This window comes from Dromaius novaehollandiae, chromosome 3 (genome assembly GCF_036370855.1).
Source record: "Dromaius novaehollandiae isolate bDroNov1 chromosome 3, bDroNov1.hap1, whole genome shotgun sequence".
NCBI lineage: Eukaryota > Metazoa > Chordata > Aves > Casuariiformes > Dromaiidae > Dromaius > Dromaius novaehollandiae.
The window spans coordinates 66,556,799-66,800,591 of record NC_088100.1 but is presented as its reverse complement, the minus strand read 5'-3'; the positions used below and the strand labels follow the sequence as shown (position 1 = coordinate 66,800,591).

General features: G+C 37.3%; 5 protein-coding genes and 2 long non-coding RNA genes across 15 annotated transcripts; 2 read left to right on the top strand and 5 right to left on the bottom strand.

Annotated features, from left to right (window-relative positions):
- Nucleotides 1–1,532: 1,532 nt before the first annotated feature.
- On the bottom strand, nt 1,533–118,883 carry ADGRG6 (adhesion G protein-coupled receptor G6). Of its 8 annotated transcripts, none has more exons than XM_026120441.2 (25): nt 118,786–118,883; nt 112,735–112,835; nt 74,873–75,214; nt 68,650–69,270; nt 63,711–63,779; nt 59,593–59,676; nt 52,225–52,310; nt 50,926–50,978; nt 50,782–50,841; nt 42,125–42,267; nt 41,311–41,425; nt 39,187–39,248; nt 37,453–37,660; nt 36,789–36,954; nt 32,246–32,386; nt 27,735–27,851; nt 26,588–26,633; nt 24,744–24,850; nt 21,413–21,540; nt 19,822–20,090; nt 18,082–18,196; nt 16,713–16,996; nt 12,521–12,622; nt 9,934–10,086; nt 1,533–4,634 (listed from the first exon to the last, which is right to left on the bottom strand). In XM_026120441.2, the coding sequence occupies exons 2-25, from the start codon at nt 112,832–112,834 to the stop codon at nt 4,456–4,458; spliced, it is 3,750 nt and encodes a 1,249-aa protein (XP_025976226.1). In that variant the 5' UTR covers nt 112,835; nt 118,786–118,883; the 3' UTR covers nt 1,533–4,455. The 8 variants fall into 8 exon arrangements, with proteins under 8 accessions (XP_025976226.1, XP_025976210.2, XP_025976235.1 ...); XM_026120425.2 differs by lacking the exon at nt 118,786–118,883 and adding an exon at nt 118,107–118,779; XM_026120450.2 differs by lacking the exon at nt 118,786–118,883 and adding an exon at nt 118,162–118,267.
- On the bottom strand, nt 54,994–58,191 carry LOC135327732 (uncharacterized; the record flags this gene model as incomplete). Its single annotated transcript, XM_064508079.1, has 1 exon — nt 54,994–58,191. A coding segment is annotated over one exon (3,198 nt), but the record flags the coding sequence as incomplete, so codon positions are not given.
- A 25,414-nt stretch (nt 118,884–144,297) lies between the features above and the next one.
- On the bottom strand, nt 144,298–145,949 carry LOC135328032 (uncharacterized). Its single transcript, XR_010388758.1, has 2 exons — nt 144,819–145,949; nt 144,298–144,708 (listed from the first exon to the last, which is right to left on the bottom strand). It is a non-coding gene; the product is annotated as an uncharacterized LOC135328032 (long non-coding RNA).
- A 10,255-nt stretch (nt 145,950–156,204) lies between these two features.
- Nucleotides 156,205–202,956, bottom strand: VTA1 (vesicle trafficking 1). Of its 2 annotated transcripts, none has more exons than XM_026119928.2 (8): nt 202,680–202,956; nt 187,453–187,547; nt 184,048–184,175; nt 183,441–183,516; nt 177,452–177,563; nt 168,244–168,417; nt 166,340–166,420; nt 156,205–159,824 (listed from the first exon to the last, which is right to left on the bottom strand). In XM_026119928.2, the coding sequence occupies exons 1-8, from the start codon at nt 202,786–202,788 to the stop codon at nt 159,679–159,681; spliced, it is 921 nt and encodes a 306-aa protein (XP_025975713.2). In that variant the 5' UTR covers nt 202,789–202,956; the 3' UTR covers nt 156,205–159,678. The 2 variants fall into 2 exon arrangements, with proteins under 2 accessions (XP_025975713.2, XP_025975721.2); XM_026119936.2 differs by having other exon boundaries at nt 202,838–202,956.
- Nucleotides 202,957–202,980: 24 nt separating this feature from the next.
- On the top strand, nt 202,981–205,238 carry LOC112994906 (uncharacterized). Its single transcript, XR_003262049.2, has 3 exons — nt 202,981–203,295; nt 203,789–203,897; nt 204,900–205,238. It is a non-coding gene; the product is annotated as an uncharacterized LOC112994906 (long non-coding RNA).
- A 1,868-nt stretch (nt 205,239–207,106) lies between these two features.
- GJE1 (gap junction protein epsilon 1) lies at nt 207,107–209,006 on the bottom strand. Its single transcript, XM_064510173.1, is given in 5 exon segments — nt 207,107–207,346; nt 207,349–207,634; nt 207,636–207,674; nt 208,063–208,245; nt 208,770–209,006. Coding segments are annotated over 5 exon segments (813 nt in total). The 3' UTR covers nt 207,107–207,278.
- Nucleotides 209,007–216,257: 7,251 nt separating this feature from the next.
- Nucleotides 216,258–231,630, top strand: NMBR (neuromedin B receptor). The gene is made up of 3 exons (XM_026120843.2): nt 216,258–216,767; nt 228,266–228,614; nt 230,751–231,630. Exons 1-3 carry the CDS (start codon nt 216,352–216,354, stop codon nt 231,150–231,152), a joined length of 1,167 nt encoding a protein of 388 aa, XP_025976628.1. The 5' UTR covers nt 216,258–216,351; the 3' UTR covers nt 231,153–231,630.
- Nucleotides 231,631–243,793: the final 12,163 nt, after the last annotated feature.

Below are 243,793 nucleotides of genomic sequence, written 5' to 3'. Positions count from 1 at the left end.
TGTCAGACTCATTTTTCATCGCTGGGGGGCATTAGGGTGTTCCTGCACTGCACAGATATAATGGTTAGGTTAGCCTCTGAGTATGGAAGTGCTGGAGCTGCTGCCTTGAAGAACTGTGGTATATCTTCCACTTAAGTCTGGAGAGTCAAAAATACCGGTTTTGATTCACATGCACACAGAAAGCCCTGGCTGTCTGCTCTCCAGTGGCCTCCCTCCATCGCCAGCCAGTGGGATGGGGCCAGAAATGCTGATGAAAGCATGAGAGGGTGCAGAGAAGACCTTGGCAGCAGCCCTTTCACTAGTACTGCAGAAAATGATTGTCCTGTGGATGGGAGTGCCAATGTACAGCCAGGAGCTCTGCAAATTAAATGGAGTGAGTGGCCAAAACTGGTTAAGGGGAGGGTGAAGTGGGATGCCACCCAGCACACCAGCAGGTGTAATACTGGACTGCTCCACAAACTGGTTGGCATGATTGGGTTTCCTAACCTTAACTTCTAAGCCCTTTGCCTAATTTACTGATCCATATAATACTGATACATATTTATAAACAGTAAATATATAACAACTTTCTATGATGGCTCCATGCATAATACATTGCTGCCCCATAACTTTGGAGCTATTCTGGTGGTTGCATTGATGTGTCTGATTTTAGATCAGCCTTTCAAAAGTAATAAAATGAAGTGGCATTTTATGTAACTCAATTGGTTACAGTAGGAAGCTGTTAACAGTAGAGGATTAAAATAAAGTTGTTCTTGATATTTAAAAGCGATGAAATAAGAAAAATAAATCCGCCCCCAAAGGCTGCAAAACTCCTTACAAGTTCAGTATCTGCCAAGATCCTACTTGAAAAAAACAGGCTCCTTCCCTTAGGAGGGTCCTCCCACACAGTTCAAGGCATAAAGCCCAAGAGTAGTGTTTCCTGTTCACATGGACATACAGTCCAGAGACACACCCAGCATCCTCATTAATAAATACCTCTTATTACATGTTTTGTTTTGATTGCTTTCTAAAAATATTACCATTAAATCTTCATATTTTGTGCATTTTCTATAATGAGGCTATAGGTAGGTATATACTCTATAATAGGTAAGCAGATCTGGTGCATTTCAGGAGATTTCCATGCTCTTTAAAGGCAAACATTTAAAGGTAGGCCATTAATGTGTTATATTTGATGTTTGTACATTAGCATGTATATTTAGTCAAGTAATTGGCTGACTTAAATATTTTAATAGTGATCAGTCAAAGTATGATTAGAAGTCAAATCCTGCTGTTGATAATGAGGGACTAAATTCAGCTGGAAGAAAACATGTGAACAGAAATAATTCCTGAGTTATAGATTATCAATTTGTATTACTTTTAAAATATCATCCCAGCATATTGTCTGTTATTCTGATGCCTTTATTTTCCTTTCAGTGTTATGATATAACTGTCACCATAAATAAATGAACTTACATATCACTAGATCTGGCATTGAGGTAATCACAAAAGGGTAAAGTATATTCTGCAAAATGAATTCCTCTGATGAGATGGAGTTAAGTCTTGCACATTTATTTCCAACGTTTTGGCTATGCACGTACCTGTCTCACATACTTAATAAACACAAGATTATTTTCCAGATTTCCACTAAGTAATTTTTGCCATAGAACATTAAAAAAGAAAAAAAATCAACCATTCACTATTAAAAGACTTTAATTATTTGGAATGCTAACATCAAGAATGTTTATTTGAAAATGGTTCTTTCCACTTTAGTCCATCTTTAAATCTGTTACACTATATTCTACTGACTAGTATTACAAATTACACTGACATGTTTCCTCATACTTGTAAAAGAACTACAGTAAATTGTTTCACAAGGTGTTTGGAAAAAGCATATATAAGCAATTATTCTTTCCCTCTTCTTCTATGATGAAGGAGAAGCTTACTTTTAAAGTAACAAGAACAGACATTATAGAGCTAAATATATTTTGACATATTTAACCTCAAAAATAAATAAATATATACAAGGGAGGTTACAGCATGTCAACTACAAAGTAGAAGCTTTACATTGGAGAACTGAGAGCCTTCAAGAGCATCTAACTGACATAGACAGTTTAAGATTACTACATGGTAGTAAAAAAAAGAAAAAAATCTTAATTCAGCAAAAATATAGGTAGCTGTACATTAAACTGATAGTTAGCTAACAGCCTTGCTTCAGTCAAGATACTGTGTTTGCTTTTTATTTATATTTACTGATTTATTATGTTTTACTAATTCCTCATTTTCAGGAATGTTTGGTTTTTCCTTCTCTTCACTTCTAAACACCTTAATCAGGTAGAAATCTCACAGTAAGCTGCTATGTGAACACTATTATCTACAGTAGTTAAGCAAGTGGGATGATAAAATATTAAATCCAGTAAATCCTGGTACATAATCTCTCCCTATTTTTTCCCCTTATTAAAGATATCTGACAATATTCATCCCCGTTAATAAGTGCATTTGAAGTAAACAGGGCTGACTCTCATTCATACCATCATATAAGTATTTGCAGTTATGACACTGAGGTTTCATTAAAGGTATTTGTGGCAACCGCAGTGTTTCTGGATGGAATACAATAAGAACATACTCCTCTCCTTCAGCAAACAAGGTGTTTGTAGCCAGGGAAAATACTCCATTTGTGCGGTCACAGCATTAAATGATCTCTGCACACAAAAGTGCATGCAAAGAGCAGAGAAAGGCACAAATCCACCTCCAGAATCACTGAACATCCACCTGCTTGGCAACTGAAAATCTCATAGCACAACTTTCTGGCCACCTTCCGAACAGAACTAATCAAATATTTGGCTAAAAATACTTTGGTGGAAAATGGCCTTTTTGAAAGATGAAAATTTCCATTAGGAGACATTATTCTCTAACAAAAATATTCAAAAATACCTTTGATTTTTTGGCTCATGCTTTCATTGACATGTGCAGCTAAAATTTTTATAAAGCCTGGCATGTGGCGAGACATACTACATGAGAGATGCACTTTTGGCAGACATGGTTGTGTGCTAATGTCTCATAAACTTATAGATATCAAAACAAACAAGCATTTTACATTCTTGTCTGCCCTCTGCACACACACAAAACTCTGTGTAGTTACGCACAGAGTATAGTAAAGCAAAATTCATTAATGTTGCCTGAACACTGTTTGACACTGTGCCTTCAACAATCTTGATCTAGGCAGTTAATTGGGGTGCAGGAGCGAGATGGTAATATTGATACTAGCAATGCCAAGAAAGATGTCATTTATTCATCACCAGGAAATGTACTGCAATCCCCAGATTCTTCTCATGTTGCAATGCTATTCAAGGGCAGTAGCTACACGTACAACATATTGGACGTACAGAAAGTGACAAATGCGCCCATGGGCTTAAAAAGTGTGCATCTTGTATCTAATACATTCATTGTTCTGAGATTGTCTGTGCTACACATTGTGCTTTCCTCTGTAATATTTACCGTGTGCATTATTATAAAAGTATGTGTGGAGAGAGATTTAGGTGTATATTTATATATCTATACATAGGTGAATGTCTTCTATCTCATTTAGTGAAGAGGAGCATTAAACATGGGATTGCACACATTGGCAATGACAATGTATAATTAGTGTTGCAATGAGAGATGCCACCTTTCCTACGTACTGATCAATGAATGTTGAAACATGACTTTTTGTAAACTTTGGATTTACCTGTTTGCTTGTTCTGCACCAATCCAAATGACACCTACCACTGTTTCCATACATAAGATGGGCATAAAATTTGCAAAAGAGTTATTAGCAACCTGCACATCCTTCTTAGCCAGCACATCTATGCAAACAAATACAAAACAGCCTGAATTTACAGCACATACAGTTTCAGTAAGCAAGATTTGCATGATTAGGTCTGTTTAGTCAAAATTTGTTTAAAATTACCCTTTAACACTGGTGTTAGGGTTTTACTCACTTACAAAAAAGAACAGGCAGCACTGGACAGTCAAGAAGCAAGAATTTTAACAAGTGCAGTAGGAAAATCCATTTTCTTCAAAAGAAAAAGACCATCAGTAAACTGTTCAGAAAGAGTTAGCTTGTACTGCAGGATGTCTGCTATTTTCTCCAACAGTCAAGACTTGCTTCTGTTTGGACTATATAATTTAGAGTTAGGCTTTTGGCTCTTCTTCAGTCTTAAAAATGTTTACACAGAATTGCAATTAGCTGTCCAGGTATCATGTTGGCTGACACTCATTTCAAAACAGCTCAATATCATGGTGGAAAATTGTCCTTTTCCAAACAGTAAAAGGGTAGAGAAATTGGTCCTCAGATGCAAGCTGTTATTAGGATAACATTATAAACTGGGAAAAATAACTAAACAGGTCACATTATATGACAGATGGACCTCTCCTTCATTATCCTGAATTCCATGCAGATTCGTTGTCTTGCTTTGGTTGAAAAAATTGGAAGCCCATTTAGAACTTTGTGCTGTGACTAAATGTGTCAGACATGATTATATTTTTATAGAAGTTGTCAGAGTGAGCATTGCAGTATCCCTTGACCTTGTCAATAACCTGATGGACAGGGATGATTGATGTCTGTTCTCCATCCTCTTGGGTAAATTTTGAAGATGGCTTGTCAACAAAAATATTTTCTAGGAAGAGGAAAAAGCAACAACAAGAGGTTAAGAAGTCTTAAGTGAACTCATAGTTTAAGAAGTGTGTCACTCTCACACAGATATGCTTTCAGTTATCATTATTGTTGAATGAAATTACTGTCCTGAAAGCCAGCAAACCACTTTTTGGCTTGGTGTTATTTTTTCTAAATTCTTTTCAGAATCCAGCTTTTGCCTAAATTCAACATATTCTAACCTAAATGGCTAGAATTTTAGCCCCTGCTCAGGTCTCTCTTGAGTTTATCCCCTCTATTCTTTTGCCTAAAATGTAACTGACTCCTACTGCACTTTAATATATGGATTTACTGTTCATGCTTTCAATGTTACAAATTAAAAACATTACAGTATCACTGGAATAGGAGTGACTTCCATGACATCTGCTAAATAACATCTCCACATAACAGAGTAGTGGAAAATGATAGCAAACAAACATAATTATTTCACTGTGAAAGTTATAATCTAAGCACAGAAATAATCACAGAATGTAGCAAAAGATGACTTGCATCTTAAATCAGATAACCAGAATTAAAACTGGCCTAAACTTTATACTTTGCCTTTTCCACAATGGGGAGAATACAGGCTGAACAACTATGGGAATGAAATGCGGAAAACTGCCATTGTTTCAGAATTCATATACTATAAACCAAGAATGGAAATGAAGAGAAAAAGAAGGCAATTTAGTCTTAAAATTTTCTCTTTTAGTTATTGAAAAGACATGGATTTTCACATTTCTGATGTTGCCCAGGGCACTTCTGATAGGCACACTCAACATTACGAAAAAGATCATGCGATAAACCTGGTTAGACTTCTATCTCCCTCTTACAGAGATGAGCCAGATATATTTCAGGATCTAGGTATAAGAAAGTATTTTGCTTCTATTGTTAAGTTAGCAATCTAAGCTCCTTTCAGAGCTAATAGAGAAAAGCAGGCATTTCGAGAGTGCATTTGTCAAATCCTCTTTCAGATATCCACATTATGTCTGATAAATCCTCTTATGCTTGTCTGTTTTCCCCCATTAACTATAAAAATACACCAGGGTATCCTGCTTCCTACAGTCATGTGACCTGTGTCCTACCCTTGAAGTTACTCAGAGCAGCTCTTAAGGATGTCTCACGAAGGCTGGCACACCAATAAGCCTGAGCCTTGCAGCCTTTTTCATATGCTTTCCAGAAAAAAACTCCTCCTCGGACTGAGCTGGGAAAGTCTGCTGCAGAGGCTGACAGGGCTGCTGTTCTCAGACCGGTCAGCAGGTAGAGCTCGCGGAGCGAGCAATGAGAAAGTGTGCATCCCTTTTTCTCGAGTATATCATCTTAACGAGCTTTCTTATCGCTTCCATTGTAGTGAGTAAAGGTGGAATTAATTCTTGTAACCTGCACAAGGCTTGGACCATCGCATGCTTTGACAGTAAGAGGGAGGATTCTAAGAAGTGATGTTTTCTACGAGTGGCATTTCTGACAGCAGTTTAATAGAATTTGGCAAAATCACCTTTGAAAATTTCTTGGATTGTTTAAAGAACTAGCATATTATTTCATACATTGTTTCATATTATGATTTCATACAAAACTTGTTTCTTATAGAAATGATTTATTAATTAAAACAAAACAGAAAAGTACAACCCCTCCCCCAGGAAATCATGATATCAAGCCATACAAGAGATTTGCAGCATAAAATGTTGCATGAAGGAGGAATGGATTGCAGAGTGAGAAATCAAAACAGTTTCACCCATGAAACAAGAAACAGGCATGTTAAGACATATCAGAATGATTTTTTTTTGAAGCACGCAAGAATGTCCACGAATCGCAGCAAGTAACGCCATGTCCAATTTCAAACTGCTGGGTACCCTGTACCTTTCAAATGCATGTATTTACTAGCCAACGGTATTATATTTTGAGTATACATTTTTCTACATATTGAATATCTTATTACAAAGATGAAAAGCTAATTCTTAGTCTTCAGGACAGATTTTTGAAATGCCTCACTTCTTTTTACATGACATCATTACATTGCTAAATAACACCTATGAAATTTGCATGCACAGGAACTATGTAAGTCCTTTGAAACCAGTGGAGGTCTCTTTTTTTTCTTTTTTTTTTTTTAAGCTCAGTGAGGTTCAGACCAGAGCACAAGGTCAGAACTGTAGTGTCACTGAAGTAAATGGGAGCTGTACCATCAAATTCTGTCCAGAAATAAAACTAATTTCCAATTTATAAAAGTGTTATATATATTTAACTACTACCTACAATACGTTTGTGACAGTTTTACAGACAGCAGTGCTACAAGATGTCAGAGTGATTTCTTTTGTCCACAACAAGCATCGCAGCTGGGGAATTCTACATTCAATGAGTAGTTCACAGGACAGCTTTCAGACATATATAGTTGGTCATTCAGATTCAATCTGGCTGTGATTGGATATGAAAAACCAATGGCTAGAGGACTAAATTCCATAATGGCCATAGACGAAGTAGATATGCACTATCTTAAAATTTCCATAGAAGCTCCTCAAATATGCAAAATCTTTCTAGGAATCAATCAGATTGTTTTTGCTTTTTAATGTGTTTTATGTATGGGTGTTTCAACTTAATCTCTTCTCCCTAGATTATTTTATATGGGCATTAACATCAGGACATGGCCTGTTTCCTAAAATGGTATCTTTCGAACGCTTCATGCCCCATGCAGAGTGCAGGCGACCAGAATTTGAAGTACGCTTATTCTTTGAAGTGCAGACTCAGCACCAGTGATGCAAGATGTAATAGTGAGAAAAAAGCAGTGTTCCTGATTAGCAAAGTCCTTTGTGTCAATTAGGACATCATGCAAATGGCATCCCTCCACCCTGTTTGAACCATGCATTCGACAAAAGCGATTCTCACTTTACCTGTAATGTTCCACCACTGATGAGGAAATGGCCTTAGAAGACATTATCTATACCACAAACACATGAATGCCTGTGTCAGTTCCAGGGAACACATTATAACCATTTTAACAAGAGCTGCCAAGACATGTAGCTATTACATTATTTGCCTATACTTTAGCTAAGACATCATGATGAGAAGTTTAGCTGGATTAAAAATCAGAACCATGTATCTCAGTCATTTTCTATTATTTTAACACCATCAGAAGATATACAGGTATTTGAAAGCCTAAATTCACTGAAAATTCCTTTAGAGTATTACAATAGAGTGTGCATTTTCAGAGGTCAAAGAAAAATGTAATAAGATTAAAAAACTGTACAGAAAACTGTGGTATTGCCTTAATGTCCACTAAAAGAATACATTACGAGTTATGATTACATTACCAACTATAATCCATTTTAGGAACTAACTTACGCGTTGGCTTAAGCTCACTATTTTTGTGGAAAGTATATGAGCACTTTCCTAACTTCAATATTTTTTTAACTTAAATCCTATTATCTGGAATTGTCTTCTTGTTTTGCTTCAAGACTACCTTGCAAAAACTCTAGCACTAAATCGCTTTAATTGCCAGACTGATAAAAAGCTTTGAGCCTGACAAAACATCTAAGCACATTTTTGTCTTTAGTCACAATGTCAAGGATGTAAACATCTAGCTGACACTAGTATGAACGGGAATTTTCTGTCCGCTGTACCATACATAGAATTGGGCATGTTATGAGTAAACTGCATGATGCTCTCAGCTATCTCATTTGACGTTTTTAAAGGGACAGTAGAGGTATGTAATCTATTACATTAATTACACATTAATTTTTAAATTGCTATTAAATTAATAGTAGCATCATGAGTGGCGAAATAGTACACACGCTGTGTGTGGAAGACTGCTGATAGAAATGTCCTTTACAAGAGAGAGAGCTGAAGATGGCTTACTTAGGTCACTTGGAGCCATGTGGCACATCAAAACTGAGATGGCAGCAGGGACAAGCACCGGGGAGAGGCAGAAGCCAGCCAAGAGCAGCCCTGGCTGGGAATCCTGAGAGGAAATTCCCTAGGCATAAAGCTTGGTGAAGCAGTATGCCAGGGAATTTCTGACATACTGCTGATTTTCACTGTATTCAGGGCAAATGTATTTCATGTACATTCTCTATAAGCAAAAAAGATTTATACTCTTGAAAACCTGATGCACAGGAGTATGCAAATGGAGGCACCGAATATTAGTTAGTGGTTACAGTCAGAGAAAACTATATATTTCTAAAAAAATGGAAATTCTAGACAGAAAAATTATTGTGTGCCTAAGTGAACCAGGTAATGAGCAGCAATAAAAACAGGAAGACATTTCGTGGAATCTAAAGAGATTGAAGCATCAGAAATGAGACCTTGGGGATTTCTGAAAATAATTTAATTTTAAAAAATAATAGAACTTTCCTTCCAGTAAATTCATATCTTTCATATTTAAAACAGTGATTCTAACAAATATTTTAAAGCAAGCAAATACATCTCTTTGGGTTACGGATGTGTGCAAATGTTATTTCCATTTTGTTTTAGAAAATAATCCTGTGATAATATGTTACGTGACTATACAGTATGATACTCATGAAAACATGAGTTAACAAAAACCTAGCAGCAAAACATCCAAACACAACTTCATAAGCTATTTAAAAGCTTTTCTGAAGTATTATCTCAGCCATAAGCAAAAAGACCTGCAAAGCATGCCAGTTCCTGCTTTTGTGTACTTTTAAAGTGTTCTTAAAATAAGCACATTTTTATTTGGTGTGAGTGGAATACAGATGATGCCTTTTTTTACACCATTGACATCTAAATAGATAAGCAGTAAATATGGCACACTATTTGTAGCAAGGAAAAACAGCATATACTTGGGGAACACAGTATTAATTTGCAAGTAGCTTCCATTTGTCTCTCTCCCATAAATATGTTACAGTTAAATGGAAGCAGTTTTGCTGAGTGAATAAACTGTGGAGTTGGATTCAGAAGACCTGATTTCTATTTCCAACTGTGCTGCAAGCTTTCATGCCACCTCGGGCAAGAAATGCCATCTCTCTGTGCTTTGGTTTCTATGTGTTTACAGTGGGATAAAACTTTTCTTCTTCTAACCAAAGAGGTGAAAGTGCCATAGAAGAAGTAAGGTTTTTATTACACATACTTTTATAGGACAGGAACATACACAGATCAGAACTATACATTGGATATACTGTATATTAGGCTGAGATTCTTAGTAAACAATAACATTTAAAAAATACGAAACCTATGCAAATTAGTGAAATTTTCTCATGTTAACCTTTGGGTTACTAATGTACTTTTAACATCAAAGAAAGTATTCAAAAATACACTGTGTCATATTATGACTAACTCACCTGTATGGCTGTTTCGTTTCAAATATGTATTTGCGGTAGATTTTGATTTGGATGTTAAGTAGGTTGAATTGGAGCCGATGGAACTAGAGGATAAGGATTTCCCAAGATTATCGGAACTCTTCTTTATAATGTTGGTTGCTGTCTTGCTCCAATCTAAAAATTATTGAAAAGATTTAAGTAATTAATTACTGTAGTTACTAAATGTCAAAAAGTTTTTAAATTATGAACATTCCAAGTATCAGATGCATTTCTTAATGTTGCTTATAACAAATGATTTCTCTGAGAGCCTGTCAGAGAGCCTTTCCGTTTCTTAAGAAACGAAACTTGATTTACTTGATTTACAAATCCAACTTGATTTACTTTGCTGTTTACCAGAGTAGTTAAAATTGGTGCCTCCATTTCTAACATTTTAACAATCATTTGGTTGGATGGCAGAACTGTAAGTAAGACCCAGCTCTCCAGGAAGCAGGAAAGCAATGAAGATCTGTAGCTGTATAAGGATGTAAAATTTCATCATCTGACCAGAGAAATCCAAAGGGTTGGACAGGAGCATTTACAGAGGCCTTATCATTTGAGGGCTTGATCTGTTGCTGTAGAGCGCCTACATACTAGTGGATTTGCACCTGTTGCTATAGGGTTTACAATTTTGGTGCATTATTAATAATAATGAATAATAATATTTATTCAGTAGTTCATATTTGAGGAGTTTTGTCAGAACCATTATCACAATAGACTCTTACACTGAAACAACTTCCAAAATTAAGTTAATAACTAATATCAATAAACCTTTGGGGGAAAACTGACACTGGAAAACTCACAAGTGTCCCAATACCAGTATCACGCAGAACAAATGTATCTAACTATTTCTGCAACATATACTTGCAGGTAGGTACAGGCAATTTCGCACATTAGTCCTACTGTTGCCATTACCATTCTAGTTTATTGTACTGCAGTGAAATTCACAAAATGCAGAGAAGATACATGGGCCACTTATGCCTTGGTTTATATGAAGACAAGGATTTTATCCTGAATCACTGCAACTGGATATAGGTCACAATTTCTCTGATCTAGCTATGACAGTGCTGTATGGTTTTGGTTTGGCTATTTCTTTGCTTTATCATAACATGCTCTAAAGTTCATTTCAGACAAATAAGGATTTAAGATCACATTTGATTTATATTGCACTCTTCTGTCTGCTAATGGTTTGAGGTTCACTGAGAATAAAACCAGCTGGTGGTGGTGGGCCAGTTAGCACTAGGTGTAATGACAGCACATTAAGTAACATCACTGAAATACTTGAATCCTTCAGGTTTTTATTTCTATCATCCCCACAGGCTGCCCAACAGCAGCATAAAAATCTGGAAATAATTTTATCCATCTGTTTTCCAGTCCAGGAGTTACAGCATGTACCGCATGGAAACTGAACGTATGAAATAATGTGGATGCCTGATCAGAATGATTTTTTTTTCCTAATTCACATTAACTCTTTGAGATCATGAGTCAGGATTTCTTAGTATAAACTGAAAGCATAAATGTTTCATACTTTACAATGAGAATGCATTCCCTTACTAGCACTGTAAAAACAAACAAAACAAGAAAACAGAATTCTTCATGGAAAAGCAGTTACTTAAAGCCTTGAAACAGCCCTGGGAAGCCAACAGAGAAAGGACACGGAAAGTACTTGGGGCACTGTTATCATCTAAGGTAGACTGGTCTACCTCAACAGGCAATGAGGTTATGCTACTTTTTATCAACTATAGATATGAACCCTGGTCAATGAGCAATAACTCTATGAGCAAGAATTATATATTCCAAAATCTTTATGTCACATAGCACGGCGGGATTCATGTGCCTAAACACAGGAGCCCAATGCTATTTGAGATGGCCAAAGGTACAGGTGTCTATAAAAGTGTCCCATGTGTTGTACTGTATAAAAGTGTCCAAAGCAACTGTTTATTTGCTGCAAAGGACAGTTGTAGCAGTGCTTTCTCTGAGAGTCATAGATAAAGATGGACACCAATTTGGGAACCTAACTAGACTTCTGCTAAAGAATTTTCTTGTGTTTTCAGGTCCCTAATGCTCTCTCTGAATTACACGATGAAGGACAGAATAGTTTGAAAAGGTGAAGATAAAGGCAAAAGACCCCAGAGCTTTTCTATCTGCCCTTTAAGAAGCACTCCTACTTCAACCTAATAGTCCACAAGTTAGTCAGCATAATGTAATAAGGGAGAAAGGGAATAAGATTGACTTTGAATGACAGAATTTGAACCTTTGGACCTTGATTTAACCCTTTTTTTTTGTTTTTGCAGGGAGTCTACAGGGCCTTCCAAAACCATGCTCATAGCACTACAAAATTTACCAGCTGCCTTCAGTGGAAAACTTAAAGTGAGGACTTTTTATGAAGTGATATCTGAAAGGTCCCTTGGCAATTGTTATTAATAAAGTGAAGTGATAGCCTATTAATACTCTGCTTTTCCACATCCCTGCCCTAAATTGTGTTACTTTAAGAATAAAATAGCATGCTGTTGACCTGGACTTTTCCAGGCTATTCTAGCATCTGAGGAGTGGAGCCATGAACTGTTTTTACCTGAATTGTCTGCCAGTCGGAATCTGCCACAGCAGAGATGTCTCCTCCATTGTTTCTGCACGTTTTCTTTCATAGCACAATGGAAAACAAATATAAATAAACCTGCAACAAAAATGAATAAATAGCAAATGAAGCATATATTTATAAATAGATAAACAGATTAACTAAAATAAAATCTGCTAACAAAATGCTGTAAAGGAAAACCAAAGGAAAATCATGTTCAAGTCTTCTTATAGTCATCTATCTGCATGCCTCATTTAATAGGTACTAAAGTTAATTAAAGCTATCCCACCCTTCACCTGCTATAGATGTGTCTGGGATATTAGAAGGGAGAGAACAGAGCCCCTTTTATTGACATTGCTGATTTAGATTCAGCTCAGTGTGCATCTTTTAATTATTTTTGGTTTAGATGAAAATAATTAGAAGGTTTTGTCTTTGAACTAAATGAAAACTTTGCAACCAAAAGGACTGCAAGAGCCAGACTACAAAGCTAAATACAGATACTATTTTATAAAAGGATGACACTTTTAACTCATGTTCCACATCTACAGAACTGTGCTATATTTTTTTAAAACCTGAAGGCTTGAAATTGGCACTAAATGGGTACACAGAAAAAGAGCACTTGGATTTACGTGCATCACATGCATGCACTCAAAATGATTAGGAAAATGGTAAGTGAATGTTCAAAAGTACTAATTAAGGTGTCCAGCTATTTATTTCTGAAGAAAATTACCTGGTTTGTACATGCAATTGCAATAAATGTGTTTAAGAATGTTTGTTGTAGATCTCATTTTTTGCTTAAAAATGTATAATCTTTATTTTCAAGAAAGAAAATGGGCATCTATCATGTAGCAAACAAGGTTTCAGCTGGGTGCATGGTATGATTTCATCATTCTTCAGAGGAACTTTAAGGCTAAATATAGAATTTTGAATTACAATATGCTCTTGGCCCTTCCCAGGCAGGCACCAGCACTGCAATCTTCCATCTTTCTCTGGCTTGGTCTGTTCTTGTTTTACTTTTATTCACTGGGAGACAGCCAAGCTGAGGCTGAACACCTGATGGCAAAATCTTAAAGCCAAATCCCTCATGATTACATCTTAAAAGGTCACAAATGCTACATAATGTGGGCAAACGTGGTTTAGTGATGTTCTCTAAGCTCGTTCCTCTGCTATAATCACATACAGCTCCATATGCCAATGCCCGCCGTGTTACAGCTGGTGGAACACAAGGGCAGGGTCAAGCTTAGAAAATACAGATCTAAATCATAAAATTATCCTCTGTCCTCCAAAGCCCTGAGGTGTAATTTTGCATGAATGCTTGCCAGGGAACAGGACTGGTATCTCCTTACAGCACTCAGGCCAGGCTGAGCCCACTGAGGTCAGAGAACCAAAACAGTTAATTTTGATACCTTATGGTAATAAATATTGGCGTCATGAAATACAGTATTTGCAAAATTTTTTAGAGCTGACAGGAAAAAGTTGAGAAGCACAATTTAGGAAAGGTGAACATATCTTAATGCATCCTGTAATGAACTGTAAATTTTACTTTGAACTATAGTGAGCTCTCCTGAATTCTGGTTAATGTGTTTCCATTTAGTGAAATATTTCTGTGTGTGCTTCATTATAAGCACAGAGCAATTCCAATGTAATCACTAGCAGCTCTTACAAGCTTAAAGTTACGCAGTTGTCTGTGCTCCACAGTACCTCTTAGTACTTTTGCACTGCTACGAACTTACTAAATTGATGTTTAATTAAATTGTGGTAAAAGTTTGGAACATTCTGAACTGTAAAAAAAGAAAAGGAGCATGTCTATAGTAATACAAAAACAAATGTAGCACATTAAATACTTTGCCTTTGCCCTGTCTGGGCTTGGTCTCTGCATTTTTTTAATATGTATTCCATTGTTCATTAAGTTTACAATGTGCTTTAGCAATACAGCTTTGGTTTTGTTTCCCAGAGCCAAATCAGACCCTAGGCTTGGCTCTAGCTTGGCTCTGACTTAAAAGCATTTGGCTTGCCCAGGCATATATGTAAAATGAGCAGCCAAAAAAGAGATGTTCCCAGATTTTTTACTCCTCAGCGTCAAAGAGAGAAAAATCATTTCCTATGTAGATGAAAAAGCAAAGTACAGTAACACCAGCAGTTACTGCAAGCTACTTTTTCATTGCCGCATGCCAATGCATAGAAATCTAGGTTGATGGAGGCTGCTGGTATAGCTTAAAACATTAGTGCAGCTTTCAGGAACTTGAGAGATGAAATAGCCATATTTATTGAGGATATGACCCAAAGCTCACGGAAATTGCCAGATGTCCCTTATTATACTTGCCTCTCAAAGCAGGAAGCAGCTTTTCAGGGAATTCTGAAGTTTTGTCTTTTATAGTTTTAACAGTTCCATTAATTAAGCTCATCCTAATTCCCATGAAAGACTTGCCACACTGAACTACTTTCTACAGCTAGGAAACACTTCCTGATATGTATCCTAAATTCTTCTTTGCCCCATTCCATCTCCTTACTGCTAGACATATGTGCACCAGTCATATGCGATCTTAAACACACTCTTCCCTGAGTTTCTTTAGCTTTTCCCAGCTCCTTTTGACACAGCAGTAAACATTGTCATAAAAGGACTGTTGTCTTCCTGTGCTTGATATGACCTGCCTGTAGATCTGCTGTGCCATCTTTGCTGCCACAACATACTGCAAGCTTTTCATTCATCTTCTTTTTGCATTCAATCTTCAAGGTGTTTTGGTTTCATTTTCTAACTTAGCTGCTTTCCAAATATTCATTTTCCATTGAATAATGCTATTACCCCACAGAGACTTAAGCACTGGCGCTAAACCGTTGTGTGCACTCTGCACATACAAGCTTAAATGATTGCACTGGAAATTCTAGTTAAAGAGTACTTGCTGAATTTGATCCCTGGCATGCTTTTCAGAGTTTTAATCTCTTTTCATGTTCTTCCCATACTTCTAATCTCCCTAGGCCTTTCTGAATATCTAACACTGACACATTACAGCAAATACTTCATTATGCCCCTAGAGGAGCATCAGAATCTGTCCTTTGGAAAAAAAGTCTTTAGTAAGAACACCACATACAAACACTTTTTGCCATTTTGCCTAGCATTCAATGTTGAACCTGAACCAACCCAAAACCCTAAACATTATTCTCTTTCCACAAAAGCTCAATAAATCTTTTAGAGCAGTAAATGCATCTCAACTGTAACAGATAGAAATCCATGCAGTACTTTTTCCATTAAAGAAAGATATTTTGCTCTCCCTAGGCAATCTTTTTTTTAATCTCAATATTTGTGTGGCATAACACATGCTCCTCCAGTGACATTCTTGGGTTTTGCTTTTTACATTTTTTTCCAAGAAAATTTATTTTTTATCTCAACATGTGTGTGCCATAACACATGCCCCTCCAATGACTTCCTTGGGTTCTGCTTCTTGTTTTGTTTTTAGTTGTTTTTGCTAGTGGATAGGCCAACGGGAGGGGGAGATTCTTATGTCATTTGGTACATACGCAAATCAGCGCTGAGCTGAAATTCTGTTAAATGTCAGCTATATAATTTTGTAATTTATAACTGTTGGATTATAATTTGCAGCATTTTTCACAACTTAAGGATGAACAATTTTGGAAAAGTAAAATATCCAAAACTTCAGTAAAGGAAACAGAAATAAGCAGACTGCAACAGTCATTGGATTTTTCTTAAAGAACCAAAGAATATCACATATCCCTGTGTTATCTCTTCACACTAAAACACGACTGAAATTTATTTGATGAGCTCTTTATGCCTTAAGAAAATAGTTATGAGCTTTACAGACTCACTACAGGAATAAATTAAGGAAAGAAGATTCCTATATTTGTTATAATCAGTGAAAGGAAATGTTGAAGGTCATACAGCATCTATGTCAACAGAGATCACTGCAGACTGTTAGATATGAATAGCACTATTTATAATACAGAACATTTTATTGGAAAGACCTTGAAACTTTAATTCGTTTAACCAAGATATTCAAAACATGTGAGGTGGGTACCATTATTCCACATAAGGGGAAACTTTAGATGTCTTAGTGTCAAGGAAAGATCCAGAGAACTTGGATTTGAGTTCCCTAGTCAAATCAGTGGACATCATTTGTCACAAAACAGCAACAGTGTAAATACTGTTTGTTCACAGAACAGAAAGTCAGCTTACCTTGCAATGAATTGAAAATTGAGAAGAGGTACAGGAAAGGGAGAGTTAAGGGACCCCAGGCAAAAAAGGCAAAGCCCCATGTCATGCCCAAGAGGAAGGTCAGGCTGACAACACTACGGAGATTCCTCAGGATCTCTTCTTTTAGGGTCCGATTAGTTCTTTTCCCATTCCTCCCACAGATCTGCACCATCACCACAACAAACATGGCAATGTTCATCAGAAACACGATGCCAAAGTAACCAGCACAAGTCACATAAAAGACAACTTCATTCTTGATCCAGCAGCTGTAAAAAATACCAAAATACGGCCATTTTTAGATATGAATAATTCTCTGCTTCAGTTATTTATATGACTACAAGGAAAATAAGTCTATGTCTGATTACACTGCTGCAGAGCTGCAATTTTAAACAAAACCTTTAACCATTTTATATTTGCAAATAGGATGAAGCCCAGCAGCATCTTTAAGACACTATGGGCTATATTAGTACCTTGTATCTCATTTTACTTTAAAACTAATTAGATAGAAAAGCTGACCTAAGATGCAGGCTGTGGGAACTGTGAACCAATCATGAAATGTTTAGACTTAATATGAGTAGCATCACCACTTGCATCAGTGTGAGCCATAGGCCGCTGTAGTAACAGAATGGGCTACATACACAAGTCAGAGACAAACTTGGATCTTCAGTGCCAAGATCTCAAGTTTCTGCCACTTGAGCAGCTCGAGGAGAACTCAAACAGCCCCAAGGAAGAAGCTGAATGGGTAGTCCTTTCAGCTAGCCATATGAAAGCCAGGCATTTGAGAGATCCAGCTTACTCCTCCAGCATGAATGGCTTGAATGCTTACCATGATACTTTAATAAAAATACACAATGATATATTTATCATCATGAAGCTTTGCCAGGCAAGGCAGACAGAATGAGATAACAAACAGTCATACTAGAATTTGGGGGTTTGGAGATTATTATTTGGACATCTAGATAAGAACAGAGAAAGCTAATGACCTACATTGACAAGAAGCTATTTTATTTACAAAAGAAACTATTTTTTTACTAATTCTTTCCTGCTGTCACCTAGAATATATAGCTTTCACTTAAGATAAATCAAAACTGGCATTTTTATTTTTGCGAAACAAAACTTACGGATTATTCTTTTGTCAGAAGTGTGTTTTTCCGTGGCATTGGGTGATGCAGACTTGCCTCCAATTTTTCTCATAGCCTTCTTTGCACTTCAGATACAAATAATTTAGAAGACAACCACATCCACTTTGCTTGTTTTATACACCTATGCTTTTTTCAAAGCAATCTGACAAATGCTAAATTTCTTCAGAATGTAAATGCTAAATTATTAAGAGATTAAAAGAAATACTCACAAATCGTCTCCTCCTTGCCCATTAGCATCTTTGCCGTATAATTCTTTGCCATAAACATGACTTGCGTTTGTATTTGCACTTGCTAAAACAATTGCTATCACTAGAGCAGGCAAACCTGTAACACAAGAAACCTTTAGTTTGCTTTCAAAACCCCTAAGCCTTCAAAATCACCATGTAAAGCTCAATTATTGATTTTGTATCAGTATCGCTTTAGTTCAGAGTATCCTGAGGTAGCTCTACATCAGAAAACTGCATAGAGAAGTAGACGGAAATAAATGTTTTTTTTCAAAAAGTACAAACGTATAAAGCTTTCAAAGTACTTTATAAGCATTAGTGAATAAGTCTTATAATATTCTTTAATGCAGAAAATGTTACTATCCTATTTTAGTATGTGATATGGAAGTGCCATACTAAATAAAATAAGTAAGTACAATATGCTGCAGTGTAAAATATACTAAATTATATTTTACTAAAGTAAAATATTCTCCCTTAATTACCCAAAGTTAAATTTGCGTTTGCACACAGGCCCTTATAAGAAAGTGAGAAAAAGACGATTAAAAAACGATTAAAAAGATGAGACTTAATTTTAAGTTGGAGTGATTTTCTTTCAGCGCTTCTGATGCCACTTAATTAGGCATCAAGGGAACATGAACTTGAAGCTGCAATTTCTGCTTTATTTTTTCTCAAAGGTAAATGTCTTCTTTTTCTCTATAGCATTACATATCCTTCATTTAAATGTGTACCAAAAATGAAGTAAACCACATGCATTTTTAATAATAAAGTGAAGGGAACATTTGGGAAAAATAACAAACAACTAGAGAACCATGTACACAGAGGTACAGCTCACACAGAATAAACGTACATTTCCTGGCGTGCCCTATTTACGTGTCTTACCCTTGCTATGACAAGAGATTCAAAGGGGAAGAGGTTAATTTGCTTTTCCTACCACTCAGTCCTTGTCCTCTGCTGAGGTTGCCAAAGAGGATGCTAGTTGCCAATGGAAAGACATCCATTATCAGCTGGAGTGAGGTCACTGCTCTAGTCACGAGGTTAATGGTTTTGTATTGTGTTGAATTATTTCAAACACAATATGTGCATTCAGGCAGAAGGCACAGATTCCTGATATAGAAAAAATGAAGAATAAAAGCCTTGCTGCCTGAGCCTCAGAGTTATTTTTCAGTACTACATTTTCCATTTCAACGCCAGAATGTACACTGATTAAGGCAGGCAGGACATCTCTGTGGTTTAAACACTGTGCTGAAGCTCAGGGCATTTTGGTAGTTTCTGATCCTGCCACAGGTTTTGTGCTTTTTGGCAAGAAACTTCAGGTTTGATCCAAAGCTTTTTGAAAGTCAATGCAAGGATCCCTACAGTAACTGCAGGAATTACTACTACTGCTATAAGAGAACTGCTGCAGTTTTCTGTCTTTGATATGACAGTAATGTTTCTTCTCTCCCACCCTGGCCTGTCTGGGTCGTGAGACCAGTTTATCTGGTCCCTCTGGTCCTCCTCAGGCTGCAAGCTCCTGCAGGCAGTGAATAGCAGCTACAGGACATTTGCACAAAATTAGACAATGGATCTATGGTCTCAGCTATATTCAGTATTTATGGTGCTCCTTTACCAAGGTGGGGAAGGAAACTTTACCCTGGCTTTGATTCTTCTCTACAGCTATGATAGAGATCTTCTGTACAGCATCCTTTCAAATATATGCTATGTAAATATTGGATCTGCTGAACTCACCCCAGCCAATGATGCAAAACTTCAGTATATATCGCCGTATATATGTGTTGAATACTTTTACTAGAGCAATGTACATGTGAACGGCTTCTAGTCCCATCCATGTAAAGGCGGCCAGAAGAAAAAAGTGCAAAAGGGAGGCAACAGCTATGCAGAGGCCATCTATGCCAAATGATGCAATCCAGCCATCAAGCAAGAAGATCAGGTTAAGAAAGAGCAAGGCTGTGCTCAAATTCATCAGGATTTTTGATGGATAATCTCTTCGCAGCTTCCTAGTGAGAGAAATACAGGTTCATACGATTAACCAGCTTCAATTGCCTGAACTGCTTACAGAAGCCAAGTTTACCAGTTTACAAAGTAAATAAAAGCACAGTGACCTCCTTGTGCCAATACACTATTGTGGCAATAAGGCGTAGTGAAGTATACCTCTGTGTGACATTGTTGAAAGCTTCTGCTACATGTGCTGGCAAAGAGCCAGCACTTCTTTGAGTTGTTAATGAGCTACCTAATTGCTGCAATATTTTAGCTATTGATTTGTTATTAAGAACCTTTCAAATTAAATATAAAACAATGTGTTTTTTATTTTAAATGAAAACTGAAGAAAAATAAAAGAAAACACTTTCAAAATATACTGCTGGCCAGAAGCTCATCTCTGGTTATTTTATCTATCAATCTTTGCTTGTTTTTCAGAAGATACTGTCCAGTGCATGTTGTTATTTTCTGTTTTGTTTTTCTTTTATGGAATCTTAAGAAGACTGAAAATCAAATTAATTTATTTTTCTTAACTGAGAGACATTGAAATATATGTACTGAGGGGCAAACCAACTTTGCCAACTTTGGACCACTGCATTATACCACACGCAATGCACTAGGAATGCAATAATGAGAAATATTTAGAACTATTTTTGAACATCTCAGAGAAAAACTCTTTTTTCCCCCAGCAAAATCTCCTTCTTTAGCAGCTACTCTGTCCTGTCCTGGCCTGTTATAGGCAGAATGGTTCCTTTGTGGCCACCTGTTGATATGACTTCATTTTCTCTTTTCACTGTTCACAGAATTGCATCACTTCATAACTTTTGCATTCCCTTGAGTCACCCTGACATTTCAGTAGAATTGTTTTTTAAAATTGTTGTAACACATTTAGCTTCATTTTATTTCTCTTCCCCACTTCCTTCTGAAGGGTTCTTGCATGTAATTTTTCTAGTTGGAATTTTTCTTTTATATTCAGGACTTATTATGTTTCAATAGGCTTTTTTTTTTTTTTTTTTTTAAACAAAAAGCCTGAAAAGCCTGGTTGTGGATTTTAAAATACATACCTGTTTAGAATCTAGAGGATACAGTACTCCCAGAGGAGAAGATTTTGGGACACATTAGCCCTGTTGCTCAGCCTGAGCAGCACAAGACAGCAAAAACAGGAGGAGGGAGTCTGAACTTGAAAAAAATTCTGCTCATAGCATTGGGCCCAAGAGTCTTTACTTATTTTTGTTTAAATACAGATTTGCCTTCCTAGATGAAAACACACCAACCATATGGTTAATTTATTTTATTCACCGTATAAAAGTATTTCTTTGTGATGTTTTGAACTAATACTTACTCGAAGGCAACATATGTCAGAAGAGTTGCAGCTGAAAATATGGCAGATATCCCACAGCCTATGTAAGTGATAAAGGTGAGGACCTTGGTATTCTGCGAGTCTATTTGTGTAGCTGTTCCCTGAAGATCCTAAGTGAGAGAGGAGGAAGAGGTATAAGTTATAGCAAACTCCTTTTTAATGAGCACAACACAGTTTCTTGGTAATCAGTCAAGTAAAGCTCAAAAACACTTTGGCAATGCCGCTATAACCCTGATGTTAAGGTTCATGTTTACTGGGTATATTTAGTTTATAGTTGCTACACCTCTCACTTCCTTCCCATGGCTCTTGAAAACATTGTGCTGTAAGTATTATAACTGCTGGGATCAGCAGAAAGACAGAGTCTGACACTGATCATTATAATTCATTATGAGGAATTCAAGTGGTCTTTTATGGAAAACTTTTCTCTTTTCAGATTTTTAGTTCAGTTGCTTATGGACACCCTTCTTGAAGAATAACATATTTGTATGGAAAATATAATACAAAATGTATTCATACTGAAGTGTAGACCATTCTGGTGAGTTTCTGACATCAGTTCTTGTTATTAAAAGTTCGTAAGAGTTGATGTTGCTAATCATCTACAGGTGAAACGAAGGGCAAGATATTGCTCTTCGGTTTTATGGTCTGTTTCGACATGCAAACTACAGTTATAAATAGAATTGGTCAGAAAAATAAAGACAACATTTCAAAAAAACTGGAAATGAAGTAGGAACATTCTGAGGATTTTTTTTCCAGTTTTCAGTCCAACTGTAATTGCCACATAGTACTGTCTGAGAATAAATGCCACTGTTATTTCCTTTTTTTAAGGACAAAACAAAAGAGAATGTTTGGATCTATATCACTTTGGAGTAAATGTGAGCAAATACCAATATTTAATGGTATCTATTTTATGGTCACTGTTACTGTGGCCCTTAGCAAAACTATCTAGCAAAAAGGTACCTATAAAAGGTTACAAAACATGATATTATTTGCAGGAAAATTAAACAGCTGTATGTAATTTTTTACTTTGTTCATCTACCAGGCTCATAAGACAGTTCATATATATCAAGAGAATGTTATTTGAAAGTCATTTAATATTTAAACTAAAGTCAGAAAAGATTATTAACATAGAAATGCAATTAGAAGGTCAAAACCGTATAAAAATCTACTGGAATACAGCCCAAATTCAGAAACCTTCCGCCTTATTTCCTAATGCAACAAAAGTATTCAGGGGAAAAGAAGGGACTCAGTGAATATACCCTAAAGAAAGCCCTTTTTTCTTCTGTTGAGGATGAAAAGTGAAAGAAGAACACAATTTAGGCTGCAAAAAGACAAAAAACTTAGGACTTTCTTGTATTTACATCTAAACATGATGTGAAGGGAGCAGCTTTATTAGTAAGGCTTTGGAAGACCAAAGCTGAAAGAGTCTGAGCATGTGGCTCCCTTGTGAAGTAAATTTTTTTTTGCTTTATTTAAACAACTTGAAACAGATTTTCTTGTTTCCCTCACTTTATCTTTAGTATTTAAAATATTTGCAGGTTTATTTTTATTAATTACTAAAATGTCACTACAAGAAGTTAAATCAGAAACATATACCTTTATTAGGAGCAAACATCTTTTCTGAAGGTTTGTTTTAGAAGCCAAAGAATGTTCATGTCAGACTGAAAGCCACAGTTCAGCCTATTACTGAGTGTGACTGTTGCATTTGGGAACCTAAAGAAGGTTTTGAAAAATTTTAGATTTTAAGATTTTAAGAAAAGATTGCAATATTCTATTTTTTTTCCTATTGGAATTTTTTTTTATTTCAAAAATATTTCAGATATGCAAATTTCTGTAGACATCTGACTGCTGGAGGAATTACACTACCATGGCTGAAGTGCTCTATATAGTACCTCCTCCTATCTCCCTGATATGCTAAGCCCTACCTGTCTCAGCCATCCAGTTTGGAGACTTTGCTTAAGGCTCTGATAGCCTTAAGCTATCATAAATATATAAGTTTTGTGGCAGCTGTCAATGGGCAGATTTTTTCCAAGAGAAGCCCTGTACAACAACCCTGATTAATGTCATTTAAAAGAAAGCAGCAAATAAAGTTTAACAAATTTTGCAAAAGACTGTATTTCTTTATACTTTTTGGCATTAAATAAATATAGATCTTGTCAGATTTGCAACCTAAATTTGCAAGGGGTGATTCATCCCTTTGAATCTCAGGATGAAATGGAATTAGTATGCTCCCTTGTCTTGGCTTTTCATCCCCATTAGCAGTTTTGCTTGACAGTAGGACATATTTTTCTTTACTGTTCTTTTTCCCCCGACAATATGAAGTTCTATATTTTTGTTCTGCAACATTGTCACCTTTTTCTTTAAAAAATCCATTTCTTCTATTTTTTTTCTGCTAATATCTTCACACTTTCCTGACCTTGCAATTTCAACTCTGTCCAGCCCTGTTTCTCTTTCACCACAAATCTTTCAGTCTCTTCCTTGCACAAGTTTCCTTCCTAAACTGAACGCTCCCTCTCTTCTGCAAGCTTTTCTAATCCCTGTTCACACCCTCACACTATTTTTAAGGTCAGCTTCTCTTCTCATTGACCAGATCTGAGATCCCTTACAAAAAGTTACAGGATATTTTCCCTCTTCCTTCTGATTTTTCCCCTCTCTGCTACATTCTTTGTCCATGCCTTGCTCTGCAGTTTAACAGATGAAAATCTGGTCACACCCTCCAGTCTTGAGGAGTCAAAACTACATGTCATTTTGTTGGATTACATTTTTAAAGAAAATAATAGAGACCCACTCCACCTTAGGACTCATTAGGATCAATATTTTTCTGTTTCAGTAGTGGAAGAGTTAGTACTAGGCCTTGATTTTACAGTCTCTGATTCTGACATTCTTTTTGACACAGACATGTTCCAGCTTTGAAGCTGGACAATATGTTATTTGTATTGTGGTATCACTCAGATGTTTCAACCCAAGGTCTTTCGTGGTACAGTAATTTTCAAAATTTAGAATACTGTTTTGGGCACATTTTAATTTTTATTTTGTAACACTTAGCCATTTGTAGAGGGCATAATAATAATACACTTGCCTTTCATTACTAATTTTCTTCATCATCTCATTCCTGAATCCTTATCATTAGATATTTTGTTATGAAAAGACATCTTTATGAAAATAACGGATAAAAAGAATTATTATTATAAAACAAGTGCAAAATGAATAACCCAAGTAACGAAAATGAATGAAGATAGTTGTCTTGATCCAAGATGAAAACTACATTCTGTTTCTTAGAAAAGACAAACTTACTGAAAAGTGAGAGTTTGCTTACCATTAGGACCCCAAAGTGTGTGAGGTGGTTGCATAAGCAAATTGTCTCATTCTCATTGGATTCTGCATGCACCTTGCAGCCCGTAGGGTTCCAACCACCATTACCACCTATGGAAATGAAACCGGAGAAACCACACTGTCACGCTTTCCAACAAACTCGTATCACCATCTCTTGAACAGATTTCTAAATTCATTTCTTCCAAATGGAGAAACGCTTTCTCAAATTGAATCAGTGAATATTAAAAACAATCAGAAAAAGTAGCACGTATCAGATTTCTTAGTTTTTGCAGAAAATTCCACCAGGCAAGTGTTCTAGCTTACGGCCTGTTAAACAGAAGCAATAAATGGAGGTCTATAATAATGGTAAGAATTTTTTTTTGATTAATGAGGGATGAATAAGACTTAATATGCAGATCACACATTAAGACACACCTATGTTTTACCCAGCAACAACATGGTTTTAGAACCTGCCTTTACCATACTGGTCTGATGCGTGCATCTGTCTTCCTCCTACTCATATATCCTGAGGCCATATATGAAAGCATTTAAAGCCCATGATTAGAGGGTCCCACCTTTCTTCTCTGCACTGTGTAATGCAGAGGGCCAAAGTGGATAATCTTGATTATCTTTTCTGGCCTTAAAAAACTATGAAATAAATTATCACCCTACCTTCCCTACCCTAAAAGGCCATTTTGGAATAATAAGATAAGTGGAAAGATTGTATTTTAAAAAAGTAAACGTAAAAAATTAAATTTTGTATTTCCCATTACTTCTCCTTTCATTTTCTCCTGCTAAAATCTGAACCGATTTTGTGGAATAGTTCATGTTCTCTGAATTCTTAACAACCTGTTTGCCCAACTCTAGGCAAAATCCAGCAAATCATCTGACTGACCCTATAACTTTACCTCAAATTCAAGATAGACTCTCTCAAAAGAATGTGAAGACATTCCAAAACCACTTAAAACTTTCCCCCAAAAAAGCAGCCACTGAGAAAAGACTTCTCCTTGTGTGTTTCTCCTTTGATGTTCTTCTTAAGTTTAGCTTCCTAACTAGCTTTTGCTCTTTTTCTATCTTTCTGCATTTTCCTCAGTTCTTCTCTCTGAAGTTCCAGCTTTCAACTACAACTTCAGATGGTAAATTTTATTTCTTGCAAGACGCTCTTTACTAATCCCCTCCACCTCAGATCCTATTGCTAAAGATAGCTATGTTAAAACCAGAGAATGGTTTTATCTATGCAAAGGATGAGTGTTACATTACACACAGGTTAGGTAATATCAACTGAGAATGGGCTAAAATGCCCATCCTGCCATGTTAATGCATATCTCCATATAGGACCTTATCACACAGACTGCATCCGGTTATAAGGTGGATGTTGAGTCTTTATCTAAATGAAATTTGTGTAATGTAGTTACTAACCTTGTACGGAAGCAAAACCAACTTAAGATTTGGAAGAGGCACAATCTCACAATTAACTAACCCCATATTTTTTAAATGGCCAGTTAAAAGGATGGTTGAAAACCATTCATGTCTCTCATTAGCATTACTATTTGACTTGCACATACAGAAAGATCAGTGAAAAATTGCTACCAGATACAGAAAATTTGAGAAACTTTGTTTACAAATTCAAAATGTTATCCAAACTTATATGCAAAATTTTTAGAAAGAATATTTAACATCTGCTGTTACAAGAAACGTTATTATCCAGAAGAAATGATACAGTCTAATGATTTCATCCAATTCTGCAAGGACTGATGAAGATGCAAGAAGGGCCAAGACTGTGACTGTTTTTAAAACATAGACATGTTTATTCTCCCAGAAAAGAAATGACAGTATTTTTTAACTTACCATTTTTGTTCATATCCCAGAAGACACAGGTAGGCTTAGGATCTTCCTATGAACACATGCAAAAGTAAACTTTTTATGCCTCTTCAAAGATAAATCTTGTCAACCTAAACATTTACAGCAGATGTTTCACTATGTCTGCTTTCACTTAATGAGCAGAAGAATAAATATTACTTGGATTGCTCAAATTTCCTCCAGTTTCAAACTAGATCTTATTCTCCTAGAAAGACAACTCGCCCCAGAAGATCTTAAAACATACAGCACTGTTCCTCTGCACTGCTCCCTTTCCACATACTAAGAATGATGAATTAGTTTTATGGTCTCACTAAAGTTATTCATGAGTATGATGTCTTTACAGGGTCTAAGTGTTAGTAATACTCTATGTAACTGGCCTTGAAACTGAGCAAAAGCATGCTGAACTGTTTTGCCTGACCTTGAAATAATCTGTATAATAAAAAGTAAGGTAAAGTTAACTGAAATGTGAAAAAGTCCCATCTCAAGGTTAATGAACCAGTTTCTTATTCCATGAACATTATACTTAGATACCACATTTTAACATCTTATTCTATACATTTCTAGTATTATGGTCTCTTTGGGAGTAGCTACTGACCAACATATCTGAGAATCAAGCTGACACCTGAATGATTGTTTCACTGAAACAGAATAAGCCAAAAGGCTTTATCTGGGCTTCTATTTTCCTGAATTAATTCTAGTCATCTTTTAAAAATGTGATTCTGTCCATTCCTCCTTTGCAGGAAACCACATAACAACCAAATACCTTGAGGAACTATTAATAAAGCAATTCATGTTTGATCAATGAATTTTAGTCATTCTGAAGTTCCAGTCTAATAAACATATCATTGGTCATGAACTGCGGTTTTACCTATGGCTATTGGCAGAGAAATTGCCTCAAAGTGACATAATTAACGGTCTTTCAGATAAATGTTAAATCCTGAAAAGAGTGAGAATGTGAGGATGGAAGAGATTATTTATTTTTAGGTTTTTCTTGCCTGATGTTGTTTTAGAAATATTATCTCCGTTTGCATTTGTATTCTTACTCAAAATACATCCAGATGACAAGACTTTATGTTCAGCCTTTACAACATATAATCTGCATTACTGTTTCTCTGAATGATCAGTCTCTTCTTACCTGAACTTTGGTATGCCTAATTGTAATCTTCACATGATCCTGAAGGTCCTGAATTGTTATGTTTCCAATACTGCATGCCACCACAAAACTGGTCAAGTTGGCAGGAGTTTCTGGATCCTTTTGAAGATTTAGAAAAATATAATAAATGCTGACATAGCCCAGGATAAAAAAGCCAGAGTATACAGTTCTATTTTTGTCGTGTGCCAGAACAAATAAGCTTTTAGCATTTTACACTTTTCATCACCCAATATACGAACATGCTGTTTATAAGATCAAATTACAGGTTTGCCTCATGGAACTTCCCCTATTTTCCTTTCTGACATAAACATATACAAGCACAATTATAGAGAGAGATTATAAGGCAAAAATTTCCCTTTTAATCACTTTATTTGATTCCACCAGAATTAGAACTATCACAACGTACCAGATAATAAACCATGATCTAATTAGCTTATTTCCCTAAACAAGAATGAGCTAGCTTTCTTATTTTACTATCAATGCTATTCTTTTCTGTAGATGGGAAGTTTTTGGAGAATAACCTGTTTTCTGTGTACAGCTGCTAAATCATCTTCCGTCTTACAATGAATGACCAAGAAGTAATAAACAAATTCAAAGCAATATTACATGCTGTAGGAGATAATACCTTCTACAAGGTCTTAATTGGTGGAAATGTAAATAGAAGACTGATGTTGTCAGTGAGTGATGCCATTCATAACCAGTGAAAAAGCATCAGGCTGAGAATTTTCCAAAGCAGCATGTTTTCCTTGGAAATTGCTGATCTATTAAAGTGGAAGTATTCTGCAAATGTGACTCTCTTTTGATGAACTTCCACTGAAGCCTGCTTAGTTATCTGCCTGGTTGGCCTTGCAGGAGCTGGGAAGTTTGGACTTCCAGCACACTGCCTGCTGCAGATCAGAGGTAAAAGTCTGCTGCCACCCATTTCTCCTCAACAAAGTGGGCTCCTGAACTCCTGAAATCCCCAACTCCTTTCAGTCCAGGAGTTTGGTCAGCTTGACAAAATATCAGATAACTGCTCAGTGGTGGACTCATGAGATCCCATCAATCATGAGAAGCATATTTTCAGTCATCAAATTCTGGTTATACTGAGAAGAATATTTCATTTCCTAAGGACCATATCCAAGAGTTTTTAAATGCAGTATTTCTGAGTATATTGAAGTTTGTGAAACAGTTTCCTAAGAACTTGAAAATTAACAAGGAAGAAAAATGCAGTTTCCTAGCCAGTTCTTGAGTATTGAACAAGAGAAAATGTCTTGGTCACCATTTAACTTCCAGTGTCTGACCCAAAGCCCATGAAAGCCTTTGCACAGATTTCTATGGGTTCCAATGGGCCCTGTCTCCACCAAATAATAAAAACTAGGAATAAATATCAGACAGTCTCTTTATGAAGGCAATTTCATATCTTCTTCCTGCTTGTCCTTAGAAAGGAATCAAAATAATATGGGCATTAAAATTAAATACAGATGACTGCTTATTTTGCTATAAGGCTGCACTCAGCTAAAGCTGGGGGGAAGCTTTTAGCCACTAAAATATACAGATGTACAAAGTAAAGCTATGATGAAGTCTGGGTTAATGACAGAAACTTTGACTAGTGTAGACAGTCATTACCATTCCCATCTATGATATTAGCACGTTATTTTCATGAGCTCAAAACCGAAGATAAGGGTGGTATTCTTCTGACCTAACTTCAGACATGCAAAAAGTAGTTGTCTACACCTGAAGAATGAACAGAAACATACACTTTTGGGGCATAATTCATTTGACCTATTTTATACATGTAGGTGGAATGTGGTTGCCTAAATATAAGTGTCCTTTTTAGAGGTTTTAGGTATCCTGCCTGGTCTCCAGCTGCTGCTCCAGAAGATCACTGGTCTCTTACAGGCTCACTGTCACATCAGACAGACACTCCTCTGCCTGGGGAACTGCACCCTACTCCTACTCTCCTCCTACACTAGGATGAGATGCATCATGCCTTAGCAGGGTCCATTCCTCTCCATTAATCGGCTTCAAAGGTACCTTACACACAATAGTTCAGGTGTAGGTATCTACAGTGAACACACATACATTTGGTGAGATGAATCCCACCCTGAATAGCTTAAATCAATTTGTCTTCTAAGTAATGTCATCATCAGATTTTAATGAATGGCAGGATAAAACTCACAAGCATTCTCTCAGTCGCAATTAAAAAAATCCCAATGCTGTTAAGTATGATGTCTCCCTGTTATAGTGAATGCTTATATGAAATAGAGCTAATACCACTCGGATTTTTTAAATTTCAGTCAGAATAAAGTATATTCCTGAAACATTTTTACACTAGTGGAAAAAGTTATTGGGTTTGAAATGGCATGTGGATCACTTTATTTTATACTTCAGTTTAATTTAATAGGAAGATACTATTCTTTGACATAAGCTAACACTTCAGTTAGCAATCTGATCAGCAACCACTAAATAATATTTGTAATTCTCTTCACAAAATGGCAATTAATTAAACAGCACAAACAATGATATTTTTATTATTAGGAATAAAGCACAACTGAGGTATTTCAGAATAGATGACATGCTGTTACTATTCTAATAGTGGTATCTACACTAGTACAGGCTTACAATAGCAGTATGATGAAACAGAAATATTAGCATAAAGTAGATTAAAATGCTGAAGAACTTATTATGTACATTTCTTTCTCTTCTTGAACATTACCAAACTAGTGTTCCTCATCAAAGCAGAGGTAATACACACCGTGATTACCTAAAAACAATTGATATGTTTACTAAACCATTAATAATGTTTTTAGATGGACTAAAAAATTTACTGTTCATTATTTATGCTCTCTTGTGCTGCACTTCTACTAAAATGAGTTATATGAATAAAGAGTCTTCTACATTTAGCTTTGAGATGACTGGTCATAAGTTATTGTTTCTGTTTTATAGTCAAACGAATTCATAACAGTAAGTAATGGAAAATATGAGTTTTGCACAAATTTAATTTGGTTGAAAATGTCACCCATGAACAATTTGAAAAATAAGAATAAAATGGTGAGGAATTTTAGTCGCAGATTTTGTTGCTTTACCTCTCACTGACTTACCAAATATACTTAGAAACACATTCTAGTACCATGAAAGGACACGTGAGAAGCACACACAGATCAATTTTACAAGATCTGTCATGAACATAGTCATGTGCTTTCATTAGCTTACAATACTCACAATTTGAACTGTATACCAAAATCTAAAATACAAAAACAAAAGAAAAGAAAAACAAAGATACCTATATGGTTAGTGGCAAGACCTCCTGACAACAATTTTAATGCAATATAAATAAGACTGCATGTTTTAACTTTATATGATTTTATACCATTATGACAAACCTGCTTCTGTATTTTTGAAGTTTCTTTATTAAATGCATTCATCTTGTTTTTCTTAAAAGTGGGCTTAAAATGACTACTATTTTAAACAGTTAAAGATAGTTCAGGGTGTATTTCAGAAGGCAACTCAGGGTCATGGGTATTTTCTTGCCTAGACTATCTGAAGAATCTGGATACACTGCCAATAAAAACAATAATACAGGGACAACACAATACTACAGAGTTTTGCGGATGCACAAGGGCCAAAGGTCACTTGAAATACTAATGGGAAAACAAACTCAAATTTTTTGAGGCTCAGCCTACAGTTCATTATGAAATGGTTTCCCTCTCAATGAATTAATTTTCTAGCATAGGTGTGTTTTTTGTTTGCTTTTCTAAGCTGTTAAAATCTTTCTAACTTTTTTGGCATATATCATGCTTGAACAATTTACAATTACCATACAATGGGACCTAAATGAGAAAAAAACAAATCTACTTAGACTCTTTCAGTTTTCAGGTACACATATTGTTACCTTTATTCCATAATCATGTTATGTATAGAAACATCCAGACACTATTAAATATAGTGTACTTGTGGGAACAGATATATATGAAAAGAAGAATAGTACATGTAGAAATAAATATTCTCTGGTTGATGACCATCAGCCCAGAGTTTTAAACTGAATGTAAGTGGTCCATTGGGCATAAGCATCAATCAGCAATTTTAAGGAAAAGAGAAAGAAAGACCATTTATCCATACTATAGGTCAAATTCCCAGTTGAGAAAGAACAGGGCTCCACTGAACATCAAGGCCCTCTATCAATGTATATCAACAGAATATAGGGCCTTTAAGAAGCCTTGCTAATTTACTCTGATTATAATCACCTGGGATCCAGCTTTCCCTTTATTACTCTATGCATAAGTTTACCCTGCATGTGACAGGAATTTGTGGTCAAATATCTGACTGTAATACAACTTGGGCATGACAGCTATTTTGTCACTCTGAATTTATAATGCTATTCCTAATGCCTACATTTGCTACCATTTCATTCCTACTCATGAGATGCTGCAAAATGTTTACACTACAAGATACTTTAGCAGCTGCCTTTGATTCACCCTAAACGAAATTACTTTGAACACATTCATATTTACCTGGAAAAGACCATTTTTATTGAAGAAAGTAAATTGAGCCCTGGATATAACTTCAAACTCATCTTGACTTAAATTCTTCAGTAAACTTGATGGCAGAACAACAGAAGCAATGGCATTTGTCTGATCCTTGTCAAAATCTATCTGTTAAATAAAAACAACAAAAGAGAAGAAAATGTTCAAAACAAGAAGCAAAACATTAATTGACCACAACTGGGTTCAGACCTTTATGCAAGGAAATCTAGACATGGGACTAGAATCATCAACACTAATATGACCTGTACCTGAAAACTGATGTAACAAAAAAAAGGCTTATGGGTTTCCTCCTTCCCCCTAGCAGGAGATAAGGCTTCTCCTACAGGAAAGCTGCAGATTTAAAAAATGACTCCCTCACTGCTATACTGATGATTTGCCATAATTGCAGTCAATAATTTTGAATAACTTTCAGAACACTTTTCCTCATACCAAACAATGTTAAGAACAGAAAGATATGCCTTGAATCTTTCTTTCTTGAGCTGTATGATTTGATCTGCACATATGATCCATGGACACATCATTTCTCCAGAACATCCAGCTTTGTGGGGGCATGTCATACTAGTACTTGACATTTGACTTCAGCATTCTCCACTGTCTTCTAATAGTTCCTTCTTCTTTCCACTGACTGCATAGAAAACTTCTAGGATCCTAAACTCACTTGCTTTGTGTAATGCCTCAGTAATGTTTTCTGTAAGCAAAGTAGCCACTTGCCCTCATATTGCATTTGTGTTGAATCTTGCTTATTTTCTCACTCCTTTGTTGCTATGCAACACATGCATTTTGTAATCACTAAAGCAAAAGAAAAAAACTAGCTTCTTTCTAAAACACCCCTGTAAGCATCAGTACAAAGCAATGCACCCAATAAGAGAAGAAGATTTCTAGTGTAAAGAATTTAGTTTTTTTTTTTCCACAAGTGGCACATGACACTTCTTTGTAGGATAAAAACTTTGACATATTGGACCTCCACAGAGCATAATGTCATTAACAGGAATTGATTTTGTGGTGGATTCCACAGAATCACAAAACACAAGAAGCACAAGCTATATTTAGCTTGTCATAAAAGGCACATGAGCCATTCATCTTTAGGCACTTCTAGTCCACAGACAAAATCAGAGGGATAACATGAATCAAAGGCTTTGATTTCTCCCTCATGCACACACATACACTTTTTTTAATTAAGATTTAAGATTTCATGAGGCTTGTCTACATGGTGTGACACAGGGCCATGCAGAAAGCTCAGTTACTGCTTAAGGAACTGCTCTGCCTACACGGCAGTGCCAGCTGAGCTCCTGGAAACAGTGCACAACAGTGGTGCCCCTATTAGCTGGTGCAGGCCATATTTGCTTACGGTGCTCCTGTTCTAGACGTGGCTACGGTGGACTCATCTCTGCATGAAACTAGAGTGCACAATGTGGACACTGTTACAGTGAATGTCTCACATATCTATAGAATTACTGTATGTTTTTTCATTCTATGTTTTTTAAATGTGCCATTTTGTTATGTGACCACCAAAATGTTTCTATTTGGCAGTTTATAAATAATCCATATATAAAATAGAGTAGCTAACTTAATTCCTCCTGGGATAAGTCTTTGTATTAACTAACAGACAATAACAATAATGCTTGCTAAACACTGTTCTTGCTCCTTATAAAGATTTATTAAGCTCTTATCAGCTTTTCTAGTTTCTGTATTACAGAAGGGAGACTTAAAAATAACAATTAGAGTCACTGAACTAATATTTTGTGCTATGCAGCACAAAAAAGGGTACTTTTTGTCATCAGTATAAGGTTAATCAATATAGGCAACATGTCAAATATGGCACAGTGACATAACAATATTTCATTATCTACCGCACAGCAATTCTACGACTATATGCTCTTATACCATGGTGAATTCTGGGTGTATCACCTTATCCACCAAAGAAAGGAGAGTAAGCCATGTCATGTTTGCTGTACAGTAAAAGTGTTAATGAATTTTACTATGAGATGAGGAAACTCACACTGCTAACTTCTCTAGGCGTAACTTGTTCAAGTATTTGTGCCTTTCATGATCAGTCATATGACACTAATGCACTGTTAACTAATAGGAAGTTACAAGTCATAAGCTAATTTATTTAAATTCTAAATTTTCATCAATTTACTGTGAGTAACAGGTACCCTAGAAAACCAGTAATATATGATTCATAGGTATCTCCTAACAGGGCTAAAAGCACTTGAATAATAGGCTTTCAAAGGATAATTCTGCCATATTAATCAGAAAGCATGCATGTGATAAAGACATCCCACTAGGTATTGTATGCAAACAGAATGGAAGACATTTCTCTAAAGAAGTATGGATACATTACAGGAACAATTTAATAATATGAATCACCCAAAACTAACTTAGTCAAAGGTTTGGCAAGAAACATAAAGACACAGGGGACTAAAATAGAATCTTTCCAAACTGCCATGGACACGTTTGCTTGATATCTACTTTAAGGAACAAAAAAAAGGAAATAAAATCTGGAAACATTCTGACACAGAGCTTGACGAGTTTAAGGCTCCCTGATGAGCCTGGAATAGATCATCACATCACTGGTGAACAGCTTGGGCTTTCACAAGGGAATCTCCCTCCAGCAGGGATAGCAAACATCTTTCCTGACAGGCATGGAAAATATAAGCTGTGATCACAGCTGTTGCAGACATTTCTGGTGGGGAGGATGCTAAGAATTCTCAATCAGCTGTTGGAAATTAAAAGCCTGAGAACAACTCATGTTCCAATAGGAACATTCTAAATAATTTGATGGAGTTTGGATTGTATGATTATTTAGACAGTGCTATAGTAAATGATTCCAAGGCAAGAAAATTCCTGGATGTCCTCAAGCCACAGATGGTAATTCTTATTATACATGTAGAACATCCCAAATGTAATTTCAGAATTTTTCCTTTCCTCTTTCCATAAATACAGGATGAAATTTGGAGGAGAAACAATCAGCTATCAAGCTTCATTAATATGAGAATTAAACAAAAGTACATTTACAATCATCAAGCATTTCTAATACAGTTGACTCAGAGAAATTTTGGCTAAAACTTCTATGAATATAAATCCATTAAAACCTGATTACATTAAATCCATTTATACCTATTCAAACCAGCATTTGAGATTTGATCCAAAGTCTATATAGACCGCATGTAAAAGGCCTGTAGCCTTTTAGATTACTATTAGTTTTTCTAATAACCTTTTTTACTGTTTTTGATTTCTACAGTACATGGCACTTTATAAAATGATGATCCATTTATCAGGATTCCTGTCTTGCCAATTCACAGTAGCAGTGAATTTGGTTTCATTAGATGCTTGTAATCTAGTGACTAGCCTTTAGCTGCTATCCATAACTGTTCCATGTGTAAATTCAGATTTGGCTCCCCTGGTCCAAAGATAGTAGATTTTTTGATTTTTCTGTTTCATCTTTTCTGTATGTTTCTCCAAGCAAGTCTCACTATATTTGAAGGGTAACCTAGATTTAACCTAGATTAAATACCCAGGATATTGAGATTACATTACCTCTGCCATAGACTTCTTATATAACTATGAACAATATAACAAATATTTACATATACACATATACCTATATATACATGTGTGCGTGTGTGTGTGTATATATATATACACACACATATATACACAAACATATATAATAAATTTATTTTTAAAAATCTAGGTACCTCATTGCCACTGATTTCCACAGGAGCTTAAGAAAACATCCAGTAGATGTTCATCTGCTTCTCAGACGCCTAAATAGTTTCTACATGTGGCTTTGTGTATACCTTGTCTGTGTTTCTCCACTTGTGAAACATTTTTCCTCATTGTGAAAAATAATTTTGATCCTCAAATGGTGTTATGACAACAAATATCTTAAATACAGCAGCCTGTCTCGATGCTGTCACACTAGAAACCATTTTGCACTTTGAGTGATCTGTCTTTACTATATTTTCTGCTTGTCTGATTTGATCAGTCAATCCTATGTGAATGTCTTAAACACCATAGGACATCTCAAATAGCACTATGAGCCCAAGTGTGGGCAACCGGATCAGCCTTCGGTGTCCGTTGGCAATAGGTGTCTAAACTACACCGAAAGCTCAAACACCTATTGTATCTGTAGAAATCTATATGTAGATACCTACATTTAGCTATCTTATTCTCAAACTGAAACTCATCAGTAGAGTTGTGATAGTGTACAGAAGACTCTTAAGGGTTATTTTTCCTTTTCATTAGCCCAAAACAATGAAAAAAAATAAAGCCACTTCTGAATTTTTAAGCAAAATATTTTTCATCTGTATGGAACACATGGGTTCATCTGGGTTTCCTGCTACTCAAGGAAATACTAAATTGATCTGTTTGGATGACTGCAGGAAACAGGGAATAAAATAGTAGGGGGAGTAATGGGAGTTCTAAGTGGTTTTATAGCACCCACAGGAAATACACTTTGAACATCAGACACATTTCACATTCAAATACAATTTTCATTCTGTACCTGAAAATCAGATGCATTATTCTGTGGACTGACACTAAAAGAAGAACCTTTGAATGAAGTTGAGTTTATGGAAGACACTCCAAGTGCAAGGTTTCGTGTTGAAATGCTCATGGATGGCCCAGTGAACTGGATCTTTAGAGCCAAGGCATCAATAGTTTTTAGAGCTCTAAAAACAGGAAAAAAATTATTCTAAAAATTGAATACAGAAGAAAAAAACTACAGCATCGTATGTTCTCCATTTCTAAGAACATTTTTTTGACTGTCTTTCTGTGCTTTGTCACTTGTGTATTCACAAGGAGATTGTCACACCATAAATTTAGGTACCTCTGTAAAAAAACAAAAGGTTTTGGCTGACAGAAAATATCTGACTTCATATCAAAGGCTGTGAAACAATCTTCCAATGATACTTAAATCTATGGTGTGTCACTTATCAGGAGACTTCTTTTACATGAAAATAATTTACCTTTGTCATGCACATTAATTTTAGCTTTGATATAACTGAAGAAGAATCTTTTGTTCATCTCATCAAATTCTTTTTGATGGAAATCAGAAAAGTTTGCTTTACTGCAATTGTTTGTCTATATATGGAAGTAGGAATCCATTTCTTAACAGGCAATGAAACAGGTCGTTCTCAACAGCATTTCTCAAGTGCAGAAATACTTACTCTGAAGATGATGCGGCCAATACACTGTCTGAACTTGTTAGAATATTGGAAAAAATTGTCACCACGGTAGAACCCAGCGATTCATCAATTTTTTCATCGTTCACAATTTTTTTGAGCTTCTGGACAACATCATTTACTTTGTCTGAAGTTAGTTGCTGCCCTTCACCAGTGAGATTCAAAAGCTGACTGGCAATATCAGCTGCATTTTCTGTGAGTGTACACATAACAGGAACAAAAAAGGGAAAATAAGGTATATTGATCCTGAAGTAATTCAGAAATTTTTTTACTCATTATTGAAAGCTAGAGCATGTTCTATGGTACTTGTAAGGAACATTAGGGTTTATTATTTTCTCAAATTTATAATTTTATGAAAAAGTAAACAGAGTCTGTTGAATCTTACATGCTGTCCTCACTGGTTGTGTCCTTCTTTTCCTTAATTTCATCTGAGTTTGTATAATCAGAATAATTATTAAAATGGTTTTTGAAATAAAAAAGAAGTGAGGAATAAAAACCATATTTTCTCTCTTTTTTTCTCCTTATCCTAGCCTCCATTTTTCACTGGGAAAAGCAGCTTCTCTTTCATTCTTGAAGTGAAAAAAACGGGTCCCTAGGTCACTATTACTGACAAAATATTCACTCTTTCAAGCTCTGGGCAGTAAGTCTGACCCCACTGCAAATGATTCCTGTAACTTCAGATGACTGTATTCCTGTTCAGAGGGCTGGCAATTGCAACACAGAAACAAATTTCATGAGAAGAATTTTCCTCGTGAGGAAAGTTTGATATTGTGTCCAGTGGCAAAATATTAGTGTAAATTATATATAAACTATATGTTTGGTGTCACCTGCATGGAAAACTAATGCAAATACTAACATCATACAATCTCAAAATATTCGCGACATTACTGGCTATTCACAAATAAGATTCTGAAATAAGAACAACCTTCTTTAGTTTGAAACTGGTTGTGTTCTTTAATGCTGTGTTTTCTAATGTAGCTTTTGCTACATTTGAAGAAACTATGTTCATTTTATACCAAAAGAGGTTTTCATACAGCCTGACTGTAAGTATCCAACATAACCAACCAAGTTAGGTAGCCAGGTTACCCATGATCCCCGTATAATCAGCAAAGAAAGACAAAGAGGCTTCTCTAGAAAGCAGTTCAGAACAGGAACCTACTGTAGGTGCTCTGAATTACCCTTGCGACTCATTCTCTCCACTGACTATAGAAAAAGATGTGGGAGACTCCAGCACTGCAGAAGTGGCCAAAAAATTGATGTCTATTTATTTTATTTTTCCTTTAAGGCCAGAAAGAGTTCAAGTGGCATTTTTTAAATTGAGAATATATCTGAAAAGTCTCAGCATAAGCCTAGGAAAGACAGTGGAAATCTTTCCACTAGCATCAATGGGCATTGGAAACAATTAAAAATTTGGCTTGACTGAATATCAAATTGATGCAAGCTGTCACCTGCCCCCATTCTTGCTTAAATTACATGAAGAGTTTGATTGATTTCATTAGCTCATATCCAGAGAGTTTCATGGGTAGGCTAGATTCAATTTGGTGCACTTACCCAGAGTGTAAATATTTACTTTGCCCTGATTTTTTAAAAAGATTTGAAACAACTTAGCACAGGAGAGGAAGATATTCTTCTTTAGTGTAACTTCCTTCCTTAGTGTAATTAGTAACCAAAGTCTACAAGACTATTCCTTTAGCCAAAGATGATTATCAATGTACCCACCTGTGCAATTTCTCAGATCGGGTTGGCCCCAGTATGATGTATAATTCTGCAGACCCAAATAGCTAAAGAGGAAAAATGACAAAGTACACACGAACTGTAATAGCAAAATAATATAAATATCTCATAATTCTTTTGTAGATATCACAGTGATATGCTATTCTCAATTTACAATTTACCTAGCAACATGACCCCAACTAAAATGAACGATGTATGCTTGACAGTGGAAATACGTGATCAATTCAGTGACAGTAATGAGAGAGAAACCCCAGTTCTTTCTGATGACTTATCAGCTGATTCATCTAGTAATTTGATGAATTGCATCACTGGAAAGAAAGATCCAAGTTTTGATATAAACTATTACACCCTTGATGTGGCCTAAAAAAAATGCTGTTTCTAAAATTTCTCTTTAATATAAAGGGCTTTGATCAAGTCCATAGGAAACAGTAATAGCTCTCAGCACATGTACAGGAAGTATGTGGTCAGGTAAATTTACGGTACACGTGAAAACCTAAACAGGCCACCATCACATCCTGATCCAAGGTGAGGGGTAGACATAAAAAGTAATTTTTTCAAAATGCTTTCTCTAAAGCCTGACGAAAGCAAAATATCTAGATATCGTTCCAATATTAGACACACTTTTTCCTCACTTTTCTCTAAGGACAACCATGCTCATCACAGGGGCAAAGGCAGGATGGAGAATGGTTACCACTTCAATAAACGCACGACAGAATGAAATTATTGCTCAAATGATGAACATAGCACCTTTATTTAAATAGCACACTAACAAGCAACCTTTTACTTTGGGAAGCACAGGGCTAGCAGAGTCCATTAGGACAGTCTTCTCCTGTCTCAGACAAAACATGTCACATCTGTGCTCTGTACTGCCTAAAGCTGATGGAGGCAGAGGCAAGGAAAGCATAGCACTATGCAGTATACAATAATTTTTGATGAGATGTACTGCATATGGACAATCAATGGCATTGTGTAGACCACAAATGAGCAATAAAGATAAGCAATTCTGGGGCAGCAGAGGCCAGGAGCCTTAATTTGTAATGACTCTGAGTTTCTGACATAAAAACAATTTGACCCATGCACTACGTACTTTACAACAAAAGTTGGTCAATCAGAATGTAATAGTTCTTGTACAAGAAGAACAGGCTGAGGAAATGAGTTAGTTAAATATAATGCTGGTTGTCTTCCTGTTTGGCACAGAACCTCAAAGCTGATTCATATCCATGTTGCCATATTGTTTGCAGAAAGTAAGAGAGCTGGTCTTTTCTGAACATGTTCCAGATGCAATGTAGGTGGATAAGACTACTGTATTACCATTAATGGTGATTAATTTAAAAAGTGAACAGATTAATTAGTATTGCATCATAGTCAGGTTCAAGGTACAACAGAGATCAAAGCCTTACTGTTTTAGTAATCTATCACAGGAAGTAATAATATTGCCTTTTTACAAACGGGAAATAGAGATAGAGTGCTTAAAACATTTGTGGATGTTCACAAAGACTGTATTAGGGAAAATTTATCCTAAACCTTAAAACCACATAACTTTAAGCATATGATTATCCCTACCTTCAGTTATGACTGACCACTGCCAAAATATTTGTTTCATAAGATTTCTTTGACTTTTCTTTAACTAGATGAGAGGTTATGGATTAAACAAATGCACATCTCATCTTCACAGAATTCAGAATTTTGTATACAAGTCCAATTAAAATCCAGCTCATTCTTGTGTCTGTTATGATTTTGCAGTAGCAGCAGACGTGAAACTTTGGTTTTGAAATTACATAAACATCATGATTTGAAGAGAGCAAATTTTTTCTGTGAGAAGGTGCTATTTTTATAGTCACTTTGCCTTTGTATTAATTGGGGGCCTCAATATACCCTACAGCAGTGGTAACAGCTTTTTTTAATTACTAATAAATTATATATCTTTATAGTACGCACACAATCTTCTGTGCTTTTTGTTTCTGCTCCTGAATCACAGTACAAAAATCATCTTCCTTAAATATAATACCAATGGCATCTATTATGGTGGATGCAGTTTAACTCTATAACCAGAAAGCTGCAGTAAAGCCATTAGGCAGCTCTCAGCTGCTCAGGGATTTGAACACTTACCAAGTTCTTGATGCAATCTGAACTGAGCTCCCATGGCAAAATGTATAGTTGGTCACAGTGGGTCTGGTATCTGGCCAAAAATAGTTTGGAGGGTTTTCTTCAGCCAAACATTTTTCTGTAAAAAATAGCAATATATCGGAGTTAACTCTGATTCAGTTTCTTCATCCGCCCATCCTCAGTTCTTCAATCATTCTGCAACATACTGTTCTCTTCAAATGAAATGCCTGGATGTTATCTGTAGAGCTGTGTGGTAAAGCAAAGGTGCACAATGGGGGCAAAATACACTGCTGCTGCTCAGGGAAAATGACTGAATGTCCACACGGCATCCACTTGCAGGACCAATCTCCTCCTCCCAGGGAAGGGCAATCTCTGATTGGGAAAGGCTTGAATGGGAAAGGATGGGGGACATTTGACAGCTGAAAGGAGACTGATTAAGAGCAGCAGTTGGCAGGAGCCCAAACAAACACGGTTGAGGAGTGGGTGAGGTGCCTTGCAGGCCCCAAATGTCTCATCACAGCTCTGGTGCTGTATCATGTTTCTTTATCCTCAAATGATCTGTCCCAACAGAACTATCCCAACAGAACTGTCCCAACTTCTTTGAACCATACAGCACAACACTGACTGAAGCAATCTGGACAACTATATTTGTTTTAAAAAAGATACCTTGAGGATGGTTAAGTAAAGCTTAAAATAACAATTTAAAATCTGGATTAGCCACACTGTTTGGAAATGCATTATTATTTTAACACACAAGATACTTATTTTAGGACAAGTGAACTAAATCTATAGCATAACAAAGCTGAAAATTACTTACCCACTGGATCAACATCCACAGTTTGAAGCCTAAATCCATCTGCTATGGACCCGTTATTACTTATGAGCTTCTGGCGGATGTCTTGCTCTTCTAAATTGATGTTGTTAGTAGAATTATAAACCAGAAGAGCCAAAACCCCAAAACTGCAAGGAAAATTATCTAAGTGTTTGAGTCAGAACAGCAGAGCCCAAATACGTGGAAATAAAAATATCTGACAAACCCTGGTTTTCCCAGGGTGGAACAGTGTCACCAAGACAATGTTGTTCCTTACCTGTAAATTATTACCCTTGTATATCCAGAACCCTGACAGGAAAGTAACGTTGGGAAATTTCATCCCCTAATTACCATTACAGAGGTAACTCATCAAAAGAGATAAGAAATATTTTCAAAAGATTTAGATTTTATATTTTAAAAGATATTAAAAGATGGAAGTGAAAAAATAGTCTCTGTAGTGTCTAATGCCAAAATCTGGCCTCTAATCGCTTAGGAACTTAAAAATCCCACTTCACCAAACTTGTCAGGATGGGACAAGTTATCCTTCAGAGGGTCACTGACTACAGAGGAAGCCTATAAGATTGGCTAAGAACAGATGCCTAACATTTAGATGTCTAAAATTTGATGAAGTGTAAACTGCTCTGACACACTTCTGAAAATTTTAATCCTAATTAGGAAAGTCTGGCTGCTTGGATGAGTAATACAAATTTGAGCAGTAATAGCTGTTTTGTGCTGTAGCTCGCTGCTACTTTCTTGGGCATAAGAGTAGTACAAAGTGCCCAAGTCTCTTTCCTGCGGGAGAAATAAAACAGTCCCCACCCTTCTCCTAAAACATAGCTTTTCTGGAAGGGAAATAATGAACAGAAAAGCAGTTCCAGCAGGACACAGGAAAGAAGCCCGGAGTGGAAGGCTCAGAAATTTCCTCCTGGGACACAGAAAACACATGTTGGAGAAGAGAATATGTCAGTACCCAAGAGCATTGCTTGGCTCTCATTAGTAGGAGGTGACGCCACTGAAGCATGGAACATTGGATCTCCATGGAAGCCAAAATGTGGAAAAAGAAAAAAGCAAGCCTACTTTGGGCTGCCTTCATCTTAGCATTGCCATTGGATACCAGGCAGTCTGAATGAAGATAGCCTGAGCATGAGCAGTTCCTGACAGCCTGCAAAATTGTGGCACTGCCAGCATATATATGGTGAGGGAACACACTGAACAAAGCTGCTTTCACCAAGACTCCCCAATGGGAGAGAGCAGGAGTGAGCTAAAGGGTCTTGCTGCCTACCTGAAGAAGAAGAACAGAAGAAAAAGTCTGCAGTGGCAGGGTTTTGAGGTACCCCGTCCTAGACAGACCAGGACTTCATTTCCAAAAATCTTCCAGAAAGCCATCTCCACGATGACAGCTCAGAACTAGACTTTTCGGAGGTGCCTAGTCTGGCACAGGATAAAACTACAGCTTATTGTACAGATGTTGCTGTCAGACAGCAGATTGAACCCTCTTGATGTCAGACATCATTTTGAAAGTGAGTATCTCCAACCAATACTTCTGAAGTATTTTCATAAATGAAATGGCATTAAAACAGAAAACAACATTAGAAAACAACCTCTCAGTCTGTGAAAACAAACACACAAAGCCCAAACCTCATAACAAATCAAAAAATATTCCACACATCTGTTGCAGATGTGACCCATAAGTAAAGAAATGTATGCCGTCACTGGGTTCTTTTTTTTTGAACATCAGTACCTTTTCCTTTTTTCTTCCAGTATCTCCTGTTTTATTTTTAACATACTGCTGCAGAAGATAAAAGTGTGGCTACAAGTTACCTGCTGGCTTGGCTTGTTTTTTTTCCAGTGGATCTATTTCAGCACAGAAATTCCAAATACCCCTGGCAAGATTGCTCCTGGTCTGGTCTCCGATACACTAAGTTTCTCCTAACATTCCTTTGGTCTCCATGGAATGTTTAATACATGGCAATAACCTCAGTAGGGTGGATGTACATTAACAGGCTTTTGGTGTATACCTCGGATATATTATGAGGCAAAAGTGTATTATGGCATTTATTTTTGCAGAAGCATGAAAATTGCCTATGAGATTGCCAATTCCTTCAGCCCTCCAATACTTCAGCCCCAGAGTCTCCTGGCATTTAACCATCTTTCCTAAAAGATTTTGGCTTCATTCATCTATTCCCTTTACTTTAGAAGAGGAAAACTTAATATAGTGGTGCCACTCCCTACCTCAGCATTTTGGCTGCAAAACAGAAGTCATAAGGGAACAGTTGCTGAATACTACTACGCTGCTTATTGAAGTATTCCCAACTAAGCAAAATGATATTTAGTACCTATAACTTTGCAGAGGGAAAACAGCAACAGAACAGAAGGGATAATGGTAGATAAGGTAGAACTGGTTACAGTTATCCTTAACAATTATAGGGAAAAGTACAGATTATGAATCACTACTAAAATCATCTGTTAAACCATTATAGTATCTGTTTTCTGAGAAACTCTTGGAGCACGTATCATGCATGTTGTGTAATAACCTGCTGCATATGCTGATGAAAACTACAATTAGTATAAACTTTTCAGACTGACTCATGCTAGCTTCCTGCGGTAAACAATAAATACCTTTTAACTTGACAGTTGACGCAATATGAAGCTGAGTGTTTCCTTCCATCTTTGTCACACTCAGCTCCCAGAAAGAAAACACTTCAATGATGAAGCAAGAAATTCTCAGTTTGTGAAACAGTAGGCATACACTCACATAAATAGCATTACTGACATGCTGTGTTGGTATCGTAGGATCTACTACAGCCAACCTTACATCTTTTATTGTGTATCATATAAAAGCAGACAAATTCTTGCAGGAACAATCAATTAAAGCTAATGACATATTATACCATCTACAGTTACTTGTACTACTGTTGTTGCCATCAATATAAGAAAACAGACTTGGTGCAGGTATAAAAAATGAAGGCAAAAATTTATGCCTCTCTTTTCTTTGACAGAAATGGGCAGAGCTGAAGCAAGCAGGAAAGAAGGGGAAGATCACTGTCTGTCTCACTTTGTCCTAGTCAGCTGAGCTAAGTGGGTTCAGAGAGAGCAGTTTAGCAAAGCTGCATCCTAATCAGAGGCATAAGAGAAGGTGGGGGCGTTTCGGCTGCCCTTACTTGTACCACAAAGCGTGCATTCTGCTCTGGCAGGGTGACTCAGGAGCTATTCTAGGACAGTGTGCCTACACATGGGCTGTGGTCTAACAGCTACACTGCACGAGGATCCTGAAGCAATGACTAACAGCGAACCACATGAAGCATGTAGTACAAACTCAAAGATACGTGGTTGAAAATTATTAATGCATATTTCTCCTCTCATTTTAATTGTACTAGACGGGTTGAACTGATACTGAATTATTGTGGTCATCAACAAATAACTATTAATTTGTTTCTTTGTTGAAGTTAATTATTTAAAGTATAATGAGAATAAAGAATAATGAGCACCTAAGTGCTCAGTGAACTAAATCTCAACTGAAAGTCACCGAAGCTTTAGTTCCTAACTACCCAGGCATACTTTTAAAACTTTATTTTACATGTCAGTGCTAAAATCTCTACAAATCTTGCTGCTATGTTGGCTTTAAAGATAAACAGTGATTGCTGTATATACTTGAAGGTTGGCAGCACAGGCAGGCCCACATACTCAACTACTCGTAAACACGTCTGAGTTCTGCACATTAACAGGACTCCCAAAAAAACAGCTGACCACAACATAAGTTAGTCAGTGAAGATGTATTCCAAACTGTAGACAAAATGCTAGAAAATATGCAGAATGAGACAGAAAGAAATGCAAAAAGTCTGCTGATGAAATCTAAGAATTAAATCTGCAATGGAATCTGCAAAAGCATTTTTCCCAGGAATGCTATACTCAATTCTTCGTACCCTATCATCAAAAACTACAGCAGAAATATAGGGAAGTTAGAAGCATTCCACAGAAATATCAGAGTTGTGGAGAAACTTTTTTTTACGGTGACTTTGACTGTGATAACATTAGAATGTTCAGAATAGAGAGCAGAAAAATAAGGCTGGGTATAACGGACATACTCAAAGAAATGCAAAGTATGGAGAGGTTCCTCTATCAGAAAATGATATTATATAAAGGATATAAAATTTGAGACTTCAGGACGTAACTAAAAATTGCAGCAATTCTTTGCACTATTAAGAGCAACCTAAGCCTTCCTCTCAAGTTAATGGCCACTGTATCAGAATACTACTGCAATGTAGGATGATTATTTCTCTGTTCCTGTGTTTGTTTCTCTGGGCCTTGTTCTTCCTTGCAGAACTGGTGCAGGAATACAAATAGCTGCTGCTTTTCAATAGAAAGCATTTATTAAAATGCAACGATTTGTTATGAATATATTGGTATTCTTTACTAGGGACTAGAAAGGGAATGTAGTAGAAAGTCGAAAGAAAAAGGGCTGGAATACCTGATGTTTCGACCGTTGATCTTAGGTGAAATGAACTTTTGTTTACACTAGAACTATGTTACGAAAGTACAAAGAAAGTCCCCCTTCTCCCTGAAAAAAGCAATCCATCACTTTGCTAAAAATGGCACCTGACAATGTCACGTCTGTATCAAATCCAATTAAAGTCAGTGGAAAGATTCAAAGGAAGTCAGTGGAAGCTGGATCAAGACCAAATTGCTTCAGCAGGAGAATCATTCTTCAGTAATTCAGGAGGAATTCTTGAATTCCGACTACTGTGATGAAGGCTTTCTTTACAGGTCATGGATAGAAGGTGCCAGCAGGGCACTGCGAAGAAACCTGAGGATTTCTCTTAGGCTGTTTGCCAAAGTTCCAAGCATAAATATTACACATAATACATACAGGATGACATTTTAAAGTATTTCTCAGCACTGGTCAAAGCTGTCCTTTACTGTGTTCAATAATACTGAAGTTGAAGTCAGAGGGAGTAGAGGGGGGTCAATTTCAAGTTGTTCCTAAAACCTCACCAGTGGAAACGAAGAAACACATCACAGATGTGTTCATTTTTAATAAGAATAGATTATTATTTGAAGTATTCTGCAAAGAATGTAAAAGCCTAACACTTTGCCCATTTCATTTTACTCAGTTTAGTAACTAAAGATACTTAGGACTATAAAAGCAAAATTATGTTGTTCTGATGTTGCTAACTCATGTCTAAAACCATTACACAATCTAATTTGCTGAAGTTTTATCCAGTTGCAGTAAACTTTCCATTAAGCAACATGCACCCAAGAACACAGCGTGCAGGAGCCTGAATCTGCTATACTAAAATTGATGGCAAAACTGCCAGGGACTTCAAAAAAAGCAGGACCAGACATGGGCATCTCTGCTTTCCTGCTTAGTTCTTTATTTTCATTTCTCAGAGAAGAGATTTCTGTTTAAACTTGGTGGTCTTAACAGATTGCTATCACTACGTTTTTTAATTTGGATGAGTTGCTTAACAGTAGCGACATTAATGTTGTTTCCCATACTAGATGCAATTAAACACAGGACATGGGCCGAAATTATGACAATCAGGTAGCTGAAGCTGCAGCAAGCATAATCACATTTGGCTGCTAGGTGGAAGAGCTTATAAATGAAACTGGGTCTTGGGTTCTCAAAATTGCTTGCAAAGTAAAAGAAAACAGGAAAGCTGGGGCACTGAGTTGCTTAGTAAAAGCCAATTCCCTTTCTGAGGCAGCTCAACATTAGCCATCTGACAACATCTACGGTCAGTAAGACCCATCTAAAAAAAATAGCAGCAGTCACAGAAAAGTGTGACAATCCTGTAGTGCTATAAAAGGCAAGAAATTAATGAAAGAAACACAGACGTGTAATTTATCCACATAAAGAATACATGTATAATTTATCCATATAAAGAATTGGCTTCAGTTCCAAAGCTTTATGCAAAATAATGGGGGAAAAACAAACAATTATGCTCACACCCCATTCAGAGCTCCTTCTTATTTTATTTTGAACAGCTGTCCTCAGATTAAGACATATAAACAGGAGGAAAAAATTAAACACAGACACAAACTAAAAAATAGCTGTGACAAAACTCTGTCTGTTAATACAGTTAATCTACCACAGTACTATCTTGTTACACTGCTGTCATCTAGAGATCATTACAGTGTTCAAGGTGCTGATGACAATATATGCTTTTGGACTTGGCACTGTGTGTGTCTCTCATCGCCATGTACAACTACTGCATAATAAGCACTCTGTACTTTGGATCGCTGCACCTCATAGAACTCAGCAATGAAAGAATAACAGTTCACTTCCATTGTTTTGTTTTGTTTTGCTCTTCTCCAGAATGCAGTGCAGTTTAAAATATTTTTTTGGAAAACACCTATTTTTAACAAGCCAAAAAAAGTCAGTCTTTTTTTAAAACTGCTGTATGAAATAGTAGTCCAAAAGGTAAAGAAAAAAAAAAGATGTGAATGACAAGAATTTGAATTAATGCAAGGAGAGGAGAAAGATGTCAGAGAGCAATTTAAAGAATTATGATAGCATCTTAGAAATACAAAGACTGTGATCCAGTGCAAACTTCTGAGAGGACGAGAGATGAGGTTCAATGAGTAAGTTTAAGAGTAATATGATCACTTATGTAGAAGATAAAGTTAAGGCCGTGATGCTTATGGGTTAGGTCTAAAGTTTTTATTGTGGGGTGAAATTCACTTTTGGTGAACACAAAGGAAAGTGCAACAGAAAGTACTTCAAAACTACAGGAAACAGTGGAATGTCTAAAACTGTGGGAGAAGCTTTATGCTTGACTTTCCCTAATGGAGATATTTGGGAAAATATTCATATAAATATAAATATAGAAACGCACTAGAACTCATGACAAGACTGGTATTTCAGTTTCTCTTCAGACTATGCCTTCCTTGAAAAACTGTATGATGTATCAATAACATGTAATTACATTGCCTTTAAAATGAGCAAAGTAAATAGGAATGGGATTACTTCCACATACCAGCGATACATTATTAGAAGTAATTTAGTGCTAGATTCACTGTATGGCAACTACGCTAATGCCTTATCACAGAAAATACAGTAAACTCCATGGACTAAAACAAAAGGAAATAAGAAGAAAAAGAGAGAGGCCAATATCAGAACTGTGTATGTGTTCACTCCTGAAAGAATGTATTTCTGAGTAGAGGATTGACTCTTCAGGCAAATCTTTCAACTCCCACAAGGCTCTCTGCCATAAAACTGAGGTCACAGCATTTAAGCAATATGTAATTAGCATGTGAGCACTGTCAGAAAGAGACAATTCACATGATTAAAATTAAGCTTGTGCTTAAGTGCTTTGCTGACACAGAGCTTAACACTGTCAGACAGAGAACTGACAGACTTTGTTTTAATGAGCTAGAATCATTTCTCCCCTTTCACCTCCTTTTTTTCTTATAGATCGTGAAAAAGAAACAAAGTCCAGCAGGCCAGATGACAGGAGGGTGACAAGAAATCGGGTGTGTAGTTTGGGGGAGAACAGCTGCTGACAAGCTGGGCAGCAAGTCTGGTAAAAGATGCAGCAGTAAGGATAGGAAAAGCTTTACATTCACTAGCAGTCTTGCGTTGCTACTAAGACCTGAGGCGTGGTCTGCTCTCAAAAGGTTTTGCTGGCATAACCATGTCATTTGGAAGTGTGAATAAAAAATCACACCCACATCACTACACTGGCAAAAACCCTACTGTAAATGTAGCTCAAGCAGCAAAATAGCCCATTCAGGGGCTGGATTTAAGTTATACCAGTTACACGTTTTTGCCAACAAAAGCTGTCTTTCTGCTGTGGTTATGCAGGAAACAGATTGTACCTTTTACAAATCTTTTCATGTGTGGGTAAACTCTCTAGAAAACTGGTAGCATCAGCAGCTACTTTCCAGTGGTAAACAGGGAACACTGGGCTATCTCTGCACTTAAAAATCTCAACTGTTATCATAGCAGTTATCAACAGTTAGCAAAGTCCTTGCCTACAGTACTTTTGCCTATACTGCAAAGAGATGCATCCCACACCCAGTTGTTCTCCCTCCTCCCAGGACTAATTACATTTTGGTCTCTGCTCCTTAATTTTGTCCTAAGATTCACTCCCTCCCTCAGAAACCAGGCAGCTGCTTTCAAAGAAATCCCCTGAGGCCCAATTTTCAGGGGATGTGACACATCTAACTTTCTTTGGCTGCCTTTGAGGCTGTCCCAACTCTAGTGCCTCTGAGCCCAGCAGAAGTCAGGAAATGAGGGCATATGGTAAATAGTTTAACTCACCCTAACTTGGCTTTCAATCTCAGCATGGTTCTTCAGTTTTTTGCATCTAATAAGATGTCTGTTAACTCAAAAGGCTCTGGTTCAAGAGAGTAAACACAGTAACAGAGGACGGATACCAGTGTACCAGTGCCTGTTGCTAAAGAAAGCCATATCACATACATACAATGTGTCTATTAGTTTTGCAGCAGATGATTCTGTAAAAGTTAAAGAAGCTCAGTAGGTTTAAACTAAAAGGAACATCACAACCAGTAGGATGCTTTTCAGCCCATCCAGAGCACTCAGTTCCCCAGCAGTCATATGCAGAGCCTGGCAAGAAATGCCCTGTAATACGCAATAAAGCCATATCCATTTGTAATAGCAGGTATTGCTTCTATCAATAAAAATTCTTTAAAGACGTTACCTTTGACTGTCAATGCTTCGTTTATCTCTTACTCCCTCTTTTATGGGGCCAGGTTGGATGCTATAAAGGCAAGAAATAAATATTCAGTAGGGTGGGGTAATTCATAAAAGGAATGTAGCTTAAGCATCTTCCCCCTTCATTTACCTGATATTGACCACATACACAGTGTAATTCCAATCCTGGAAAGTATGGTTTAGCTGAAAAACAGGAAGACATTGATCATAAGAATGATAAGATGTTCATAGGGGATCTCCATCCTCTAAGAGAGAGTTAGAATTTCACTTCTCTTCCTCTTGAGAAATTCCCTTTCATTTTTCAAAGCAAAGAGAACACTCTTCCATATGAATACAGTTACTGTTTCATTAGATGTACAATTGCTGGTGAAGAGTGGGGTTTTTCACAGACAGAAGGGAAGTTCTTTTCATTTTAACAGTACGTTCATGATGAGTTGGTGGAGGGTGGGGGGGCAGGGGTGTTAAAGACTTTGGTATTATTCTACGATCTTCACCTCCTCATGTTGCAAATCTGTTTTTGCAGTCCATCCACCATTGCATACTCAGCCAGCGCCAGGTGATACCTTTCTAGACCCTTTGGCTCAAGCATCTAAGTATTTTGCCTGGGTACTGCTTGCTAAGAAAACAACCTTAGCAAGCGTGGATGACTGCATTTCTGGTTTGTAGATCACTGTAGACACTTTCTCTTCCCTGGCTGCTGCAAGCTGAAAGCCTCCAGGTTTATTAAAAGAAGAATAAACAATAAATGCAATATCTTTATTATATTACAATTTCATGTAAGTAGTTGATATAAGGACTACTTATAGAATGTGTGTGTCCAAGTATATTAACTGTATCTATATTCAGACAGGTAAAACTTTTCAAGGTAGAGAACTTCAATAATCCTCCATCTAGGGGACCCAGGAAGGAGCCTTACATCTGCTAAAATGTTTTGAAAAGGTATAGCTACTAGAAACCCCAGCAACTAACTTATGGCGAAAGACTTGTAAAGTAAAAATTATTAGGGTAAACTGGAAAGGTGTACTGCCTCACACAAATGAACACTGATTATTATCTCTGCTATCATAATATACATTCAAAACCACATTAGTATAGTGACCAAGGAACTTAAGACACCTGCCTCTTTCCGTGGATGGTTTTGATTTCAACACACTTTCTAAAATCTTAACTAATATCAACATTTTTTAAGAAGCTGGCTGCTACTGTGGAGACATTTCAAAAGTTTATCCATAATTCCTAAAAGCCCAAACTAGACTTGAATTAGTTACTGTGCAAACAAAAAATACAAAGAAAGACTGGGCTTCAGAGAGCACATATTAAATCTAAGAGTTCATTTGGAATTACCTCTCTCTCTTTTTTTTTTCAGACTGATAACATCAATGGGGCATATTTCCATATGCATTCACACATAAAAGAAAACTTAACTTACCCATCTTGCAACCGCATCGTGTACTTTTGATGCTGGGTTGGGGTTTAAACTAAAGACAGTTATAGATATCCTGTAGAATAGCCCACCTGTCCATTAAAAACAACATTACAATGTTAGAAACTTAGAGATAATTTACCAGTTTAACAATGTGAGAATTTAGTTTCATGATGAATATTAACACTGGACTGAACCCCAGAAACAGGGACACCTCAAGCTCTTGTTGATATTATATGAGTTTGGAGTGCACAAGCACTTCAGGCTTGGGCCCATTGTCCCTATTCCTACCAAGTGAGCCAAGAATTCTCTCCCTCTCCATTTTTTTCGCAGACACTTGAAATTTGACACAGAAATTCAAAAATAACATATATATAAATACTATTTTGCATATGCCTTTTATGCAGTATGTAAAAGCAAGATCATGAAAATATCATGAATTTAAAAAACAATTATAATTACTGAACTCTGCAACACAGATAAATTCTGCTTTCAGTCATATCCTTGTAATCCAGATAAGACCACTGAAGATTCCTTGGAAATTTCTCAAAACTGAAAACTCTGTGAGAACAAATATGGCTTATCAGTTGAAAGATACCTGAGGACAGAATCAAAAGGGAGCAAGGCTATCCAATTATTATTTTGGCAGCACAGTCTTTTTTCTCAGTTTTGGTGATTGCCAGACAGTAGAAGAACTGTACATTAGTTTTACAAAACTGGCAGCTGAACAAACCATCATTCAATCGCAGAATGCATAACACTTGGCTTGGAGCAATTTTATAGCCAATAAAATTGTTTTGAAATGGCACCAGGTAAATATAAATTCTCTTGAAGCTCATGATTTGGTAGACAGCATTTTTGTCACTTAGGAGATTTCATATGTAATAAGTAAAATCAAGTTATACCATAGCTGTCCTTTGTGTTAAAAAATGTTTCTTTTCACAAGGCAAAATTTTTTCATTCAGCTACTACAAAAATTCTATCTGCTCTTGTGGGATAAAATGTCCCTGCATGTGAGGGAGGTTTAAGAACTTCTGTATCGATTTAGTCTGAAGTACGCCCACATATGGCACTGTTTGGTTGAGGCCTGTTAGCAAATGAGGCTGTGAGGCTTGATCACAAATACTTGTATTTATACAAATCATTTGTGAATATTGCAGAGGCACTTCATAGGACAGAGTAGAACATGAAGAAAATTATATGGAAAACTCTTTCTGTCCCATGATTACAAAGGAAGTGCTCTATCTTTCCAAGTCTAAATCAAAAAAGACCTTTAAAAAAGACTACTTTTCACAGTTTTGTACAGTTGAGCAAATTTCATCATTTTACGACTTCATAGATACTACTGAAGATCATTTTACAAGATCTTAAAAATAAAACAATCTAACAAATATTTGGAATCTTAGTATTTTCCCATTTAATTGTGCATGTTTGTTACTATCTTACTCATGAGCTGGTTTGAGTACTGCTCTTTCTCTTCATTGTGGATTTGATCATATTCTCATTGAGATTAGTAGGAAAATTCCATTGCGATAAAATAGAGAAGAATCATTTTCTTGAAGGAAGATGGTTTATCAGTTACCTTCTTCATTATATAAGTAGCATGAACTTGCTTGCTTTTTAATTAATTGCCTTTTTTCCTCCCTTAAACCAGTAAATACACAAATTTGGTGTGCAGTTTGTCTGAAAAGGTCATTTTGTTTGTTATGATTGCTGTGATAGTTTCAAATAAAAAGTGAAAAAATTAAGTCTGGACTTTAGAAAGAGAAAACTGGACTTTGGACAAGTTGAAAACATTTGCCGTAAGACTTAGATCTCATATATATGTATATTTCTCTGTGTATACATATATTAGATTTGATTTTACATGTATAATGTGCATCTTATGTACTATATAGATACACATATACAGAAAGTGTGCATAATGTATATTCTCATGCATTCATATGTAATCATATATATAATTATACAATCTCATTTATATAATTATGTATATGGACAAAATTACCTTAATATAGGAATATGCAAAGTATTTTTAAAAACAAACTTAGTATCTACAAACTAGAGTCAATAGCTTCAAGATCTCCACCAGATGGTGACCTGAAGCATGTTTTAATGAGGCTAACAAAGAACAAGAACAAAGAGCTAATCTACAATTTTAAACACTCTCAGGAGACTGCAGTGGCAGACGATAAAAACTAAATATGATTTCTCACTCTCCAAATTAAACAGTGGAAATCCCACCTCAAAATGCTGAATGAAAAAAAAATATTTTTATGGGCAGAAATTTGATGAAAAGTAGCCAAAGATAATTTGTAAAAAGAGGAAAAAAGAACCTGGAAAAACAATTCTCCCCTCACCCACCTCCAACTACAAAAATATAATGATCAATGAAATACCAGGATTACTTCTTTTAATCCTCTTAGTCAAATTTATCAAAAGTCTCTTTATAAGGTTTCCATTGGACCTTTGTTTCTTGAAAGCTAAATCTTCAAAAATATATGAATACTGTAAGTGAAAAACACCCCCTACAATTTAAAATAATAAAATGATATAAAAATACATAAAATACACAGTGACCCAATATATCATCCTCACAGTCTCATGAGAGCTGTCTCAGTCAGAGAAGTACACAAAAATTAGAAATCACATGTTAATGACATTTGCTATGACTAAGATGTTACAAGTTCCCTTCTACTGTAATTAAATTACTATTCTAAAATCTTTTCATATGCTAAATAGAACTACATCTAAGAAATCCAGCTACTTCTATGTTCAGTCTACCAGCTGAATATTTAATAGAGAAGATATAGGTTTTTTTCTATATTTAACTTGATGGCTTGACATACTGTAGTTGACCTCAGGTCGACACAGGCAGCCCAAGTCAGTGAAGGAGTAACATAAGCAAGAAAAAAGGAGTGTGGGAGAGCTAGTAAGTTGATTCAGTGGTGGGTAAGGGGTGGTATTTTGGCTTGTTTCAGATGAAAAGTTGGCCAAGGAATGAACATGTGCTGAAACTGATGACTGATGGTACATTATGGGAGAAACTGACATTTGGGACAGCATGAAAGAGTGACGGATTGCTGCTCCAGTTGTCAGCAGAGTGTGGTTCAAGATGGTCTCTTTGTTCTGAATCAGAACTCCACTGTATGAAGATGACAAAGATAGTGCATCATCCATTTTTGCAGTTCTTGATGATTCCAAAATAGAAGAGAGATTTGCAAAGCCTCCATAATCAGTATCTTCAAAAGATAGAGAGATTGACTGTATTTGTAAATCCAAGGAATGAGTACTAACAAGATTCACAGAAGACACTCCTTCACTATGCTTGCTAAAGTATCCATCCACCTCCCATTCTGAATTCTCTTCTGAAAGACCCGATTTGTTAGTTGATGTCAGAACAGCAGAATTCCTTATTTCATCATCACCAATGATCACTTCTTGCTCTGCTACCTGTAGAGAGTATCTCAGAATGTCCTCAAGATTTTCAATGGAGTCCTGTCCCAAAACAGTCAGATGACTTCTCAGTGTTACTGTTGTTAGTAAATTTAACTCTGCTACATTCCACAGAGGGATCAGGCTCGGAGAAAGTAGATCAAGATGATTCTGAAGACTTTGTGGGAGTGGAGGTGTTGAGTAGCTGTTAGGAGGTACACTGAATCTGAGTTTTGAGTCTGAATGAAGGGGGTGTCTCATTTCCAAAGACAATGTCATTGTGAGGAAGTCAGAATTCACTGGAGTGTTGTTTTTTAAAAAAGGATCTGCAGCTATTTGAATGTTACTTTTTGCATTATCAGTAGTATTTGTAACAGCATTATTCTCTGAAACACTTTGAGATGCCAATGATTCCTGCGTTCTTGTACTGTTTACCAAAACCTTAACTGATGTATTGATCAAGCAAGCAGTTTGGCTATCTCTTGAACATGAAGGCTCAGTTCCTGAATGTGTTGGAAGGACTGACTCAAGCTCCTGCCTATTGTTTAAGAAGGTTATGTGGGTTAGGTCACTTAACACATCAGTTCCCACTTCCATGTGTAAACTACTGAAGGTCATTAATTTTTCTGTGGAATTTGCAAGTGCCATATCAAAGTGGCTTACCTGCATCTGTACTGAATGTTGACTCAAAGGTGCTTCCAGGGAAGGCAAAGGAAATTCTAAATAAAATTCATCATTGGAAGATATGTTTAGGCTAGTAGAAATGTCCATTGTTGACTGCAACGGTGATATTGACTTGTCATTACTTTCTGAAATCTTCACTGAAGGGCCTGAAACAAGTAAACTGAAGATTTCTCTTTCTGAAGTTGCCACATGGCTAGAGATGTTCATTTCTTCAGCTCTGTGACCTAATATGCTAATGATAGGAGTTGGCTCAGAGATGCTGTCAACTTTAGTAGGTGAACTAATGGATAACAGCCTCTCTGTTGGGGAAGAAAGCAGTTTATTAAATGAGAGCCACCAATTTTCTGATTGCTCCCCAGAAAACACTTCAGACACTTCTTTCAAATGATACGAAACAGTCCAGAAACTTGCTCTTAAAGAAGGGGAAATATCTACATAATTTGTTGGAAAATCCAAGTAATTTGGTTCCCAGGAGCTGCCAACTCTACTCGCATTCTCTGATTCTAATGTGGAAAAAGCTGACTCTTCATTTTGACTATCATGAAATGCATCAAAATTGTTGCCTGGGTCTCCATTTCCCAGGGTCTCACTTGATATCTTTTGAATATATCCTGAAGGTTTTAAATAATGGGGCCAATGATTGCTATTAGATATAACTATGCTGTCACTTTTCAAGTATATGTCACTCAACGACTGCTGATAAATAGGCAATGTAGTTACAACATGCTCAAATTTTGAGCTTGTCCAGCTTGTTCCTACCAGAAGTGCTGAAAATTTTGGTACTTCTCTACTGTATCCTAGGACTAAATGGTCATCTGTTCGCTGGATGTCAGGCATAATTTGTACATATGTTTTTTTTATGTTTTGGAAAAAAATTGTCGGGTTTGCATATGCAGTCTCCACAGAGGTTAAATTTGTAATGCCTCCTGAGTGATATTCCTTATTGTACATAGATTTTGTAAACTGAAAATCACTGTTTGCTGCTAACATAGAAAAAGATTTCCTATTAGCCTTGCCTTCTGCTACTTCCAGGTAAACATTCTGAGATGCAAATTCTAGAAATTCTAGTCTACTTTTTTGAAATGATGATTCATCCTCTGTAGGTGACATAGATAAGCTAGGAAGAGAATGGTGGCTTTCTTCTTGAATGTCAGAGGTGATATGATGGCGAAATAGAGTCTCACTCCACCAACTCACAGGTTCAAAGATATCGTTTGTATGCGTGAAATTGGATGTGCCACTGTTGGAGAACGAAGTCCCCAGGGTTTCTTTTCTGTGTTCATCAGTGATGTTTCTGCTATTGGAAAAATGGAATGCTGACACAGACTCAGAATAATCTAATCCATTTGCTGAAGGCCATGCTAGCTCTGCAACAACACTTCTGTTTTGAAGAAGAGGAACTGCCGCATTCTCAGAATGATCTGTAAAAACTTCTGCTGCATCATAAATGGCATGAAATGAACTTCTAGAATCATTCATAATATTTGTACTTGGTAACTGATTCATCACAGTATTATCTAGGTCCATTTTTTCTGTAAAATCCTCCACGGTACCCCTGCCAGTCTCCCCAGAAGCAGCTGATGTGGACTCAGATAGAAGAAACACGCTGTACATGTTTTTTCTCCCTGGGTTTTGGTTCTCATTCACTACGTTTTTACTGAAATTGAGAGGCCTTTGTTTCACTGGCCAAATAATTGGGGTTGAGATAATTCCTATGGTTTTGACCCCTTCTATCTTAGACTCTTGCTGCCCTTGTGGTCGTGAATGGGAGGATTCAGGTGAATTTCTCTTCTTTCTGAAGATAACTGTAGCAGGAAGTCTGAATTCCTGCAGGTCTGTGTGTAGTAAGCCATATAGTTAATGGATTAAAGAAAATATATGCAACCTAACTCTGTTCTTGGATGTCTATTCTTGGTCTAAAAATCAACCTACTGTCTGTGGAAAATCATGCCAGTTAGCTCAGTGAAAGTTTCATTTACTTTTACTGTAAATGAATTTGGCCTACTTTGCTTAGTCTTTCTGTTTTCTGTTGGGAGTTTCAAAGCCAAAGAAAGGATTTGGATGTCCAGATCATATTCACACTAATATTAACAGGGCATTCAGTTCCTTCTCTAGCTATGAAAATCGCAGCTGGGTCTGCTGAACTTTTCATGGTGAATATAGAGCGAGCAGCTCCAGAAACAGAAACCCATCCCCAATCTGGGAGCAAATAATCAGGATTTTCTTCTTACTTGTACAGCTCAGTAAATCCAATTAGGATGAATTCACATAAATTCTTTCACATTCTCTACTGTATTGCCTGATTGCCAATATACCAGAAATGATTTGCAAAGAGAAAAAGCAAGAATTTTAAAACCTGCAGTATCAACTGATGCATTAAAAAAAAATCAGATGCTAATACACTTCTGTGGAGCTTACTGCTAATAAGATCTTTACTAAAAAGATACTTCAGCCTCAAACGAAAATGACAGAAAACTAATTGTTTCCATATTACTATTAATGCTTAACAACTATCTTTAACAAAATAATAAATATTTAGTAGCTCCTCACAAAATGATGGTCAGTCTCTGGGAGACAGTGATATCATAGAATTTGGGAAAACCTCCAAAGAAATCCCTGCTTTTTTTCTGTGCTAATAATAGGCTCATTTACTGCCTTGTTTTTTCCCTTAATCTTTCTAAATGAAAAGTAAATGATATCTGATACTGTCAACATTTTCCCTAGTAAAGTCTGATCCAGCTCTTCTTGAAGTCAGTGGAAAGATTCCTGTTGACTCAGTGGAAGTGGTTTTGCTCCATAAGAATGATTCCACTTGGCTTCTGGAAGTTACCAACAGGGAACAGACAATCCTAAAGTACTACTGACCTGGCTGTACATGCGGTAGCTACACAATGCCTAATAATCTGCAGTGATAAAACATTTCAAAAGCATGATTCTTCTCAATCTCTTTTAAAAAATACTTATCCTTTCCCTTGTTCTTTGCATGGGTAAATGGAATTGGTGACACAAAACGAATGCCTTTCAGACAAGAAGTAGGCAAACATGATACAAATAAACACTGAGTTTAATTCTATTCTCATTTATACCATTCTCACATGGGCAAGGAGTGAAGTTACTTCTGATTTTTTTAGTGTAAATGAGATCAGAACTGAGGCATAACCCTTGACATTATGATACTATGAAAAATACACCTTAAAATACAATACATTTGCTCTAGACACAGTACAAAGAAAAATGTAACACAGGATGTCTTACCATTGTTTGGCTTATCGGTTCTATTAGTATCGGGCATGTTAGTGGTGACAATGGGTGGTGTAGGAGTAGTAGCATTTACAGTAGCTGGTAACAAAGATGAGAAAGAGGTGAACTTGAATGAAATATGAATGTTAATGAGGTAAGACAAAATGGGAACAATGCCTGACAATGTAAAATGAAACCATCTACATATAATGCCATACATGTTAAAAAAAACACACATTTTTTTCTGTACAAAGTGATGAATGGATATGAACTGAGGTCTCAATCCTGCAACTTTACTGTCACGGACTTCACTGGGAGTATTGCCAGTGCAGGGGTTGCAAGATCAGTCCTGTATTGCTTTCATAAATTCTAAATCCTCTTATGAGAGCATCAGATCCAAACAGCTGTGCAAAGGACAGAAAAAAGATCCCATGAATTCTAAGATGTATGCACTTAGAATATTTGCTTCTGAAAAGAACAGTTGTCCCTACTCAGGAACTGAAGACCAAGAAATAATGTTCAACTAAAACGCCCATGTAAGGATCTAATTAACTCCGCTGAACTCCACACAATGAAGAGAATTAAAATCAGTCTTGGAATAACTGGAATGGATATATTTTGAAAGTTTCCTGTAGGATTTTAGCCATACTGTTCCCATTGACACTAACGGGAGTCATCCCACACAACATTGGAAAATGTTTCCCAGAACTGGTTTGAATGCTTTTTGAGAAAACAAAATTGCAAATTCCCCTCACAGCAGACAGGGAGGATATACACTGTAGAGGAAGAAAACAATTCACAGATCATGCTACTAAATTTTCAAATAATAGATTGGAAGATAATTTATTTTTATCCAGTAACTCCCATGGAATGCAAGTCCACTGACTGATAGATTTCTTTTTTCCTGAAAACTCCTTTTGCATCGTGAAGATTGGTGCAGTATAGTCTCATAATGTTAGATGTCCATTGCAGATTTTGGCCAAGAACCAAACCAGAAAGGTTAAGAAATTATATTTTAAGCAAGAAATTGTATGTTTGATTTTTGTGAGGTCATTTTAGTTATGAACTTTCTGTTTTCTGGGGGAGGGGAAAGAAAGGAGAATAGATCTATTTATCTAGTAAGTTAATTGCTTTCTATTTATGTTTTATATAGCAAAAATGCAGAATGACTTAGTTTTTGAATACTCAACATTATATTTCAATAGCTTGTCCATTTTTAGTCATTAACATAAATTATGACAAAAGAGGACTATATTAGCCAAATTGTAAAAGGAACAGAATTGGGAAAGACTATAGGAAGTATGCCTATGGAGACCTACATTCTGTAACCCATTTCAAAAACACTGGTTGCCATTAAAAATTTTGCCTTTGTAAATCAATTCATTTTTTTAACCTATTTTATATTCCGATAACAGCAAACTGCCAAAGAGAGTGCTCAATAATAATTATAATCAAATGATAATATTTATATGGATGCTATATGCAGCAGGTAATGTTGATAAAGTTCAGAGGACCCCACTAGTGTACCAAATTCCCTCACTTGTAACCCATGAAGATCAGACGAAGAATCCTGTAAATCAAAAGTTGTGAGCTGAGTTTCAGTTTCTTGCTTGGAAGTAAGTATTTGCAATGAAAGAAGTATGAAAATGTGAAGTTAAACAAATCTTGACAGGAAAGACAGCTAGAAACAACAGCCGACACAATGTTCTTCAGTACTGTTGAGTCTGCTTATGAAACAGCCTGAACATTGTAGTTGAGGGTTAATGCTTTGATGAACGTTGTTTTGGTCAGACTTTTAAATAATGCCTTACTTAGTAGAATGGTTGGAGGAAGGGAAACATTGAGCAAAATGGCAGTACAAATGAACAAACCTCTATGTAGGTTCCTATGGTACTTTAAGGCACTAATAGCTTAGCTTAATTTGGTTTGTAGCACTCTAGTCTCTGAGCCTAAAAGTTATAAACTCAAATCTCAGCTTAGGGAGTGGGTTCATGTTCAGGTTTCAGTGAGACAAAATATCTAGGGAAAGAGAGGGAAGAGTGAGAGGCTGCAGCAAACAGGGGTTCTAACCAGGAAAGTGAGCATGAAACCCTATAATATAAAAAACCTCTTCCTCCATGTAAGTTCAGGACTATATGCTTTAAGAAACAAGTTTTAAGCCTTCTAACTGATTTTATCTTCCAACGAACACTGTTAAAGGAGGTATCTTTCAACAAATGAAAACACGTACTAACTTTCAGATCGTAAACAATAGCATATGCTTGATAAGGAAAACAGAACTCTTTCATCAGACTGTAGCTGACAAATAATCTGGCATCCAGACCTTTGTTACTGGTGCTATTGCACAATACAGAACAAACAAACAAAAAAGAGAATCCAAACTGACTTTTCAGATTAAAGTAAGTCTGCAGTGCTGACAGAAATAGACAGACAGATATCTTTTTATGATTTTCATTACTACGACAATGATGATGACGACGACGATGACGAACCGGGCTGATCTGCCACTTCCAAAGGAACAAACACAGAACAACAGTGACATTTTGCCAGGCACTTTGCAGAGAAGGTAAGAATGTCAGGAAACATTAGTATTACCCCAGTGAAAGTACTCACAGTGTTTGTTGAATATGTGCTGGGCTAAGGATTTTAAAAAGACAAGTTTGAAAGATAGCATCTTTTAATAGAAGTAATACCTTTTACTAGACAGGTTAATAAAGCTAGAAGAAAGGATGAGGTTTTTAGGAAAATGGGCCTGTTCATCTGAAAGTGTATCTGTTTTTGCAGCCATAGCAACTGACGTAATGGAAGATATTCTCTCCCCTTACACATCATGCCATTCTGATAGAAGAAATCTCTCAGAGTTCTTCCAAGAGTATAGACAAACATCTCTAGATGGTGACTGTATTATCTTTTCTGTGGAAAAGACTAATACTGAATGATGGTTGCTGTCATATTTACCTAAGGCATATCAGTAAGAGTATTTGGATTGCATTACATTTATTGAGTCTGATGCCTGAAAGCTGTTTGACATCAGATCATGATGGTAACTAGCATTTTACTTTCCCTATGGACATCAATACAACATGCTCCAAGACCCTGCGCAAATTTACCTCAGGAATATCTGGGAGAAGTACACTAAAGACTATTTTAGATCATTTATTGGCTTCCTAACAGGAGCGCATTTTGCTTTTTATTTTTAAGCTAAATCTGATTTACTTGTAAATGTTGATTTAGAAAGTGTTCTATGCCTCCTCTCCTCCCCCCTTTCATATTTTATTCTCTCCTATCTCTGACTTCTACCACTCAGCTTGAAAAGGGTTACAGAGCTTGACATTATTTTGGTGCAGCTGCTGCTGTGATTCAAGTTTAGCATAGCATATCACATCATTAGCAGGTTCTTTGTTCATGAATGCTCTGTGCAAATGGGCAGATGTTGTTCATACGGGACATTTTTGTAGAATTTAAGCCTCTAAACAGAGCTGGAGGAATTAGCTAGCCTTGCATATCCAGTGATTCACATGGCTTAGAAATCTTTAGGGTTCACCTATTCTTTGCATTCAGCTGAGATGACGTTTCAAGAGACCTAACGAGTTGTTACATGTGGTGAATCTTAACACTATTAAACAACCACTAAGTGCTGCAGTAAGTGTTTTATTAACTAATACCTGCTAGATTTTGCACTTTGATCATATTTTTTTACCTGATAATCTCAAAGTACTAAGCCTCAAAGCAGTCTGTTGGAAAAAATCTAGATAATAATCAGTTCCTTTATTTACATCTGCTCATTTTTTATTTGCAGATGTACCCACTTCCTATCCTGATTAATAGTTTACTCTTAAAATGTGCAGAAGGAAAAGAGGTGGAGAAAGCAATGAAACCAGCAGATTAATTCAGTTTTGATATAGTGGAGACTATTTGGAAAATATATTATCAAGGGAATGATCACATTCTTTCCACATATTGCATGTACAGGACACCCACACATCTGAAGAGGCTAAGGAATTCCTCTCCTTGCTACTTTTTATTATAGTTCAGTCTTTTAGAAAGAAAAAAAGTGAATGGAATCAAAACAAAACCAAAGAAAATAAAGATTTAACAAAGGTGAAACTGTGAAAATGACCTGGGCTTCTTACCTTGGCAAAGGCTTCCCAGGTTTGCACAACTTGTTGGTTCAATTGTAGAAGAGGGAATTAGGTATGAGCCTTAAGAATAAGAAAGTCAAATAATTAGAGAGGTCTGGCTACTGGACATAACACCATCATGTTTCAAAATACATTATATCTTGCAATGACATAGTCCTTCTCCTGACTTTTCTCTTGCAAAACTGATTATGCCATTTTGCTCGTAAGAATTGCTCATAAGTATTTTCATTTTCTGATGCTGCTGAACAATCAGAAGAATGAAAATCTCACTGACTTGAAAGTTGCATTCATTTACATACCCTTCACTAGTTTTTTTTAGACTCTCCACAGCTTTAGCTAAACAAAAAACATCCCCTTAAGTGAGTGCCATTTGTGTATAATCCATGAAACAGCTTTAAATGGAGAGGCCAGTATGGCAGTAGAATTTATGAAATCTTAATGAATAATGCGACGACACCTTGAAGAAGTAATCACACTCTGCTGTTGTTGTAGAGGCTGCCCACTGCACAGTTCTGAGAAACCTGTCTTGTGATAGATGCCAAGTAGATAAATAGTGATTAAATTTGTTTCCATGCCCAAGGCGTGGGCATGATTAATATTCTGGCATGTATGATTAATAAACAGATAATGTTATAAGTCTGTGTCTTTACTGAATTATTCATAACTACATGCATGCATTTTGGTGACTGAGAAACAAAGCAGTGGATATAAGAATGGTTAACATAAAAAGAACTCATGAAACTCCATTTATTACACTTTGTATATCCCAGTGGTTCAGCTGCACATACAGCTGCTTTTGCACATTATGTTGAAAATAATGGGGTCATACAGCATGGCAGAATCTGAATCTACTGGAACTGTTGCCCTTTTGGCTCTAGTTTCACCACTTCGAAATCATATTGGTTCAATGAGATTCTCTCAGAGTCATCACCCATCACCCATCAGCCTGTCAGAATAGCAATGAACATATTTCCTATGATGCAAGAACAGATGAAGCCTGGGCCTGAACTCAGCAGTCATGTCAGATGGATATTATTACATGCATTGCTGACTGAATATAGGGCAGAATTCAAAATATGTGATCCTCTATTGATATTAAAGTTCAGGAGTTTTTTTTAATGGCTTAAGAGATACAGGAAAATTATATGAGCCACTTCCTTGGTACATTTATTTATTTCTATAAAAGTAAACTCCAGGAAGCTTTTTCTAAGTGAATACACCACCTCGTGGGTGAGAATTTTTTTCCAAAATATATTTGCTAATTTTAAACAGTCAATATCAAAACCTGCTTTAAGTTCCTGCTTCTCTTGCTTCTGTATCAGTGAAAGATCATCTGAAAGATGATTTGGAAAATCTCCAGACTGTAATATTTTCTTCAGTAAGCATTTTTTAAAAAATCATTATTTTACTTGGTTAAACTAAAAAAAGCCACTTTTGACATAATTCTCACATTTACATTTACACTTAAGTCAGAAGATCGTACCCTTTAAAGAGGAACATTTTCAGTCAACATATTAAATAACTTTTTTTTAAGTTTTAATCGGGTTGAATTCTAGCCAGACTAGGCTTTCCTTCAGCGTGCGCTAAAGAAAGCATAACGATCTGGATGCAAACAGATACTTCTACCAATAGCAGATAAGTATCTCAAAACTGCTCATATACTTGGCAAAAGCCACCTTATGAAGCCAAGTTGGGTGAACAGCAGATAAGGGTCTGCTGTATTATGGATACTGTGTGTGATATATATCTATTACCTTAAATGTCTAAAACTCAGACATCCAAATCTGCACTTGTCATACTAGACGTTCTTTATAGCCAGTGGAGAGAAAGAGCATAAACTACCTGACTTAACTGAGACATCGGTTCCACTGTGAGATTAACTGGCCTTTGGAAAAACCTTTTTCACTCCACTAATCAAAAGAGCATTGAGGGTAATTAGCTCAGCCTTAAACATCTATCCTTCAGCTGCCTAAGGACAGACAGATCCCACCCCAAGTTATATTTGCCAGTGACATTAAGGACTATGCCAGCCACTGGGAATGGAGGACTCGAATGAAGTGCACATGAAGTAAATGCTGTGATTACAGTCACGACCAGAAATATATGCAAGTTAGCCTTAAACTGAGTAGGTCATATCCTGCTACACGTGCAGCCATGGAAGGCTCCAAAATTCATACAAAAAAAGCTGATTAAATACCGATCAGTTTGCCTGCACTGAGCTCTGTATTGATGGTGTTACTCTGCTATCACTATCTAACCTGCTGCTTTCAAAATTAGTTTGGATATGTCTACCCAGGCTGTGAATACTGCAGTGTACATATACCTTTAAATGCAAGTAGTGTTAAGGTACAGCAATAAAAACAAAATTCCATCAAGTCTTCCAGAAACACCCCAGATGATTGCACAGCTGTAAAAATATGAGTCTAAGGAATAAACGAGGAGAAGGTAAAACTATGAAAAGATTATCTGGAACAATTTGCCAGTGTTTTTATGCTCAGTTAGTCTACTTGTAAAAACTTTGTCTGAAAAATCATGAAAATAATAGCCCTTGAAAAACGCAAGCGCTGTTCAAACACAAATATGTTGAGTTCTCTGCTAAATGATTGCTTTTTTCTTTTTCTTTTTTAAGTTACATGCAGCTTCCTAGGAAAGCATTATTGGAACTGAGTGAATATCTCTTTTCTATATAAATCCGTCCATTGAGGCTAAATGAAGCCCAATCAGTGAGAGTAATCTCACCACTGTCAGTGGTTTATTCATGGGTGAGACTCTGACTCATCAACTTTTATGTTAAAGGTTGGCTACAATGAAGGCTTTTATTTAGGAAGATGAAGGGAAGAAAAATCTAACAATTTAATCTCTTGGATTGGTAACAATTTTTGAAATGGTATTGCACCCAGTATTTTCTGGTTAGGGAAAGCCTGTATCACAGTGGTTATGTAACATCCTTGAAAGAAAAAGATTGACTAGGGAACAAAAATTTTCTCCCAGGCTTCCTCACAGGAAATAACAACGCTTATGTATAGATACACATGAAGCAGCATGTATAAAAACCTGGGCCTACATTCTTGTTAATATAATAATGCTGACATACATTTTCCAAAATAATGTTTTGCTGTAAGGAAACCACTAAACAATGACATCACTAAGAATAAAGCTGTGCTATAGTATAACAAATAAGTATATTTTTTCTATGAACATAGCAACGATATTATTTTTGTTCCACAAGGCTGTACAGTGTATAATAGAGAGGAAGGACGAGATACTTCATTCAAAATCAGATGAGACCACAGCATTTACAGATGTCTGGCCTGATTGTTTAGTAAGAGTGTTGTGGTTGTCTAACAGTCAGCGTAAAAGAAGTAAGATTTTCTGGGAAATTAAGTACTTTCTGTTAGGTTAGTTCATATGGATGGAAAAGCAACTTTGGTGCTCAGAATGCCCTCATCAGTCAGGATTAATGTTCACATCAGTCTTTTGTTTGTTCTAGTAGATGGGTTAAGGCATCTAGCTGCTCAAGCTTTTATACAGGTATTACTTAAATCTTTTATCAGAGGTGTGCTGAGAGCTGTCCCAGTCAGTTGAGCTGTGAATGAAGATCTCACTGTTTGGTTTCAGTAAGCCAAAGCAAGCAGGATATATTCTTAGCCTCCTTATTCCCTCATAAGCCACTGCATACAGTAACTAGCAGGCCTTAATCCTGCTAGCTTCTGTTTTAAGCTGAGGATTCCCAGAACTCGGACAGATGCTCTGTGAGGAGAGGTTTGCATTTAAACTATGGTTTAAGAAAATAATAAAGTGTTAGGGGAGCAAGAGGGCAAAATGGGAGAGGACAACATTAGATACTGAGAGACCCCATGCAGTTCAGAGAGAGCCAGGATTTGTAACTGTTTACTTTGATTTTTTTTTTTTTTAACAAATGTATGTTCGCTGCACTAGAGGGGCTCAAACTCTGTGAACATGGAGTTCTGCAGCAGTAATTTTCACCAACATCATACGTGCATGGAATAGGCTACTGCTGGCCATAATTCAGCTTTTTATTATGCATTTTAAAATTATCCAAATATCTCTACAGTTTTATCTAAGCAAAACTATTCATTCCATTTTTTTAAATAAAAGGCTGGTCAAAACTGTCAAAGATTTTTCAATTTTGATTAATTTTTAATAGAAAAAAATTTCCAGGAGAAAAATTTCTACCACACGTAACACATATTTATATATAAAAATTATTCCTGGGCACTTTCACGAATGAACAAGTGTCTGAATCATGGAATGAGAATAGGTTAGACTATGTATTACAATTTATCTTCTGGAGCAATCTACAGGAAGAAAGACCTTCAACAATTAACAATTTAAAGAAGGGCTGAAAATGTGTCAATGGGAAGATAAAAAAGATTTTGATCTGAAACTCTTCCTTCCTATCTGCCTCCTCTAATTTAATCTTTCCTCATACTTTTCTGTCGTGTATGCATTATTGTTTTGCAGCTGCTTTTACTGGCTCTCTGCATACACAGCACAATGCTAAGAGGTGCTCCTTAATCAAAGAGCCAAAGGGCAGGTACAAAAACATTCACTCAGTGATTAGCTCAAGTAAAATTTTTCTCTAGAGATCACTGTAGAGTAACTTGAGGTTAGCAGGAACTTTCCTGTGACCCTCATTTCATATGGGCAGAATGCTGATAAACAAACTGTTTAGCAAGAACTTTTATCTGTAAATTACTTCATCCAGCAACTCAATATACTTGAGTGATTTTTTTTTCCTTCAGGGAATCAACATTATCCCCTTTCAAAGCCTCTGTGTATGGTAAGAGTTGAGCTAAAGTCTAAGAAAGGTACTTTTTCTTTTTCTTAGCTGGTATATCATATTTTCAGCACAATGCATAAGTGTGTGGGGAAAATAAGCAAAAAAGATTTGGCAAGACATACTCACCACAACTCAAATTGTTTTCAGCTTTCAGTGCTGAAGTTGGAATACTCCAGAATTCATTTTCCCAGTCGACAATGTTTCCTTTCACATCACAGCTGAGGTTGGCCAGTGCTTGCGCATTCATGGTGAAATTCCAAAGGCGGAAGTTGTAAATGTCCCCATTTAGCGAGCTTATTTCATTGCTGTTAGAACCCAGCACCAGTCTCCCATTTCCAGGGATAACTTTGCCAAAGATACCTGGACAGTATATTCTATGATAGGTTCTTTTGGCATATACACCTATACTGCCCGAGAAGCTATCCCCTACAACACAGAGCTGTTCAAACGTTCCTGTGAAAAACTCTGCATTTCGGGGCAGCACATTCTCAAGTATGCATTCGATGCCTGAGATCGACAGAAAATGGCCTTTTGCGGTCTTTCCAAAGCTGAAGAATTCTGTTGACAAGGCGTTACTGTAGGAGAAAACCTTCCAGTCATCATTGTCATCGCTGCTGCCCTTCGTTGCTTCAAAGCACAGTGTAAACTGGCTAAGCTCTGGGATTGAGACAGCATCTGCCACAGACACAGTGTCAACGTCGGGAACCTGGGGAATGATGACCTTCTGATTCCTCAGAGACACAGCAACTAGAACCAAGAGCACATAAAAATCTTTTTTAAAAAAATTCATCAGATAGAAATAAAGGTAGACTGTCAAAAGTTTAATGACAGGAACTAAAGTATCACTAAATCAAACGTTCATTAGGTGGTTTTTATCACTGTAATAAAGCAATAGTACACACTAAGGGGAACTTAGCTTGGAAATGCATTCAACTAAAAAAGTCCTTTTGAATGGCATGGAGAATGCTGTGCTATACATAACTAACAACTCCTGAAGTTGCATTTAGAGCAATATTAGGACATATTACCTACTAACTTCCAAATCTGCCTCAACTCACTTTATTCAACATAGCATTTATAAAATTACTATTCGCTCATCAAGCAAGGGTGCATTAAGCACTGCAGTAAATCAGCTATTTGGAAAATATAATTTGACTTGCTTTTATGATCTATTATTCTAATTACTTGCCTGCATGACTGCATTACACCAATGAAGTTCATGCCTTACATCTTTTAAATATCACAATAGAATAAAGCCTCAATTACACTCCTTGGCAAACTGAAGCCTTTTGTTCCTGAATTCAGCAGGGATTTTGCAAAGCATTAGGCATCTTTTCATTTTATTCCCAGCAGCCTTCTGGTTGAATACTGAAATCGTGCATTCACAAATATTTATATCCAAGCTGTTCACTGTTTGCAAGTGAGCAGTTTTGGATTTTGCACAAGTATCTAGAAATGGCTAGTCTTCTTGCAAATATACATTGCAGTAAAGGTATTTATGCATTGGCAGAACTATTCCATTTCTAATCATTATTTGCTATTCTCATTTGTACTGGCAAAAATGACAGTCACCAAATGTAGAAAACAGCATCACATGACTTCAACTTTTTCTCCATGAGTATGTTAGGGTACCAAGAGGTACAGTGACACAAAATCTTGTCTAGAGGGACAAGGTCTCAGCAGACCCTGGCTTTACTTCTGGCTCCAAGATTCTGTGGCAGACTACATCTCCAATAAATGTCTGCTTCCTCTCTCATATTCTGTGATAGCAAATACGTTGGAACAGAAACTGTTTTTTGATAGGCCTGAAGAAAAACTGCCACAGTAAATGCCTGGTCTCCATAGGGATCTTTAAGTGATACCATGGCAAATATAATAATTGTTATACCTGCTGTCTTCTCAGAATTAAATAAAATCCCCTAAATCTGAAAGGGTGAGATGCATGAGGGAACGGTGTCTGTCATGCCATGTTTAGGAAAAGGACAGATATACGTACTATAAGGAATCCACATATTGTACGGTATTGCATTTTCCCTCTGCCAATTGTTTGCAAAGACTCTGAGCTCCAAACTACCGCATTTGGATACATGCAAGGAAATAACTGGTCCACTATATTATATAATTAAATAACACAATGTATTGCCCATTATTTGCAAACCCAGCAACTGGAGAATGGGAGGGAAGAGAGGGAAATACTGGGCTTCCATAGTTACTGGATTTACTTCACAGAGTTTTTCCTTTCCCAAGGGCAAAAGTATGTTGTAATAATTTTATAGATAGAAGATGCGTTAAACTTTCCATTGAAAACAAGGGCATTTTTCATGGGTTAATTATACTGTAAGGTTCTTTATGTTGGAAGATGATCCAAAATGTGCCAGAAGTATAAGGATTCAGGAACTGAAAAAGAAGAAAGCTCGTTCATACAAGCACCATGCAGCCTGAGTTAGGGTGGTCAGGAAGGTTTTGGAACACCTGGTTGTATTTAAACAGTATAAGAAGAGAAGCAAACAATGAGAATATTCCTCTGATCCTGAACGAGTCCACTTAACTTTGCAGCACTCATCCGACAGATTTAAACGCTGGAACCTTCCCCATGCAGTAAAGCACAAAACTGACAAGTATTTTGCACACGTGCAGAAAACAGAATCTTGCCATTGATATCAACAGCAGATTTCCGTCCTGATTACTGTTACACAACCAGTCATCATTCTGATAAATATCAGAGGCTAATATTTGAGAAACTGGTTGTTCTCTGAGGGAGACTATACACACATCCGTGGTCTACTCATCCAAGTGGTTAGGCTATAGTCAGGATTACGTTAAACTGCTTCTGTTAGGAAGATAACCGGACTATAATAAACAAGGCTTCTTTTGGACACACTGCTATTTCCTCATGAAAAATGTACAAAAGTCTTGGCAGCCTGAACGCAGTAGGATCAACCAGCAACAGGCAGTTTATTGTTCTGAAATCTGCTTCTGCTTTTATGGGAGTACTGTGATGACATGAAGTCTGCCTCTGCTTCTTTTTAGAGCCCCTACCTTACTTGTCTCCCTTTCAGCTCGCTGTCTCACATCACGTACACCTCTTTACACATAAGCCAACAAGGAGTAGCTAGACTGTATTTTACAGTCAGTGTGGGGAAACCTGCTTCCCCACCCTCTGACAACTTTTCAACATGGTTCAGTGCCCTGAGCGGTGGCTTCTGCTGTTTCTAGTTTTTCTGCTTTCAACTGCCCTTTCGGTGTTACTGGAGGAGACACACCAACTTTAATGAAGTTGGCAAGTGTCTACACACCAAATGCCTTTTTAAAAGTTTTTGTCAATACTGCACTGAACTGTGCTTTTAATCTGGGATATGACAGTACTACTCCTCCATGTGCTAATTTTTACATGACGTGTTGTCTCAAGCATTGCTGTATGAACAGAGGTCTGTTGGCTCTCCTTTCGCTTCTTCTGGTGACTGAGTAACTTCTACTTGCCAGTGGAGCTATTACGTACACACTTAATTATTACTCAAAAATTATTTCACACGCCAGCTCTTCAGCTGGTATAAGCTGTTGTATTCTACTGAGACTAGTAAAGTTGCATTCATTCACTGCAGCTGAAGATATGGCCCATCTCTCTGCTCTTGGGGCATTGCAGCAGGTAACAACCAGGAGGGTCAGCATTTCTGCAAGCAGCCAACTTGTTATGGGTAACAGGAAGCACCACGTGAACCTTCGCTTGAAACCACTGCTACACAAAACCCAGCAGTCACACAAAAGCTGTTCTATTCTCAGTCAATCCCCTCCCCAAACTCATTTACTCATTTATATTTGCCTTTCCCCACATTTATTTTGCCTTGTGTACATGCTGTACATTAAGCTGTACTACCAATGTCTTTTTAAATGCCATTTCTAGATAGCAAACTGCTTTGAGTATTCAAGCAGTCCTTAACATTCCAAATTTGTGTTACTTTGTTGGACTAAAAAACAGACCAACTATTTAATTTCATTATTTACGTAAGATCATTGCTGAGAAATGAAAGAAAGTACGAGTACTGTTAGTGGAACACAGGATTACAGTCCTCCTTTCTCTGGGAGAGATTCGTGATTTTGTCTACGCATGATGTTGGTGATAATAATAAGAATTTCAGTTTCACAAGGGAGCTTTGAAACTCCTTGGATTATGCTGTTTCACCAGCCTGAAGTGAACGGGTGCAGATTTCCCTCTGATAGTTTCGGGAATTCTTTGTAAGTAAGGACAAGAAACTGTAGGGCTGACATCCACCATGCAGATGTCTCATAATTTGTGTGTGTGTTGATGTTCTCCTGTCTACATACTTCTATAACTTAGCTTTTATGAAAGGAAAGCAGTACATTATCATCCCTTTACCAAACTGCATTTCTGTATCCATGGCCAGTTTAAACATTGCCATGATCTTTGTGACTATCCACTGAACTCAGTTTATTTGCACAACTGTGGGCAATAAGCAGAATATGGCCTGGGGTGATAATATGTTTTAGATGCACATAGCCAGCTCTTCTGGCATCCAAGGTCAAAATCAAGATGTTAGTTAAGATTAGTAGTAATGAATCAAGAGTCAGCAGCCCTAGTCTAGACAGCCTAACAGCAGGCCTTAACATGGAGCACCTGAATGAATATGTATATGAAACACTAAAATAGCTTTCTCATTCAAAATGTAAGAACATCTTCCGAGACTATTTAACAGTAGTGGTGCTACCCATGAAAGTCAGCTTGGCATGGAGATAATTTATTTTTGCTTTCATAAAAATACACGACCTATAAATACATATACACAAATGATTCTCTGACCATATCTGCGGCCCCCTCTTCTCCTCCTCATTGAACATATCTGACAGTAATATTGCATCTTTTGATTCCTACTGGAAGTCATCTTATTGCTTATAGTCATAATCAAACATTAAAATATTAAAGAGGAATAATAATACATAATTTTGCATAATCTGATTTGATACAACTTTTTATGATCCACATGATTTATGACTTCTTACAGTACAGCAAGAGCTGTGATCTTTTAATATCTTTAAAAAAAGAAAAATCTTTCAGAAAATTTACTTTTCCCTCCAGAAAAGAACTGGTTCTCCCAGAATTATTACTAAACTCATTATGACACCAATAAAGGGTCTCAATGGAAAGAAACATTTTTAGCTCCCCTGACACAGTATTTCCAGTTTTCTTTCAAAACTGCACACAAATTTTGTTTGCATAATCAGGAGTAATTTTGTCTTATGATTCCTGGGGTTTATTATTTATTTTAAATAATTGTATATGTTTAATAAATATTTAAATAACTTTTTACATGAGAAAGATGTGTTTGTGGCTGAAGAGGTAATTGTAAACCTGCTTGTTCTGTGTTTGCACGGCATCTAACCAACCAAAATAACTGTGATACGATAATATAAATGATTAATATAGTACTAGTATGCAACTTAGGGTGTATGACTTCAGCAAAAAGAAAGCCTTCTGAGAGTATGCAATTGTAAACTATAACACTCAAGCGGAATGAATGGCAAGTAACACACGAGGCCTGCAAACAATCATCCTAATTCCCTCTGTTACATTGCAGTTCTTTACCATCGCGTCCAAGCAACTTCTGGTAATGTCTTAAGCAACAGGTTATTACAAGTCATTTGTAGTATCACATTCTCCCAGAGGAGAAAGCAAGGGCAGAAGAGTGTCATGTTTAGCAGTGGTTAGGCTTTTTAAAATCTAAGCATTGATATGTATTTATGGAAAAGAAAGAAAGGTCAAGGAACAGGAATGAAAGGTAGCAGGTTTGCAAAGATACTTCATCCCTGGGAGGGTTTATTCTAGAGGCTGGAAGAAGCCCTGATAAAGTTCTGCCTTTTGCATAATCTTCTCCCCACTGCAGGGAGTTTCACTGGGCCAGAGGTCTGGGCTGGCCTTGTTTCTGGCTTGACTAAGCTCCCTCTGGTGCACTCCTTTAAGTTGCTATGTCCTTCTGCAGGTAGGCTGGCATGAAGGTGAGGTGTCTCTTCTAAGCATCCAGCATAGATTTGCAGAAAGAGGCAATATTAGGCCTAAAATCTTTGCACATGAAATATTTTTTTAATACACTTGAGGATGTCACATTCCAGAATAAAATAATGTGGATTTTCATCCACAAAAAAATGAATTAGTTAAAAATATAGGTAGGAACACTCTACTACTTATCTTGAAGTCTCTCCACCTCCTGTCTTCCTTTCCCTTCTCACGCAACATTTCTGGTTCCTTCAGAAAGTGTCATTCTAATCCTTATCAGAAATTTCCTTCCAACAGGACATTTTAGCTGTAAGAAGGATGAAATGCTTTAGGTTTACTTACTTCGTATATAGCTGGCATTAAAACCTTTCTTTTGGATACTAAAGTCACTTTTAAAAGACACAATCATTTCATTTCCAGTAGAATTATACGATAATCCTTTGGCAGTGATGCCACAAAGGTTCATCGGGCTCTCTCCGTTGTCTAACGTTAGTGAATCATAAATACAGCCTGGAGCTTCTTCAATGTCAAAATCGGTGAATGTTAGCTGTATGATGAATCCATGAGGTGCTCGGATGATCCATTTGCATGCTTGGCTGTTGGGATAATCACTGGGGAAGCATGGAGAAGTGAAAACTCCAGAGGGGTCAGTTAGCACGATCCTACAGTCATAGCATCCATGAGCTGGCAGTAAAAACAGAGAAAGGTTGGAGGTCAGGAAGAGAGATAATTTAACAGGAAATTAATCATCCATACAGTGACTTAATCTATTTCTACACAGAAAAACATAAACAGAGATGGGAGGAAGAAAAGAAGAAAAGGGTCTGTTTTTTAGCAGGCAAAAATGCTGAAGGAACAATACAGTAAAATAATATTTTATATAGGAAATTTTTCACAAAAGGAGTGTATACTATACTGCTAAATATTCATTTGTGCATATTATATATATATTTGCTATGCATACTGACCTGTTGTGCAAAAAATGACAATGAAAAAGCAATGCTTTTGAATTCTCAAATGTAAATGAATTCTTTAACTGAAACTTCTAAAAAGATGACTGGTATCATTTAAATCTTTTGGCTGCTGGACTGATGCTGACTATAACAGTGATTCTGTGCCATGCCATTGTTTTTGGTGGAATGTCACTGGAATGCAACAGCACAACAGATGAATTGAAGGGACACGGAAAGTAGCTGGAATTCTCTAGCGTTCTTAAAGGTTAGTCATCAACATTTCCGGCAAATACCCTCCACATCACCCAGAAGGGTAGCAGTGAGCTACTGGTTTTTGAATCAGCAGCAAATTACTGCACTCTTCCCACGCTGGCTCAGCACCACTGACATATTTGTGGCAGTAAGACTCTAAGAAATTCATATCCCATTCCTCATACTACTTTGCTCACCTACTGTGCTTCTGCACGCAAACTTCAGGCCCATTTAGTCCCCAAGACTGTATTTCTTGTTTGTTTTATATTTACTCTTCTATCATATATTTACCTCATGTATTATGGCAAATTATTACTGTAATCTGCCTGCTGTTAAAATCTGTAACAATATGCCAAAGCAGCACTGAACACTTTTGGTGGAAACTGAAGATTACCAAAAGATAACCAAAGAAACTAAATTCTGCCCAGCAGATCTATGCTGAATTACTTTGCAAACATTTCATTGGGCCACAATCCTGCATAAACACTACAACAGTGTGAAAAAGGATGGGAAAATATGAACGTGCATTATTATTTGCCTAAGCTAAAAACAACTAAAAAAGTTTTCAAGTGTCAAACTGTGCAGGAAGTAGCCAAAAATTGGCATAGATGTAGCAAACTCCTCCAGAGTACTCTTGATGTCTCCACTGCTTCAGTCTTGATGTAGCTAACTCATAGTTGTATTCTATTCAGCCTCAGCAAATAGACCCTGACTCTGCAGCGTGGGATGAAGTCTATAAAACAATTCCTGCAACGGAAGGGGATATTGAGGGACAATTCTCACCTGTTCAACCTCCAAGGAAGGTTATTTCACACAAAGAGTAACTGTCACCTAAGGCAAGTTAATTTTCAGAGTGAGTTTATTTTATATGAAAATAAACTTCGTTCTGCCAAGGTAACTTGTAGGACTTTGGGCTGTGCTCTCAATTTCACCACATTTCTTCAGATCACATCCTATTTCTACAGTTTATACAGGACCCTTTCTGTGCTGTGAACTGGCATGTCCAAAAAAAGTTTACATCTGAGAGGAGAGTCCTTATGTACATTTTGCAGAGTTTTTATTATTTTTTTATGAACAAATCATGAAGTCATCTTACTGCAAGGAGATAAAGAGATTATTCATTAATTGGGCTTTCAGAGCCAAATGCTGGCTGTTTACAATAGGACAGAATTGTGGAATGCTTATTTATTCAAATAAATAAGAAAAGAAGATTGTCTTAAAGTTTTACTGGTAGCTTTGGGAAGCTGTGGCACTCATGACATTGGAAAACACAGTCTGTGTAGTGTAGGCAGAAGCCTGTACGTGCTAATTTCTCTGAAAATCTGTACAATCAGAGGACTACGTTCACCTGTCCCAAAACCTTGGTGTTCCATTTATGAACCACAGAGGGAATATTGACTTATTAGTACAGTGAATATAAATCCTGCAGTTGTACAAGCAGAGGACGGGCTTCTTCCAGGGGGTTTTGCCCACATGTGTATCGGTTTTCAGGGAACCACCCCAGGCTGAGAGGAAGAGGAAGCAGAAAAGCACGCTCGGAGCTCGGAGCCTCCAGAAAGTCCAGCAGTCCAGGCTCCGGCGTGGGCTGCCTCCTGTGGCGGCGCTCTCCCATCCCACTCCTGCCTTCGGTATTTCTAGTACCAGGGCTACAGGTGCTGAAGATGTGGCAGCACGCCACATATACTCTCCTACTCATTCCTGCCAGAGGAATTAATGACACCAAGTATCTGGGCAATCAGGAGCTTGCAGCTGCACCCAGATGGACCTGGAGCCAAGGACTAAGCCATTTGGGTCGGATCCTCAGGTGATGTAAATGCATACAGGAACACAGGTGCTGAAGTACACTGAGTAAGCACTGGACCCTTAAAATGTATCTTAATGACATTATAAAACATTGCTGAACTTATAGCTACAAGAAGAAATATGCTCTTTATCAGTAAAAGTAATCTCTAATCTATCTTTCTTAATTAGTAGAGTATTAAATTCAGCCTGGGATTGGAAGAGTCAAATTTGGGCATCAGAAAAAACACAGCCACCCTTAAGGGAAGGCTGTGTTTACTAATTCTGTTGATTACCATCAGCCAAAATAAGACGTAGCTCTTCTATTTATTTCTCTCTCGAGTATTTATCATGGTTTCTAAGCTGTGTAAATAGAAAACATCAGCACACATAACAAAAAATAGTTTTATCTCTCCTGTCACTGTGAATACTAAAACATAAATGTTATTTATGCTATTGTTACTTCACTCATTTCATCTTCTCATACATTTACTATTACACTATCATTTTATCATATCCATATTGGTTTGTTGATTTTACAGAACTAATGCAAAAAACCACTCCCTAAATTTAGGTAGGAAAATAAGTGCTATAAACTTTACATACATAGAAGAAAGAGATATGGTGAGTAGAATAGTTTACTTTTTTGGAGTGGGTTGGCTCCATTTTGGCATAGTGGCTATTCTGTCCATGACTGCAATTTGAAGGAGAAATATCCTGTTTTCATGCACATGTCCACAGTAGTAAGTAAAAAGAAAAGAAAACAAACAACAAAACTATATATAAACAGAATGGTTTTGAACGGAACTTTTTCCACAGCTCCTCATGAAACAGTTATTTTTCTATAAACACCACCTATTTTACTCATTAACGAGAAAAATTGCTGTGGCAACCTTAGGCTGTCAGCCAAAGACGACAGATATTTTGCAATCCCATTGGCCCAGTGCAGTTCTGAACTGTGGATATCAAATACTTGTTGCAATACACACCACAAACATTTCTGCAAGCAATATGAGATATTTTATTGATTTTAATGGGAACAAATTGATGCGTGATATTCTTGGGGGTCAGGAACCCCCCTCCCATACACAAAACTTGCTCATCAAGAATTTTGTTATCACCCAGATGACAGGAAAATCTTTCTGTAAATATATTTTATCCAGAAAACCTTCATCTTTCCTTCTCCTCTGAATATGCTAAAAATGTAACATAAGCACCCTCCCAATACAGCAAACTCAAGCACTCAGGGTCAACATTTCTCAAGTTCAAAGTTTCACTGGCGATTCATTTGTTTTCTCTATGTGAATACCCTGGTATACGGTGTTCATTTCATAATCACACAATATTTTTTCGACAGGACTCATGCTTCATTTAATAAATGAATTGTTAAAAATTTAATATGACACTTCAACATTACACTAAAAAGGAAAATGAATAATTTCCTCATGTGTGTTTTAGAGCTTTCACCAGTGTTATCTGAGTGATTCACAAATGTTAATTGATTTCAGCAGCTGTTTGGGAAGTGGCTTTTTCCCTCCTATCATGCCCATTTTGTAAAGAGAAAGCTAGGCACAGAGACAATGGGCAAAAATGGCAAAATTTTCATGATTTTGGGTTCCCAACCTGAGAAATTAGAATACTAATTTTTATCAGTACATAGTACTTGTATAGCATTTTATATGTCCAAAGTACACTACCAATGATTTTAACTGCAGCTGGGAGAGCAGCCTGTCAATCTGGCCTGCTGTAGAAAATTCAAACAATCCAAAGTCAGTGGCTAATGGAAAATTTTGGCCAAAGCAATTTGGTCATCATTAATAGGAACTTATTGGTAAAGGCAAGGACAGAATCCTACTCTCAGGGTGGCCAATTTTCCTAACCACAAGAGCGTACCATTCCCACTCTTCTGCTACTCTCCTGTCTATTGCACAAATATATCTCTAACTTTCTGCAAAGAGTTTCCTACATTATTCTTTCCCATACCATTCTGAATCATCTGAGGCCATAAAAAGGGCCTAGCCGAAACAGTATGTGACTAAGTAAAAATTGTACTATACAGACACAAGCACACACAAAACCACAACAGAAACAGTATCCCATGGGAGAAAATTAATAGCCCACCTTGTCCCATAAACAGATTTTGCCTCTTTAGAGCCACAGCATGGAATTCCACCACTTGAAATAATGAAGTAAGTTCATCTGTGGGGACTGAGATACACAGTGTGAAAGTGATTTTCACAAACCATTTGTGGGCAGCTGAAGACACGTTCAGACACTCCAATGTCCAGAACTCCACAGAGACATCCAGAACACCAAAGCTGAATTTCAGATTTGCTGGGAAACCTTCTATATGCCCGCTTCCTATAAATTTGCATTTTTCTTTTTCCATTTCTTCTCATATGTCCACCACCTTCCAGCACTTGCTCCCAAAATCTGTGCTTATATTCATATTTTCCTCTAACTCCCGTTCTCATCCATCCTTACTTCTCTTCCTAGTCATCATTTCCCCCATACCTCACCTTTTGCCCCACCATATTTTCTGCACTTATCTCTCAGACAAGACTTTCAACTTTTACCTCTCCGTCTGTTTTCCCTTTTACTTTTATCCAACCTTGAAAAATTGCTGGACAGCAAATTTTGTTTGGCCAATAATTTTTTTAAAACAGCAAAAGCAATCAAGCTTGGGATACTGCCTATTTCAGCCCCAAAGGCTTAGAGTTTGTCAAGGATAGGATCAAAAGAAAACATTCTAAAGAAACTTGCTAGGGAGTAATGTCTGTGTCTGTCCTTGTAATTCATATATTATCTGGTTTATTTTCACACTAAATTACACCTTGCATAGGGATTTTTTTCCTTCCACCCATTGACTGTAGCATGCAACTGGTCTTCTGTGCAGCATTTTCCACTGGACAGAAGTGTAAATGACTACATAAAGTGTAGGCAGTGGCACAGAATGCCAATATGAGCCTGTGTTGGTTGAATTAGTCTTCTCAGTAGTTTTAAAAAATCCACTGAAAGACTCCCTGGTAAAAGTAAGGTAGAAAACTACAGGATTTCATTTAGTGATGATGTTTAACTCTGCTTCTACCTGTAGAGGACTCAACTTTCATATGAAAATACTCTGGAATACATTTATGCAATTGTGGGATAGATCAAAAAAAAAAAAAAAGAACAGTTTATGTTAACTCTGTTCTTATACGAGTGAACAATAAAACCTTCCCTATCTAACAGAATTATGCTAACCCTGAATGCTTCAGAAAATCTTAGCTACAGTACTTAATGCTTTAGATATAAAAACAGCAATACAGATTTAATAATTTGCTTTTATGTGGACATCTGAGAACCTTTAAGCACTCTGCATACATTAAAAAACGAAATGCTTAAAAGTACTGTCATTTTGGACTAAGTAAGAGAAAAGCATACTGAGGTCAAGTGACTTAGCCACTTGTACACACAGCGAGTATGTGGCAAAGCCTAAAATAGAAGTGAAACCTTACAATCATTCATAGTGACAGTGTGAAAAATACCTGTTTTGACAAACATTAGTGTTCTCTATAAGAAGAAGTCTTGCCTTGTTATAAGTAATAAAATGCTTGTCATTTTCTTTTTTTCTATTTCAAGGATCCCATAATAGAGAGGGCTTTAGGCAGAACCTACAGAGATATGGCCAAACATTAGGTCAAACGTATTTATGACTCCAAATAGATGGGTGAATGAGGTCAGTAATGGACACACCTGCAGACAAGCAAGAGGAAAGGCCAAACCACCAAAATGTGGGTGGGCTGGAACAGCTACAGAACAAACAAACGTGTGTTACTTCAATGTGAGACACAAACACTAAACCCAGAACAGCTATAGTACGGCAAAGGTCTCAGCAGTAGCCAGCCTCATCCTCACTTGGATTTCTTCTCTTTAAAAAATCATTTCAGAGGTTAAGGGGATGTATAGATGTACATAAATACCTATATGGAAACTGTAAATATACTGGTTGCAAAGAGCTGCCACATGTCATTCCTTCTGGACATAAAGGAACGCTCTATTTACTGTCAGTTGTAAGCTCAGACCTATGCCATTTTTAATACAAAACATTAAACTTGTTAATTAAACATGGCACTCAGTGAAGCCTCTGAACACTTTAAACCACATTGTCTGCTCTATGCACAACCCACAATATGATAGAGTTCAGTCCGAGAAACTGCAAATGAGGAGCTGTGGCAGGTTCATTTCTACTTCTTTATTTACTTCCCAAACTGTAAAAGCTGTTTGTCTCTCCCAAAGATACTTATTTTGCTACATTACAGTGGCCTTTATAAAAATTACTATACACAACATATAATTCAATGTTAGCATGTGTTGTAATCCTCAAATTAAACAGTCATAATCCTAACTATTTAAGCATCAAAATTATATTTTAACAAACTCTTAAAAAAAGGACAAAAGCAATATAAAATGATTATCTCTGCAAAAAATACAAGGGAAATGAGATTATTGTCCTGGTGTGTAGAAATATTTGCACCTGCCAATAAGATTTGACAGGGCTGAACTCTGCTGCTTGGAAATATGATTGTGATTGTGTATGAATGTACCTAAACCGTCGACTGTAATAATAATATCTCAGCATTTCTACTGTGTGCATAGCCTTAAACTGACAAAATACTTGTGCTCGTCTTAAAATCTCACTCATATCATCTGGATTTAAGTATGGACTTAAAATTCAGGAAATGTTTAAAGTCCCTTCCTGCACAGCGATGCTTTTGCATCCTGCATTTGAAGCTTTGCGGTCACGTCTTCACCTCCAAGAGGTCTGACAACCAGAATGGGAAGCAGGCATGACTCTGCAGCTGCTGGCGTATGAAATCAGGGGAGGCACTGCCTAGACCTGAGAGGTGAAGACCACCATGTCTCATTCTCTCTAGTTGTGATCATTTTCTTTTCCTCTTATGGAAAGGAGTAATGACTTAGACCAATATATGCAAACACTCATGCAGAGGGAGAGAGAGAGAGAGACATCTACACTCAGACACACACATTGCTTATGAAAAGCTGGTGACCATGTGACAAAATAATGCACATGAAACATTTTTACATCTGGCCTAATGTCCACACTGTAATCCACATTCTTCCTTCCTTTTCTTCCCAGCCCACAGGGCATATTCTAGATACCCAAATTAATGACTGAATTGAGGGGTTTTAAATCAAACTGTCACAGAAATATTTCCCTTCAATCTGTGAATTTCCCTCCCAAATTACTTTCTGCCTAAAGTCCAGGAAAGGCAACGTTCGATTCTAATCCAGTGATGGGTTTTCTAAAAATGTCACACTGTAAAAGTCTCTTATTCCCTGCCCTTCCCACTGAAAAACAGGATCATTATTCCTCTGGGAAGGGTTCAAACCTGTCCCATCATCCTTTGCTAGTAGGATCTGACATGAACTTCCAGCTCCGCAAAGGCATCAGTAGCAAACTTTGAAGCTGGAAAATTTTTGTGTGGAGACAGATATTTTAGCTCACCTTTGAGGGTTTTTTTATTTCTCCAAATATTGAACAGTTAAATTCCTGATTACTACAGTACCTTGCAGTGTAGTATGAGTCATCAAAAATGAGTCACAAAACAATTTAAATAGTTCTCTAAAACATTCCTAAAATATCTATTCATAGTAACAGGTGTGGCACAGATAGAATCCCCAGTAGGATAAAAACATGGCACTAGCTCGTGTGTGAAACCACCTGCATAGACTCATCAGTAACATATTCAGCAAAATTAAAGAGATAAAAATCTCACAAACTTTTTATGAGTAAAGCTTTACATTATCCTACTTAAAACTGCACCACATATAATCAAATACACTTTACACACATGCATATAATAAAGCTGCACTTGGCAAGAATCTTGTCTCTCTCTGTACTATTCTTAGTTTGCAAGTGTGACTTTTTGTGGATTTGTAAGAAAAAGTACTATTTTAAGCACTATTAAAACCACAGTTCAGACTCTCATTCTGCATCATTCCCATTGCATCATCTGCATAGCACTCCTTGTACCCAGTAAGAATTTAAACCCTCCATATTCCTGACTGGAAATAGCACATAACCCTGGCAGAGCCTTTTATAATTCAATGAAAGACAAGACTGTGCTCTCACAAATTATTCAACAATTGGGTTTTGGCCACTGAAGCCAGGAAACAAAGAATGTACTATGCCCTGGCCAGTCATATCAGCTTGCCTTGCATCTTCTTTCGCTGATACAGTATGTTTTACAGCCTGCTCTTTAAATGGTTGAACCAGTTGGTGCACCTAAGAATAATGAAATTCTGCTAGTATGTATAGTCATACACGAAAGTGTAGCTGATGTCCCTGAAGTCGCAGCTTTATTATTGCTTCTCCCTGATCCTCTAACCCTTTACTGCTTATTAGATTATTGAAAAATCAAATTTTTCCTCACATAAAATTAGAACAAGATTTTTTTCTGTTTTGTAAGAGAAGAACAGAGCACTTAATGAAATTATATGTGGCAAATCAAAAACAGATAAAATATTTTCTCAAATATACTATTTTAGGCTGTGGACTTCACTGACATGAAAATGATGAAGGCAGGGAACTTACAATTCAGAAAGTCAACAGGCATTTCCCTGGGTATCCAGAATATCTCAGAAAACCTCCAGATATATAATAATTAAAAAGAAGAAACATAACTGGGAGGGATTATAAGCCTCATGGCTTAGGTTTGAAACTAACCTCAAACAACTTCTGATCGGGAAAAGGCTTAATAGCTACATTTTGATGGGTAAAGCAAACAGCTCCAGAGCGCGGTCCCCGACTCCGGAACTCTACTGTTGGTAATGTTAAATTCTAGGATAATGCGCAGCATGACTTTGGCCAGCCCAGCTAGCATTTGTCCAAACAGTTCCTGGAAATGGTTCAGTAGCTAGCACAGGCCAGGGGCCATTCCCAACATGCAACTTGAATAGAGCTACCCTGCTTTTTATAGGAGGAATGTGGGACACTTGAGTTAATTGGCATCAGCACCAGAGAATGGTCTTGGGCATGTCTCATTTATTACACTAGAGGTGGCCAATGTATGTGTGGGAAAGGGAAACTAACCATTAGAGACGGACCACTAGGCTATCTTATGTATGAGCCAATACAAGAGTTCTTACATGCTAGTTTTGGTGCTACGAACACTAGAAATAAGTCAAGAGGAAACAGGTGCTAGTACATCCTGTTTCAAACACGATAATCAAAATTATCTGCCAGGGTCTGCTTGAAGTCAGTAGCAGTAATAACATACTAAAAATCAGGAAGAGCAAAGCTTCATTTTCAAATTTGAGGTTAGGCTTAGAAAAGCAGGAGTGAGAATAGTAAAATTACTGACTCAAGAAAGCATTTACCATGAACAGAGGTAAGCCAGCAGCAGACTTTCAGTAAACCAAGACAGAACACGCTGACCTATACTTGCTGATGACACAACTATATAATATGGCCATGCCTTTAGAGAGCTTTTATTATTTCTTTACTCACAAATAAATACATAGACCACAGTGTGATTCTCAATCATTTTTGTAACATACAGAAATGTACTGGAATTTTATACTGATTTAAGCGTGCTGTTTAGGGTGCTCAGTTCATTCAAAAGCTGTTGAGGCTTCAGACCAGACATTTTAGGGAACTGACCTCATGGTCTCTAAAGGCTAGCATCCTAACCTGTTTTCAAATGGAATCATCCAAATATTGATATTATCCTCCTTTGTTATATGGCTAGTCTTCAAAATATTACTATAGCCCTTGAACGATCAGAGCTGATGTTCTTCATGCTCTCAGAGAAGTATACTTGCACAATATGGAGACTATTGGAAATTCAGTGTGTTCCTAGATGTTCTGTACTGCCCCCATCCCCTGTTTTACTCTGGAATTCAGTAGGTATTTATTTCTGTTGGGTTATCACTGCCACTAAAAGCTTTGACCACTCTTGATCCCTCCAGCACACGATAGGCTATCTCCTGGCAGCAACTGACTTTATCACAGCAGTGAGTCTAGTAGATTCTGATTGATCTGGGAAATTGAGGGAACCAGCTACAATAGAAGAAAATATGTTCAGAGCCAGGGTGGGGGCCCTGCACTGCCTGTTTCCCCTTAGTTGTTTGGTTGTGTGCCAATGAAAATGGAAGTGGAAACAAACACACTGACTAGGTAAATCTGCCCTGACCCATTTGAGCAGAGTTCACATTGTAGACAAAGTTATGGATTTCCCCCAGAGGGAGGGGGTAATGTGAAAATCCTGTGTTACACCCATTGTAACTTAAGAATATTTTCATTGGCATTCCTGTGATAATCTTATAAAAATAACAGATTTGACTCGCTAGTTTTGGCCTTAGCAGGATTTTTTCTGAAAAGTAACAGAAGTTTGGGACAAAGAGGGGTATTGCAAATATTTGAAAGCTCAGTTTAGATATGCTGGTTTTAAAAGTATTAGTAGCCATACAGCCTAGTACAAGAAGCACACAGACTAAAATACATGTAAGTAGACAGAAGATTAGGTTAGAGAGGGACCTGTGTGGGAACAAGAGAGCTTTTTGTGAGTTTTTTTTGAACTGAGATCCACATATCACCACTAAGTCACAAATCAGGCTGAGATTTACTAGAAGAATGGTGACCCAGAATGCTGTATTTTTGCCCACTCCAGCAAAAAGTTCTGGGTGTTGGTTCTTCGCTTTTCAGTTGCTGCATCATTACTAACTGGGTCATATCCCCAACTGGAGCAGATCCATGAGCTCAGTTAGCTTCAACAGAACTATATCAGCCTGTACAAGCTGAGGAGCTGTCTGACTAAATAATTTCCTGTGTATCATTTGTGCAAGCAATTGCTGTACTTGCCTGGGAAGCTATTCAAACACTAGTGCGAAAGCAGCTGACATTCTTTTAGTAAAGAGTGGTTTGTAGGAATTTGAGATCCCCCCCAGACTGCACAGACGCTGGCTACAATAATGCTATATCCGGGGGTCATGTTCTTAGTAAAACCCAGACATACACATGCATACAACATATAAATTTCCTCTTTATCTGCATATAGACACAGACTAAATAAATTGTTGGAATGTTGAAATTTCTGGAGTATTTTGCATAGTGAAAGTATAAAATATTGCCTCTTGACCAGATGCTTTACCCAACAAATCCAGACTAGGCCCAACAGCAAAATAACATTTTAAGCAGTTTCCATTTGACCCATGATGTATTCAGTATCTTTTGTTGCTTACAAGACCACAGCTCAGCTGTAAGTTTTCACTCCCGGGCTGCAATATTGGAATGCATTTCCTGGCTACTACTTTTAGTATTCTGAATAAGCATCATGCTTTACTCTTATGAAAGCCTTCAGAACACAAATGGTAGGGGATTTATTATACTGCTAGTCAAAGATATTCTTTAAGCTTTGTGTGTTTACAGGCTGAATTTTGGGCCTACTAGCTATCCGAGAAAATTTGCTGTTAATGACTTGGATCCTCTATTAGAAGCTGAGACCATTTAAATTCTGTTTGCTGGTGATGAGCAAGATACAGAAACTATGGGGAATTACTTTGCACTGGAATTCGCTGTTACATAGCAATACCAAGGTTTTCTAGACATACTAGGAAATCTTGTCTCAAGTGTCATTTCCAAGTGTGCCTCTGAATCTCTTTTATGGTTTTATGATCTGTCCCTCATAATGGTCTTCAAAGTAGCTATTTCAATATGATTTGGGCCACTTACATTTCAGTACTTTAGTATTTTCTGGGTCCTTTCAAGAAGCTACCAAAACCAGATGCTGTCAGTATCTATTTCAATATCTACACACACAGAAATATTCTCTTCTGTCCCTTCATGGAAATTCAATCATGCTTTTACCCTCCAAGGATAATAATAACTTCAGTGTTAACACTTATTATTCAATCAGTTATGCCAGAGCAAACTGAAAGGATGTTCTGAATAATGATATCAGGTATTTTCTTGTACACTATTAATGGGAGGGTCAAGAGACTGGAAAGGAGTTAGAGCCTCTTTGCTAACTGAAGCTTTCAACTCTTTATTTAGAGACTTCTTGAAACAAGTGAGGCTACACAGGTGAAAATGAGGTCAGAAATTACTTCTGTAATTTGCATTGCCAAGAACAGAATAAGGTCATGTATCATATGACAAAGTAATATCTATTGGAGGGAAAAAAGCGTGTATATTTTGGCCATTTAGTGTTACTCTGACATGTGTAGTGCTGTTTTTTGCTCTATATTCTCTAACAAGCCATTCATTACAATTTTGATGTGGTACAGCACCGGTAATTGCTTTCTACCAGATGTAAAGATGGAAGGGAATAGCATGTATAACTCAAATCACTACTTCCTTCACTCTTGTATCACTGATTTCCATCTCTGCATTTTTGGTGTAGCTCTCCTTCTCATGCCAGCAAAAATGAAAAGATCATGAATGCAAACAGCAAAGTCTTGTATTAAATAGTCACGTCTCCTTCTTGCATTAAACTTAAAATAACTGATCTTTGTGCAACTATATTTGAACCTTTTATTTTTGCCAGTCTGTGCTATGTGATTAATTCTTCTAACTTCCATCCAGTTCTCTTAACAGCTCTAGTCAAAAACTCCCACTGCAATCAACTGAAACTATAAACACAGGCAAGTTTCAGGACTGACATCTTAAATACCCCTGTTCCCAAACTGTCCTTGGCAATACTTGCATGTAAATACACACACAAAAGAAAGAAAGAATTCTTTCTTTCTTTTTCTCAGCGTTTTCTCTGATTTACTCTTTTTCTACCTCCAGCTACTTTTGATGTTCTTTGTTACATAATACAAAAATAGTATGTCTGAATATTGACAATCTTTCTTTAAAATTTGCACAAAGCCATACTGAAGTAAATGAAAGTCTTTAACTGGGTTCAGTGAATAGGGTTTGGATTAGGGCCTTGGTCTCATTCATACTTACAAAGTGACAGGAAAAAAAGCAAGAAACTAGTAAAGCTAACATCCAGCTCTATCGCTATCTCTATATAAAAATTCTCCCTACAGATTTCAGTGCGTTTTTTTAAGTCTTTCAGCTTTTTATACCACTTCCCTAAAGAATAATATTCTACAGACAAACAGATTTCAAAGTTAGGAATTTTATTCTGATCGAGTTGTATGCATTTAATAAGGATGTTCACTGTGTGCCCCACTTCTCTTTTTTGTCTTCCTCCTTTACCAAAAGCAAGAAAACAGTAAAATCACAATTCTCAAATCAGAAATAAAGAACTGATTGCATCTTTCTCGCCAAGTAAGACTGCTTGAAAAAATAAAAACAGAAAGTATTCTGTCTTTAGCTAGGACACTATGACAGGTTTGACTAAGTTGGGCTTGAAAATGTGATATATGTTTTGAACGCAGACACCTGTTTAGCCCTGTAGCAGACATGTTAAAAACGTCACATCAATATCTGGAAATCTGTTCCTTAAGGTGTAGAGTAAACAAATAACAGAAATGAGACACAAAACATTTTAAAATGTTCTTAAACATGTATCACATTTAACTATGCAATACTGAAAAATGTCAGCTCTCACATACCAGGAGAATCATTCAGTTCTTCACTGAAAGAGGAATTCTGAAAATAGATTTATGACTTCTCATTTCTAAAAATCAATATCAGCAAGTTATTCTGGTTATTATAAGAACAAGAACACTTTCTTAGTCTTAACAGAACTTGCTTCTTGTGAAGGAACTTACTTTATTTTCTGTCATGATTCTGCAATCATCAGCAATATTTGGAAACAACATCTAAAATGCTAGCCACTTAATGGAAACAGCAGAGTTTTACAATTGCCTAGCTCTGTAATTTCTGAAACCAAACCAAGCCAATCAACCAAAGGAAACCTCTTTCATGAATCTGTTATTTACATATAATGCAGACAGGAAAAAGGTATTTTGTTAGCTATGGAGACACAGTTTAAGGTGGTTTTAAAAGATTAGGAAGTATAATGACAGGTGCACAGTGTGTCTTGAAATAAGACGGGAAGTGAGTACGAGACAGAATTTTATGGCATCATCCTTCTATAAAACTACATGGACAAACTGTTCTCTCTTAATAATGACTATACACTAACATTTACAACCAAGTATTGTACCTTTACTTGACCTTTAACACATTGTACTTATTAATTGCCCTAACTCTTCAATTAATGATAGCCAAGCCCTAGTTTTATTTCCATATTCCTTTTGCCTGAGCTTATTTAAAAATATTAAACTTTGCAGTTGATTGCTTTGTATTCAACAAAGCTTTGAAGTTCAAGCATGCCAACATGTGTCATCATCTCAAAAACTTAACTTCCTCGCTTTGTAACTTTGAAGATGATGTTCTAGCAAAATCCACCCTCAGAGCACACTCGGTAACAGCAGTGCTCTCCTTTTTAATAGAGCCCATTTATCAATTTTTCTCTTCTTTGCACCTGAAATATGCATTAATAATGACACTTAAGTATCTAAGATCTGCCATCAGTATTGATAGAATATCTAGAGCTACTCTGAGAATCAAACCCGAATTTGACTGCAAGTCTACTATTGTGGACATTTTCAAAAGCTCAAGGACTGGATCCTTCAGGATAGCAAGTCCTGGGCATTCCAGTGATGGAGCCTCATTGACAAGTTAAATAAAACAAACTTAGTAAAAAGAGCAAACGCAGAAGAGACGCTAATCAAAATTTAATAGACAACATGACTCTGAAGGGTGGTGAGCTCATAATTCCTACTGCATTCGCTTACCTTTGATTATAGTGATAAATTACAATTACTCTGTTCCTGCAAATACCCAAATTTTAAAGTTAATGGTACCACAACCTTTGAACTAGCATTTAAAAAAGCACTGGTGCAAGCACAAAGACTTAAATGCAGCAGCTTGCAGAGCATAAGCAGGCTTTGCAAAAAGAGGGAGGGACATTTTGCCTCCTGAATGTAGACTTACTTTGCAGTAACAGTCAATGCCAAGAGTTAGAAGCAAACCGTTAAAAGGCAGTATTTTTTTTAACTGACTATGGGGTTGCAATTATGCTGGGTTAACTGTAAAAGTTGGAAGGAAAAGGCAAAAGAAGTATCTCAGTGTTATGGCATAGAATGATTAACAGAAAAGTAATTTGCCATGTGTAACAACTAATAAAAAAGCAGGAGGAAATATATACCAGCTGCTATGGCACATCCTACAGCCGTTATTTTATGCTGCCAGTGTGACCCTTCGCAACGTGCTGAATAGTATGGCAAGGTATTTTACTTGCCTCATTTTACAAATGGAATAAAACAGCATTCTTGGCGTTCCCTTTCCTTCTAATTTCTTCACATATGCTGTGTAGCCTAAACTATTAAACTGCAAACTGTAAACCTGGGTTCATTAATGAACCCATTAATGACTTTTATCTCAGCTCTCTTAGGACTTATCTCAACAATCACTTCCCTGCATTGAAAATTTACTCCAGGGGCTAATGAAGCATATCAGTAAAGTGTACAAAATCAGACTGAGGAGACTTGTATGAATAGTGCCTCCGTCTCCCACACCCGTATCCTATCATCCTGTCAAGCACAAAGTTAGGGTGAACTCTGGTCACTGTTGCCCACCCAGATGTTCCAGATATTTTATCAGGAGTCCAGATAAGGTTTTAAAAACAGGAATTCAGAGTAATAAATTTCAAGTTTTGAAAAAGCAAATATGTTCAAACATATATAATATTTATATATTGTAATATATAAATAATAAATGTTTTATATATACTTTATGTATAATGTCTCTTTATTTTAGTTGGAGATGCTAAGTTTACTAGCAGCTTTTCTCCTTTCATTCTCAAATACTTGTTCAGCTTGTTTACAACAGATATCTTGTGTAGTTTTTGAACCACACTTACACAACTAATACTATCATATCTTTCCTAGTGTCCATTAATTCAGAAGCAATGGAAACATTCTCATTCTGTTTCAGATTACTGAAAGACTTCCTAACCTCTGTTTTTTTCCTTACTTCCTCAGATATTTATGTAATTGGGTCTAGTTTTAGTAGTCCAGCAATAATTAAGAATCCAAAACCTACTGACCCCTGGAAAGGCTCCCGTGTCCACTGAGATATTTGTCCCTGATGATTCTGTTTACTCCTTCACTGTTTTCTGTGACCAGCAGTTGCAGTGAACTTGATCATGTGAGATGATCTTTTTTTAAAACAAGCAAACAAACAAATTTAGAAAAACACATTTCTGACTGAGATGCACTGTCCTATCATCCAAATGTAGTGTAAATAGTCTTCTTGAAAAGAAATAATTCTGTATTTTGTGATTTGTACAGTTCTACACTGAGTCCTTATCTCCCTCTGACAAAGTTTTTTGGTTTTGCTTTTGCAGGGTTGAGGGGTGGGTTTCTGTTTTTTTTGGTTTTTTTTTTTGTTTTTTTCCCCAGACCATCTAGTTCTAGGCTTCATCCAAAAACCTTTTAACTCAAAACAATCTTTTAACTGTTCACAGTGGGATTTGGACCAAACCATATGGACTCAAACATCAAAACCCTCAGTGACTGATCTGACTATTGGTCATCTACAAAACCAGAAACAAATTAGCTACTTTACTATCTTAACACACAAATTTCAATACAAAAAAAAAAGTTGCACTGAGGTGCACACCTTAATAGTGCATAGCAATTTTAGATACAGAGAACACACAACCTATCATGATTATAAAACTAGATCAGAAAATAGCAGGAGTGAAGAAAGTTTTTATATTCATATTACTTCATAAAGCCATGGTGTTAGCTTTGAATCATTATTCAGGTTGGTCCCTATCAGGCATGTAGAATGAGGAAAAAAATCTGCATAAACAGGAAATAAAAGTAATCTGACAAATCATTCCAACTACATGGCTGTGGGTCCCTCTAATATCTATCTGAAGAAAGAAAGTAATATAAACTATGATTAAATGAAACGGATCACAGAACATCTCCGGAACAAAAATGCAAGGCCCAGCTTACTCACGGCAATATATTACTTCCATAGAGGTAATGGCAGAGAAAACAAAAAGTAGCCTAAAAACATAGAAAACTGTTGTTTGGTGAGTCCCCATGTAACATGGGGTCGTGACAGGAAAGTTACACACACTGAAAGTAAGGTGAGGCACACCATAACAGCAGTTTGCTTGCTAAATGACGCTATCATTGTACTCCACGCAAGGGCGACGCAGGAAAAGGCAGACTGGTGAAAAAACAGCAAAGGCTACATCTGACCCTCCCTTTCTCTTAATACCATCCAATGCTGAACATGATTTGCAGCACCCTGAGAGCAAGCATATTCCAAAACGTTCATCAGACCACTGTACAGACAGGAACTGGGAAGAAGCGTATCTATGCTGCAATGTTTAAGGTGGAATCTGCAGCAGAGACCTGCTAAAACACAGCACCGCATACTTAACCAGTTGGTAAGTATTCCATGCCGTGCCACAGTGAGATTTTTTTAGTGGGCATATTTCACTCATGCAAGCAAGAGAAGAATGAGTCATGAATGATTTCATAACAGTTCTGCAGAAATTAGTCTAACACCAAGACTGTGGGAGAACTAAGCTGGACAGGCTGTCAGAGCACTGAGGAACACAGAGAAAGAGTCCAAAACCATCATTAAGGAGCACAGAGTAAAGAGGATAGAGTCTGTGTAAACAGGAAATAAAGGAAATCTTGCCTTTCACCCTGACCACAGTGTCTAATTGCCATGGATAAGAAAAATTAAACAATTCCTTTCAAACTACTTATGTACATAAAAAGCAGCCCTTGAATTCTGCGTCCTGTCATGGCTACCTAAATTCACCTTGCTACAGTCCTGTGACAGCATTATTTCTACAAGTCAGTGACTCCAAGCCTAAAACTATGGTAGAGTCCAATAGTAGGAATGGCAGAATTTTAAGGCAGATACATCTGAGTTTTATTTTGATCTATGACAAATCCACTCTGTTAAGACTAAGTCTGTGGTCAAGAGTTCAGTCAATAGAACTCGGCAATTTTATGTTTGTTTTTTCTTCTAGATTTTCCTATCAAGGACTCTCAGCTAGTAGCTCAACTAAGATACAGTCAGTATAAAGATCTTCCTCAGTTATGGAAATTGTTCTTTCTTATTCTAATCACCCCAACCAACCCTAATGCCAAGATCTGAAAAAAGCTGCTGCCCAAGAGTTAGAGAGTTATTTTACCTACTCTTCTATAAACTACTCATCTATAACCTATCATCTAGTTAAAAAAAAGAAAAAAAAAAAGAGAGACAGGCTATTCCACATTCTCTAGTTCTTATTAAATCAAATCTATTAAACCTATTTTAGTACCTGTATGGCTGACATGGTACCAGTCAATGCAAGCTTTTCAGTGAAAGTTACTGAGTAGTGTGGAAAAACCAACACAGGATTCTTCAGTATAGCTCTCCCTCAGCGTCCATGAAAAGGTAGAGAAACCTTGTAGTATATGTAGATGCCTCCCTAATACTTGGTCAATTGATCCAGACCTGTTAATTCAGTGTAGCAAAGAAATGACTGCAGGACAAAAACATGACAGCTGCTGATCGGACTTCCTGATAACAACTTGTGCAGGTAAAAATAGAAAGGAAATCCTATTTCCAAAAAAGAAACCAAATGGAAAATATCTCAAAATTAAGCAATCTCTTTCAAAACAAATTTCTACAAAATAATTTCAAATAAGCCATTTCAAGGGAATCAAAGCATTTCATTGGTATTGACTTTAAAACTTTTAGGAAACATTTTTTAATATTGAAGTCCTTTTAAACAAAAGGCACAAAATGACTTTGAATTTTTGAGGCAGTATTTTTCTGCATCATCAAAACAGTTCAGCTAGAATTTTTATCCTAAGTTACATTTCTTCAAAATTGATATAAATATTTCTTTCGAAAAATTAACCAACAGATTTAAAAAAAAAGATCTGTCCAATTTAGTAATAACTCCATTCCTCATCTGAACAGCTTTCCAGGAATTTTGGTACTTACTTTCTTCTTACACAAACTCTGAAGTTTTCTTAAGTGGTTATTGCGCAGTAAACTCTACGGTGAAACAAGATGGTAGAAACAGTGTTGGGTCTGTAGTGTGAAAAGCCTTCAGGTGTGCTAGACAGTTCTGTGACTCTAATTACAGCAGGGGTTTCTCCATCCTGCCATTTCCCACCCCTCCTGTGTACAGTCTCAAGACTTCTCAATTCAGCCTCAGAACAGCCAAAACAGGTTCTGACAGTATACTGTACTAACAGGAATTACATCATTCTATAGCATGTGATAACTGAGTCACCATGTTCAGGCTGCAACAACTACAGGAAGGAAAATTCTTATAGTAGCTTAATGGTAACTGCTTACATATTTTTTCAGTCAGGTCTGGATTGGTTACAAAAATGCCAGAGCTCTGGTTGATGACCTACCTAGGACACAGACAGGCCAAATGTCTTCCAGATAATGCCTACAACTCTGAACAGGCCCATTGCTGGTGTAATTCAGGTACCCATTTGTATCCATGGCATGCCATTTAAACGAAAGGTTGACAACATCCTGATCTAAATGGTCATGTAACTGTGACCACATCTTCCAATATCAAATCACACACTGCACCGAATGGCAATAATCGTGGCAGGCTAAAGCCTTTTTTGGCTTACTTTTGCCTCCAGCCTGATCTCTGGACTTAACTGAAATGATCTGCCACCTGCAACTTTAAGCAGCTTCTATTTATTGAAATGACAGAAGGTTGCATATAAGTACTTGGGCAACTACTGGATTCAGCACTAGGTATGACTTACAAACATTTGCCAGAAATGACTTCTTGCATTTACAACTAGCAAATAATTGCACCTTTTGATTTCAAGCTTCTTGGTTGCTGACAAGGTTCTGCCTCTGGTGCTGACTCTAGTGACAAAATAAATATAGAATGATAACAGAAACACAATACATATATTGTAGCCTAAAGCAGCTGTTCACACCAACTTTCCAAAGTGGAAAAATCAACAAATACACATCATCACTTATATTCAAATCTTCTCAGCTGAGTAAGAAAGATTTTATTTTGCCTCTCTGTGGAGAAGGGGCTGTGATCAAATAGCTCCAGCAAAGTACAGACTTCTGCCCTAAGCAACTGTCTACTCTGCCTGTGACTGAAGCTGGTCTTGCTCCCAGGACTGTGTCTGCAAGACTAGCCAAAGGCCCAGTTTCATTCCAAAATCCAAAGCAAAAGCTTGGCCTTCACCATATTCTACCTATACTCCATGACTCTTAGTACAGATGCAATATTTATTATTTGAACCACCAACAGTAAATGACAGTGATAACAGGAAAACAGTACTTCCAATGTAGTTATTTTTTAACCTTAAAAATGTTTGTGCAGGACCAAGACACTATGGAAAATAAGTATATTAAAAATGTATTATACTAATCAGCAGTACATGATTTTCCTCCTTTCTTTTTGGCACTTAAATTGCTAAAATACTGTAATTTTAGAATAGAAAAGTGGCAAGAGTATACTAAACAAGATACTGGGAAGGTATAAAGAGACATACTTCTGCTGACTTCCTGTTCATGAGACTACCCTTGTATACCAGTAACATCATTAATTAAAAAAAAAAAAAATAACAAGTTCTAGCTATGAATCATGCCCATTATCTTTCTATTCTAAGGTGGAATGTATGAAAAGCTGGTAGCCCAAGTGAACTGAAAACTGTATAGCTTAAATACATTAAATAATTTAGGTATTCTCATTGACACTGTGTTGTCTTACACTTAAATATTCTGTAAACCAGCATTGTTTTTCCCTGCAAATCCAAACTCTGCTATTTCATTTACAAGTTATAAGCCTTCCTGTTCTGAGAAAACAATCACTTTCCAGGAAGTAATAGTATCAGCAATTTTTTGGCATTTGGGTTTACTAAAAAAACAAAAGTAGCATAACAGTATTATCTTCCTCTTAGAACTGACTTCTGCATGGTCTTTCAAACAGAAAGCTACAAAAACTCTTAAACCAGATGATGTCTGAATTGCCCATCAATAAGAAATCACAGAATTTTTGAGGTTGGAAGACAGCTCTGGAGATCATCTGATCCAACCCCTCCTGCTCAAGCAAGGTCACCTACAGCAGGTTGCCCAGGACCTTGTCCAGATGGGATTTGAATATCTCCAATGATGGAGACTTCACAACCTCTCTGGGCAAATAACCTGTCCTATTTATCTGACTATATCTGAGTCCACATAAGGTTATGCAGAAGTGCACCGCCTTTTTGGGGAGAAATAGGAATGTTAGTCCCATGACTATCAGATCTGCACTGTGCAGAGTGACAGGGATGTCTTTGTATTTGAAAGCGAGAGAGTGCAGCAAATGTGGTGAACTGCAGGCTTGCTTCTGCATTTCAGCTTCCATTGTATTTCAATTTATTCTTGTCTCTTCTGCATTTTAAAAGAAAGCAGAAATTCATGTATTCTTTTTGCAGTGATGTTTGCATTCTTCCCCTTTATTCCCTGAGGGGACATCCTGTGAAATACAGAGATTTGATTCCTTTTTCTCAGGATGGTCAAGGTGCAGTCCAGCTATTTGGTGCAAATGAAAATGCTCTTCTGTTAAGGTTCACAGTTTGAGCCATAAAAGCAGCTCTAGGACAAAATTATAATGGGGAACTACCACTCAGCTGAGCTGCTCTAACCTTTCATTACATTTTAATAAAGTACTGAGGTACCGCTCAGCCCTTTCCACTGGTTGTCAACATGATCAAACACATTCTATTATTTTTGATACCACTTCTGCAACATGTAGTCTTAGTCTAGAGCTCTGGAACAACAGTGTCACTGCAAGCCATTCATCCTAAAGACTTGCTAATAATGTTAACACCTCTAAATTTTGCCAGTAACTGGCAATTGGGTAAAACTTGTTTACTCAAATTTTATTCTCTCATTGAGCAGACTAGTGCCTCATCTCCCACAAGGGATCTGTGGTACAATAAATGCTAGAATTAGTGGACACCTGGGTAAATACAATCTATTTGGGAGAGTCAACATGACTTCTGCAAAGTGATGTTTTGTCTTACAAACCTCTTAGGAGTTCTTTGCAGGGTTCAGCCATGCTAAGTGGGAAAAGGTGACAAGGTGACCCAGCTGACACAGTTTACCTGGATATCCAGAAAGCTTTTGGCAAAGACTTTCACCAAAAGCTTTAAAGGAAACTAAGCAGCCATTACATAAGAAGGAAGGTTCTGGCATCGATAACTAACTGGTTAAAAATAGAACATAGGGCAAATGTGAAGCTAAGAATTTAAGGGAGTCATCAGTGGAATTCCTCAGAGGTCTTTGCTGGGATCTAGGTTAGTTTACATATTCAGAAAGGATCTGGAAAAACAGTAGAATAGTCCAAAGTTTGCTGATGATAGGAAGGTACTCAAGATAGTAGATACCTTGAGGCAAACTGCAAAGAACTGCAAAAATGAGTCACTTCTAAGACAGAATGACTAGGCAATAAAATTACAAGTGAAATTCAATATAGATAAGACTGTCACAGCCTTGAGTGCACTAATGCGCACTAATAGGCCATTAGTCCTTGCAGGAACTATGTTATAGGTTTGTCTCCAGTCCCGCCTCTGGCCCAGTCCCCTGCTGCTCCTGACCAGACTCTCTGGATGAATTCTGAACCTGTTTCATCACCTCACTCTGCTCAGATACCATAGTCTGGTCACCCCCGCCTCCCAGCTTGGCCCCTTCATGGAACAGTCCCAGTCTTGCTGCTTCTTGGCTGCAGGGCTCAGAGCAGGCAGGTGTGGGTGCTCCAGACTGAGCTTAAAGGCAGCCCCCAGGCCATGGGCAGAGGGTGCCTGGGTGGGTGTCCCAGGTGGGGCTGGTCAGGGCAAGCGAGGCCTACAGGTGCACTCAGGGCACTAAGAATGAATGGCAGAATGAATGAGTAGCCTCGTACTCTTGAAGTTGTGAAAGAGATGATCAACAGGAGATATAACAAAGGTATACAAAACTGTAGGTGACAGGGAAAGGGAAGAGAGGGATTTTCTGTTCAATGTCTTCCATAACAAAGGGCCATCAAGTGAAGCCGTGTTTGAAACAAGCATAATACAGTGGTTCTTCATGCCTAAGGAGGACTGTGGATACCTGGGTTCAATAGGAGACCGGGCAAGTGGTTGACAGAGATACCCACTGCAGACTACTGAACTGACAAGCTACAGCAGCCTCAGGAGATTTTCATTCCCCAAACAGACACAGTTGAAGGCTGGGAGAGTTTGCGGAGGGCAAACATCATACATGCTAGGTTTGTTTTCACTCTTCCATGGGTGCCCATTTATGACCACTGGGCTACTCGGACACTTGGCCTAAACGAGTAACAAGCGTACTTTTGTTCCAAGGGCCTTGTCCATTATTTCAGAGCAGTTAAATTATTTGATGACTTGTAATCCAAAGACTGCTACAGTTCTTAAGTGTTTCTTAAATTCTGGAAGACTCGTTTGTCCTCCCAGTAGCTACACAACTGGAGGAGGAAAAAAAACAGCCTTAGTTCTAAGGGAAATCCTTTTTCAAATCTGATGTATTAGGGATTACAATCCTTGTTCTTTTGGAGGATGTTGGCACCAAAGGCGCTAAGGAAGTAGGGGAAGCTTGGCACTGCATGCCAGTTGTAGTCTTTCATCTAGCAGAAGATTTTCACATCAAAGATATCCCACTCTTGATTGAATATATTTATTTTTCTTTTCTTTTCTATTTATCACTGAAGAAGGAGGCATCCTTCCATAAAGCTTTGGGCACTCTTCCACTACTTCAGATACACACACAGACCGTATGTATTTCAGAGACCTCCTCCTTCCTAGCAAAATGTAGCCTTCATTCAAACCTCATTCCACACCGGACCTACTCATCCAAACTCCAATATTCCCTAAATGCTCCTCCAGAAACAAGCACTTCAGAAATAGAACCCTTAACATTTCTTCTGCAGATGGAAGCTTTCTTGTCTTGCCTTTTCTAAGTGTAACACTAAATCTTGTATTTCAAATGTAAAGTGTTCTTTACCCCGCCCCAAGGCAAAACAATCATCATCAATCAATCATCAACAAGTGAAGAATTACAGCACCTTAAAAAAAAAAAATCAGTGCACAACATCACCCTGGAGAGAATACTGGAGAAGATTGAGAAAGGATATATGGCAGATGTCTAACTAGAAATCTCCTTGAAGATATGCATGTGGCATAAAAAAATGAAGGAAAAAAATCTTGTGATAGTAATATGTACGTAAGTACTACAAAAAATACTTCTCTCTTCCTCTTTTTTCATTATGAAATTATATGTTCTGGTATTACACAGGTCATACAGAACCAGGTTGCTATTGTTCTAACTGCTGGGTCACTCAAAGGCCACAATAAATAATGAAATTATAAGGAAAGTTCCTCTAGTCCTGAGCAGATGGCTTCACAGTGAAGTGGCTTGATTACTCCAAGCCAGCAAACTGTCAACCTCAGCTTCCTCAAACGGTCTCAAAAATGTGGTGGAAAACATCCTGATTAAGTGAGAAAACAAAAATGAATGAAATAGAAAAAGATAAGTAAATAACATTTTGTTAACAAGAACTGCTGCTCTGCATATAGGTTAAATTAAAATTCTAAGTAAGCATATCTAACAGTAATTATATCTGCATATATATATATGCACACATGCCAACACTAGAAACCACTCCCAGCAATGTGCAGACACTATTAGGATTGCAAAATCAAGCACTCGGAAGTTAGGAAATGCCAGACTTAACCTTCATTTGGCCTTTGTGCATAGATAATTGAAAGAATCTTCAATTACATAATCACACACTACTGCTTTTGCAGGACCTCATCCAGTGCACAGGAAGGACAAATCCTACGTAATAAGCAACTTTTCAGTACACTTTACCTTCATTTTTCAATGTGTGACCCTCGGCCTTGTTTACTGTTCCAGTTCTAATCCACATCTAATTCTAACCTAATTGTCATTCTGAAAACAGAATCATTGATTTCCTAGAAAATTCTTCTATGGTGCTTACTAGTGTAATATTTGAATGTTTCACAAACAGTCATTAATTAAAAGCTTACAATGTGACTGTACGGTAAGAAGGATTTTTAACTTCATTTCATAGTAGGATAGTGGGGGAATAGAAATATCCTTTGATGTTAGGTGTGTCAATTTCAGACTCACAGGACCTAATTTCATAAGGGTTTATGTAGATGCTAATGTATGCAAATGCAGTTCCTATTCACTCCAGTTATGACAATAAGTGAAAATAACACTACAGCTTCAAATTAGGCATAGAAGACAGAGATAACATTTACTTTTCTACAGCTGCATTCAGCTGCCCTAGCCCTGAGATCCTCTGGCAATCCCATGCCTCATTCTGTTTAAATATTCAAACTCTGGCCACACATTAAGCAAAGGCCTTACAAACCATATTATTTGAATCCTCATAGCAAGTTAGTTGTGTGCTCTGTGCAAAGCTGGAGGCCAATGACAAAAAGCATGCGACTGCGTAATTAAAAACTGCATCATCATAATGGATGTCAGTTTGGAGACCACGTAAAAGTTGCAGAGGCGACCTGAATTCTTCACTTCTGTTGTCTCTGAGTTATTGAATTGCTGGCTTTCAAACCTTAATGTTTTCTTAATAGCATTTTCTTAATAAGGTTTTCTTGTTATTTAAAATAAATCAAACTTGTAAAAGTTCTTTAATTTTCACCAACTGCTGTTAAATAATTTATGTTTGTGACTCACAAAGTTTGTATTTTGATGACCAGATTCTAGATTAAGACCTATTTTTGCTTTTAAAATGTGCAAGTTTATTTTCCATTCTGCTGTTGCTTTGTATCATTCCTTACAGTGACTTCTGTAATGGAAAGCTAATATAAGTCTAATGTGAAATGGCATGAATTGCTAAATGATTAGATTTTAATTTTTTTGGTAGTTTGGCTTGATCCCTGCTTATGGAAGCCTTTTCTTCAGATCTTCACATATCTCAAGTGAGTAAACACAGTAGCTAATTAAGATGAAAAGCTTTGCAGACCTCACCCTAAAGATTAAAACTCTGGCCAAACAGGACTGTCTTCTCACTAGAAACACACTGTAGTAAAAGTATTATGAAACCTCAACAGATCTTTTGCGTCAATATAACCCAAATTAATCCATTTAAGAAGGGAAAAGAAAGCTTGCCTCTCTGTGTTAGGATTAAAAACTACTACACTATGGATGGATGGGCAGGCAGAAGCAAGATGCGGATGCCTGGACTCACAAGATTTCTTTACTGGCTCTGCCAGTTACTGAACAGTGGCCAATAGGAGGCAGCAAACCTAGCTGAAAAGAGGGTGATAGGAATCAGCACACAGCTTGTGACCAGAAACAACCAGACATATATACACCAAAAATGCTGTCTTCCCCTTGGCTCAACTTTTGGGAGTGGTGAGAACTCTCATTTCCCTGGAAATTTCCCCCCTCATTTCACTGGAAAACTGAGGTGCCCAGAATTCCTGCACATCAAGACAGTATGGTACAGTATCCTATATAAAATATGAATAGAGTTGAAAGAAAAAGTCTGTAAATATCAGCACTTCCAACAGAGTTTGTGCATTTGAGTCTTTAGCTGGAGCTCATGTCGGTTCTTAAGTACCAAGTTGGGAATCACATGACATGCAGATTATACAGGTGAAAAGCAGAATACAAAACTGTTCCATTTCGAACATTACTGGGTGAAATCACAGTAATCTGTAGACAAAAAAACACAAGCTACAACATAAAATTGCTGCCAAGCATACACAGCAGCTTTTCTTTCATCCTCTAAGCCTTTTTCCCTTCTGCTCACTGAATAGCAGAACTGTAGCACCATGCAGGCTCAATCTTTTAAAAGGATGGAACAGAACTTTGGTTTCCTCTGACATAACAACGTTTTTTGGCCAAGACATCAACTTAGAAATAGTTTCTATTTGGACATTTAGGGAGGGATTTTCAAAAGCACTCAACAGTGCTGTAACTTGGCTTTTATTCAAGGGGGCAGTAAAACTTCTACTGACTTCAGTGGGGCCAAATAAAATCAGTGCTAAGCAATCTAGACTAGGGGAAAAATGGAGGAACGTCCAGACTGTATAGAGAGGAACATTTGCTGAAGATTTTTTTTTTTTACATTTTATTCCAAAAGTTGTGTAAAACTACTGCAACGTTAAAGCAGGTCCATCTCAATTTCAGTATTCCCAAATATATCAGAAAGCAAACAGCATGCTTTCTATGAATTTATTTTATGACTTTTCAGTCATTTTGATTTATTTTTCATTACTTTGTTGAAAAAAAACCACCAAGCCATCTCTTTCTATCTAAAAAAAAAAAAAAAGATTTTTTTTGTTTACAAACAAGAACATTAACCTGGTAAGTTTCTTCCTTCAAATTTCGAATATTACACCAAAAAGTGAGTAAGATAATGAGGAAAGATAGATGTTTTGAAAACAATAGCTTAAAAAACTGGAAAGACTCTACTCAGCTACATTTCTAGCGTTTGATACATTCCATTGTTATGATGTGCTAGTCAGAAACAATTTATGCAGCCAAGCACAAGGGAAATGTCAATTTTTTTCCAAGGCTCTTGAGTTCAGCTAACAATCATATAATTAAATTGCCAGTCTCTCAATATTGGTATGTTATAAACAACATGGAACAACTTCAGATACTCTTATATTGCGCACAGTCAAAGGAGTCAGCAGCTACAGGAGTTGCCTAAAAGAGAATAATTGTATCACATAGGTCAACACTGCGGGGCGAGCGGAAGAAAACCACCCAAAACCAAAGACAGCTGACTAAGCCAGACATATATTATTTTCAGGTAACTTCTAAGTTCCTAGTGTCTGGTAACGGATTTAGAAACCATTCATTTGGTAGCACCCACATGTGAAAAATATTTGAAAAGTTTCTGATTAGAGGGAGTGGATGCATATAGAGAAAAGTGTGTGGCTTTTTAATTCTCAGTACTTTTGATAGTGATGTGCCACCTGAGAGATAAATTTGCTATTGTATCAACACTACTTCAACCACTTTAACTTTCACTGAAACCCTTCTAAGAACATGGAAGAATCAAATGCAATGCCTTTGTAATGTAATGAAATAATCAGCTTAACAGAACATAAATCCCTTATACAGAGATGGACAAAGGGATGGCCTTATAGGTGGTATTATTACTATACAATGCCTTTGCCAGTTTAAGTGACAAGATTTTGGCAGAAGTATACACAAACCAAAATATGATCAAAGTACATGACATGTTGGAAGCAATACACTGCCAAAATCTGACAGGTCAAAGACAAAGGTCTATCTTTTACAAGCTAGTTACATAATAAACTGTAACTACAGCAGTCGTTGCACAAACTTGATGTACCATGCTTATGCATGGAAGGGGACAGGTTTTCATTGTCTTTATAGTTACATTACAAACAAATACTATTATCAAACAAGTTTTAAGAAAATAAAAGAACACAAGGACTTAATTCACTGTACAAAGGATGCCTTTGTTCAACACCAGCACTTCTGCCTTTTATTTTTGTACATATATTGCAGACATGATGTTGTGTAATATAACAATTTTCTGAAAAATGTTAAAACCCAAGAAGATTGAAACACAGTTTGGGGGATTCATTGTTTGAAACATCGGACATGCAGTCACCACAGCCAGCATGGGAACTCTTAGTTATTTTACATTGCGACAGAAAAGGCATTAAACAAAATGGTTGTTCCTTTGCATATGCTTAATGATTCAGCAGGCAAGATGATTTCATGATTCCCTGAATGGTGCCAGTTTCTGTAAAGTGCAGTATGATATGACTAGCATACTTTTGAATTCAAAAATATATACACACAGACTTAGAAGGAAAAATAGTAAAGATTTAAAATTTAAACCTGTTCATAAGCATTTCCTGTAAATTCAAGACAATGAGAAACAAACGCACTTCCCCTCACTCCTCAAACCACAAAACAAAAAATCACTGAGGACTGTGTCACTTGCATAAATGCCTCTGTGATAACTTCAACCATGAGGTCTTTTTCTCCACCTAAAAAGCAAGTTCTGATAAAAAATGACTTCAGCTTCATAGTATGGATTTGTCACTGCACAGTTCTTAATTAGAAGAACTGTGAGAAGCCAGAGCATGCATCTGAACAAAACAAACTCTGTTCAAGATAGGGAGTTGCAGTTTTCTGCCTGACACCCATTAAGAAGCATATTCATGAAGGAAAAAGCTGGAATTGGAAAAACTCCGATTTCACTGTATCCTTTCAAAAATTAGGTTAGCTGTGTTATGAACTTTTCATGGTCCTACTCTGTGTTCTGCAAGAGCTAACTGTTGAGGACATTTAGCACTAAATAAAGCACTTTTTATGACGCATTGGGGGACAGTTGAACTACTTTGGGGATATCCAGAAAGTGTTTTTAAGAACGTGACCTAACTTTCTATCATTCTCTAATTGACCAATATATTTTTCCAACCAGCACTTTTTCAGTTTACAAGAACTTTTAAGGAATATGTTCTCTGAAAATATGTTCTACTTTCATTTCCGTAGAATATTACACATTATACCTCTTAACTGATATAGCTGAAGTTTTGTAGTATTCAGCAATCTGAGCTACTATTGTGGTGTGTGTGGTCTCTTGGCCAAAATGACTACTTGCTACACTAGAATTTGGTCAAACCAGTAAATAAGTGAAAAGATGTTCAGAAATTACAGAAGGGGAAATTCAAAAAATGGGAATTGGTGTGCCCATTTGGGGTGGGGGGAGGAGGATCTTGAGGACAATTAGCAAAATTGTTCCAAAATGAGGAACTGAAAAGAGCAGTGAGCATACCACTCAAGCTGCTGTTACATAACATGTTGTTATATACCCCATATGACAGACAATGGGGCGAAAGCTGCAAAATGAAAGTTGAGGGAAAAAAGGAGCACAAGAGGAACAAGCTTATAGTGGCATCACAAATTTGTGACTAGAGTCAGGTTTAGAGTGAAAAAGGAGTTCAGGAAAAGGCCAATAAAAGGAGCAAGTGTAAAGGATATCTAGGTGCCTGACTGTACAAGCAGAAATCTAATTATGAATTAAGCACTTAATTTTCCTGCAACTGCAGCAAGAGTTGGAGAGTACCTTGTTGTTTGCAGGAACTGGGCAGATCAAGCAACACTAAACCCAGACAAAACAAGAGGAGTTTCTGGGAGCCCTGGCCTGCAGCTTGATTTGGGTGCCTATATTATCACATTTAGAGTAGGAAAAGTGGGTTTTGGTTCACTTTATCACAGTAAGGGATGTATTTCTTTCATGTAATTTATCAGTGTATCACACTAATATTTTAATTTACTCTGTAGAAAGTGTTTACAGTCTATATGTGAAACATGTTATTTTTCCTCACACACCTGTGGAGTAGAAGAAGTTCTGAAACAGCACTGGTGAATTATTTATTCAGAGGTATTTTTATACAAAATCTTAATAAGCATGCATTTTCTGGGTGGGTCTTATTTTTTTTAGCATTTACTAAATTGTAATTAGGATTCCTTCACTTTGTTTTTTCCTATTGCTTGTAAAAGAGAAGTCATTTTCTTTATATACATTTTAATACTGTCCACATAAAATGCACTAGGGCAAGTCTTATCTATCTCAGACACCTCTGTGTTGTGGTTACAATAAAAATGTTGTTAATGATGTTAATATTTCAGGCATCAGACAGCGTTATCTGAGGGCTTGACTTAGTGACCATTTACATGTCACACATCATGCAAATCACTTAAGTAATCCCGCCAAGTAAACAAATCAACTTTCTAGAGAAATCCTCATGAACATAGCCATATGCATGTGAGATGTGCAAGATCAGCATTTGCTATTAGTAGGCAAATGCTGACTTTACAATACTAGCCATTTACTACTAAAAGGCCCACTGGTATATGAAATCAAGAATTTTAATTACCCTTTATTAGTTTTAAGAAGTATCTAGCATGTCATCATTTGACATGATTGCTAAATTTATATGTACAGAACTATTATCTGGAAAACTGTCATGTTCTTAACTAAGAGCTCTACTTCATGATGCAACATTTCTCATGTTACTAATCCTCAGGAGAAAAAAAAGTGACATTCTCAAAGACTTGAACCTTTCAGTGAGACAGAAACAGGTTTTATTCTAAAATGTTCATTCATTTTATTGAGAACAACTGACAAATACAGTAAAGAATGAATTTCTTTACACAATAACCTCTATCAGAAACAGCCTTTTTTAAAGCACAGTCCAGTTGGCCATGAGTCATTTTGGGGTTTATTCTTGGATCTGTCATCAAATTGGATACGCTACTGCCCATTATCATAAACAATATTGACAAATTGACAATACTGAAAAATTGTCACTCGTCTCTGTTTCTAATTTCTAACAGTGCAAAGAAAGAAAAAATCAGGCAAAAAAGGAGTCTAAAAATTTACATGTCAAAGATGTGACCTTTAGTGAAAGGCATATTCTTTCTTTAGTGAAAGTTATACTCTTTAAAGAAAGGTATATTCTTCAGTCTATATTCTAACAAAAGAATGCACAGACTCTGTAAGATAAGGTTCTAGTCAGCTCTGAATTTCTGTGGTATTCTACCATATTCCATTTCTTTTTTGGCTACAGGTGCATATCAGAGGAGGGGAAAATCACTACGCTTTTAATGCAACATAGTTACAATTAATGGAATGAAGTTCAAACACTCCAGGGAAGATAATCATCAGTGCCATCAAAAAATTATAGCTAAGAAAGTAAACAGAGGTAATAAGAGGCAGCTTCCTGTGAAATTCACTCCGACAGTAATTTACTTTCACATTAACTAGCTGTCAAGTAAGGGAAACGTAAGAAAGCCAACCAGTGACTTTTTGGCTGCGCGACTTACATGAACACAAGTTCTGAACACATGCCTCAAACCAGCAGAAATTTGGATATTAAGCAGACAGAACATAAAGGATTGCTTTTGATTTGTTTGCTTAAACTACACTAAAATATGAAAGGAGACTGACAGAGAAAAGGGAGAGAATGAAAATGCTTTGGAGCTATTCATTAAATTTCCAGATTCCCTCTGGCTAGTCTCTCAATTACACATGATGTTTGCATGGCCATGTAGGGAAAGAAATTGAAAGACTGAACACTTCTTTAAAACTTTTCAGGTTTTGCGAGTCTGTCATAACATTGAGAAATGTGAATTTCTATGTCTGAGTCTGTTACAATGCTCTCAATTACCTTTGCTGTCCATGTCCATGACAACATACGCACACCCATTCCCACCCCAGGGATACCATGGGAGAGTTTTGACAAAGTGTCAGTAATAATGTTATAAAAACATTCCCTGCCTCCCAGTCATCGACAAGGATTGCGCTGACTGATGCGGCTAACGTCTTGGCACTTTGGTTCCTACTGTATGCATGGTAAGAGACAGACAGATAAGCAAATGTGCTGACAATTATGTCATCATTCACCCAGTGACAGGATCTTTGGCCCTTGTCTGAGGTAGGCAGCCAGAACTGTGGTGAAAACACACTTCCTGACTTGGGAAGTTCAAGATAAAACTCAATCCATTTTTCGCAGAAGGTGGCAACGTGACGACGAACTCTTGCTGCTAGCATGTTAGCAATACTTCTCACTGCGTTCCCGACCCTAACAACGCTTCCCGCTATTATTCCCTTCCCATTTCTCACGAGGCTCCTGAACCTGCAGTGTCATTCAGAAACCCTCCCATGAACACGGGGAGGACTTTAATCCCTCCCTTATCTATATGGGCCCAATTATGGAGCATGGCAGACAGAGATGATCCCACATGGCAGATCATCTCGGCCACATGGGCAAATGCGCTGCTTCAGATTTACTCTTTTCTCTCCCCTCTTTTCCTGATGAGCAAAAATAATAAAATTTTTTGCTTCAAATCACCACTAAAAACAAAATGAGAATTTCAGGGGCTGGCATAGAATTAAAACTCATCCTTTGGTGAGCTTTTGGGGATTAATTAAAAAACCCTTTAGGACATTGAAATATGATTACTGACACCAGTGCACTTTACTGACAGAAGAACAAAAAGACAAACATTGACTCCAATACTAGCTGCAGACATAGTAATTCTGTGATAACAGCAGTACAGAGTATAATGCATAAATAGTGTAATAAGAGCTGAAAATGTATCTATGGCTTTATTAAAAGACACATTTTCCATATCCTGAATAAAACTAAATATGGTTATATGGTAGGCAAAATTTAAAATATCTATTGATTACATAAGAACGTAAACACTCTTATGAGGATACTGTGATCTCCTCAAAAAGCACAAACATTCAAAAACCCAAAAATTCAATACTGACAAGATGGTAAAAAATTAAACTCGAAAGTAAACATGCAAATTGGAAAAGTGCCTTTAGAGTCACCCAGAAAACTCCAGTGCTGCTCTTGTTTTACAATATAGGGGACAGTCAAAATCAGGTGATAGTTCCATCCTAAAACATTACACATTTTTAATGCATATTTTTATGTACCTATGAAAATGGGGAGAAAAAAAAAAGCAAAGGGGGACTAAACTGAACATTTTTGAGAGGTTATATACATCTGAAGCAACTGGGTTTTTTTTTACCTTCTCTACTGAACTGCTGCTTCTTTATTTAAAATAGGGAGGCTATTCTAAAAGGATAAATATCAGTATAATTTTGTAGGCTCAGCAAAAGCACAGTCATATTGGGCAATGTGTAATGTCCACCTCTGTTACCACTGGATCTCTTGGTTTCCCAAATTTTGAAACAAAATAGAGTTCTATAGGGCAAAGATTAAGGAAGCCTAGCAATACAGAAAACAGGGAAGTTAGGAAATCATCTAATTTATTCCTCTACCCCAAGGAAAGAACAATTTAGATTTAAACCATTCCTGACAGGTAGTACTATAAAATTTCAAGGACCGAGACTCCTCAGCCTTCTTTGGCAATCTATTTCTCTGCTATCTTTGCCTTTTGATGAGATTTCCTCCCCAAATTTATCTTACTGTAATTTAAACCCATTCTTTTTGTCCTTTCCACAGTCCAGAAAGATCAATTTATTCCCTCCTGTTGCAGCTACCTTTTTCAATATTTGAAGTTATTATGTAATCCCATCTGCCTCCTCTAGAGGCACTAAAATATCTTAGTTCCTTCTTTCTGCCCTCACTGGCCATGGTTTCTAGAGCTCTGTTCACTATTTTAGCTCTCATTTGGGATCTCTGAAACAATCAAAACGTACATATAAGCAAAAAGTCAAGCATGCCTGAATCCCAGATGAAAGTCTCTTTAACCTAATGTTGTTTGAAACATCATCATCCCAACACCACAGCTTCTAAACAGCACTTCTCTGGAAGATAGGCAAGCTCTTTACATGACAGGCCAGACATATTGTTATAGGCAGACGTGACATAGCTCAGTAAAGTGACTCACTCATGCCATCTGGCATGTCTACACCACAGACGAGAACTGAAACCTGCTGAGTTGCTTACTGAGCTACTCTCCTTTATAATTTTATCCCCAAATGACAAAATATAACTGAAGCCAGTATGCCAGAACAGTTAAGGCTGTTGAGAATTATAATATGTACTGTATTTTTATTGCTTTTTTTTATTTTTATCATTTCTTTCTGTTTAAGCACCAGAGTCTATCCACTGATTCCTCTGAGCTATCAGACCTATACTTTGCAATTACACTTCACTACTGCACCTGCTTTTAAGTACTCTGCCCTTACCTGTTCCTTTCAGAAAAAGGAGCCTGTCACCATAAACAGCAGCTGACATAATGCAGAAATCCTTGGCTAAATATTCTTTTCACAGACCATTGTGCTGCTTTTCTAATTTTTCTGCTGTGTAATCCTTCTCCTAACCTTTGCTTCTAAAAGCAGGCCAAGTCTTGTAGTTCTTCTCAAGTTAAACTATAAAATTATTGTTTTAGCATTTATGAATGACCCCATAAATAATATATAAAACCTATATCTGATGATCTTAATCCTCATTTGTATGTAACCTCCTCCAGGCAAATCTCAATAAGTCCCAACAGCTTTCTAAGCTTATGGCTCAGTAGTAAAGCTGGATGAATGTCAGGTTTTATGATATATACAGTAACTTCAGTAATGTTTAAGCTGCCAGGGAGACTGTGAATACCATATGAATCCATAGTCAAATTGACTAGTATCTTTCAAGGAAACAAAACAAAATAAAATATAAAAGCTGTAGCATTTCCCACCCTGTCTGCCTTGCTCTATGAAAAAGAAGGAATGAAAAGATTAAAATTTGCAGCTATGGTTTATAATCTATATTTTCATGTTTTTTTTTTTTTTTTTTTTAAAAGAAACCTAAGGCTCTACAGATAAATACTGCCCAGTGACAGGTTGCTGCAAATGCCTCATTTTCATTTCAGTTGAGTGTTAACAGCAAACTGCCCATGACGTCTTCCCGTGTTCAACAGCAAACACATTTGTCTATTGAAACTGTTTTTTTGCTAGCTTGCCCTATTTATCTACTCATCATTCAGATGGATAGGAAAATGTCTTTTCCATTTACTGGAATTTTTGAAGATTTCAAGTAATTTTCCAGTTGAAGGGAGGCAGAAAGAGCCCCCAGGTGCTTATGTGAGATGTAAAAGACTCAGGTTCAGGTCTCTGATCTGATTTCCATCAAAGACTGTGTTTGTGTCTTCTACATGCCAAATGAGTGCCTGAGAAAGGAAATATAATACAAGAGACCTAATTATATAGAACACCTTGGCTGCTTTTACCTCTCCAATAGCACAAATCAGTTTATTACTGAAGTAGTTAGCCACAGGCATATACATGCTTTTGTAAAACTTGACCTTGGAGTTTGGCATAGGACTCTTGACCCATCTACTTTCTCAGTACCAGCCCAGGTAGCAAATGGTACACTGTGATTAGCAGAACGCAGAGACAAGCTTTTATTTGGCTTTCCCTAACCTCCAGTTAGTCTAGTCTATGGGACTTCCAGCCTACAGACTTACCACTGTCATATCACTTCCACTTCTGATAACTATACTCTTATCAAGAGGAACTGACAAAGACTAAATGTCCTCGGGACTTAATAGTCCAGTCAACACACATCAGCCCACAACAGCTAGCGTATATTAGAGCAGTTTTTGTTGGTTTATTTGATGCCAAGGGTGACAGCTGCATGGCCCAGGATCGTGTATGGCACAGGATCACAGGGATCACAAGGACATTAGCCAGCTGAGCCACAGTTGAGAATCAAGTCCAAACATACATTTCTGGCTACAGAGTTTAAAGGAGAGGGAAAAATACGTACCGCAGTGACACAAAGCTGAAAACTGCTACTGTACAGCTACTGCACTGAAACATCGAAAAAACTATACTTTTTCTTTAAAAAAAAATTGAAGAAACTAGAAACTCCTTCTATATTTAACACTCATTTTGCAACTCTTTCCAATGGCAAATCTGTAACAGCAAAACTACCCATCTCATACGGAATTAGCTGAACACTACAATCTGCTCCAAAACTTTCTTATGCTCCAGAGCAAACTCCAAAGGTTTTTCCAACAAAGCAGCTGGCACTCCTAAAATATTTTGCACTCTAGTGGTTAGGAAAAGACATTTAGTAAATGAAATCTCTCATTCATATTTTTAAAGAAAACAGTCACGACGTATTACAATACTGTGTCCAAGTGTCACTACAGAACAAGAAGATGCTAAGTTTAAATTTCTTGCTCTGTACAATATATTATTATGCTCATACAGCTTGCTACAGAATGTTTCTATCAATTGAATCTTTAAAGAGTTTAAAAATAATAAGTATACTATAGTTATTTCACAAAGTGCAAGGGTTACTGAACACACAAGCAACAGGCACAAACTCACATTACTGGAAAATGGATGAAAAAATCAGGAGAAACTCATGAGATGCAGGTTTTAACAAGGCAAAAACAAAGGAAAGGAAAAAGGAATTCAAAGTGCAAGGTCAAAGAAAAAGATAACAGCAACTAACAACAAAATAATGAAAAACAATAAAAACAAAGTTTGACAGCAAAAAATATGACACAAGCTATCAAATCACAACTAATAATTATAACGCATCACTTTCATCAAAATTTTGTATTGTACATAATTCAGCCATATGTAAGCATAATCCTTAGTCATCAGACTTTGGCTCCTAGGCCATTTATTTAAGCAAGAGGATAATTTGCTAACTTACCTGCTTGCTGCATACATATAATATACGTGGTAAACAAGCAGAGACAGTGCTGCAGCTTCCATTTCCAGTGATAGCACCACATTTCACTTATATGAAACATCCTGTTTTAAAAAAAGAAAAAAAGCAAGCAACAGTTCAGGAAGCTTTACAACAAGCCAAGAACATGAGATAAAACTACTGTTAGTGAAACTAGTAACTAGCATGAAATAAAGCACTTGAAAGTTATGGACTGCTGTAGAATAGGAGAGAGAGAGCGTGCGCGTGCATGAAAAGGAGAGCACTCGTGAGAGAGATCATCTACGCTTGATATAAAGGGTCAGAAATATTGTTCTCTGATCCTTAACAGACAACAAAGTGGAAGACAGGTTGCAGTTAGGTCTCTAAGCTTGCAATGGTACATGAGATTTCAGTAAAAGAAACAAACAGTCCATATGGTGACAGTCTGAAAGAGTTAAGGTGTTTTTTTGGGGGGGAAACTACAAAGCTTTATATTACCTGTTTGCATACTTTACATATAGGAATATATTTATGTGGTTTACATATAATATATACATATGCATGCATTACTAACTACATAAAGATGGTATTTGCTTCTGGTCTTAAATATTACCATAATTCCTATTGCTAAACCATACTTAGTGTTTAACCATACTTCTCAGCACTAAAATTTTGACATCTATGACATTTCCTGCTAACTGACAACTTTTAGCTAAAGCCTGAAACTTTTGTTGTCAAAATCTAGAGGTTTATCTGTGCTGTCAGTGAAGTCAAGGACATGATTATTATTTAATAAAACAAATGCAATTATAGTGTCATTTTTACTTGAGTTTACAATTTCCTTTACCTTGAAGTTTACGTGACCTTTAATGGCTAAACCAAAACGTTTCCTCCATAGTGGGCAGAAGGGGAAGCAAGAAAGAAGACTTTTCAGAATGAAAATGAATCTTTTCAGAGCTTTAACTATGTATCCAAAATGAACAGTGCACCATTACATTCCTATCTCATTTTATTCAACAAGTTACCAACAAGCAAGAGCAGGGAACAAATAGCGGAACACAACACACATTATTTTGACCAACTCATTCCCATCCTATTTGGCAAAGACAACCCATTAACAGCCTTCATTCAGTCAGATATTACCTACTTATACCTCAAGAAAACCTCTAACAGGATCCTCCAAATATTTCTCAAGCCCATTCCCAGCAACAGTAAGTGAGGAAGAACCACAAATTAGTAGTCATGAAAAAACACCATTAAACACAAGTGTCTTCTCCATTTAATATATACTATCTTAGAAAGGGAAAACATATTTGGAATGGTCACCTGTATCATTTATCAGGATGGAAATGCAAGAGACAGAGTGAAAGAAAGTACAGAGGAGTTCATACCCAGTACCAAGAAAACTTAATTTTATTAAACTTGGGGAAATCACCTTCCTTCTGCTCCACAGGTACTGCTGTGAAATTGCTAGGGAAACTTGGGGGCAAATGTAAATCCTTTCCCAGTACTGGCTTCTGTTGCTTCCCAAAGTAAAGTTCTGTGACGTAGACAAGCCTTAACCAAGACAAACTTAATGCAGCAAGATAAACCATTGTAAAGGAACAACTAATGTTTCAGTTTTAAAAGTAGTAGTTCGGCAAACCACACCCCTGGGCTAGATGCCAGAGAGCCCAGGTAAATGACACTTTAACAGATTGCTGCCATCAGCAAGGTTTCCCTTCACTGCAGGGTTACATAGCACAAGTATCTGATTATGAAAAAAGGGCCAATTCTTCTGGGAAAGTTGTATCAAATTAGGAATTTGAAACTGATTTATTTTTCTGAGATAGTGTAAAGTCAAACTTAACAAGTTTTGAAGACAAGCACAGAACATACTGGGCTCTGAAATACAAGAATCTCTTTGATGAAGCCAGACACACAAAGTAACCAGATTATCAAACAATGGAAGTATTGTCCTTCAACTTAATGACCTATAAATCGCTGTTAAAATCTGAGACAACAGAATACTGAGGTTTGGGAACAGTTACTCTTCAATGTATATAACTCATAAATCCACAGTGCCCTCCATATTCATCTAGAAAAATGACACTGAACATAAGTCCTTTTAAGACATGAAAACAGTTATACGCACACACAAACACATATAGCATGCATACATATATTCACAGAGTGGTGAAATAGAAATGCTGACTACAATAGCCTGACATACCTTATCTGAGATACGGAAGAATTTTGCTGTTTCTATACAAAAAGTTTGCAGCTATTTATGTGATAAATGCTAGCCTACCGCTAGCTAATCTACCAATTAAAACCTGTAAGAGTGGTTGAATTACTCTTTTTTTTTTTTTGAGCAGTGTAGTCTAGAGTTATCAGACTAGGAAAGAATCACAATTATGTTTAACGCAGAAGAAGTCTGTGTTGGTTTTCATCATACTAACATATCTTTAGGGTGTTGCAGCAATCAACACTTTTGATGTCTCTGTGAGCTCAGCTGTATTTTTTTTTTTCTCATTTAATAGCGGGAGAATCCAAGCCACAGCTTTTGATATACTTACGGAAAAATAACACGACAAGGTGCTACTGCCTAAATCTCAAGTGAATCAACCAAACCACATTGCCGTCAGTGTTTTTCCTAAAGAGTCTGTGGGATTCTCCATTAATCTGAGAAAACTATTTCATTTGGCCAGTCCTGTTTTGTCAATGTTTACATGCATTGTGGTAATACTTACGAGCTAGTGTCCCAGGGAGCTAGTTTACAGTCTTATTTACTAATCCTCACTCTTGTAACATACACAAGTCAGGAAGGATTTCAAGAACATGGATAATCAACAACAGAGCAGAGGATAAGTATGTGCAGAAAGCAAGACAGAAAGGCATGAATATAGAAACTTTCTTCCCCCAAAGAAAGGACTAGATAATTCTACAGTTGCTGCAAAAAAAAAACCCAAACCAAAAAAAACACCCCAAACTATTCTCCACTGAAATAAATACATAAAAATGAGCAAATAAGTAAACACGAACAAACCCGTCTCTTACGCTTACATTCTCTCTTGTTGAAAAACAAAACAATTTTCTTTACAGCACATCATCTCAGATGACCAGAAAGAAAGGCTTATCAAACTCAAATGAGAATGACCAAAGAAGCAGCACGCTTTTATCTTTGCTACCAAAACACTTCATTCACTAATGTAGGTGCCATGAGTCAGATCTGTTTCTTTTGGAGATCTATGTCACAAAGCATAACCTTTAGCAGCATGCTGTCAATGAGCGAGAAAATCATTTGTTCAATGCGTTCTTCAGAATCTGTGTGGACAAAAAGCCAAAATTCACAAATCTGACTGCTCAGTCTTACACTGATGTGCATAACAACACAGCTCAAACAAGAAGCTGTCAGGGAAGTCAGCCAACATATTGCCAGCATAAAGGTTTCTTCCATACCAAAAATCTATCTCAGATATCTTTACAATGTGGCATCCTTATTGGCAAGCAATTTTGAAAAAAAGCCAGAACAACTGGTAAAAACTTGCAAGGCATTTAGAAAAACTGAGTCACATATAGATGCCCAGTAATCACCTGTTAATACCCAGTATATTTATTATGAGGTTAATTTTCTTGATTATTAGCATTCATTTAATCCAGAAGTGAACCCAATCAGTGTATGAATAATCAGCACACAGTTCTGGCTAGTTTATAGCTTATTAAAGGGATGATCTGATGACACTGATGCTTGCTACAACAGCACTGACTCAATGACCCACTCTTTCATGTCTTCAGTCCTGTGTTCCTAATTTAAGTAATATTAAAAGGATGCCTTCTGTTACTTAGCAATCAATAGGTGAGAGAAAGAATATCAGCACAGGAATGTACTAAAACATGCCAAGAATTTAAGTAAAGCAATCCGTAACAAAGATGATGGACCAATTTCAGGACATCTGCATGTTATTTCAGTCTTTAACACTGGATACATTAAAGTTACTGAACACCCTACACAGTGGACTTTATTCCCTGATTTTGTTTCAATTTAAATGAGAAAGAATGAGCCCTGTTCTGTCTTCAGCTGGTAACAAGACTGCAACTCCGAACAAATCATTGTGGACTGCCAAACACAGAACCAAAACACCATTTTATCCAGTATGTTTGGGGACTATTAGGATACCTTTGGTAGAGGTACACCCATTACAGTTGGATGGGATCTCACAACAGCAATCTCTTTTAATACATATTTCTTACAAAATCGCTCTTCACAGTAATAACTGCCATTCTAAGGAGTCTTACAGAAGAACTACCAATTTTTCTATGAAATGGCATTATTCCATTGTAGACACTGTGTGACAAGACCAGCTATGCACCCTAGCTATCAATTCAATCCACTCCACAGTTACTTTCATTTCCTATAACATAGGGAGACAATGGGCTTATTCACAATTCATTCTAGAAGAGCAAAATAGTCATGTAATTTATCTAAAACCATAAATGGATGGTAACTTGACATAGTTCAAGATTAAATTAGTGGGAGTCTTGCTAAATCTAACTACAAAACTTTTTACTATATATGTCAGCAGCCAGCTAATGCAACATCATCACCTTTTGGGGAACATATAGCTCTGCAAGAAAATATGTACAAGATATGAATAATCCTGGCACATTTGATCTGTATACTGTATGGTCTCAAATCATGTCATGCATATTTGAATACACCATCTTCCTTGTTCAAAGCTTCGGCAAAGTTCGCCAGGGTGGGATGTGAATTCTGCCCCAGGCAGACCGACGTGACTCTTTGGTCTTTGACATGTCTAAAGCTATTAAGGAAAAATGTTGCTGACAGTTGAAAACTACAAGAAAGATAACATCAATTTCACAATTTTTTTCTCATACAGGTTGTAAACAAAAAGATTTTGAGCTTAATCATTCTTAAGTGGAACTCCAAGTGAAAGGTGATTACAACTCCCATTCGAGTTCCTGCAGATTAACAAAGAAGCTGATTTTAGTTTGAAACCCTTGCTTTGAACTGTACGACACTCATGTCCTGAAAGATTAACTATGTAATTCCACTTAAAACTTTCATTTTAAGTATTACTTTTTCCTCCTAATCGTTCTTACAGCCGACCTTGCAAACGCCCTCACACTCATCGAATGAAAAAAAAATGGAGGCAGTGCCTTTTGATTTAAACAAAAGCTGCATTAGATCCATCTCGGCCCCCGGCTTTCCTTCCAAAATGAAGTTTTCAGAGTTGCAGGCAGCTAGTCTGGTGGCTCTCGCTCCTCGGGGACGGCTCCTCAACCGCATCGTACCTCCACGCCGCGCCGTCGGGTCGCCGCCCGCGGCCCCTCGCGCCGGCCCCGCTCCCGCCCGGCCCCAGCCGCCGCCTCACCTGCTCGCCCAGGCGCTGCGGAGACCCCGCTCGCGGCCCGCCGCTCGGCACCCACCTGCGGCGGCAGCGCCCCGACGGGGGGACGGCGGAAACGCGCCGGGAGCAGCGTCGCCGCCGGGACCCCGCGAGGGCGGCGCTGCGGCCACGCCGCCGGCCCCTCGCAGCCCGCGCTGCGGCAGGAGCGGCGAGAAGGAAGAGGAGGAGGACGGGGCCGGGGAAGTTTGACGGGGCCCGCCCAGCCCACCCTCCCGGCGCTGGCGCCGCACCTGGCGGCGCGGGCTCCGCCGCCGGGACCTGGCCGCCGCGAGCAGCCGCGAGCGCGGAGCCGCCGTGCGTGGTGCTGCGGGACACGGCGCTGGCACGGCAGAGCCCGGGCAGGGCAGAGCCGGCCTCTCCCGCCCTCTCAGCTCCGGCGTGAAACTCGCCCGTTTCCCCATTCCTGCAGCCTCCCCGCGCGGCTTCACCTCACGTTACTCATCACTCGGCCCTGCCCCAGCTTCCTGCCCCACGCAGGGGCAAAGCCGGCTCTCTCCGAGCCAGCCAGCCGGCAGCGGATATTTACGTGGGGGCACCACGGCACTGCCGTACGCCCAGCCCCCGCCACCATCCTCCCGCCGCCTCTCCCCGCCCGGCTCTGCTCCCCGCGGGCTCCCGCGCAGCGGGGCCGCTGCTTGCTCACCTCTGTCGCGCACCCGCCCCCGCGCACGCCGCCCGGCACCGCGGCGAACCGCTCCTCCTCCGCCGCGCCCGGGCAGCTGCTTCCCCCGGCGCAACTCGGCGAAAGTTGGGGGCGGAGGCGCCGCCGCTCCCGCCCTCCGCCGCGCCGCGCCGCGCCGGGGGCTCAGGTGGCTTCGCCCCGGCGGCGGCTCCCGCGCTGCCCTGCTGGCCGCGCCGGGCCCGTCCTTCGGCGGAGCCGCCGGGCGCCCCCCGCGCCCTCCTCCAGGGGCGCCCGCTGCCCGCGCGGGGACGGCCTGGCCTGGCCCGGCCGCCTGCTGCCCCTCCGCGCCACGCACCCCGCCACCGGGTCGCCTTTGTGCCGGCCGGGCCTCGCGGCCACCTGTGCAGCCCCCCGCACAGCCCCCCCGCGCCCCGGCCTGCCGCCGGAATGGGGGAGTCCAGGCTCTGAGCTACCGCAGTCCTGTGAGCATGGCCTGGGGACAGGCCACCTCCAGGGAGGCCCTAGTGTGGCCTGAGGACACCGTCCACCTCTGGAGAGGCCCCGGTGTGACCCAGGCAGAAGCCACCTCTGGGGAGGCCCTGGTGTGGCCCGGGGACAAGCCACCTCAGAGGATGCTCTGGCGTGGCCCAGACAGACTGTCCACCTCCGGCGATGCCCCAGTGTGGCCCGGAAACGCCATCCACCTCTGTGGAGGCCATGATGTGGTCTGGAAACGCCATCCACCTCCAGGGAGGCCCTTAGCATGGCCTGGGGACATCCTTCACCTCCAGGGAAGCCCCATCCCACAGATGCCACCCAGGCTCCAATACCCTGGGCCCGCAGCACCCGCTGCACCTGAGGGGCAGCACGTACCTGGGCGCAAACACACCATGTCACACGCAGCACAGGGGCACACAACTCACCTCTGAGAAATAAACTGCCAAGCTTTGTCCCAGGGTTGCAGATGCAGACCCCAAACACTTTTTTTATCTGATCTGTGCAACGCAGCACACGGGGTGGCAGCTAGGTAGGTGATGACAGCGTGCCCCGGCCACTTTTCTCAAGGATACAGGATTGTGCTGGCCCACGCCTCGCGCCTGTTTCCCGGGCAGCATTTTGGGAGGATGGTAGTTTGTGCTGTTTGCTAATGATCCTGAGTTTTGTTTAGTTAACCTCTGCAGGACACAGTACTGTGGTACAGCTGAGTGTAAAAACATTGAAATGATAGCATGTGAAAGACAGCAAAAAGCGGATCATGAAAGAAGTCTAACATTTTCACAATACTACTTGGTTCTGAGCTGGCAGGATTATGAGGGAGGGGGGAAGAGAAGACTTGGCAAAGTGAATTATTCAATGAAGCTATCAGCACACAATATCAGTTAAAAGTAAACAGAGTTGTTATTTAAAAAAATAAACTTCACTAAATTTTTAATGAACTTTATACTGAACATTAATATTCACTCATTGTAGTCAATTTTTACTGTCTTTAGAACAAAAAGCTGTAGGCTTGCTTACATTGTGACTTCTTGGCACTGAACATGGGCCCGGGGACTGCTGTTGCTAAATTGGCCTGACATAGCCAAATCTGTGTGGCCAACTGCAGCTTGAAGGCAGCACAAAGGACTTTGTAGGTGGTAGGTCTTTTCTCCATTTTAAAAGCTCTATAGTCAGAGTAGGTATTGCACTGCTTTCCACCCTGCTGCTCAGTCTGGTGTCTTTTGAGCTGTTCTGCACAGGGGTCTGTGGGAGACATAGCAGAGGACACAGGGAGGCATATGTGCCAGCTTTTCTCTAAGACTTGCAGTCTACTGCCCTGCTGCTTTCGTTAGCAAACTACTCTATTTCAGGATGTCTAAAGTCTGTGTGGAACAACTGGATATGGCATTTGCAATAAATTGAATGCATCGATGCACATAAGCCTTACTATATTGTATACACTCAGTTTGTAGACAGCTGAGTTTACTGCGCGTGCACAGATTGCATTTGCATCTCATGCACAGCAAAGTTTATGCATTACAGAATGCGTAGGACTCGCTGTGTATGTGCTGATCATTTGAAGATTAAGCTCAATACCTCCTGGGCATATCGGACTCACTGTGTATGTGATGTGCATATAAGTCAAGAGCATCTGGAAGATATCAATCTGCTGCTGTTCATGCAGAATTACCGCTATGTGTATAGTGCCTATCTTCTGGATATGTTGGAAACTTGCATCTTCCTTCCCTACCTGGTAAGTTTGTAGAGGTGACTGCAGTTCCAGAATGTGGAATCAAACAAAAAAGAAAAAAAATTATGGGATTTCTCTTCTGCCATGCTTTCATTGAGCTATCTGGCTTTTAGTTAATTACCCCATTCTTGATTTGCTATCATAGAGTGTCTCAGAACATCACTGTTCTAAATTTGTTATCTAGAACAGCAGAAACAGTATTTTATATCAGGAACACTGGTCAAATCTTAAATAAAAGCTTCTGAGGGAAATGTTTGATGGTTCCACACCAAGTGGCTTAAATTTTGTTAGTCAAAAACCACACAGCTGGAGACATTTTATATCAAAGCACAGCTACACCCTATTGCAAGGGAGAATGAGGAGGATAACTGCTTCTAACAGTTGAAGGAGCTTTCTTCTTCACAGCAGAAGTACTGTCACTTTTGGGTTTCAAAAACAAATACTGTCTGGTGAGAAATGACTATGCTGTCCAGTGTGGATGATATGCGCTGTAGACTTCCTGGATGACAAAGTTGTGTTTTGCTGGAGACTGTCTCAGAGCTGCAGAGCAGCAAACTGTTGAATAGCAAATGGCCATTGTTTGCTGGCAGCAGCTCACTGTGCCACATCTGCCCTTAATCAATAGTGAAACAATGTGGTATGGGGTGAGTAGTTGGAGAGGGCTACTTTTTTGAAAAAGATGTTATTGGCATCAATTATGAGTCTTAACATCATTGTTGAAACATATTCTTTGCAAGGACAATGATCTCTTTAATAGATATTTCTTGCTGACTTCCCTAATATGGTTGATCACCGTGACACATTAGTCCATATTAATATAGGATGATACTGAAAGGTTCAAGATACTGGGAATTCACTACTTGTATCTGATTAAAGAATGAATATTTGCTTTCAAGACCAATATGTACATGAATGATGTTAATGTTCCCTTTGTAATTTTGAGAGAATTAATCTACTACTACTGTCATAGCTGAGGAAGCCTGCTATCAGATACATGTCACACTGCTGCTTAGGCAAGAGTGAGAGTTTGTGTACATAGGTTAAAGTGATTTTAAGTTCACTGTCTCAGAGTGCGACTGCAGGCTACCTTACAATACCTGTTTCAAGTTAATATTGTGTGCTCTGTTTTGCAAAATATGAGTAAGAGGAAAAATTTCACTGAAGTCTGGGAGACATTGCTATAATCCACCAATAAAACATTCCTTATATGGGCAAATAGTGGGGGATTCCAACAGAACAGTGAGCAGCGCTTTTTAATCAAGTCTTACTTTGTCTATATGTTGCTTTATCCTTATTTTTGTTAAACCACAAGCTATGATAACTGAACATTTAGATAGAGGGATAGGATATTCCGTGCTATTCCAGCATATATCATGAATATTCTGAGAAGATTAGTGAAATATTTCATAAGAAATTTATAGGCCCTGATTTTTATGGCTTTGTTCATATGTTTTGTTAAACTTAGACTTAGGATGGTTTCTTTGTTTCATGCAACATTGCATGGACCTCTCAGGAAATATTTTATAAGAATGTCAAAGAATGTTTCATGAAATAATGATGTGAAATTTCACATTTTATATCTCAGTACTTTATTCTAATGTTTGAGAGACAGGACTTTTCTTGGAACTTTTGTTTTGAAACTTTCCTCCTTATTATATCAATCACATTTAGGAAAACCTGTGTTTATTTTGCAAAGAAGTGCAAATACTAAAACTTTAGTGCCTGTAGCAGTCCAAAAGAGAAAACACTTGAACCCACAACAATAAAAAGGAAGCTTAAAATAAATAGTGCAATGCTATAAACTTATCAAGAAAATTCAAGATCATATGCATTCTCAAAAAGTCCAAAGACAAACAAAATTTGGCTTTGCACTTTACAGCCATTCCTGGCTTTCTGCCTGGCCATTCTCCTATCTTGGAGAAAACATGATAGATACCCCCAGCTGAGTTTGAAAGTTCAAAGGTGAGCTCCCAAAAGTTGATTTTGAGGATCAAAGTCTGAGCTTTGATCTGAAGGGTGAAGGAACTGCACTGGTGTGAACTACTATTCCCCATACTTATAATTCAAGGGCTGCTTCAGACTGTTGAGGTATAGCAGACTAAGACTCTGTTTCATTATGCTTTTAAATAAATCTTTAAAATTCTGCAACTCCTCCCTTTTTAGGGTCTCCTGTCTCACTCAAGACTGCTTAATCAGCCCCCAGGCTTCCCAACCCAGGGCAGCCTTGTTTGCCCCTGGCTGAGTCACAGTCCCATCTTTCATAGTCAGAGGAGATACTGTCTGAACTTCCTGGCTTTTCTTCTGAGGGCCTGCTAGGAGTTCTCCAAACATATCCTCTCTCCTGCTTTTTCTTTATTTGGGAGATTAATAAGAGCCCTACCTTTCTCTTTCAGGTACAGAGGAGGTGAGAACAGGAACAAGCTGGGCTTTTTCTTTGGTTAATTTCTGCAGAAATGTTTTCCCTTCACATTTGAGATGCTGTGCAAATGCCTTGTTTCCACTACTAAGGGACTGAAGAAGTGGCAAGTCATTTTTCAGTCTGGTCCTTAATGCAGTGGTTTCATCTGTGTGCTGTTCAGGAATGCTTGATTGCTGGGCGAGTGAATGTTTCTTCTGGACTGATGACCCAGTAAGTAGGGGGAAATGGCATGCAGTTATTATGCGTAACCACAGTACCAAGAAAGCATGGGCTTGCAGGCACTTGGAAGGTAAGGGAATTAGAAGAAACGGGACTGAGTAAATTTGGTAATGAGTGACTGCATACAAATGCTTGAACTTGACATATGTGTTCTTGTATTTAATGTTATGTCTCCTGAAGACAAGCATAAAGTGAACTGCATAAAGCGAACTGTAACGCTAATGTAAGTTTAAAATGCATACTCAGAAGCTCAAGGCTAGCATATGCTCCTATCTTTGCCTCATTGATATTTCCTGTGTATATTTTCATGTGCATAAAAACTTAGGTTATGAAGTGTTTCCTGTCAGCAAGGTTACCAATGGCTAAAATGATGTGCTTTGTGCCAGACGAAATGTTTTTGATGAAGTGCTGAGAGCATGACATGTACAATGCCTTTATACATTGCACTCTGTAAAATGTTGTGAAGTCTGTGATTTCAAGCAAAGCAAGAGACAGACTAAACAGCAAACTAATTTGGACAGTTTTCACAAAACATTTCAGGTTTTTAATCACTGTCTGTCTTAATGAGCCCATTTCAGTTCCTCACCCTTGATCAAGCACTCTGGGGGTCCTAAACATTAGTCTCCTGGAGCATGCTGTCACTGATGTTCTTAAATACATCCCTATTCTGTGGTAGGGAGCAGGGGGAATTGCAGGTTCTTGCTTGCCTGTTTATAAAGGCTTCCTGAATTTTATTTCTTCTTGTGAAGAAGAGCAACCTCAGAACATTTTCCCAGCTTCAGGTCAATGAACTTGGATTAATGCTCACATTACATGGTGGGGCACTTTATTGCTATGAAGTTTTTGTAAGATAGTGTTGGTATTAGCAATGAACACCTATGAGTGGTCTGATCTGAGCTAGTTTCTGCTATTTGAATAGAAAGATAAACCTGACTGGCCAGGCCCCTCATAAAATTAGAGGATAAGCAGCAAAAGCTAGTGATTCTTGGTATGATGCACGGCACAGTGGGAAGAAGCACAGTATATAGCGGATCACAAGGTTTATTGAAAATTAAGGCTGCAATAAAAGTGACCATTCATTTCTGCAAAGTCAGCATACTTTGAACTTCATGTATATCAACAAAGAGTGTGGAAAACATTTAAGCTATCTAATTCTTTTGCCTAAAAATGTGTCTGTGTGGCTGCAAGTCATTTAAATGTGATCAACTAAGTTTAATGTCAGCTTTAACTCCCCACCTGCACTGTAGATTTACCCTGAAACTAGAGCTATTTGAAGAAGCATTGAAGCATTGACGATGAAGCAGCATAGAACATTGATAGCTAGTGTCTCCCCTTTCCCACAGAATATTAATGATTAGAGCAAACATGGATTTTTTTGTACAAAGCTGAGATAACCTTTGCCTACTAGGATCTGTGCACTACCCTTGCACATGTGGATAAATACCTGGCTGGAATGAGGATAAACACTTATTCCTGAAAGCTTCTAAAATGTTACCAGATTTGAATTTTGCTGCAAATAGAGCACTTAGCAGACAACCAAATTCTAAGGAGCAAAGGGTTTTAGCCTTGTAGGCTCTTCTTTCTGGTACCAATTAACCTGATTCTGCTCTAATTTTGTATTCTTGACTCTTTCTTAGTCATAGATTAACCAGTTTGGAAAAGATAAAAAAACCCCAGTCATTCTTACCCTATTTTTAGAACCTAACTTTTCCTATAATACTAATTCTGGGCAGGATTTCTTGCTTCCGGTTTCTGTCCAGATGTTAAAGATTTGGAACATTGGAAGAAAAGCTGACCTCATGGTATTTCCATCAGGTTCCATTAGTGGAACAACTGGAAGCCTCATGAGGAAAGCCCTTCTCTGTCTAAGTTTTCTGACTAGTTTTGCAGACTCAAGAGCCTAGGAAACTTCGGATAAGCTTTGAGTAAGCATCAAAATATTTGGATGCTTATCAGAACTAAAACCAAAGTGAACATTATGGAGTTCATTCATCATTCTTTCTAAAAACCACACCAGTGGTAACAGAATCGCAGGATCACACAGAAATGGAAATAACTGCACATTAATGATAATCAATTAGCTTCTTCCCATGTCATAAAAATAATATACATCTCTCATGCAAAATGAAAATTAGATGCTACACACAAGCGCAACATTAACTCAAGAAAGTTGTCAGAGCAGAAAAGCTTGTGATTCTTAGAGCTGCAGTGTGAAGCCAATAAACATGTACAGATGTATAAACCCCCTGTGACTTTTAAGAGAACGAAAGAAAAAAAATGATAGTACAGCATTCGAGATTAAATACTTAATCAATTTCTGTTATAAAATTTTTCACTGTGTTCAGAGTGAAATCACATGAGTTACACAGTACACTGTTCTAAGGCACTATTGCAAAGTTCTTTTTTTTTTTAAGATATGAGAAAAGGCTCTTGCAATTCTAGGAAATACAGTTTCAATAAATTACTGAATTATTTATACTATTCAATAAATAAACAAAATTGGTTGCAAAGCTAGATAAGAATTTGAACTGCCTTTAACAATTGCTTGTGCATATGCATAATTATCAATTACATGAGCATATACTATCTGTTCCATAGGGCCTTCAGTTTACTGAGTGAACAAAAAGCAAGGGTCATATGCCTTCCTAAATCTACAGAACCCATAGTGCAAGCAAGAAACATGCCTATTTCTTGAGCCTGTAGCCTGTAATGGAGTGACACAGGTAACATCTGGCCTGGCAGCCTACGGTTCCCTGAAATGAATGGGCCAGGTACCCTTTAAAAGCTGAATTAAATAGGATAGTGTTTGGTGTGAGTTCAGAGAAATGATCACAGTCATGCCTCAGACTCCCAAGCCTCTACCAATACAAGAACGGTTAATTAAAATTAAAAAGTGACTCGCAGCACTGGGTAAAACTGGGGCCTTAAGGAAAATATGGAGAGTAATGAAAGACTATCACAATATATATTGTTATGTGTCTACTTTCAAACTATGGCCATCTCATTGAGCTCTCCTCTGGGAATAATAGCTTTACTCACCTCTCTTTGAAACTGGATCATCTAACTCTAGAACTTCCACTGAAGCCACCCTATTTTACTCTCTCTTGATTTTACACTGATACAACATCCTTGTTAGGAGCGGCAACTAAAGAAAAAGCTGTAAGGGAAAGTAGTTTATCTGAAATAAGTAATTTATTTACTCAAAGGAACATCACTAGCTGAGCCAAAATGGATTCAGAATTGCTAGATATATGTCTATTTGCCTTAACCAAACTTTGACTTTTCCAGAAGATGGTTTAGGAATCCACACCTCAGCAGACCTCCTGGCTACTGCTTTTTTTGCATCTTTTCTTTTCCTTTCACAGATAGAACATAAAAGCATAAAAACCTCTGCAGTTAAAACAACTAAAAGGTAAAGCCAGAGTTCCATTAAGAGAATGATAAATAGAAAGAGAGTATATTTCTGTGACTGTGGGGGATAAGGGGAGATACCAGTGGTGGCTTTGCACACAACAGCTGCAGAACAGAGGAAATAAATCAGTGTGGGAGAAACACACACAAGCTTTTTTGGCTACTGTAATTCAGAATTGTAATGGAAGACCTAGTCCACCATCTGAACATGCTTAATTCATTGCAAAAGCTGAGCTCAATGCATACGTTTTCAATTTAGTTTAGTGTATCTAAGTACTGTTACGACTCTCATCATAGAGACAAGAAGGCACCTACTGGTATTGCAAGATGTATGTACAGTGCCATGAATTTCCCATTTAGTAGGGAGTAATTAAGAGCATGTTTGCAGAATATGCTTATAACTTGTCCTAGCCCAAGTCACACTTAATTTTTTTAATGTCTCTTACATTCTTTATGAAAATTTATTTATTCTCTTCATTTTTTTTAGAATAAGAGACAGTAAAATGTCCTAAGACAAGAAAAACCCTCAGAGGAACCGAACCCGCTAATCTCTTTTAGTGTTATGCTGTAGTTAGAGTTTCTCTCTATGTCTTTTTCCTTAATTTAAGAGAGAGTGTAGAAGAAAAACAGCTGAGCTTGTGTTTCTTTATGATGAATTCATAAGACCAGGAAACATTGGGGTGAGGGGACGTACAAGGAATGTCTATTTCTCTAACTTGAAATCAAGGCTTAAAAAGTCACAGAAAATCATGCAAACAAAGAAGAAAATATTTTTCAGTTACCCTTACTGTTTAAAGTTTTTCCTTCCTTCCTTCCCTCATTCCTCCAAACTTCTGTTATGTACATGTGTTCTATAGTCATTTCTCTGAATTCTGTTCAAGTTCTCCAAACATAGAAAAAAACACTTGTCCTTCAAAAAAGGACAAACTGTATCACAAGAAAAAAGTCAGTCAAACCTTTTCATTAAAAAGAAATGAAACGAAAAGAAAAAAACTCACCTCTAAATTTTGATAATTTTTAAGCACTATTTCCCATTTTTGTTTGGGAAATACAGACCAGTCCTCCTCTCAGTAAAGGTGCCTGTTTCAGTCTTTTGTTAGGACCTGGAGACTGTTTATTTTACTTCCCTAAGCATTACATTATATTTAGATATACAAAGTAAACCTCCGGATTGTACCTCTGACTGCCAGAATGCTGAATGTTAGGAGGATTTTAAATGTAGGGATAATCAGTAACCCAATCCCCCACATACCACGGCCGTCTCCCCAGGGCTATGGTTAGGAAGACACTGTGCAGAATTTCTCTGTGAAACTACTAGACTACTGCAAAAGCCAGTAGCTTACCCACAACAAATTCCAGTTGATGAGAAGAAATCGCATGTGACTTATTGAAGCAAGGAGCAAACTTTGCCTGTGACCAAGATACATGAGGAGATGACAGATCCCACGACATAGGAACTGTGACTAATGCCGTGTTCCTGTGGTTCACTACATATTTCAACTTTAAGTTCTAGCTAATCGTGAGAGCTGCTACTACTTACATGGTCTAAATGTTACATTGTAGCATGTGTTAAGTTAATATGCTTGCTTCTGAGGTAGAAAAAATAAAAACTACTCAGATACTTATTAATAGAATATATGCACTCTTAACCTCTTAAATCCATTGCTATAAACAGTGACAGAAAACATTGAATTTAATGCAAATACAGATACAAATTCAAATATTCAAGATCCCTGAAGTTTAAAGAAGCTTGAATATCGTTCCCATTTGATGTTCTCATTTTGCAATTTTAAATTATTTTCATTAGAAATGAGCAATCATGAGACTGCAGAGGGTTAAAGAATAAATTCCAAATAAATCTCTGGTAAGAAAACAGCTGAACTTATTTTAATTATATTTTTGATAATCCACAAAGATTAATTAAAAAAATAGAATAATACTTTTGAAGTTTGCTATTTTCATTATAATGTTGAAATGTCTTCCTGTGGCTAACCTTTGCCTAATTTATCTTGAACATATTTATTTATTTTTTGAATATAAAAGGAAATTCAGACAAATGTTGGTGCTGCTTATTAATTTCACAGTGTTAATACTGTAAGTAATTTATCAAACTAGAGGTATTTGGCGGACTAGTTAGAGGTAGTGACTCAACAGCTCAAATATGTCCCTAAAGCAATGTTCTAATATACAGGTTCTTTTCTGTTCTAAATTATTGGAGTCCAGTTCTTGATGACTTGGTTTTACCGTTATAACATCGTAACTCTGAACATCTGCTTTGGGATCTTTACTTAAAGTCTCAGTGGAAAGGTGCATGGAACTGTGGTGAGTACTGCCTCATCTCTGATGCTAGGTAAATGCCGTTCAGGTTATGGATGAGACACATTAGTTGAATGACTTGGGAAGGCTACAGTGTCCACCCCATGAAAAGGGAGTCTGTAACACTAGAATACCACATACAGATAACAGTCCTAGGGGATTTAAAGTAGTATGCTAGAAATATTAATGTGTCAGTAAACTTATTTTGTATATCATTAAATAATATTATGAAAAGGAAGACTGCATTTAGATATTTGAGTGGGTGTTCCTCTGGGTACTGTTCTCTCTCTCTGCTTGCAAAATATTCTTCTTCCTGGTCTCTGCCATTATTGCCTAATTCATTTTTGGAGCAGGATGAAAAGGGAAACAGTACTTTGTCTACAGACCACAAAAATGGCTCCCTAGTCTTCTTTCTGTTCCCCAGGCATGCAGTGCTCCCCCTCCACCTTTTCCTTGCACAGTAATAGGCAACTGAATCCACCCTGCATTGGAATTTCACACATCATCTTAGCAAACAAGACGCACGTAGACAATGAGGAGTGCAAAATCCAAACTGCCGTTCAGGAAGAAGGGTGAAAGTATAAGATGGCAAAATAAATATGTCTGTGTAGTGATTAAGAAGATATAGGAAATCTCAGGAGATGGAAGGTTCAGAAAAAGGCTGCTGGAAAAAGAGGTAGAAGTGTTGAAGGAGGAGCAGTGGAAGTAGGCTGGATGGGTAAAATCAAAGAAGTACAGAAGAGGTGGAAACAGAAGTAAATAACAAAGAGAAGGGAAATGGAAAGGCTTTTACAGAATGAAAAAATGGCAAGAGAAGTCATAGCAGTGGGAGAAGGAAAGAAAAGAAGGCAGAAGGAGGCACAGAGGGAAAACAACAAATTAAGCTGGAAAACTTGAAAAATATGAAAGAAGCATTAAATTTATTAAAATTAAAATTATCAGATCAAAAGGAAATGGGTGTGGAAAAGATGGTGCAAAACTTGCACTTGGAGTTCTTGTACTGCAAACAAGTATTTTTGAAAACATGTTAAGAATTTAACTGGAAACTCATTTTTTCCAAGTAGTGTTTTTACGTAACACATGTAATATGTGAAAATGTGTGTGTGGAGATAATCCCCACTACAAGGGATAAGGATGAAGAATATAAATAATTAAAAGACATGAATTTACAATCATTATCTTCTTCCTTCATTTCCTATCCTTTTTGTTATGGACTTGAATGCAGGCATCCATTAAGCTAACAAGGAGAATGGAGCAGAATTTGCTTTAGTGTGTCTGGAATGGCTCCCAACACTCCTTGGTTCAATAGTCAGTACGTTTTAAGTCTGATGTTCTGCAGAACAGCTCAGGTTCAGAAAGGCCCACACACTCTGAATTCTTACTAAAGTAGTGAGAACAGTGAGAAGCTCCTCTCCAGATTTTGTCCCTTCGTCTTATCTGAAAAGTGATTCCTATATCATTAAAAACAATCTCAAAATAAAAACTAATTTTTTTTCTGAGTTACAATGAGTAAACTACCTTGCGTTATTGACATAAACATTTCAGAAGACGAAACAAGAAGAATCATTAAGATGTCTTCAGTGCTAGTTAGTAATGAAACAGTCTTTAGAAGCTGTACAGTTGTTCACCTTAGCTGTAGTGCTGGATCTCAGGACAGCTTACTGATTTCAACTAGTACTTCCACTGAAAACACCAGTGGAAATAATTCGAAATTGCTCTGCCTACACAAGCAGAGCTGATTCCCCCTGAGCTCAGGGAAAAGGTTCCCATTGCCTTCAACAAACTTTAGATTAAGTTGTAAGGAGCTACACAGGATAAATACTGATGACAGAATCTGGTGCTTTGCCAGTTAAATAGAGAAAGAGAAGTAAGGAATTTTAGAATGCTTCATTCCTGGAAGAGATAGGACTTTTTATCCTTTGTTTGTAACTCTAATTATTCCCCAGCCAAAAAAGGCACAGAGGAAAGAAACAGAGGAAAAGAGTGATTTTTTTTTTCTTTTTCCAAATCTTTTACAATATGTGAGTACATTCATGGGAAATGAATCTGTTCTAAATATTCTCTAACATATTAACAGTGACAAAGACTGAAGCATAACGCAGTGATATTTAGAAAAATACTTAATGATTCTAGACCCCAAGAGACAATTCTTTTGAATAAGATTTCTGACTAAATTTCAGAATGTACACTGAGAATTCATTTCCCAGTAATCCCTGGCCATTCGTTAAGTGCTTGTTTAGTTTGAAATTTAACATTTGCATACTTCTTCAATATAATACATACCATCGCTCCCCCTTTTATCAAACCTGGCAATATTAAGAGCCAAGCAATATCCCTTTTACTGAATGCTATTTTTATTGAAGGTAAAGAAAGACATCCATCTCCGTGCAAGAGAATGCAGGATTTCTATCAATGCGGATCATACTGGAGGTGCTGGTTAAAGCTGATTTTTTGTGGAGATGTACCAAAAATTCTGGTTTGGACTTAGCAATATTTCTCTTAATCATCTATTGTTTTTAATGTTTATAACTTGGTTAAGTGCTAATGCCTTCTGAATTACACTAGATTTAAAAATTATTACAAGAGAAGAACTTGAAAATAAATGCTTTATATACTAGACCAGAATTGAAGACCTTGTTTTATTTTCATGATATAGGCTGGACATATATTAAAATTATCATATGAAGTAACACAAGTGTTTAACCATTGTGTTCTTTAGATCATCAATGGATTTACCATTATTTTTGCCTTCAAGCACTTTCTACTCAAGCAGACATACAGATAAAAGCAGTAAATGTCAACATTCCTATGTATTACATTGATTATTATGGTACACTGGTGTTTTTATCTTTAAGATATAATGAATAGATTTTTTTTTACCAGTCAACAGCCTTGAACAGAGTGTCTTAGGAAAGCAAGTTCGTCAAGAATGTGAGTTTCCATGTGTAGAGAATAGAATTTGTCATTTTCTGAACCACAAAGCACATTCCTCTTTCCCAGTGTCAGCAGTGCAAATATGTGCAATTTACACATTATTGTCTAAGCATCTGAAAAAAATGTGACCCCCTGGGACTTTCTTCTTTTGAAAATACAAATTTAACTGTCCCACTAGCTTTTCTTGGAAATCAAATAAAATCAGTTGAGAAACACAACTACAAAATCTCTTAGCTGTAACCCATTCACCTCACCCCAAGCCCAAACTTAGGAAAATAGTACTGTGATACACTTGGGTTGCCTTGCCATGGAATGACTAAAGAAGTCATCTTGAAAATTAGACTATTAGAGCATGGGGCCTAAATCAATGCAACTTCGGTTAATCAGGCAAAAGTTGCTGCAGGCAAGCTGGAAACAATATTTCATGCTCTACTTTTGTTAGTTGATGGAACAGGTTTATGAGCCTTGATCAGAAGGAAGGTCCTCCAACTTGGGTCTCTTTTTGCATGGAATAGTTTTTTATTTTAAACGCACAGCAGATCCAAATGCCTGAGGTTTAGTTTTATTTTCCCTTGAGGTAATAGTTCCTTGGCAACTCTCTGTGCCTTTTCTACTTGCTTTTCATAAGAAACCATAGGGTGAGTAGCTAGTACAGAAGACTCCCCACCATAGAAACAACAGAAAGTATAAACATCTTTGGAGAAAATGTCATGTGTCATGAGCAGAGAGATATATGTGTGTGTGTGTGTGTACACACTTTGATATATATATATATCTTTGCTATAGATATACATAGCCTATATACATATATATGCTGACTAATAACTTATTAATTTATTGTCTACATAGATATTAAAAGAAACTGAGAACTCATAGATGCATACTGAAACAGAAGAGCGCTGTATTCCGAAAACAACATGGAAAAACAATCAGCATGCAGGTGTGTGTAACAGCTCAAGTAAAATATTACTTTAATAAAGCAGCTAAGAACCACTTTTGTCTATATAGATGTAAATATATTATAGTTTATTACCTTAGCTCTAGCTTATACTAAAATTACTCATTTAAATTACTGAAGTAATAAAAACAAGTCTTGGATAGTGCAGTGAGTCAAATCACCAAGACAACAGTAAAGTTCCAACATCCAGATGAGGGTAACACTGTCTAACAAAAAATGAATTTGTTTCTTTATCTAATGCTTTATCCTTGTATCTCTGCATATTTTTAAGGCTGCTTAAACCATGTCTAATACAGCCATTCAGTCTTCTTTCTCAAAGCCATGATGCAATTAACTTTCAAAATTGCCTTCTGCTTGATGTGTACTGAATTGGCACTCCATGGTGTTGATTCTTTAACAAGAGAAAGCAGCAGCCTGGGGCAAACTTGATAAGTAGTATTAATATGGTCTTCCCTCCAACTCCTTTCACTGCCTGCCCCTTCACCACCTCCCTCTTTCTCTCCTGACCCTCATGGTGCTGTGTGTGCCCCCCTCCTTGCCTTGCTGTGCTGCGTCACCTCTCAGCTCATCTCAGCACTGCTGTGTGTGGTCCCTGCTCAAGGGAGCTCAAAATGATGCCGATCTTGAATCCTCTTCCAAGTCTGTCAGGGCCTCCGTCTTTCCTCCCTGTTGTCCTTGTAAACCAAATGGTTTCCTGTGCTGTCTTTGTCCAAACCATGGTCTCTTACCTAAATCCCTTTTCCCTCATATTCCCTCCATCCCTGCCTGCCTCACTTCAGACTTCAGTCTGGAGACTCCACTCTCTCACTGGGTACTCCCCAAAGTCTGTCTGAAAATAGATCTGTTACATGGGAGAGGCAAGCTGGTTATGCCAGGCAAAAGAAACATTACTGGTAGAATTTGACTAATCTGTGGGCTGTTCTTAGAGAAGACTGAATTAACCTCTGTGGAAGTTGGAAAAATGAGCTGTTATGGAAATATCCTTGTATGTAAAATTTGGAGCACAGCTCTGTGGCTTAGAATCCAGAAACACAGCAAAACAAACAAACACCAGAGAAAAGATTTGTGCTTTTAAATCATATGTTCTCTTACAGTGCTAATGGATATTTGATCCACTGTGGGAACACTGTGGATTTTATAAGTGATTGACAGAAACATAGAATGGGATTCATTGAGTAGATGAAAATGAACTGACTTTTGAATGAAGTATCTAAAAGTGTGATGTTTAGTCTAATCTAGATACCTATGCTGCCTCATTCATTAGGGGGGCAGAGAGACGTTAAGAGTCATTACATTTCTTTCAGACACCTGTAATCAGATGGGAGAAATTGCTTGCTGAAGGATGCAGCAACTACAAGAGTGAAGACGAGTAGCTTGGTGTGGATGCCAACTTTAAGTTGACCAATGCCAGATGAGATAATTCCCATATCCTCTCCACTAATTCATCACATTTTTCCTTTCTCTTTTCCCTTGTCTCGCCATTTCTTTAGAATCAAGTCCTCCTCTAACTTACAGGCCTATTAATTATAATGTTTCATATTATTTCTTTATAAAGGCTATTCAAAATCATCATGGCTAACATATTAGCCATAATTGGCAGTGTTTGGGTAGTGGGGGCTGCAGGGGAGATGTGTGTGGGAGCAGGCCGTGACCTGCCTCATGCCCGTCAAAGTTGGGTCCAGCTGGCTCCGACACCACCAATGCGCCAGTACTGCAGCCCATGAGGGGCCCCAGAGCGCCACTGCTCATGTGTAGTTAGGAAAGAGCAGTAGCCACGAGGGGCAAGGGAAATGCAGGAGGCAAGTGCAAGGGGACGTTGTTGGGGACACAGCTGGAGACGCACTCTTGGAAGGAGGCGCTCCATGACAGAGGTGCTACCTCTGAGGGGACCATGAGTGACCCATGCTGGGGCAGGGACACCCAGGGGACCACAGCCCGCGGGCAACCAATGCTGGAGCAGAGGAAAACAAGAAAGAAGCAAAGTGTAGTGGAGGAAGAACTGTAAGATGCAATGTGAAGGCACACCAGAAGGAAACCAATCTGCACCAATGCCAGCCTCATGCACTACCCAGCTGACAGCAACTGGGCAGGGCTGAGGGCAACGCCTGATGAAGACGAGGGAAGTGGAGGCTGGGAAGGGGGAGGAGAGGTATTGGACTGAACTCGACCCTGGGGAAGGGGAAGGAAAGATGCCTCCCTAAGTGTTCATTTAATACTTTCTGTTTTCTTTTTCTGAATATCTGGATCAGTGATTAGAAATTTATTGCCAAATAACATAAACTAAGTAAAAATACTTGAGACTGCTTTGCCTGCAACAGCTTTGAAGACTCCTCTGGTATATGTAAACCACTGCAAACAATTTCTTCTCTCTCACCCTGGCTGTGCCTCTGTTATTACTGTGTCATGCTAGCCTGTAACTACTTACTACATGAAAGAATGCTCCTCCCTGTTTAAAGGTAAGCCCAAGGTTTTTCAAAAAGTGTCAGGTACAGCTGTGGCCGTGACTAACGCTATTAAATTACAAATTTGTTGAGGGCTAACTCACTGTTGATTTTGTGAACTATATGAATGTCATTTGTAAACGCGCCGAGTTTCACATTCTGAGAACACACTGACGAAGTCTTCTTCTCTGCAAACTGATACTTGTTTTTATGAAAAGTCAGTTAAATTTTTCTTTTTATACGTGTTTGTGTGTGTATGTGTGTGTGTGTGTGTGTGTGTATGTGTCAGGTTTATTGGCTATTTCTCAAAATAATGAGAAATATTTTTATATGGTATTACACTTTAAATACAAGATGGCGAGCTGTAAAGTGAATAATTAAATTCAATAGCAAAAAACTTGATATATAATTCTTGACATATCCTGTTATAAGACAAGAAAGTGCAGTTTCCCAGTGCAAACATTTACTTTAGGCTTTATCTAATCAGGATGCCTGTAAACCAGTGATTCACAAGTTTTATGTCTATACACCCTTATTACGATATACACACAACCATACTCCAAGAAAACTTAGGAGTACAATGTTTCACATTTACAAAGGGAGACCAAGGTAAACCCCAAAAACGGGGAGTTTGTCCTTGGAGTCACAGAGTTCATTTTACTCCAAAAGAAATTATTTTAAAAGGGCTACTCACTTTGCATGGACACTGTTTCCTAAGAAAAAGTCTCAGGTAGGATACTGCAGATTAAAGCACACTAATGTCTTCATCTATTTTCGAAAATTTTGATTAGATATCTTTCTTGACCATGTTCAATGACTGTCTGCAAAATACCATTACTTTTTTGTTTTCTTTTCTTCTCTATATTGATTTGAGCAATCAAATTTGGCTGCGGATCTGTCAGACTTTCCAGACAAAAATGTAGATTATCTCTAAGATATATTTCTTCTTCACAGCCTGGAAATAATTTAAGAAACATGTATAGCTGTTGCCGCTATGTAGCTTTGAAGCATCATGTTGGAGCAAAGCATGTGACTAGTGAAAACACACAGAGTCTGTAAGGAACAGTCTACAAAAATGAAAAAAATGTGATCTTTAATATTTGGACGGAAACCTGAACCTGGACGTCAGAATTTTGTGGCTAGGTTTTTGTAGCACACCCCAACCCCCTTCTTCTTTCAGTTATGGTGGGTCTACTGTAAATGCTATAGATAAGTTTAAACATTGGAGATTCCAAATTATTTATCTCTTCTGAGCAGTGCTCAGTATCTCATTGACAGTTTAGCTGATAGTGAATAGATTGCCAGCGTTCCTTCAGATAACCCCTTCAAAAGCCTGGGAATATTTATGCCATGTATGCAGAAATAAAATGCCTAGATTTTCCTTAAGTGGCCATCAACTGAGTGAAAGAAAATTTTTTTAATGATTGCCATGGCCATTTATAGTATTTGTTAGTTTGTCATTCATTTCTGTTCTTTCCTTTATAGAATTGCTAAGAGAAAGACCACAATTTAATTCAATCACACCAAATGAAGGATGGAAACAGACCCCACGCAACTTCTGTATTTCCTTTCTCTCTTAAGAATGATACTGGCATCTAAACAAAGACAACTTGAAGAGGAGAAGGAATCTGGCTTTCATTTTTGGAAAATATAACAATAAGCCAACAGATGTCTCCATGTTTATGGAGACAATCAATAACAAACCCATCTCCAGAACTGCTTTGGCAGCTGTCCTTTAGTCTCCGTTTCCCATTGCAGCGTCAGAATTCAATGTATAAATGTTCTTTTCACCTGGTCTCCCTTCCTCCCTGCCCTCCCAAAGCTTATTGCTTGTGGTGAATGAAGTCTCAGCCTTCAGAGTGGTTATACCCTAAAACAAATGCTGCACAGTCCAGACGAGGCTACCGGAACTCCTTTCCTCGCACTGCTCCTGGGAATCTGGCTGTTTCCCTTGAGCACCCTCACATAATCACATATGTCAAAAATACTGCCTGCTATCTCATCCTAGCTGCATGCATGTGTCAGCAGCACCCAAAGTTTACAGCAGAACCCTGTCCTTGGTAGGAGCTACAGAATACATCTGAGTGCTGTATCAATATGCATTTGTATCTCAACTTTTGCCAGCTACATTGGCAACGAATTTCTCTCAATTTTTTTCTTTAATTGGAAATATATTAATGATACACCTGAGAAATATCTCTGGTTTCCATTAAGCCAAGCAAAAGCCAAGCAGAATAACTGGGGTTCCAGCTGAGAACCAACTTTCAAACTCTTTAGACACTATGTATGTATATTCTTATTATTAACATATGCAAAAAATCCTTACTGCTTAGATCATTGCTATTGTAATTGTGTCAGTTAAATTAAGTTTTCACAGCTAGCTATGCTAGCATGTGTTATAGGTGGATCCTTAATTTGCTGAGTGCAAACACATCTTACAAAATGACTGGAAGATTGCAAGGACAAGTAAAAAGATATGGTGACTTGTCTGTGGACTTTTCTAGGACTATGACCTTGTAATACAAATAGCTCTTTCTGCAGGAACCATAGCCACCACTGAAGTTGAAAGATGTTGGGAGAATATTCCAGAATAAAAGTGATTTTTTTTCTTGATAGGTACTGAATGCTGAACTTGTCAGAGCAAGTCAGGATGAGAATCATTAACTGCAGCACTTACCATATATATGTGACATTGAACACTTTAGAAATAAGGAATAATCTCAACAATTAAGCTAAAATTTCAGTTTATGAATGCGTAGCAAATGGTTGTTTGTCTGACTGCATTAGAGACTGCAGTTAGAAAAGGCCACCTGTCCAAAGTCTTTCAGTTTAGTCTCTATTCATAGAATGAAAGAATTATTCTGTGCCAACATATCAGCATTCAGGATTAGAATTTAAGTTTCTAATTCTCCCATAAAATGCCCTAGGTGATGAGCCACTTTTCATTGACATTTATTAAAGAGCCATCTGAAACAATTTGCAAAGTAGATTTCACTACACAAGTAACAAGTTCTTCAATATGACAGAATTTACTTTTCGTGTAGATGCTAGGAGAAATATAACTTTTACCCTGTAAGCATTTGTCATTGCTGGGTCCACATTTCCAGGTTTCCTTGACTTTTTCGCTCTCCATTGCTCCAAGGCAATGCTTCTGACATTTCTGTTCTTTTTCCTAAAGTACAATTTAAGATATGGGAATGGAATTTAAGAATTCACATATGTAGAAATAACCGTGTTTTTGACAGTAGGTGGAAAGGGGCAGAGAGAAATACACAGCACTCCTTTTCTTTAATTCATCTAGATTCCTGCTGTCCCTCCTTTTGCTGGAACTCTTTTTAAGAATTGGAATTTCCTCTGGAAGAGCTTGTAGGTGGCTGTACTGCACACCAGTTGACTGCACTATTTTAAACAATCTTTGTTTACAGTACCGGCTTGCCAATTTGCAAGTGATTTGCAGCTTTTTCCACTAATGAGAATGCCTGGTGCAGTCCGTTTCATATGGGCATGTACTGCCTGGCTTCCATTAGAAAAATCTTTCATAGACAGCACAATGCTTTAATTATTTTGTTGATTTCATAACACTCCACTGGACACACAGGATCTCTATGCACATCTTGTTTTATTTTTACTTCTTTGCTCTGTTGTGACATTTATAATTTGGCTAGACACAACTATCCATCTATACCTGTTTCTTAATTTGGCTCTTTCAGAATCAAAATGCTACAATAACAAAGTATTATTCATTAAAATTTGATTAAGTAATAGAGAGAGAAAATATTATAATTATTCCAGAGGTGAAGAATGCTCATTGAAAGTCTAAATGTTCTACATTTTTAAAAAATTTGGATAGAGGCCATCTTTGCACACAAAGACTGCAGCACTTTAACTACCACTACTGGCATTATGTTGATGTATTTCTCTATATAATACACAATAGAAACCATATAGATTCAGCCCTGAGGTAGCTCTGAAGCATTACCTAAATTACCTAAATCAGCCACAGAATTGCCAGGCTTGATGCAGCAATCATTCAATAAAAACTAGAGCAAGGATAACAGAGATATACCATCTCTCGCAATATTAAAGACTGTGAAACTCTCTATGAAGTGAAGATGCTGAAAGAGAAAGCTTTTATATTGTCTATCAACCTAACAAAGTTGTAACTGTTATGGCCCTCAGTGCTGAGATTTAATTAAAACAGATGCAAACAGACAATTCCACAATAGGAAGAGACTTAAAGAGCAGTGTATAGTAAATTTCAAGAAAAGACTTATTTCTCATACCTAATCTGCCATTTTCAGTCATTGTTTACAATGCCTCCATTTCAAGCAATGTTGCTAATTAAATCACCTGTGCTTACTGCTTTTTACAGGTTCCTAGAAAACTGTTAGTGTATCTTCTTCAGAGTTTTAGTACTAATTAGAAAAGAGGAGGCTGCAGTCCAAACAGAGCCAGTTAAACTAAAGTTTAGTTTAAAAGATAGCAAATAAAGGTTCCAGCACAATGCTGCACTACTGAGAAAGTCAGCCTTCACTGGAAACCAAAGCACATGCTTACACACTAGAAGTGTGTACACAATAGAAGGTGAGATAACCACAAATGAGAGCTACAAGACTTAGGAGAGAAGTAGGCAATCCCTTAGATTTTTGGTGGTAAAATCCTCTGTCTTATCCACTTCTTCATGTAACACTGAGATTATAATTACAATTCATTTTTTCTTACTTAAAAGAAAAATCTTTTTGTACTAGAACTGACTATATTCTAAATCTAACGTGTTCAGGTACCTCCTGCAAGCAGGGTAGAGCTTTAGTGAAGTTTATAAGATCAAGCTAAACTGCTGAAGGGGAACATACTATTATTAACCTGGAGATGAAGATTGGAAATGTAATTTAGGAAAGTTCACCTCCCTAGGATAAAGTTAGCTTTGGTGGATACCTTCTCCAACTTGTATATAGAGATGCAAACTAGAGATCAATGAAGAAAACTTCGTGCAGCTTGCCATAGGAATATACTGCATTAATTTTGCTATAGCAGCTCATTTGGCTTCAGTGAATTTGAGTGGAATTTTGGCTGCATTCTGTTTGAAAATCATATTTAGTTGTAGTGTACCTATCTAAGGAAACTGCATGCCTTATACTTACTTGTTTAGTGCAGTTCTGCATTGATTATCTAAGTATGAAAGCTCAGAAGGACATTCACTTCTTCCCCCAAGACACAGTTCTTTAGAAAAATGTTACCTGAAGTGTAGACAATTCATGTGACGACTAAACAGTCTAAAAATATCTAAATCTAAAAGGAAACATTTTTTGTTTCTCTTTAAAGGGATATGTTATTGAAATATGGCTGATGCCAAATACTTCTCTACATCTGATTTGTTAGTAGGGTTTTGGTGTGTACCCTTTGAAAAACAGAAAACATTTGTGCAAATTAAATTGAATTTGGTATGGCTCCAAAGGTGTTACAATGCACATCAGTTTCAAAATAGAACAATTATTTCATAGTGGTAAAAGAAAGGTCTTCAAAGACATTTAGATCTGAAGAAAAAAAATGAATGTGATCAGCAGCTAAAGTTTCTGGACTAATAAAAAAAAAATGCAGATTTAATGCATTGGAAATAATTTTCCTGAGGTAAAACTTGCCCCAGTAGAGGACATCATCGAAATGCTTAATTTAACAGACAGTCGAGTAGTTGAGAAGACTGTTGCTTCACCATTCAGAGGAACCTGTTTAATAGTCTAATTTAATGATTTAAGCATAGTCTGACTACTTATATGGTGATACACAGACGCCAATGTCCAAATGAACTCAGGCCCAGAAAGCGCCATAAGCCGCTTGCTGCCTATTCCAACCTACAGTACTGATGGCAGTGAAGCACCCTGGCAGAGATTTTAGCTGCTGTATAAGCATTCACAACCAGCAATACTGAAATCCAACCTGCCACAACTTTGCTATTATCAGTATTTAAGAGAACTTAGATAGGGCTACTTGTGCTGTAGTAGCATTTCTCACTTGAAGTTAAGCAGCCTTCCAAAATAACTCCTTGCTTTGCTCATGCAAACAAAGAGCTCTCTTTGGGCTTTATCAGTTAGTCTGAAGATTCTGGATTTCAACAGCATGGAGAGTGGGAAAAGGGTATTTACGCTACCCAACTTTACGCACTTACTGCACTTCCTTTCCCCTCCTTGTATCCAATGTCTGCCAGATTTATATTTGCTGCAGGTATAGCACTTCTGTCTCCTCTGGGAACAAAACACCAGAAAACAGCATATTGCCTCTAGGTTTCTGATAAGCAGCAAGCAAACAATTTAAATTCACATGACAGGTACTCAGCTAATCATTTTTCATGAATGATAGCGCTATTATATTAGATATTAAATAGAGAAAAGGAGTTTGTATATAAACAGAGCTGTTCTGCTTTAAAATATCTCTAGAAAAATACTCTAAGGATCAGGCTCTGATTTACTCCATTGATTTTTTTTCCACGCACCTTTGAAAAATTATGGCCTAGGACTACAACATCAACACTTCTGGTGAAATAACAACTGAATACCTTTCAGAGAGAATACCATTTGATTTTCAGCCACACATAGAGAATTTATCTGCAGAAAGCTAACAGTGGCATCAAAACTATCACTGGGATGGGGAATATTAATATAACAACAAGAGTCTGCCTTTGGAATGGACAACATTGGATTAGGAACTATGAAAACACTAGAGTTTAAAAATGTATTACTTTCTCCAAATTTCCTGCAGTTACAATAATAGTTTTCATAGAACGCACATATCTGAAAGTTTCCTCTCTTTGTTTTGAAAAGCACAGCGTTATATGGAAGTTTCTGCCTGGAACAGCTCTCCATACTTGGCAGACAGGTAATCCCAATTAAACTAGTGTCAATCTTGTATTTTGAAAACAGACAAGATTTAAATATATCTATCAATGAAATACAAGGTGTTCTGCATCTGTACATATATTTCCAAATACCTTAGAGACTGTGAAACAGGATTCTGAAGTTTTATTCTATACTATATCATGTGGCCATACACAGAATTATTAACCCTGTTCACTTGGTCATAAGAAGAACTAGAAACATGGTCAGTGACAAAATGAAGCTTCTAATCCTTAACTGGTGAAAATGTGCTGTAAATTCCACCGTGCCTGATACTGTATTCCTTCATCAGAACAATTCATTGTGTCCTTAAAGTTATCCTCTTCTTGTATGTGTACGAGTTTAATATATCCTTTCCTTATGTCATCTCATTTATACTTTTAATATATTCTAGTCATTTTCACTACATAATTCACTATAACTACTTCTCCCCAATTAAGACTGTAATCATGAAAGAGAGAAACTGAAGGGCAATTAAATCTGCTTATTTGTCATGTTTTAAAATAAGCTGTTATACTATCTGTGATCAATGTTTTTTTCTGTGTTTTTGTGTAGAATTTCTGTATATTAACAACATTTAATTTTATGAGATTCCTATTACACTCACTTACTTGTTTACAGACCATTCGTCTCTTTTTCACTGTGATAAATTCCATGGGGAATTGTAGTTCAGTCTCTTAGTTTATAATAAACTTGATCAGCTTAGGAGTTGTGATTGCCATGTCAAAAGCACAGCTGGAATGTAAACACCAGCAGAAATGGCATTTGAAATCATCAGTGTGAGCAGTGATGTAAAGAAAGGACTGATTTTGACTTTCTAGAGCCATGTACTAGTTGAATTCCAAGCACACTTTATCTTTTCTTTCTAATGTTTGGATAATTTGGGTGTTGTGTGGAACCTGCTGTGGGTCTTCTGTGTACTCCCTTACTGGTGTTGAGTTCTTAGATCTTCTTTTGTAAGATTTAGACTCTGTGGCAGGTTATGGAAAGCAAAATTTACCCAGATATTCTTGACTAAAGACTCTCTTGAATTACTTGGACAGAATACATTGTTCCTCATTTTGTGTCCCTTTTCCACCACAGGTGTCGTTTATTATCTAATTTATTGCATTACCATGCTTCAGGATCAAACATCCTGTATTTCCAGAAAAATGCATATTAGAATAGAAATGTTTCTCAAAATTTGGCAGACTTACAGGGAAAAAAAAGGCAGAAAAATACTTGAGGAGGGGATTAAAACAGAGAAGGCAGATTAGATTGCTCACTGGAGTATTATATCACAGCACTGGATACCAGCTCCAACCAGACAAGCAAAATTAGTGCAGTCAGGGTTCCAGGGAATTTATTTAGCTCTAAAGACCAGAATTTGTGCTGAAAATACTGTTTGTAATAGCACATTCAGGATTGTTGTTTAAGAATTTATAACTAGCTTTTATTTCTACTGCCAGCCATATTTGCAGGAAAGCAAAGAGATCAGTTTGTGAAGACTGAACCTTTTCCAGCATGCGCATTTCTTTTGGATCAACAAGGAACATTGTGCTACAGTGGTGATCTCTGTCTTTTCTGGAGACAGAATAATTTAATCTTTTGTAGACCAATGGCAAGCTCCTTTGGGAAGAGAGTAAAATATATTAGGATGTTATGATTAATAAATTTTATGATTAATAAATCACATCAAGTGAAATAAGAACCATTCAATTGTTGAGTCCCATCAACAGCAATTTTTCTTAAACTTTATCAGTTTTATTGAGCTTGCACTATAGAAAATAGAAAACATTCTCAACAGAAAAATGGCCACTGGTTGAATGAGACTCATGAGAATTTACTAGTAAAATACAATACCAAAAATAGAACTCCAAAAATTATAATAAAAATCCATCACTGTAATCAAAATAAAGGCTAGATTTTTTTGCTTTGGCCCCAGTCCCATGTTAGGGATGGTTCATGAAGTAAGTAATCAAAGTTAAATATAAAAATGCACAGCTCTCCCTTCAGAAGTTCAGCTCCATTGGGAATGTAGGAAACGCAAGGCGCTGTCTGATCCTTATGTCTGTATTCTAGTTTTGCCAAGAAGCAAGCAGTACACAATGTCTGTTGACTCCAAAGAGGCAGGAGTAGGAAGTCTAATTAGCCTGCAAAGAGATGATTATTCCTTTGTAGTCTAATTCACATTGGATATACTTAAACATGTTAATACACTTCTTCAAAAGAAGGCTGCTTTGTAAAGCTCTGGCATACTTACATCTTGTTTTTTCCTAATGCATCATATTGTGGTCAGAAGTACTGGTCTTGGATACACATCAGAGCTGTTTCCAAGACAAAATTAATATATACTTAAATCTCATTTTGTTTTTAAAATGACACTCCTATTTGAAAGAAATCAGCTAGAACCACAGAACAGACAAGAAACAGCACACCTGTCAAACAGATAAATCCCTCATACAGAAAAGCAGCCACAGTCAGGTAGAGTCATGAGAGTTAGAACAAAGCTTGGTGATGCTGTTTGGCAGAGGATCCTGCTTCTAACTCCTTTCCCCGGGTTCATTTGGGCTTGCACCCGAAGGTTTTGTTATCCAAGAAACTTCCAAAATACAAAGCAGAACTTGGCCAAAGTAGACTCTCTACTGCAGAACACTAACTCCAGCCTTTTCTTCCTCTAAACCAGTCTTGGTTCACTGGTTTGTCGATTTTGGCAAATCTAGTCAAGTTTCACATCAAAAACTGTCATTAGAGAAAATAACCAGAGATGTGTCCTGCTAAGAAAGAATATACTCTAAATTGTAATGGAGAGAAGCACTGAAAAAACAACATTTTGCCAATGTAGAATATAGCTAAAAACTCAGAGAAATATACCAGTGATGCATTTTTCCCTTCCAGTTATGTCTACAAATGGCTCAACTTGTGTAAGATGTTCAAGAAAAAATACATCTGAGACTATCTGTAAGGAGGAAAAAAATGCGTTCTCCTTTGGTTAGCCTACTGACTTTAAGGAATGTTGATGAGGTACAGAAGTAAGTGAATCCTTCCATCCTTGACCATGGCTATGCTGCTTTGAACAAGAATGTGGGATTAGTAGAAAAAGTGAGAAGGTGTGGGAAATCTGTATCCCAGAAGAAAACACAAAGAAATTCTAAAGCATGCCAGCAACTTCATGCACAGGCAAAAAACTGCAGCAGTCTCCAGGAAATGTCCAGATGGGGGTATGCCAGCTGAAAATTATGACTTCCATTCCTAAGCAAATCTTGGAAAGTGCAACTACTATACAGTAACGGCAGGAAAAAAAATATCTGAAAAGACACACACAAAAGCCTTTGTAATATATACATATTTCTACAGTATGTGCTCCACAGACACCAGACCCTAGCACTGCAAAGCAGATGGACAAAATCATTATACACATTGATGAAATTTTGTCCATATAAACTTTGAACCTGTGTTAAGAAACTTTAGGAGCACATTTTAGTAGCTAAAATCTTCACAATAAATTAAGTCTTAAAATTCTGAACTGATTCTTAAGAATATTTTTTTGTTTACAGCATCTTTTCTTCCACTCAGAGCCATCTGGCTGTAAGTTCTGCAGCATCCTCATACTATTTTTCCTCTTTTCTCCTTTACATGCTCTGCAATCACATCAGCAAAGAATATCTCTGCCCCTTCTCCAAGAACCTATTGCTTCTGTAGCAGTTATAAGGATTCGCGGAAATCACACTTGCAGATATGCCCATAACGGCATACATCTGTATAAGCATGCTCCATCTTCCAAGGAGAACAAAGCAAGCCATTCACCAGCACCTCACATAATAGTTACAACATAATGTCAATTAAAGAAAACAAAACAAAACTACTGACAAGTCTAAAATACCTGCCATTACTGTTGCCACATCCAGGGGAGGGACTGAGTTTCTTTTAAACTGTTTATGTGATTTGTTTATGACTCATGACAACTCCAGGAATGAACAAGCTGGCTGCTTGCATGAAACAGTAATTGAAAGCAGTCAGAGAGAGGCAAACAGAATAAAAAGAATAATGATTCTTGTACATAAGTGTTCATATTGCATAACCTTCTCTGCACAGAATTCTACATATTTATTGAAAGGTTTAATTTTGTTCTCAGGAAAGTGCTTAATTTCATCATTTTAGTGAAAGATCTTTAAGCCTTTAAGATTCTTCCTACCATAAGCAGAGAACTTGACAATCTAAACACTGAAACATGATAGAATCATATATTACCAAGGTGGAGGCTAATGTTCATATGCTGAATTTTATTAGCTTTCTTTTCATGCAGAATTTGATAGGGTCATTTTCCTCGCTCCCTATCTGCTTTGAGCACACTAATAATTTTTTTTTTGGGGGGGCGAGGGAGGGGAAAGGGAAGGAGAGCATGACAACCAAAGAAATCCAAATTTGCATACAACAGCTGAACACTTGCCACAGATTCCAGGCTTTGACATGATCTTGAAGCATGCTGATTTGTCTGTGAGCGCCATAATGCAATTTAGGATCTGCCATTTGGTGGCAAGTGTACCATTTAAACATATATCAGATAAAAATGGATAAGCTGTGCTAACTTTTAAAGCCACACTTCTCAAGTGTGGAATACGTTTAAATGCTTATGTGGCTAAATACAAATTTGTATTGACATTCTCAAACTTCTTAATTTGCTTCTGTCTGGTCTAAAATACAGTTTGAAGTTTTAAGCACAACGGTAGTTAGCTGAACATTTTAGCTTAGTAAAAACTCTTTGGATACAAAATATGCAAATCTCTCCCATTCTGGGCAGTCAAATGAATTTGTGGTGTTACTCCACTAAACTCGTTAGAAAAATGCTAAGAGTGAATTTTGCTCTGGAAGTTTCCTCTTCCACTTCTATTCTCTCCTACATTTTATTGTTTTGAGACTTCAAAAACATAAAACCTCTGCTTTCCATTTTATCTAGCCAGAGACTATTATTAATTACATTGAAAACTATAATTCTGTTTACATTTACAAAAATTAAGCACAACATCTTATTAAGATGTCCACATGGAAGAAAAATAGAAGCTTATAGTATTGATAGCACTAACAATTAGCATATGTTTCTCAAAGAAATAAACACTGCAATAAAGGTGTAGTCAGTTTAATTTTCAGTATTTGGTTTTATTTTAGAATCTAGGTTCAGTTTTCCTTTTTCCATAAATTTCTGTGTAGAAATTTCTACGTGGAAGTTTCTGGGTGGGATGTGCTTTTCAAAATGAAGTCCTGTTACTGGGCACTGCCTAGGGCATAGCTAGAAAGAAGGTTAACTGTGAAGGTCCAACCTAAGTTTTCTATTATGCTTTACATCTGCACTAACTTTGTAATTCACATTGCATTTTCATCAGTAAAACATGGTACGGTCATTCTAGCAATAAGAGGTGTCTTAAAAGCTGACAAATTTCTGTTCTCAATCTCCATCATCCATTCTCTGACAATGGTACATTTCCAGCAGCATCTGCCCTATTGCCATACATGGGTCTGTCTCTTCCCTCCTCACTTCCATGCAGTCTATTGAAAAGCCCACTCCACCAAAACTGTCAATTAGTTGTAGATACAGACAAGAGGGCAACCTGAATGAACTTCTCCCATAAACAGAAAAAGTTGAAGCCAATATAAATTCAGCTAGCCTCAGTCCTGGCACCATGTTTAAGGAAGACAGACAGTGGTTTCAAGCGAAACTCTGATACCTATCTTCAGAAGAAATTTATGGCAAATCCTAGGAGTAACCTACTCCTCAAAGAATGCAGATGATCAGCTTTGTACCCTAGGGCCTAACTCTTTTCTACACTCCTGGCTGGATGGACAGCTAGTAGGAAAAACTTATTTTGACAGAGACAGAAAAGGAAGCAAATAGTTCTTAGCCAAAAGGCTGGTAAATCAAAAATACAAAGACAAAATTATGTCGCATTAAGTATCCTGCCTTCCGGAAGAGGAAAAGCCATCAGCACCAAACACCTCAAAAATTTCAGACTAATAGGATGAGAGAATATTCAGAAAACTGCAGCTACAACCAATAGTTGCACCTTCATTGCTCTGGGCTTGCGTGTTCAATGCTTGATGCATTAGTTCCACAGACTGATTCCCAGGAAGGTGAAGAGGACCACCCCCTCTGGGGCCACGCAGAGGACTAACCAGAAATAGTCCTGACCAGTGCTTAAAGATTGAGAAATCTGAACCACTGAAGATGGAAGTCATTGATATGCTTGCTTCACTTAAACTGAACAAAGCTATTCATATTTTTAAGGTACAAGACCAGCCTATAACCTATTCATTTTTAATGACAAGAAATAATGGTGGTAAATCCCCCTTTTCCAAGGCATATTCTGAATCTGATTCCCCTAGCAAGTCTAATGAAGTAATCAGCTCCCATTCAATGAGTTTTCATGGGACGAGTTCTAGAATAGAAACAAGAAGAGGAAGGAGCTCAAATGTGGTGAAAAGATGAACTGTGTTTAATAATTGTGTGCATGTCTGAGGTTACCGAGCTGTCAAATACTGGAGATAATTGGTATCTAAAGGGATGTTAAGTCAACAAGACCAGTCGCAGCACAGAGGATGAACATTTTGGATTGCATCCTACAAAAAGAACTCAAAACACTTCCTTTATAGCTAGAATATGTAATCTCAAAGTCAATAATGAAACCTCCACAGAGATTCTGCAGGAAGTTGCCTACATGGACTTTGGGAGATCAGGGACATAGTATATGCAATAGACTGGTATCCTTTTAGAAGCGAAGGGAGAACACCTAGAGACAAAGGGTAAATTGGCTATCCTTGCCAAAATGACAGCCTCACCGTACAGGCGCTAAGCATATTTTCCTCCAAAGGATGATTCCTCACTGCAGGCTAAATTTTCTTCAGAAATCAAGAGAAACACAACGGACATTAAAGCATGGGCTCTGGTATCCTCCTGGGAGGCCCACAGAGTCATTTGTGACAATTGCTTTCTGCTACTTGCATATCAAAATCCTGGAAGAAATTATTTAGCAGTCTTGCAAATGTCAAATGGTTAAGCAGTTGACTCTTCTCTATTTATGAACACAGCCACTCAGTTGCTGTTTGCCGCTCTTTAAGGCTGCGATAGACATGAGGACTGCGATGGTAGGCTGGTAGGTCACATCAACAAAACAAACTTCTTCTACAGCATTTTGTACTTTTTGTCAAAGTTCCTAGATATTTGAGCAGAGCATCAGGTATTTTGAGACTGCCCACTTAGTAAGTGGGGCAAGGCCTTTGTTTCGGACTGATGATGCAGGAATCTACCAAGATGTGGACGGATTCAACAGATTTCCCTTGCAGTATTTCTGTCAGTTGCATGCCAAAAAATCAAGAAACTACTTGAAAGAAGATTTATCATTCAAATAAATCAATTTATCATCAAATAAAACCTCAGCATTTCCCAAGAGAAAATATAAATTGAAAGAGTCCAAAGATTTCTGCCCCAAATTAATCAATCTACAGATTATGAGTTTAGAAACTGCACAGTGGGAGAACTAGCAATATACCAGATTGGGCTCCACTGTCATTGTTCTAGCTATATTTCACTGAATATCAAGGAATGTGCCTCTTGTTTAAGCTTTCCACCTCAATGCAGCAAACACTTACACACAGGAGTACTCTTCCTGGTTCAACAGGACCATTCACATAGGTGAAGTTACTCAGGCAGGTAAGTGTTTGTAGGATAAAGGCCAGATATGTGTAAAGCTTCTGTTATCAAAGGGCTGCTGAGGTAAAGTGCAGTGATCACGAATTGTCTGCATGTTTTACAAATATAGATTTAATATCTACACTGAATGAGGCTTTTTTCCCAGGACTGTGGTTACTCAATTCACCCAGGACTGAGGGAGTCAATTGTCTTCAGCATCAAAGAAATACTTGCCAATTTTTACAACAATTTACAGGGTTTTTGATATTGGCCAGTACTGCAAAGCTGTATGTTTGAGTGGTACCATACCCTGGAAAGATGCTATACATCTATATCTTTGATAAGCTTTTCACGTTGCAAGTTTAAAAGGTGCCTATCTTCTGAAACATACTGAAAGAAAATACCCAGTATCACTGGGTATTTTTCCAGTCACAAGCAAACTTACACTAGTTACTGAACTCACAGGATGCACAAAGTCTTTTCTATCTGCCCTATGCTCACTACAAGTCACAAAATAGTTCTAATGCACCATAACAACAATTAGGTCTAATCAAGACAAAAATGATGCATCACTGGAAGACATTGGGATAAATCAGGTCATCACAGTATCTCAGATCCTGCAGTACATTTATTTTTAAAGAGTAATATTTCCAGGTATTTCAGGAGGTGGATTGCCATTCAACACCAAGCAGAAGCCAGAAAAACCTTCCCCAGACCTCAGAGACTGACAAGCTAAAATTTTAGCTCCAGAATCACTTCAATCCTGTAATATTATCACATCTATAAATTTATCAAGGGGCTTTAAAATATGTTAATGCTCTTTGTCCCTACTGCCTTAAGAAAGCCATTCTGTAATGACTCAAATCTACTTTCAATAGCTTCTCCGTCTTAGTCATCTCAGTAGCATTTCTTTGCATCCCTTACTGTTTAATAACTTTCATCAACAATGATCAGAACCAAACCCAGTATTTTAAATGACAGCTTACTTACCAACCTGTACTGAAACATTTTGTCCAATGCATCCTAAATTTGCATTAGTCTGTTGAATTAAATCAGGCTGATCAGGATGATTCCAGTTTCTAGCATCTTAGTTTTTACTAAAGTTTTTCTGTTGTTAGAACCCAAATGAGTGACTTTGTATTTTGTGCTATTCATTTCACTCTAGTCTTCTACTTCGAAGTCACAGAATTCTTCCCAGCTCTCTGCAGTACTTAGAGTACTTACAATACCTCCCCCAAATGCATCTCACCCACAAATTATACACGTCTCACTTAGATGGTGACCTCAATCTGTCACTGACATATGAAAAAGGACCTGTCCCAAGGCTGATCTCTCTCCATCTCCATCCAAAAATCATTCAGAATTTACTGCAGTCTCATTCATCTTTCAACTCTCATGTTAATCTCATTATTTCCACCTATTTTTTAGAGCCCTATGTCAATCATTACTTCAATTTAAATAAATTAAATTCATTGCATTTTCTAAGAACTTAATTATTAAAGAAAGCATCCCAAGGGGAGAGGTTAACACTGTATGCTTGAACTTCAGGGATTAATTATCCTTGGTTAGTCTTTTGTTCAGAATCTGATGCAAGATTTTGCTTAATCTTGTGGTTAAACTGATTGGTCTGAAGTTGGACACAAAATTGTTTTTCTTTTTAAATAAGTGCTTTATTTGCAGTTCTTCAGCTGTAAAATGCTAACTCTGAATTTATAGATTAATTAAAAATCCATATTATTAGATTTATACTTATTTTAGTATTGTAGGATGGAGGTCCTCTGATAAACCAAAAATTTTAAGATTTGCTTCTGCATCAGATGTTGGAATTTCTATTACTCTGCACTCATTTTCATTGGGTAACTATTCATTACTCTCATGCACTTCTTCATCCTCATGGAAAATGGCAAGATACTAATTCAGTGGTTGGAACATAATGGATCCTCAAGCTATATCCATTTAAAAGCATACTAATGTAAGAATGCTCTACATTAAAAAAAATATTTCTTGCAAGGTGCAGTTTAAGAAAAAGCAGCTTTGGGCCATTCTTAATTTCTATCAACCCTATTCTCCAAGGCACAGTAACATTCGGTTACTGTATACGGCTCTATTTTGGCTGTCTTCTATTTCATGATGTTACATCCAACCTGTAGACTTCCATGAAGTTTCAAAGCCTATCTAACTTATCAGCATTCTTCAGCTTTTAGTGGCCTACTGAAACCTCAAATTCAAGGTCAAACTGCACTTTTTCCACTCTACCTATTTTCATTCTCCCTCCCCCACTATGACATCAACTTTTATATTTATTATCCTATTTCCCAGGGCGATGTCACTTACTACCCTTTGCTCCATTTTACTTACATGACTTGTCTTACTTGATTTCATAACTTCTCCTCTATAAAACTACATAAACCTTTTTCTTCATCATTTCCCTTGCTCTTCCTACTCTGTATCAACTGCTAAAACTGCTGACTGTGAGTTATAACAATGTACATTGTCTCCATATCTCAAATCTCCTTATTTCTGCCCACTGTCCCCTATATTATTTTACTGAGCTTTGTTCCATTTTTTTTTCATTCTCATCATACATTAATGCTTTCTCCACCTCTTCCAAAACTATAAAATTGATTTCATTAATTCTTGGGAAGTTGTCACTATAATCAGCCTTTGCCATTACTTCATTTGCCAGGACTTTATGGTTGTCATGTAATTTCATCTTTTTCTATATTCTATAAAGTAGCATGTATGTTTATGGCACTATTCAAATAATTTTCACAGTTACTTTACATCAGAGGTTCATGTCTTTATTAAAAGCAGAAAAGAAAAACTGGCAATATCCAGCATTTGAATTTTTACAACTATTTGCATCAATCATTTGGTCTGTTGTCTCACAAATCTTTTGAGATTAAGCCACCTTCTTCTCATAACCTCAGCCAAATCATGAGGTAATAAAATAAGGTTTAAAATTCCTTGATTAAAGAGTAATTAAGCCCTCAAAATTGTAACACCATGTATTGTATGTACTCAGAGGAAAGGAACTTTACAGAAAGATGTCAGGTGGAGAAGTGAAGATGTATTTGGAATACATGTATCTACAGAAGTAAAGTCTGCATTAACAAAACACACAGTGACAATACCCAGTTGTGTCTTTCTGAGGTCTCAGATTTTAACTAAATTCAGGCATTTACTCTACCACATTAATATTAAAAGCCACTGAAATTGCCAAAGAGCACAGCAAAATATAATTTTAATATACTCTAGCACTTTTTTAAAAATTTTTCAAACTTCTAGTCAAGATTAAAATGCAAGTAAGAAATCCTGACTATATTAAGAAGTGTTAAATCTAAAGAAGCCCATTTTACAGATGGGTTAATTGAGACAAAGAGAAGTAGATGATTTCACCAACCCAACAAATCACTGTCAGAATTTGCAACCTCAAGTTTTCATATCTTTATGACTAGCACATCTACTGTTCCCCAGTTTCTTTAGTGAGGCCCATATTTGATCAGTTAACAGAAGCTATGATTTCTGTGAAGCATCAAATCTGATTCCAAGGAGGGCAAGACACTTACAAAAGCTATTAATATGAAAAACAAGATGACAACTCATAGAAATGAACCACCTTCTCCCCAAACAACCTTTACATAATCAGACAACTTTTAAGAGTCAGTTTTTACACTTTACTCAAATTAACCCCTATCAACAGTGTTATATTTATCAGCTCTTCTTGCAGTGGTGCCTTCTGGCAGAAGATGTCAAACCACAAGGGAAATAGTTTGGACTCTGAGGATCTCTGAACTGGCTTATTAAAAAAATTAACTACTGCATGCAAACCTTGCCAAGAAATAGAATAAATCTGAAAACATGGATCTTTGCATTGCTATTGACAACCTTCCAGTACCAGAGCTAACTTGTTACAGCTTATCAAGACATCCCTACACTTAACCCGAGTTTTTAAGTGTACATTTCCTTAGAATTCAAAATCTCTGACTATATTCTATTTCAAAAGATATGACTATGTTCCAACAAATATTGCCCTCCTCACTGAAATATGATACCAAGTGACGGAGCAGATTACAGAAGACACACACAAAAAAATTCAGACAACATTTCAAGTTTCTTATGTTTATTTTTTGTCCTTTGAGTTTAGTTTGTCTCTGAACTCCAAGAATTGGGCACTTGGGCAAGCTGGGCACTGACTGGCGATATGACTGACAGTGTACTTAAGTTCCACACATCATCCCGCAAATATTGTAGCTGTACTGCTGCCAAGGAGCCTTTGAAGCTCAGGAGGGAAGTAAAATCTCTGCATTTGCTCTGTGGTCCACACCTGGTAAAACTGAGACCTGTTAATCTTCCCAAATTACCCAAGAAGTTCTAAACATGTAGGCTATTACCCACCCTCAGCACTGTATTAAATCACAACAATCTCCCCTCTAGCTATGGGAAAACCACAAAGCAAATACAGAAAGGGAAGAAAGGGAAGCAAATCAAGAGGAAAGGACAAAATTGGGAGGTAGCCTTTTAAGGACAAACTGTACCTAATGCAGTTATTTATGCAGTTTCATAATGTTTTCCAGAAAGAGCTCCCACCTACCACCAATTTTAATCATTTAAGGAATGTGACATTTTTTAAGGAGCACATTAGTTTCAAGGGTAAGAAGATATGCTCTTCCCCATTATCAGAATGTTGTCGACTTATATTTTTTCTTCCCCTTTAGAGCTAAATTCAAATAGTCTCTACTTTCATTGTCCCAAATAGCTCAGCTTTCTCCTGTACTGTATCTTACACTTTTTCTACGGTTTGCAGCAAAAAAATATTTTTGAAATTCTAGCACTCCTCCCCACTTAAGATACCTTAACTATCTTCCTGTAATCTTTTGCCTTAAGCTCAAGCTTCTTCCCCGTCTCTTTCAAGGTGCTAAAGAAAACCTGTCCCAGCAAACAGCTAACACCTCATTGCAGTCACTGCCACACTCTCAGCATTCTGGGAGAGAGTCAAGATATTTCTTCCATTTTCTTCTGCAGTCATTATTGTGCCCTCTCCCATTATGAGGAGAGTGAAATTTCTTTTTCTCCACTGGCACATGCCTTTACTCTCTTTCAAATTTGTTTTTGATGCTCTTATTTACAAAGTTCTTATTTTGAGATAATTTAGGGCATAATATTCAGAACCACCTCTACGATCAGACTGTAAATTCCTTACGTAGAGGAAACGTTCCAATACTCTCATAACCCAAAAAGAGCTCTGCCAGCAACATGACATTAACTCCTTTCTTGCTGATAGTGAAATGTTGGATGCAAATTTGTGTTGTCCTCAGTTCTGCTGCGATTATACTTGTGCACTGAAAGGTGGCAATACAGTAAGAAAGAAGAGACACATTGCTGTTCTGCCTACCAAAGTTGGTTAAAATTCTAAAATGTAAAGAATTCAGAAATTCTGATTGTGAAAAACAACTGCTGCCAACATCAGGATGCACTAGTGGTTTAGAAATTTAGCATAAAACTTTAGGTCTTCCAAAATCCAGATATCCAGGCTCTAATTCCATAAACTGCAGAACAAAGAGTATTTTAAAAAGAAACAAGAATCATTTCATAAGTGAGGGTGCCTTGCAATCTCAATCAGAAAATCACCACAACAGAAACTATCTTCTACCTTTTGTAAATCTAAAACTTCTTCTAAATTTATGTGCTCTTTTTTTAAATCAGGCTCCTATTTTATTGTTGACATGAAAAGAGAGAAAAGCAAACTTATTTGGAATACTACACAATTAAAAGCTAACCTCTGGCACTATATTAGTGCATTAAGTGTTTAGCATTAAACCCAAACATTTGTCAGCAGTGTCTATGTATTCCTATCTGACACTTTTCCTATACTTGTAAACAATGTACTAACTATATTTTTTGGATGGCATTCTTATGGCTCATCACTGAATTTACATGAGTTATGTTAAAAACAAACACACTTACCTCACACAGTAAGTTTCTTTATTGTTAATGTCTGGTAGACAATATAGGACCATATACTACACTTAGGATCACATCTTGGAATACGATCACACCTAAGTGTGTGCCTTTGAAACTTCACCTACAATAGACATCCGTTAAAAATTCCTGAAATGACTGGAACAATTCTTAAAGGAACACCTCCAGTACTAGTAAATTCAATTAGAACACTTTCAAAAAAATCTCCATTTCATACAGAAGTTGCAAGATACCTTCCAAAACATTTTATAGGAATTCTGAAGTCTAATAGGGAACTTTTCCTGCAGATAGGTGGAAGTATAGAGAAAACTGTAAAAATACTAAAGAATACCAAAAACCTTATAAAAAACAAACATTGAACAGATTTACTAAAATATCTTACATAAATAGCAAAATTGAACATGGAATATCTGAAGAAAACGTTTCTTTCTCGTTTTTTAAACACCAAAGTAGATTGATAACTCATAATGAAAAAGAGAAAGGCCAAATAGAGTGGAAAGGGGTTGTCAACTGATGTGTATGTGTTGGGAATTGGTTTAAGAGGGAACTATAGGTGGCCAATTTATCATTCAGAGGGGCTGTAAAATCAATTGTTCAGCACTTAAAGCTCACACAGTATTTAGCAATAAGGCCATAAATTCTAGTGTCTGCCACAAATTCGAATTTAGAATATTTACAGGCTATCTGTCCACATTCTCCTGAGTGTTCTGCAACATTGTTTTGAACTTTCAGGCTATCTGACACACTCAAGCTGTCCCAAACATGGCTGTACTTAATGCAATTTATTATTCTTTGCTATTTACAAGTTGCTTTAGGCACCAGTTTAGATGATAAATATTCAAAAAGAAAGTGTTTATTCACAGAGCAAAATATTACAAACACTGGGTCTTTTCTCCAAGCTGAATCAACTGCAACAAATACTTTAAACTTGGAACTCTAAGCAAAGTCAAACAGAGTGGCACAAATGCTTTCAGCATCCATAAAAAACCTAAAGAATTACATTGCATCAAATGCCAGCAGCTTAAATAGCTGGCTTCAAACATGGTATGGTGAACTGTTTTATAACTAATATACTAATTTTATAACTAATATATACTAATTAAAAATATAATCAGAACAAAATAATTTTAAATAAAATAAAATTCTTCAATGTGCTAATTCAGATACCCTAATGCTAACTTCCATACCATGGTATCTTTAATTTTCCAGAGTTCACGAGAATTTTATATGGCAAATTCTCTAAAATTCATTTTTAACAAAAAACATCCAGATAGCTTCTCCATGAAATTCTTCAAGTTTTGTACAAGGATTTTCATCTCCATTCCATTCAGTGACAGTTGTTTTATTTTTTTCTAGACACAGGAAACTTGCACATTTGTAAGTGTTCACTCAAACTGCTTATGGCTTTTTCACTGGTGATTCTCCGGTTTTCTAGAGGTTCAACATAAACATGACCAACAAACAATCTGTTATACTCTTTAAGAAATACTTAAATTTAGTTTGCAGCCTTCTTAGTTATTTACTTCCTTATCACATCACTTAATCTCTAAGAAAAAAATCAACTGTAATTGAAAAGCTTCTAATTAATACAGTGTTATAACATATCTTGCTTATTTTTTGTGTAATACAAAAGCCCATAAATTCTTTTAATTATTTTATAAATAGAAACAGGAAAACTGACCTTCCTCCTTCAGGTGTTGGAGACTGAAACTAATGTTTATAAATAGCAGTATGATCCACAAATGAAAGGAAACCATGATTGTTATAGTAATGCAATATATATTTCTACACGGATGAATGTCCCCCATCCTCCCTTACCCAAAATGCAGCTTTTCAAATCACCGCATAACCCCACAATAATATAAATGGAAAAACTTACAGTAATTCAGTTTGATACCGAAGCTAACTGAAGGATTTAACTTGCACAAAGCACTGTACAAAACACAGGCTCACTGCCTACGTTTACAGAGCATTACTGTCCAAAACGTTTAAAATTCTAAACTTCCCAAACCAATGCAAATCTAATCCAAACTATGGTCCAGGTTAGCATACCATCCCACAGCATAAAACAAAACAAAAATAATACCAGACCTGTTTTATCTATTAAATCTTGCTCAGCTAAATGCTTTAGGATACATTAATAAATTTCATACTACTCTTTTCGAATTTGCTGTTAAGTAGATTTTGCTCTCTTAATAGGATATGACCAGGTAAATTTAATGCATCCTTATGTTTGTTTGGTTTTCTTTTCCTCCTCTTCTTGTTTTAAATATCAGGTATATTTTAGTCACTGGAAAATGGTGCAGCCGTAAAGGATGCACATACTTCATCTGGCAACTTGGAAAAAAAGACATACTAGATAATCTGACATTAAAATGTATTACATAAATCAGACAGCATGGATGGATTTTTAACAATCAAGAGCTCTATAATTGCAAGGACAGACCTTATAAAGACCTGAAATTCAATTTCCAAGACATTTTAATTAACTCTGTAGTCCAAAAAGTCTCCACAACAAAGCAGACAGAGAATATTAACTGGAAACACCATGCTCAATAACACTAATACCAGAGATTGACTGCAGTAATTGTTGAAAAACTGGTCTATGATTCAGCCTACTAAAGAGACGAAACAGCTGTGAAGTAAATCTCCCTGAAAGCTCACAGTGTTTAGAATCTCTGTCTTCTGGTTTCAGGATTATCTCTGATTAATATTAGTACTTTCTCTTAACTACTCATACATATACAAAATTTTAAGTGTTCATTCAAAAGGAGCAAGAACCAATATCAAGACTACACATTGCAGTTCATAAAGTTGTGGGAGACAGAGTTGAAACACCATCAAAATGGCTGTCTGAAGTATCAAGACATGATTTTCCAGTGAATTTTAAAACAAAATATAAACGCCCTCAAGTCTGCCTCAAGTTTGACTTGAATCTCAGATGATATCAAAATAATTTACATACTGAAAGAAATCCTTCCCATTGTGGATCTGTCAGACCTTTCACATGCTCTCATTTCAGAAGGAAAGCCCTAATCTTAGTTACTATTGCAAAGTTATTATACTTATTAAATATTTGTTCGAAATAATAAAATCAAACTTAGAATTTTAACAGAACACTCGTCTGCTCAAGGTTTTACAGATTCAGCATTTTCCCCCTCCAGTAGTCTAAATATTGCAACATGAATTCTAACTCTTGAGCAGTGTTCGCAGTACATTCTTCAGTATTTTGCTTATATCAATCCACTGCATCCATATATTTCTAGCTCCACTGAGCCGAAAATGAAAACTGTTTGAGATTCCTACTGCACCATTAATTGGTAATCTGACATTGAAACAGTGATTTCATTGTCATGGGAAATGGAATTGAGAACTTTTGTATAACTCCATTCCCCTAACAGGTACAATAATAAACTGTTAGTTCTTTAGGCAAAAGACATGAATCTGTTGGACAAAGGCTTCATTCTCTGCCTGTAATCAGTAACTTGAGGGCCTTCTGTAAATTCTGAACAGCAGTGCTCACATCTTCATATTGCAAAGCACTGCCAGCATATTTGCAATATTTTTGAGCTCTGGCAAAGTCTTCTGGAGTCAAATGGACTTCCCCTGCAAAAACAAAATTATTACAAAGTTATAATAAAACAAATTTGACTGAGTTTTCACCTCAGATTATTTATATGTTTGTTATTTATATTTGCAGTAGTATTACAAAATCCAGGCTATGTTGTTTCTTCTGTTAATTCTTCTTTCCATTCATATAATGCTCAACTTCTTTGCTGCTGCCATTTGAAAAATGTAAGAGAACCTTTCAAAGCACTGGTATTTATATGACACAGTGCCTTTCATGAGTAAGTCAATACCTTTGAGAAAGATCTGCTCTTCATCTAAAGACAGCAAAGGAGAGTTTTTTAGACACAATAAGTTAGCTGTTATCATGTTATAATCTGCAAGAAACAAGGACAGTGGTTTCTGTGTTGACTGTATAATTACTTTGCTCTCTCTGTCAGGAATAATACACTCACAGTCAGAAACTGTTCCCTCTCAACTGGAATAACTTCTCAAGATGCAGAAACATTTCTCACTGGATTTTTTTTTACAAAAACCCCACATTTTATATTTCTGTTTGATCCAATTAGTATTTATGTTTCCATTGTTTACATTGAATGACTGGAAACAACAGTAAATGTTCCCATTTTTGTAATAGTGCAAAACACTAGCAAAAAACATTCTCATAATAAAGTATAAAACAATTAACTTTCATTTATTAATCAGAGTATTTTCTTAAGAGAGGTTCAAACATTGGGAAATCTGTAGCCCTCACACACATGCATTCAGCTTTCTAAAAGGCCATTAGCGACTTAGGCTCCAAGTGGCAGAACATTTGGTATGCGACCAGCATCACTGATGTGTGCATAACATAAGGTATGGTTACGTTAATGTCCCTCCCTCCCCTCACCAATTCTCCGGGAGTCCTGAGGCTAATCCCATGCCATTCCAAAAACTTATGAACAAATTCTAAAACCTTTACTCATGTTTTCTCAGCACAGCTTGTAAAGGACAGCTTCTTATAAACACGTTTAAATAATTATACATAATACTAAATATTATTATGCATTTTTTAGTAGGTATCCCACAAAGCATTTTATAAGCAATAAACAATTTCACAGATTAAGAACACATGCATTTTTAAACGCACCACAGATTTTAATATAAAATCGGTTAAACAAAAGCTAAGCTATCTAAGCTTAGCTTTCTAACTTTAAGCAAGTACATGAAAATATTTAAATGCATTTTAACTGGTACAATTTTGATTAGCTGGATCACTTTCTTTTAAAATAAAACTCTGTTGTTAGCAATACTGTGAGAACATTCACTGAATAATCTCAGTTCTCATCAGAAAACGTCTATTATATTTGCTTTTCCTTTTCTCAATCTTATTATTTAACGACAGCTTTTGAACAAATAAAATGGAAAGCACGTGAAACTAGATTGGTTTGCTGGTTTTCAAAACAACCACAACCAATAATAAGCAGGAGGGTAAGTGCTCTTAAGATTAATTTTATCCATTTTAAAAATACAGTCTTGACTACTTATTTTCACCTTTGATAAACAAATCTTACCACAAAATAACTGATGAATAGAGGCACATGACAATTTAGTGAAATCGTTATCACTGCAATGTATATTAGTTTACCGCTGAATTTGCAAAGCCACTTTAAATCTCTCAAAAGACATATACATGAGTAAACATGCGTGAGCTCGTGCATAAACACAAGCGTACACTTAGGTTATTTTGTAACCTAAATAAAGTCACAGACTAAAAGCAGCTGGGGTAAATTTATGACCACATTAGTGAACATATTTAAGAAATTAAAAAGAACAAGGTCCCCTCAAAGTTGCTTTACGTTACGATGCCAAAAGAAACTAGAAAAATCATTCTTTAAAAAATGGTCAAGGCATCAGTCCAGTATTCAACTAATTTATTGGAAGGAAGCCTAAATTCACCAGTCTAATCTTATTTTTACAGTATGAGCTCCATTAATGTTTTGCTGGCATAAAGCCTTATTTATTATGAAATCTACTTCAGATGCTATTATGACATAACTTAAGGGGAAAAAAGTTAACAATTTCAGATTTATAAACCAAAGTTTACACAGTAAGGGTGTTGATCTTTTGATGTGCTGAGTGGCCTCAGCTCCCACTGAAGTCAGCACCTCACAATGGACAAACAGAACAGAAATAAAATAGCTCTGTGTTCTTAAAGTTTCAAAATAACACAAAACTTAATGATGATGTCTATACTTAAATCAAAGTTATCACCCCAAAAGTTTGCCTATTTAAGTAACTAACTTAAACTTACATATTCTAATGGCTAAGCTCTGAAATCCCCAAAATTAAAAAGGAAAAAGTATACTGTACTTATCCTGAAACAAACCCGCTCCTGTGTTAATCCAAAACTACTAGCACACTGGTTATATTTATTACTGAAATCTGACAGACATGGAATCCATAATTAATGTCAAAAAGCACGATCCATCTGGTTCACAAGAGAAACAGAGTGAAAACTGAAAGGCAATTTGACTAGAGATGCTGAAAATCATGGTGAGAAAGAAAACCAGTTTCAGAATGAAAATAACAGTATTGATAGCCATTTCTGTTTAGATGTTTTTCCTTTTTATGAAATCGCTCAAATGCAAGGCAGTAAATTGAAGAATATTTCAATGAAATCAATGAAACATGGTGCATACAAACAGTGATGGCAAACAGAATTTTTTTTAACAATGCTAATTACTAAATGTACTACTTTTAAAAAACACTAAGTGCTACTTTAAATGACTTTTAAAAACAGATGATCTTTTGCCCCATTAATACAGTAAAGATATTCAGAATGTAAATCCTCAAAGACTTCTTCTTAAGACCATAAAAATCATGTGAAATGTCACATTATTATTTCTACTTTATGTGTGGAAAATCAAACATTATTATACACACAACTAGAACGGAGAAATGGTTTCTCTATATTATGCCACCTGTGGAAGGAAACATATGGGAATATACGAAAGTTTTATAAAAGCTCTGTGTAACATGGCCATGAATGCCCTTAGTGTTAGCAAAATCTAGGGGTAAAAATTTTTTTAAACAAACTACACTAAAGAATTGCATGCACATATTATACAAAGTTACCACATAGCTCTACATTTTGTTAGTAGAGACATTAACTAACATGGGAAAGGCTTTGAATTGTTTAAGTTTTGACATTTTCAAAAGCTAAAGGTAAACGATGAAATTGTTCCTACAGGACAAGACAAGCATTGAATGCTTCACACTGACTAAAAGCAAAGGAATGCTGTTACTTTAACTTAATTTTCTTTCGATAATATATTCCACTCTTTCCCACCAGAAGTTATTCTACCATCATAGCATTAAACAAATTGCTTCTCCCATGTTATGGGAAGGAAAGAAAATAAATAATTTATTTTAAAAATATACATTTGATCTTACTGCCACAAACAGACTTGCAGGAATATGTGGAATATCCTGTTTGGCTATGTCTATACTAGTACATTAAACAGTGCCAGGGAATGTGCCTCAGCACTGGCACTTGACCGTCTACACAGTCAAACTGCTGGAACAGACTCCAGTATGGTTTTGGCCTATGCTAACTAGCACTTTCCCAAACAATTCCTGGGCACAGTTTGTGGTTAGAGCAGGCTAGAGACCATTCAGTACTGGCAGCCTTCATGAACTACCTTGTTTAAGAGGTTTAAAAGTTTAATAGTATTGATGTGAGTGGTTCTGTGCCAGCTGTTCTCAATATCAAATATTTACAGGTATGTATAATTTATTAGTATAAATTAGTATATTTAGTAGATCTAAATCATGAAGCAAGTGTACTCTGCACTGTGCTAGCTCTAGAGATCTACTGGAGAGCAATACCACTCCCTTCTTCTCTCCCAGAGGAAACTACATTTCCATAGGAATGGTGTATACCAAAGTCTTAACCTCAATATGCAGCTAGGATCTAGCCAAAATACATACTGGGACTCAGGAACTGGAGAGGGCTCCTGGGTCTCACAGTTTAATATGTCCATTGTAGAATACAGGCATTTCCAAACCTACCTGGAGCACAGTACTGGTGAAAGTAAAAAGGACTTCTCAACAGTAGGTAGGGAAGAATGATTTGTGATGCTACTCTTACATGGCTAGCTGAAGGGAGTATGTTTTGGGTAACGGTCAGGCATGCTTGGTAGGAATACTGGATGGCCACAGACAAGGACAAACACCTTCCTTCACTCTCAAACTTCTTAAATCTATGCATGTAAACAAAATTGAGTTTTACTGTATCTCTGCTGACTGACATGTCCCTTATGCCCTCCCAAACTCCTGCATAGTTGACAGCATTTTTTCTAAAGCTTTCACAACCAAGGATCTGCGTGAGCCACGTTGCCTTCCAGAGGTACATTATTATTAGGATGTTTTGCAAAAGTGTAACACCTTGTAATGCCATTAGAAGAATCAAACTTGTAGTAACATGGCAGACACAGGGGGGAAGAATGCAGGCATGCAAACACTCAGGTTAGATCAAAATAGAGATTCATCACTATGCTAGCAAAGGTCTTAACCTCTTAATTACAGGATATCAGTTATTATGAATGGTCACAAATACAAGGTTATCTTAATTCACTCAATTCATTATTATTTACATATTTATTAAATAAGATTATTATACTTAAGTGACTGAAGGCAGCACTGCGCTGATACTACCCAGATATGAAATAATGGAACTTTTAATACTTAATAATTAAAGTTTAATTCAAAATTCTGACTTTTTTGACAGCTAGAGTCAAATAAGCAAACCAACAGACAAAGACAACTAGTTATTTCAGAGTAGTTATCCAAAAACCTATTTGGATGACTGTCTAGAGATCCCAATAAGCTGATTATAGATACAAAAACTTTGCTGTCAAAACAGTAGAAAACCTATTTTCCAACTAGCAGTTAGCACGTGCAAGCTTAAGTAATGCATTCAGCCATTTCAGTTAAGGAGTTACCAAAACCCTTACAACAACCGAAAGAGCTCCAATACTAACATCAAGATTAAACTGTTCAGCTACAAGTCTGAGGTATGGCTGTCAATGAGTTAACTGTAAGAGACATTATATCAATACGTCAAACAAACAGTTGGATGTGCCTTTTGCTCTTCAACAGAATATTAAAGGTGAATGTATCTTTATCAAAGGTAAATTTTATTTTTCTGCAATCTTTTTAAGACATTTTCTATGAAAATGACTTTCTAATATAAAGATGGACACATCCTTAACCATTCTTCTGACAACAATCTCAAAATCAAGCTGAAACACTGAGTTCCAGTTATAGCATTCCTCTCATTAAACAGAAGGCTTTTTCAGTTAAACTGGCATTTTAATATAAACACCCCCTTCAACAACATGATAGGTTAAAATGTCTAGCTAAACATTTTTAAGTTATAATATACAAGAATATACTTACCAAATTCAGTGGTCATAACAGGCCAACATTTGACTGTACCTGTAAACACTTAGTACCTATGCTGGCACTCAAAACATCAATTAGGTATACTACCAGTTTTCCCTGATGAGGATAAATAGTGGGATAGAATACGAACAGGCTTTATACCAAAACTTATAAACTTCCTCCTCATTCAATATCTAGGTTACATTGTCCATAAAAATCTAATTCTTACAAACATACATAATCTACCTTTTTATTATCTCTATTCCATGGACAGAACAACTCGTGGGAAACAGTTAATGATTTGTCCAAATGCACATCACTGTTCATACTAGAATTTAGGATTATTCTAGCTCTTATAGTCAAGTCACTACTTCTTCACAGACCATGATTTCTCTGAGGTTAGCATTTATGTGTGCAGTTCAAAGAATGAGATATATGCAAACAAACATAATGTGCTATTAGGTTATTAGTGATTCTAACATCAAAGACAAAGGCTTTAAATCAAGGCTTTTTTTTTTTTTTTTTTTTTTTTTTTTAAAACCTTGATTAAAGAGTACATCAAAATGACATCATTAGCAGTGTTTAATATTATTTCACTTAATAGAGGTACCAGTTATAATCAACATGAACTCCTGGTATAGAATATAACTAGTATGCTGCAACAGAAACTGGAATATCTTTCTTTGTTATTTCATGAAGCGAATAAATAACTTACATAACAATACTCCACAAGTAATGTTAAGTAATGGTAATGTGTCAAAAATAGAAATTAGAATAGAAAAACAGAATGCAGAAAGGCCGTCAGCAACATAAGCTTTTCTGAGTGCTTCAAGGCCTCCTTTGAGAAACAGCTGCATAACAAGTCTAACACAATGCTAGCTCATTAGCTCAAAACCAAGTCAGATAAACAACACTAATCATACACTATAGCAAAGCTTTCAGAAGCTATTAGAAAACTCCTAATAACACAATGTTTAGATGATGTCCATTCATTTTAAAATTTGTGAATCAGTAGCATTTTGATAATGGTGACACATTTCTCAAATTTCTTAAGTGCTGCAGATCATGGGGGGAGGACAGGGACAGGGACACAAGACATACACACAAAACAAATGCCACCACTTTACCTGCAGACTGAGCACTGTAAAGGGAAGGATCTACTAGAGGAATATTTTGTGCAGCAGGCTGAATGGTGTTACTTGTCACACCTGTAAATCAACAAAAACAAAAAAAAGGGTTGTTTTGATTTATAGACTTTCAAAGAAAGAAGCTGACAAACTAAAAAAAAAAAAAAAAAAAAAAAAAAAAAGCAGTACAGCTAAACCTAATGACTCAATGATTTTTAAACTTAAACAGCTGATAGCTTCCCAAGTCTGAAAATTTGGAACAAATATTCTTAAAAAAACCCACTGTAAGATTAAAAACTTTTTATAAAATAGTAGTCAAGAACTGACAGGCTATCATTTATCAGTGCAGCAATTCACAGAAATTTGTTTTCAAGCATAGAAAAAATTAAGAAAACAGGTCCAAAAGACATTGGTTACCCTAGAGTATTAGGGAAAACATGCTAAGGAAGAGTGTGAGTGAGTTTTTTTTAATTCAAACTTTAAGTTTTGCTTCTTAATATCAGAGGGAGGCTGTACTGTTTTAAAGCACCATGCTTGTCATTTCATTCTAGCGAGTAATGTCCTTCCTAATTCCTTCAAAAACAATTGGTGGGAATTAGAAAAGCTAGCTAGATTTAAAAGGGAAATGGTGATGCTAGAGAAAATGGCACATTTTGCTGTGAAGCATTCCTGTATCTACATTCACACTTTAGACATTATCATTTGGATTTTATCCAGAACTATGCATATTTTTGCAGTATGTCCAGAACATAGCAGATTAGCATACAGTTATTTCTAAAAAATCTGCTATGTAGGGAGATGATAAAATATCTTTCCTAGGAGATCTGTTATTTCATGGAATGACTAGTGGGGTCAAAACTATGTAATGCAAAGAATTCATGCATGCCAGCAAGCTACACATTCTAGTTTTCAGATCTGGCAAATATAAAGCCTAAATATTTACCTAGGCTGAATTTAAAAACCAAAAAACCTGCCTATCTTAAGGATTTCCATTTGATAAAGCTGGAAAAAGATCCTCCTGAACTCTTCATAATGTGAAGTATTCTTAAAATGAGAAATTTAAAAAATAGCTCCATTTCATATACAAATACATCTGAAGCAATGCAACATCATCAGGATTGGAAAAAGGACTTTTTGTTTTTTAGTCTTAACTGTAATTAAGTTTAATGGGAGGTGGAAAAATTACTTGTTCATAAATCATCTAAATACAACTTTTTTTTTTTTTTTTTTTTTTTAATACAGCAACTGGGAAGAATATTTGATTTTTTAAAAACTTGGTTTTGGTCCAAAATTGACAGAGATCAAGAAAGGTGTAGGAACCAAAATGTTTAATAAGGACAAAATATTCATTAGTATTATTGTTTGAGGTCAATCAGACTGCAGTATTAGCATGGGAAAAAGAGCATAAACCAAATAGAAGAAAGAAACTAATAGTGCATCGAGTATGTTCATTATAGGGTTTCAACAGTTTCAACTCTATGTTTGATACATTCTCACATAAAGATCAGTCGTCTACCTGCACAAGGGAGGCTAAATATGAAATAATATAATCTTGTTAGCTGATAAATGGAGCTTCATAGCACTTACATTGCAATGCATTCCTCCTTAGAAGAAAAAAAAAATCCTGTTTGCAGGAAAAGTTTCCTTTAGTCCATATATACTTTCTGGCAAAGTGTTCCAAAACATGAATTATATATTTTAAAAAACATGTAAGAGCATACAAATATAAAAAGTATTTCCTATAGCATTTTTACAATGTTAATTTATGAGGTTGCTTCTGCCATAGGGCGTATACATTATTTTACTTTGCATTCAATGGAAAGAAGGCTATCTTGGAATTTTTAAGGTATGTACAAGGTATGTACAACAAAGGTATGTACTTTTTGGATGTAAATGTGACATACCTGTGTTATGAGGTACTTCAGCCGGAGTGTTGGCTGGGGCATGGGCACCTGGTGGTATATGTATGCCAGTGTAATTACTAGTTGGTATATTGTTTGCTTCATCAGTAGATGATGATGATGGTTGAGTTGTTCCACTATGGAGAGAAGATGAGCCTGCTTCTTCTCTTTCAGCATCTGTTAAGATGACACAAAACAGGAATTACTGCAACTCTCTTCTTTACAAACATTTGAAAATTTAGGCTTTAAAAAAGCTCCTTTCTATTTTTTTAAGTAGAAAAGTTGCCACCACAACATGACTTAAACCACTTACTGTTGATTTGACAAAAGTAAAAAAGCAATATAAGACAGGATAAACATTGACAACCTTACATACTTTCAAAGATCTATTCTGATAAAACAGAAGGATCATCTCGTTACTAGTGTGAATACAAAATAATTTGGCTAATTAGTACAATCCCTTAGACTTCCATATCTACATTAACAGCAGTTGAACAAGATACTACGAACATGCAGCAATCTGTATTTTAACAAGTACAGGACCCTGAATAGGGAAAACTGTGTATGGCATATAAAGCATTCATAAATAGGAAGAGGGCATTAACTCTTCTACCCTGTATCAATTAATCAAAGCACAAACACGTAATAAAAAAGGACCTTTGAGAAAGTAATACCAAACAAGAAAACTAACATACTAAATGTTGCTTAGCTGAGCTGTAACTATATCTAGAATATTTAGAGTACCTAGTACACTACAAAAATATTAATGTTCAGTATATCCCACTACATGTACAAATAACATGTTTTTAAGGTTCTGGTCTAGTTTACTCAATATTGCTTTGCAGGCCTCAAGAGTAATGGTCCAGCCTTATTATTTTGATGACCCAGTTAATTTAGAAAGTGATTCGTTTCTGCTCCTAAATCTGTGTTAAATCCAAATAAACAAAGCTAATTTTAATTTATTATGCAGGTATCCACCTGTATCAGTGATGTCAGGTGGAACAAGCAGTTTTGGGAATAGATTTTGCTAATTGCCAGTGCTTGAAAGGGAGCAAAAAAGAATACAGAAGCACAAAACTTGCATGTATGTAGTGCTGGCAAAAGCAACATCTTTTCTTTATGAAATCCATACTGATCTTCAGTTATTCAAGATTATGTATTATGCAAATATCTCTACCGCCTAAGAATAAAACACTCTGCCATTATAAATATTAGAAATGTTACCCATTTAAGGTCTTACACCCTCTCCTCCCCCCCCCAAAAAATCAGTTACTACCTTTACTAAAAATGACTAAATATATTCTAATTCACAACACTCTTTACTACAATAAAAGGCTAGAATGAGAAGAAAAGTGGACAATACTACCATTAGGTCATTTTTACTGAACTTTAATAAATACACAGTTAAAGAGTAAGTTCTTGTTCTCTATTGCGAAGTTATAATAGTTTATCTTCACTCAAAACATCCTAGTATTAATAACAAAATCCCTGGATTCACAGAGCAGTATCAAGGACTTTTGTTTAAATGTGTTAAAAAGGCAAAGAAACCTAGAAGCAGAATTTTCTCAGGAGTGTCCGGTACTGCTACTAAAATTCCACAGAAAAACACAGAACATGGCAAAATTTCTGTCTTCCTCTTGTAAAAATTACTTTCACTTGCTGCATCCTGCAATTCAGACTGGGGTTTTATTAAGCTATTTCTGACATGCAAACAAACATGTGGCAGATTTCTGGAAGGCAAAAGACACCTTAAGGCGCCAGATTCTCTGTTAGTGGTATTTTTTGCTAGTAATTCATATAATAGTATCGTCTAACATGGATAGAAGCAAAATTAAAGTGTTAAAACTGGCAAAAAAGGTGAGATTCGAAAGTAAACACCAGATATGCTACTTTTTAAATAATAATGTAATGATGGGAATAAGTCATTGGTAGCATGCTACATGCTTTCAATGTTTTTGGTGTTCATGAAAAAAACTTTTAAATAACTTCAGAAAATAACGTTAGGCTTAACAAAATCCAAGAGACTTAATTTACATAGGATTAATGAAATAATTACTGACAGAGCTCATAATGCTTTCTGAAGGTATGGCTGCCCAACTCTAACACAATTATCAGTTATTTATAGCTTGTCCAAACTATAATCATAAAGTTGCACTTTCCATGTTCAGAATCTGACTGAAGCTAGTATTTTGATAAAAGATGTCCTAAAAATGGCTAAACCACTTTTGAGAATGAGGGAGTGGGAAAAACATGTTTTCACTGTACTTAATATCTCAATTAGCAGAAATTACCTGTAAGTACTTGCACAGACGCAAATCTTTAATGTATTTATTCCTTTATTCAGCCCTCATGGCCTCCTGATGCCCTAATCTGGCTCTTCAGTCCCATTCCAATTTCTCAGTCTCTATGTTAGGATTTCATACCTCACACATGAACCCCTGCCCCATACTTGTTCTTGTGCCAGTCTTGCACCACCTCCTCATCTTCTTTCCAAGACATTCCCAGATCTGGCTCCAAACTGCCTCACTGGATCAGTTCTCCATGGTCTTCAGTCACTCCTGCACAAGTGCATGCACTACCTATCTCCAGTTTATTCCCACTGTTTCCTCGTTTCCTTTTCCAGGCAAGCCTAATTTCAAGGCCAGTTCTTTTCCCCTTCTCCGTCTTGGTTCTCTCTCTCTCAGCTTACTCCCCCAACCTGGGCTTTGCCCTCTGTCTGTCAATCTAGAAGCTTCTTCCTCTTCTTATGCCAAACCAGTCTAGAGAATAAACAAGCTTCCTGCTCTTAACACCAGTTTCCCATCGACAGCAGCTCAGAGCTACGACTGCAGAAGCAGTCTAGCCCTGCTGCCTTAGGATGCTCAGTGTACAGGGAACCTTTAGGGAATTCAGCTGTGAAATTCCAGCAAGCCCAAGTATGTACAAACTGCAGTTTTTCAGAGGCACAGGACTTGGACCCATCTCAGGCAGATTTTCTTAAGAGACAGGAAAAGCCCATCCCTGGGAAAAAAAGGAAAGAAAAAACACCCAGTAATCTCCTGCCAACCTCTTTGTCCAAGTTTCAAGCCTCTGTAGAGATTTTCCATCTCTTTTTCTCTGATCTCCTTTCAGAAACAATTCAATCATTTTGACCAAAATTAATAAAATGAAATAAACAAATCTGTAGGCAACACTGGCCATAGAAGATATGAACTCAAACAGTTAAAGTTTGGCAAGGCTATAAACAAGCTAAAAAAAAGTGTTAAAGCCATCCTTAACAACAGTGTCTTCAAGAGGCACATTCATAGAAGGGCAATATGCTTTTAATCGGGCATATGTATCAATGGATTAAGCTCAACTGTTTGAGTTGCTCAACACATTTTCTTAAGTGATAAATCATTGTGCAACCAGCAAATGTTAACTGCATTAAACATAGAAGTAGCTTTGCTTAAATTAACACTTGTTTACTAGGTGTTTAAAAGTGCCCAAATGTCACCAAAGGATAGTAAATATTCTTTTTGCAAAGTAAATATTAAAAATATTATTAATCAAGGATTAAAGTATTAGAACCACATTAAGATATGTGCTTGTAAATATTCCTGCAGTTCTAGCAGCTTTTAAACAGTTGTGCTTGCAATTAAGAATGCTGACATGCTAGGCCGCGAAACAGTTACACAATTGCTTCACATTCAGTTTCAGCTACAATGGAGTTTCTTCTCTTGGAACCTCATCACACTTTTGTGCTTAGATTTCAGAGTAACAGATCCACATGCTCTCTAGATTTTCCTCAGGGCTACAGTAACCCAGATTTTTTTTTTTTTTTTTTTTTTTTGTAATTCAAGGTAAGACTTTGTGGAGTAAGGCTGACACCTCCAACCTGGTAACCAAATCTTTGCCCAAAGATCAAAACAGATGATTCTTAAGGCTTAACTGCATTCCTTGTTAACCCTATGGATTAAATCCATTAACCTTCTAGTAAAACTACAGGACGTCAGTGATTTTGAGGTAAACTCACAGAAATAAGCATTATCCAGACACATGGGACTGAAGCAAACCTCAGTAAGTTATCCTTTCTGTCTTGACATGAACTGTGCCAGAAGTTACAAACATAACAGATATGTTTAATTTGATCAGAAAGTTTTTGGTGAAAATGATCCATTTTACACTGCTTTTTTTTAAATCAAGATCTAACATAAATCTTATTTCTATTATCTTACCATATAGCAAGACACACACACACAGAGGACATAACTTGAACATTTACAGCCCTATAATCTCATTTTAAATTTGCCTTTACAGTCACATTTTTTTTATTGCTACATGAGGTTTGCAACTTCATTGCAAACCACAGTGACAGGAAAATCCATGGATTTATCAGTTTGGTAAATATAATCAGTGACTTCCATTCCGAAGTCAGGAGACTGTGTTCTGACAGGATAATTTAAGTAACTAATCTGCATTACCACTACAAACGGGCACATGCTTCATACGAAAATACTGTATGCAAACGTGCAAACGTTTTCTTAATATTATCCTGATCTCAATGTCTTTTTTAAGTTACAAGTTATTATCCTTTAAAAGGCCAAGGAAAAACAAGTAGTGGTGAAAGGAAATATCTGGTCTAGTGTAAAGATGCACTGATTATGATTTAACATCTGCAGCTTAGAGCACTAAATTGAAAACTGTCAAAATCTATTTTTAGGGAGTCTAGAGAATTAAAAAGGTAATGCATTTGCTGTCGTCTATTAATTTTCACTTAAAATTATTTTATTTTCCTCATTCTGCTGAACTGTTTCTCTCTAGCTTGAGATGTTGCTAATAGATGCAGAATGCAAGGTTCTCTGGGAACACTGCTTATATATATATTATATATAAATATATACATATATTTCACAACATTAGGAAAGGAACTCAAAAACTTATTACCTCCTTGCATGCTATTCCTTATCCTAGTGGAGACTGTAGAGGTTTCATGGAAATTGGCAACATAGATGCAGAATATTATATTTTATATTGCAATATAAGAGGTGACATTTAATGTATTTTATGACGACTACACCTTGCACATTTAGAAACTTTTTCATATTTGAAATTATATTGTTAATTTTTTTTTACACTAGTACAAAATCTCACCTGATGACCCAGGGCTACTCTAAATGACCTTTATATGTACTCTAGACTTGTACTCCAACTGCATTAACAAATCAAGCATGTCATTTCAAGTTTCCGCGGCAGCATCCTGACAAAAGCATCCATAAATCCAACAGCAGAAGTACATAAAGCATGCCTATGTTACTGTAAAAACATCTCCAAGAGTTACAGTATGGTTTTCAAGAATCACAAAGAAAATAACACTTTGGAAAAAAATGGTAATTTGTCAAGCTACAGAGACCTAGTTTCATTCTGTTTAAACAGACTTTTTCCACTTGCAAGAGGAGAAAGAAAATGAGCAAGCAGAAAGGAATGGGGAAGGTCCAGTCACATATTCAAACAATACTGCTTTTCTTTGTACAATGCACAGAGCAAGAATTGATATTTTTCTTTTTCATGAATTTTCTAATAAAAATTAATTTACATAAAATCTTTGCCTCAGTTGTGTAAAGCATTATGGACACCTATGCTACAGAGTTATCTCCAAAAATAAAAGGCAAAAAGCATTTTTCACTTCATTGTTCAGAAAATAAAAGGGTGTGAGAAATGATGCTAACGCACGAAATGAACCTCAACAAATAATAATAAAAAAATATAGCCAAACTATACTGCAGGCTCTCTACAAACAGGAATGTTAAAATTTTGGTTTGCTCAGGATTTCTGTCCCTCCTATTTTGCATGTAGATATAACTTCATAATGAAAGCAACAATCTTCACCTATTCCTACTGCTTGTGATGACCTGCAATGAAGACTTTTGAGTAAAGTCTGAATTCTACTTTCCCTCCAACAACAGTTTCTTATGTGGGCTGTAGTAAGTCTCTTACCTTTGCCTGCACATTAATAAAATGAAGAAACAGCCTATTTATGGCTGCTGAGGAAGAATTATTGTTTGTATATTTTAAAGATCACAGGAGCTACACACACAATTTTTTTAGCAAAAGTTTTGTAATCTTTGCTTAGAATTGCTTTTTGTAATTGTATAGAATTCAAAATTCATTTCACATAATCTGGTAAGCTTTGCAAACATTACTAAAGCTATGAATATGGTCATTAAAGAACACTCACTTAAAATCAGAAATATTAGATTGGCCTATTTTTAACACTCACTGTAACAAAACAAAAAAAAAAGCAAAAAACCCCTTTTCTCACATCTTATCTTCTCTATTAAATTCCTATCAAACTGGTGTAATCTGATTTACAAAGATGTGGTGATCTTTGCAGCAGTAGTTGCATCATGAATCTATCTCATTACTGCTTTACCACTGCTAAAAATAACCCTTTATCTTCAAAGAGATCCAATGTTGAGAAAGAAATTCATTTGCTAATGCCTCACTTTAAATGCAGCTGTATCTAGGTTGAAGCATATTTCAGTGGGTCAAGCAGCCATTCCAGTGTTTAAGTGCGTAGGGGATCTTTCGGTGAGTAAAATACAATACCAAGAGTAAGTCAATAGTTTGGAAATGAAAGTGGAACATTCTCATTACTGGTTCACAAATACTTGAATTTGCTTGTGTTTTACTGTTTCATTCGCAAGAGTATTAATACCCCAACAGTATTTTCTTTGTGACACTACAAGAAACTTTAACTGGTATCCAAACTTTTAGATACCTTTTTTTACTTTTAATAAAATAAAGGCTAACAATAAACAGGAATAGATATTTGGTACACATGGAATAAGGGTGACAATGATTTATTTTACACTTTACTGTAACAGTGCCTTTAAGATATAAACAATAACAAGAGATAACTGCGGAGAGTCACTTTTCAGACTTTTTTTGTCTAAGTTTGAAATTCAGAAGCACTCTCGCCCTGTCCTCCTCCCTACTGAGTCAGTCCTCCACCCTATTAATTCAGTCCACAATCCTCACTGCTCATATTGATTCTCTTTTCCATATAAAACTGAGCATTTTTTTAGAATCATAAAATAACGCTGGCTGAAGGGTTCTCCAGAAATTACCTGGTCCAGTCCTCTCCTCAAAGCAGGAATAACACAGATCAGGTTGCTCTGGGCACTGTCCAGTGAAGTCCTGAATACTGCCAAGGACAGAGATTCTACCACGTCCCTTGGCCCTTGTTCCAATAGCTGACCATATTCTTGGTGAAAATTATTTTCCTAATACGCAATTAAATTTTTGGTTTTGGTTGCAACCTATGTCTCTTGCCTTTTGTCCTATCACCATGCACTTTCAAGAAGAGTCTGGCTGGATCTTCTCAACCCTCTCCTATTAGGCAGTATTAGGCAACCCTCTCCTATTAGGCAGTATAAGACAGCCAATAGCTGCTAACTAGAATAGGATGCTATACCTTACTGGAAGAACCACTGTTTATAAAAAGATCAAATTGGTATGTAATACCTATCCTCCTCTTTTTTCACAGACAAAGAGGAAAGAAGCTTGAAAATATGACTTCATAGAATGAAAAGTCTGAATAATCAGAAGAACAGAAGCTAGTATTTTAATGTTTTGACATGTTTTAAATTAAAAAAACCCCAATGTAGAGAAAATTACAATTCTATTTGTAACACTGTTTCTAAATTACAGGTTCAGATCTCAAAATCCCCCGAAGAGCCAGGTACAGATCCCAAACATGAAGGAATATATTTATGTTCATATTCAGTTCATATATATCATCCAAAACTTAATGCAACCACTTCACTATCAAGTTAATTTGTCCCTCTGTTGTACTGTATATTTGTTTATTGATCCATTTAATTAGAAAATTTTGTATTATTAAATTCAAGCTTACGCTAAAAGAAAGAGGGGAACATTAACTTAACTGACATTATTCAAACCACTAAGTCCTGTATGCTATGTATGATATGAGTTGACTTGGGGAAAAATGGAGAGACCCCTTATTAATGAAATTACTATCAAAAGCAATTAGTAAACTACAAAAAAAGAATTAAACATTCATAACGCATTAAGCATAGAAAAACTACAAATAGTGGGAAAGTAAATGGGTGAAAATGTTTAGAAAGTTATACTTTTATTATTTAATGTCACAATTATATACTGTTTTTATTCTGACATATTTCTGCAATGTATCACTTTTTGCATGTATTTTGCTCATAATATCATTAACTCAAAACCAAAATCAGTTTATATACACAACAGCATTCCTGTATCTGTTCCAGTGTACATAACTGCACACTGCATAATAAGAGAATGGAGCTGTCTTTCTCAGAATAGGATCAGATGTGATGATTGGGCACTTGCCAGAGAGAGACTGCGTAGTATGTGTTCTCTTACTTCAGATGGAGACTAGCTTGCATCTGCTCACTCTGGTTGTGTCAGTTTAAAAAAAGCTCTAAACTAGAAAGATGTGGATTCCCTTAACATTCTTACTAAAGAGCTAAGACTTTTAAATTAACAGCATAGACAGTTCTGAATTCATTAAATAGAAGACAGGAAAAGTTATAACGTGGGAGGTTTCAAACAATCTGTTCTGAAAAACATTCATTTTGGTAAGTAAGTAGCCTTGGAAATCTTTATCTACCAGTTAAGGAGATAAGTTCAAGGAATCCTGTAGAGGAAAGTTTGGTAGCCAGAAGAACACAGAAGGCAACTAAAAGTAAGAGGAAAAAGGGACTGAATGAGAAAGTGGCAGGAAATCCAATCTAAAGAGAATAGGCAAAACCTGTTTTGAAAGATAAACAATTACTAATGGAGAGTGTATGTGTGGAACAAACAAGGCAAATGTGTGCCAGCAAACTGGCAAAAGGGAGCATAAATTTATAGAAAAGATTTGAAAGAAGGATAGCAGGTAAGGTTGAAGATATGCATGGTTCTGGCCCAAAGGTGACAATCATTTTTAGACAGCAACTGTATTCAAGATGATAATCTACACTAGAGAGGGAGGAAAAAATATATAGATTTTATTAAATAAATCAAACAGTAAAGTCTAGTAAAAATAACACTACAAGAAGCAGAAAAGAAAAAGCAGGAAAAGACCCATTGTGAACAAAACATTAACTAAACAGGGAAGCTATGCTTCCTGTTAGATGCTCCCTGAAGAAAAGTGTACACCACCATTTTGGTCTTAGCCCAGCCCATTTGCTTTTTCACATAGGAAAATACATACCAAATCCTTCTCCTTCCATTCCAATAGGACCAGGCTGAGGAGTCTCTCCATTCTTTAAGCAGTTATGTATGTATGCTGCCTTCCATCTGGCATACTTCCTGTGCTGAACATTCTGGGGAAGGTAAAAGGCCAGATATTTTAACTGCTCATTTCTGTAACTTAACACATTCAAAAAGAAATATATACAGGTGGTCTGCCCTGGCAAAAGATTAAAACACTAAGCTGCTTTCTCTGCTATCATTTGACACCACTTTAAAGATGAAAAACCCATGAGAAATAAATCAGTGAATTAAAATATAAGAATTGCTCTAAGGGTATCTCGGCATGAAAGGAGAATGTGGAGATCTTTAATTAGGGCAGCATGCCAGGAAAAGGAAATACATTTTACCAAAACTACTGTGAAGCACAGAGCACTGTGTAGTAATTACTGATGTGAAAAAATAAAGAAAGTTTATCTCCATAAACTTAGAGGACTATTTACTTCAGATTTAAATATCTCAAACTGAAAATCCCACTCCTCTGGATCAATATTATTGGATTTTTTTTTTTGTAATGACAGTCTTTTAAATTTCAAAGAGGTATTTGAAGTACGAATATAAAAAAGGTGCTGTAGTTGCAGATTAATGTGGGGTGGGAGATATATTCTAGGACCTACAATATCTTGACTTAATATAGCTAAAAATCAGGTAAGTGAGTTTAGCTATATACAGACTACAGAGGAAAAGGGCTTATGGTAATAACTTTGAATAAACTATTAATTACAAGGTTAATAATTCAGTTATTAGAAAAAATATGAATACTTCTCAAAAATATTAATTATTATATTGGCGTACAATATCTCTTTTTGTCAATTCCCATCTTCTGAAATGGTGTCGGTATGAAACAATAAAAATGAAAAGAGAACCTGCTGCTTGCCTTTCTGATTCCAATTCCATGGTAATAGTATGAAATTGAAAAAAAATGGCAGGGAAGGTTTGTAACTTCAGTATTTTAAAAAAACATACTTTATTTTTGACTATTTTCAGTTTCTGGGAAGAAGAAACTGAAGACAAATGTTTCACTTTGGGCTTTTATAGATTCTTCTTTTCACAGAGCAGAACATGAGTGATTAAAACAAATATTATAGTCAACTGCTGCACAGTTTTCCATTTCGTTTTCTAAAATATACTTTAACGTTCCTAGGTGCAACATTAATATGTCAGAAGATGAAACAAAAATTGACCATGTCATATCTCCTGGGATGGCTACCATAGATTCTTTTAAAACAGAAAAAGTTCTCAATTGTTGGAGAAATCTTAAATTGATTAGGCAAATCAACTGCTTTGTCAGAAGTTATAAAAGAAACAACCAGTCACATGTTCTGACAGGTACAAGGTAATGTGCTTTCATAGGATGAGGCTGAATCTGAACAGGGATGGGAAACATGGAAGGGTAAGTGAAGCAATTCTGCCATATGAACAGGTTGATAGCATGTTTTTCACCAACAGTAACATCAGAGTATTACTTCTGGAAATCCACTGCAAGGCATGAGTAAACTCTAATTTCCAGATTAACAATCACAGGGTAAATGTGGTTTGGAACCAGAGGTACATCAATCTCTCTTTAAAAGCCCTGACTGAAATGACATCCAAAATCTTAGAGAACTAATCAGAGATCCAAAATTGTACTTCACAAAATCCACTGCACTGTTGTCTGGAACAGGACAAGCTACAAGTGCTACATCATAATGGATAATGCCAGCAAGCTCCCTTGTTCCTATTTAATTCATTGTTATCCACCTGGATGTTCATACAACACAGAAGAAAGCAAGGCTCCTCACTTTCACAAATGAAATCATGTCCAAACGAAGCCAATCCTGAAGACAGATTTATTAAAGTGCATTCATTGTAACTCAGAAAGGAAAAGTACCAATAGAAAGTCATGGCTTTCTATAAGACACTTTCTTTTACCAATCTTTCCTGGCCAGGTAGCACTACAGACAAAATTATTTTATCACTCACCAAACACACTAAAAGCCACAAACTGCAGAATTATATTTCCAGAGAATAGTTCTTTTAGAAAAGAACATTATAAAACACTTAATGTCTGTATATCTCCTCTCTGTTTCCAATAATACAACTATTTCTTGACAAAAGTATTCTATAACTGTTATTCCAGGAGAGTGGAGATGCTGTATAGTAGTTTTCATTTATATTTTATCTATAAAATATTTGCCTATAAAGAGTTATTAACACACTGAAACAGGAATATAAAAATAACCAAAACACTCCACAAGACTAAGAATATAAAATATAACAAATTATACCAAAAAAAGGTATTAAATTACAGTTTAGGATCTCAGGAAAGAGAATTTTTCCTGAAATTTACTTTCCTACACATACTTCTGTATAATGAAACCAAATTCTCTATTTTTCCTTCTCTCCTAAGTGGCTGTTAGGCAACTATAAAATTCAACTGCAACTACATAGCTTAAGTTCCTACCAGAAATTTAAAGAAGTTATTGACTATCACCACACCAAAAGAATGATGCACATATTTCAAAAAATCAGTCAAACAGCTAATCTGCATTGTAACTTCTTTTCTGCTTTCCCATTATTGAATAAAACATTCTCAGCAGTATTTCTGGGAAATTATTTAAGCATCAGTTTTTGCTTAAGAGATGGAATGTTACATGACTGAACTTCATCAAATATTTTATAAACTATTACTAAATACTGAAAAGACATTCTAAAGACAATCTATTCACAGACATTTACCTGAAGTGCTCTGCAAGAATGATGTAATGAAATAGAACTCTACAAAATTCCACATCTGGGCTAGTATTATTATTATTCCAAACCCTCCATTGAATTAACTTGTAATTTACAGAAAATATTTTTGCAGAGTTAAAATTGTGTTTCAAAAACATTGTGAATGCTTTAAATATAGTCAACTGATTTGTTTTCAGTGAATGTTTTGCAGGAGCACAGGAAACACTACCCTGCCACCAATATTTTATCCGAGATTTAAATTAGTCAAAATATTTGTACTGAAAAATCTGTGTATTTGACATGATTTCTAAAAGTCTTCGCTAAAATGAGTAAAAAAAAAAAATAATAATAATTCAGGGAAACAATAGCTAGAGCCATTTTAGAGAGACCACAACCACTGTCTAGATATCCTATTTCAGTAGTGAACATTTCAATTAAAATAATTACATAAAAAAGGGGTAATCTGGAATTTTCTGTATAAAGAGATTTTCTTTCTGACACTAATTAACAATGCATCTTGAAGAATTCTATAAAAGAGCATTACAGTTTATAGGCAAGGAATTGAACCCTGTTTGACACGTGCGTCATTATGCATCTAAATTGCAAAGCCTATAGCTCCAGAACTGAGAATCTAAATTTTGTTGCTTTGGGGTTTCTTTCTTCCCTCCCTCCATGATAGCACTGCTTTTCTTTTTTTAAAGACTGCCTTCCTGCATGAAGATTATTACTAAGGTAAATGAAAATAACACTATAAACACACAGCTTCATAATGATCCCATATCAGCTGTGTCTTATAAAACGTCTTCCAGAAAATCATTTTGCCTAGTTCTAATATTGAGAAGCAGAGCATCCACTGTTTCCTTTAATACAATCTACTCACACTATCTAATAATCAGTCATTCACCAATTATAAATATACACATTATTTATAATACCCATTTTCCGATTTTCGGTGCCAACTATCTACTATCTGTGCTTTCTGCTGTTGATTTAAAAGTCTTTTAATTGCCAACATTCCACACCTATGAAAGCAATCACATACTGAAAATACAGACAGATGGTCTGACTAATAAGAGGTAGAAAATTTAGGTGTCTTACTATATGACCAAAGGCAGGCTGAGGCTCACTTCAGACTAATACAGAAGGCTTCTGCAGACATCTATGACAGCCCCATGTCATGCTCATTCCATCAATCCTTCATGTGGTACTGGATAAGAAAACTGATGAAACTTAACAATGGCAGCCGGAAGTACAAACCTTTTATTGGATTTCTTCTACACACTATTTTAACAATATCTTCACTAATTAAATGAATTAAAAATGAGATGATATCCTGCTTCTTTCCAAGGCACTACTGTCCTTTTAGCAACAATAAAAAATACATTCAGTGGTAAATACTTCCAAATGCTAGGATTCCACGTTAGCATTCAGAACAGTTTTTTCATATGCACAAAGGATTGTTTCAGGACCTCCTAAGTCACTGAATAGTGCATAGGAAGTGTTACAAGCTGGGACTGGATTCCTACAGTCTAAGGTTGCGTGTCTTATCAGTACATTGAAATGTACACTTACTCTCTGGCTCTGTGAACTTTGGATTCCAGGGTGCACAGCAGCCAGTTTCAACAGAACACACGAAAGAGCAATCCTAACTCATTTCCCTTGATAAAAAAATGTAGATTGGAATAGTTTCAGGCTATGGAAGACACAATCCAAGTGTTTCCCTCCTTGCACAAGAACTCTATCATTAATATCTATACGTGCTACTATACATTAAGTACATCACCATCAAAACCATTCTTTTACCTTCCTTCCAGTGGTGTTTACAAATGAAAGCAGCCATAGCTACTGTTTTTGAAACCTACTGAATCTTCCTGCATGTTAGGCACACCTATCAGATCAATGTTCTCAGGGGATTTACACACAGGAAGTCTAGTCTGTGAATTCCAAACAAAGCATGGAATAGTCTGGGTCCAACATAGCCACAGTTACAGCTTGTTATGGGCCTTCAAGGTAAAAGAACTTTTCTAAGGGAATTTTACTAGTGGAAACTTAGAAGCCTATAGCACTCCAGCATGTGAGAAATCAAAATATCTGTGGATTACCCATGTGGATTTAGGTGTCCCGAGGCGCATTAAGCCCTTACATGATCAACGATTGCTGACTTGGTCTCAGATTATTTAATATCACTGCTGTTTCTTATTTATTGTTCTAAGTATTTTAACTTTTCTTTAACTATCTTTGAAAGATGTCTTCACAAGTCAGTAACAGCTTTCTATAGATTTTTGTCCTTGCCAAATATTTTGAACTTTACCATTACATTTTCAAAATAAATTTCTCATTCAATTAATTTAGCAAGGAACACTTAACTTTTACTTTCCAGAACAAGGAATACTTTATTAAGGTATTAATACTTTACTAATAATTTTATTAGGTACCGATTCCAGCATATTTGAGATTAATTCTCCTGTGGCGCATGAATCACACGAGACAAGCTGACCATGCAGCTAGTAGAAAAACTTACTTTATAACAGACTTAGAAATTATTTTGGTGTGCCTTAATAAAAATAATTATGCTCTTGTTCAGCCAATTCTAGAATATTTGTTTGATTAAAAAATGAACTGCCATGAAGAGCACTAAAACTGGGTTTGTGTTTGTTACTTTAATGGACAAAATTTTTGAACTAAAATACTGATGTCTTAACAGTCAGATAGCAAGTCACTTTTTAATGAAACAGATGTATATCCTTCCAACTTCACATATCAGCTTTTAAAGGTGGGGTTTGTTACAACATGAAAAGTATCTATCCCAACTAAACTTTGTACAATTCCATGTCAACTATCAGCACTATAAAAAGTTTTCCTTACAGGATAAGGAAAATAAAAGAAAAGGTGAAGATGGAAAAGGCCAGGAACCTTGCATTGTTCTTCCCCACAGTCATTTATACATGCTCAGTGTAATGCTGTGTCCCATAATAATGACCAGACTTTGAATTTGAAACTGATACTTGTTAAGTCATGAAGCATCTTCTAACAGATTATAGTTATCTAGTATTTCACATGCAGTTTATATAAATACCTAGTAAGATTACTTACAATTTACCAACCTGTATTTGACTACACAATTAAAACTGATGGTCTCTGAAGTTCATATTTACAAATCGTAAGAAATTTTAAGGAACTAAAATAGTAACTTGCTGTGCTCCTGTGCTACAAAAAGCAGTCAGATCCTTAACACTTACCTCTTCAGAAAGCTCCCCAAATACCGTCAGAACATCTATCAGAAGACTTGCAGTATAAAAGGATTTTATCATGTTTCTGTAAAAAAGAAAACACTTCACTAACTTGGTAATGTCGATCTTTTAAGAGCACAATTTAAAAGTTGGCAGTTTATATTATACTGGCTTATTTAAAACCAATCATCACTGATTTTTTCCTTTTAATCTGACATTTAAGAACTCCCTTCACAATATTTAAATTTAAGAATAAATTGACTAGTTTCCTGACTACTACACAAAGTTTTCAGTATTTTTTTTTAAAGTTGCTTATATGTTCTGCACTTGGTTTCTAATTCAGAACACTCACTAGACATCCTACATTAGTTCAGAATCGGTCTGAGGCTTTAGAAAGCTTGACAGAAGGTGGACAACCTCTTCAAGAATACAAGAGGGAGGTTAACAGTTAGTCTGTAAAGTAATGAGACAGAGAAGCAGTAAACAACGGAGGTTTCTAAAAGCAAAATGAATGCACTAAAGCACATTCCTGCCTTCAGTCATACTAAGAGAGTGTGGATTCGAATTTCCTACAAACATATTAATTCAGGCAACAAAACAAAGATTTTTCACCTACTTATGAAACTGCCCAGCTCTGTCTTCATTGTCTGCATACAAAAACATTTTTAAAGCATAATTCTCTACGTGAGCACAACCAACAATCTCCTGAGTAATAGCTTCATTATCACCAAATTGCTTTTTCATCTGAAAAAAGTTGAAAAAAAATAGACATTCATTACCTTCTTAGATGCTAGCAATTTTACAATCTAATTCAAATACAAGAAGCTGCTGATTCAGACAAATCCAAGTAAAATTTTAAAAAGGAAACAATGTACTAACTATTTTACAAATCTCTGGCTTTTAACATAATAAATGCTAAGAGCAGCATGCCAAAGAGAAAATATATTACTTTGGAGAGAAAAATATTATGAATTAGTAGCTCTGGATAATACCTACTAACACAAAATAACTTTTAAATAAAAAATTAACTTTAAAAATAAAGACAAAAACTTGCAACTGTAATATTGCAAGAGAATAACTATAGATTTTCTCTACTATCTGAAATACCAAGAACTCTGAAGCCCAAATGAGGATTCAACCCACTTAAATTGATAAAATAATGAATGTTTTATAAAGGTACTGCAGGTCAGAGTGACTATATGGCTTCCTTCTTGCAACATATTCACTACAGCACATTACATCGTTAAACAGTCCCAGCCCTACCTTGACTGGTTTAGTGACCTATGGATTTACTGGAATTTTCAGTGTAAGCAGTGTACTGCAATTCAAAGACCTCTTTTCAAAGATGCTAGAGTACAAAAAGCCTCAGGTTTCCTAATAAAAATCAGTAAAGCAAATAACCCTGTTACAGTTACAACAGGTGGATTTACAACTTCTGAATAGGCTTACTGTTTGCACATACAGAAATCTCAAGCTATCCTTAGAGAACAAGAACAGGAACACTGCGTGATACTAACTTGCAGTTCTTATTTTGCCAAAAGATTTGAAAACAATCTCTGAATGGAAGTTATTTTTCAGTGTGTGAATGTGAAGAAAATTTAATCATACAGGCTGCATTTCTGTAATATTTTTTAAATTGTGGCCAACTTTTCAATGCATAGAATGTTGCCAAGAAAATTACTTGATTTCAGTAGTGAAATACAAACTTTCCAAATAGTACTTCGAATTTACAGATTTCTTGTTGAATTCCTATTCTACATAAAGTATTTAAAAAGTATTAGTGATTTAGAAAGTGTAATTTTCTTTCTTTCTTGTTGGGTGTATCATCTTCAAGTTGTAAAATATGTATCTGAAATGAGACATTGTTGAAGATAACCGAGAAAAAAATTGTTTATATATATTTGATGAGCTTATATATATACACCTTATACTTAGAAAATAACTTATTACTAGACTTGTTCTGATGTTCAGTGGACATAGTTTCAAAGGCACAAATGGCACGCAGCTACATACACTCCTAAAAAAATTAAAGTTGTCCAGGTTGTTTACTTCTGAAATTATCCTTCATGCAATTTGTAATTCAGTACTGAAGTACTGATGATTGTAATTATGACTCATAATTTGAACATAAAAATCAAGCAAACGGGGTTTAATTTTAGTACAAGCATTTATATTAAATAGTTACCTACTGAAAAAGCAAAACAACACAACTACACGTAAAATATTTCTGATGAAAATATGCATTTTAGATCCAAAATCACCATATTTAATTAACTACACAGACAAGTTTCTCACAATAAAACTAGCTGGTGATTTCTAGACATTTATATTGTTTTATCCTTTGCTAGTATAAAATTCAAAATTGTTTACAAGCTTCTGCCTATCCTCTGAAATAATCAGTAGTAGCAACACACACAAAGCTGTGCAAAACCTTTAGCACAGACGTGCAAAACCCCTATACGCCCCCTGCTGGTTAACTGCAGTGTGACAATGGCCACTATCAAATTATTGCAGCGACACTAACACACTAACTTGTCAGTTTGGCCAAGCTTCCAACTCTCCCCCAAAATTTTATACTAGAACTGCTTAGAAGTGCTCTCTCCAGCTTTCCACAACTTGGCTAAATAGAAACCTCAATAATTGACTACAAAACATCATCTGCCAGCATGCACGAATACTCCCTCTTCTATCAGTTGCCACACAGACAGACAATCTTACCAGCAACCCAAAGACAAACCATCTTAATACAGACAGACATCCAAGTTTTTTGCTGTTTTTTTTTTTGTCTTTCTATATTTGAAACAGAAAGTGTAACTGAACACTGCAGATAGACTAGCTCATGCAGTACCACAATGTTCCCAATCTTAGGCAATGTTTAATCTTAGGGAATACGGAAGAAAATCTTTTGGAATTTTAATATCATCTCTCCTGCTACCCCTTCCATTTTGGTATGAAAATCAGAGCCCTAAAGATGTTGGAAGTTTCATGAAATAATAACAGTTCACTTCATCTTACATTTTTGATTGCTAAAAATCACTAATAAAACATAGCAGGGAGAACAAGGTACGAACAAAGGACAAAAGGTCCATTTTCAGTTGGAAAAAAAATTCTGAAGAATTGAGGGCTTTTTCACTAGTTTCACACAAATTCTTCAGGCATTACTATGGTTAGATTTTGAACAGAAACATTAATATTGAACACAAAATGTACCTCTGCTCCATTTTCCAATGTTACTTTCTGCTTTCGAACGAGCCCTTAAACCTTCAAATCCATACACTAGCTCCTTCCAGACTGTTGAAAACTACTCTACAGAACACCATGGTAAAACAGCTACTGAAGCTTAAACTGACCATTGATACCTTTCTTTCTTAGTTTAACTCTATTTAAGGTTTTCGGGTTTTATATTATCAGGTCCTCTAAAAGACTGTAGCATAACTACCTTTTATCTGCATAGATAAGATTGTGCTTACAAGAATTCATGCAAGATCTCCAATTAACAGAAGATAAGATCACAAAAGTTTCTTAATCTTTTAGAGTATGTTTTAAAAAACTCTCTAGTTCCAAAAACTTGGAACAAAAATTGCAAAAGCACAGAAGACTAGGCTAGCCACTCTTACAGAAGGGAAAATAACTCTCAAAGACTTCACGGAATCAAAGATAAATCAAAAAAAGGTCTTTTGAAAAGCCTGTGTTTATTTCATAATAAGTGATATGGTTTCTCATGAGACTGTGTGTGGATACAGTATCTTTCTAATTCATACTGTCTAATGAAATTACAGTGTAAGTGTTGGCTGTAATGTGATGAGCAGAGGGAGCAGGAAAGGGAGCAGAAGCTTTATCTCTTTACAATCCTTCTGACAATTCATTACATACAACTTGAAAAATATATACAGCAGGCCTGCATACAGAATATTTGCATCAAAAACTGATGATAGAGAAAAGATAACATTTGCAGAAGCTTAAGTAGAAATTAAAGCAACATCACAAATAACTTTAGAGGAAACCAATAAATTCTACTTACAGCTTCCAGCTGATCCATAAGCTTCGATAAAAATTTACGGCATTCCGGGGTTTTACTATCAATCTTCATCCCTGTTTGCATTGCATACAAACGGCCTTTAAAGGAGACAAATCAAGAGAGAAAAAAAGATAAGAGTGAATGAGTATCTATGGCAAAACTCAAAACCAAAGCAAGCAATGTACCCCCCAACACATCTGAAAGACAAAACTCATCTTGTGGTTTAACAATAGACTACTAAAGTGCTACTACTGAGCACTAACAGCTAAATCTAGATATGTTTGGTCTTGCAAAAATACTGGGAAATATTTTTCTGAGTTTTATGTTTCATTTTTCTCAATGAGTATTCCTGCTGATTTCGAATTGATATTTGTATTGCTATGAAGCAATATTAACTGCTTTTGCAAAAGATCATCACCCGTCATCTGCAACTCTCTCAAATGTGCTTGAATTCAATTTTTATCCCTAATTATATGCCAACAATATTCACAGAACTCTTAACATATATGTATATGTACTGAGCATAAAAATATAGGCAAAAATGGAATTTCCTGTAGTGGGAGCTAATCAGCTTTAAAACTGAACTTTAACGAATAGAATTAATCATCTGTTATATCCATGTACATACATGCACACTATCAAAAGGCATATAAGACAGACAACCCACCTCTATATTAGGTAAGATAAACATTATTAAACTTGCCCTACAAGCAACGTTTCCAGTTTTTCATACAATCTTGACACTAAGCGATTAACTTCTTCCAATCAAAAAAGATCAACAGAACTACCAAAATCTATGAATTCTATATATGTACATGGCAGAATTTGACGTGCTTCAGGAAAGAGCAAGTAAAACCAAAAAACTACTTTTCACTAGGATTAGCACACAAAGAAGTGATAATGGACAGAAACATTCAGTAGACAACTGAGAATATCTTTCACAAAGCACCCACTCTACTAACTCATGCTCCTGACGCTCAAGGGAGTCTTACAAAATGCCTCCAAATGCAGAGATTAAGAGCTAAAACGTTGTAACTCTACTGAATATTATCATGAACTAGTTTTTATGGCACACCCCAATGCCCTTCTTCCTCCAAGCCCTTGACCTTTCCAAGTGAACCTTATCTGACTGACAGCTTTATCATCTCTCCCCTTCTAAACATCCTTTCATGCACTAGAGATACCTGTCACCCTTTTCTCTCAAAATTGTCTCAGTTATCACAAACATAGCAACCTGATGCTTGCTGCTGAAGAAAGGATATTTTCAACAGCTTGTCTGCCTTTTCCATCTGTTATCAGTCTGTCTAATAAAACTGAACATCCCTCTCTACAAAACTTGCTCAGATTCTGCTGATGAACAACACAATTTATATAATTTTTCTAGATTTTAAAATTAGCATTTCACAAGTTTCAAATACATTTGATTATTCAAACTAGACAAAGTATACGTTCCTGAGACTGTAAAGTTGACACATTCTTGAATTTTAAAATAAAGCTGTTCTTGAGCTGCCTAACCATTAAAGGACTAAAACATTAAATAGCAGCTAAGAAATAAAGTACCTGTGCCCTTCAATGTCTCATTACTCTTAGAATTTAGGAAAAAAGCCAGCACCTTTCTACTTAAGTCTTCAATAAAAAATAATCCAGTAAACATCTGTTCTAAGCTGAAAAATCAGGAACGAATACAGGATACAAACAATAAAGAAGAAGGAACTAACTAACTAAGTTAAGAAATCAAACATGGAGAGATACAGATTCGTGTTTAAGGCACTCAATTTAAGTCTACTGCCAATTAAAACACCACAATCGTATGATGAGAGGTGAATGTTTACAGTCTTCAATTAAACTGATTTTTAAATATGTACTTGATTGTAAGCTTTCCTGAACACATTTCATGGTATGATTTAGTAACTTACCTCTTAACAGGAATTAACATAATGGATGTTAGATCTATGGGCCATCTAGATCAGTATTTTTCCTTTGACAGATGCAAATACCAGACATTTTCAGAGAAAAATACAGGAAATGAATATCAGACTGATATCAGTTAGGGTCACGTAAATTCAGAGTACCCTTGATAACCACTGGATATAGATTTCTCTCAAACCTTGAAGAATCCATTTTCATATCTCTTTCAAAATTCATTCACATAAAAAGAACTCTTACACATACATGGAAATCTTACAAATTTCTTTATTCTTGAGGATCAACTTAATCATTAAAAAAGAGCTCCTTATTTGTAACTGTTACTTTTCAAGATTGTTACCTATATGTGGATTTTTTTTTCCCAACAGGCACTGCAAATACATCTATTTAAATATTGAAAGCAATAGAGTATTTTACCAAAACAGGGTGTATTTAAAAGCCTGTGGCATCTGTATGCTTTGTAGGCAGCCCTAAAAAGCCAGCCCTCTCCCCTTTCAGGAATTCAGAGACTGAGCAAAACTCAAAGACCCCCTTCAGGCACTCCAATGAACCAGAGCAGAGAAGTAAGTCTTGAACACACACAGAGAAAACAGGTCAAAGGACAATAATTACAGATAAGAAATATGTTTTTCTTGTCTATATACAAGTTTACACTATGGGTGACTTCAAGCAACGTTCCTCACCAACATCACTTTCCTGTTTACAAAGGACTTGGATCACTGTGTCAAAGAGTCCTCAGGTCATTAAAGCTTGGAGGACTGTTCTCAGTCTCTCTCAATATACATTGCCATGGAACTATGGAAGTGCTCTAAGTAGCAGCTCTACAGGTAGTAGGAATTGAAACATTCTACAGAGGGACTATTAATGTCACCCAAGCTAAGGTGCTCCAACTGTCACCACTGATGCTGGTGAGGAAGGCTGTGATGCTTGTGAAAACCACTCTTACCAGACCATGACAAACTAGTAGCATTCAGTACTGAACAGGAGTCTTCACTGAGAGAAATGCAAAAATATCTTTGATTAAACAACTTTGTTTTAATGCAAAACTAGGCAACCTGCAGGTCAGAAAATGTAAACCATAGCCTTGCCAGTCAAAATCATCTGGAACATTGGCTTCAGTTCATGAAATGAAGAAACTGAAGAAAACTGATATATTCTTAAGTATACTCTCCACAGTTTGAAGCACACCAGTCACAAACAAAATGTTGCTAAGAAGAACACTTCAGCAAACTTACTGCTTTACTCAGAGCTGGTCTGGTCAAAAGCAGGAGGGAGGCAGGAGAGCTGAAAAACGTTGCCAATTGTTATCAAACCTATCAGGCAAGTGAAATAGTTGAAAAACTGAAAGATCTGAGGAACTGCTCTGACAGAAACAGAAGAGGATGAAGGGAGAACAACCTGGTATTTGCCCCTACAGACAATACTGAAATAGTAAGAATATCCTTCTAATGTTTTGATATTTTGCTTTTGAAATTATGTATAAAGAGTGTGAGTGAATCCAACAGAAATCACTCAAGGAAAAGTACTCTCTCCTTTTGAAAAAAAAAAAAAAGATTGTAATTATTACATTTTAACTTAATTGAGTGTCCCCTTGCCTTGTCACAAAAAACAGGAAAAGCTCTGTCTTCTACTCTTTACATTTTTGTATATTATTATTACACCTCACTCCTAAGGCAAAAAATTTTATTTTTTTCTACGCCTGCATCTTTTGTCATACTTCTCTCTACTCACTCTAATTTTGAAATGTCCAGAGTATTCTAGATGAAATTGGTCTGTAAGAGCACGGTGTTTTTGATACTACTTTTGCCAGCTAAGGCGTCCGAAGTCTTATATGTATTTTTCACTTCTGTGTAGTTTAAGGCAATGTTATCCACATAAATATTACAGTAAGCATGCATGATAGTAACTGAAATACCTGCTCTGATCTACTAAAGGATATCTGTTAAGTTCATATTATATCTGACTGCAGATGGGCAAACTGACTTCAGTGTTGAATATTCAACAGCAATGTGTTAATATCGTCAATGAAATTTTAAACTGGCAACTAATGGTCGAAGAACTGTCTTCCAAGTTTATGTTAACAGGAAATCTCAGTGGCAAAGGCCTCCTAAGCAAGAGGCCAAATGTCTACCACCTTCAACATCTCTGGTTGCTGAGAAAGCCAAACATAATGTAAGTGAAGATTTTTCCTCATTTCTTAAAGAAAACAGAATAGTTATTTACATTCCTTTAAATCCAGATATTCTTGTTTCTATAATACTGCAGATGCAATGGAATGCACTATTACTGTGCTTGCTGAAGTCACATAAAACCTGCTTTAAAGCAAATAGTTCGATTTCTAACAGCTAGAGTTAATCTCCTAAATGCTATGGACACCACAGAGATACTTGTGTTCTGTATTACAATTGTATTTCAGTCAAATAAACTGCCTTTTTAAAAAAAGCACTTGAATTTTTAAATGACTTGAGATGCCATTTTACATCAAAATGATTTTGGAGCACTTCTGATCAAGAACTCTTAGTTGAACACTGCCTAAAGTGCCTGTCCCTAGTGACCACAATAACACTATAAAGCCGAACAACTAGACTTTCAGGAGCCATTTCCTCTGTGACAAGCAAGGCTACTGAAAATTCTGATATGAAAAGAAAATTAAAACCATAGGTTGTAGCTGCAAGAGTTTTCACGTTTTTTAAGCCTAAACAAAAATTATTTGAAGAAGGTAGGTACTCTTAGAAATGACTTGTAATACTCATCTCTATTCACTATTTGCGATGAATATCTGGAATCCTTGGAAACAAATAAATGAGTGCTATTATTGGTTCTTTTTAAGCTCGTTTTACGCAATTGGCTTCATCCACAGATACTCTGCTACTTTCCTTGCCTCCCCTCCCCTTTAACTAAATCATGCAGCAGAAAGGATTTTAATGTAGTCAACTACATTAGCACACGCAAAAAGCATGGCACTGAAGAGGTAAGGGAGGCTATATACACCTCATGTCTAAATATTAATTAATGTTGCAAGCAGAGCTAAAGTCACTTGTAATCTTTTACACACAAAGACAAAACTGTTTTGCCAATTATTAACCAGAAAAGGGTTTGCTCTCAGTGTTCAGACAGGACATTTATCTTCAAATTCATACAGACCTGGCAAGTAATCATTCTCAGAAAAATGTTTTGCCAAGACAACTACAAAACTTATGTCTTGATTTGTTGCCCTTAATCTTTGTTCAGTAAATACTAAGTGTGGGTGTGCTGGAAGGAATTCTACAGTGAGCTTTACAGAAACTTCTCTGCTTTTATTTATGTCACATAATACCACGTTATTTTTCCTTTGCTAATACATAGCACAATTTCAGAGTATTTTGTCTTTAGTACGTGCCAGGCATTCATTCCTAATACACAGTAAGTTATTTCAGATTTATGTTTGGATAACAACCGAACCCCCTCCCCAACTCTGACTTTAAACTAACTGCGCCAAGTAAAAATATTAAAGAACAAAAGTTCCAGCCAGCTAGTATGCACAATAGGTTGATTCTGTCTTCTAAATTCTGTCTGACTGTCTTTCTCTTTCCTTGCCTAGCAGCATTAAGAGATTACAGTTCTTCTTTTCCACACATTTTAATTCTATTTTAGTGCAGAAAAAATTATTAAGAACTGGAATGTTTTCAATACTTCTCATTGACATATTCCACAACTAACATAAAATAGTAACAGAATAGTTGCCATCAACTTAAGCCAGATTTTGCTTTTGGTTGAGAGATGAAATTTTTCACTCCAAAATTTATTAATCACTCAGACTCTATAACTTTCTCTTTCTCCCACTGTCAAACCACTGACAGAAAAATGTTTGTTAACTGCTTGGTACAAACTTGGCAAAACAACAGCTGAAATACAAATGTGTGGGAGCAGGAACTGGAACATAAAACTGAGTGGTATTCAAATTACTGCAAAAGTATCTTCATAAAGAATGCCTCTGCACAGAAAAAGAAAAATGAATTGTTCTTTCTTTCAGAAACATTAATGTATCATACAATATTCATGTAACTTTTGTATGCATATTGTAAAAACATGCTATTGCTATTTGGCCAAATCAAAGTTGTCTGAATTAACTGAATTAAAATACTTTTTAAAATATATTTAATAGCACTGAAACAAACAAACATTGGAGGACTGTATACTTCCTCTACATTATACGATACAGAAAGAAACCAGCAAAAGAGACATTAAGTATTAGACTGACAGCATCAACTTAAACCACCAAGTTTTCCATAGCAAACAAGTTATTTTAAAATATTTTCAAACAAAATTACTTTAGGGAGAAATGCAGGAAAAAGAAATTCTTCTTGAGGAGAAAGGTGGGAGCTGGTGGGAGAGGAGGACTACATGTGAATTTTGATTAGAAACTCAAAGCAATAACCTATCCCCTCCCTCAGATTCTTTTATAGTACTCTAAATCCAACAAAGGAGAATGGATCGATAGTAATATATTTCAAGTTATGTTATGTTATATGCTAGATAAACTGTGTCAAGTCAAAACGATCTCAAGGAAAATGTAAGTCTCTTACCTAAAGTTATTGAAAATTATAGTAAATTAAATTAAACTCACTATTATTTGAAGAATAGCAACTTGTAAAAATAACAAACTACACAGACAAAACAATAAAACTTGCAATTACAAACAAGAACTTAGGTTATTTAGGCTACAGGACAAAACAAATAGTCTAATAATATCTATTACAAACCTTAGGAAATGACTGTTTTACATACTGCCATTCTTCAGAGTGCTTTAAAGACCAACCTTGGTCTCTTACAAAATTTTAATAAGAGACCTACATATAGAATGCCTAACTTTCTAACCTTTTGCACAATATTTAAACTATCAGTATTTTTCAAATGCCTGTCTTTATATTCTAATAAAGAAAACAAAAATGAAATATTTCCAATTAAAATAGAAAAATTACCTTAATTACAAGATATATAGTAACTGAGATCTCAAGAAGGCAAAAGGAAGAGGTTATCTACTTTGGCCTAGTTATGGTCAGGTCATGCAGACAGAACAGCCTCTAGGGACTACAGCACAGATCTGAAGAAGTCCTGCAATACATGTTTCAGTTTAGTTTAAACTGAAAGAAAACTATTTCATGTTGTCAGACTATCCAGTCAAATAAACCAGAGGATGCTAGGTGGGCATGACTGTGAGATGTGTTTCAGAAGTGCACTCCTGATCTCAACTGCCAACAGCATCCTGGGCAGCATTAGGAAAAATGTTGCCAGCAGGTTGAGGGAGGTGATCCTTCCCCTCTGCTCAACACTGGTGAGGCTGCATCTGGAGTGCTGTGCCCAGTTGTGGGCTCCCCGGTACCAGAGAGACCTGGACCTGCTGAAACTCATCCAGCACAGAGCCAGAGAGATGATTAAGGGACTAGACCACCTCTCATATGAAGAGATGCTGAAAGACCTAGGACTGTTTAGCCTCAAGCAGAGAAAGATCAGGGGCATTTTATCAATATGTATAAATACTGATGAAGGGAGTAAGGAAGATGGAGCCAGACTCTTCTCAGTGGTGCCCAGTGAAAGGACAAGAAGTAACAGGCACAAATCGAAATACATGATGTTCCATTCAAACATAAGAAAAAGCTTTTTTATGGTAAGCGTAGTCAAACAGTAGACCAGGTTGCCCAGAGAGGTTGTGGAGATGCCATCCTTGGAGATATTCAAAACCCAACTGGACATGCCTCTGAAGAACCTACGCTAGGGACCCTGCTGTGAGTGGGAGATTGGACTAGATGATCTCCAGAGGCATGTTCCAGCCTCAACGATCCTGTGAATTAAAATGCTAATATCAGTGCATCTGTCCTCAGAAGCAAACAGCAAAACCTAAGGCATGGAAAGACAGTTCTAATTCTACTTCCAGGGGTACAAGCCAAATGAAGCTGCGCCAAAAAAATGTAAATTTTAAGCTGGAAAAATGCATGATAGTGTATTTACAATTTACTGTGTACAATTCAACTTTAGCAGTTTAATACAAACACATACACCTCAGCAATAAAATTTGCATCTCTAAAAATACATGTTCTATTTTATTGTTCTCATTCCTATCTCCATCAGAGCAAATTCTTTTTACCTATTACCTAATCACAGCAAGCATCATAAGTACTAGTTAACATTACCTTTAATGTTTGCTTCTAGATACACTTTGTTTTGAGGTCTGTGGGTCTTATGTATTTATTCTTATTATTCCAATTAGTTCTCCATTTTTTTACTATGCCTCCACAGTAAAAACAGAGTAGTAAAACTATAGCTTTCCAATTTTCAACTCTTTGAAAGAAATCAGAGCAAACAAGCTAAGACTGAAAACAGAAAAAATGCAAAGCACAGGAAGAAAAACTGAAAGTGAGGAGTATTTTTAGTTTATACTCATAACACAATCAAAATAAGTGTCACAGTACACTATGAAATGGATGTCTATATCTTACATATTTGACCAGATCAGTTAACTTATTCTGAGCAAAGAACAGATTAAATCTATTCTTCAGTACATAATCTCTAGTAATAGGCTTTACATCATTAGCAGGATTAGCAGCACAGAGAACAGCTTTCTGCCACCCATGACATGAGAATATGATAAATGTACTTTTACAAAGGTATTATATGAAACCGGTACAAAAATGAATATTTAAACTGGAAAGCTCAGGGATTTGATGTTAGATAAGGAATGTTCCAAGAACATTATTTTATGTATTTCAATTCTAGAATGCCAGTGTTAAAGGGAGTCTGTGAGTATGTGCAGAATCTCTTTAGTGAAATAGAGCAAATACCTCTATTTAATTTCCATATTACTTTTGAATTATATGCATCTTCTAAATTATTCACTCAAAATTGAATCAAAAGCCATGAAGATGAGTAAAGAGCTGAATAAGTTAAAAAGTTCACCTAAAATATCTGCCTGTTTTTAGCCATCTGCTTTGAGGATGAATCAGTAAAAACTTACAGTATTTCAGCTGCTGGTAAACTACAACAGGTTTTCTATTACACAGTAAATTTACATTCCCCAAGTTCTGCGTTAGGCCATGGATTTTATTTTTTGTCATATTTTTTCTGTAAAATGCACAGTTTTATAATTGGTTTGTTTTGAGAAGCTTGTCTCACAGATATGAGTAAGTGTGAAAGCCACTCAAATTTGATGGAGACTTCCATTAAAAGCTGGACAATTTTTCACTCAAGTGATTGTCAGCTAGTTGTAGAAGAAACTAGTCTCTTGTGCTTTTCTCTCCCGCTTGATCCTATGAAAACACATCTGTCTACACAATAAGAAGATCATTCAGAAGGATATCTCTGGTGTTTTTTTATTTGAAAGATGAATCTGATTACTGTGGGAGATTTTCTTCCTGTTTAAAACAGATCACGTCCACATATTTCAAATTAACGCTTTCTGCTGTTTAGCAAGCTGTAAAACAAAATCCACCACTACAGTTCTGTTTTCAGAAGTTTCTAGAATTATGTATTATTTCATGTTGTGATTAGTGGCTCTTCAAAAACCTGTGTTTTATGATGTCATATATAACATAACATTAATGCTTTTCTTGCAACTCACTGACACTCCTTTCAATACTTTTAAATTAGAATATTAGAGCATCAATGAACATGTACAAAAATGTTCAATAAACAGCACTACTAATCTTCAAAAAGACCTTAACAAGAGTACTAAAAGCTTGAAGCAATTGCTATTAAAGAACTTTTTGCTCTAAACACAAAAATAGAAGCTTGCTGAAGACAGAATTACCTCTCAAACATGGCAGTTTTTTCAAAAAATAGCTTTAGTCACACTGCTTCTGGCACAGTTTAGTTATTACACAGACCAGAGATTTCTTATCAAAGCCTGCCTCCTTGTGTTTGCAGGGTTACATCTCTAGAAGTAGTCAGACAGTCACACCTATTTAAATTAACATAAGAAGAAACGTATTTTACTAATCTATTTTCACTAATCATTTATTTTCCTTTTGCTAGTGCATCTATGTGGCAGCCTTTACTGGTATTCCCTTACACTTATTGAACCTAATGACAATTACTGAACATGCATTTGCTATATACTAAATAACTATGATGAACGAAATATTATCGCAGCTGAGAAAAGGTATTATGTGGAGTGGCATATGATCTAAACGAAGATGTTCAAATATAACAGTCCCAAACACTTCATTAACTATAAAGCACCTTCTCATTTCTTTAAAAGAATTGTTTGCTCTTTATTGGAGACAGATAATGTCTTATATGACCTAATAAACAAACTTGGTTCCTTGATTTCCATACAGTCTATACAGTCTCCACAAACTAAGAAGAGTAAGTCTTTGTAACCAAGTATATTTATGATACATGCTGTCAGAAGCCAAATACATTCTTCTTGTTTCCGTCAATTATATATGCTACTAATAGGGGCTAGGACTAAAAGGAAGTAGCAGTTTTCCAACAGCATATAAAGGCACTGATCACATGCTGATGTGAGTATCTAAAAAGGGAATTAAGCATGCAGGGTTTGTAAGGAATATGACCAGATCTAAAATTTGCAGTACCACCAGCATGTACCACAATATAAAGCAACTGTGATGTGCTATGCTGCACAACAGCATCAATGTTCTCCTAAACATTATTCTATGTGTCATATGGAAAACTATGTGGCAGTTGAAAAATACAGAATCACAGAATGGCTGAGGTGGGAAGGGACCTTTGGAGATCATCTAGTTCAACACCCCACCCCACCCCCCACTCAAGCAGGGTCACCTACAGCATGTGGCCCAGGACCTTAGCCAGACAGCTTTTGCTCCAGGGATGGAGACTCTACAATCTCTCTGGGCAACCTGTTCCAGTGCTCAGTCACCCTCACAGGAAAGAAGTTTGTCCTTGTTTTCAGATAGAGGTTTCTGTGTTTCAGTTTGTGCCTGCTGCCTCTCATTCTACGGCTGGGCACCCCTGAGAAGAGTCTGGCCCCATCCTCTTGATGCCCTCCCTTCAGATACTTTTACACAGTGATAAGATCCCCCACTCCGTCTTCTCTTCTCTAGGGTCAACGGGCCCTGCTTTCACAGCCTTTCCACAGAGGAGACATGCTCCAGGCCCTTCATCATCTTAGTAGTCGTTTGTTGGACTCACTCCAGGAGCTCCATGTGTCTCCAGTATTGGAGAGCCCAGAACTGGACACAGTCCTCCAGATGTGGCCTCACAGGGCTGAGTAGAGGGGGAGGATTACCTCCCTCGACCTGCTGGCAGCACTCTTCCTAAGGCCGCCCAGGATATCATTGGCCTTCTTGGTCACAAAGGCACATTGCTGGCTCATGGTCAATTTGCTGTCCACCAGGACCCCTAGGTGTTTCTCTGCAGAGCTGCTTTCCAGCAGGTCAGCCTCCAGCCTGTGCTGAGGCATGAGGTTATACCTCCCTCGGTGCAGCACTCTGCATTTCCCTTTATTGAACGGCATGAAGCTGCTCTCTGCCCATCTCTCCAGCCTGTCGAGGTCCCTCTGAATGGCAGCATAGCTCTCAGATGGATCAGCCACTCCTCCCTGTTCTGTATCCTCAGCAAACTTGCTGGGGGCGCACTCCATCCCTTCATCCCGGTCACTGAGGAAGAAGTTGAACAATCCTGCACCCTGTATTGACCCCTGGGGCACACTGCCAGCTACAGGCCTCCAGCTGGACTTTGCGCCATGGAGCACAACCCTCTGAGAGCTGGCCATTCAGCCAGTTCTCTATCCACCTCGCTGGCCACTCAGCTAGCCCGCACTTCCTGAGCTTGCCTAGGAGGATGTTATGGAAGACAGTGTCAAAAGTGTTCCTGAAGGCAGACAACATCCACTGCTCTCCCTTCATCTATTCAGCCAGTCACCTCATCATAGCAGGCTATCAGATTGGCTAAGCATGATTTCCCCTTTGTGAATCCATGCTGACTACTCCTCATCACCTTTTTGTCCTTGATACGCTTGGAAATGGTGTCCAGGATGAGCTGCTCCATCAAACAAATACAAACCATCCCTTTTGCAGTTAGTCCTATTTTGTAAAATAGAGATTAATGTTTATCAAATTACAGTTTCTTTAAACCAACGTAAGCCATCAATACCAAAAAACAGTAGCAATCCTGCCTTCCCCCCAAGTCCTGGCATCTGGTTCCTTGTCTTTGTCTCTGTATGAACACAGCTGTTCAACAGTAGTGAGCTCATCTGGCTGAAAAACAGCTTTGTTGTTGTTGATCATACGGTTACATCAATGTTTGCTTCTGGAGCAGCTTAGTGGTGAGAAAAAGACTGAAGGACTACAATATGTTCTTCGGGTGGTAGTGCTGGTTTATGCTAGCTTAATACTTCCAATGAACTACAGCCAAAAATGTAAGAGCAAGAAGCTAAAAATGGTATATGTAAATAAAACGTATAACCACCATTCAAATTCCAAGCTTTCAGCACACATCTCTGGCACCAGTAGATGCGGGAGAGAGACAAAATAAACAAGAGCAGGAAGTGGTTACCCTTGACAATTTTACTGCTAAGTTATAGCAAGTAATATTTTAGATTTTGAGGTTGCAAACACATCTTGCCAGAATTCACTTACTTTTGGCATTTGTGAAGTAGCTCTTATTGACAAAAATATACAAATAGAATTAAACTAAAGCACACATAAATCAAGACCCTAGTCAATGTATGTCCATACTGAACTTACTGTGTAACGAAGACATTAATATAAGGACCCAATCATTTGGCTAAGGATGAACCACTTCTGGCAATATTCCAAAGCTATATAGGCCTTAGGCACTCTTATCTTGGGACTGACAGTTACATCCAACGACTTACCAAAATGCAGATATTCACCATCATGTAATGGCTGTGCAAGCAGCCTTGTGAGAGAACATGCCAGCACTATCCCATCACATGATCTGTAGGGTCCCCTCCTCTTACTGCTGCACCATACCACCATTTTGGTCAGGTGGCACACACATTTCTAGGCATACATGTGCAAAGCAGGGTAGCAGAGGTGAGCCAGCATGGAGGATACAGAATGTCTCGGAACACAGCAAGCTTTTCTCACTCAATTCCTTCCACACAATAAATTATTGCAAATGTACAAAGCTCTTCTGAAATGCATTCCAAAGGCTCAATAGAATCAGAGTCTTTTCCAGTGAAGCATTTAATGAAAAATGTTTTTTTTCCTTTAATTCTACTTAAAATTTCTGTTGCTTTCAAAATGTTATCTGAAAAATAGCTTCAAACCTTTTTATATACCTGCACTTACGCCTATACAATCTACTTTTTAAGGAAAGTTTTTCTTATTCATAGCATGCCAAAAGTAGTACTATACATGCTTTGGCAATAGTAATAATCAATACTTTGGGACTCAAAAACAACAATATTCAAAATTAACAGTTTGTAAAAGCCTTTTTTTGCTTCACATACAGAATTAAAATAATAAAATGTTTTCTTATGAAAGAGGAATTTTCTATCTTAGTCAAACATATCACAATCATAGGAGGAACTAGGTGTCATCAGTGGAAGACAGGTGTAGATGAAACAATAAGGAATTAGTGTTTTGAAATGATGTCACTAGACTGATTCTTATCCTTTGTGTATTTAAAAGAACAAAGGATTTAAGCATCTTGTTTTGAAAAAAGGTGTCACTGCTTTTTACTTTAAATAGTAATGTATTGAGAAGGATATCACTAGAATATAGTCTTCAGCTATATGACAGATGTGCTGAAGTACTCAAACAGAAAAATAAACACAGCATATATAAATTTTCAAACTATTTAAAAAAGCCGGCAAAGGACATCACAGAAAATGCCAGTTAAGGATTCAACAACATTAACTTTTTTCTGTACACTAAGACTTGTATTAGATTTCAGAATGGAAGAGACATGAAGAAAAACAGGGATCAGCCACCAAAACATTTCTGTTTTAAATTAAAATAAAAATAAATTAGTATTTCCTTACTTACGCTAAGTGCTAGTATTTTTATTTAGTTAGACACGGTGTTATGTCTGCTTAAAAAAAAAACCAAAAAACAACATATCTTGACCTCGCTGGTTCTTCCTGTCACACAAAGTAGCCTTTGTCTTCTGTTTTTCCAGCAAAAAACAGTGGATACTACTGAGAACTGGACTTTCTGAGAACATCAAATTGGAGAACATCCAATTTTCTAACATGCAGCTGTCTTGCTTCCTTGGTGATAGTTTTCCATATCAGCACACTGTTCACATGTCACATACTAAAATTTCTTCTGACATAGTTACCTGAGCTTTTTTCAGAGGTTTCTGAAGCCTGAATTCCATGAATTTGCCCTTGTAAACTTCAGATAAATTAAACTATCGGTTATACCACCAATTTTTTTCATCTAATCCTTTTTGAAGACAAGCTATTACCAAGTAAACCCCAAGAATGACCTTCCATCTCAAAAAAAAAAAAAAAAAAAAAAAAAAAAACCAAACATTTTGTGGTAAACATATGTAATAGTAGTAGTATGTAACAGTTTGTAACTATTTACAATCAGCTAATCTTAGAAATTTTCCAAGCATGGTGATGAACCACGTCAGGAATTTAAGACAACTAACAACAGGCTTACATTTCTTAAGCAACGATGGGAACCTTATAGAAAGGTTCACAGATCGCACCCTGACAATCACTCACTTGGAAGCTATGGATTAGTTTTAAAAATTTACAGGAAGAGAGACTGTGTTTCATTAAAATAAACACGGCAAAAAACAAAGTTCCCTTCTCCCTTAAAGAACTCAGAGGAGGTGAAAAGGCTAGCTTAATAGGAGGTAAAATTAACATTATTGAAAGGATTAAAGATTCTCAAACCAAAACTGGTTACTCAGATACGGGACAGAGAGAAGGATTCTTCAGCAGGAGAAAGTCTGAAAAGTGTCTCAACTGTTAGTTTTTAGCTATACTTATGAGCACTACCCCAACACAGAAAAGTCTGCCTTTACACATCCATGTATGCCACGTATACATCTAGGCTGTTGGCATACCCACTAGAAACGCTAAGAGGCTTAACACAGCAAAAAACACAGCTGTAAGTAGGGCTCGGGCTCGCAGCCGAAATGGCTCGCAAGGAAGACCACGGAGCACCGCGTCCCGCCCCAAGAGGTGGGGCTTCCCCCCTTTCCTCTGCATATCGGAGGGGCGCGCCGCGCGGAAACAGGGAGAGAGGGAGGGAGGCGCTGAGGCCGGCGCAGGGGCTGGCCACCAGCGGGCCGCGGGCGGCCGCCGACGCGGGGAACCACGACGGGCTGGGGCAGGGCTGCGCTGCGGCCGCCTCACTCACAGTAATACGCCACCACCGGCTCGCGCTTGTCCAGCTCCTGCGCGGTTCGCAGATGATGCTGGATGCTCTTGAACTGCGGCGGCAAAGGGGGAAGCGCCGCGGCCGCCATGACGCCGGCGACTGGGCAGGCGGCGGCACACAACAGCAGCAACGCTCACCGCCAACGGCTCTCGCTCCCCCACGGCTCTCGCTCCCCAACGTCCCGCCGGCCACTTCCGCTTCCGGCACAGGACGGCTGCGCGCCTGCGCGGGCCGGCGGGAACGGCGTGCCCGGGAGGTGCGGCTCCTGCGGGCGGGAGGAAGCCGCGCAGCGCGGGGCGGGGTGGGGATGGGGGCGGGCTTGCTGGGCCCGAATAGAGCTTTCCGCGCCGCCTGCGGCCTCGACGGTGCTTGAACCGTGTTGTGGTAGCAGCCCCCACGCGGCGGTCCCTGGGGCCCTCGTGAGCCCCGAGGCCTCCGGGAGCCCCTGGGCCCAGCGGAGGAAGATGGCGGCCTGGCCCCGGCGCTCCCGGGCTGACCGCTGACGGCCTGTGCTGCCCCTTCCTCTGGCAGGTCGGCACTCGGAGCCGTGCAGGCCTTCACAGAGGCACTCGGGGCTACAAGTAAAGAGCTACAGGTAAAGCCCCCTTTCAGGCTGAAAAATCAGAATTCTGCTTGCACTGCTCCGAAACTCTGTTGTTGTTTGGGAAGTTTAGCACTGAACAAGTGCTTGGTTTTATTCAGCTGAGCTAATCAGACTTGTGCTGTCTCCAGTTGCACCTTTGTACTCTACGTCCTGTCCCCTCCCTCTAAGCACGGCTCACTGTAGAAGCTTTACTGTGAATGGCCTGGTTAATAATGTTTCACTGGACTGGGCTGCTTCCCAGAAATCGTCAGCCAGTCCGCCAGCCCAAGAAAGTGTATCTCTTAGCAGAGGTGTAACTTCCCAGATAACTTTTTCTCTGAGAAACTTCCAGAGCCTTCTGTTCTTATTGAAGGGGAACTAGAACAGTGAAAGAAATGAGGGCTGTTGAAGCAAAATGGTTTAAAATGGATCTTATAAACTGACATATAATTTCTTTTACTATCTGTCATCTTCTCATTCTGACAGCATAGTTAATTTCTTTTAGATTGCCATGTTTCCAAACTTCCCTCTGGTCTCCAATTGACTGTCTGCAACACAAGAGAATGTCTGTGTCCCAGAGCATAAAGCAAGATGTGTGCTGGAGGGAGGAACAGGTGGGAGAGATGGCTGTGTTGTTTCATTGCTATGCTGGGAGAGTGCTGAAAAGAGAATGGAAGTGAAATTATAGCTGAACAGAAAAAAGAGAGAAAGGAAAAGAACAGAACAAGGAGTGGTTGTAGGAGTGGGATGTTGTGGTGGTGTACTACAAGTTGACTGGCCCAAAGCAACTATACCTTTGATGTAAAGGCAATCACCTCACTTAGTAGGGTGTATTGAGCTCATTTCATTGCAGCTGTTAGGGGAAACAATTATGAGGCTCTTTGTTAAGTGAGAACTGAAATGGGCATAATGTCTGGCCAGAGACAAAACTGATTGCAAACACAGGAGCTGGGAATTGATTTGAATGCTCTCTGTGAAAATAAGGCAGCTAGAGTAAGGTGTAAAACAAGGAAAAAGTCAAAGAAGCACTTATAATGTGACCCTAATATAAGCAATGAAAATACCTCCTACCGTGTTCTGGGAGACAGGACTTTGTGTATTCACTGTGTAAAGAAATAGGATGGAATCAAAGAATCCCCAAGGTTATTATGTAATTCTTTTCACAATGGGAAAAGGCCTTCAGGATCATCTCAAATATTTGCTAAGTATTTGAGCTAAAATCAGACAGTGAGGATACCAATGCAATACTGAAACACATGATGTTAGCAGGCATAGTATAACTCTCAAAGGAAGCAAGGATGGAAGGGAGCTGCAAGAAAGCAATGTAAATGAGGATAAAAGTGATGGGAATTTGTCAGACTGGAAGAAAGAAATATTCAGGGACACTTGAGAATACAAAGAGTGCCAGAAAACAAATGGCAAAAACAGGAAAGAAAGCATTGAGAACCATGGGGAAATGGATCTTCACATGGACATAATATCTCCATCAACATGTTCCAGAAACTAATGAATCAGATCAGATATAGAAAAGAAGCATTTGCACTAAAAGACCATAACACATTTTGTTTTTAAGTGAAAAACTGAGACTGAGGAATTTGAGAATTTTCTTTTCACAGGACATGAAAAAATCTGCATCTGGTCTGATTTGGAACAAGAACACATTTTGAAATGTTCCAGATTTTGACCACCAAAGGAATGGGTGAGCAGTGGGTAGTCCAGTACTTCGAACCCCCTGGACATCCTCAAGCAGCCTGCTGCCAGGCACCTTCTGAAGAACATCAAGTAGTGGAAATACTAAACACCAGGGAAAATACTGACAAGGTTGTGGTTAAGTTCTTTTGTTTACATACAAACAAATGATTAAGTGTGATTTGAATACAATTAGTCACAGCTGTACCTAGAGTATGGAAATAAATTCTGTTTTCAGTAGTAATAAATATTTTGTATGTTGTGTATCAGTGTTTTGTGATCCACTTTGATGTAAATAACCCAGAAGAAATCAAATCCAAAACAGCTATATCATGCAAATAATCCCATTTATATGGCAAGGACTACTTGTGTGGGTTAGAATTACAGGGCTCATAGAACCTGACTTTGTCTGGGACTGCTTAAATACATACAAGCAGCAGTTGATGGTAAAAGGCTTTGTATGATTTTTCCAGAATTTTCTAAATATTCCTGAAAGGACCCAAACACTATCCCTCAACCTCAATCTTGTATGCTTTTATATTGAATGTTGCCTAAACTGTGTTTTTTTCACAAAAGTTAAAAATTCTTTAAGGAAAAAAGAGCTGTTCCTCCTTTCCTCAGTGTGACAAACCTCAGAATGTTACAGGCCTCAGACTGTGCCCTGAGATGCTGAAGAATTCTTTCTGACTTTGCTGTTTGCTGGATCATTGCTAAGTAGTGATGAGACTGAGTCTCTCTCTTGTTTTACTGAGATTTGGAACAGAAATTGTTTAATTTAGTAGCCATGGAAAATGATGAAAGAGACCATCCTTTTTTCTAGAAATTGAAGGTGTTTGGTCAACAAATGAAAAATATTTAGTTATTAGGATTATAATTTGTACATACTTTATAAAGGAAACTACCTCTTCTTTTCTTTCCAGCTCTGAAATCTGTTTTTTCCCATTACCCCACTTCAGCACAAGGAATGAAATTGCTTTTAAGTTTAAGATTTCTATCAATCCTGAAGAAGAAATGGCAGCACAAGAAAACAACTGACACATATATAAAGCCCAAGACCTAACCTAGTAAAGTAATTTTGGTATGCAGACTTCTATTTAATTGTTATTCTAGCAACCGCATACAGAGCAGTAAGTAAATAGATGTGACATAGCAAAAAATTCTATGGGCCTAATCCCGCAGTCATACACTGGCAAAACTTTCATTGAACGGCATGACTGGACCAAGAAAAACAAGGTTTTTTTTGAGATTTCGTGTCTTTTCATGCTTGTAACCCTCTTATCCAAAACTAAGTCACAGAGCTTTTTACTTCTTCAAAATTAATTATACAAAACTGGTATATGCTTTATATAAGGGTCCCAATTTTGCCTCTGAAGCTTTTCCACCATAAGCCATAAGTATATATATATCCTAGTAAGCCACACACACACACACACACACACACACACAAAAGGAGCCTAAAATTTATTTGAAGTACAAATGATAATAAGGCATTCAGAACAGCATAAGGAATATCATGCTTGTCTTTCACTTTTGAAAGGAGATTCACAGCTGGCAGATGACACCCAACTGGAGTGCTGCAAGTTAAGCAGATGTTGGTGGATGTCTTCTAGCCATGGCACAAACAGGAGTCTCTGCACCCAGGGGTCTGAGATTCAGGTTGCAAAAATGGTGCTGCTTGGGAAAATGTTAGATGTTAAATGTTACTGCCTAATTCTCAGGCATGAATAATCACTGACTTGAAAGTAAATCATAAGAACATGTATGGAATTTGGAATAGCTTTTCCTGACAGGTCAATAATCATTCTGATAAATGTTACTGCCTAATTCTCAGGCATGAATAATCACTGACTTGAAAGTAAATCATAAGAACATGTATGGAATTTGGAATAGCTTTTCCTGACAGGTCAATAATCATTCTGATTACATGTGTTCAGAAAAGTACCATATTCCATCAAGCTGCAAATCCATATGTAAATATATAAAAATAAGAAAATTTCCCCCATCTCTGGGAGCCAATTACTGTATGTGGTAGGTCCTGCAAACATTTCACTCCTGTTACCTTCAGTTTATACATGGAAGCAAAGATTATTCACATGACTACATGTTTTTAGATGAGGAATAAATGTCTGACGACTATCCTGCAGCAGTAATCACTTGGGTAGTTCTCAGCAAAGTTCACATCAGGGTAGTTCTGTGAAACACCGGATGTGGACAGGAAAAGCTCTTTTTCATAGCTTAAGGTCTTTGTTATAAAAACACAGACTGACAGATGATAAATGATTAGGAGTGATTAAAGTGCAGTGACATCACTGATTTTTTAACAAACATAGCCTTCTACATAAGAGTTCAAATATTTCAGCAACACACAAGACCGTGCAATCACAGTAAACGTGTACATAGCAATAAGAAAAATTGTCTTTTCAAAGTACTCTGGTACCATGCATTGGCTAATGTTAAACTTTTTATCAAGTGCTTCCACATCACACACACAGATTTGGTTCACTTCAAAACCAAAGAGTTGAATTGGAAGCCAAAAAAACACAACTTCAAGGATAATCCTTTACAAAACAGAGAAGATTAAAAAAACAGTGTAGAAAGGCTTTTGGAGGATATCTTCCTGTTTGATACTCTTAGATGCAGCATAAAGGTGAAAAATTGCTTCAAGGTAAGAGTACACTCACTAGCTGCAACGCCCGGAACACCTGACGTGTAGCAGAGACATTGTTGTCAGATCATTTACAACTGCATTGGGACAGCTAAAGTAGGCACAAACTGGAATGCTGTGCAAGTCAGTTTTTAATATGTATCAAATGTATAAACACTTGGGTGACACAGTAAGGGTAAAAAATCACTGTTATGTTTTCATTTGAAAAGCTCAGTTGCTTTCTGAAAGGCGATGATAGTTGTTATGAAGGACAGAAAGCACAACCCTGTATTTTGTCACAGATGTATGGTTATTAAAAGGAAAATACTAATTAAAAGATCATCATCTCAGTCAATTATTACGTTTTATGAGGAAAAAAATCATTTAATGTTGCCATTTATTTTCTTAATATTGAATTTCTACAATGAAAAAAAGGAGAGAATTACCTGAGGAGTTATAGGCCTTAACCAGTTGTAACAGAAAAGATTAACCTCTCCCTTGTCTGGGTCTCAGCTGAAATGCAAAGCCTCACTTCCACAAACAGCAAAGCCCAAAATGCCAAGGAAAAACATACAAACTGAGCCAAAGAAAAGAGTGTGGAACTGGCCAATTACCGCTGGTGGCCTGAGCTGCAGATCACAGGGATATGCAACATGAAAACAGAAATGAACAAAATTATTGTTGGAAGCCTAGTCTTTTTCATTATCCAAAATACTTATTTTATTCCACTTGTTTTGAAAGAAAGAGAAAGGAGGTATACCTATGAAGGCTACAACAGATCTCTCACAACATAATGGCTTAGAACACCTTGTTGTTGCTACTAATTTTAGAGGAGCATTATTTTATCCAGCGTTTATCAGTTAATCTGTTTAGCCAACTTTATCTGTAGTCTGCTGTTACAGACTGCACCGGAGAAAGCTGGATCCTTTGAGAGAAAGTCCACTCATTATGTTATTCTATTCACTTATGTGACATAACGTAACGGCAGAATAATGACCACCACGCCACTACCAAGCCTAATGATATTCTGGAAAATTAAATTTCAGCTTCTCCAAATGGGGTATTTCCAGCATCCCGGCCGAGTTTCGTGCTTGCGCCGTCCCGGATGAGTAGCACCGCTGTCGGGTGGCCTGTTCGCAAAGCCCTACATTACCCCTTGCCGGGAGCGCGGAGCGGCGCGGAGCGGCGGCGCACTCGCGTCCGCCGTAGAGCAGGGACGTGCCCGCGGACCGCGCTCTCGCCGGCAGCCGCGGCCGCTCCCCGGCGCAGCCCGGCGCGGCGACCGCCTCCGCCGGGCGCAGCTCACCGCGGCTGCGGGCGGGCGGGGAGGCTCTGCCGCCCGAGGCAGCGGCTCGGCTCCCGGCGCTCCCTGCGGCTCGGCGCAGTGCATGGGCCGCGGAGAGGTTTAAACGACAGCATTTGCAGTTTTAACAGTTGCTCTGCAGAGAGCAGATGCTCTTTAACTGTGCGAGACCAATGAAAAGGAGACATGCACAGCCTTGAAAGCTGTAGGGCCGAGATTCTGGATTCGAATAAATAATAAGAATTGAATTGAGAAAAATAATATTATCCTCGAACATTATTATTAATGACTTATTGGCAATCATTATTAATAATAATTTTCAATATACTCCATATGCACAACAGAGAGGACTCCAGAAGATCTATACGTGCAAACATATACATGCCCTAGATACGTGGTGATAAACAGAGACAGACATAACACACAGTGAAATGCTGGGACGTACCACAACCACATTAGTTTCGAAACTAGTGTGAGTTTTAGGAGAAGATGGGGAGAGGAGGGCAAGGAGATTGGAAAGCAAAGGAGGAGGAGAATTAATTTATTGTTCAGTTGCTTATATTCAACAGCTTATTTGGCATTTTGAACAGGATTTTCAATAAAATAAAACCCAACAGCCAAACCCAAAGAGCTACATTTACCTTTTCCCCTCCAAAATCATGAGACAGCCTCCTTCACAGCTGGCTGCAGCGTGACTTCAAGCCGATGCAACAAAAAGTGTTGCACACCCTATCATGTATGTTCATATGCATAGGAATATATGCATGAGGGGAGAAAAGATGAGAGTGGAGCATCATTTTATGTGTAGTTCTTCTGCCTGCGATGACTAGTAAAAGATATTACAAAAGCTGTATTAACTGCATTATTAGAATAACTACCATAAGGCACTGGAACACTGTTTGTACGGGGAGAAAACCCCACCCCCTGTATCTACTTAAGTATATGTGTGCTAGATAGATTACAAAGACCGTGAAAAATACACCACTGTGTGTCATTTACTACAACTCCTTCTTCAGACAGTTAATTAGATGTCTATCTACTTCTTGGAGGATTGTAAAGGGTGTTGTAGTAGTAAGTCGTAGTGAGACTGTTCTCTTTTAATGTTTTGAATACAACTTGGTACTGCACTGCATATTGCAAATCCTCAGGCTTTTATATACTGAATGGACTAAAAACAATAATATCTCACAGTGATATGTGATCTGCAGTAAAATACTGTCCTTCTCTGTGAAGGTGTGACTAACCTTTGTTTTTTAAAAGAAAGTAATAATTACAGTGCATTCTTGTTTTTTTCTGCTCATAATACACATGGAACTTAATTATTATCCAAAAGCATTTTTTAATGTTCTCACAATACTATAAAATTATCAAAGTAGCTTAGCATGCTGAACTGATTTGTAATATCAGCAGTCTGTAATGATTTAAACCTTTTAAAATATGAGTTGCTGTTGAAAACCTTCTTTTGAAAGTACTTCAAAAAATACTCATATTGGTATTTCTTATGAGCTCTTTAAGCAGAAATATTTGAAAAGCCATAATGGGAAAACTGCAAAACTCCTAATTTCTAACCTGCAATATATATTTCAATGTTTTTTTTTTATTATGCTTGATATATAATAATCATTATTTTTACATTTATCCATTCACATTAACCTGCAATGATCATTAAGGTTGGTCCTGAAGTATTTGATTTCTATGTAAATAAAAGCAATATTTTAGGACATTTTTGAGTAAAAAGGTACTATATACAAATGCTACTCCATACCTGTTGTTAGGTGGGGATAACATAACTGCTTATCTGACTGAGTCGTATCTAAGACAATCAAATCATTCTCTCTGTATGACTTCAATAATATTATGGAAACTTTAGCGTCTGTCTTGTGATAAAGGTGCTAAGAGAAGAGTTAGCTGGCAATGCCCTTCTTTGGTTCTGGGAATATGTAAGGAATACAGCTGAAATGAAATAAGAAATGAATTCTGGCGAGGTCATCATATAAGCCTGTTATGTAGCCAGCCATGGGCAGTGCTCAAGCCCCACTGATCATTATGGATGGGTCCCTGATAAAAACATCAGTTTCTTAGAAGTGGGTTCAAATGTGTGTCGTATAAGCTAAAGCACAGGAAGCCCCTTATTTCTGCACCATGCAGAACCCAAAACCAGTATTGTCTCTTTTGTCATGATGTTCAGCAATGTATTTCACAACACCACATTAAGAGAATAATGATTTTAGATGGGAACAAAGTAAGCTGTTACTGTGCAGTCTTTTTGGATGCAGTCTACTAAGGCAACTCTAACTTTCCAAGCAGTTCTTCAGGACTTTCTTGACAGAAAATCATTACTTGTTTTGAATTTGCAGGAGTCACTGTCTGTTGGTTGTCTATTGTGCACAAATAGGATAGAGGATGTTGACACCGCATTTGTGTCTAAGTGAGTCCTAAGCCTGGCTCTTAGCTCATGGCTGCAGGCTCAGCATAGTGCCATTTAGCATTTTAATCAGTTTAAGTCTTTCTGTATAATCACAGTAAAATAAATGGAAATTAAACAACTGCATAAAGATGTACTTGTGCTTAGATTTTTGCTGAATAGGCATGAAATACCTGTTTGACATTAAGAATGCACAGAAGTAGCCATATCTAGTTTGAAAAGAAACCAGTATCACTCAGATAAGATTCTGTATGCCTAAAGAGAGCTTGCATGCCTAAATCTTAGAGAGCAGCTTCTCATGTCAGCTCTCCAGCTTTGCCTAGCCCTGGAGGCACCTGAGTTTTCATTCTGGTTTGCAGAGTTCCCCATATGTCAAAGTTCAGGCACACCCAGAGGCCACTGCTAGCTGCAGATTGGTGCCTAATTCCCAAGTAACCTCCAGTGCAGTTCAGGGCTGAGATGGTGACTGCCTCACCTTCGGCTAGGGCAGGAGTGTGGTGGTGGTTCAGATTGCTTCCCCAGCTCATTTTGGTCTCCTGCTGTTTTATGTCTGGCACAAAGAGCAGCAGGCAGGGGCATGTTCCACAGAGGTTGTGTCTGGATGCAAAGTCTATGAGGTGAGAAGAAGGATGGACAAGAGATAGTTATGGTCTCAGCCATGGTACTCAGTCTGGAGACATGCATGTTCATACTTCACCTTTTTCATCATAGTGTTAAAAAAGAAAAAAAAGAATCCATGGTCTGTGTAATGGAAAATGCATATTTTGAAGAAAAAAAAAGAAATAGGCCATGTTGAATCACCCTTTAGCTTTCTTTCTTAACATCGTTATGTCTAGTACCAGAGACTTAATGAAGAGTAATTTTCATACTACTGTTCACTGTGGCAAGGGGTAAGGACTGTGTGGCACACATCTGACATCTTTGCTGTTAATTAGCTTCTTAGAGCTTGTCCCTGTGCAGCCACAGTAGAACTCAGCACTGCTCTTTTGAACACATCTAATTTGGTAACTCATGCTATTTGTAACATTCTGTTAAAAAAAATACACAACAGTTCTTCTTTTCACAGTAGTTCTTTCTGCGTAATTTTCTCCCAGTGTATCCACTGGCATCGTCTATTAGATGATTAATTCCCAGTGCTATTGTACTACTACAAGTGTCTTAGAGGTTTGGTGTTTAAATGTCTAGCCTTAGAGTCCTTAAAGTCTGGCCTTAAAGATGTAGCCTTAAAGGTTAAAGGCTTTCCAGCACAAAATGTTTCATATCCAGGATAGAGAGCCCTTGTCTCCATCCTCTCCTTTCTCCAAGTTCTCCTGGCTTCTCTTCCCAGTTTGGACCCACTTCCTGCTACTCACCTAGCAGCAGCAATACAACTTGTTATTTGTTGAAACATGGGGAGAGGGGAAGTTGTATATGGAGGATCCTCTTGCACTTTAAACAAAGCCTCTGACTCAAGAACCTGGAAGGTACTGGAAGTCACTGCTGAAAAAAAAAAAAAAAAAGGAAAATGAAGCTTATATTCCAGCAACAGAAAAGAAGTCATGACTTGTTTAAGATTATCAGGTTATCATATATCTAGCTGTCTGGGAGAATTCACTCTGTGCTACAATGCATGTCTGTTTTTTTCCAACTATATCTGCTGGTCTAATGTGTGATATTAGCTCTACTATACTACTGATTTTAAAATGAGGTAATACATGTTGCGTATTTGTTATCTTGTTTCTTTTTAATGCAGGACTCATATCAGGCTTTCAAACACAATCACTTCCATGGCCGTATTTGAATAGACTTACACGGATCTCTCATTCAATTTGCAAGCACGAACACTTAATTACAGGTGACTGTAGGTATTTTTCGTGGCAGATATGCTTGGATCTTCATGGGACTACACAGAGTTTATTGTGACATGCAAATCTCCAAGCCTTGGAATCAGCTAATGCCTTGGACTGCACAAATACACAGGAGAGGAGCCCTCATCCCTGTTGGAAGCAGTTCTTAGCAGAGGGCGTTTGTGAGATGTGTGGAATTCCTCATTCCTGCACAGACTGATTTTGCATCCCTACATTTGGGAATTACTGATGAGGTAGGTTTGTCTCTCATGATTGCAAGCTGACAGAGTCCCTGCACAGATATGCTCCACCTCCACTGGCTAATTTCAGTTTATGCAGAGTTTCTTTCTCACCAGTGAGGAATATCTGCCACACTCTCTGTCTCCCTCCTTTGCTCTTGTGCTGAGTATTGCGTCACAGCTGCATGATAAGATTGTCCCCAGACTATAATCTAAAATAATATTCAAAGAAATGGTTGCACTTTTTTGTTTGAAAAGTGAATGACGAACAGTTTGCCTGCAAGGATCTGAATTCCGGCTGTTTTATGTCAGTGTCTGTGGATCTTTTACCTCTCCTTTTCCCTTTTGCAGGAAATTATATTCATGCTGGTTAAGTATATTCCCCCATCTTTACACAGACATCCGTTGAATGACATTAGAGGCATAATCTAACTTTCTGTTTCCTTTGAGCTGGAGGCACTCACAGTCTTTAAAGCTTATTTCCTTGCTGTTCAGAGTCCTGAAAATACACAGTAGATAAAATCAAGTGCTGGTGAAAGTCAGGAACATAATTTGCAACTGAATATATTTCTAATCCCTCCAGCTTGGAAATTCCATCCTTCAATCTAAAGAACAGGTAAAACTTGCTAGGATAGAAATTGTCCTGGAGGATGGCAGTAGGAGTTTTGGAGTGTGACAAAAAATAAGGGGTTTACTCACCTCTCCCCACACAAACTTCAGATGAAGTTTACTCTAATAAAAGCTTTTAAAATGTTCTTCTGTTGATATTCCTGCAAGAAGACTCATCTTTTTGATCTCCTAGCTAAATCAACATTTAAAGATACGTTGATTGTAAACTATTCTCCCAGTGGGAATCATATTTATTGTTCACATATAAATCCATTTTCAAATAAATACCTGAAAGGATCATAGTTCATACTCTGGGATCACAGGGTCAAAGCCACGTATTGATCTAATTGGAGGGAACAAAATACAATGGTTCAGATTGTTTGCAGGAACCCGAATACCGGTGGTCTCAAAATTGTGTACGTTCAGCACAGTAGAGGATACCAGCAATTCTGAAAATTACCCAAGCCGATAGTAAGGCTGGCTCAGAGGGACTTGAGTTTAATACAGGGTGGAGGAAAACATCATCAGCTTTATGACAATTCTTATCAGCTGCTGAGTGATCAATGTTAAGGCTGACATTGGCTGTTTCCAGTGGGATTTCCTGGATTTTATAATAAATTAATTATCATCATATGAATCAGTAATTTACAAAACTGCAAAAATATATATATTGAGGAAAGTGAGAAGAGTCACAAAGATCGATTAACAGATTCAGAGAAACGTAGCTTTTAGGAAGCAGTAATACTTTTTGTTTAATAGTCTTAGGACTATAGGAGGTTATTTAGGATAAATCATTGATGTCTTGAATTCAGTTCCTGTACTAGGCAGCATGCTGTGAACAAGTCATGTTATGCACGTTATACACTTTGCTCCTGGCATTTTAGTGCTCAAATCCTTTCACCCACATCAGCATATCCTCCATACGTTCATTTTCTCTTCCATACACTTGTCATAGGCCCATAGGGCTTCAATGTTTAAATAATATGAACAACCAAGTTCACTGCAAGCTCATAAATACTTCCTTTTGGGAAAAGGAAGAGGAAAAAACAGTCCACAGAGAATCTTTCTGACAAATGCTAATATTCTTCTGCCTTAACTCTTTGTATTGAAATTAATGGATTCTGATAGAAACAGATAGAACCATTTGGGAAGCAAATATATGTGCAGGCACTAGGAGGAAACACACCCCCCCCCCCCCCCCCGCTACCTCACTGAAAAGCAAGAGACTGGGGACAAGTGTTATATCTGGAAGAGGGAAACAACATTTAATCTCCATTCTCATGTACCATTTGCATAGCAATGCATGAATAAATTCCATCACCTGTCCCCATTTCCTTAACTGAGACTAGTGTTAGACGTAACTTTACAAATCAAACTCTAAAGTTTTAGGGCAGCTAATGTCTTTGAGTAGAACCTATTCAGAACACACAGCTGGGTGGCAGAAACAAAATCCTTTCAGCTCACACTTTCTTGCTACCGGTCACCCTGTATTTCAAACAGGAGTGCTTTCAGCTGGGTAAATTGCGAAGAAATTCCCTTAGGCAACCCCACTCCTTGCCTGACTTTGTGGACAGCTCTCTGGTTTTGCAGCAACTCTCCTGGATGCTGGTAGTAGCGGGGGGGGCGCGGAGACCCGCGGGCCAGTGCGCACGGGGCCGAGGCGCCTCGGAAAGGTGGGCAGCTCTGCCGCTTCCCCCCGCGCTAGATCCTCCCCGGCCTCTTGGGGCTGGGGCGAGGGTACAAGCCTCGCTGCGCCTGCAGGAGGCCGGGCAGGCTCCTCCCACCACCAGGTATAAACCGGGGCCGAGGAGTGAGGAGCGGACTTGGTCCGCGCCGCGCCTCGGCTCCAGCCTCTGCTGCGGCGGCCGCCCCGCGGGGGCAGCGCGGCCGCCCGCGGGGCGTTCAGCACCGGCTCTGCTGGACAGCGCCCGCGGCTCCGCTCCGGCCCTCCCGGTGCCCGCAGCGCGGGCTGGGGGACGCTGCCTGCACCCTTCCCCCGCGGCAGGGGCTCCTGAGGGCTGCTGCTGTCCTCACGGCGTTCGCTTCCCCCAAAAGTTCAAGATTATGCCCTTCTGCCCTCCAGGAAAAGGGCTTGGCAAAATAGCTGAAAGGAAGCAATATGTTTTGGGTTTTTTTCTCCGCCCTTTCCCACTGCACTGGCAGACTACCTCCTCTGCATTTCTGAGGGAAGAAAACCAGATAGAGAAAAAAGAGGAGGAAGAGGGTCAAGAGTGAAAGGAGAAAAAGGTGGTTTGCCTGCAGAGAGGTGAAGCTTTTCAGTGCTTCCTGCTGCATTTTTCGTTGGAGTCCTCAAGTCTCTCTGGAGCTGGAGGATGGAGGCAGAGCTGCTGTCTGGGCTCACAGCGATACCCCTTGGGGGGAACGGGAGCACCTACTCAGAAACAGACACAGTCCTGCTGCCCCTGGCACAGGGCTCGGCCATGCTTACCATCCGTTGTGTGATCCCCTCGCTCTACCTGCTCATCATCACCGTGGGCTTACTGGGCAACATCACCCTCATGAAGATCTTCATCTCCAACAGTGCCATGAGGAGCATGCCCAACATCTTCATCTCCAGCCTTGCTGTTGGTGACCTATTGCTGCTGGTGACCTGTGTGCCTGTTGATGCCTCCCGGTACTTCTCTGAGGAGTGGCTCTTTGGGGAGGTGGGCTGCAAGCTCATCCCTGCCATCCAGCTCACCTCCGTCGGTGTCTCTGTCTTCACCCTCACTGCCCTCAGTGCCGACAGGTAGGAAAGCCGGGCTGCCCCTTCCCAGCCCTCTGTGGCTTGGGCTGAGGCTGGCCGGAGCTGGCACAAAAGGTAAGGCACCCCTCTGATAAGGTATCCCTGGCTTGCAAACTCCCCACTCCGACGCATGAGCTGCCCACACTGCTTTTTCCCTCACTGACTGATCACATGTCTGGTAATAATTTAGGTGGCTTCTGGAGATGGATGCATCTGCAGCTCTGACTTCCAGGGCACAACCTGTGGGGACTGGGGTCTAGTCCTGGCCTCTGCACCTCTGGAATGGCCCAGGGACAGTCTGTGTACTGAAATCTTACTCATTAGAGGAAGATTTTAGACCCTAAATATAATCTATGCCAAGCCACCGTGACATGTCAACAGGCAGTGAGCAGCTTAAACCAAATCCATCACAGAGATATTTTTAATAGATTTGTTTCTTTATGCAGAGAAAGTGTGTGTATGTGTGTGTGCACACGCATGTGCATGTGTGGGCACCTTACCAGGACAACAAGTCACCAGAGGTGATTTGTTTAGCACTCTCTGAATTTGGAAGCACCAAACTGTTCCACTCTAATTATCAGTCTTAAACTTTCAGGTCATACTATGCATTTCAGCTTCTCCTGAACACATGGAAAAGGGGAAAAATATGGAAAGAAACACTTCCACCTGTAGTGTCTGCTGAATTAGGAAGAAACAAAGAGCTGGACCCTAAGCTTTTCCTCCAGATTAATTTAAATGGACATACTTAAGGGACTTATATTAACTGGATGGCTGTGGGATTGTGCTTCAGGCTCTGAAAGACAAAGTATTACAGTGTAATTGACAACTTGAAATTAAATTATCTCTTTCTTCCCTTATCTAAACACTTTCATTTCAGACAGAAGTGAAAATGTTAAATTCCTTCTCCATAGGAAGTGTCTCATTTTCTTTTGTTGGATTTTTAGCCAAAGAAATTTGTTACACTGGCCCATTATGTAAAGGCTTTAATTTGATAATATATTTTCAAGTTTACTGTAAAGGTTTCTTGAAATTCTTTTAATTCTTGTTTTACAAAGTATAACTTTATAACTTTTTTTACAGCCAGTTCAGTAAATCATTTGATTCCATCTAGTACTATTCAGTGGCCCTCAATTTCGGTGGTATTTGAATCAGAACCTAAAATACTTGTGTGTAAAACTCTTGTAATGTATGAGGATTCAATGTTTTGAAGAACAGCTTGCAAAATGTACTTTAAAGTGACTATAACTCCCTGATTACTTCAGTTAAAATGTATACCTCAAACTGTCCTTGGAGAGCCAAGCAAATCTTACATTTTCCTTTCTGCTCTATTGATGTTGTTTAGAAGCATGATTATGGTATCTTATTTGAAATGGGAAGAAGTTATTTGCAAAGAAAATCATATCTCTAGGGAAATATAATGAGAGGGAATGCTGATGTCTTAATGCTTAAGGATTCATTCATTTACTTTATATATAGTTTTTGAGCTTCTGTTTTTTGCCTTTTGTACATAATTTTATATTCTCATTTTAAAATCAGTAAAGTTTCAAGAGGTAATAATGCTGAATCTGTGTGCATTGAATGCACTCAGAATTACAGATCCTAGAGAGCAGCTACAGATGGTGCAATGTGACCATATAAGCTTATAATAAATATATTCCTCCAGCATTTTGGAGTCCATACTACATACAAATATAGGAAATGGTTATATTAAGGACTTAACAACTCTGTTTCTTTTTTCTCTCTAGTTAACTTTTCAGTTACTGAGAATAAAAGTGTTGTTTCCTCAGTCAGGAGGAACAATCATTGACTTCAGTGAACAGTATCTTTTTCGCTAGGGGGTTGAAGTAAGCTCTCAATGAAGCTGCCTGGACTCTTGCCTAATGGCATTTGAATTGGACTCTGTTCTGTTTTTTTGTACAGCAGAAATTTGTGCTGAACTAAAGAGGAGTCATTGGTGTTGAGGGTTTTTTGTCACACTGATTTGTAGCCAGATCTTGACAGGGGTCATCTTGACTAGGTTCAGTTATGGGGAAACAGTATGGCTGATTATGTCAGCAGAGGAGAAGTGGTGGCAGCTTCCTACAGCAAAGAGGTGATGAGGAGGTGAGGCCTGGCTGGGGGCAGTAGCACCCCTGAATAACTGAAGCTAGTACAGGATGTGTGACTGCAAATGGGAAGCGATGGTATCACTAAAGAGGCTCCATTATAATCCAGCACATGTTCTGTCTGGTGTATAGTAATATCTTCTTAGTGGCATCTTTCACACAGAATGCTCAAAGTAAGTTTTAATATATGATCATTAAAACCTTTCCTATGTTTTACTCGTTATTGCCACAGGACTTTATAGAAATGCAGACAAGGATTACACTAAAGAAGGGATTTGTAAATATTTATTTTTTAGTTTTGAATTGGAAAAGAGACTTAATAAAACTCTTTCTGAAGGTCTACAGTCATAAGCACGAAAAAGATACAATAGACAAAAATATTTAGTGTTCTGTATAGTGTGCCTACCCAAAATAAGATAACGCTCACTGCAGAAAGGGCAGAAGTCAAGAATGAACCTAACTTGAACAATGCCTAGCTTGAGCCATATGGTGCACTTGTTCACTGCTCCAGGGAGGCTTTTCCAATTTATATCCATGGTGAACCTTGAAGTTAACTCAGAATATAAACTGGGCCCTTGGGGCTCCTCAATCTCTTCTCAGGGTAAGCAATCTTGCCATTTTGTGGCAGAGAAAGGGCTCTAGGGCAAGGAATTGAAGAACTAGTGTTTCCAGGGTGGTGTTCAGAGATAGAGGGCCGGATTTCCCATAGCTTGTGGTGTGGAGAGGTGGCTGGAGAAACTCATGGGGCAGAAGTCTGAGAAGGACTATCACAGCACACACCTCTGGCCATCACTGAATTATCATGTATGCAGATTAAAAGCAATTGTATCCACAACATTCCAGGAGACCTGGGATGAATGGACTTCGAAGGAAAAAATCACAGCTCCTTACAACAACTTTATGTAGCTCAAAATGATTTCTCAGCAAATACTATTTTCCTCCCAAGGTAGGTAAATGGTATTTATCCTATTCTCAGTGGTGTTTATCCTATTATCTAACTTCGTGCAAACACAGGCATCTGTTAAGCCTTTGCCTGTGTCATGCGTGTGTGCTCTTCAATTCATAAGGCAACAGCTTAGTCCTCAGGATTAAGAGTGAGAAATAGCTGTAGTGTTTATCCTAGTCAGTGATCAACACAGTATCTTTGTTGTGCTGGCAGAAGCCAATTTTGCTTTGACTAATGTAAACAATTTTGGATCCTCCTAGTGTCCTGTAGCCTTTTGTAGCTTGCAACCTAAAACCTGAGAAACTGTCACAAAATCACTCCTCCTCTTTCCTTGTTTCCTTGATCAATTCAGTAATAACCTGTGCCTGTAACAGATAAAATAGCTATTGAAGAACAGATTCAGCTGAATTCCTGCCAGGCAGGGCTGAACATATATCTCCATAGATTTATTTTCCTTGCCTCTCTCCATAACATGTACACATTATTCCCTTATGTACTACATTGCAATGGGTTCAACTAGGTTGGACTGTGGAATCCTCAAGTCTGTATTTAGCCATGTTCAGAAATAATGTGGAAGATCAAATATGTTCTATCAGTGCGAAGTCTGGGGAAAAGATTTTACTTGTTTTCTGCGATAGTAAATTTGTTAGAGACTAAATAATAAATATACTTAGCTTTTATGCATGTGCAGAGTGATGGATTTCTCACATATGCTTCCCAAAAGGGACAATTTCATTCAATTTTTGTTTTAAATAGTTTAATTGTAGAATAATTGGTGTATTCTTATATATATTTTGCTGCAGGCACATTCTTCCAGACTACGTATTCCTAGTGCTAAAATTCTTGTGTGTTTTTGTATGCGTACTAATGAAACAAGGCATGGGCAATCATAACCTCTAGGCCTAAGTGTGTGCCTCCACTAATAACTTTTTAATCCTTGCCCAAATCCAGTCAAATTTGACAGAATGATTACAGAGAGTAAGTTCTTACAAGTTTATGAAAATTTGCAAAGACAAGAGGGAACCTAATTTGGTGTTCACTACAGAGAAATTTGTTTTGGAATTAGTTTCCCCACCCTCTATCTTTCAGAGGTCAGAGAACATAGCCAAGAGACAAACAACCCATAGGAGCCTAAGTGTAATTAGTTCTGTTGCATGTGGATTTAACTGTGTATTTCTTACATTGTATGAGCATATGTTCAAAAAAAATTGTGATGTGTGTATATATGAGAGAAAAGAATTAATGTTATTCTATTATGTTATCATTCTATCATTCTATGATTCTTTTTTGTCCTTCACATCACTATTCCAAATATTGTTTCACTTTTTTCTACTTAATTTTTAACAGTATTTTGGTTAGGGTCATGTTTGGTCTTTGGCTCTATGTTTGTTTGTTTGTCTTATGAAGCTTGTAATATTAACCTTTTCATCTTCATTTTTTTAATGCTTTTTTACCACTGTGTATACTTGTTTTTTTTTTCCACCTGCATTGATTTCAATGCAAAATTTCAACACAAGTTGTGAATAACATGGAACTGGAAACAAGTTTAAAAGTGACAGAGAGTGGAGCATCCTAGATGATAATATAGGAGCAAATAAATGAAATTGCAGCTTTTACAATTCAGGATTTAAGATTCTTTGTCTAGATTCTCAGCAGATAAAATCTAACTCTTTTCCAGTTACATTAATAGAGATTTGGTTATTTAATTCTTCCTGGCTTGTAACATTTCTAAAAATCAGCTGACCATGTAATATACTCCTCAATAGCAATTTTATCTGCCATAGGCATGGGCTATTACTGAATTAATCAAGGAAACGGGAGGAATGGTTTTGTAAGAGTAATAGGTCTATAAGGGTAAACCGGCACTGAGCATTTTTTACACTGTGGTTTTCTGCTTCCAGGTACTTGAGTTTCTGTAATTGATATTTCTTATTGACCTTCTGCTCCAGCACTCATGATTTTATGAGGTAGGAACTGATCTTCTTTATTCATGTACTTAATCAGTATGTACTGATCCAGAGTATAGCTCATGTAGGACATGCAGTACACATGTGGGTAATTATATCAGATAAGCATGCCCTTATCAGTTTAAAGGCAGGGGCACCAATGGGTTTTGGATTAAGCCAATCTTGGAAAAAGTTTCTGTTCCCCCTACGGTGCTTTGATCCTTCATGGTCCAGAATATAAACCCTGAAACAATAAGTCAGGGTTATGTGTGGTTTTCTAAGAATTTTTTTTACAGTAAAATTATAGTGAGGTAGAAATAATATGACTAAATGGAGAACAGATGACTAGGGGACAATCCAAAGAGAACATAAGCTTGTCTAGGCTAGGTGTTGTGACGTCTACCCTCTAACTTAGATGTTGATCTTCCTTTCTGTCTATCCACCCCACCCGAGTAGAATCCAAAATCCAGAATTACAAATTAGTGTTGGGATGACTTAAATAATTCAAAAAGTCAACAAAACCCAAGAAAAAACATATGCTGAGCTGCCAAGTACTTCCCCAAGGGAAATGCTAAGTCCAGGGGTTTGTATGACACAACTTGGTAGGATTAAGATTCTCTCTTCATTGAGGAAGTGTTGGTTTTGAGGCACTGTCTCACAGCCCTGGGCACTGGCCCCTGGACACCCTGGCTGGATGCCCTGAATGCTCCCTTTTTTCTCAGAGAGGTGGGTACCAGAGCCTTCTTCACTGCAGCTGCTGTTCCGTGAAAGCTAACGCCCTTGGTGTCAATCCTTTAAACGCACCTTTTCAGTCAGTCCCCTTGGCTTCCCTCTGCCTAATTTCAGGATCGTAATGAATCCTGGATGCAAACTGAGTTGGTGAGTCAGGAGAGCTCTGGGCATAGACAGCAAAGGAACTATTTGCATAATTTTGAAGTCAAGGAAGGAAGGGCATAGTGGGCCAGAGTAGGCCAGCCATTGAGCAAAGCTTTCTGGGTCGTGTTCTTGGGACCAGCCACCTGAAAGTCTGTGTTTTTTATTATATATACGTATATATGTATTTTTGTGTGTGTGTGTGTGTGTGTATACACACACATATATATACACACATGCATACATATTTAGCAGTGCCAAAACATAGGCCTGGGCATTGGCAGTCAACTGCCTGTTGAATTGTTAGAGCAGCCCATAGTGTGGTTTTGACCTAGGCCAATCAATATTCTTGTAAACAATTTCTAGATATGGTTCAGGAATAAACACATGCAAGGGTGGTTCCTAACAGAAGTGTAAACAGCCTATTTTATTTGGACGTGGTGATCTTTTTTGGGAGCATTAGAGAATTTAGTGGGCTTGGATGTCCAGCCTATGCCATGTGGCCTCCAGGCCAAAGGCCAGATTCTGACTCTGTTTAGTTTACTAATATAGTAGCCTAAGTTCTTTATTAAATCTGTGTCTTAGTCTTTTTTTATTTTTTTTCCTTCATAGCTACCAGTAGCTTATAGAAACTGCAACACTACTGAAAAGAATTTGTACAGATATATTTGACCATCTTAATAATATGTAAAAATATGTTAGTCAGTGACTCTCTGTATATATCCAAATTTAAATATAAATCCATTGGGAATACTGGCTCTTCTGAATAATAGTCACTGAAATCATTTACTGTTGCTGTCCTCAGTAGAATAACTGAACAAAGGAATGATGGTTCTTTTAACTAGTGCAGTAACAAGTGGACACATACAAGTAGCAGTAAAAAGTGAAGAAACAGAGGGGAACCATGTAAACATGCTCCATCACAAGATCTACTTCCAGCGTGTATCCACGTATAAGAGGGTACTCAGAACAACCCAGGGCACCAGCAAGGCGTGAATGCACTGCAGGGAGAGGAGGTAGATCTCTAAGTAGAAGGGGACTATAGTCTTTGGATTAAACCTTTTAAACTGGCCCATTTCTTTGAAGGAAGATATTTGCTCCCTGCTTCATCCAGTAAGGAACTGTTATCTGTCAGCGAGTTGAAAATAGTTAGGAGGAGGTAAGATATGTGTTGTTTTGCCATCAGATCTACTTGTATTAGTCTTGTGATAATATTTGAAACTTCTACTTTTGCTCTCACAGGTGTATGAGCTACAGGAATGAAAAAAAGAATAGCAAGTAGCACGTGTTCAGCCATTCCCAGGGGTTTTCAGTCCGCTAAGAGACACTATTGCACTTTGTGGCAGTCTGATTCACGGACTCCAATGTGCTGGATCAGAATCAACTTTATTCAAGCAAGCAAGCCCTATATATAAGCTCTAGCCCAGATAGGCATTTTCCTACAGTGATTTACGGTACTTTCTATTCTCTTTGCAAGCGCCACGTCATACCTTCCCAAAGGTCATGTTCCCATCATCACTCCCATACTCTGTGCGGTTACTCCCTATGTTCCCATACTGCTATCTATTCAGCCTTCGGCTCCTTAACTTTATCTTGTCCGATCCCTCACTGTCTGCCCCTACAGCACTTAGAGAACTATACCTCTTCTGACTGGTCCCTCAATATTAAACCTATGAAAGGCCTCAATGTTAAAACTATGAAATGAATAAACTAGTGGCCTGGTTTATGACACTTCATTATTGTGATTTTTTAATTTGCATTGCGGGAACACATAGGAAACTGGGTGATAAATGATGATGCTTATTGTGGTAGGTGGTGTACAATCATGAACAAGAAGAAAGTCCCTGACTTAGAGAGTTCTTAAGTGAGACAATAGCAGATGCAGACAAAAGAGTACAAGGAAATATTAAGGCAATTCTGGTTAACGTGGTAGGTTGTAATCATAGTCCAGTGGCTGCCTAAGCATTGTCTAGTTATTCTGGGTTTTCTTTTGCTTTGTTTTTATTTATTTTTGAAAGACATCTCAGTTAAGTACCCTAGAAAAAGAGGAAGCATTGCCATGGAGGGACAGCTTAGGATGAAGCATGACTTCTTTGGAAGTTATGTATTTTGTAGGGGGAATGGCACTATGGACTCAGCAAAGACAGGAGTAGAGCTTTCCGTACTTATCGGGAGCTGAGAAACATATTTATGAATGGCTTTGAAAATAAAGATGGGGAGAAGTAGATAAGGAATACTGGAGTTTACAATGTAGCAACACACTGTATCTCTGAAGAATGAGGATACTCTTTCTTTCTTTTAGGATTTTTTGGGTTGCATGGATGGGCGGAGATTGCTTTACAATGAGAATAGGCTATACAGTCAAAACCAGTATCTGCAGAATGCAAAAGTTTGTGCATGTATCTGTTGGTGGAAGCGACAGCTCCAAAGGAAGGAAACTTATTTTAAAAATATTTCCTGAGGTGGGATGCCTTTGTCAGCAATGATAGAGGATGTAGGAAGACAGAATTTACATAAAGACTTTTAATTAAAACCAAATGCATATTTATAATTATTTCCTGATCTTCATGGCAACCTATAATTTTCTTTTTTCATCTGTGAAGTTCAGGAGAAGATGAATTTTTCTCACTAATTTGACTAAATAATTTGCCCCCTTACTTTGGTTTACCACTGTTATTTTATTTATAGAAAATATGCACTTTGTCATTTGAATAGTTGGTGGTATGTTTTACCCTTACACTGGTTCTATACAAAGGAAGAGGCTGGGTATTCACTTGTGGAGCACTTCTAATTTCATTCTATTTACATTTGATTTTATCTGTAATCTGTGTCTTTCTACTCTACGTCTTTTCAGAGATATAAACAACATGACAGATTTTGTAACGTTCTTAGTACCTTTTCATTCCCACTGACACAGAGTACTGAATAGGACTGAGTCCTAGGAAAAAGAGTGCCATATTGTGGTCAGTTGAAGTAGCAAATAGAATTTTGACAGGTATGTTTAAAGAAGAGGTTTTCTGGGCTGGACCCAGCTGTGTTTGTAAAAAATAGCCCTCTGCTTCAATGCCTTCAACTTGAAATCAGTTGTAGCTCAGGTAAAAGCATGCTATTTACTGGAACAGCAATATCTACTGAAACACAAATATGTGCCACACATGCTGGTAATGTAAAGCCTTCTGAAAAGGTCTTCTATTTAGATATTAACCAGACCAAATGCTGCTTAAAAAATGAATTTTGACAGAGTCACTGTCCCGGGTAATAGGGCTATGATCAAAATAATTTGAAACATTTCCATGAGAAAAGAGAGGAAAAAAAGTTTTGTAATACAGCACACAATATTTATTTCCCTCCCACCCACCCAACAAAGATCTTCAAACCAACTCTCCCCCATCAGTGTAAAGTTTTAAAGAAATTAGCAGATGTAAGGGCTTGACGTCACCTCAGTTGAATGAAATGAAATAGATGGTCTGTCTTTATGTAATGAAATCAAGGCAGACATCATTAGGGAATAAATTATTGGCTAATAAGGTCACAGTTTATGCTAGGGAGCCTTCATGTTTTGTGTACAAGCTTCTATCCTTGCCATGATAATATAAAGGATATTTATTGCGCCTTGGTGTCCAGGGAGTTTCTCACTGTGTGCTAGAACAAATGGTAAACATAAATTATCAGAGACAGTTTACTGAGTTTAATTTTCTACTCGACGATTTGGATGAAGACACAGTAAAAAGCCTCTCTTCAAATTCAGAGAGAATATGAACACAAATATCAATTATTTTTAGCTATTCAATTCTCATGGATTATATATGGATAATTCAGCAGAAACTGATGAATAATTCTTCTCTTTGAATTTTAAGGATTTGCGAGCAAGGGAAGCTCCAAGACAATTTTAACTCAAATATTCTCTGAAGAAAAGTTTTTGAGTCTACCCAGACAGTACTCTGCTCCAGACTTTGCCATGGCAGAGCCAATTCTACCTGTGGTTTCCAGCAAACTGAGAAGTTGCTGCATGGGGATACAGATTTTTTTTTTTTTGGCCACAGCTCCTCAAACACCTGCTAATGGTGTTGAGGGATTATAAAGTGACTGTCAGGACCTGCCAATCAGCCATAAAGGGTATTTGAAATCACAACTCCATTTCTCAGCATTCCCTTTAGCAACAATATTACGCTTAGCCACAACCCAAACCCTGGTGTCTATTTAGACATCTGTACATACCCATATATGTAAGTGTATGTCTGTGTGTATTAGAATCTCTCTGAACTGCCTTCTCCCTATTAAACTTTTCTTCAGTGGTTAAATAGAAATAATTTTCTCATTTTGATAAACTTCTGCAATTTCAGAAAAAAATAATACCCCATATCAGTTGAGAACTAAAAATAAAAAATTTGAAGGAAAGAAAAAACAACATCAGATTAAGCAGTCTTCCAAAATAACACAGCTTAGATAAAATGAAATGTTTTATTCAATGTTCGCAAGTTTTTAATAAAAATATTAAAACAAACTTAACCTACATTTTGAAAAAGAAGTTTCTTGAAATTGGAATTAAAAAAAAAAACTAACCAAAACGTTGTTAACTTTGAAATATTTATCTCAAAAGTATCTTTGGCCTTTTCAAACTGACCTTTTCCTGTGGAGACCCTTACTTTAGATCAGCTTCTGCAACAAAAATTTTATGTAGAAGAATGCTTGCCCAGCTTCTACTTCTATTCCTTTATTTCACTTTATTAAGGTGTGATATGTCAATCCTGTGACATGTTTGCTGCTTTCATTGCACAGTTTATGAATTTGTCAGTTCTGTAAAGGTTCATACATAATTATATATTATGGGACAGTTTCCCCAAATGCAGTATACAGCAGCAGCTTCCAACTATTTATGTGGAAATGTTTACTTTATTTAAGAGTTTAATACTTTGCACAGACCATTGGGAGTTGTTCCTGCCTGACTTTATAAAGAGGCTTATATTCCGGACATGAAAGACTGAACAGTAAATCTGTGTATGCAAAGATGCTGAGGTGGAAAGGCAGGAGCCTCCACAGCAGCAGTTATTACTAGTCTGACTGGTTAATGCTGACTAGCTGATTTCTGTCTTGTGCTCCCGGGCTGGGGCTGGTGAGGTGGGACTAAGTCTGCATGTAGGGAAGATGTGACAGGCAGGAGAGAGCCCTGGGCTGTGGGAGCCAAGGGAGAAAGTGAACTCTAGGATGAATGCGCTGGCATGTCAGAGAGTTTGAAATATGGAGGAAGGATATGGATTTGGGGATTTGCTGAGAGGATTTGGGTAAGCAAAGAGTGGAGTCATGGCTGCTTCTGCATTTTTGCCTGGCTGGCACTGAATGGGCACTTACAGTACCGGGTGGTATCCAGGGCTCCTGTTGCTGCTGTTGATGAGTATATACACAAATTAATTTAGAAACTGGGAGAATGCAGATTAGAGACGGATAGATTAAAAAAAAAAAGACATTTCAAAGAAGGACAAAATATGTAAGTATGAAAGTAGTGTTGACCTACTCAAAGCCCGGCCAAGCCCTACCAAAGCCCTACTCAAAAGTATGAAGTGGCCTTAGGCATCATTTGTTGAATCTGAAATGATACCTTTCAATTTATGTCTGTATTTTGATCAATTCCAGGTACAAAGCAATTGTAAATCCCATGGATATCCAAACATCCAGTGCAGTGCTATGGACCTGTGTTAAAGCCGTTGCCATTTGGGTAATCTCCATGCTGCTGGCAGTTCCTGAAGCAGTGTTCTCCGAACTGGCCCACATCAATGGCTCAGACAATGCCACTTTCACAGCATGCATACCATATCCCATGACGGATGACATACACCCAAAGATCCATTCTGTGCTGATTTTCTTAGTGTATTTCCTTATCCCTCTTTCCATTATTAGTATCTATTACTATCATATTGCAAAGACTTTAATAAAAAGCGCTCACAACATCCCTGGAGAATACAGTGAACATTCCAAAAGACAGGTAAGCAATTTGCTTTTTACTTCCTGATGAAGATTTGTATACTGTATACACTTACAAATGAAAGTACAAAAACTATAAAATCCTGATTGTTGGATTTCTCAGAGGATTAGCTCAGAGTTTCCACGCGCATGAGCAAGTATTAAGCCTAGTACGTAAATGAATATGAACAAGGAAAAATATAAATTCACTATTAATGCATATTCCTATAGAAAATAGGGAATGGGATTGGCATATGTGTTTGTATGTGTTAGTATAACCATTACTTGCGTTCTTACCAAGGAAGAAAAATTTTTGCTGCAGTCATTCTGGGAAGAAATCTTACATGAACTTTTTGAGAATTCTCCCTATTATATCTGTGCTTGGAAACTGAAAGACTAACAGGCAGGAAAAAAATTTCTTAGGCAATTTGAAGTTCTTCTCAGAGCAAGGAGTGCTGAAAATACGAACATAGAGCATTAGTAGATTTTTTGTGGCTTTCTGAGTAGACCTTTCTTGGATACAATCCTGAACTCAATTACACTTTTCTTAATATCCTTTCTATTATAGATGCCATAGATCTCTCAGTTTAGATTCTGTGTACCTTTGAAACAAAACATTTTAACAACCAGCTCCAATGTAAGGCACACCAAGCAATAAGATAGCAACAGGCTGTTTGTTAATGGAAACATTTATATACAGACAAAAGCTTTCATAGTGAGAGTGTCTCAACCACTTTACAAAAACATTAATACTGATAAAGAAAAAAACCCCTTATGCCCATTAAAACAATTTGGAAAGATTTTCTTTGCCAATGTTTTAGAAAGCACCTTAACACTCACTGAGACCTCTTTACATGTATAGAGTGTACACACTCTTTTAAAAAGAATGGCTACATTCTCCTGTGTCCTTTTTGGTCAGCATTTCATTTCCACTCTAGCCTGTTCCTTGTCAAAAATGCATACATATTAGCACTTCATGGACTATTTTATCTTCCTATGAAATATAGAGAGTCTTTTGGCTGAACTCTCAGGATGGAAACAATGTTTAATTTATATCACATTCCTGAAACCACATTTATTTTCAAAATAAGAACTTTTTTTTTCATTTTCCTTATTTTTTTTGGCTAATCTATGACACTCAGAAGAGTAGAAGAATCTGGTGTACTTACATATCTCCCAGCAAGAGGAAGTAAATTCAGATTATTGCTATCAACTTAAGTTTCTCTAGGCAACAGCACAGAAGTGTAATATTCACACCATACCTTTTAGTCTGTCTTTGCAATCTGACCCAGTGCAATCCTACCAAATTAGAATTCTAGAATTTTATATCCAGGTTCCCCATAATTTCTGAAACCCACTGGTTTGGGTTTAAATGGAGCTGAGAAAACTACACTTCTTTCAATTTATTTCACAGACTTTGAAACTCTGCTGATTTTTTCAGCTTAAATTTGACAACAAGTGATTTCCTCTCAATACTTCAGTCACTCTAAATATCTACACTGTAATCCAATTATACTTTAGCAATGCCATTAAGGCACATTTCTTTATCTCATTATTGATGCTTGACCAAGCCTTTTGCCTTACCCTGGAATTAAGATGCCCCAGACTGTGCAATGTACCTGTCTGGTGCTTCTCCTAGGAGAGAGGTGCAATTTGAGGCATTTCAGGCAAAATGGAATGTAAGTACGATCTTATGGCTAACACTCTAGGTGTCAGATTAACAATGTCTCTACATTACAAAGACACCAGTTTCTAAATAGCTTTCTAACTAAAGCTAAGTTTCACATCAAGCACTGAGATTCCATCAGAAAAAGTTATATTTCATGGCATCCTTCGGTGAGTTCCTTCAGGCTAAAAGCCAATGTATAGTTGGAATATGAATCACTCTTGCTACACTTATGCATGTATCATATAGAAGGAGCAACCTTCTGTAACTGCAAACAGCTAGGGTCTTTCACTGTAAGTAAAGTAAGAGTGGGAAATGAAAGTAAATGAGATAGAAAAAGTAATTCAGCCCTTGAAGGAAGTAATTCTAGTGGTCTTATTTAAGATCATTGTTAGAGTTAATTTAAAGTGAAATTCTACTTTTTAAATTAAGTCTGTTATGTTGATTAGTTCTATTCATTGTTGTTCATTTGGGTTTTCTTCATCTTTTTAGATGGAAACTCGGAAACGTCTGGCAAAAATAGTTCTAGTTTTTGTTGGCTTCTTTGCTATCTGTTGGTTTCCTAACCATGTGCTATACATGTACCGGTCCTTTAATTATCATAAGATTGATCCATCAACAGGACATATGGTCATTACCCTAGTGGCCCGAGTGCTAAGCTTCTGCAACTCTTGTGTAAACCCATTTGCATTGTATTTGCTCAGTGAGAGTTTTAGAAGACATTTCAACAGCCAACTTTGCTGCAGGAGGAAATCTCAGCAACAAAGATCTGCCAGTTACTTGCGCAACTCTTCTGCAGTTCGAATGACTTCCCTGAAAAGTAATAACAGGAACACAGTGACCAGCATGACACTCCTGAATGGGCACAACTCCAAACAAGAAATGTCATTATGAGTGAATAGGTGTGAACTGGGAACAGATTTGAGCTTTTTCTTTGTGGTGTGTCACTTCTGGCTCTCTCAATAAACTTAGGCCAGCTGGTCCTCAGGACAGAGGATCCGTTAAAGTCTTTCTGAGTTTTTTTCACATCTAGTCTTACTTATAGAAAGAAGTGAAATGTGTGTTTTATTTAGAAGACTAAACTGACTGGCTTCAGATTGTTCCTCACAGAAGATGCTAACATATATTTAACATATAAGAAAACAAAATAATGGTGTGAATGTTAGTATAGCTGTTCTAATCTTACTTTAAAAAGCATAGATTTTCTGATCTGTAAAATATCTGCTTTTAAATGAATATTGATCCAGACTCATGTCTTACTCTAATGGATTCTGCATGATTTTTAGCTGTGCTCTTTGTACAGGCATTGTTCATTAAGACTGGTAAGCATTATTTGAACCAATTAAAGAGTCATTCAAAGATATAATTCTAGATTAAAATAAAAAAAAAAATAAAGGATTGAGGGTGAGATCTCCCCCTCATTTAAATTTACCTTGTTTTATTCACTACGGAAATTTATTCCAGATAAGAACTTACTTTTTGGAGGTTCTATTTGTTGTTTAGAGATGATACATTTATCTGATAAAATTACATTCTCTTCCAAGATTAATCACTCAAATGAAAGAAAAATATTTGGAACTTGCAGGTTTTCTAGAAGTCAGTATTTAATGGCTCCTTCCTCTGATTTTTTAAGTCTGCAGTACCACTGTTTTTGAGTGTATACTGGTTGACGTGCTACTACTACTGTGATTTGCTACTACTAACTGATCTTGCTGATATCACTACACATCTAAAACAACATTAAGTGAAATGGGATGGGTCAAGTTCCAGGTGGCTTTTTCAAAGAGGATCTATGGCAAGGATTCCTGTAGCTACCATAAACTAACCAACTAAACAATAAGGTTATTCAGAGACTCAGGAACCAAATCTTATTTAGGATACTTATGTCCTGGAAGTTAGGTGCTCAAGTGTGCACCTATATTAGTGTTTGAGCTGGGACTGGAGGTGCTCCTTTGAAGTGAATTTCCCTGTCATCCTCTCTTACTGGCTTTTGGTTTGCATCTCAGAGCAGTCTTAGAGCACAGAACACATATTACTGTATGGAAACAAACTGAAGGATACAGCTGAGGAGCACACCTAATGTACTCTGACCACTCATGATCATTCAGCCCCTGGGACCAGACAAGCTCTAGTCTGAAATAAATCCCCAGTGATGAAACTTGGGTGGCTGGACATTGGATACTCAGCATCAGCACTCCTCTTGCACACACTGTTTACTGGTGTAGACAAAGCCCAAGTACTGTTGAAAAGCTCAGCCTTAAAAGACAATTTTTTTTACTGAGGGCCCTGGTGCATAAACTGACTTCCAAAAATTCCAGCTGGGCTGCCCAAAAGAGGGATTTTAAAATATTTTTATAGTGTGAATTACAGCTTGTGAGTCACCCCAGTGCCACAGACTGTGTGTAGCACACCATTTTGTGGTTACAGAAACAGCAGCCCCTTTTCTTTGTCACCATTCCCAGGAGAGCATTTTCAGGGTACACTGTCAGTGCAGAGTTGGGTTTAAAACAGCAGGGAATGGCAGGTGAGGCTGTGGTTACAGATGTTCAGAACAGACCTGCTGGATGGGCTTACTGCTCTCTCCCCTCATTCACACTCTCCTGCTGGGGAGCCCTTCTGCAAGGTTTTCAAAGCTGTTCTCCAAATCACAAGAAGTAAGGTGGTTCAGCTTTAAACTCCTCACTTTTTTCAGAACTCTTTGTTTTTTTTTTTTTTAAAGCTGAATCAGCTCACAGGTCCACATAGGTTGTTGAGTAGATGCAGTGATTGAAGTTTGCTGCTACAAAAACTCATGCTAGGTCAGCTGTACAAGAGTTTCTAATCTGTATCAGGGCTACACCAGCTCTTGCCAAAAGAGCCGATCGTGCAGAAGCTGATTCTCCCCTTATCCCCCCCCGCACACTGTCAGATTAATAACCATTCTCTGTGCCAGGCAAGAGATTAGTTGGGGCAGGGACTTCTGGGTCTCAGCTCAAGAGTGCCCTTCTCAGGAGAAAGGGCAGTAGTGGCAGGGAATGGCACCTTCTGGAAGAAATATTTTATGGCCAGTTCATGAACCAAATGTGATTTTAAATAGCTCTTTCTTTCACATTGGTTGGAACTGTTCCAGCATAGATCTGTCTCTGTCACAGTGCTGTAGACTACACTTTTGCAGTGACAAATTTAAGCTGAGTGGTAGACAGAACACCAGAAATATAGATCTGTTTTCAGGATTAGTTGCTAGTCTGATAATTTCAAAAGCCGAAGTGGTAATGCAGCGTAGCATCTTACAGTTCATTATTAATGAACTTCCTATTATTCAGTTCTATTTGTAACTCTATGGAACTAGCTAGAGTTTAAGATTTTCTTTCCCAATTCCCTTATATCCAAGGCTAAAAACCAATTTTTAAAACAACAAGAAAGTATGTTAATGTAACCTGTGCCTTTATACCTTCAGTAGTAACCACACAGATTAAGCTAATTACCTGAAAAGACCAAATCTTTAGCATTCAACAGAGAAAATAACAAGTTGAAGGTTTGAAGGTCATTCAGTGTTGTCTTACCAGACACGTGGCATGTATGTGATGTAGTTAAAGCTGTGCAAAGGGTTCAAATGACCAAGCTTATGAAGCGAAGTGTAGATCAGCTCAATACCGCCTGGCCTAGCAATGGCTCAATGAGTGCAATGGCTCAGTGGCTTCAATAGATGCTTGGGATACTTTACATTATGGGGTAGGCTGACATGATTTTGTAAATCTGACTTGAGTAATTCAGGAAATTGCCATCCTTCACAGCCTAATACTGCCTCATCCTCCTTCTTTTCCATTTCTCCTTTTCTTCTCTCACTCCTTACCTTAATTACCTTTCCTTACACCTTAATTCTGTGCGAGCTCATATGCTCTCAGAACTTCCCTTTAGTTTTATGCCACTAATTCCTGGATGCCAGCCAGAGTCTTGGATTCCTTTGTTCTGGTTAGTTGTGCATCTGTTTTAGCCCCAGATATTTTGCTTCCACAAAACATAAAATCTTAAAGCCTTCCTTTCTCAGTTCTCAATGGTGATTACCGACTGTGATCAAGTTTCCCTTTTATTTCTGCATTTATTTCTTTTTGGCTGCCCACTTCTCATGTTGTTTGGCAGTCTCTCTACACAATACAAAATTTCATATGACCTTTGAATCCACCTTATTTTTTATTTCCTAAAGGCATTTGTCTGATGTGGATGTTACCAGATGATATAGGTACCATACTAAACAAAAATTATCTACTTTATAGTAGATTTGATGCTTGTGTTTGATTTATACTCTTTTCAGTCAACATCATAAGCTGCTACGTGTCGTATGGACAGCATGAGTCTGCCTTCTGGCAGAACCGCAAGCTATAGCCTGTTCTTTTTTGTTGTGTGAGGAAGGTATTCTGGGACAAATCATAACTCCTTTTTGTCAGTATATCAGCACATTTTTCGTTCATTATTTCCTGGGCCTCATTCTCAAAGCTTGTTTTGAGTAAGTAACCTGAATTGTATATGCCTGTAGCATGGCATGAGGGAATTATTTAATCTGTCTGGAGCTTTACTAGGTGTATTGCTATCACAAAATGCACATTTTGAATGTCTCTGTTACTGTGCATTCATACACATTGTATACAAACACAGCTATATATATATACACACACATATGTCTATTTCCAGACAACTCTGATAACAATTAAATTCATGGTTGTGGAATGCAGTATATGAAGTAATTGCTTCTAATTCTGGAGTCAAAGGAATGAAGAAAATCTGTAAATGAGATCATGTCTATTTTTCAGATACAGTACTGAGAGCTATGCCAAAACGGCTGCTAAAATGCCATTCGATTCTTTTTTTCTATTGTGGAAACTTTTTTATTTCAGAAACATCAGTTATTTTCAATCTTCCTCTCCTGAGTTTTGAGGGTTTTTTTTCAATAGTGTTGTTCGCAATTATTGAGAAAGCTACTCCCATCCCCTTCTCACAGTCCCCGAAAAATGAGAAAATAAAGGTAATTACAGTTTCCTCTGAATAAGGTACTTTATTTTTTAGACTGGAACTTGCACAAAAGCAGTCTTATAGTATCATGTCTCCTCGCTTTGCCTGAAACAGAAACAGTGTAATGCTGAATCCTGAAATGTCAGTACTGTTGAATTCTCAACAGACACGAAGTATCTCATTCAGCATTACATTGTGAAGTTGTAATTGTCTCCAACAAATCAAATTTCACTACAATACAGAGTAATATATTTCTTTTTAACATCCCACATGTCCCATGGATCTTTTTCTAAACTCAGTGAAAACAGATTCACAGAGAGGTAAACCCAAAAAAGAGTAAATTTGGCAGTTCGAGAGGAAAGGTTCTTTATCATAATTTAAAGAGACTAACGTTAAGTTGAGGATTTGTAGCATTTATTTCTAGTACCATTTCTTCCTTCACTTATTTCTAAAATAGTAGAATAGAATCTGTTGTGTAAAAATCAGCCATTCAATAATGTCACAACTTAAGCTCACAAAAACATTAAATGAAATTGGAAACCTACTTTTTCCAAATACTTGTAACAACCTTAGGACTCCCCACAGATGCTCAGTGTTACCTGCTATTGGCTTATTCCCTTGTTTTGGTGCTATGTTGAGTCTTCTCTTTCTCTTGCCTGAGAAAGACTGGTAGGGGCCCTTCCGCCATACAAGAAGGGGATATAGGGGGAGGCAGAACGAGAACAAGGATAGATGAAAAAGGTATGTCTTCAAATGGTCTTTGCTTGCTTATGGATTGCAAATCTTGCCAGTATGACTGCATCTTTCCAAAATAGCTTGGAAGTATAAAAATCTTTAATAGGTTAGGGATCCCTTGGGATCTGAGGGTGGTGAAAGAGAAAGAAAGACATCTTAAAATGTGCCTCAAGAACTGTAGCTTCCTAAAGAGAACAAAAGTTTTTTTATTTTAAGCTATGGAAATACACAACAAAAGTAAAACCACTACATTCAGACACTTCTAGCATTGGTCCTGGTCCAGTGGAGTGGGAATCATTCCAAAGCAATTGACGTCAGTAAATCAAGTCTTCCATGAAAGTGGGAAGTTTGACTTAAGAGCCTGAGTCCATGCTCTACACTGCAGCACATTTTGCAGCCACTAAACTGGTAGGCTGGCACCAAAAGTATATTGCTTAGTCAGATCTGCTTCTGGTTTCTGCTTTAAATTAGACAATTGTCTAAGTTTTGACAAGTTGCCTTGTGACTTATTTCTCACTCCAAATACTACTGTTACCTTGGTGATTGGCAGTAATGTAAATGAATAGGGCCGTGTTTTATCAAACTGCTATTAATGATTAATTAGACTTCTGTGACATTTCTTCTTCATGTTGCCGTTTATCATCTGTGACCTAAATCAACAGGAAAATAGCAATATACTGAAACTGATTTTTTTTTCCCTTTTTTTCTTTCAGGAGCTACAGTTAAGCTCTGTAATTAAATGAGGTAAATTAAAGAAGTTTGGATCTTGTATTAGGATGTGATGTAAGACAGTAAATTCTATAGGCTTGATTTCGAACAGAAACAGTATCATTCATGGCAATAATTAACTAAGCTGCTGAACTGTTTTTAATCTATTGGGAGAGGGATTTTATCACTTAATTCTTCAAACAAGCAGAGTCATTTGTGAGTCAGAAGCTCTGTGTCATTACTAGCTCAGTGCACTACTGATTCACCTTGTAGTGCATGTTTGATTCACATCATTGAAACACTTCTACCGAGCAAACACGTAAATGCTGCCTCTATCACAAGATAGGTGATACTGTAGTGTAGCTGTTTTTAACCCTTCCCAGTTCTGAACTGTGCCATGAACCAGAGTGGAGGGCTATCTGTAGGGGGTCAGAGAGTCTGTGGTGTTAGCAGTGCCTTTCCCTGCCCCTCCCATGCTGTAGTCCACCTCCAGCAGAGGCAGCACTGGCCCCAGCTGTCTGGACTCCTTGCACTGCAAACCGCTGTCTTACAAGAGATGTGTAAGCACGTTGCAAGATTCATTATCTGTTGCTATAACTATTGGCAGCACCTGGCCTGGACAGCTAGCCCTTGCCAGGGTGCCATGGCCATTCTTGTCAGAGCACTCTTATTCCCAGCAGTACATGCTGTTTCTTGGCCTTTTTGTCCCATGCAGCTTGAGTGGCACACTCAGAGCTATGCACAGCCTTTCACTCAGGCTGAGCCGGGTACTGCATTCTTTTCTATATTGCACAGCTTGAAATTATGCCTGGTTTTTGACAATGTATTTTTTAGGAGTTGTGAGAGTCTGGAGTTTTACTAAGAGCTAAGGGTAGATGATCTGAACACAAAGAAATAAAATCAAGATGATATAAAAGCACTGCCAGTTCCGAAATGACAAAGTATCCTAATCTTGAAGCATCCTTATGTCTGAAATCAAATGCTGCCAAGCCTGCATCAGCCTTGCTGGTCTGAGAGCAAAGTTACTCGATATCTGTAATGGAGTATCCTTTTTGAAGGAGTGCAGCAAGTCTTTGGGCAGGTGAGAGTACAGCAGCTTCTCTGGTTTGATTTTCTAGCTGTGGAGAAAGGGGGCATCAGCAGCAGTGCTTCTTCCGTGTCTAGACTCAGCTTGCTTTCATTTCCTTGCTAGACAAGGAAACACAGAACTGTAGTAGCATTCCACTCAGTGAAGGAATGACATCGTTTTAAATCACCTTTGTACCCCCAGGAACTGTGTAGGCTCCTGTGCCTCAGGTTAATGTTATATCCATGGTTGCTGTAATAGTCTGGCTTAGCTTCGGGACCTGAGCACTGACAAAGAAGGAAAAACTGAAACTACTGGTGCCTCTCATTTCTCCTTCTTCCCTTTTGAGTGAGACATCACTGACGTTGTTACTTCTAGGACAACAAATTCTTCTATTCCCATAGGATTTCTGTTTATTCATTACATAGGGCAAGTCCTAAAGACAGCAAGGGGTCACTGTGAATCTGGAATTTCCTAATGTTGGAATGCTTCACTTTGCTACTTAAATAATAATCTTCTATTATGTTTTCCTTGAATATTCTATATGATGTCTACATAACAAAAGGCTTTTTGTGGGTTTAGCCTTCATTGAAACAAAATGGCTTGGCCACTCTGATAGCTTGTATCACAAGAAGTCAGACTGTTTTTTCCAGCATGCTGGTCAATACTAACAACGAGCTCTAGAGCACATTTCAATTAAACTTTATAATCTCAAACCAGCCTATACCTGGCTAGGATTTAACAGTGCCTGACCAGAAAAGGAACTAACATGTTTCCAAGTAACATTATTAAACCTGAGTAGATGTGAATTCATAGTTTAGCTCTTTTGCCCACAAATACCATAGAGGACAAAGAATACATGCAGAGGAAAGGAAATGTTTGTTTTACACCATGTGTACAGGACAGCCAACATTCTGATGGTAACAGGCTGTGAGGTTCCCTAATGGGCAAATATGTGCTCTGAAATTAACCAATTTCTCAACCCATTTTAAATTCTGAATTGACTGTAAAGATGCTTTATGATGTTTTTATAGTGTCAATAGCAGCCTGAATGAGCTTAAAAAGAGCACATTGACGTAGTATTTTCTACCATATTTTTCAACAAGATGTAATCAAAAACTGAAGGCTGCAGATCAATAATAGTTTGCATGGAAGGTCTTACAGTCCCATCTCCTCCTAGGAATATCCATTAGTTTTCTGTGGCAGTGCTTGGATTGAAGATACAAGTATGATGCAAGAAGTTACGTGATGACATACAGTATCAATGTTCATTGACATTTAGTTGCCAACAGCTGAATTGCTGACAGTTTGCATGAAATTGTCACACCTCCAATCAGACTGTGTGACTAGAGAAGACATACAATAAAAATATTTTTAAGCCTTTTGCATATCAGAAGATGAGAAAAGGTAAGAGGAACTTTTTGGTATAAAGGAGAAAAGTTTTTTAGGTCTTGTCTTAATGGAACACAGACTCAGTACACTAACTTGATGTCTTACTGCTGTTTGGCTAGCCTGTAAAATCTTATCACTGTGCTGATCATACAGAAAATTAGGTGTTTTCTAATATAGATTGCTCTCTGACAGAAACTATTTTGAAAATATGAAATGATCTCTGGAGAAAATAGCTTGACCTTAACAAGCTGACCTAAGTCTACATCAAAATTAACTCATAGGAAATGATAATTGTGTAATTAAGCATTACCATTAATGTTTCCTGTTAGACTTAAAAAAATAAGCAATTGCAGCTACTTTTAACTTGAAATTTGACTGCAAATTTTATAGTGCATAAGCCAAGAAGGGCAGTTTCTGTAGACCAAGTGTCCCTTCACTGTTTTTACCCTGCTGATCCTCCTTTGTCTCATACCTTGTGTTGCCACTTATATAGAGTGTAAAGATGGTTTTCTGCTCCAAGTTGTGGTTATGTAATTTTCTAATAAGAGATGGAGTCATATTCATTGGAATAGGCTCAGTCTCACAGTAGTTTACACTTTGCACAAATTGATGTGAAAACCTATAGTGCTAGACCGTGACTACTCAGGGCCTGTGCTAGCAAGGCTGTTGATCACACGAGGGCAGGGTCAATCACTTAACTTCACAGATACCAGCCCTTGAAGTCTGCCAGGAACTCCTTGAGGGAAAAACACTGGAGGGTAAGAAGATAATCTGGTAAAATATCACTGGGTGCTTGTCTCTGGCCCTGCAGGAGACAGCAAATCTTGATTTATTATGGCCTTTCTTGCAATTTTATGTGAGCCTGTGCCAGTTCTGAGCCACTGAGGTTCTTCAGCCTGGTCTAAATCCCTTTGTATATTTAGGTGTCTGGTTACTGGCATCACTAGTTGGAAAACCACAACCAGCTGAGGAGCTCTCAGAGCTGCAAATGGCTGGAGGCTTGGAAGGTACTCAGGGACAGTACCACACAGACGTGCCCTATTCTTATACTCTTCCCTAGGTATCTGGTTTTGACCACTGTAGGAGATACAGCTTTTATAGACTTTTGCTCTGATCCAGCACAGATTCTTTTTTTCTTTTTTTTTTTTCTTTCTTTCTTTATGTTACAGATTAGAGATGTTAGGCCTCACTTAAATCTGGAATAATTGGAATTCAGGAAGTCAGAAACATTATTTGGGGTTCGCATTGGTGTAACTGAGTACAAAATAGGAATTTTGCACTGTATTTTCTAAGAAAAGCTTTCTGTACTAAACAACTAATATGATGCTGGTATCTCTAAGATTCACCTACTTTCTTTCCTTTTTACCTTTTTAACATGAACTTTAAGGCATGAAATTTAACATAATATTATGCATGTTTATTCTTGGCAGTCTAAAGCCATAATGAATACTTAATGAAATAGGAATTCATGTATAACTTTATTTAAAATTCTTCTCAAGTAAATGTGAAGTTCTTTATTTTGCAGCAGGTGTACAGTTCTCATTGATAATAATAGAAACTGCATATGAATACAGAGATGATAATAAGGTAGTTACTCAAAGGGTTAGTGGATTATAAATCGGAGCATATGGGACTGAGTGTTCATTGCCTCAGCAGTTACCTCAACTTCAGTATAATTGCATTCTAATTAAATTTTACTTTTAAAGGAAGGCTGCTGAAAAAATAAATCTTAAGAGCTTTATTTTTCAAGCTGAGAATGTGTTGGCAAGTGTTCATTGTAATAAGTCTGTTAAAAATCTATTTGTTCATTTCACTTGGCCTCTGTAATTCCTATAGAAGCACACAAACAACAAAGAACATCTGAAAACTAGACCCAGGTGTCCAGAGCTATGAATTTCACTAGGATTGTCTGAAAAAATGGAAATTCTTCCAAAGAAAATAAATGATGCAAAAAGTCTCTAAATTTTTCCTAAAAAATAAATGTCACATTTTATATTAAAAGAAGGTCATTTTAAATCTATGAAGAACAATAACAACCCCGTTTTGAATCTAAGCAAAAAGCAAGACAAAATGAGATTTTGGGTTTAACTTCAGAGACTTGTTTTGTTTGAGGAGCAGAAGAGGAGAAAAGATTTTAAAATGCCCAATTAATATTCTCTGTTATCGGTTTTAAATCTAGGGAAGTGACTGACAGTCCCTGTGCGGTAATGATGTGTGCAACAGGCTAAATAAGATGTCAGGTTCTAAAGGATCTGTCCTGCGTCCAGCGCTTTACTAGAGAACTCCCTTTATATTTAACTAAATTACGTGTGAATGTTCTTTAATATGAAGGATACTGATCTGAACAAGCCACAACATAGTAATCTAACTGAAAGTGTGGTATAGTAAAATGGTTATTCCATTAGTTTTGAAGGCAAAATCAAAGATATTTTCTGGTATATTCTTATATCAGACACTGCACAAGTGAACTCAGGGCACATCAGAACCTTCTGGTTTGTTCACAGAGCTTGCATGACGGCAGAACCATCAGAAAGTTTTAAATGTAAAAGCAGTTTCCCATCATAGAGGGATAAAAGGGTACACAACATATATGGCCCTTGGATATAGCCTTGAATCATATTAAAATTTTAAATAAAATTAAAATATTTCTTTTTATGCAAGTTGTCTTTCATGAAATCTTCTTGCATCAATTACTGTACAGAATGTTCATAAAGAACCAGAAAAGATGTCAAATCATATGACTTTTGAATTCTTCCACATTTTCAAAAATATAGTAAATAAAGCATGGCAAGTGAATTGAAAATATTACAAGTGGTGCAAGCAGCTGCAGAATGCTGACTTTTCAGTGCATGTATTTTGCACTTTCTTTGCTAAATGGCAAATAGCTATGAAAAAGTAATGTGACATAAGACCAGAGTAATTCATATATATGATGCTATTGAGTAGACAGACACTTAAGCCTGCTGAAGGCTGCTGAAGAACCCTTTTGAGAATGTCCTATCCTTTTTATGATTGGCCAGAAGTAGAGACAGCTAACAAACATCACAGGACTGATCAGAAAATTCAAGTTGATACAATCCCACAAAACCAGACAAGCAGCTGTCTTTAGAGAAATTGGTGAAGAAATATCTAAATATTAAGAGTGCACTTCATCCAGTTGTAAGTATGTATCCAAATTTAGGCTAGACATGTCTCCCAGACTAGGTGTTCATTTCAATTGCAATCCACCTCTCCTAGCACAGGTGTCTAACTCTCCTTCTACAGATTACATTGCACTGTAGATGTCAGTGCCCTCATTCAGGGTAATGCAGATCCTGAATGCCTGGACATTTATACAGTCTCGCAACTAAAGGTGCTTGCCAGGCAATCACAAGTAGGCACACTCCAGTTTCTGTGCACAGTGCTGCTTTCTCACCATCATCATCATAACCATCTTTTGAAAAAACAGGGTGGAAACCCTTCCTGCTTATCAAGACCCAATAACAGAAGAATCCCCTTACCTGCACATAACTGCATTCTGCCAGGAGAGAAAGGCAAAGTGTCCATAAGACCAGTGCTGAAAGCAGGAGCAGTTTGTTGTCTCAGGGAACACTGTACCATGACCATAGTGTCTCATTCACTGACTGTACCCTAAACAGTAGCTTCCTTCCATGGCTGGCACTCAGAAACGCAGCTTGGCGAATCCTGCACTTTCCTGCGCAATACCATAGCTACTCAGCCTGCACAGTAATTTGACATTATGCATGCTGTTACTGGGGCATTGCAGTGACATATGCACCCAGAAGGATGAGTTCCTGTATCATGGGATGGAAAAATAACAGGGGTGAAAGCAAAGGGAAGGAACCAGAGAGGACACTTCTAAAGTTTTCAAAAACAGTAGACATTATTATTGAAAAATCTGACCTGGTCTCATCCTGGGGCTTCCAGTCCAGGGACAGTGGACAGGCACTTCATCAAGGTCCTCACTGTGTTTTCTCAGGGTGCTGGGGATTAGGACAGGTGAAAGCAATAGAAGTACTCATACATTCTTCCTGGTGGCGGAGCCCTTCTTATAGGAAGATGCCCAGGTACTGCGTGACATGAACAAAGAGGAGGAATCCAGCAACACCTCCCTGATCAGGGAGTTCGGACAGAGATGGATCTTCTCTTGTTCCTTATCAGTGGGCACTTCTAATTGTATATTACAATGTCATGCTCTGCACAAGCATTTTCCATTCTAAATTCAAGTACTCTGATAGTTACTACCTTGGGAAACATCTGGACGATTTCATTTGCTTCAATTTGTGCTATGGTAGTTAGGAGAGAGAATTGTTTTTTTTAACTTAAATTCAGTGAGCTTTTCAGCTCCAGGAAATAAAGAAAAAAACCCAAAGCCAGGAATTACTCTTTCATATAGCAATATCATGATAGAAATGTATTAAAAGAAAAGAAGTGGAGAAATATGATTTTCTCAGTCTGTTGTTAGGTCTCCAGGCTATATTGATAAATAACATTTCTTTTTTCTTCCCCCTTCCTGTGGCAGTGCTAGTGCTGTTCCTTTTGGAAAAGCTCTGCGGTACAAATAACAAGTTAAAATCACTTCCTCCAAGTTGAGAGATGAAGATAGAACATTAAGCTGAAAAATCAATGGTCCTCATAAGATTATAGT

Bases quoted from the DNA above. Each gene is read 5' to 3' on its own strand.
- VTA1 (XM_026119928.2), bottom strand. From the start codon at position 202,788: ATGGCGGCCGCGGCGCTTCCCCCTTTGCCGCCGCAGTTCAAGAGCATC. The intron at 187,548-202,679 runs GTGAGTGAGGCG...TCTCCTTTAAAG, and splicing joins GCCGGTGGTGGCGTATTACT to GCCGTTTGTATGCAATGCAA. The intron at 168,418-177,451 runs GTATGTATTTTC...TCATCTTAACAG, and splicing joins AATGGAAGGAGAAGGATTTG to ATGCTGAAAGAGAAGAAGCA.
- ADGRG6 (XM_026120425.2), bottom strand. From the start codon at position 118,543: ATGGGGAAACGGGCGAGTTTCACGCCGGAGCTGAGAGGGCGGGAGAGG. The intron at 112,836-118,106 runs GTGAGGCGGCGG...TTTTTAAAACAG, and splicing joins CGCAGCGCCTGGGCGAGCAG to GATGTTTCATATAAGTGAAA. The intron at 32,387-36,788 runs GTACAGAATGAA...TTTATTTAACAG, and splicing joins ATAATGCATCTGATTTTCAG to ATAGATTTTGACAAGGATCA.
- NMBR (XM_026120843.2), top strand. From the start codon at position 216,352: ATGGAGGCAGAGCTGCTGTCTGGGCTCACAGCGATACCCCTTGGGGGG. The intron at 216,768-228,265 runs GTAGGAAAGCCG...GATCAATTCCAG, and splicing joins ACTGCCCTCAGTGCCGACAG to GTACAAAGCAATTGTAAATC. The intron at 228,615-230,750 runs GTAAGCAATTTG...TCATCTTTTTAG, and splicing joins GTGAACATTCCAAAAGACAG to ATGGAAACTCGGAAACGTCT.